The 222,271-nt window shown below is 53.7% G+C and overlaps 4 protein-coding genes across 6 annotated transcripts; 2 read left to right on the top strand and 2 right to left on the bottom strand.

Annotated features, from left to right (window-relative positions):
• The first annotated feature begins 16,468 nt into the window (after nucleotides 1–16,468).
• MYH10 (myosin heavy chain 10) lies at nucleotides 16,469–103,011 on the top strand. Its single transcript, XM_084218643.1, has 41 exons — nucleotides 16,469–16,540; nucleotides 18,941–19,317; nucleotides 30,099–30,255; nucleotides 46,389–46,416; nucleotides 56,059–56,161; nucleotides 64,310–64,402; nucleotides 66,642–66,705; nucleotides 68,542–68,640; nucleotides 69,458–69,601; nucleotides 69,905–70,000; nucleotides 74,068–74,186; nucleotides 75,290–75,442; nucleotides 75,818–75,991; nucleotides 77,183–77,356; nucleotides 78,104–78,218; nucleotides 81,578–81,771; nucleotides 81,972–82,093; nucleotides 82,430–82,499; nucleotides 82,596–82,756; nucleotides 83,341–83,449; nucleotides 83,535–83,666; nucleotides 84,399–84,605; nucleotides 85,697–85,834; nucleotides 86,325–86,448; nucleotides 89,106–89,277; nucleotides 89,990–90,202; nucleotides 90,304–90,448; nucleotides 91,467–91,673; nucleotides 92,596–92,700; nucleotides 93,669–93,821; nucleotides 94,086–94,334; nucleotides 94,824–95,036; nucleotides 95,737–95,949; nucleotides 97,205–97,366; nucleotides 97,975–98,103; nucleotides 98,771–98,859; nucleotides 99,144–99,267; nucleotides 99,351–99,559; nucleotides 100,359–100,467; nucleotides 100,721–100,893; nucleotides 101,343–103,011. Exons 2-41 carry the CDS (start codon nucleotides 18,973–18,975, stop codon nucleotides 101,485–101,487), a joined length of 5,931 nt encoding a protein of 1,976 aa, XP_084074769.1. The 5' UTR covers nucleotides 16,469–16,540; nucleotides 18,941–18,972; the 3' UTR covers nucleotides 101,488–103,011.
• Nucleotides 103,012–105,173: 2,162 nt separating this feature from the next.
• NDEL1 (nudE neurodevelopment protein 1 like 1) lies at nucleotides 105,174–129,535 on the bottom strand. Of its 3 annotated transcripts, XM_084218600.1 has the most exons (10): nucleotides 129,410–129,535; nucleotides 120,761–120,858; nucleotides 119,254–119,407; nucleotides 117,983–118,131; nucleotides 116,879–117,015; nucleotides 114,070–114,243; nucleotides 113,316–113,407; nucleotides 111,132–111,283; nucleotides 106,783–106,817; nucleotides 105,174–105,418 (listed from the first exon to the last, which is right to left on the bottom strand). In XM_084218600.1, the coding sequence occupies exons 2-10, from the start codon at nucleotides 120,844–120,846 to the stop codon at nucleotides 105,411–105,413; spliced, it is 987 nt and encodes a 328-aa protein (XP_084074726.1). In that variant the 5' UTR covers nucleotides 120,847–120,858; nucleotides 129,410–129,535; the 3' UTR covers nucleotides 105,174–105,410. The 3 variants fall into 3 exon arrangements, with proteins under 3 accessions (XP_084074726.1, XP_084074724.1, XP_084074725.1); XM_084218598.1 differs by lacking the exon at nucleotides 106,783–106,817; XM_084218599.1 differs by lacking the exons at nucleotides 106,783–106,817; nucleotides 129,410–129,535 and adding an exon at nucleotides 124,834–125,446.
• A 7,028-nt stretch (nucleotides 129,536–136,563) lies between these two features.
• Nucleotides 136,564–137,211, top strand: RNF222 (ring finger protein 222; the record flags this gene model as incomplete). The annotated part of the gene is made up of 1 exon (XM_084218459.1): nucleotides 136,564–137,211. One exon carries the CDS (start codon nucleotides 136,564–136,566, stop codon nucleotides 137,209–137,211), a length of 648 nt encoding a protein of 215 aa, XP_084074585.1.
• A 15,401-nt stretch (nucleotides 137,212–152,612) lies between these two features.
• Nucleotides 152,613–153,014, bottom strand: PIRT (phosphoinositide interacting regulator of transient receptor potential channels; the record flags this gene model as incomplete). The annotated part of the gene is made up of 1 exon (XM_084218269.1): nucleotides 152,613–153,014. The coding sequence occupies one exon, from the start codon at nucleotides 153,012–153,014 to the stop codon at nucleotides 152,613–152,615; it is 402 nt and encodes a 133-aa protein (XP_084074395.1).
• Between the last annotated feature and the right edge of the window lie 69,257 nt (nucleotides 153,015–222,271).

The following is a 222,271-nucleotide window of genomic DNA, read 5'->3' as shown; positions in this document are numbered from 1 at the left end:
AACCTCAACAAGCTTGGACAAAGCAGCAGGGTTTGCCCGTGGGGGCACTCAGCAGGATCTGGGATTTATCCTGTTCCTCCTGTCCCGTGCTAGGTGCTGGTCCCCAGCAGTGCTCCGAGAGCTCCGTGGTGGCTGCCCCGAGGCAGGGGCAGAAGCAGAGCCCTGCAGAGGGATTTTATCCCTTCCCCCTTCCCCCAGCTCTGTGCAGACACCCATCACCCCCCAATGCACAGGAATTCCTCTGCTGCTGCAGAGAAGGAGAACATGAGCCCCAGGAGGCTGAAGTGACCTGTCCATGCTCACACTGGAATGGGTCCAGCTGCACCTGCAATATGGGAATTATGGGGTGCCCTCACTCTGTAGGTTGGAGATGAAATGTCAGGGTTTTGCCCCAGTGCCCGAAGGCTTTCAGTAACGGAGCAGCCCTGATGAGACAGGCAGCAGCAATCCAGTTGGTGTTCAAGCCAGAGAGATCTCTGAAATCACTGCCATTGCTTCCAGATATTTTTCTTGCTGATCCTGTACTTGTTTCGGAGCTCCCAGGGTGCACCTGCAACGAGTGAAGTGCACTAATTACTGACCTGAAACTGGTTGTGTTTAGGATCCCGAATTCATGCTGCAGGGCCCTTTCAAGTTAACTGTAACAGCCTCAATTAATCCTTTATTTGTGGAGAGTCAGCCTGGTGGAAACAAACAGAGGGGAGGAGAAGCTGGGACACTTGGGTTTGGTTCTTTGCTCTCACCTCTGTCACTGACCCTTGACATGACTTGGCAGAGGAAGCCAGGCCTGGCAGAGGAGATTCCAAGGAGATTTAGGAGATCTGCATCCAGCTCCTGGCTTTGTTGCACATGCCCTGGGTCAAGTAAGGAGCCTCCTTAAACCCAAAGCCTCCAGCAGCTTTTCCATGTTTGGGTTGATCAGAGAATCACATCATCATTAGGATGGAAGAGACCTCTGAGATCACCACGTCCAGCCTGTGACCCATCCCCACCTCACACCCAGAGCAGGCACTGGGTGCTCATCCTGTCACTCCTGAGCACCCCGAGGGCTCACAGATCTCTCTTCTCAGGGATGAGGCCAATTTCTGCCTTCCTGGCATCAGGACAGAGGTGGTTTGGCCGTCCAGCACAGAGCCTGAGGAGCTCTGCTGCCCTTGGGGTGAGCATCCCACGTGAGCCCCGGGCAGCAGAGCAGAGCTGGGCACCGAGGCCATGCAGGGGACAACGTGGGCTGGGACATCCCAGTGCATGTCCCTGGTGAGGAGGTCCTGGCCCTGCCCAGTGGCACCAGCACAGAGCTGTGAGTGCACAGGAGCTGCCCCAGTCCCAGGCTGCAGCTCAGGGGAGCAGAGCAGCTCATCCCACATGAAAGCTGCTGCCAGCAGAACCAGAAAATACAGTTATCTCGCCAGCAAGCAGCGAGGCAACACCAAACCAGCCGAGCTGGATAGAAACCAGTCAGGCAGCCCTGCTCAGCCCAGTTAGGCTGGGCTGGGAGCGAGGCAAGGGGCAGGTTTAGGAAACACTCACAGGCTCCTTCTCCCGGCCACGGGGACGGTGTGTGACCCTGCTGCTGCAGACAGAGTGTCCTGTGCCCCGGGGCACTGCAGGGGCTCAGGGTGAGGGCACAGCCAGGGTGGGACAGCAGGAACCCCCTGTGGTGGCACAGGACTGAGGGACACCTGCACACCCTGCCGGGGTGGAGATGGGTGAGCAGAGCCCAGCGCTCGCTGGCTCTGCTCAAGCTGCACTGGGCTGGAGACTCTTTCCATTTTGTTCCCCATCCAGTGGCACCCAGGAATGGACAGGACCCATTTGGGATGGTGACTTGTCTCTGGTTGTTGCTCCCTCTGCTCCCCAGAGCTGAATTCTGCAATAGCAGCGATGGCCCCGGAGCTGCTCAGGATGGAGATGGCCCAGGGCTTTGAGAATGGAGGTACCCTAAAAATGGGGATGAGCCTCCTCATCTCCCCTCCGCTGCACAGCTGAGGGGAAAGGAGCCAAAGGCAGCCCAAAGGAAGGTGTGCTCATCCTGGGAAGGGGGTGGGTCGGGGAACTCCCTGCCGAGGTTGTGTCTGCAGGAGGTTCAGGATTCCAGGAGACACCGAAAAAGTGCTTGAAAAGGAGATCTGTGGAGATTCGCTAAACCAACAAACCACACCAGGCTCGGGAAATCTTGCACAACAAAAGAAGTTGGAGGGTGGGGAAGTATCTGGGGGACAACTTCTACCTGGTGATACCAATCTGACTCTTCCCTGGTCACTTCTGCCCACTGTTCCCATTGGATTTCTCCTTTCTCCCTCTATCAGCCATTAAATCTTTCTCTCCCCACCAAAGGTGGCTTCCGGGAAGAGAAAATGATGTGATTATGGGGCGGTGGCAAAGGAAGGGAGAAGTCAAAAGATCAAACCACTTCAACTGGGTGACATGAGCCGGGAGCCAGGTGGCTCAGCAGGGGCTCTGCTTCAGCTCCAGGGGTTACTTCACTTCTTGGTGAGGTTTTACAAAAATCTGAAACCCAGAACATTTTCTGTAAAAAAAGTAAAAAAGGAAAAAACATTTGGGGACAAAATTATAATGGCAAAGCTTCTGCTCTGCTCTGGAAACTGGAGATATGGCACAACTGGAGAGGGGCGTGACAGGGCAAAGGGGGAAGGTGAAAATACCCAAATCCAGGTGAAAATATCCCCCCCCAGTGATCTCCACCTCTGTGGCCATGGCCGTGTCCCCCAGGTCAGTAATCGTGGGCAGCTCCAAAGCTGGGCTGGGGGTGCTGGAGGGAAGCAGGCTGCTCTGCATCCCCTCCCTGCACAGGCTGCTCTGCATCCCCTCCCTGCACAGGCTGCTCTGCATCCCCTCCCTGCACAGCCCCACGGCTGCCAGGGCTGGGAGCTGGCTCAGACAAACCGGCCCTGAGCGCTCAGCCGTGGCTCTCCTGAGAGTGATCCACATCCCATCCTGGGCTCTCCTGAGAGTGATCCACATCCCATCCTGGGCTCTCCTGAGAGTGATCCACATCCCAGCTCCTGAGAGTGATCCACATCCCATCCCGGGCTCTCCTGAGAGTGATCCCCATCCCATCCTGGGCTCTCCTGAGAGTGATCCACATCCCATCCTGGGCTGGGAGCTGGATGGAGAGGAGACCTGGGGGCTGCAAACCAGGGCAGGAGGGGCAGGGCCGCGGGGTGGAGCAGGGAGGGTGGCACCAGAGGGACAGAGAGTCACTGACAGCACTGGGGGACTGCCAGGCTGCTGGGCACAGGGGACCTGGGCTGGGCACAGGGGATCTGGGTTGGGTTCACAGGGACCTGGGCTGGGCACAGAGGGACCTGGGCTGGGCTCAGGGGTCCCTGGTCTGAGCTGTCTGCCAGGGTCTCTCCGAAGGGCACCGCAGGGCCCCTGGCAGGGCTGCCCACAGGTGACAGTAGCAATGGTGAGGTGTGGGGCAGCAGCTCCCGGGATGGGTCCTGGATCAACATCACCATCACCATCACCACCTCCTCCTCCTCTTCGTCCTCTGCAGCCCATCCCCGGCTGAGCAGGTCAGGGGAGGCTGAGCGGCACCAGGGCGTGGGGGCTGCTCAGACTTGCTGAGTGCCATTCCCCGGCAGCAGCTCCTCCGAGGAAGCGATTCTGGGTGATGAGGAGCGATTCCAGGCGATGGGAAGCGATTCCGGGCGATAGGAAGGCGCTGAGCCGGCGGGGCCGGGCCGGGCCGGGCGGGCTGTGCCGCTGTGACTCAGCCCTGGCCCCGATCCTGCTGATTTTCCACCCAGGCAGCCCGGAGGGGCAATTCCTGCTGCCGTGGAGGAAGGGCAGGACCACGGCACGGATGAAATCCGGTTTTGTGCAGCCTTTCCACCACGGCCCACAGCCCTCAGCATCCTCCATCCCCAGGATACCAGGCTTTGTCCTGCCCGGAGCGGGGTGGGAGCTGATCCCCGGTGTAAAACACGGTGTAAAACACGGTGTAAACATGGTGTAAAACACGGTGTAAAACACACAGGAGCACAGAACCATCAGGCTGGAAAAGTCTGCCAACAGCACTGAGTCCAGCCTGAGCCCGACCCCACCTTGCCACCTCAGGTGTTTCTTGGACACCTCCAGGGTCCCCAGCGTGTCCCTGAGGAGCCCTTGCCATGCTTGCCACCCTTTCTGTGAAGAGATTCTCCCCGAGAAGAATTGCACACATTTCCACTGGGGATATTTGCCTTCAAGGACGTTCAGGTTTCCACCCTCCACCCCCTGCCCTGCAGTTGTTCCCAGCAAACAAACACAATTTCTGCAAGCAGCAGAGGCCAGATAAAGCCAGGCACAAAGCAGCCAGGCCCTGAGCTCTGGAGCTGCCTCCCTCCCGCTCCCCCTGCGGCTCCTGGGGAGCAGGGGAGCTCTGCACCACAGCTTGGAAATACTGAAGGCACCTCTTCAGGGCTGAGACAGACAAAGCTGATGGCTGGAGTGAGCCAGGGCTCCCTGCAGGTGTCGGCTGTCCCCGTGGGACCGCTCTGGCTGTGGGATGGGAGGCTGGAGCGCTCTGGGTCTGCATCCCACCAAGCTGCACAACACCTGCCTGTGAGACAGGGAGAGATTTCTGGCTGGAGCCGCTCCTTTCAGCACCACATCTGGGATATCTGATGGGTTTGAACAGAAGGACAGAGCCAAGGCTCTGCAGGCTGATTTGGCATCAAACAAGCTCAGAAGTTATGTTCAAAAATGGTATCGAGCCGGGGTTCTGGAGGGGCTGAAACAGCAGAAGTTGGGAAATTGTACAAGGTCGTTGCTACTTGATTAAACCCAAATGTTACAAATCCAGGAAATTCGGATCTGAGGTTAAGCATCAGGGAATTCCAGGCATGCCAGGAATGCAGAGATCAGGCACAAAACACCTGTAGTAGAACCTGGGAGGGGAGAAATGAGGCAGCCCTGTAAAAGTGGGTTCCACCTAATCCAGCCGCATCATTCCCCTGTCCCTGTGGAGCAGGGACAGCACCTCCAGCAAAGCCCAGGAAAAGGGGGGATGGAATTTGGAATGATCAGATCCATTTTCTCCCGGCTCCTGGGCTGGGCTGTGTGTGGTCCAGCCTGCCTGCACACATTCCTCCCCCTGCACATCCAGATTTTGGTTACTCCTGAGCAGCAGCGAGGATGTTTCAGAGAACCAGAGACTGAAAAAGAGAAAAAAAAGCTAATTTTTGTGCCTATGAAGGGAAGGCTGAAAATGTGAATAGCCAGTGTGAGTTGGCAGAGCCGGCGATGGGTGCTCTGAGCTCTGGGGCGCTGCAGTGTCAGAGGGAGAGCCCTGCTGGGACCAGCCCCGGCTCCATCCATGCCCTTTCCCATGGAATTTCCAGCCAGGGATGTGCCCGTTGGGGGACAAATGTCCCCGCTGCAGGGACACAGCAGCAGAGTGGGGACCGGCCCAGGAGAAGCCAGCGGGGACAGGGGACAGCAGCCCGTGCTGGGGACACAGCTGGGCTGGCTGGGAGCAGGAGCTGGCAGGCACAGCCCCGGCACTGAGGGGCACGGGGGGGCTGCAGGCAGGCTCCTCCAGCTCCAGGGACACGGGACAAGCCCCCGAGGGGGTGAGGGCATGGAAAGGGAGGGTCTGCGATGGACTCGAGATAAGGACCGGGACAGATCCCTCAGCAAACACCAGCGCGGGCACAGCAGGCTCAGAGCGGAGCCGTTAACCGAATTTATTGCTGGCAAAATCACGGCAGGATAACGAGAACTAGGAGAAAACTTCCGACAGACTTCCCTGGAGCCCACCCTTCCGGGCCGGCACATCTGTCCCGTGGGCCAGCAGCTGCCAAGAGCCCGGGACGTGCCGGGAGGGGCTGGGGACAGCCGCGTCCCCACCTCCGGTGTCACCCCTGTCTGCAGGCAGCCCTGCCGGCGGCGGAGCGCCGCAAACGGCCCCGGGGATCGGTGAGCCCCGGTGAGAGCTCCCTGGCTGGGGAGGGGACCGCGGGGATCCCCCGTCATCCCCGGTGGTCCCCGGTGGTGCCCGGCTATCCCCGGTGATCCCGGTGACAGCCCCCTCGCAGCGTTAACCCCTCCACAGCCGCGGCTATCCCCGGTGATCCCCGGTGATCCCGGTGACAGCCCCCTCGCAGCGTTAACCCCTCCGCAGCCGCGGCTCCGCGGGTGGCTGAGCTCGGCAGAGCCGGCGTTAATCACATCGGAATCCGGTTTAATTGCGGCCTGCCTGGGATCCAGGGTGCCTCTTCCAGACTGGTGGAATATGACAAATATTTATCCCCTCTCCGGCAGCGGCCCTTTATCTTCCCACATTGTCCCCAGGCTCTCCCAGCCCCGCTCCCAGGAGGGAAGGAGGAGGGTGAGCAGGCACTACAGCAGGGTAAAACTGCCTGGGGCAGCTGTCAGCCGCTGCGTTCCTGCCAGGACAGGCTGCGGGAGGAGCAGGAGCGCACCAGGTGGCTCCGGGACAGCCAGGTGCTGCCGCGGCACCTCCTGCTGTCCCCAGCGCCCGGGAGGAGCAGGTCCGGAGGGGACACCTGGGATGGGCACGGGAAAAGCCGCAGGGACGGGGCTGGAGCAGCCGCAGGGCGCGCTGTGCCCGCGGGGCCGGGCAGCAGATGCCGGGAACGGGGCTGCGGAGGGCTGCGATCCTGCCGGACCGGGATTGTCTCCCAGACATCCTGCGATATCTTCGCTCCTGTCAAGCTCTGCCTTCCTCTCCTCCAGCGCTGGGTCTGGCCAGCAGCCAGGGCCTCTCTAAACGTTACCAGAAGGGTTGGCAGGAATTCAGCCCTAACTCATTACAGGTCCTGCAGACGTTCAGCTGGGGGTGAAGACTGGCCTCTTTTGGGACCCTGACAGGGAATTTAAATTGAAACGGGAGGATGGAGGGGAAAGAGCCCTATGGAAAAATGAAATTCCTGACAAGGATGTGTATATGAAACCCCCTGGCTGCGTGTCCTGCTGTGAGTCACGAGCATGGGCTGCCCTCCTCTAAAATGCTCAGCAATTGCCTGGATGTGGCACAGTTACCCCTTTCCACACCCCAAACCAGTGGCTTTTCTCCCCCCGGGTATTTCCATGCTCCCAGAGCTGAGAGTGGCCCCTGGGTGCAGGGGCCCAGTGTTTTTTGTCAGTGGTTCCTCCTTGCTTTGCTGCAGGGCTGGAATTAGGGATTCCTTCACCTCAAAGCTCTGCTGGTTCCTCCTGTGCTGTTTCATCTCCTTTGGTGTTCTTTGCACCAAGCAAACCCATCATTGCTCAGCACTGCTCAAGCACAGCCGCTGGATGAACGCTCCCCCTCTCTGCTGATTTCCACATGATTTAACACTGAAAAATCCCTTGACTCTCTGCCCTTCAGGCACAGCAGCACCTGCAGAGGCTGTTCCAGTAGAAAACAACACAGAAAAAGGGCATTTTATTCTCTCTGGAACCAGGTTTAGCTTCCACCCTGCTGGTGATTGAGTAACAGCACACATATAAAATGACAGCTAAGAAATAATTAATAAATAAACCATGACAAAGAGCTGAGCTACCAAAGAGACATTCATTTCAGCCTCTTCAATCCCCAGGGTGTAAATGCACGCACAGGAAGGGAGTCTGTTAAAAATGCAGCCCCAGGATCCTTCAGCAGAGGTGGGGGAAGTCACATGGCTCCATCTGCAGATGCCCTTCAATTCCTGTGCCAGACAGGCTCATCAGACTGGTGCCACTGGGCTCTGGAGGGGTTGCACAGAGCTGGTCGCAGCCTCTGCTGTGCTGATACACAAATCCCTGCGCCAGGAGCAGCATCTGAACCCACCAGGGCTCATCCCTGAGGAGCAGCAGACCTTCCTGCAGTGCCCTCCAGCCAAGGCCAACATCCAGGATAATTAATAGCCTGTTTGTTTGTTTTACAAACAGCCCTTCCAGAGGCTCAGACCGAGCTCATCCATCTTAAACAGGTGAGGAAAGGCACGACTCCAATTAAAAACTCAATCACTGAATCATTTGCAAATCACCTTTTGTCTTCTTCATCCTAAAGCTCTGCTGAGCACGGCCTCTGTGTGCTCTGCCCTCCTCTGTCTGGGAGCAGCTACTGAGCAGCATGTGAGCTTCTCCATGCCACTGGCACAGGCTGTGCCCCTGCCAGGGTGGCATTTGGAATGCTGCCTGCGTGGGAGCAGGGCAGTGCTCATGGGAATGGGGAGATGCTCACAGGGACAGGGACATGAGAACGTTCCCAGAGGAGCTGGGGAAGGACCACGGGGATCAGGTTCTGCTGGTGAGAGGGTGGGATGCCCATGCTGGCAGCACCCTGGTTCCTGTGCTCTGCCCCTTCAGCCCCGATGCCATGCTGCAGGAGCTGCACTCTGCATTTCTGCACCCACTTCTGTGCTACCTGAGAGCTCCAGGCTCTGGGCTGTGGTGTCCTGCCATTCCTCCCATGGCAGCATCTGCATTTCCCACCGACAGAGCTCAATCCATTTGCAGGGTGGGAGGAAGCACTGAAGATATTTCAGAACCATCCTGTGGCTGAGCTGTCCCTGCTGGGGTTGGTGAGGGGGGCTCTGCTCCAGCCCTCTGCCAGTGCTGGACTGCTCCCTGTGTGCAGGGGAGGCTGAGGCTTTGGCCAGACAGCCCAGGCAGCTGCTGCAGGTGCCCTGGTGCCAGCTGGGCACAGCTCACTGCATCAGCAAAGGCCCGGGAGCCTCACCTGGGTGAGTTCCGTGTCACCTGCCCGGGGTGACCCTGCCTTGCAGGGGGCTGGGCTGGATGCTCTCCAGAGGTCCCTCCCAGCCCTGATGATGCTGTGATCCTTTGAGGGCCGTGCTTGGGGACGAGGTGAAGCTGCAGAGCACATTCATGGGGTCTGGAGAGGACAGACACTGCCAGCAGGGCCCCGTGCTCAGGGCACAAAGGGGACACAGCCCGACCCCCACAGGGATGTGCCAGCTCCTTTTCCCCTCGGCACAGGGCTGGGCTCTGCCGTGCCATGAGCCGTGGGGGCTGTGCTGGGGTTAACTGCTCCTCACCCTGCTCATCCTCACTGCCCCAGGGCATCTATCTGCCGGGATAAACTGGGATCTGCTGGGATCGATCCCCCAGCCCGGCCAGGGCTCGGAGTGTGAGTTACAAACTCAGCGAGCCTGATAGCGGAGTATTGGCTGGGTAATTAACCAGCAGGGCTCAGTCAATCATTAAATCCCATTGAGCGAGACTGAATGAGACGGTGCCTGCAGGCTGCCAAGGGAACTCCCTGCTCCGCGCAGAGCCCAGCACTGCCACAGGGTGGGAGCAGGAGCGGGACTGCGGGGACATTCCCCTGCAGGGACATTCCGAGGGAACTCCCTGTGCCACGCAGAGCCCAGCACTGCCACAGGGTGGGAGCAGGAACAGGACTGCGGGGACATTCCCCTGCAGGGACATTCCCCTGCAGGGACATTCCCCTGCCAGAACTGATCTCCAGCTCGCAGGCACTGCCCTCAGCTGCTGGCTTCTGGGGGAGAGGCTTTCTCCCGCTGGCATTAACCGGTGTGTGGAGCTCGGACACTCCTGCTGTCAAGCCAAAGATGAATAACCAGGGGGGAGAGTTCTGCAGGTGAATGGGCTCCTCCTGAACACGCTAAAATAAGCTGTGTGTAGATTGATAACAGAGACCACCCTGCTCCCCCTCAGGCACTCTGTATCACGCCCCTCACAGAGGGAGCTGGACCAGCACAGAGATCCTGCAGAGATCCTGTGAGACCGAAAGGCAGTGATAGCCTGGATATGAGTGTGAGCTGCAGCAAAAGGAACCTCCCAGAGCCTCTGTGCCTGCCACAGTCTCTGCTGGACACAGGAGGGTGGCAGCAGCTGGCACATGCTGCTCTGCCTGCTGTGACCTGTCCTGAGCTCCACGTGCAGCCTGGGCCGTATCCCCAGCTCCACAGCACAGGCTGTGTTTTGCACGCTGGCAGGGTGCAAATCTGCAGGTGAGAAGCTCAGGGCCAGCCCTGCAGGCCAGTAAAGCACGATGAGCCCCAGGGAGGGGCTGAGCAGTGCCGTGGAGCAGGAGCTGGAGCAGGGCTGTCTCCCCGAGCTGCTCACACACACCGTGCCCGGGTGTGCTGTGGTCAGCTGGCCGTGCTCCTGCCGGCCCCCGGGGCACCCTGAGCTCTCCAGAGCCCAGGGAGGAGCTGTGCTGCCAGGCTGCAGCTTTTTATAGCCCACTATTGCCTTCCAAGCTGGTGATTCAATAACAAAATGCAAAAGTAATATTAAAGCTGCCTGCTGTGCCAACTGCTGGCTGTCTGCAGCAATAAAAATGCCGTAAATCAGCTCCAATTAAAGACTGCAGAGCCTAACAGGAGGCTCCAAGTGGAGCTGGGAAAACCCCCAGCACGCTGGAATTGTCTGGGTGAACTCTGCATGCCACCACTTGCCAGCAGGGCACTGGAGCTGGCCAGAGGTGCAGGGCTGGAGCCTGGCTGGGCAAACACCCACTTTGAAGTGTGAGAGGGTTGTACGGGGTCAGGGGAGCTGGCAGCACCTGTGCCCCTGCCCAAACACAAGGCAGGGCTTGGGAATGCTCCTCTGGGGTTTTTTAGGCAGACACAAGCTCTTGTGGTCAGGTCTCCAGGAGCTGAGGTTGCTGCTGGCCCCGGACACTGCCGGTGGTGTGGGAGCTGCAGGTGCTCTGGGCAATGTCCGTGCCTTCTCGGGGGGCTGAGGAGCTCCCACCTCCTCACAGGGCAGGGAGACATCCCAAATGCATTATTTGTCTTTACAAAGGGGGCCCAGGCTCCCAAGGCACTCCAGCAGCCATCAGATCTCCTCTGGGGTTTGTTGGATGCTGTCCTCATCAGTTCTTGGCTGTTTGCTCCTCAGAGGGGGCTCTGAAGGGTTTTCCTCCTTTTTGGCACATGTGGGCACTGGAAGAGCAGCTGGGAGGTGGAGCTGGGATGTGCAGGAGAGGCTTGGTTGCCAGTGAGGTCCCATCCTGTTCCACCAGTGCAGCCCAAGGGCCATGCAGGGGGCTGTGTGCCTTGGCACCACTTTGGTGTTTTTATGTGACAAATGTCAGATAAGCCTGCTGGGATTGCCTGGCTACAGAGGGGGCATTATTTCCCCATTTGATGGGGCATTTTCCCCATTTGATGGGGCATTATTTCTCCATTTGATGGGGCATTATTTCTCCATTTGATGGGGCATTATTTCTCCATTTGATGGGGCATTATTTCTCCATTTGATGGGGCATTATTTCCCCATGAGATGGGGCATTTTCCCCATCTGATGGGGCATTTTCCCCATTTGATGGGGCACTATTTCCCCATTTGATGGGGGATTATTTCTCCATTTGATGGGGCATTTTCCCCATTTTGATGGGGCATTTAGTTCCCCCAGCAGTGTGGGCAGAGGGACAGGGGATAGATGGGGTTCCCAGCCAGGGTGGGGGGTGCTGGACCAGGACCAGGTCTGTGGGAAATGAAGGTACAAACAGACCCCACAGCCAAAATGTGAGGAGGGGAATCTTTCCTGCTGGGAGGGCTCTGCATGACAGGCTCATGCTGCTGGCATCCACACACCTAATCCTGCAGTTGTGCTGAGCAAAGGCCAGTTCTGGGCAAGGCTGGGAGCCCGGGGAAATGTGCCCTTTGCAAGTGGATCCATGGGAGACTTCCATCATTTTCCTAGCTGGGTTGAACTAGATGATCTTATGATGCTCATTCCAGCTCGATTTGCCCTCTGATTCTAAGATGCCCAACGAAACTTCCTTCTGGCCTTTCCACTGTGTAATAAGTAAATAATTTCCCTTAAAAACAATATTGCAAGGGATGAGCGCTTCAGGAGTGCAGGCTGGTGTACTTGGGGTGAGGATTGAAAGCCCTCAGTCAGACACAAGTCCCAGGGCAGCCTCCCAAACCTGCCCACGTGGTTTTCCCGGGACATTTCCGATCCCAGGGCGTGGTGAGCAGGGCAGGGAGGGCAGATCTGGCGGACAAATTCCTGCTCCGAGGGGAGCAGGGAGGTTCAGATTTCTGGATGGGTTTAAGCCGAGATTTGAGAATGATCCCTCCTTTTCCTTGAGGGAAGAGCCCTGCACGCCAAACCCTGGTGCTGAGAGCGGAAGGCACGGCTGAGAAAATCCTGCTTGCACTCCTTCCCAGCGATGGGGGCAGAGAAAGAAGGCAGGAGCAGCTGAGCACAGGTGCCCCTGCACAGCCAGGTGTTGATCCAGCATGGTCTGGGATCCTGGTGCTGCTGGCCTGGGTCAGGACTGGTGTGGCCAGCAGGAGCAGGGCAGTGATTCCTCCCCTGTACTCAGTGCTGGTGAGGGCACACCCCGAGTGCTGCGCCCAGTCCTCGGTTTGGGAAGGACCTGGAGGGGCTGGAGTGTGGCCAGAGGAGGGGAACAAAGCTGGAGAGGGGCTGGGGACACAAACCCTGTGAGGGACACTGAGGAGCTGGGGGAGCTCAGCCTGCAGAAAAGGAGGCTCAGGGCTGCCCTCATCCCTCTCACAGCTCCTGAAAGGTGCCTGTGCTCAGCTGGGCTGGGCTCTGTCTGCAGGGACTGACAGAACCAGAGCACACAGCCTGAGCTGTGCCAGGGGAAATATGGGTTGGATATCAGGAAAAAGTGTTTTACAGAAAGGTGATAGCTGCCTGGGGAGGTGGTGGAGTCCCCATCCCTGGGTGTGTTTAACCAAGCCTGGATGTGGCACTGGGGGCCAGGGTTGAGCTGAGGGGTTGGGGCTGGGTTGGACTGGATGGTCCTGAAGGTCTCTCCCAAGCCAGTGATTCTGTGAATTCTGTGATTCCGTGACTGTGTGTGGGATGGATCTCAGCCTGTCCTCAGCTCCAGGGTGCTCCATGGAATGCCTTGGCCGCCAGGTGTGCTGGGAGCAATGCAAAGCCAAACCCAGCCCTGTCAGGCTGGCAGGGTGCTCCCTCCTGCAGAGGGGCTATTTCTGCTGCTGTGACATCAGGGGCACTGCAGCCTGGCCAGCCAGCCCTTGTGCAATCCCCTTTGGACAGGAAGGAGCAAAATTTCCATTCCTGATTTAGAGAACTTTTAAAACTCTCCAGGACTGAAATATATGCTGGGTGAGACAATGGAGCTGGTGTTTGGTGCTGATCCCTCCTGTTTGGGAACGTTTCCTATTGACACACGAGGTGAAATAAGTGATGTGGCCCTGGAGGACAGTCTGCTGCAAGAAATAAATGCTAACCTCATCTGACTGCCATTTAGTACAGCTCAGAAAGCTTTGAAACTCAAGCATCAAGCATGAGGCTTGAATTTCCCATTCCTTTCATGCCTCTCACATCGAAATGTTTATTATAAAGCAATTTTCTCATGGAATAATTTATCTTTTATCCCTACACCTCTCTGTTTTGATCCCACACAACAAAGCAGGCAGTTTGTACAGGAGCAGTTCTGCCTTTTCCTCCACCTTCCTTCGAAGGAGTCACAGCCCCTTGTGCCTCAGGTGTGACCTCACCTCTGCCATGGGCACAGACATCTCATCCCTGTGGCCACCCAAAGTCACAGCAGGTCAGGACCTGAACTGGGAAATGAATTCAAATGGTTTCATTTAGGTGTCCCCTTGTCACCACTGGGCTCAAACCTCCTTCTGTGCACGTGAGATTTAAATATTGGCTCTAAACCCTGGCTCAGAATTGCTCAGGGCTTGGAGTTATGGGGGACAGATCTGACCCAGAAATCCTGAGGAGTTCTGCTCTGCAGGGGCTGCTGGGGGGGCAGACCTAGGTCTGTAACTCTTGGAAATGCACCCAAAATCTCCCTCAGACAGAAAGGGAGGCGCCAAAAGTGACAAATAGCCAAGGAACGAGGGGGTTTTGGCTTATTTGTGGGTGCTGCAGGGACATGGGACAGCACAAGCAGCCTTGGGGTGCCAGGGGTGTCTGCCCCTTGCAGAAGTTTGTCCTGCCTGGTGCTGTCCCTGGGGAGGGAGGGGAGCATCCCCCAGTGTGAAAAGAGCTGCACAGGACATGCCACCAGCAGCAAGACCTCTAAATTGGGAACAAAGGGAGCATTTTTTGCCTAAATTCTCGGTGTTGTTTCAAACATATGAAGTGCTGCTTCAGGCTCACGTGGTTCTTATTGGCCTGCCTGGTCCCAGCTCTGGAACCCCCCGGGACAGGCTTGGCCTCAAGCTTGCCCTGGTAGCCACAGCATCAAGAGACTTGGGTGTAAAGGTACAGGGGTAATTTTAGGATTAATAACCAGCTGAGTTTCTATTTCAATAAAAATCCTATGTGGAAGATGTTTCTCTCTGCTTTCTCCAGCCTCTGCTCTTTCCAGTCTCCTGGGTTGGACAGAAATATTATCTTTCCCTCCATGGGTTAAAGGCATTGAGTGGATTTGGAGAATTCCTTCCTAACAGGAGCTTGGATAAAAATAATTGTGTGATAAAAATAATAACCCTGTCATGCTCCACATGGCATCTACAGGATCCTCAAAGATTTTTCCGTGGAAAAAATTTCCTAGGAGAAACTGAACTCCTCAAACAGCTTGTGCCTAGATTAATGTTTTCTGGGTGGTGTTTCTATTTCTCTTTTAAATGATGCTGAATGTGTAAAAATGGAAGTTTCCTGGAAGTAGGGAGATGTGGACATGCTGCCCTGGGCTATGAGAGTGTCGAGGTTTGGATGCTGCTCCATCCCCAGGCCTTGGCTGCCTTGTGGGGGTGACCACAGGTGATGGTGCATCTCCTGGTGCTGCTCCTGGTACCTGTGATCTTTCCAAAAGGAGCAGAGAACCCATCAGGCTTCTCTATTGGAAAGTTCTGGCACTGCCAGGGCGCCGGTGTTGCTCTGTGAGCGCTGGCTGAGCACCTCATCTGCCTGAGACCTGATGGCTGAGCAAGGGAAACGCGGAGATCTCGGGACCTGCCCGGATTTAGGCAAGCCAACATCCACGTGGGGTTGCCTCACTCGGTGCCTGGGGCTGCTCGGGGCAGTGGCCACCGAGCTGGGCTGCCCGGGAGTGGCACAGCCCTTGCACAGCCAAACGCAGGGGAGGAACCAGTCGAGCCTTTGGGCTTTCATCTGCCTGCGAGTCAACACCCTGAATTTTCGGAGAAACAGGATGTGCAAGACCTCCCACTGCAATGGTAATTACCAGGGAGACTTTCAGAGAAACCTGGGCGCCAGGAGCTGTGCAGGGCTGATCTGTGTGCAGTGACAGGCTGGGGTGAGCCAGTGATCCCCTCCCTGCTCTGTGCCAGGAGCCTGGCACCCCACGTTTGTCTGATTGCCTCATTTTGCACCCTGCAACCCATCCAAAATTCTAAGTTGGATTGTAAAGGCAGGTGCGATTTGAAACACTTCTGTTCCCGGTGACAGACAGTCCTGCTTCCCAAGCACGGGGACAAGGGGACACGTCCCTGCTCCTGTCCCCAGCCTGCCCAGGATCCCCCAGATTCCAGCTGTGCCCCGGCGGGCTCTGATGCTCCCTCCTGGCGCATCTCGCCGCTCCTCGCCCCGCTCGCAGCCAGGAGGATCCGACACAAATTCCTTCCAGCCAGAAGGCTTCAGCGCCGAGCCCCTCGCGCGGGGCGGGCGGGAGCCGCGGCACCCCGGGGCTGGCACAGCCGCGCTCCGGGCAGAGCTGCGCCCCCCGCGCCGGGCTGCGGCACCGGGCGGGCCCCGGGAGCCTCGGCCACGGAGGGCACCGGGAAGGGCGGGGGAAGCTGTCCGTGATGGTCCCCCGAGGGGTCCATCCCCAACCCCCCGGGGCGCTCGGAGGCTCCGCTCGGAGGCTCCGCTCCCGCCGCCTCTGCCCCGCCGCCGCTCCCGCGTCCCGCCCGAGCCGCGATCGGCGCTGCCGGCGGGCGAGGGCTCCGGAACGCCGGGGACACGGCTCAGGGGCAGAACACGGGAGCTGGGCCGAGCGCGGGGCCCGAGCGGCTGCAGAGGCGGCCCGGGGACACTCGGCCGGGACACCGCGTGTCTGCGACCGTCTGAGGAGTGACCCGGGGGCGGTCACCGAGGGCTGCGGCCGGCTCCGCGGGACGGGCCGCGCGGGGAGCGGGCCCGGGCTCTGCGCAGCCCGGCTCCGGTCGCGGCCGCATTGGCGGTGCCGGGGACAGGGACGGGGACGGCCGCGGGGACGGGCCGCGGGGGCGCGCGGGCGGGTGCGGGGGAGGCGCGCGCCCGCCGCTCGCTGCAGCACCGGGGACGCGCCCCCGCCGGCCGTGCTGCAGCGCGGGGCGGGGCCCGCCGTGACGGGCGGGGCAACAGCCCAATCAAAGCGGCGCTGCGGGGTGACGAGAGCCAATGGGCGTCGAGAGGGCGGGGCGAGGCGCGGGGGCGGGCCGGCCCACGGCGTGCGGAGGTTGCTATGGCTGTGGCCGGAGAGCGGCCGCGGCGCGGGCCAATGGGAGCGTGCGGAGCCGCCGACGGACGCGGCTGCGGACCAATGGGCGCGCGGCGCGCGGCGGCGGGGGCGGGCGGTGCGGCGGGGGGCGGCGGGGCCGGCGCGGCGCTAAAGGAGCGCGGCGGGCGCGGGGCGGAGCGGGCGCGGCGGAGCCGGCGGGCGGCGGGCGGCGGGCGGGCGGCGGCCGGCGCTGCACAGGTGAGCCGGCGGGGCCGGCGGCGGGCCCGGGGCACCGGGAGGGGGGCGGCTCGGCGGGGCCCGCCCGCGGCGGGGGTGTGGCGGGGGCGGCGGGCCCGGCACACAAAGACCCCCTTGTTGGGCCGCCCGCCCGCGCCGCCCTCCCCCCCGCTGCCGGTGCCGGCCCCGGCCGCGAGAGGAGGGGGCCGTTCCCGGCCGTTTTCGGCCATTTTCTGCCTTCCCCGCGGGCCCCGGGCGGGGGGCGCGGAGCCGCGGCCGCTGCGGGCGCCGCCGGGCCGAGCCGCGGCCGCCTCTTTGTCCTTCGGGCCCGGCCGGGGGCAGCGCGGCGGCGGCCCCGGGGCGCCGCTCGGGCCCGGGGCTGCCCCGCCGGCCGCGCCCCCCGCCCCCCTTTTGTTCACAACGGGCATGAGTTTTTTTTGGATTTTTTTTTTTTTGGCTTTATTCGCACGTCGTCTGTTGGGAGTGCTGGATTCCTGCATGATAAATGTGCTCATTTGTGTGTTTCATTTGAATGCCATTGTTAGCGGAGCAGCCCTGGGTAGGGTGAGCTGCGGCTCGCCGTGCTTCTGCAGAGGGTCTTTTGTGCTGGGCTTTGTGGGGCTGCGAGCCCGGCTGCGGGGATGGCCCCGGAGGTGCCGGCGCTCCCCCGAGGTTCGGCTTTGGCTCCGGAGCCGCTCTCCCGTCGGTCTCACCGCTGGTGTGTGACCGCGGCGTGCACTCGTGTATGAATGCATTCATCTCGCTCTTCACCCTTTCATTCCGCTGGGCGCAATGATGGTTAATTTCGTTCGTTGTATGAGCTTTATTTGACCTTCAGGTTGCAGTGCCCCTCGGTGTGTAAAAGCGGAGCGCTGGCTGCCTCGGGCTGTCTCACCTGCCCGGCAGCGCTCAGGACCTGACACCGAGGGCCATTGGCACGCCAGGGTGGCACTGGCGTTCCAGGGCTTTGTTGGAGCTCGGGCTGGAGCCTGGCACGGTGGGCACAGTCACCTTTCTCACGTGGGTTTCAAAGCTCGTTTATTTCATCTCTGGGCTTCTCCAGCCAAATGTGGCATTCATTGACTAAACCTTCAATTTCCTGGCGGAGGAGTCCGGCTATCACTTAGAGGTGTGCCCTCGACGATTCCATCTTTGTTCATGGAAATTTTCTCTGAGAGGCTCTTCTAAAATACTTTAAATGTTGAGTCATCATCTCTTGATTTGAATTAAGCCATCTGTGCTAAGGGATCTGCTCCTCACACCTCTGAAGGGTTCAGTGACTTCAGGCTTGCTTTAGCACTAAAGTTGGACAATGTAACAAACCTCTCTGCCTTAGCTGGAGACACAATTATCCTGTTTAATTACACGTTCTTCTCGGGAGGGTTGGGTTGCAGGGCTTCCATCAGGGCGCGTGCCATAGTAGGAAAGGTGACAAATGCAGTTTGGGAGCCTCCCTGGCTTTGTTCCCAAGCTGGCCTTTGGGTTACCTGCTGGGAAAGGATTCCGTAGCCAATGTGAGCTTCTTCAGCAGGGAAGGTGGTGTGTGTTACAAACCAAGATGTTTGAAGTCCTGAGGACCAGGGTCAGGCTTTACCTTGGCGCCCTGTGGGCAGTTGCAGATGGATCAGCCAGCTCCAGGAGTCTGGCTCTCATGGCAGTGCCTATGGAAAGGGCTGGGGCCTCTCTTGGGTAGAGGCAGCCAGGTAAAATGAGTGTGCAGGGGCTCTTGTCAGTCAGTGGTTTTTCTCTCTGCTTCAAATTACCCGTGGAGCTGTTGGAAAATCCAGCATCATTCCTTGCAGTGTTTTGAGCCCGGAGGTAAACTTGAGATCTGGAGACATTTTTTGGAATATGGTGATGTCAGCACTCAGGACTGAGCAGGCTGTAGAAATTGAAAGCTTTTCAGGGAGAATATGAGCAAGGTTTAGCTGCCTGCATGGCTTGCAGAAACCCCAAGTGTCCCAAGTTCGTGTCTGCAGTTGCGAATCCACACTTTTAAAACTCGTCCTTGCCGCCTTCTGGTTTTTGCAGCAGGATGCGCTGAGCAGATTTATGGGTTTGTATCTATCGCTGTATTTTTGTTTTTCACTCTTCCATCACAGCTGAGTTTACTGCCAAGCTCTTGCTTTGTTTGCTCTCCTTCCTTATCTCAGCCCAGCACACAGGTGCGTGTTTTTCCTGCCCGCAGCTCTTGCTGTGATGTCTCTCCCTTGCTGCTGCCCAGCTGGAGCCCTGCTGGCTGTTGGGTGACACTTGACAGGTAACTGAGCTTTTGAGTGGCACAGGTGTGCGAGCAGGGCCTGGCTTGTGCAGCAGCTTCTCCCAGGGAAGGAACTGGTGCAGAGGAGGACCTGGTGCTGGATCCCTGGGCTGTGAGGCTGGTGTGTAACGTGCTCTTTGCTTTTCCCCCTCTGCTGGCAGGGTGACTGGGAGCAGACCCTTCTCTTGCCGGGATGGCGCAGAGGTCGGGCCAGGAGGATCCGGAGCGCTACCTCTTCGTGGACAGGGCTGTCATCTACAACCCTGCCACCCAGGCCGACTGGACTGCCAAGAAGCTGGTGTGGATCCCCTCGGAGCGCCATGGCTTCGAGGCAGCCAGCATCAAGGAGGAGAAAGGGGACGAGGTGTTGGTTGAACTGGCGGAGAACGGGAAGAAGGCGCTCGTCAATAAAGATGATGTTCAGAAGATGAATCCTCCCAAGTTCTCCAAAGTGGAAGACATGGCAGAATTAACCTGTTTAAATGAAGCCTCTGTATTGCATAATTTAAAGGATCGCTATTACTCTGGGCTCATCTATGTAAGTAGTAATTATGGGATGCATTCTGGGTGCTAATTCAGCTGACCTTACCTGATTGCCCTCCCTACTGTCACAGTAGGTTTTGGCTTTGATTTTGGCAGCCTAAATACTTTGTATCCCCAGCATTTGCGTGAGTCCAAAGTCTTTTTCCGTGCTGTGTACAGGTCAAGAGCTCTGTCATAAAACAAATAATACGCTTCTGTGAGCATCTTTTGGCCACAGAATGGGACATGGCAGCCTGGGGGGCTCTGCTGTGCTGCTCCTTGGAGCACTTGCCTCCTCCTGAACTGATCCACTGAGCAGTGGCAAGTGGCTTCCTTGAGCTGAGGGAGGTACAAGGCCTCACTTTGCTGGATTGGTGGGTTGAACTGCTCATGTGAATGAGCACATCTCTTGTTTTAACTTGCTGCGTGTTAAAAATGGCAATAAGAGGCTCTGCTGGTATTTAAAATATGAAGTTTGGGAGTACTGGGAGTGCAAAATGTCTTTTTGGAACTGAATATCAGCCTAGTGGCCAGGAAGGGATGTGTTCAAGTGCTTAAAATAAACCAATAAGATAAAGCTTGTTTTTTTCCAGTGGTTTTGAAGCACTGATTGAACATCTGGCTTATCAGCATCTTGCTCTGGAGCTGGGAATCACAGCGCCCTTGGTGCTGTGTCTGACCCTGCTCCTCCCTTGGGCTCTGTCCCAGGTCTGTGCCTGCAGTCAGGAGCAGCTCCTGCTCTCTTGGCAGACTGGTTGCACAGTGACTTGTTGGGTCAGGGAGTCAGGAACAGCTACAAGGAGACTTTCTGTCTCAAAAGACACTGGAACATCTGCTTAAATGCTTGCTTCACTTTTTATAAACACTTAAAGCTTAAATCCACTTTATTTAGTCCTGATAGCTGGCTCATTTTCCCCTCTATCTGGGGATTAGGGGGTACATTTTTAGCTTGACCCTTGATAGTATTTGGACTTATTAAAAATTATGTACAACTGCAAAGTGGTTTTTTGTATTTGTGTGTCTTTGTCAGCTTCCTCCTCCAAGGCCTTACACCAAGGTGCTCATAGCAGAGCTGGGTGAAAAATACTTCTGGAATGACTCCTGCATAAGGAAACTAATTGCATAATTAATGGATTGAAAGCAAAAAGTAAACAGGTTGATAGGTCAAAAGTTTCCAGTGTGTGTATCAATCCTAATTATGGCTGTTAGGAAATTCATTACAATTATTATAGCCCTATTTCACGATGCAGGTTAAAAGCCTGCAGGCCTTGAGTGTGACAGCAAGCTCTAGTGCAGGGCCTGCAGGCACAGGCCCAGGGGTTTGTGGGGTGCTGTCAGGACCTGGCACACAGGACTGTCACTCTGGGTCTGACAGTCCCCCTCTGGAGCCTGGCTGCTCGTGCCTGTGGAGTTGCTGAGGTGCTGCAGGTGCCTGACCTCGTTCCCTTGCCAAAGGGCTCGTTCTGCTCTGCTGGGGCAGACTGCAGCTTTGTTCCTTGTGCTTGCTGCTGCCAGGCAGGGGCTCAGTGCCTGTGTGACAGACCTCCCTGTCCCCAGCTGGGAGAGCTTGGTTGGGCTGAGAAACTCCAGCGTTTGCTGGGCTTTGCCGAGTTACAGGGACCTTGCTGGAGGATGCTGCTCTTCCCAAGAGCCCTGGTCAGTGCAGCTGGCAGGATTGGCTCCTGGGCTGAAGGGAAACCTGGCTGGCGTGGGGAAGGTGTGCAGTAGGATGTGTGGAGGGCTGGATGCTGCAGAGATTCACGGGCCAGAGGGACACTGCAGGAGCTCGAGCTGTTGGGGGCTCTGTGGGGCATGCCTGAGCTTCATGAGTGTGGCACAGCCACAGTTCTGTTTGCCTGCTGTAAGGACAAGAGCACAGTGAGCTGAGCTGAAGTGACTTCTGGTGGTTTGGCCATGCTGACAGGAGCTGTTAAAGCTCTGGTTGGATTTCCAGATCGTACTCCCATAATAACCAGATGAAAATTGTGTGTTTTGGTGTTGGTCTCAAGCAGTTGAGGTGCAGGTGGTGACTCTGATCAGGCGTCCTGGAATTTCCCAACAGGCTAGTGGAGTGTTGCGTTTCTAGGAAGTGAAACATGCAAGAATGTGGAGTGAAGTAGCCACGCGTTTCCTTTCAATCCCTAGAAAGGAAAGGAGCGAGCAGAGGGCTTTGGGTGGCTGCAGTCATCTGGCTGTGATCTGTGTCCAGGAACAGGAGGCTGACTAAGGCCCACAGTGACCTGGGCACTGATGCTCACTCACTCCAAGAGTTTCATGTAACATCCAAGTAGGGGTGGCCAGCAGTTTCTGGAACTTGCAGCATCTCTGCTGCCTGCCAAGTGTGGTGATCTCAGGCTCTGAGCACCACTGCTGAGCCGGGGGAGGTGAGCAAAGTGCAGAACATGGAAGGTCAGGGCTTGTAAAGGCATGGTGGCACTGCTTGGTCCTGTCCCTCTGGGGTGTGCTCGTGGCAGCACAGAGCATGAAAAGGAGCAGGATTTGTACAAGCATCCTTGGAGTGTCACTTATGGTGATCCCAGTTTTGCTTTGGAGATGCAATGACTTTCATTTCTTGCTCCACTTTTACCATCATCTGTTGCATTGGTTGCCACAAGGCTCATTTGGAGTGTTAGTGCTGGTTCTGTGAAGGTGCAGACACCTGCAGCAGGTAGTTTAGTTGTTTTTTCGTTGTTTCTGCCTTTGCTTGGAGTTTCACTCTGTGTTTCATGGCTGAACTCCCCCAAGTCCTGTGCTTTTCTAGGGATATCAGTGTTTCTTAACTATCATTTGAGTCACTAATGCTCTAAATTGATCTGCATATCCTACTGGAGTGGGCTTTGCTTCCTGTGAATGTGATTCTCCAGCTCAGAACTGAACTGCTGGGGCTGCCCTGCTTTGGAGTGGCCAGCTTTAATCCTGGCTTCAGGCTGCATTAGTGCTATCCTTCAGCTGCAGGTCAGGAGCTGGAGGTGGTTCACTGGGAGGGCACCCAGGAGGAATACCCACAGGCTTGGGAGGTCCTTTGAAGGTCTGGAACAAACATGGTTTTGCTCAGACTGGTTTTGTGCTGCTTCCTGAATATCCTTATCCCTTGAACTGAGTTCCAGGTGACTTTCTGGGGGTGTTGCTTTAAGAAAGGAGTAGCTCTGCTCAGAGGTTTCGGCTCACTGAGGTCTGTACCCTGGCTGAGGAAACATCTTTAGAAGACCTGCATGTAAAATGCCACTGTGGAGGCTTCTAGATATCAGCTCCAGACTTGCTTTGTGCTCGAGTTGTGTCTGCAGAATATGATTTCATGGGGGGAGAAGCCTTTGAGTCAGAGAATGAGATGGAGAAATGAAATCCTCTGGGAAGGGTGGATGGTGAGGGTCCCTCAACCCTGCTCTTTCAAGATCACACTTAACTCTTTGTCACAAGCTGTGACAGACATTAGGTGACACTTTACCCAGCAATTTAAAGCTCTTTTGATGGCAAGAAAGACTCTTCAATCCCACTTTGAAAAATGTATTTTAAGTTTAGAAGCATCACCTTGTGTGCCTCCTGTGGACAGAAATGTGCTGTCAGAGCCGGTGTGTGTCTCATGGCTGTGCAGGTTTGCCACAAGGGTCTGATTTTGCAGGGACTCCACCCCCTGAGCTGCCCTGGCTGGGGTTTAATGGCCTGCCTGGCGAGTGTGGGTGAACACGGAGCAGTTCTGGGGTAAATGGCACATTTCCCACTCAGTGGGTCTGTAAACTTTGGAGCCTGAGTGCCTTTCTGATGCTCTGGCAGAGCCACAAGTCTGGCTTGTGCAGTCAGAGTTGCCACTGCATAGGGGGGATGAAGGAATTGCTCACTCAAACACAGGCTGTGATTAACTGCAGGAAAACCCAAGGTATCCCAAACTCAATGTGCTTTATAGTGATTTATTTTAAAGCCATTGCTGTTGCCACATCTGGGGTAGGCCCAGCTTTCCTGGATAAGCCTTGCCCACAGGTGGTTGTGTGGCTTTGTGATACCCCCAGAAATCATGGCAGCTTCTCCTTAACTGCTTCCTGCCCCCCTTCAGCCAGAAGATTGAAATGAACAGAGCTGCTCACACAGAATCTCTCTGTGCCAGTGTCCAGATGGTCCCTTGAGACTGGTGGGGGATGTGGGGGCTCAGGTGGGGACAGGTGCCCACGGTGTGTGTGCTGTGGGGCGAGTCAGGTTGGAGTGAGGAGTTTTGCTGTTCTTGAGGAAGGACAACAAAGCCTGAGGAAAGGTTTAGATTCAGCTTCAGAGTCCCCCAAACTCCAGTGAACTGTGCATTATCTTCCCTGCTCACTCCCCCATAGTTTTTTTTTTATGCCAAGACTTTTGAAAAAGCGTTGGAAGCTGTTTATGTGAGGCTTTGAGTTCCTGGAAGCCTCCTGCTGGTTCTGCTCTCCTGGCACAGGGCTGCTGGGCTTTCTTTGCACCAGTGAAGTAGAAAACGTGCTCAGTGTTGTGCAAGTAAAACACTGCAGCAGGTATTTGTTGATAATTGCAACTGTTACCTCTGTAATGGCTCTGCAGCCCTGTTATTTCACTTCTGAATGTACTTTCCGTTTTATTGGAGTAGGAGAGGGAAAGAATGGGAGCTGTGGCACAGTCCCCAGTTCCAGAGCCTGCTGTGGGTGGCAGCTCTTACAGCCCTGCACTGGAGGAGCTGACTTTAAGCTGTTCCTTCTGTTAAGCTGCTGCCTCCTGTGAGGCCTGAGTGTAACCTAGAACAATCTGTGGGATTATATAAGCATCTGTGTTCTAATTGCTTTCATTTTCCTGCTGGTCCAGTTGGGAATGTTTCACGTTACTGAGTGTCAAAGATTGGTATTAAAAGAAACCTGCAAGAAATGGAGTTTGTTATTTAATTCTTTTTCCTACCACAAGTCAGTCACTGGATCTAATACCCAGCATGTGGCAGAAGAAATGCTGGGGGTCACTGGTGGAGCTGCTTTGACACAAGAACTATTTTTATGTTGACTCTGATTTTTGGAAGACTCATAAATGTGATCAAGTTGAGGGAGCTCTGTGTGCAGGGTTAGACATGTCTGAGGGACTGCAAGAAGTGAATCAGGTAAGCAGAGGTATGAAAAGGGCTTGTTCTGGTCAAAGTGTGTTTCTGTAAAAAGGGTGGGTTAGGAGTGTGAAAAGCAGCTGCAGTTTGCTCTGTTCTCTCCTGTGCCCGTGCTCAGGGGGTGCATTGTGCTGAGGACACCCCCAGCCCTGTGCCTGGGTCAGAGCTGCTGCAGGGCTGGCTGTGGAGCAGTCAGGCTCTGACATGCAGCTCTCCAGCAGCCTGCTGGAAGGATTTTAACCCTCTCAGCTCATGTTCTAGCCCTGAGCAGTTGCTGAGGCAGTTTGAGACAGGCTGTGTCCCTGATGTGTCTGTGTGAGAGGAGGAGCTGGCAGGGCAGGGCATGGCACTGCTGGGCTGGGGTTCTCTCTGAGCACACAGGGCTGGGAGTGTGGAAACTCAGCCCTGCTGAGCCTCTGCTCAGCCCCAGCTGTGCAGAGCATCCACAGACAAATCATCCATGGTGTGGCTGAGCTTTTCCTGTCCTGCTGGGGGGGGCTCCTTCCCTTCCTCATCCTCCTGCTGGGCTGCCCTGAGTTATCTGGGATCCCCAGGCTCTCTGACCCGAACTCCCCAGGCTGTTCCTTGCCCTTGTTGAGCACCCTTTGATTCCAGTGTGGTGCCCACCCCAGGGCACAGCCTCACCTTCATGCCCTCTGGGGCTGAGGAGTCCCTGTCCCTCTTTAAGGCTTGGCTTGGATAATTTCAGGGAGAAAAGGTGCTCTGTGAGAAAAGCATGGTTAGCTCAGGGAACTCAGCTTGGAGTGTGAAAGGTGAGTCTGTGACCTCAGGAAGTGAAAGCCAGGCAAGGGAAATGCTCTGTTGAGGCAATTTATCGACTGGAGAGTGTGCTCCACTCCCTTGGTTATGGGATAGTGCTCAAAGCAGGCTGGGCTGGGCTGGGAATGGCTGGGTTCTGTTTCAGCTAATAATGAGAGCTGTCTAAATGCTTACTCCAGCTTAATTATTGATGTAATTATAGAGTGGACCTGTCAGTTTTTGTATTTGAAGCATTGCAGCCTGTGTTTGGGGGATTGTTAGGTCACCAGGCTGGTTGATCCCAGTGCCCAGCTGTGCCTGCATGGTGCTGGTGTCACTCAGGTGCTGCTTGGAGGAGGCCTCTGCATGCCATGGCAGAGGAGAGCAGCCAGAGCAGTGTTCCTGCAAGGGACAGCAGCAGCCTTTGTGCACCTGAGCTCCTCCTGTGCATGCACAGGGCAGGCTGCTGTGGCTGTGAGGGAGGACAGGCCATGAGGCCACACTCAGGTGGAGCCTGGGCTCCCAGGTGGTTTCACCTCTGTTTGCCAGTTGTTCCCTCCCAGCCGCCTCCCTGCCAGGCTGCAGGGATGGACAGGGGTTTGAAACAGGCCAGTGCCAGGATCCTGAGCTCTGCAGGCTGGGACAGCTTACCAGAACCCAAATTACTGCCTGATAAACTACTGGATACAGGCTGGAAGCATCTGGAAATCTTCAAATGCACATTTAGTGTCCTGGAGGGGAGCTTGTATAACCCAGCTCTCAGTCAGAGCTCTCCTTTACTCTTGGTGTCTGGAGCCCTGCCTGCAGAGTGCATTCCAGGGTGTCCTGTCCTGCTGCTGTCTGCTCCTGGGGAAGCAGGGATGTGCTCCAACAGCTGATCCATCAGCTCAAGGTGAATCAGCATCTCTGCTTGCCTTTCAATTCTTAATGTGCTCATCCACCTCTGTCAGCTGAAAAATGAATGAAGGCTAGTTCTCCATCCAGCCTGGGCTGTTGCTGGAGCTCACCCAGCTGATCCCAGCTCTCATTCCCACCTGGCAATTCCATCAGAGTCCACAGGACAGAGTTCATTCAATGGGTGTCCATTTGTTCAGCAGATGTGTGTGTATTCCTGATAATTCCTCCTGGGGCTGCTCACCAAGAAGCTTTTTTGAGGGGTTTTAAACAGTCTCTACTGTTCATGTGTTTGGTTTCCATGCACAAAGCCATCTCCTGCTTTTTTAGGCATGGTGATTCACTGTGAGACTTGCAGTTAGAAAACAGCTGTGAAGGATTTTGGTACCATTTGCTCCCTCCCAATTAAATTTGGCTCATTAAAAGCATCCTTTCTGCATTTCTGTGCCTGCCAAGCCATGAAGCCAGCCCACCAATATGTTCATATATTGCTTGCTGCAATAGATGGCAGTCAGGAAATGGGGAAAATTCAGTTCCATCTTCCTGGGAATAGATGGAGGCTGTGCAGGGTGGTGCTGGTTTGGGGAAGGTCTCATTTTGAGGTTCTGCAGGGAAACAGCAGGAGAGGGAACTGGTAACACATTCAGCAGATCAGGGTGTTGGCGTTCAGGGTGCTGCATGCAAAGAGCTGCCGTGGCACAGAGGGAATGGTCTGGGATAAAAGCCTCTCCTTTAGATTAAGTTTCAAATAAATGAATCCCAGCACTGGCAAAATGTGGAATTTTGTGCTTCATAACTTCCAATTCAGCCCTGTTCAATATAGAGCTTCTTCAATTAACCCTTCTCAGTTGCCCAGGATATTTGTTGGCCTTCTCTGCTTTGGTTATGTTGGGCTTTGCTTACTCCATCCCTTCCAGGTCCACAGGTCCATCAGCTGCTGCTTCAGGAGATGGCTGGGAAGGCTTCCAGGTTAGGTGTTATCAATAGAGGTTTGTTAAGTTTGTTTTTCTAGGTTATTAATTCTTTATGTAGCTAAAATAGTAACATTTACTCCAAAGCAACTGGAGGGAGGAGAGAAGGATAATCTTCAAAGAGCTGTTTTATCCCAGCACTTAAGATTTTTTTTTTGTTAATTATTTACCAGATCAACTTATTTATATCTGGGCAGGGGCAGTGATTCTGGGGAAAAAACAACAGCTTTTCTTTGGGAACATAAAATGCCAAAACAAAGTTCTGGATGAACCCGCAGAGCAGCTGAGATGTTGTGTTGGGAGGGGGTCACCAATGCAGGGGGGTTTGCAGGAATTCCCTTGGAGCCTGGCCAGCCCCTGCTTTGGGAGCTCTGGCCTTGCTCAGGTGAGGAGCAGCCCCCCAGCAGGGACATGGTTCAGCTCTGAGGATCAGTGGGTAAGGAGCAGCCCAGGAGGGACGTGGCCCAGCTCTGAGGTTCAGCAGCCCAGCAGGGACATGGCCAAGCTCTGAGGCTCAGTGGATGAGGAGCAGCAGCCCAGGAGGGACATGGCCAAGCTCTGAGGATCAGTGGGTGAGAGGCAGAGCATCCAGAGCTCTCCTGAGCTGGGATTCTGTGCTGGGCTTGGCAAACATCTTCCTTCTTCTGGTTACCCTCACTGGAAGGCTGGGCTGGAACCAGGCTTGTGGCAGTTCTCAGAGCCTCTGTGTCACTGCTGGTGGTGGCAGAGGGATGTGGGTGACCTCAGCTGGGCACAGGGAGGGTGCTGGGAAGGAGTGCCCTCTGTTCAGCAGTTAGTAGGCTGCTTGCAGGGTTGCAGCAAGCTGTTCAAATAACTGCCCTGCCTTCCCTCCCTTCAGCAGGGAGCAGGAGTGGGTCTGGGCAGGGAAGTGCTGCTGTTTGCAGCCAGCTCTGTGTGACATTTGTCTGCAGCACTGTCCAGGTGAGTCAGGAAGGGCAGGAGCACTGATGCTGGCAGGAGGGACAGTGGTAGGAAAGGAGCTGGGGAGGGGCTGCCCACTTGCCAAGAGCCCCACGTTTTTTGAGTTAATGACTGATAAGTTGTTCTTTATGCTTGGCTCGCTTGCCCTGATAAGATGTGTTTCCTTTCTCTTGAGAAAGAAATACCTTGTTGAGGTGGTAAGGCCCTGCAGTTATCACCCAGCAGATCTCACCAAAGCAGAGGGAGTATTTTCCTGCAAGGACATAAGATGTGCCTGTGTCAGGACATCTGGCTGAAAACCAAGTTCTTTCTCTTTGCTGATGGTGCTCCTGGACTCAGTTCAGAGAACACCTTCTGCCTGTCTTTCCAGAAGCTGGTGGAGGTGTAGAAAGGACAGGGGGGCACCTTTTCCTCCAGATAAAATCTCTTATTCTTCTCTTACAAAAGAAAAAAGAGGCAGATTGGGACTGTCAGCTACTGTGTTCATACCAATGCAGCAGAAATACTTTTAAAAATGGACAGATGTTATATCCTGAGTGACCTGCTCAGTACTCTGGGCTCTCAACAGCTGTTCAAGCTTTCTGTTTGTTCTCCCCATCCCTTTTCTCCTCCCAACCTGCAGAGGTAAGGAACGTGGTTTTCCTGACATTCAGAGAGATGCTTCCTATTTCTGCCAAACCTGGTTTCTCTTGCTCCCTTCTTGAGCTGGTAAAGATGAGAATTTCAGTAGTGACCAAAGGAACAGCTGTCTGAGGAGAAGCAGTGAGTGGAGAGATTGGATATTCTGCTTTCTTGAGAGCAGTCAGGGAGTGGAGAGATTGGGTATTCTGCTTTCTTCAGAGCAGTCAGGGAGTGGAGAGATTGGGTATTCTGCTTTCTTCAGAGCAGTCAGGGAGTGGAGAGATTGGGTATTCTGCTTTCTTCAGAGCAGTCAGGGAATGGAGAGATTGGATATTCTGCTTTCTTGAGAGCAGTCAGGGAATGGAGAGATTGGATATTCTGCTTTCTTGAGAGCAGTCAGGGAATGGAGAGATTGGGTGTTCTGCTTTCTTCAGAGCAGTCAGGGAGTGGAGAGATTGGATATTCTGCTTTCTTGAGAGCAGTCAGGGAGTGGAGAGATTGGGTATTCTGCTTTGAGAGCAGTCAGTGAGTGGAGAGATTGGGTATTCTGCTTTCTTCAGAGCAGTCAGGTGTGGTTGCTGCTGGAGGGGCTGGGGCCAGGCAGGTCCTTGGACAGGGAGCAGCCAGGAGCACACACACTGTGCTGTGTGCAGGGAGCAGTGCCTGTCAGAGCCCCTGCTCCTGGGCCAGGCTCCTCTGGCCTCCCTCCCAAGCCCGTGTCCGTGGCTCCAGGGCTGTTCTGCCAGGGCTGCTCAGGACCAGCTGCAGGGAGCAGGGATGGATGGATGGATCTCACTGCAGGACACTGCCTGGTCACAGGGAAGTGCAGCCCCATGCATTGCTGCAGTGTGGGCTCAGTCCTGTGCCACTTGGGGCATTCTGGCTGAACAGAAAGGGCTCAGTGAAGTCAGCAGTGTCAACTTTGTGCTGGTTCCTTGACACTCTGCTTGTCCCCTTCTGTGCAGTGCCAGCTGTGCAGGGAGGGTGTGAAACATCTGCAGGGCTGGGAAGGGAGGGAGCGACCCCTCTGTGGGATGGCAAGGGCTGGTGGGCAGGAAGGATGGACAGTTATGAGGCTGTGACAGGATAGCAGAAATGATGGTGCTTTGACTTAGGCTCTTCCCTCATCTAGATTATTTACCAGAGCAATGGATATCATCAGTTCCTTCAAAATGAAATTAACTTGGAATGCGCATTTTGCTGAAGGAGTTGAACATCAAAAGGTGTCCACAGAGCTGGAACTTGGCAAACGGAAGAGAGATTTAAATGTCTGTGGGAAAGAGATCAGATACTCCTCTTCAAATTTACCTAGCCTTATTATCTTTAAATTACTTTTTATGCAGGTAATTAAAGAGCCTTTTAAGAGAACTAGAAACCAATAATTTGAATATAGCGTGTACTTTGAGCTGCTCTACAGAAAGCACCTCAATTTTGTTTTAAGGTAAATATTCTAGAGCCTGTGAAAAGGCTTTCTGTTCTTTATTTCAATACTGTTTACTAACAGAAATGTTTGTTATTTTTTTCTTTTCCCAGACCTATTCAGGGCTGTTCTGTGTAGTCATAAACCCTTACAAGAACCTCCCAATTTATTCAGAGAACATAATTGAGATGTACAGAGGGAAGAAGCGCCACGAGATGCCACCGCACATTTACGCCATCTCCGAGTCTGCCTACAGGTGCATGCTGCAAGGTAAGGACAGCCCGGGCTCTGGCACTGCCTGCCCACTGCTCAGTGTCCCTGCAGCTGGCCTTCCCTGCCCAGACACTGCAGTCAGGCTGTTAAAGAGGGGGAGAGGGCAGGTTTGTAACTCCTGTCCCTGCAGCTGGGCTTTTAAAGAGGGGGAGAGGGCAGGTTTGTAACTCCTGTCCCTGCAGTCAGGCTTTTATAGAGGGGGAGAGGGCAGGTTTGTAACTCCTGTCCCTGCAGCTGGGCTTTTAAAGAGGGGGAGAGAGCAGGTTTGTAACTCCTGTCCCTGCAGTCAGGCTGTTAAAGAGGGGGAGAGGGCAGGTTTGTAACTCCTGTCCCTGCAGTCAGGCTGTTAAAGGAGGGGGAGAGAGCAGGTTTGTAACTCCTGTCCCTGCAGTCAGGCTGTTAAAGAGGGGGAGAGAGCAGGTTTGTAACTCCTGTCCCTGCAGTCAGGCTGTTAAAGAGGGGGAGAGAGCAGGTTTGTAACTCCTGTCCCTGCAGTCAGGCTGTTAAAGAGGGGGAGAGAGCAGGTTTGTAACTCCTGTCCCTGCAGTCAGGTTTTTAAAGAGGGGGAGAGAGCAGGTTTGTAACTCCTGTCCCTGCAGCTGGGCTTTTAAAGAGGGGGAGAGAGCAGGTTTGTAACTCCTGTCCCTGCAGTCAGGATGTTAAAGAGGGGGAGAGGGCAGGTTTGTAACTCCTGTCCCTGCAGTCAGGCTGTTAAAGAGGGGGAGAGGGCAGGTTTGTAACTCCTGTCCCTGCAGCTGGGCTTTTAAAGAGGGGGAGAGGGCAGGTTTGTCACTCGCTAAGGTGACCCCAGCACAGCTGGGCTGGGCCATGGCTGCTCTGGGAGTTGTGTCAGAAATGCTTTGTTCCCCAAAAAAAGAGCTAAGTTGCATGCCCAGAGGTGTTGTGCACTGGCTCTGGAGGAAGGAAGAGTGAAAGAGGGGGACTGAAAAGGCAGTGCTATAAAAGTGTTGGTGTTTGGCAGCTGGCAAATAATCCGAGGTGACAATGGAACAATGGTGGGTCTGATTCAAAAAGAGGTCAGGGAAATACTTAACCTGGAGGGATTCCTTTCTTTTTCTCCTAACTGATGTGTGTCTGTAGCAGAATGGAGCGAGTTCGTGGAGGGCTCATGGTTTGAATTTTGGCTTTAAGGCTGTGCTGGACAAACATGAAAACTGAATCTGCTGTGACAGAAACGAGCACGTGCTGTTGAACTCACACAGCTGCATTTCTGGCACAGCATTTTGGAAGCACAGCCTATTCCAACACTGATTCACATTTTGGGGGCTGTTGAAGGTGTGGGGACAGCAGCATGTTGTCTGCAGCCTGGTGTGTGACCAGGAGCCAGCCCTGCACACCTTGCTGTGTGCTGTGCTCTAGCTGAGTTTGGGCTGGAAGGAGGGGAAGAGCTGAGGGAAAGCTGTTTCTGCTGCCAGGTTAAACCATTTAAATGTTAACTTCTGGTTTTTAGACACTTCATCTTTAAATGCATCACACAAGTCTTTGTTCCTTGAATTGTGACTTTGTCTCTGGGGCTGCTTAATAATCAACTGCAGGTTGCTGAGCGTCCTTTCACCCCAGGAGAGCTGTGCCAGCAGAGCGGGGTGATGCAGGGACAGGCAGGGGAGAGCAGCAAACTGGGGCCACCAAGAGTTGTTCTGCTTCCCAGTGGGTACCTGGGGCTCTGTTTTCTTGTGTTTTTGTGAAAGAAACTGACTTCTTGACCAGAACCACAGCCTCTAGCAGCTCAGATTGGAGCACCCCTAAAAAGTGCATGTGGAATAATAGCAGAGCAAACCTTAAGATTTATTTTAAGGAGTTTACCCTAGCAGTCACAAGTGGATTGTGATTAAGTGCTTCCCAGTGTGAAAGCACCTCTTGAAATGGTCTCAAGAGTGCACTGAAATGTCCTTGAGCCAAATGTCCTCTAATAAAGTAAGTCAATGTCAGAGTCACCACACTCCGGGTGCTCCATATATTTGCTCACATTCCCTGCTGGAACTCATTTGGATCTCTGGAGATCCTGCCACATGGACAAATGTTACTATTTTTGGAAGGTGGAATTAAAAAAAATGCAGATGGTGGTGTATGTTTGGTTACAGTCCTCTTTTCTTGCCTTCTGATGCACGGAGGTTTATATTTTGTATCAAATCTTCCTGTGCTTGCTTGCTTTTTGGTTTTGATAGCCTCAGTTCTCATCTGAGCTAATAAGAGTAGATGAAACCCATGCAGTGGGATCCATTAATTAGGGGATAACTTGTTTAAGGTAGCTAAATCTGTGTTTCAGTGCTCCTCACCTGTATGGAGCCACTCCCTGTTCGTTTTAGGCAGCATTTGCAGGAGTCAGTGAATTTCCCAGTGATGATTTGTGTGCACAGCTGATTGCAGGGATAAATAAAAGCTCCAGCACAGGCATGAGTGCTGCTGAGGGGCAGCAGTGAGGGTTTGTGCCAGGTGGAGTGGGGGGCTCTGGCACTGACCTTGCTGCTTCTGTGCTTCCAGGGCCCCTGGTGCAGAGAGACACTTCAGGGAACTTTGTCTCCGTGTAAATAAAACTTGCAGTTACAACAAGCAAGGTTTTGTAGTCACTAGAGCACCAAATAATATTTGTCTTAACAGTAGCAGATGATTACATTATTCTGTTTGTTTCTGGTTATCAGTGGCAACACAAGGTCAGCTACTGAGTGTGCCCAGGGCTTGGTGAGGATGGGTTTTCCCTATCAAGTATTTAACACAATGTGCAAAATGTCTCTCATTTCTTCTAACTCTGCCTTGTGTTTCAGTCAGCACTCCGTCTTCAGTGGAACAGAAAATGTGTGTCAGGGAGTTTTGCCTGGTAGAAGTGTGTCTGTAACCATTAGCTGGGTTAATCAAAACGCTGCAGATTAATCATCAGAGGTGTTTGTGTGCGCAGAATCCTCGGCCAGGATGCTGTTGCTGATAATCACTGACACATGCTGTCAGTGTTGCTGTGCAGCTCCTGTCTGTGTCTGTGCACGTAGCTGGGGTGGCACACAGGGCTGGGGAGAGGAGTTCTTCCAGCACTATTGAAGTGCTGCTTCTGCTGCTGCAGCATATCCACAGTGCCTCCTGATAGGACTGGCTGCTGTGTTCCCAGTGTTTGACGTCTGGAGTTTAATTATTAGGATTCAAAGCTGAAATTGAAACCATAGGAATGCAATTCCTTTGGAGAATATGACCTGCCCCTAATAGAAATATCCTGGCCACTAATCTAGATTAATGAAAGTGGTTGGCTGGATTTTCCTGGCCTGTTCAGTGGTATTTTGTGCAGTATAATCATGTTTATTTTCCTTGCAGCTAATCACAAACTACTCATTTCCAGGTGTTTGTGAGCTGTTTACTGTGATTAACAGGATACCTGGACCCGAGCTGTGACTCTGAGCAAGCTGATTTCTGCAACCACAATTTTACTGTGCTGAGAATTGGGCCCAGTGAGTAAAGTGTTACTCAGGTCCTCAGTGCTTTCATGCCTCTAATTCAGAGCATGGAGAGTCACAGCTCAGCTTCCAGTCTCTGCTTTGCTGAGGTTTTGTGTGTTTAATACTTGTGCTTAAATAAGAAAATGGAGATTTTTATTTAGATTATGAAAGCAAAGGGTTTTCTGGTCAGCAGAACTGGTGTATGTGCATCTCCATAGTTATTCCTTGTGTTAAACATTGCTGGATTTTCCTAAACTGGGGATACAAAGGAATCCCTGCAGTTCTCCCTGCAGCAGAATGGTGTATGTGCATCTCCACAGTTATTCCTTGTGTTAAACATTGCTGGGTTTTCTCAAACTGGGAATACAAAGGAATCCCTGCAGTTCTCTGGGAGTGCTGTGCTGGGAAGAGTCTGTGTGGAAGCATTGCTGCCTGCCAGCCATCAAACCCTGCTCTGTTTGTGGCCCCCTGGAGAATTCCCTGTTTGGGGGGACCTCCTGCCCCCCATCAGCCCTGCCTGTGCCCTCTGGGGAGGGAGGATGGGGCTGGGAATGTGGGTCAGGGCTTGCCAAAGACAGAGGGAGAGGCTGGGGCAGAGTCTGACACCCAGCCTGGTCTGATCCCCCAGTCTGGAGGGGATGGATGGATGGATGGATTCCCCAGGCTGTCAGAAGGAGCTCTGGAGGTGCAGGATCACTCTCTGTGGCTCAGTGTCACCGATGGATGGGACAGCTGTGAGGGGACAGGGATCTGGGGCAGGTTCTGCAGGGAAGAGCCAGCTCAGGCAGGGCTGGGTGTGCTGCAGCAGGGGCATTAAGGACTGAGTGAGGTGCTCTTGTTGGAGACAGGCAGGACCTGGGCTGCATTCTAGTTGTGCCAGTCAGGGTTTCTCTTCAGGAAAAGCCTCATTACCCAGTGCCTGACCGCAGAAGATAATAACCTGCAATTCAGCTTTCCAGACTGGATTTCCCCTCTCTTTCCCCCAGTAATTATTTTTCAAAGTGCTGTGGTAGTAGGGTGTTACTTGACAGGTGGTTTAGTGGATTTCTCCTGCACTTTCCCTTGGTTTCCCTGAGGAGGAGGTGAAGCAGGGAGTACCCATGGCCAGGGGTGATGGGCTGGAGCAGAGCCCAGCAGTGGGGCAGGGCTGGGCTGGCCCCACACAGCATTGCTGACATGATCATAAGGAATTGCTCTCCTAATCCCTGGGACAATGTTGACCTTAATTCTGCTTGGTTATACAATTTGCAAGCCTTGCTAGTGTTCTTCAGCCCTGCTCAAAGTTATGGGCCATACAAATTTGCCACAGAGCAGCATTTTCTTTGAGAAATGAATTTTCTGGGGCTGCTAGGGCTGTGACAATACTTTACCAGCAAGGGAGATTGGATTGTGCAAAAGCAGCGCTCATACATTTTTCTGTAGTGGTTTTTCCACAGCTGACTTTCTCTTTTCCCTCTTCCCTTCCAGTTTTCCCATTGGATTTCTGGAGGAAGTGTGGCTTTGTTTTATTGTGCCTCTTCATTCAGTGACATGCAAGCGCTTCCGAGGAAATATTAAGGAAAACTTGTTGACTTTGTGTTGCTAAAGCCCAGCTTGCCTGTTAATATTACTCCTGTGTAATTATGCTTAGTCTCTCCTTTTTATCCTGTTTCCCTGAGGACATCTTGATGAGCACCAAATTAGCACTGATATTTTAGGCCTGCCTTTAATCCTGTTGCAGAGAAGGTTTATCGGAAACAGCCTAAGAGGGGAAGGGAACACTTGGTGTTGGAGAGGCCAGAACTGTCTACAGGTGCAGTGCTTCTCTCTTCAAAACATCTTCTTGAGCTATATTTGTACTTAAGCTTGATTTAAGTCCTCTCCTGGGGGCATATCCACCCCCAGATACAGAAGAAATAAAATAAGACAATTTTTTTCTTTTAAGGGTCTAGTAAATCTTCAAATGGAAGAGGGAAAAATTGCTCTGAGACTGGAAAAGTTGGGAGTGATGGTTGGTGTTCTCTATTGTGAGGAGCAGATGGAACCTGATAAATGTGCCATTAATGTTCTTGGTATTTTCACTACATCTTGACTTCCCCAAGGGTCCCCAAGGCCTTTTAACGAGTTACAGAGTGCAGGCTGATGATCCCAGCAGAACTGGCTGCTTGGTAAATGTCATCTGAAGGATTTATGGGTCCCTTTATGGTTACATGGAGAATTGTGGGCTTTCACTTGGTGCACTCAGGCAGGTGTGGAGTATAAATACTCAGGTGAGAGCACCACTGACGTCCAGATTGCTTGTACACCTCAGGAGTGTCACATGCAGTGTCTGCGTGGCTGAGTGCAGGGAGATTCCTGAAGCAAGAAACAAAGCAGAAAAAACTGAAACCCATCATGCTGAAAGTCTCCTGCCTCATTATTTTTGAATTTGGAGTAAAATGATAAATACTTCTGTCAGCTGAGCTTGTTCTGCAGCATTTCATCTCCTTCCCCTCACTTTTGGGGGCTGTCTCTTGGTGTTGAACCTGTGGGATTCAGGGCTGGGAGTTGTCGTGGTTGAAATCCCTGCACCTTGCTTGGCCAGCTGTGAATGGCAGGTACCTACCAGCTTACACAATCCAGTTCTAGAAACTGCTTTTTAAACTTTTATTGTTCTTGTTGGAAAGGTTCAGCGCTTCACTGACCCTTGTCCTTCTCTGTGTCCCAATGTCACTGACCCTTGTCCTTCTGTGTGTCCCAATGTGACTGGGTCCCCGTTCACTGTTCAGCTCAAGGCTGGGCCCTTCATTAGGAATGATGATCCTTGCAGTGCACAGCTCTCTGGGAAGGCTCTGCTGCTTGCAAGGTGGCATCTTCTCTTTTTGCATCATTTCAGTAACTTTGTTGTATTTACAAATGTCACAAGGGTGACAATTGTTACATAAGGAATTTTTAGTTTCCTCGGCGCCTTGGTTTTCTTCCCCCTCTGAAGCACAGTGCTGCAATAGATGAGCCACGTCCATGGGCTTTTTTGGTTGATATTCTGAGCAAGCAGAGATGACTTTAATTTTAAAACTTGCTATGCAAGCTGGCCTTATAATTGAATTGTGACTGTGCCTACAGACAGGAATTCAAGGCTAAGTGCACCCAACTTGGGAAATCATTCATGAGATGAATCATTTCGTGTGATCACTCAGTCAGCACCTGCTGCTGCACCGAAGCTTTCCTTTAAATTAAACTGCTTTTATTTCTGGCTAGTTGTGAAATGGATAATTTGCTCCTGCTTGGCCCGAGCCTGGGATGACAGGCACGAGCAGCAATGCCTTGATGTAACAAAACCTCCAATGTGTTCTAATCTCGGGAGCGGCGTGAGAGCCGTGCTGGGCACAGAGCTGGGGCTCGGCAGCCCTGCCTGCATTCCTGGGCTGCTGAGCTGAGAGTGCAGCTCTGCCACCGCTGCCAGCACTTGCTGCAGCTCCTTTTTCCTCCCCCTTCCTCTTAAATTTGTTGTTCTTTGGCAAGGGAGCAGCAGAGCAGGGTTTATCCCTTGGCCAGTGGGGAGAGGTGAGGGCTGTCCTTCTCTCCTTGTCTGGGACCCCAGAGGTGAGGTGAGGGCTGTCCTGCTGTCCTTCTGTCCTGCTCCTTGTCTGGGACCCCAGAGGTGAGGTGAGGGCTATCCTGCTGTCCTTCTGTCCTGCTCCTTGTCTGGCACCCCAGGCTCACAGCAGCAGCACAATGACCAATTTCTGGCTTGGTGCACGTCCAGCCTCCTCTCACTTGTCCAGGCTTGATGCTCTCAGGTATTCCTGGCAGGCTTTGGAGCCTTCCTCGAGGACTCAGGGTTTAAAGGGTTGTGCATCTGTTTCAGAGAGCAAGGTGAATAAAAGCTCGTGGCTTTCTGATCACCCTGGGCCATTCAAATTCATCCTGTTCTTGGGCTTTTTCAAAGTGGTGGGAAAGGCATCAGATGGTGTGGAGAAGGAAAATGCAGAAGAAAAAGCAGGGAAAAATAGGTGTCTGCCTTTTTGTGTGTATCTGCTGTGAAGTTGCTCAGGGAATTTCTTGTGGAAAATTTGAGGAAAAGAGCAGGAAATCATTCTCTGAAGGGTTAGTAAGTAGAAAATGCTGAAAATAAAATCTGCAAGAACCAATTCCTTAATCTCAGAGATGGAATAGCTGATGGACTGTGGTGCACAAAAGGATTTGGCAGCAGAGCAGCCAGATGGGAGGTGCTGGTGCCATCTCTGAGGGTCCTGCTCAGAATCTGGAGAGCACTGTGCTCATGAGCAGCTTTCCAAGAGGAGTTTGGTAACAATCCTGACCAAGGGCGGTGGTAGCAGTGGGAGGAAAGGCTTTCATATGGGCAGAGAGCTGGTTAAAGATTGGTCAATCTTGCCCATTGTTTTGTGCTTTTTATGGTTTGGGAGTTGCTGCTGCAAACCCTGGAACCTGCATTGCTCTGTTTGTGCTTTTTGTGCAGAAGCATCCTGGGAAAGGTGAATTCCCTTGGCAGTGCTGGAGCTGCTGCTGCTTCAGCAGGAGCTGAAGGGGTGAAGGGTCTGGGACATCTAAAAGCAGCAGTGGTTGTAAATCAGGTAGAGAATGTGAGGAGTGAGTGGAAAAGGGATCAATCTAAGAAACATTTTTGCCATAGACTCCACACATTTTCTTTCCATTTTCATAGTGTATACAATCAATCAATAATAATCTAATAGTTTTAGAATACATAGACTGAGAATACCAAGCACAAACACAGGTGAGAGCCCACCTGCAGAGCTGCCTCCAGCTCAGGAAGGACCTGGAGCTGCTGGAGCCAGGCCACAGGAGGCTCCAGGATGATGCTCTGAGGACTGGAGTTATTCATCCTGGAGAAGAAAAAGCTCTGGGGCGACCTCAGAGCCCCTTCCAGTGCTTTAAGGGGCTCCAAGAGAGCTGGAGAGGGACAAAGGATGGAGTGACAGAACATGGGGGAAGGGATTTAAACGCACAAAGCAGAAGTTTAAATTAGAGATTAGGAAGGAATTGTTCCCTGGGAGGGTGGGCAGGCCCTGGCACAGGGTGCCCAGAGCAGCTGGGGCTGGCAGTGCCCAAGGCCAGGCTGGACACGGGCTGGGAGCAGCCTGGGACAGGGGAAGGTGTCCCTGCCATGGCAGGGGTGGAGCTGGATGATCTCTAAAGTTCCTTCCAACCCAAAGCATTCTGTGATTTAATCTGCACTTTGTACAGCCCTGGGCTGCCCTGCTTTGGGCAGAGAGGAAATGGAACAGGAGACAATGAAAGAGCAACCAGAATGAGCAAAACTTCAGTGAGGAAATGACAATTCAGGTCAGATGTGACAGAAGTCTGAATCTGAAGTGGCACAGGCAGAGGGAAGAGGGAGCCTCCTCCACCCATCTCTTCCTATGCAGGAACTTGAATCAATCATTACTTGAAATTTGTAGATAACACGTCCAAAACAGCAAAAAGAAGCACATTTTTAACAGCAGAGCTGAACCCTGATAGCCTGTGCCTCAGGATATGGTGGGGGCTTAGAGCCTGGGTGAGGAACACCTGAACAGGAATACATGGATGAGGGAACTGGAGGAACATGGGAGCAGGAACAGATGGATGAGGAAACTGGAGGAACATGGGAGCAGGAATACATGGATCAGGAAACTGGAGGAACATGTGAGCAGGAGTACATGGATGAGGAAACTGGAGGAACGTGTGAGCAGGAATACATGGATCAGGAGTCTGGAGGAATAGATGAATAGGAGTACAGGGATCAGGAGACTGGAGGAACACCTGAAAGGAATACATGGATCAGGGGACTGCAGGAGAATTTGGTGGCTGCCATGAGTGTCTGGGTGAGGAACACCTGAACAGGAGCACATGGATCAGGGGACTGCAGGAGGATTTGGTGGCTGCCACGGGTGTCCGTGCCTGGCCCTGCTTTGGGGGCTGATCTGTGCCCTGTGTGTGGCTGAGCACAGCGCCAGGGCATGGCCCTGCTGTGGCCCTGCTGTCACACTCGCTGTCTCAGACTCTGCAGTTCAGGCAGGATCAAGCAGCTTGGGAAGGAGCTCACTGCAGTGAGAGCTGCCAGCCCCTTCTGTTAAGTGGTTGGTGCTTGGTTGGTTGTTTGGAAAGGAGAAGAGCAAAAGTTAAATGAGTGAGCTTACATGGCAGATCTTAAAACTAAAGGTCTGCCTTGAGTCTTTGTCTCAGTGGACAGTGTAATCTTTGTCTAAACAAAATTGTTCTACGTGGGAAGTAGAACAACTTCAGCAGGGCTGATGGAGAGTGGAAACCACTGCTGTGCTGAGGCTCTGCAGTCCAAATAAACCTTCTCCAGCCTGTGGCTTGCCAGCTCCTGCTAATCTTAGGTTACTGCTAAGCAGCATGCAAGTGAGGACTGAAATGTAAGGGTAGGGATGGCCTGTGTGTGTTTTCTTTTCTCCTGGGAGAGCCCCTTGGCTGAATGCAGGGCTGGACAGAGACAGGGATCTGCTCCCTGTGTGTTGGTGGCTCTGTGGGTGTCCTGGCAGCTCTGGCCAGGGCAGTTTTTCCCTGTGGATTGTCACTGCCCTTCAGCTGAGCTGCTGAAAGCTCCTGTGAGCCCCAGCCTTGGCCTGGGCACTGAGCTGTGGGCATCAGGAGCACTCCCCAGCCCAGGGAGCTTCCCCTGGTTTCCTCCAGACTGGAGCTGCCTTGTGTGCTCTGCTCATCTCCTGAATTGCAGCAGATCAGTCTCCCCAGACCTGCAGGAATTTGTTGGGTGAGCAGCACGTTGTTACCCATGAACTGCTGTTCACAAACACAGCAGCTCTGCTGGAATTTCTGAATTCGTTCTACTAAAGCTTCTCTTAATGATTATTAATAAATGGAGTGAATGACTGACAGTGAAAACTAAACCATATTTGAGGTTCTTCCAATAATTAGGGCTAAAAAGTCAAACCAAGTGCCAGCTGTGGCTGCTGTGGTGGGGAAGCTGCTGCAGTGGGCAGGACAGAGTCCTGTTTGTTTTGTCCTCTGCTGCTGACTCAGCCCTGGCTGCCGGGCTGAGCACGTCACACTTTTCTCCTCAGGAATTTGGGGAATTTCGAGCTAATGTTGCAAATGCCTCACTCGTGATTTCTAAACCAGTCTCAGTTCCTAGCTGGGATTTCTAAACCAGTCTCAGTTCCCAGCTGGGCCGGGCTGGGGCTGTGCTGGGTGAGGGAATAACGAGCGTGGCCGCCTCGTGTGCTGGGACATGCAAGCAATCCCTGTCTGAGAGCTGTGGGTCACTGGAACAGTGCAGGGTAAGCCAGGCTGGGCTCTGGGTGACCTCTGCCATGTATCACCGCTAATTATTAACCTCCTGTGCCCAGCCAGCAGCAAACCTGGAGCGTGGCTCTGGGATTTCTCCCAAACCTCGCGCAGGAAGGGACAGAACCACACACCAGCCAGCAGGGCAGCGTGCAGAGGAGAATGCTTCTGATTTGCAGGTGGTTATTGGTCCTCCCTCAAACCCAAGCACAACATTTGTGTGGATCATTCACTCTTCACAGCCCTTCCTTTTCCCTCTCCAGAGCAGTGACCCAACGCCAGCCCCATTTCTGGAGCTGCCATAAAGAAAACTCCTGCTTCTTTGGGAGCTGGAGGAGGCAAGTTCTTGGGTACTTCTCAAAGAGGAGAAATCAAACCCATTGGCTTTTTAGAAAGAGCCCAGTGCAGGGAGCAGAGGGCTCCTGTTTATTTGTAGGTGGTGTTTCACCCTCAGGTGCCACGCAGCCCATCCCAGGAAAAGCCTTTTTTTCCCCTTTTTCATACAAGCTGTTGTTATTTTAACTTCCCAAACAGCAGGGACACCTGGAGCGTTTCCATCAGCGCTGTGCCCCAGTGAGGAGTGTTGGATTGACCCTTCCCTGCAGCCCTGGGACACCCTGCAGTGGGGGCAGGAGTGAAATGCTGGCTGTTCAGGGTTTGTGGGGCTGGGCTGGCAGCTCCCAGGCAGCAGAGGAAGCGCAGGAGACGCTGGCTGTGTCTGTGCTGTGTCAGGGGAGCCAGGTGAGCACCAGGGCTGGCAGCTGCTGAGTGATGGAGAGCAGCCCTGTCAGAGTGGCCTTTGTCAGCAGGGCCAGGGCTGATGCAATTCCCCTGGAGGATGGCTGAGCAGTTTCAGTGCTCTCAGAGAAAGGTGTCTGAGCACTGATGGAGCACAGCTGATAACTGTTATTACTCTAGGACTTGCAACCACTGGATACCCACGAGGAGTAGGCTGCATCTGAATCCTCTGGTATGAGTTAATGTTACACCTTCCAGGAGAGAGAATGAGAATTTCTGTGAGTTCATTGTTTGACAGTTTCAAAGGAATAAGGGCTGGATGGAAAAGCCCACCAATCTATGAATGAGCTGGTGATGACAAGGCAAGAAGAAAAAAAAACTGCAGCCTGAAGGTGCACCAAGAGAGATGGCTTCTCCTGGAGTGTCCTTGAGAATTTCTCCTTTCAGCTGCTGGAAGGACAGTGCAATGATCCTGCTCACCTTTCCTGGAGGTACCTGTGGTGTTTCCATCCTTCAGTCACCTGAGCCCTCCCGAGGAGGGTGACAGTGACACTGCCCAGCTCCCAGAGCACTGCTGGCTGTGTCACATCAGGTGCCTTGGCCATGTGCAGCTTCTGCTTCTTTAAAGCTTTAAACACTTTTAACTTGGTGAAATTTAGGTGTTAAAACTCGAAATATCAACTCTGTGTTGTTAGCAAGCGTCCTGCTGCCTGCAGAGCTCCCTGGAGTGTTGGATGGGTCACTGGGGGCACAGTGCTGATTGATTCCTGCAGGCTGGCTTGATTTATTCCTGCTGATTTATTCCTGCCCTGGCTTTGGGAACTGCAGAGCTGCACTGAGGAGGGAGTGAGCTGCTGTGGAGGTGAAATGTGGGATGAGCAGAGCTCTTGTGGTGCCCAGGCGTGTGTCAGGGCACATTTGACCTGGTGGGTGCCCAGCAAACCAGCTTGTGCCTGTCACTCTTGCTGCTGGCTCTGGGCAGAGGTGTTTGTTGGGAGTCACTGTCACAGTGCTAAGTGTTTGATGATAGTTTAGGGAGTAACCAGGCAACATTCTAAAGGCAAACACAAATTAAAAAGGCATGCTTCATCCCTGTAACCAGATCTCTTCCCATGTTTATCAGCCCAGCAGGAAAATAGGAAAAAGAAAACAATTGGGAGCTTGGACTCGAGGAGGGGCAGGTTGGGGCCACACCTGTGCGCTCCCCTTGTCATGTGGCATTCATGGAGCAGGCCTGGGAGAGCTCTGGCAGCAGCAAATCTGTGCTGCTGGGAAGGTCCCTCTCCCCCAGGCACTGCCCTGTTTTCACAGAACTTGTCAGGAATGCAATTTTTAAATGACCTTGGGTAGATTGATATCTGAGCCTGTTCACCTAGAGCACAGGGCACACACAGAGCAGCTCCTTGGAGCTGCATCCACAACAAACAGGCAGCCAGGGAGCTTTTCCTGGGATGGGCTGCGTGGCACCTGAGGGTGAAACACCACCTACAAATAAACAGGAGCCCTCTGCTCCCTGCACTGGGCTCCTTCTAAAAAGCCAATGGGTTTGATTTCTCCTCTTAGAGAAGTACCCAAGAACTTGCCTCCTCCAGCTCCCAAAGAAGCAGGAGTTTTCTTTATGTCAGCTCCAGAAATGGGGCTGGCATTTGGTCACTGCTCTGGAGAGGGAAAAGGAAGGGCTGTGAAGAGTGAATGATCCACACAAATGTTGTGCTTGGGTTTGAGGGAGGACCAATAACCACCTGCAAATCAGAACCATTCTCCTCTGCACGCTGCCCTGCTGGCTGGTGTGTGGTAGCCCATTGCTTTCCCTCCAGCCCGAGCTGGGGAAGCAGATTTAACTTTTTTCCCCCTGGCACACTTGTTTCATTACAGAAGAGGATTGAGAGACAGTCAGTGTCTGTATGAAAGTCACTGGTAAGAACTGCAGTCAGAGAGAGGTTAAAGCCCAGAGCAGGTAAGGCACCTGTGGAGCTGTTTTCCTAGGTCTGTGAATGAGTGCTAATTCCAAAATGCCTTTCTGGCTGGGCACTTGGCTCAGGGAAGCTCCAGTGCATCCTCCCATTCATTCCCAGTCGGATGGTGAGGGGGATCTGGGCATCTGCAATCCTGAGACCATCAGGGCAGTGAGGGGTGGCTGGAGCACAGCCAGCTGCAGGGGCTGGGGGTCTGTGTGCCTGGAACCTGCTCTGGGAGAGCTCCTGTGCTGTCCCTGCAGATGGGCTGGGCAGAGGCAGCTGCAGCCCTGGGCAGGGGGAGCCTGCTCTGAAATCAGGGCTGCAGGAGCACGGTGTGATCTGTGTTATCTGGGGGAGAGGGAGCTGCAGGAGCCATCAGTGACCCTTCCATGTTATTCACTTGTCAGAGTGGCTCTGGGCACATCAGCTCCTTCCTGGGCCAGAGGGTGCCTGGCACTGCCTGGGCACCACCCTAGGCTCCCTGGGCTGGGGGTCAGGCCAGGGCTGGGGCTGGAATGGCCAGCAGCACAGGGGAGGGAGAACAGGGCTGGAATGGCCAGCAGCACAGGGGAGGGAGAACAGGGCTGGAATGGCCAGCAGCACAGGGGAGGCAGCACGAGGCAGAACCTGGAGTTTGCTGTTGTCTTCCTTCCACTCTCCTGCCCTGTGAGGTTCAGAGTCCAGATGGACACAGAGATGGGTTTGGAGGGACATACTTGAGCGCAGATAATTGACTTTGTAAGGGCTGTGTCAGTTCGGGCTGCTGGACAGAGGAAGTTAAAAAGCCTGGCTGCACTTGCTGGAGCTTCTGGCAGTGGCAAATAAATACAACTTTCTGGACTTGTAGATTTTCTTCAAATGTAATTGTGTAAGAAAATTCATTTATGGTGTGTATTATGGCACAGTGGCATTGCGTGGTGAATGCACAGGTAACAAATGTCAGCATACAAAGCATTGAGAAACTCACACTGAAGTCCAAGTAAGTTAAACTTCCAGGCAAATTTGGCTGTGTTAACTCTTTTGAAGTGCTAAGCTGAAGAGGTCTAGTTTAGAGGAGGCTGTGCTTTTTGAGGTGATGGCCCAGCTACACTGCCAAAATTAGGGTGAAGTTATTTCTGGGATGTAAGAAAGGGGGAAATCAACTTGTCACTTTAAAGAAAGGCCCCAGTAAATACTAAAGCTAAGAGGCACTATCTTTCAGCTCCACTCACAGTACCAGCCTGGCTTTCATTCAGCTGCTTCTTCTGCAGGGACAAATGGTCTGTGCTGTCCTGTGTCAGGCCTTGAGCTCTTCTGGCCAGAGCTGCTGCAGTGCAGGAGCCACTGCTGCCTGCCCTGGGAGCAGCCCAGGCTCAGAGCTGCACTCCGGGCTCTGCCAGACCCCCAGCTGCAACTGAGCCCTGCCCTGGCCCTGCTCCTGCCACCAGAAACTTCTTTTGGACGGGTCTTGCAGGACCTGCTGCCTGATATAGACCCAGAAGAACATAAATAAGTGTTTTCTTCGTGTTTCTCTTGTCATACTCCCACTGCTTTTGCCCCCTCTCATCGTGCGTTTTTTGCTTCCCATTCCTTTTCTTGGTCTGCAGCTGTAGGGAGTGATCCAGGAGCATCCCTGCAGCCCTGTCAGGTCTCCAACACTTGGGATTCTTCTCTCCCACTTTTAATAGTCTGAACTAATCTTCTCCAGCTGTCCTGCACCCATTCTGCTGGGTGTTCCCCTTGGAGGGATGTTTGGGGCTCTCAGCTGCCCTCAGGACACAGCCACAGCTGCAGGCTTCACCAGGTGAGGCACAGCCCGTGCAGCTCTGTGCACAGAGCCAGGCCAGCACTCCTGCTCCGTGGTGGCTGTGAACAGCAGGCTCCAGGTACAGCTGACTGCATGTGTTTAGCGTTTCTCAGTCAGAAAGCAGCTCCATTTCTTGTCATCCTTGGTGCTAATGCAGTCTGGAACTTGCCAGGGGTGGCATCTGTGGCTCAGCCTGTGCTGGCAGCGTGCAGCAGCACCTGCCTGCTCTGAAAGGCTTTACTGAAATCTTCTCTTGCTGCAGGTATGTTCCCGTGTTTTGATGGTAGAATTTTTAATGTGGTGCTGAAATACGCTCCGTGAGGCTCTTGGCATGATGAAATAGCCCTTGCAGGCTGCACCTGACCTTCAGGAGTTCCTCCCAAAGGTCGTGAGTGCAGCACAAAGTGCTGAGCAAGTGCTGCAGCATTTTGCTTTCCCTGGGTGTCCTTTAGACAAGGCTTTCATGAATAAGCTGAATTGTGGGAGCTCTTCAGGCCTGCGTGTTCGTTTGAAAAAGAGAACAAAATGCTGGGGAGGAAAGCACATGTTTGCTGGAGGTGGCAGGGCTCCTTCCAAGTGTGTGGTTGTCAGTGTTGTGTGCTTGAAACTGCTTTTCTCCTCATGTGAGGTTTTGTATTCTTTATGTGTTCAGAATAAGAAGTGTTAGGGCCACTTGATCTGAAAATATAGTTAAACGCCTTGCTGTGGATGATTATTAAATTTAACCAGAATTTTGAGTTCATTATCTGAAATGTCAGGACTTTGAGGAACTTCCAGGCTTGTTGTTTGAGGGGTGTGTGCATGTGAAATGGGGACATTATTAACATTACTTCAGAGCGTCCTTCAAATCGTTCAGCTGCAAAGATGAACATTAGAAATGCTCGATTAAAATGAACTCTTTTGCAGATTACAGAGCAGTGTAAGCAAAGCCCTATAACCGTGTTTGTTCTTGTTTTGCAGACCGTGAGGACCAATCAATTCTCTGCACGTGAGTGATCATTTCTCTTTTGGCACTTTGGGGGATCTGTATTGTGAGAGGGGCTTTGATACAGCTGTGGGAGGCAAAGCTTGGTCTTCTGCTTGACAGGCAGTGGGAAAAGATGTAGCATGAAGTGCTATTTAACGTGGGGATATAGTCTTTTAATGCTGTAATTCACATTCTTGAGTTTCCTAGGCATGTTCTGCTTAAGAAATGTGATTTAAAACATCAGTGAGGAGCTCTGCATCCAAGCCAGAAGCTTTAAGAAGTTCATCTCTGCACTGCTGTGCTCTGGCTGCTCAGGGGGAAAGGCCTGGGGAAGACAAGATCCAGAAGTGGGCTGGAGACCCTGAGCAGCAGCTCGGCTCTGGCTCTGCCTCCAAGGGGTCTCTGAGGAGGGGTCACCAGGGTTCCCTCTGCACCTGGGCAGACCTGTGGCCGTGGCTGAGGTTCCCTGGGCTCTGCTTGCCAAGGCAGAGCACGAGTGGGCTTGAGGCTGTCTGTGCTCGGGGTGCAGCCGGCAGGGCTGAGCCAGCTTCCTGCCCTCTCCCCCGTGCACTGTGTGTTCCTGCAGCTTCCTGTGCTGCTCAGGGAGTGTCAGCAGGGAGATAAGGATTCCCTGGGCTCGGGGAGCCGGGCTGGCCCAGCCCCAGCTGCACTGAGCTCTGGGCCAGCGCTCCCCGTGCCAGCCTGGGGGGCAGGGGGGACGCTGTCCCTGCTGGGAGCAGCCTGGGGCTCAGGATGGCTCATCTGGGCTGGAGAGCTCGCCGTGCCTCTGTCTGCAGGGTGGGACACAGCCAGTGAGGGGCTGAGGCACAGGGGCAGCTCCAGTGCTTGGTGCCCCAGCCCTGCAGCCCCTGGTGTTGGGGATGTGCTTTGGGGGCGCCCTGCTGCCTGCAGCAGTGCAGGGGGAGACTGGCTGCTGCAGCAGGCCTGGGTTCAGTTCCCTTCCTGACATAAGGGATTCAGATCTCCATCCTGTGCTCCCACAGAGGGGCCTTGACTCCCAGAGTCTGTACAAGACTGGGGCTGCATCCTTTCAAGCCTTGCCTCTTCCAGCCACACATACCATAAAAAATGCAGGGTTCCCAGCACCTAAGGACACAGAAGCAGAAAGAGTGCTGTGCTTCAGATAAAAGTTGATCTGGTTAACTCAGGCTTGTCTGGGTCTGTGGTTCCTGCTCCTAGCAGGACTTGTGTTTTGTGTGCTGACTATTCCATGTGCCCTGCACAAAGCAGCCCTCAAAGCAGGGATGGGATCCCAGGGTGAGAAGAAAGGCTTTTGTTGTGTTTGTGGATGCCTTGGCAGCTGTGCTTGCCCCAGGTGAATGTTTTGAAGTAGCTTCATGTTCTGTGTCTGCCCATGAACTTTCCTCTCCTTTGCACGGTCAGCCAAGCCCACAAGGCTGGAATGGCAGTGCTGCAGGATTTGGTGAATGTCCAATCTGATCATTTACAAATTGCAAAGCCTCTAAGCTCTCCTGCCTTCAACTTTGTCATTCCCTCCCCTCTAAGGCTCCTGTGAGCTTTTGACCCACCTGCACTGGGTGGACAACTGATCCCTGTTTGTGTCTGGTTCGGAGCATGGAGTTTGTGCTCCTTGTGCTGGGTTCCCCTTGGCTGGGCTTGGCTCTGCCTTGCAGAGTTGGTTCCATCTTTGCTGGGCTTGGCTCTGCCTTGCAGAGCAGCTGGAGCTCAGGTGGTGAGGGTGAGGATGGACACACATCCTCACAGCCAGGCCTTGGGAGAATGCCACCATCCTTCTTGGGAGAGCCTCATTCTTTTATAGGTCTGCATTATAAACTGGGGTTCTGGGGGTTAAATCCTCCTTGGGAGTGGGACAGAGCCACGGGGAGCTCCCCTGGGTGGGAGGAGATCCCATGGTTTGGTCAGGAGGGGGAAAGGATCCAGGACTCCCCTTGCATTGCTGCTCCTGGTGATAAGGGGAATTTAAATTGTGAGTTCCCCTTCATGGCACTGGTTTTGCAGGTCCTGGACTAAGGCAGGAGTAAATAAAGTGCAAGCAGAGTGCTAACAACACCGGAGGTGGTTTCAGAAACTCCTGTGGCGCTTCAGAGGACTCATCTTCTCATCCCAAACTTGCTGTCTCAGGACCTGGATCACCTCATTGACCCTGCTGTTTACTAAGGCCGGGAGCCCTCAGAAGAATTTCTCATTTCTCCAGTAGGAGTGGTTCAGGCTAGCTAATGGGGAAAAACCACCTCGTGAGCGGTGCCCTGAGCTGAGTGGACAGTTGTGGTGTGCCTGGCATTTCCCTGTCTCCAGCTGCCTGGGCAGCAATTGTCTGGGACAGAGCTGTGCCCCTGCTTGTGGAGGGTCTGCCTGCTGTGCACCTCCACCTCCCTCCCTGCCTCTGCTGGGGAAGTTTCCTGGATCTTTACCTTCACCTCCCTCCCTGCCTCTGCTGCTGAAGTGTCCTGGATCTTTAGCTTCCCTGGCCTTTAGAGGAGGGGCAGTCTCTTCTCCAGCAATGCCATTTGAAGGACGCTTTATCAGGTCTCTGGATCCAGCCCCTTTTCTTCTTGACAGCCAGGAGTGCTGCTGCTGGGGGAATTCCTGGGTTTGTGACAAGCCCTTGGGTTCTTGCTCTTCCCAGATTGTCTCTGCAGTTTTGCAGATGCCTTCCTTGGGGTCTGGCCTAGTGAGTGTCTGATCCCTTTGTGCTTGCCTTGGGAACCTTTGAACACTCTGCTCCTCAGTTCTGTCACCTCACCTGCAAGGTGCCCATGAGCCTTTGATCTTCTGAGCCCCACTGACAGCTGAGTGCTGGTTTGAATGTGGCACCCGTGGCATTTTTATCCTTGGCGTGAGCGTGTGCCATTAATCTGGGGCAGAGGCAGTTTCCTTGTGCTCCCTGTGCAGATCTTTAGGAAACACCAGTCTGTTTCCCCAGGAGGGCCTGCACTCCTGCACTCTCTGTTCTGGTCAATACCCAGCTCTGGGAAGAAGCTGAGTGCAGGTGGATCTTCTTGAGGAACTCACTTTACTGAAAGTTTTCTAATTTTTTGTTGGTTTTTTTTTTTTTTGAGAGCTGTGCTGAAGAAAAGCTTTTTCATTGCACTGAGCTGCTGCAGGAGCAGGGATTTCTCTCAGTGCATGCCTGCAGTGGGGCAGATCCCTGGGTGCTTCTCCAAGCATGTCTCCCCTGCCATCTCATTGTTTTGAAGGCAGTGGGGTCACCTGGGGGTTTCCCTCTCAGCTTCACCACCTGCTGCTGCTCCATCAGCAGTGCTGCACAAACTGCTGTCTTTGAAGGCAGTAGTGTTTTCCCAAAGGAGGTAAAACAAACTCCAGCAGGCTGTGCTGCTGCAGTGTCTGTGTGCAGAGCACCCTGGAGGCTGGCTCCAGCAGGGATTGCTGGCCCTGGCAGCTGCTGTGTCCTTCTCCAAGCCACCCTGGGTACCAGATGCACCAGGAGCTGTTCCTGCTGGAACTGGAGGTGTCTCTGAGCAGGAGCTGCTGGGCTGTCTTGCTCTCTCTGCTCCCTTCTTTGCTCTTCCCTCTCCACTCCCCAAATCAGACAGTGTTGTTGTTGCAGGGTCTGTCTGCTGGGCCTGACTGGGAATTACTGGTATGGAGCATGCCCTGAGTGCCCTGCTCCTGCTTTGTGTGCTGGTCCATGGTGGTACCTCCCCTTCCCCATCTGCCTCTGTCAGCTGGGGACTGCTGAGGAAGGAACTCCTTGATGAAATTGCTTATTATGGATGGGCTTTTCTCACAGTGAACCAAAAGTCCTTTTCCCATGGCCAGCAGCCTCTGCTGCTCCGTGGCATCCCCTGGTTTCCTCAGGAGCAGGGATGGGATTTCTTCTGTGCCCTTTGGCCTTTCACCAACTGAAAAACCCAAATATGGCTTTTTAGAGACAGGAACAGCTGCAGCCCCCAGATCCATTGGACAGTCCATGTGTGAAAGCCAGATTATTGCCTGGCTGGAGAGGAGATGGGAGGAGCTGAACAAACAGTAATGGTGAGAATTTCTTTTAGGCTTTGAAGTTGGATGGTTTAATCTTGGGCTGCTAACCACTAACAGATGGTGAGCGAGGCTGCTGGAGCTCTCTGCTCTGGAGTTTAGTTCATCCAGCTTTGCAATGGAAAGCAAAGGAGCAGCCCTCACAAGCAGCACTTTTCTGGACTCAACCAACTTCCATCTCATCATTCCCCCTTGATGGGACTGCAAATGAGGGTTTATTTTGGACCTTCTCTCTGCAAATTCTTAGTTTGCTGAAAAGAAAGGAAAATATGTGTAGCTCTAGAAACTTCATGTTCCTTCTAGCTTATATGTAATATATATATATAAGTGATATATTTGTGTCTAGAAGCAGTGGCTTTCAGCCTGTGTTGGCTCAGCATCCATCAGTGGTTTGTACAGAGCTGTGATGCCAACACTGCAGCATTCCCAGACCTTCCTGCACATTTTCCTCTTTCTGTGGGATGTGAAGTTGGGCTAAAGAGCTTCTCAGGGTGTTGGGTTTTTTAATATTTTCCCTTGGAGAAGCTGCAGCTGCTATTTTGTGAAGTTCTGGTGTTTCTCTGCTCATGAGCATGGCAGGCTGATGACCAGGATGAAGAAATTTGTGTAGTGGTAATTGGGGATTTGGGAGACACTGAAGAAAGTCAGCTCTGGAAGTGTGCTGCACTGCACTTTGCAAGGCAGAGCGTTCTGGAGACTCTTAGCACAGAGCTCTGGCATTCCCAGAGCCGGGCCTGGCCTGATAAAGAGGTGTTCAGCAGATGCTTGCAGCCCTACAAGGATATCTAATCTGAGCTGCCTTCCGTGGGAGTGATGGGCTGTGCAGGGAATAGAGGCTGCTTATTAAAGGCCAACAGCAGCAAATACCAAACATTTCTGTGTACAACCCCTGGCTGGGCTCCAGCTGGTCCCATTCCCATGGCAAGTGCTGTGGAGATGATGGGGAGCATCAGGAGGGAAGGGAAGCAGCTCCGGAGCAGCCACCTCAGTAGCAAAGCCAATTCACGACTCTTCCCCAAACTATCAGTGGTTCCTCTTGCAGAAAACAAGGCAGGTGATTAAGGCACCCTTTAATTACAGGTCTTGTCTGTAAATATCTGTTAATTTGTAACTGGCAGATGATCTGCTCGGTTGTGCCTGAGAATAAGTGTCTCCTCTGTTCTTTGCAACTGCTGTTGTGGCGAGGACAAAAGGCCATTGTTGGGGCTCTTACATAGGCAGTTACTTTCTCCTCCAAACAATTTAAGTGCATATTTCCATATTTCCATGGTTTGGGGCCTTCTGTGAGTGGCTGCTTCCATGGGAGGAGGTGGTGCTGGCAGCTGTGAGCAGCAGGGTGGGTTCTGTGTGCTGGGACCTCGCCCAGGTGTCACTGTCACAGGAGGAGCCAGTGCTGCCACATCAACTTCTCATCCCAGGGCTTTTCCTGACTGAGATTCTTGGGGCAGAGGAAGGGTGTGAGTGACCCAGCCATCCAAAACAGAAAATCCTGACTTTGTTTGGGTTAGTTTTTCAGGAATTTAAATCCCAGAGATGATCTCCAGCTGCATCTGGCCATGCTAACATACTCCACATCTCCAGGAGTGTTGTTGGTCTGCAGGCTGTGCCCGGGCAGGAGGATAAAGCCCAGCCTGCCTTGGAACTGCAGGCTTTGGGTGTGTGGGTCCGTGTCCTGTGTGCTGTGCTGCTCCTGGCACCTGGTGGGATGGAGTTCCTGGCTCTGGGGAAGGCAGCTGGAGAGGGGCCAGTGGCCTTCAGCAAGCAGCTCTAAGCTGCTCTGATTTCCCTGCAGCCCACAAGGCATTTCCCAGGTCAGGCAGGGGTGGTGGCCCTGCCATGCAGGCTGCTGTCACTGTCACCAGGTGTGTGAATGCCTCAGAGCTGCCTGGCAGTAGGGAAAGCAGCTGTTCCACTGCTCTTTGTTCAGAAATGGTGTTTCCTCCTGGAACAGACCCCTGCAAGGGGCACCAAGCCCATTCTGGGATAATACCTGCCACTGGGAGCTGTTCCCTGGGAAGAGCAGCTCCATCCCTGCTCTCTGCTGTGAGTCCTCTCCTCTCTGACCTGACCTTCTCCAGTGAGAACCCGTCCAGTGGTGGGAGTGCTTCCTGTGCCAGGTTTGGGCTCAGGCTGCTCAGGGAGAGCTGCAGCTGGTTGAGTCAGTGCCTGCATTTTCCTAAGCAAATTGGAGCTGGGATGAATTTGCCTGGAGAGTTCTGGGCTTTGCTGAAAATGACACTCCAGCTTTACATGCAATGAATTCAAAACCGTGTTCAACTTTCAAGTGCTCATGCTGGCTAAACTTTTCCTCTTTTAAATGTGCATGAAGCTGCTTCAAAGCAGGAGTTCTGCTGCTCCAGGGAAGAGCACTTGGACATGGGATCCTGCATGAGGTCACCAGCCACTGGCAGACTGTTTGGCCTGTCCCTGAAGGTGGCTTCCAAGGGAGAGATCCCCCAGTTAGTGGATGGAATGACCTTGTGCTGCCAGCTGGAGCCCGGGAGGGTTTGCTCCCTGGGAGCACAGTTTGGCATAGCCCATGGCTGGAGCTGAGTTTGTGATTCTGCCAGCCTGGAGTGAAGGAGGTGAAATCATTTAGCAGAGCTGCCACTGACTGAGGTGAGGCTGCTTCTCAGCTTTAGTTGGTTAATTTATGGCAACAGTTTGAGTTGTATTAAAACAAGGTTTAGGAAAAGTTAAGCTTTAGCTTTGTGATTCCATCCCCATTCCATAAAGACTGTACGTGGTGTTACTCAGAGTTTACCTTTTTTGGGCAGGTTGATAGAGGTAGAAGATTTTAATTTATTTTTGTAATCCATGTGTTTGCACTCCTGGGAAAGAACCAAAGTATGCAGATGTCATTATTCCTGTAAATGCAAAGGACTTTATCCTAAATCTTCTAATTCTTTCATAGTATGTGGCAGCAGAGCTATTTGCCACGATGCTGCAGGAAATATTTGGCATTCCTGTAAGCTCCAGGGAGAGCAGGACTGGGATGATAACATCCTCTGGTGCTGCTTTTCAATGAGGTCTTGCACAAAGACTCTCTCTAAAGTACCCCTCTGATTGATTTAGAGGGTTTCTAACACAAGGAATGTGTTTCAAGCTGCTGCCTTTCCTGTGCTTGTGCTGACTCCTCCAGCCCTGTGCTGCCCTTTTCCAGAGCTGACATCTGAGCTGTATTTATTGCAGCAGCTTCTCTGCACTGCATGTGTTACAGGAGATTTTCCTCCTCTAAAATGTCATAAACTTTCTTCTTGTGATTTGACAGAAAAGATTATTTCTCTAGCTTTACAGGCAAGCTAATAGTGCATTCCCAAGCTCTGCTGACAATGAGAACAAATTGTATTGTTTTAAAATGTAAATGTATATTTTGCTGTGCTTCTTACTTCTCTTACCTGCTGGAATAGTTTTAGCATTAGCATTTTTGAATACACATCCAGAAACAGGCAAAGCTGCTTTCATTATTGCTCATGGTCATGAATTATGTTAATGTAAACACTGCAGTGAAAGGGAAATGAGAAATAAAGACCTGAGAAGCAAGAATTGGCACCTGATGGTTTGGGGCTTTTTTTTCTGCTTATCAGCATTCACATTTGCCTTGTTTGTGGGGACTCTGGGCTGGGTGGAAATGGGATTTTTCATTAAGTCAGAGGGTGTTGTTCCACTTGTCCACTTGTCCCAAAGTGCCCCCGCTTTCTGGGTTTCACAGTGATGGTATCTTGGCAAAAAGAAAAGCCAGTTATCCATTAGCCAGCTCTCAGAGTAGTCTCCTTTGCAACCAGCTTTTCAGGTAGCACCTTCCAGGTTTTTCCAGGCACCGAGCAGAGCCAGCCCAGCCAAGGAGTCTGCAGGGAACTCCCTGTCTCCCTGGCAGCTTTGGGGAATGGAGGGCACTGCTTCCCTGCCTCCACATTCCGTGCTGTTTTCCAGGGATGGTGAGGCAGGAGGGAGCCCAGGGGGTTTTAGGCAGGCTGGTGGAGCTGTTTGAAGGAGCAGATGCCATCAGGGACCCTTGGGTGGCCCAGCTGGGACACTGGGGCTCTGCACCACCCCACAGCTCCTCTGCAGGCGTTTTCCAGCCCAACCTGGGACTGCTGCTGTTCTGCCAGGTCAAACAGAAGCTGTTTCACCTGGAACTCCTGCGGGGAGTCCCACGAGCTGCAGTGAATGCAGGCTCCTGCTCCTGGCTGCAGAAATGCCCATCCTGCCATCCTTCAGCAGAGCCTCCCCTCTCTTAGGGCCATTCCCCGTGGGGTTTCTGGGATTTGACAGTGCTGGGAGGTGAGGAGCAACAAGAGTGTTTGAGTCTTGCAAATCTGGGCCAGTGTCAGTATCCTTCCTGTACCTGCAGAATTCAAATTCCAGGGGCTCTCTGGGCTCCCCTCTGCAGCTCTGAGTGCAGTGTGAGGACAGGGATGCTCCTCAGCTCTTATCTGATCAGCAAGTGCAGCTCTGGAGGTGCTGAATCCCTAAGCAAATGCAGATTAGCTGCAGAACTGGGGTGTATGATGAAAAAGGCTGCACAAGAATGTGCTTCAATTCCCCTGCTAAATGAACATTTCCATTATAAGAAGCTTAGAGGGGAAATAAGCGGGCAGGAAAAATGTGTGCTTGTCATTCTCACAAAGGAGCTGGCTTCCAAACTGTTAATTTTTGAACAACTGTTGAATGGCAGGAGTGCTTCCACTCTTTCCATGCAAATCCCCACCATAAAACCCTTTTTAGCTTCCCACACTTCAGAGCTGCTCACGGCAGTCTCTGTCTCCCTGGAAATCTTCCTTCAGTGCCTTGCCCTGCTTGAGCCCTGCCTAAGGCACCCCTGGATCCCTCTGGGGCTGGATTTGTCTGAAGATCAGACCTAGGTTAGGGAAAAAACTCCAAACTGTCATTTTTAGAGCTGTAGTAACCTCATTTGTGATTGCAGGGACATGAACCTGGTCACATTTCCTGCTTTGAATATCTCCTGTAAACCTCTCCATAAATTCTGTCTAAACATGCTCTGCTTTAAATCCACCTCTGGCTTAAAAATGAAATGTGCATTTGCTAGCTTTATTGATCTGTGAACTCTGCACTGATAAATTCATTTCTTCATGGTTTCATGTAGCCCTGTGGCCTTAAATATATTTTAACCTAGCAGAGACTCCGAGGTGAGCAGTGGAAAGAGAATTCTCTCTTGTTTGAGGTGTGTTTTACTGCACTCTGTTCTGGCTCCTAAAGGTACTGAGTGTTTCCCTTAACTTGGCAATTCCCATAAGCAAACCCTGGAGTGCTGAAATGGTGCTAAGTGTAAAAATGTGTGTGTATATCTGATGATTTAAAAATAAAAATGTTTCTGCACCCTGAAAACTTCTGTCTGCAGCCATCCAGGCAGGGCACAAGTGCTTCATGTCACCCTGGCTAGCAAAGGGCTCCAGGCCCAGAGCCAAAAGCTCTTAATCAAACTGATGTCACGCCTTGTCTGGACATCTGAAAGCTCAGGAGATCTTTGGGATGAAGGAGGGATTTTAAACCAACACCTTGTGCTTCCTGCAGCATCCCTGCTTTTGGCTTTCGGTCTGTGCACAGCCAGAGCCATCAGGGGGGTGGGTGAGGGGCTGTCTCACAGGGTTCCTGTTGTTGAAGGGGAGTTTTGAAGGAAATGTCTGCCCTGTTTTGCAGAGGTGAATCTGGTGCTGGGAAGACTGAGAACACCAAGAAGGTTATTCAGTACCTTGCTCATGTTGCTTCCTCCCATAAAGGAAGAAAGGACCATAATATTCCTGTAAGTTGGGGTATTTTCTCATTTCTTCATTGCTCTTTTTGCAAATTACCGTCTTTGCATTTGACAAAATGACTTTTTTTTATTGAACTGTAATATAATCTGTGCAATTTTGTCTCAACCATTATTTTCTCTTTAGCAGTGGCTGAAACTATCAGTTATATCAAAAGTTCTAGTCCATGTCAGCTGCCTCATTTCTGTTGTGAAATTAAAGGCTTTATACAAATAAAAGCAAAGCTTTCTTATGCAATAAACCCCATTTTCCAAAAAGATTCAATAAACCCAGGCAGTTCTAACTGAATTTAGTTCCCACTGGATGCACTTTTCAGTACTATATTTGTGAACAAGCTTTCTGTGCTTTCAAAAATTAACTTGTAGATGGGAAAAATCATCCAGCTTAAAAACTGCTGTAGAGCTGCTATATCTAGAAGCCAGCATCTAATGAAAAGCTCAGATTTTATTACACTATAAACAAGTGAGTGTATACTTTTATATCAGAGAATATTGGTTTTTTTGGTAGCTTGAAACCAACTCTGATTTATATAGAACCTTATTCAGATTTCCTGCCAGGCTTCAACATTTGCACTGAATTTTGAGCGATCCTTTGCTTTTAGAAACCAGGAATGGGTTTGAATATTCACTGATAGGAACACTTGGATATGTTTGCAGTGAAGTTTTAATTGAGCTTTGCTCCAAACAGTGTCTTGCTGTAATCACAAATGGTTTTTCAGTAGTAATCCTGGCGTCAGGGCACCTCTCACTGAGACATCCCTGCCTGTGCCAGGGCTCAGAGCCTGCAGGGACACCAGGGGGCTTTGGACCAGGCTGGGAGGGAAAGAGAAGTGAGGATTGAAGTGGGAGAGAAGGAAAGGCTGCAGGCAGGTTTGGAGAAACCTCCTGAAGTGTCTGGGGAAACTTGGCTCTGTGCTTTGGTCAGCAGGAAATGATGTGAGCCTGTGCATTGGGACTGGCCCAGACTGTGCTGGTTTTTCACACAGAAAAGATGAAAATCGGTTTTTGTAAGAGTTTACTGAGCAGGCTGAGAGTGCTGCTCAGGAGGAGGATCTGCCCACTGGAGTGTCAGCGTGTCAGGGCTGTGTTCATGGCTCTGCCACATGTTGGGACTCTGGTGACACTGTCTGGGACATCGTCCAGCACGAGGGATTTTCTGGGAGGTTTGCAGTTATGCGTGTTCTTGGCTTTCCCACTGTGCAGCCTTGGACAAACCCAGTGGGTTTTCAATTTCTACAGAGGCAACGTTGCCAACAGGCTTTTGGAGAGAAGGGAACTGTGCAGGGTTTGCACCAAGTATTTCTAATACTCTGTTGACAACTTGGAATACCTCAGACACTTCTGGAAGCCTCTTGTCCAGACACCTTTCAAAATGTGCCTCCCTTCAAAGTGAAATTGCATTGCCCAATCCCCACAAAAGCTGAGGTTTCAAAATCCTGAGGCGTGGAGATGATGCAACTTCTCAGGGAGCCTGAGAAGGCACAGGAAAGAAAGGGGAAAGCTGGGATGTGAACAAAAAGAACAGGGAGTGTCCTGAATAAAAGTCTTGGGTCGTGCCCTCTATTCAGTGCAGTTCCACAGTGGGCACTGGGTTTGCCATGCATCCATGAAAAATGCAGAGTGTTTGTCACCAAACTCCTTCTGAAAGTACAAATGAGTCTCCCTTGTTGTGCAACAAATGGTTTGTGTTTCTATATTGGGAACAAAGAATGTCTGACCCTCACAGGTGCCACTGGAAAGGTGGGAAGGGTCAGAACGGGGGTTACAGAAGCAGCCCTAATTAATTTACCCTCTTTGCATATTCATTAGAAAGCTGTGGAGGGCTGATGCAGAGTCTGTGCAACCTGTGCATCACCCTGTGCACAGGAAGATGCTAAACAGGCTTGTTAAATCAATCCATGGCGTGCAGGCTGCCTGTACCCATCCCTTACAGATGGTTATCAGTGACAGGTGCATTCCTGAGCCTCATTGATTACTGTTTTAAACAAAGCAGTTTGTGTGCTGAGCCCAGGGTTAGCTGTGATTTGCCTGACCTGGTGCTGTATAAACAGGACAAAGCAGAGGAGCCCCAGAGTGGCACCTCAGAGCAGCACAGGTGTCCCAGGGGCTCACCAGGTGCCTCCTCCAGCTGGGCTGGAGGGGAAATGTTCAGCCTCTGAGAGAGCTCTGCCCATCCCTGCACAGCCTGGCATGGCTGGCATCCAGCTGCTTGTCCAGGAGGCTTTTCTGTCCCCAAATCCCTCTGTCCTTAGAGCTGACAGAGCCCTGCCCAGCCCTGAGCACGAGGGCCTTGGGAATGGAGCCAGTGACACAGGGCTGCAGTTTCAGCCTGAATTCCAGGGGGATCCCTGGGCTCTGAGTGTGGGAATCTCCTTTCCTGGGGGATCCCAAGGTGCTGTCCTGGGCGCTGCACTCAGAGTGTGGGAGGAGGAGAGGTGGCAGAGGAACCTCAGTGGGGCTTGGCAGAGCCAGCTGGGGCTGCAGCAGCCCTAAAAGTGAGGATAGGGGCTGGGGAGGGAGAGCTGCTGGGCAGGGCTGGAACAGGAGCTGGAAGCAAGGCAGGGTGTCCAGTCTCCATCAGGGAAACCTGTACATCAAGTGCAGATCACAGAATCCCAGAATGGGTTGGAGAGGATGCTAAAGATTATCCAGTGCCAGCCCTGCCATGGCAGGGACACCTCCCACTGTCCCAGGGACACCTCCACTGTCCCAGGGACCCCTTCCCCTGCCCCAGGTGCTCCCAGCCCTGTCCAGCCTGGCCTTGGGCACTGCCAGGGATCCAGGGGCAGCCCCAGCTCTGCCAGGGCTGCCCACCCTGCCAGGGAACAGTTCCTAATTCCCAATATCCCATCCAGCCCTGCCCTTTTTCAGCTTCAGGCCATTCCCTGGTCCTGTCCCTCCCTGCCTTGTCCCTCTCCAGCTCTCCTGGAGCCCCTTTAGGCCCTGGAAGGGGCTTTAAGCTTTCCCTGAAGTGTTCTCACCCCAAACTGCCTCTATTTTCACTAAACCCAGCTCTCATGTGGGTGCTGTTTTAGACTTCAGAGCTCATTCCTGGTGCTTTCAGATTAATGATTGCTTTCAGTGGCTGCCTTGGTAGCTGAAACACTAAGGTGCTTAATTAGTTTTATTAATTTCTAAGGACAGAATTAGTTTTTGAAGGACAGGATCTCGGGCAGGCTCGCTCAGGCTAAAGCTCCCCTGGGTTTCCCATGTGGGCTTTAACTGCCCCCATTTAAACACAGAGGAGTTCAGTCTGTGCCTGGTGCTGCTCAGTTCTGTCTCTGGCAGGGCAAGAATGGACACCCAAGAGTGGAATCCACCTATTGTAAACATGAACAAATGGAGCTCCTCTGAATCCTGAGGAGTTCTGTCCTGCCCCATCATTCCAGGAGGGCTGGTTCTTTCCTTGGCAATTTGAAATTCGCTTTACTCACCTGAGCAAGGCAGACCTCTGTCCAAACCTGCCATCCTGCACTAGCAAAAGAGTCACAGAAAGAGGGAGCACGTTTGGCTGCTGTAGAAATCTCTTGTTGTGTGTGTTTCTCCACAATACTTTGCCTCAGGCTCTCAGATATGAAGCTTAAGATTATTAAACTCACAGACTGAGCCAAGGAAGAGAGAATGGAATTGAAAATTTCTGCTGAAGCTGTGCAGATTTGAATTTTGAAGGGGTTTTATTTCACTTTATTAGCTTCATGTTGCCTTTATCCTTCTTGCTGGCAAAGTGTCCAGTGCAAGGTTGTGCTGCTGCTTGAGAGAAGGAAGCAAAGGTCTTGTCTCGAGTGTGGGTTTGCATTTTGAAATATTGGTAGTAGGGTGCAAATCCAGCCCCCTGACTGCTGTGTGTGCTCCCCTCGAGCTGTTCCACCCCTCTGGGAGTGCTCAGGGACAGGGATCGTGGCGTTGGGAGGTCCCCAGGCCAAGGTGAGAGATGAGAATCTGACTCCATGTTCTCAGAAGGCTGATTTATTATTTTATGGTACGATATTAAAAGAAATGATATACTAGCACTATACTAAACTATAGAGAAAGGATACATCAGAAAGTTTAACAAGAATGAGAATGAGAGCTCCTGACTGACTGCTCAGAGTCTGACACAGCTGGTGGGGATTGGTCATTAATTAAAAACAATTCACATGGAGCCAATCAAACGTGCACGTGTTGGTAAATGGTCTCCACATTCCCAAGCAATCAGATAATTATTGTTTTGTTCTTTCCTGAGGCCTCTCAGCTTCCCAAGAGAAAATCCTGGGCACAGAGGATTTTTCAGAAAACACCGTGGTGACAAGTGACCCCCTGTGAGCCCAGCCACCCCACAGTGCCCAGGGCTGGGCTCAGAGGGGCTCTGGGCTGGGATCATTCTGGAAGCAGTGCCCAAAGAATGCAGCTCCTGCCTCTCCCTGCCTCCCCAGGGCCGTGTGCCTTGCACAGACACGGGGTTGCTGTGTGGCACGTGCCAGTAACTGTTCTGAAAGCTGGGCAGGCTCTGTGGAGCTCTCTGAAGCGAGTGTGGTTGAAGGTGCTGGCAGGGCTGATGTGGGATGTGACGTGCAGCTGGAATGCCTGCTTGCTAACTTATCATTTGTTTGTTTGCAATGAACAGCCCGAATCTCCCAAACCCGTCAAACACCAGGCAAGTGGCTTTTTTTAATGCTTTTCAAGTCGTGTAGGAGAACTGATGTATATTCTTCTCTTTGTGCTGATAATGTGGGAAACCTTGAAGGAACACACAGCTAACAGAGAATTTTGGAAATATTTAAGTGGCTTTGAGAGAGGGAAGAGTGAGCAGCTGGCGAGTTCCTCAGCATTGCAAAGGATTTTAACACTTTTGAGCCCTGAAATGAAGGGTTTGCCCTCTCTCCAAATTACTTTGTGTATATTGGGTAATGTGCTGCTGAGAGAGTGCAGAACACCTTTTAAATATTAAACAAAGCACTAAATAAAAGATTTGATTAATGGAGGCTACAAAATTCTTTTGATTAAGTGCTTTGTCTGAATATTTTTATAGCTTTGCAAATCACCAGTGAAGACTTTGATCTCGAGTGTGGAAGGCCTGGCATAACCAAGAGCCTTGAGAAAGGAGGAATTTCCCCAGACTTTCTAGGAGGAGTGGTGTGAGCAGAGTGGGATCTGCTGCCTGATGAGTGTTTGCTCCTTTGAGCTCCAGCTCTGTCAGTGCCCCCCAGGCTGGCAGAGCTCTGGGCACATCCCCTGCCCACGCCACGTCCTGAGCCACTGGCCCTGCTCTCCCTGATCCCAGTTTCTGGGGGAGAGAAGGAATTGCAGGGCTCCAGGTGGAGCTCACCTGGAGGAGGCTTAGGTGGGAGTTGAGGGCAGGACTGTGGGGAGGGATAAACAATTGCTGCCACAGGAGAAATGCCCCAGTCCCACCCGAGCTGGTAAGTGATGCCTTGGAGCTTTTAAACAAAGCAAAGCTTTGCCCCAGCTCCCCAGGGTGTGACCAGCCACGGAAACTGAAGGGTTAATCCAGCTGGGTGAATCCCCCCTTGCATTTCTCTGGAGCTGATGAGTGCAGTGTAACTCTAGTGCCAAGGGAAATGGCAAAGGGACCTTCAGGTGTGTTCTCTCGGGAGCAAAAGCAGTCCCTGGGCAGCCGCGGTGCCTCTGGGGTGTGCGGTACCCCAGCCGTGTGCCTGTGCTCTCCTTCAGGAGCTGCAGACACTCCTCCCTCCTTGCACACATCAGTCACTTCCTAGGGCTTCTACTCCAATATTTGTCAAGTCCAAAAACAGACAGAGTGGAGTCTGGTTGGACCCTCCTCTTGCTTGGAGCTGGGTGCCAGGGTTGCCATGAGCATTTGTTGGTGAACATTTTAACCGTGGCCATGGGCAATGCTAATCCTGAGCTGCACAAGGCATGGAGTCATTAACATCTGTGTTTGAATGTCATGTGGAGTGCAGAGTGGATCCCTGCTGGATGTGAGCAGCATGGAGCTGCCCTGCCTGCCCCAGGCCTCCCCAGAGCCAGGCACTGCTGTTCCTGGGGCTGGGACAGTCCCCTGGCATTGTGTCACTGCTGCTGTTCCTGGGGCTGGGACAGTCCCTGGCCTTGTGTCACTGCTGCTGCTGTTCCTGGGGCTGGGACAGTCCCCTGGCCTTTGTTGGTGCTGCTGCATGAGCTGTTGCATGCCCTCACTGCTCCCAGTTCCCTTTCTGCTTTTTCCAAGGAGTTCTGGGGAGATGCTGGGCAGGAGCTGTGCCCAGGGGCCAAGCGGACACTCTGGAGTTCAGTGTCTGTAAAACCCCAAGCCCTTCCCAAAGAGGGTTGGTTTTGCCTGAAAGCAGTCCCTGGAGAGGAAACCCCCCAGCTCAGGAGCCTTTTTGCACAGTGAGGGCTGTGCTTTCCTTGGGGACAGCTGTGACAGCTCTGTGCTGGCTCCCATGGTGTCACCCCCAGCGCAGCATCCCCTGCTCCTCAGGGCTGCTGAGCCCTTGCTCCAGCCAGAGCCTTTCATGGGGAAATGTGTTTGTCCACATCCTCTGCTGCTTCATTGCAGGTTTGTCCCAGCCCAGCAGTGCTGGTGGCACTCAGCCATGCCGTGCAGCCCTCCCTGGGCACTCAGGGCATTTCTTCTCCAAAGCCTCGCAGAGCTGGACGTGCCAGCTGTGCCAGCTGTGCCAGCTGTGCCACACTGCCTGCCCTGGCTGGGCACTCTGGGGTTTATCCAGGAGCAGTGCTGAGGGAATGCTCCCCTGGCCCTTGCTGTGCCCCCAGGAGCTGGGAGAGGGGAGGGGGGTGGGAGCCTTCCAGGCTCTGAGGCTTTACTGGGGCAATGTGGAGCAGATCAACAGCACAGAGTGCCTGTGAGGGGCACCCAGTTTCTCTCCAGTTGCAGTTTCTCGTCAGTTTAAAAGTGCTTTTAGGCTGTGACTGTGCAGCCCTGCCGTGGCACTGCTGGCTCTGCTCTGGCCAGGACTCACATTTATTGCTCTGCCTTTATTCCTTCCCTCCCCATCCCAGCATTTAGGGAATGTGTAGCCCCAGAGGGAGCACGTTTGGAAGTAAGCAACTTCTGAGCAGATAACTTTAGGTCACATGAAAGAGGGAGCAGCCATTTATTTCCAGGAGAGCTTGAAATATATTTCAATACACAAATAAAACTCTTTTAGGTGTTAAGTAGTGAATTTTAAAAATTCCTGTCTGAGAATTGACCTCGTGTGGAAGCCTTAAGAGACTTAATGCTTCCTGTTCTTTGATGCTTGGTCTGGGCCTTTATTCACCAGGACTATAAATAATTGGAAAAAGCAGGTTCATGAACACAGATGTCAGATTGGAGACTACATTCCAGACAGCTTCACTGATTTTTTTCCCCAAACCATCCTTCAGAGCAAGAAGACAATATATTTTCCTGTGTACATTTGTGCCTCCTGGGCTCTTGGAAGCAGCACAGACTTTTTTTGTTAGCAGACCTCCTCATGGACAGAACTTGTGAAAGCTGTTGTGCAATTTCCTTGAGATAAGTACTTCAAATTCTAAACTCATTGGCCAGAGCTGACAGAAGCATGTAACAAATGCATTAAGCACCCTGAGCAATGCTGGCTGGATTGAGCAATGTGGAGCAGTGTTTGGAGTTGGTGTTGCTCCGTTCTGCTGTGCTGCTGTGGCCAGGTCAGAGGTGATGCAATGAGATGAGTTTCAGTCTGGCTGACTGCAGGGGAGTTTCACTCACCTGAAAGTACCTTTGAAAACAGGTATTTCTGAGGGTGGAAATAGGTGTTCTGAGATAGCTCTACTGCCAGCACAAAGTTTCACCTAAAACCATAAATCAGTTAAATTGCTTTCTTCCCTTAAGCACGCAAAGGTCTGTGCCTGATTTCATGAGCCCTAAATGTGACTTTTCTTTCCCATATTCAGTGATTTTCAACATCCATCAAGTCCTGTCTGGTCCCTGCTCTGTGTGTGTGTCTCTGTGTGTTTTGATAAACAAACCCCACCCAAAATCCGGCCACGTTCACCCCTGGATGGAGGCAGCTGCAGGTTTGGGGGTGAGGGGAAGATGAGAATCCCCCTGTGGAGGTGGTGGCACTGCCAGAGCCAGGGGAGGTGACAGGAGAGGCAGAGCCCCTGGGTGCTGTGCTCTGGATAAATCTGCTGTGTTTGTGTCTCTGTGGTTTGCAGGGGGAGCTGGAGAGGCAGCTGCTGCAGGCCAACCCCATCCTGGAGTCCTTTGGCAACGCCAAGACGGTGAAGAACGACAACTCCTCCCGCTTTGTGAGTGCCTCTGATCCCTGCAGGGCCTGGGCACCCCATGCCAGAGCCTGGGCACCCCATGCCAGAGCCTGGGCACCCCATGCCAGAGCCTGGGCACCCCATGCCAGAGCCTGGGCACCCCATCCCAGAGCCTGGGCACCCCATGCCAGAGCCTGGGCACCCATCCCAGAGCTTGGGCACCTGATACCAGAGCCTGGGCACCCCATCCCAGAGCCTGTGCCCTGATCCCTGCAGAGCCTGATCCCTGCAGAGCCTGTGCCCTGCAGAGCCCCTGCCCCTGGTGCTGCTGCTGCAGAAATCCCCTGTGCCAGGTGTTCTCTACTTGTACCAGGAGATTTCTTTCTCCTCTCCCTCCATGAATCCAGGTTTCCCTACAATGCCTTCTGCCTTTTGGGCTCACTGGAGGCCCCTCCCCAGTGGCTCTTGGCAAAGGGATTTCATTCTGCCTCCAGCCACCCCTGAGCTGACAGCAGCTCGCAATGTGACAAACTGGCTGTGCTGGGAGCTGGGTGGGTTTGTGTGCACAAATGCTGCTGCCTTGCTGTCAGGTGCCAAGGACTGGGGCACCCATGGCACTGGCACAGCCTGCAGCCTTGCTGTGCAGAGCTGGGACTTTATCCAGTGGTTGGGCTGGAGAGAACATCCTGAAATTCTGCACAATCACACCTAAAACCCCATCTGAATGTACTGACTGACTGCAGGAAAGTCAAAAGGCCACGGTGTGACCTAGCCCAGGTGTCAGGCACTGCTGTAGCTGCTCCATGTTTTTGTTGGGTCCCTGCCTGCTGTTCACAGTGTTTTGGTGGCTGATAACCACTTCTGATGGGTTCCATTGTTTTAAAAATTGTGGTGGAACTCAGGATGAATAAATAGCTTTTTACCACTTCTTAGAACTTCCTTTCCTTCAAAAGAAAAATAAAAAAAAGAGCCATCTCTTATTTCAGGGGGAAGATGTTTTTAGTACAACTTCAAAAGTGTTCAGGAGGTATTAAATCTTTTTGCTTGTGAGAACAGCACTAAAATTTACAGAACAAATGAAAGATTTCTTGTCTGCCTTTGACATTTCAACAGTTGCTTGGATTTATAATGCATGAAGTCAACTCCATGATAAGAACTCTGGAAAACTGTATGACTAAATCCATCAGCCCCTTCAGCTGAGAAGGGAGAGCACAGTTTTGTGGAATTTCAGCTTTTTTAATTTTACAGCCCTGTTATTTATAATGTTTCCTGATGCTTATAGAAGCTGGGTACAGGATTTGTAACTTCAACAGGTTTCACTGCACAGTGATTGCACTTTGTTACCTGTCCTGGATCCATCAGAGGCTGTACTCATTTAGTGAGAATACTTCTTTCCCTAAAAGATGTTAGCATCTGGTTTGTGTTATTTTGAGCTCCGTGTTTCCATCATGAACATAATCACTCTGATGGCTCCAGCTCTGTTTTCATAAAGGAACAAGTATAATTCATTCCAGATGGTCTCATCTCATGCAGAAAAAAATCATCTTTCACAGCCATTTTCAAACCTGACTTAAAACTCTCTGTCCTCCCACGAGGTGAGAGGTGGCTCAGCCTGCAGCTCTGACAGCCCTGCCCTGCTCCTGCTGACCCAGGCAGGGCTCAGAGGAGCCCAGTGGCCAATGGATTGCATTTCCCCCTTTATTCTTCTAGTTCTCTCGTGTTCCAGGGGATCAGTCTCTGGTTTGTACTGGCCAGGAGAGTGGCCTTGCTGAGAGTGGCCTGGCAGCACTGAGTGCTTCCCTCTGATATGGCTTTTCCAAAGCCCTGGGCTCAGTGCTGTGGTGGTGTCAGCAGAACCCAGCCCTGAGATGAGCTGAAGAGGGGCTGTGGAAGCCTTTTGGAAAAGGAGGGAGAAATCTTTTGGGCCAGGCAGCGCCTGAGATTGAGGAGCTGAGGCCCCTTCAGGCAGCAGAAAATGCCCCAGATGTGCACACCTGGAATATCAGCACTGCTCCCCACCTCAGAGGGGTTGCTCAGGGAAAATGGAGCCTCACCTGCAGAGCAGCTTGGATCCCAAATCAATCTGCCCTGAGTTCCCCAGTCCTGAGGGTGTTTGTGTGCTCCCTTGGAGTGATGGCTGAGCCCGTGCAAGGGGAAAGGTTCCCTCTGAACCTGGGAGATCCGTGAGCCATGAGTGCTTTTGGGTTATCTTTGGGATGGACAGCATTGTTTTAATTTTAAAAAAAAAAGTAACTGTGAAAAAATCTTCTTTCCTTTGCAGGGCAAGTTCATCAGGATTAACTTCGATGTCACTGGTTACATTGTTGGGGCCAACATTGAGACCTGTATCCTTTTTCCTGCCACATCCTTGCAGAATGCAGCTGCCCTGCTTTGTTGTGCTTTTAACCCTGGGATTCACTGGAATGCAGTGAAAGGTTGCCACACTTGGACATTCCTTTGACAGCATCCATCTCTCCCTTTGTTTCAAAATAACTGCTCAAATATCACAGATTCAGCAGCTTCTGTGTGCTCAGAAATCCTAAACTCCCAAATTCCACCCCCTGGAACCTGCAGGGTTTTCAGGCTGGCCTTAAACCCGGGCTGTGTTCGAAAGGGAAACCGTGTGAAATGTGAAATGTGCTTGTTCTGGGAACATTTCTGCAAACCCCCAACACCTTCCTGAGCAGGAGCTGAGCCTCTCTGTGGGGCCAGGAGCAGCCCCTGCCTGGAGAGGAGCTCCTGAGCCAGGACAGAGCCCAGCTCTTCTGGGTACCATGCACGTTCAGTAACACCAGGCCTTCTGTTATGCCTCATTAATTGTAATTAATGCCAAAGCCAATTCAGTTTTAGCTCTAAGACTTGTTCTTGTTTATGAGTGTAAAACCAAGGAAAAATACTGGCACTGAAAGCCCTTCCCTGAAGTTGTTTTCTCTGTGCTAAAAATGTATTGTGTAATTTTGAGTTTTCTGGGAGAGCAGCAGTGGAGTGCTCATAAAAGGGATGGAGTTGGGAGTCTTGCTAAACAACATTAAGTGAATATTGATCATAAACAATGCTGTAGTTAAGTTTCCATTTGGTTCCTGTGTTTTGAAACTGCTTGATCTGAACATTAAATGTTTGGAATTGTCAGGAAATGTGATTTCCCAATAAGGCTGGGAAAGATCTATAGTTATTCAAAATATGCTGCAATGATAAGTGGTTTTTTGTCATTCACCATAGCACAGGAATGAAGGCAGCTTTTAGGAAAGTCCAGATGAATTGTTTGCCCAGAGCTTTGTGAGAGCAGGAGGATTTAACTCTTGGGGAATTTCTTCTTCATCACAGGAGCCCATCCTGGGCACTGTCATTTCAAATCCCTGTCCTGCACTTCCTTTACAACACGGGATATCATGAAATGAAAAAATGAAATAAAATTACAGCTCATGGCAGCTAATCAGGCACTGCCTGCTGCAGACACTGAATCTGGGAGCTGTTGGAAGGCAGTGTGGAGTGTAATGGAGAGATGCAATGCTTGGAAGGAATGGCAAATGCACTTTGGATGATAAAGGACTTCTGAGTTCAGCAGCTGCTGCTTCTTTGGGATGAGGAGTTCAGCTAGGACCTCAGTAGAAGGGATGATGGAGAAGGATGGCAGCTCCCCCTCACCAAAAGTGCAGCTGGTCCGTGGCAAACAGTGGGGGATGCAGGGGGATGCAGGGATGGGAGTGTGGAAGTGTTAGGAGCTGGCTGAGATGAACACTGGGTTTCTACCAGCTGGAAATCTCTTATTTAGTCACTAAAGTCCATGTTGGACCTGGTCCAGACACAGAATCCCAGCCTGGTTTGGGGTGGAAGGGACCTCAGTGCCCATCCTGCCATGGCAGGGACATCTCCCACTGCCCCAGGGACACCTCCCCCGTCCCAGGGACACTTCCACTGCCCCAGGGACACCTCCCCCTGTCCCAGGGACACCTCCACTGCCCCAGGGGCACCTCCTCTGTCCCAGGTGCTCCAGCCCCAGTGTCCAGCCTGGCCCTGGGCACTGCCAGGGATGCAGGGGCAGCCCCAGCTGCCCTGGGCACTACTCCTACAATTCTCTTTGGTCTCAGGCTGGTTCCACGGCCTGCTCTGGAGCTCTCTGTAGGATCTGAAGCAGGGTGAAGCAGGGATTGCAGGTGGCCCTTGACTCCAGGTGACCCCAGACCTGCTGGAGAAGTCTCGAGCCGTGCGCCAGGCCAAGGACGAGCGCACGTTCCACATCTTCTACCAGCTGCTGGCTGGAGCAGGGGAGCACCTCAAGTGTAAGCTGGGAACGTCCCTGTGACACCCCCTGGCTGCTGCTTTGGCTGTTTCAGGGGTGCAGGGCGGGTTTGGGTGATTCTGTGGTGCTGAGGGGTGAGCTCCAAAAGGAGAGGCTGGCTGGCTTTGCCCTGAAGTCACTGCTGGGTTTTGTCAGATGTGCTGGGGAGCCCATCTCCATTCCAAGCCCATTTCTCCTCCCTGCCAGAGCCCAGTTTGGGAATCCCTGGACTGGAAACAAGCAGCCCCATCTCCTCCAGCCTACAGAGAAATTGAACCCAGACCTTATGAAATCCTTCAAGCCATGGCAGTGCTGGGGTGGTTATCTCAACTCTGTTTGGGTTTTTCCCCTCCTTGGGGATTCCTGGTGGGTTGTGATAAGGGAAGCTCATAAAGATACAGACTTCAGAGAGTTGGTCCACTCCTCCTGTAGGAGATAAGCTGGTGCTCACATCCTTGATGGGATCATCAATCCCCAGCTCCATTTCTGCCTGGGTCTGTTACCTTTCAGTAACAGAGATTTCCTTTTAGGACATTCCAGATGAGGGTTTGAGATGGATCTGGGTAATGTTCTGGGGCTGGTTTAATGCATTAAGGAGCTGGTGGAGGTTGCTGCAGGGAGAGTCTGAGTCTGGCCTCAGCCTGGGAGGTGCACTTGTATTTTTAGGGTTTCAGAAGCTGCTCTCCTGGCTTGTAGCCATTTCTGAGGGACTGGCTTCCCAAAGCAGAGCTGGGGAATTGAGTGAGAACAGAGCACGGGTGGGTGTGAACAGCACTGCTGAGCTTATTTTTCTGTCTCTTCCCCTTCCCCCAACACAGCTGACCTGCTGCTCGAGGGATTTAACAATTACAGATTTTTATCTAATGGCTACATCCCCATCCCTGGGCAACAGGACAAGGACAACTTCCAGGAGACAATGGAAGCCATGCATATCATGGGCTTTTCACACGATGAGATCTTGTGTAAGTTACGGAGCCTCTGGAATTTCCAGGGTCCTTTTCCCTCTCTCTCCCACACACACACTCTGCTAATTTAGTGTCACCAAATTTAATGTTGCTTCAGTGTCTCTGACAGCCTGAAGAAAATGTTTGCTTGACTCCAACTGGAGTTGAATTCAAGCCATTTGCCCAAAAAGCACAGTACAAACTGTATTTCATCCCTGAACTTCTCCTTGCAATCTGGAAGGAGAGTGACACAAGAAACAGGAGACAAATGTGTTCAGCTGAGCCCTCTGGAGCTGATGCACATGTCTCTTGTTATCACAGCCATGCTGAAGGTGGTGTCCTCAGTGCTGCAGTTTGGAAACATTTCCTTCAAGAAGGAGAGGAACACAGACCAGGCCTCCATGCCAGAGAACACTGGTGAGTTCCCATGTCTGGGGGGTGTCCTTGGGCTCGTGCTGAGCTCTGCCTGCCCTGCCCAGGGCGATCTTGCCAGGCACAGAGCAGTGCTGAGCATCCTTGGGAGGGCTCTGGGCCAAAAGGAGGCCAGGCCTGGGCTGGTGGCACCAACAAACAGTTCCCAAACCTCTCCCTTCCATCTCCTGCTGCAGACAAATGCGAGTGTCCATCAGGGCAAGTGATGCTGTTTGCATTGCTGCTAAGCTTGGAACAAGTATTTCGGTTGTAATCTTGTTTATTGCTCTCTCCAAAGATTTAAGCCCTAGGAAGAAGTTCATGCTTAAATCAGTTTGTTTGCTTTGGTGGCTCAGAGCAGTTTTGTTGCCAATGATAAGAGCCCTGGAGCCAAGCACAACTTCCCTGGTGCAGTGGCTGAAGACAGGAATGCTGCATTTAGAGCTGGCTCATTTCTGGAGTGTCCTGGCAGTGTGGCTGACACTGAATTTATCAGTGCCTGCAATGCAATCAGCATTTGGAAGGATAGAGTTCTTCCCCCACCCAAAAAAAAAAAAAAAAGAAAAGAAAAGCTGCTGAGAGGCACAGTTGAGGTTTTTATGGAAAGCTGCAGTGGCAGCCTTTGGAACGTTCTCATGAGAGGCAGTTTGGAGAGCTGGCATCAGTGGAGGGGCAGGGGAGCCCCCTCCCATTCCCAGGAGCTGCTGCACATGCACAGCTCAGCTTCTTGTCTGGTCTCATTCTGTAGCTGGCCCAGGTTCCTGAGCACTGGCTCGCTTGCAGAGCCCAAATTGTCCTTTCTGAGGGCAGTGTGCTGCCCAGGTTAAAGGTCAGTGGTTACTGACCTGGCTGGTGGCACTTTCTGTGTTGCAATGGGGAGAAGAGATGGGTGAGGGGTTAATTTTTGGGCTTTTCCTGCTGGTTTAGGTCATGGCCCATGTGGAAGGTGTGATGTGAAAGACTGAGATGCTTCTTGGCTGTCTTGGCTTTAGTTGCATTACCATTGGTTTTTAGACATCAGTTCTGAATTACAACACTGGCCATAAATATATTGATACTCTTGGATATATATATAGTACTGGATACAAAATTCTGACTTCTAAAGCCAAAAGGATGAAAAGCTCAGATCACAATTAAAGCATATTTTTGTCCTCCTGTATTTAAGAATTCGGTATATGGTCTAAGTTATTGAATCTTTGTGAAGAAATCGAGGGTAACTGATCTCTCTTTTCTTGTCACATCCCCTTGTGAGGGTTTCCCTGCATCCTCTGCAGAAATCAGGGTGTCCCTGCAGGGCCTCCCCCTGCTCAGGGCCTGGGTGTGACACAGTCAGGCACTGTCCCTGTGGGTGGGAGGAGTTCCTGTGGGCACTGAGATGGGAACCCATTCCAAGGACCTGGGAAGCAAATTCTCCCCTGGAGATGGGAAATGGAGATAAACAAATGCTGGGCTCAAGTACAGCTGTCAGAGCAGCCACAGAGCCTTTGTGGCTCGGGAGGATGGAGAAGCTGGGCTTGGAGAGTCATTTCATGCTCAGCAGCTTGGGAAGGGACCTTGCAGCTGAGAGGGCAGAAGTTCAAAGCAACCTCATCAAGTTCATGTTCACCTCTGATAGGAGCTCCTCAGTATCTTGGCTTTGTAATTAATTCAGACTTTCTCTCCAAACCCCAGCAGTGATAAAACATGGGTCAGGACCTCGGGGTTTCTCCAGTCCCACCTTTTCAATTGTCCTTTCTCATTACAAACAAACAAGAGGTGCCCTGCCTGTGGCAGGGGGTGACCTGGCTGATGTTTGAGGTTCCTTCCACCACAAACCATCCTGTGATCCTCGGATGGGTGCTGCTCATTTTACAGGGCAGGATGGATCCAGCTGAGGCAGCAGGAGCCACTCCTGCCCTTAGATGTGACACTTTGCCCTTGGAGGTGGGAGCAGCCTCCTCAGAGGCGGCTCAGAAGTGCTGGCTGCAGCCTCGTGCCCTGGCTCAGCAGCTGGGATGGCTGGGATCCCTCCTGCCGTGGGTTATTGGGATCTCACGTGCTGTGGGTTATTGGGATGACTGGCTGGATCCCTCCTGCCATGGGTTATTGGGATCACTGGCTGGGATCCCTCCTGCCGTGGGTTATTGGGATCTCTCCTGCTGTGGGTTATTGGGATCACTGGCTGGATCTCACCTGCCGTGGGTTATTGGGATCACTGGCTGGATCCCTCCTGCCATGGGTTATTGGGATCCCTCCTGCTGTGGGTTATTGGGATCACTGGCCGGGATCTCTGGCTGGGATCCCTCCTGCCGTGGGTTATTGGGATCACTGGCCGGGATCATTGGCTGGATCCCTCCTGCTGTGGGTTATTGGGATCTCACCTGCTGTGGGTTATTGGGATCACTGGCTGGATCCCTCCTGCCGTGGGTTATTGGGATCCCTCCTGCCGTGGGTTATTGGGATCACTGGCTGGATCTCACCTGCCGTGGGTTATTGGGATCACTAGCTGGATCTCACCTGCTGTGGGTTATTGGGATGACTGGCTGGGATCCCTCCTGCCGTGGGTTATTGGGATCACTGGCTGGGATCTCTCCTGCCGTGGGTTATTGGGATCACTAGCTGGATCTCACCTGCTGTGGGTTATTGGGATGACTGGCTGGGATCCCTCCTGCTGTGGGTTATTGGGATCACTGGCTGGGATCTCACCTACTCTGGTTTATTGGGATTATTCTCACCTGAAGTCAGTTTATGACTGACTGGAAACAATCAGGGACAATAAACTCCACGTCCCTGGGTCGTGCAAGGAGCTGAGTGTGGTATTTGGGGTGCTCTGGGACCCTCCTTCCTTGCACTGCAATATCCTTTACAGTATCCCCTGGATACTTAATATTTTCAAGTTCTTGTTTTATTTGTTTGTTTTAAAGATCCTGAGAGCACTTCCTGCTTGGCCCCTGAGGTTGTGAGTTTTATCTGATGTGCTGGTGCATATTTGTTTGCTCAGAGCCCAGAAATGCTCCTGTTTGTGGCTCAAGTGAAGAGTGCTGTTTGTGACACTCCCCTGATTTCACTGGTTGTGTGTCAGGTCATGAACCCTTCTAGTGAACATATGGCCAGACAGAGAATCTCAACATTAAAGAGCAAAAATAGTTTTCTTAATACTAAAGAAAAAAATAATGCAGCAGAAACTCTCCCATATTAGTATGAACATCTGTTTTCCAATGCTGATTTGAAAAAAGAGCTTTTTGTTTTCATTTTGACAGTAAAAGAAGCTATCAGATGATAAAGATAAGGGGCCAAGTTCTTACTGGGTGGTGTGGAGAGCTTCCTGCTAAAGGGCAACACTTCCCTGGACCTAAAAATACCTTCAGTGTCACTGTCATTTTTAGAAGTGTGGAATCACAGCCACCCAAGCTCCTGGGCCTCGTGTTCAGGGGAGGGGCTGGTGCAGCAGGAGTCTGTAGGGCTGGTGTGGGTAATGCACATTTAAATACTGAAATGGCACCAGGAGGCTCCTGCTGCTGAAGGGCACTGCTGCCTGTGCTGTTGTTCTGGGGGAAATATTGGAATGCCAGGCTGCTTTGGGTTGAAGGTTATCCCATTCCAGCCCCCTCCCACTGTGCCAGGCTGCTCCCAGCCCTGCCCAGCCTGGACTGGGGAGTGCTCAGCTCCCTGCACAAGCTGGCACAGCCCTGCTTTGGGCTGGCACAGCTGCCTGCCCTGAGCCAGCTTTTAAGGCACCTTTAGGATGGTGGATTTGATGTGTGATGTCCCCATGCTGTCATTTCTCCTGGGATCAGAAAAGGGATGTGTTCCCTCTCAAAGCAGCTAAATGAGCCCTTGTACCTGAGCTGTTAATGAGCTGGCACCTGGTGAATCCCAGCCTGTCCCTGCTCCCCAGGGACATCCAGCTGTGTCCCTCTGGAGAGCTCTGCCAGCCTTGGGCACACGGCCCCCGAGGCTGGGCACTGACCTGGGCACTGACCTGGGCACCTGTGCCGGCTCCTGAGCTGCCAGCTCCCGGGGAGGAGCTGCTCCAGGTGCCAGGGCAGGGTCTCAGTGCTCCCTCTGTCCCTCTGTCCCTCTGTCCCTCGCAGTCGCACAGAAGCTCTGCCACCTGCTGGGGATGAACGTCATGGAGTTCACCCGTGCCATCCTCACCCCCCGCATCAAGGTGGGCCGGGACTACGTGCAGAAAGCCCAGACCAAAGAACAGGTGAGCTCTGAAAGGCCATGGAGCCCAGACCAAAGAACAGGTGAGCTCTGAAAGGGCTGGAAAGCCCAGACCAAAGAACAGGTGAGCTCTGAAAGGGCCAGAGAGCCCAGACCAAAGAACAGGTGAGCTCTGAAAGGGAGGGAGAGCCCAGACCAAAGAACAGGTGAGCTCTGAAAGGGCTGGAAAGCCCAGACCAAAGAACAGGTGAGCTCTGAAAGGGCCAGAGAGCCCAGACCAAAGAACAGGTGAGCTCTGAAAGGGCCATGGAGCCCAGACCAAAGAACAGGTGAGCTCTGAAAGGGCCAGGGAGCCCAGACCAAAGAACAGGTGAGCTCTGAAAGGGCCAGAGAGCCCAGACCAAAGAACAGGTGAGCTCTGAAAGGGCTGGAAAGCCCAGACCAAAGAACAGGTGAGCTCTGAAAGGGCCAGAGAGCCCAGACCAAAGAACAGGTGAGCTCTGAAAGGGCCAGAGAGCCCAGACCAAAGAACAGGTGAGCTCTGAAAGGGCCAGAGAGCCCAGACCAAAGAACAGGTGAGCTCTGAAAGGGCCAGAGAGCCCAGACCAAAGAACAGGTGAGCTCTGAAAGGGCCAGAGAACCCAGACCAAAGAACAGGTGAGCTCTGAAAGGGCTGGAAAGCCCAGACCAAAGAACAGGTGAGCTCTGAAAGGTACTTTAAAGACCTTTAAAGGCCGAGGGAAGCTGCCTCGGCCTCATTAGCTCCTAACAAAGACAATTGGCTTTGAGTGTTTGCTGCTCTGTTAAAGCTTTACTGTCTTTGTGAAATGTTCTTATATGGTAAAAATCATTTGTAGAATAGAATAAACCTTTCCTTTTCCTTGATTTCTCCTGGTTTCATCCTTTCATGTTGTGACATTATCAAATACTTGGAGACCTTTTGTTTTCATGGAACAGTTTAGAAAGAAAGAAATTTTTCTTAACATTGATCAAACTCCAAACTGCTCCCACTGCTTGTTTTCATTCCTCACTGGTATTAACTCCATCCAACTTCTTCCTTTAGCGAGTTATTTGTGATAACATCCGTGTCCGTGTCCTTTTGATGGCTTTTCCAGGCTAAACAAATGTTCCTGTTTGGGTTTGCAGGCGGACTTTGCAGTGGAAGCCTTGGCAAAGGCCACCTACGAGCGCCTGTTCCGCTGGCTGGTGCACCGCATCAACAAAGCCCTGGACAGGACCAAGCGCCAGGGAGCCTCCTTCATTGGCATCCTGGACATTGCTGGCTTCGAGATCTTCGAGGTACAGGGAGCTCTCCCTGCTCAGCCTTTCCTGTTCTCTGCCTCTGGGGTCAGGGCAGCTGCAGAGGCACCGAAGGCAGCGTGGCCCGAGGTTACACGAGGGGCTGGTTTGGGGTGCAAAGGCTTTGACAGCCCAGAATTGTGTCAGAACAGTGCCAGAAAATAACAATTTAATCTTGAATCCTTCTTTATGTGTGATAGTTGTTCCTACTGTAATATGTCATGGAGATTGGTAGAATTGCTTTCCAGTTTTCTTTATGTTCCATTCAAACTTTGCGAAGTTGTGCAGAATTTCCTTATAAAGTCAGATTTTCGCCTCCCAGATCCGTGGTGTCTTGTCACTGACTCATTCTTGGGCACTGATGTTATTTTGTAGCTGAACTCCTTCGAGCAGCTCTGCATTAACTACACCAACGAGAAGCTGCAGCAGCTATTCAACCACACCATGTTTATCCTGGAGCAAGAGGAATATCAGCGAGAGGGCATCGAGTGGAACTTCATCGATTTTGGCCTGGATCTGCAGCCTTGCATTGACTTAATTGAAAGACCTGTGAGTTTCACATGAATAATGCTCTGAGGAGGAGAGCTTGGAGTGCTGACTGTGTCTTTTGCTGCCTGCAAATGAGACATCTCTTTATGGAGCTGTCATTAAAAGGGAATTAACTGGAATGCTGAAGTTCAAATCTAGAATACCGTGTATTGTTAATAAAAGGATTTATCCAGAGGGGATTTTGCCCTTATGTCAGTGTAAAACATTGAGCTCAAGATATTTTTATACCTTTTTCCGTGGTACTAATGAAGTCATTGATCCTGTCAGTGTCATTAAACTCTGTCATTGTGCTGTAGGAGCTTTGGGAATCAGGTACAAAGTTTTTCCAAGATTTGTGGTAGACTTCCTTCATTGGAAATCAATAGCAAAATTCCTGAAACTTTGTGTAGAGTAGAGTTTCCCCTCAGAAAATTGCCTTGCAAATGGGAAAACAGGATCTTAAAAGTGGTTTTAGTCACTGTGGTTTTTAGCATCCTCCTCTGGCTGCTGAGTCCATGGAAGCTGAGGAGCAGGAGGAGCAGATGGGGAGAACAGAGACTCCTGAAAGTTTGTTCTTTCCATCTCAGAACCTTTTAAATGGAACCTGGCCCAGTGCAGGTGCTCCTCCCTAGCTGTCTGTGTGTATCCTGGGGTGCAGGTGAGCTCCCAGTGCTCCTGTGCATCCTGGCCAGCAGAAAAGCTGCATTCCTGTTTCCTTGTGGGAAAAGGCAAACCTCCTTTCAGTTATCAAAGGTCTGCACTTTGTGTGTGGAACTGAGAAAGTTCTGCCTCCCTGGAAGGTAAAATCTCCTCCAAAAAGCCTCAGGGGACCAGTGTGGCTGCCCTCAGTTGCTCTGTTAGTGTGATGCCAGGAACACTGAACCATCTCTCACCAAATGGGTGAACTCTGCATTCCCTCAGAACCTTTTAAGTATAAACCCTTGCAAAGCAAGGCTCTGCTCAGCACTGCACCAGCTCAGTGGTGTCCCCATGGATATTGGAATGAGTTTGTTTGAATCAGCCATAATATCTTTCTTGACCTGGACTCCCCCACACGTTGTTTTAACTGAAATTAGGCTTGGAGCATTTTGGACTACCCTTATTGTGATGTTCAGTGGTGAACTGGAAATATCAAACTTGGAAAAAAAATTAAAAAATTATATATATATATACATATATAAAACGTGAACACATTCTCAAACTGCTTTTCAGGCAAATCCTCCTGGTGTGTTGGCGTTGCTGGATGAAGAATGCTGGTTCCCTAAAGCTACTGACAAGACATTTGTGGAGAAATTGGTGCAAGAGCAAGGAACTCATTCCAAGTTCCAAAAGCCAAGACAACTAAAGGACAAAGCAGACTTCTGCATTATTCACTATGCAGGGAAGGTAAGGGCTCAGCATGAAATTCTAGTTTGGAAAGGTTGGTCTGGGGAAAGTTCTCTGCTTTCCTTCCAAAGCCTGGATGCAAAAATAGACAATTTTTGCCTTGGTTGAGGCAGAACCGTGCTGGTCTACAGATTTTAGAGAATCTCTGTAGGGAACTAGGGAATTTTAGGGCTCCCCTGGGTTGGGATGAAACCCAGGTTGGTATCAGTGATTTTTTAGCTGCTGAGCTGGGGTTTATTTGGAAACCACAGGTTTGGCCCTTTAAAGATAAGAACTTTGTTTTCTGTATGGAATCAAGCGTTTAAATGTAACTACCATAGAGAAATTGTAAAAAATCATGCTGCAGCACATCCTTAATTTACTCCCCAGTAATTTAGATAAAGTAATTGGTGTCTGTCCTAGAGCTGGTTTTATATCTTCACAAGGAAACTTATTCTGGCAATAAACTGGGCAGCAAACAAACACCCAGCTGTCAGTAAGAAAGCAGTCAGATTGCTGAATTTTAAAGGAAACCCCCAGTGACTCTTTCAAAAGCATCACAAGCTGGTGGTGCTTTGGGCTGTCCTGAGGAGGCTCAGCCAGCAGATGTGAGCACCAGGCAGGGCTGGATCTGAGCCTGGAGCTCTTTGCCAGCCGTGGTGATCCTGAGCTGGGCAGTGAGAAGAAACCCCCTGTGATGTTTGATGCTGAGAAATGGGAACCTGGAGCTGGGTTTGCTCTGAGGCTGAGCCCTTGGCTGCCCTGCAGGTGGACTACAAGGCAGATGAGTGGCTGATGAAGAACATGGATCCCCTGAACGACAACGTGGCCACACTCCTGCACCAGTCCTCTGACAAATTCGTGGCTGAGCTCTGGAAGGATGGTAAGAGAGCTCTGAGCACAGATTGCTGGTGATTTCACCTTGCTGGATGAGTTGTTGGGGTTTTGTTTTTATGCCTGTTCCTTCCTCACCCTCCACTTCTCCATTGTAAATCCCTACAGCGTTTTCTCTCTCACTCAGTGCCCTAAGTCCACCAAGGAAGCTGAGTTGCACCTCTGGTCCCTTGCACATGTACCATTTCTGAGTAGCTGCTTCTCATGTCCATTACTGGAACTGACACTCACTTATTACTTGTTTCTCTGTGTCCAATTCCATGTGGAATCTCGTCCAAAACTCTTGGTTGGGACTTGCTGCAGTGGAGTCCTGAGTGTGAGCAGCTGGGGTGGTTCTGCTGTTGGTAAAGCACTGTAAACATTGTCTCTGTGAGCACCAGCACAGTTATTTCCTGTGCAGTGGTGGGTGGTACTCTGGAAATCCACCTCTCCTAGAATTCATTGAGATTAAAATCAGATCCTGTTCTAACTGCACCCTGCTGCTCAGCCAGGTTACCTGCCCCTCACCTGGAAGTGTTTATCAGTACCTGCACCAAATGACTCCAAAAAGCAGAAATAGCCACAGAAATACTTAGCAGGGACTTTTCTATTCTGCTTTTTAGCATCACAGTCCACTGATTAGAGTATATTTACACAGGATATAAACGCTGCAGTTTGGTACTTGAGGAGGAAATGAAGCTTGTGATTGAGGTGCTGCTGGAGGTTAATGCTGAGTTTCCCTCCTTGGGCAGCCACAGATAGCAGCTTTAATGAACCCATAAAGAACTTTTTGCTTGGGGATCTGCCCCTTTCCCTTGGAGGACACACACAGAGAGCAATCCTGCTTTGGTCCAAATCCTCACTCCCAGTTCCCACAGACCATTGAAACGTGCATGGGATATGTTGTGGCACAGTGAAGTGTGTTTGCAATTGATGAACCTGTTGTTTTTACTAACTCAAGTGTCTTGTGTATCTGCTCTTCTGTCTTTGTGTTTCTGCTGTTTCTCTGCCTTAGAGATTCAGAATATTCAGAGAGCCTGTTTCTATGACAATATTTCTGGTCTTCATGAGCCACCAGGTGAATGGATATAAAACACTAGGCCTACTGAAGGCAGGGCTGTTGTACCTCCAGGAGAACCATTCTTGCTCGTAGGCTTGCATGAACTTCTCATTTCATGCTGAATTTAGGTAAAACCCCCCCAGCCCCCCCGGGGCCCCCAGTGCATTCCTGTCCAGCTGCTGCTGCACACACACAAAGCATCTCCAGTTTTGCATTGCAGATGAAAAGGTTTGTTGCTTCCTGGTTCCATGAGGAGATGTAGAATTGCCTCTAAAAGTGACAATTCTGGTAGCTGCAAGCATTTGAGAGAATGCAAGAGCTTTGGAACACTATCGAGCTTCTTTCTGCAGTCCAACATTGACAAAACTCTGGGTGTTTTAGGACGTGGCTGTGTCCTTTTGGGAGGAGAGCTCAAGAATGTTTGGAAGTATCAGGATGAGTGCTGCAGTTTTAGTGGGGGTAGAAAGTGAAATAAACTTCTTCCAGCCTTGTTGGAATTGTTCTTTGTTTAAAAAAGTCTATTAATATTTGTATAAGCTGCAGATGTTTTTTAGGGTATTGAGAAATCAAGAAGTGCACTTGGAATGTCTCTGAAGACACTTTAGATATTTAATTAAGCGTCCTCATCCTTCTTGGGTTCCTCTCCCCAAGTTTAGAAACACATGGATGTGAGGGTTGTGCCTTCAGGTTTTGGGTTTGTCTCTCAGCACTCCTGATAGATCCCATCCCTGAGGAAGCAGGGCTGTTCCCAAAGGAATTCCTGCACAGCTTTGCTCCAGGGGCTCCAGCCAGGGGGGATGGCCCACTCATGCAGTTCATGCTTTAAACCTTTAGGCAGGGCTTACACTGAACTCCAGTCATCCTGTTTGAAAGATAAATCAGCCTCCTGGAGCTGGAGCACAGAGGGAGCAGCACAAAACCGGGTGGGATCAGATCTGTTTGCCCAGTTGTAGGAAGTACGAGGTGGAAAAAAGCTGAGAGGTTGCAGTCCTTGGTGGGGCCTGGTGGGTTTCTAATACTGACAGTCATTGAATTCTCTAGAAAACTGGGTCCTGTAGTCTCCATCCCATGTCTGATTTGGGACTGAATTCTGAATATTTGGGCTGTGACCTTAGAAACACCTCACCACCTACTTAATTCTCCAACTTTAATTTCATCCTTGTGTTCAAGACCCTGAGGAGGATCCAGGCTCTGCTCTACACACGAGACTTACAGCTGATTATTCAAATTTGCTGCCCTGGTTTTTTTTCTGCTTTTAATTTTCCTTTTTTTATTTTAATAGACCTTTGACCAGTTGAATATGAGGAAGAAGTTAAACAGTGTCCCTTATTTGTCAGATAATTCTGGTAGCAAAGCATAGTTCCCTCTGCTTTGGTTTAAATTAATTTGAAGATAACGTGACAAAATTGAAGCTGTAGCCTACAAGTAGTTTCTTGTTTCTGGCTGCCCAGCTTGGATTTCATGGAGAGCCCACAAATGTTGGGATTTGCTCAGTGCTGAGAACCTGTAATTACTGAGGTGTTAAACCACCTGTGTATCTTTAGTGAGCTATTCAACAATCCTTGACATGCACATGCAATCACCTCCGAGGTTTTAATAATGGCACTCACATTTCTAACTGTGCTTCTGAAAAACAAACCCTTGAGATCCTTACCCCAAATGTTCCAAAAAGTCAAAGACAAATCTCTCTTGTGGTGCTTTATGGCAGCTTGGAAGTGCTTTGGTGTGGAGTTTTCCTGGTCTTTTGGGCAGGGAGATCTTCGCAGGTGTATTTAAAAAATGGGAAGAACTCTCCCAAATAGCAGCTGAGCACAAGTCTGGCAGATACTCGTTCCCCTCTTGTCACTGAAATAACACTATTTCCAACTCTTCTGTAAATTCCTATTGAAAGATGAACTAGGTGAATGAATAGGTTTAACCTATTCTGTTGTCATAAGTGACTTTTGATGCACAGATGTGTAATTCCAAATGAACACTGTGCCCTGTAAGAACTCAGAGAGCTGCCTGCAGGCATTGCCCTGTCTGCAGAGCGATGTAAACACAGAAAGAGCTTTGCTGGTCATGTGGAACTGCAGGTAAAGAGCTGGATGTTCAGCCTGCACCTCCTGAAGCTGCACTCCGTGCTGGATCAGTCTGTGGCTGTTGGTCCCCGAGCTTGTGCCCGGTGTCGCGGTCCCGCTGCGCCGCCTCCCCGCCAGCGCTGTCCCCAGCTTCTGCTGCTGCTCCCGCGCCACCGGGGCCACCGGGGCCACCAGGGCCACCCTGGCAGCCCCTCGGGGCCGCTCAGCCCTCGCCTCTTGTCCCCGCAGTGGATCGCATCGTGGGGCTGGACCAGGTGACGGGCATCACGGAGACGGCCTTCGGCTCGGCCTACAAGACCAAGAAGGGCATGTTCCGCACCGTGGGCCAGCTCTACAAGGAGTCCCTGACCAAGCTGATGGCCACGCTGCGCAACACCAACCCCAACTTCGTGCGCTGCATCATCCCCAACCACGAGAAGAGGGTAGGGGCTCCTGCTGCTCGCTTCTCCTCGGTCCCACCCGCACCCAGCCCCGCTCCGCTGCCTCCTGCCCCGCTCTGCTCAGGGCTGTCACCTGGGCAGGGTCTGCTCAGGGCTCCCCACTCACCCAGCCAGCCACCCCAACCAAAAGTACCCTTTGCCACTAGTGCCGGTGAAAGTAATCCCTGCTCTGTTTTGTCCAGGCTGGGAAACTGGACCCACACCTGGTTCTAGATCAGCTCCGGTGCAACGGCGTTCTGGAAGGAATAAGGATTTGTCGGCAGGGATTCCCGAACAGGATCGTGTTCCAGGAATTCAGGCAGAGGTAACAGCAACAGCCTTCTGAGTTCTTAGGAACCTTTGGAGTTCCTTATTAAATAACTGAAGACCCCACATTCCCCCCTTCTCCCCCAGCCCGGCCCAAAGAAAATCAAAACCTGATTTTCAGGCCTTGAACTTCACGTGTTTAACTGCTGCAATGTATTCTGAAGGCAGTAGGCAAGGGGAAACAATCCAAAACTGGCTGCTGGGAAAGCTTCCTGCAGGAATTCCCTCACTGTGCACTTGGACACTGTAGTTTATGCTATAAATCAATAAGTTTGTACTATAAATCACCTTGCTTATTGCTGTGTGTAAAGGTGTTTTTTCATTTGCCTTCCAGGTATGAGATCCTCACTCCCAATGCAATTCCCAAAGGTTTCATGGATGGTAAGCAAGCCTGTGAGCGTATGGTAAGTGTTCATAGCTAAATATTGTCAAAACACTGAAAAATTCCCTGAATTGCCCTTTTCTTGGTGTAACAACAGCACCCTTGCCTGTCTGTTCAGATCAGGGCCTTGGAACTGGACCCCAACTTGTACAGAATTGGGCAGAGCAAGATCTTCTTCCGAGCTGGAGTCCTGGCACACCTGGAGGAAGAGAGGGACCTGAAGATCACAGACATCATCATCTTCTTCCAGGCAGTGTGCAGGGGCTACCTGGCCAGGAAGTGAGTGTGCTTTGGGACTGGATCTTCCCTTGGCTCTCTCAAGCCCCTCTGCCAGGGAACTGTGCTTTCAAACTTGAATTTCAGGAGAGATTTTCTGAGTGTGTTGCCTGAGGAACTGTAATTGTATCCTGGGTATTAAGAGGATTTTTGCCTGGGGAGAATTTGCACCTTCATTCCTTAAGAATATCTGCTTTTCCTGCTCTTGCCTTTGTGGCACACACAGCCCTTTACAGGGGCTGCAAATTCCTTTGTCTCTCCTCCTGTCTCACTGGAGGTTCCTGGAAGTACTTTGGAAAGCTGCTTTTTAAAAATTAAAGTAGCTAATCCATCTTGATTTTGTCTTTTTAAGAAAAAAACCTGCTGAGAGTAAGAGCAAACAGCATTTTAAATTATTGGAAATGGTGAATGCAGCTCTTGCTCTGACTCTGTAGGAACAAGAACTCATAAATTCAGTTTAGTTACTGAAATTTATTTATAAGCCTATTTATGGTCTGTAATTGTTGTGGGGTTGGGTAACCTAAAAATTAAATGATGGTCAGCTGTATTTAACACATTTATTTATTTAACTTCTTGCTGTCTTTCAGGGCCTTTGCAAAGAAGCAGCAGCAGCTGAGTGCACTGAAAATCCTGCAGAGGAATTGTGCTGCATATTTGAAGCTGAGGCACTGGCAGTGGTGGAGAGTCTTCACCAAGGTTCCTTCTGTTCTGTTCTTTTCTGTTTCATTCACCTCTAACTAGCTGAGGCAGGCTCTCACATCTTCATTTCCCACCTGTGCAGGTGAAGCCTCTTCTGCAGGTCACTCGGCAGGAAGAAGAGCTTCAAGCCAAGGATGAGGAGCTGATGAAGGTGAAAGAAAAACAGACAAAAGTGGAGGCAGAGCTTGAGGAAATGGAAAGGAAACATCAACAGGTTTGTGTCCAAGATCAGCTTTTGATATGCAGGACTGGTATTGTGCTCTGTCCCGTGGGAGGGAGCCAGAGAGGGTCAGTGAGCTGATTCCCACTCTGCTGGAGTGTGGAGTGGGAAGATCCAGCCCTGGAGCGTGGAATGGGGAGGCAGGAACATGTTACCAAAACAGAACCTGATTTTGTGGCCTTGCCTGGTTTGCAGGGGAAGCTCAGGGGCAGTGTCATGCTGGGCTGGGCTGGGCAGGCTGTGGGCAGACCCTGGCACAGCCCTGCAGACCTGGTGGCTCTCAGTGCTGGCAGAAGGGTGGTGGATGAAGGAAGAGCAGTTCAGAGTCACCCAGGTGCGCTGTGGCAGTGTCCCCTGAGGCACCCTGCTCTCTGAGCTGCAGACACAGGGAGCCCTTGGGTGCACCTCAGTGGCTGGGGGCACTCAGGGCTGGCAGGCAGTGCCTCCATGGCAGGGACAGCTGGCATCCTCAGGGATGGGCACTGGGACTGGCCAGGAGCGCCAGGCTCAGCCCAGTGCAGGAAATGCTGCAGGAGCCAGAGCTGGTTCCTCTGGGCTGCTGCTAAAGGCTCCTCTGGAAGCCCTGGGTTTGGGGTGGGGACATGGGAGGCAGGAGCTGGAGCACAGGGTGGCCTTGCAGTACCTCTGTGGCTGTCACAGGTGAAATCTCTCACCTGAGTCTCTGAAGGGTCATTTTTAAAGCTTCCCTGCCTTTTGTATTTGCAGGTGCTGGAGGAGAAGAACATCCTTGCAGAGCAGCTCCAGGCTGAGACGGAGCTCTTTGCAGAGGCTGAGGAGATGAGGGCTCGCTTGGCAGCCAAAAAGCAAGAGTTGGAAGAAATTCTCCATGATTTGGAGTCCAGGGTTGAAGAGGAGGAGGAAAGAAACCAAATATTGCAGAATGAGAAGAAGAAGATGCAGGGCCATATCCAGGTATGGTTCTCAGGGACTGGAGGGGGGGAGCAGGATGGGGAAGCTCCCTCAGCTTCTCTAGAGGACAGAGGAATTTGGCTCCTGAGTGAAAAAACAGTATTTCTCTTCTCTTCTCTTCTCTTCTCTTCTCTTCTCTTCTCTTCTCTTCTCTTCTCTTCTCTTCTCTTCTCTTCTCTTCTCTTCTCTTCTCTTCTCTTCTCTTCTCTTCTCTTCTCTTCTCTTCTCTTCACTTCACTTCACTTCACTTCACTTCACTTCACTTCACTTCACTTCACTTCACTTCACTTCACTTCTGAGAGAAATGTTCCTTTTGGACTGAAATCCAGGGAATATCATGAAGGAAATGATCCATTTGACTTCACTAAGAAAATGTAATTTCCTCCAAGTTACTTGATTGAGGTGTTTTTGAAAATCACATTATTTAGATGCTTCCTTTTAAATAATGATGGCCCTGAAAAAGGGAGGAGCTGAGAACTTACCTGTCTTTAAAAATATTAAAAGTAGTTGAAGAGGAAATAAACTCCACTTCTCACAGCTTTTGATGCAATTTAGAAATGTCTGTTAATGACATTTAAATGAATCATGTTTGAACCTCAGAAGCACAGGGCATTGTTGCTCTTTGTGTCAATAACTGGAGTGGCTCAGCTGTGGTACTGACACAAGGAGAATCTCTGTTTCCTGTGGAATCTCTTCCCAGATCCTGCTGTTTTCCCCCAGGTGCCCCTTTCAGGTGCAGTGTGCTGGGGAGCCTCTGACATAAAGCCTGATCTACTTGGCTGTCGTTCAGGACAGATTTTTTATTTTGCAGTTGGAATTAGGAAGGGGAAAACTGTGGCAGTGGGTTTGTGTTTCCTTGAGAGCACATTTCACCCAAAGCTGGAATCCAGAGCATCAAAAATTCCATGTGCATCCCATGGCCCTGCATTCCTCACCAGATCATTGATCCTGTAAATGAATCTAACAGAGCAAATGTGTGTGTTAGGGCAAGAGGCTTTTCAGAGTAACACATCCTTGTCACTCAGTTAAAAAAGCCTAAATGTTACCACCTGGATACCTGGAAGGTGCTCAGATGCAGTTGTCTCTGCTCCCAGGACCTGGAGGAACAGCTTGATGAGGAAGAGGGAGCTCGGCAGAAGCTGCAGCTTGAAAAAGTGACGGCTGAAGCAAAGATCAAGAAGATGGAGGAGGAGATCCTGCTGCTGGAGGACCAAAATTCCAAATTCCTGAAGGTGGGAGCAGTGTGCAGGGGGGAGGTGCCGAGGGACAGCTCCCAGAGCTGCTGTCACAGGCTCTGGGACACTTTGGGGTGTGAGCAGGGCAGAGGGAGACACTGGAGATGAGTTTGGGCTGCCATTCCAGAGGGAGTTTGTCATGCACTCTTCCCAGTTCCATGACTCTCCCAAATCTTAGAGCTGAAAGAATGGTTTACAGCTGCCATTGTTCTCTGCAAACAGATTTCCAGTGCTGTCCTAAAGCCAGGCCTGCTGTGTGCTGAGTTCCAGGTCTCTCTTGGAAAATGTGCTCATGGCTCCAAACAATTCCAATTGATCCTTGATCTTGACAATCACTTGAAATGAAATCTGTGTTAGAAACAAAATGTGTGCTAGAACCTTGTGCTGTCTGACAGCCTCTGTGGGGTCTGTGCATCCCTTTATTTGCACTGCTCAGGGGCTCTGGAGGCTGTGCTGAAGTTATTTTGAAGTTTTTTCTCCTCCCCAGGAAAAGAAGCTGATGGAAGATAGGATTGCTGAGTGCTCTTCGCAGCTGGCTGAAGAGGAAGAGAAAGCCAAAAACTTGGCCAAGCTGAAGAACAAGCAGGAAATGATGATCAGTGATTTGGAAGGTTGGTAGTGCCTGGAATGGGCTGGGGCAGCCCAGGAGGGGATGGATCCCCTGGGCAGGGTCTGCTCACCTGAGCTGGGCAGAGCCAGAGCTGCAGCTCCAGGCAGCTCCTGCAGGAAATCTGTGTCCCCTGCAAGGCTTGCTGCATCTGCCTGCCCAGTCTCTCTCCTGTTGAACTTGTCAGGCTTTCATTTCTGAGGATCCACGTCCTTTGCAGACACACTCAGAATTCCTGCTCCTGCCTGTGTCCATTAGCACCAGGGAAAACATCCTGGCTCCTGGAAGCTTCTTGCACTTTCCTCTGACACCAGAGCAGTGTGTTCCTGCAGGAATGGCAGCAGGCACTCTTTGGGCTCCCAGGATTGTGTTTCAATAAGCAAATCTCGTTTGTTTTGCTTTTCTTAGTATTTATCTTCATTGTATTTATAGATATATTTTATTTTCTGATGCTTTATTCGAACTGAGCAGCCTGCCCTGGTGGAAGGTGTCCTGCCCAAGGCAAGGGTTGGGATGAGCTGAGCTTTGAGGTCTCTTCCAACCCAAACCATTCCATGATTCCATCCAAAATGGTTCCATTCCTTTAGCCATTTATTTCTGCTTGTTTTGCTGGTGTTGCCACAAGTTAAACCTGCCCCATGTGCAACCCTCCTTGATTTTGTGTTGTTTCATTTTAATTACTATAGATACTGCACAACATTAATGAGCTGCCAAATCAAAGTTGCAAAATAACAGAGAAGGTTGTTCTCTGAGGCCTAATTTGGGAATGGTTCTTGCACTTGGTGTGTTGGGGCCTGTCTTGGTGCATATTTTGAGGCTGATGTGCTTCTGGAAGGATATCAGGGTTTTGCCTTATCTGTGAGGCAGGTGCTGAGCTAACAGGGTAGCAGTGATTGATGAGCCTTGTCTTTAACTGGTGCATTCAGAGACTTTAAGGTGGGTCTAAGTAAGCTTTACTCACTGGAAAATAATGCAGGTGTAGCTCTGTGCTTAAATCAGGACTAGGAACTTGACAGATGTGTTTGGTTACAGAGCCAGTCCGAGACTGATGCCCTTAGAAGTGGAAATTAAAGCTTATATTTAAGGCATGCCATTTCTTGGCTAGGAAAGCAGAGTAAAATGATATTTACTCTTGGAGATGACTCAAGAAGCCATTAAGGTCTCTCTGCTGGAGTCTTGGCACTGCTAGGCACTGATATTTGGGGAAAACAATTAATTCAGTTTGCTGTGATCTCTCTCAGTGACAGTATTGGGTCTGGTGGCACTGCTGTAAGTGTCACCCACCAGGAGCCTCACGTAAAAACAGAGGGGAAAGTACAAATCTCTGGGAATGTGAAACTGCTTGGAGAAAAGCAGAGTTACCTTAGGTTGTCTGGAAAACCCCAAATAGCCCAGGGGGGCCCTGAGGTGGATCCTGACCAGGGCTCCCTTTCCATCCTGTCCAGGAGGAGCTTTGGGAAGGGTGTGAGGGAAATCTGCCACAAAGGATTGAACAAGGGCAGGACTCCTGCTGTCACTGAGAATTGTGCACTGGTGCCATTCATGCTCTGAGAGCTGGGCTGAGGCTGTGCTCAGCTGGGGCAGCACTGCCAGACCTGCCCAGGCAGGGCACAGCAGGGCTGAGTGTGGTGGCTGTGAGGGGCCCAGGAGCAGGGGAGAGATGAGAATCTGGCTCCATGCTCTCAGAAGGCTGATATTCTATTCTATTCTATTCTATTCTATTCTATTCTATTCTATTCTATTCTATTCTATTCTATTCTATTCTATTCTATTCTATTCATAAAAGAATGCTATACTAAAACTGTACTAAAGAAAGAGAAAGGATACATCAGAAGGCTTACCAAGAATGAATAATAAAAACTCCTGACTGACTCCTCAGAGTCTGACACAGCTGATGGTGATTAGTCATTAATTAAAAACAATTCACAGGAAACCAATCAAACATGCACCTGTTGGTAAACAATCTCCAGCCACATTCCAAAGCAGCAAACACAGGAGAAGCAATCAGATAATTATTGTTTTCATTTCTCTCTGAGGCTTCTCAGCTTCCCAGGAGAAGAAATCCTGGGGAAGGGATTTTTCAGGAAATATCCCAGTGGCAGCTGAGGTTGCTGTGGCCCTGCTGGGGGTGCCTGTCCCAGAGAGCTCCTCAGGGCTGGATACCCCAGCTGCACCATAAATCCCTGGCAGGGAGCTCTCAGGGCTGCAGAGTTTTGCTAAATCCTGATGGGGTGTGATTAAACAGCACAGACTGTGTAAAAGGGTTTATTCAGGTTCACTTTAAGCTATGCCATTTCTGGAGTCTGGCCTAGCCCTTCCAAAGCCATGCAGTTGTTCCAGCCCACAGTTTATCTTCTTTTTTGGGTGTTGATGTCTGTGATTATCTGGCCCAACAGCTCAAGCTGCTCTGTCAGATCCCACTCCTTATTTTCTACCAAGACGTTTCTGTGGTCTCATCTCAAACTGTTCCCAGTTGTCAGAGACTTTCCCCTGACTTGGTGGCTAAGTCATGCAGTTCTCCTTTGCTATTTCATTTTTCTGCAGGCTGGAGAAAGAATTGAGGCAGCATAAATTAAACTTCCCACCCTTCCTGCCTCCCCAGAGTCCCTGAGGGTGACAAGGGGGACAATTCACAGGAATTTAACTCTGTGCTTCCTTTAGAACGCCTGAAAAAGGAGGAGAAGACCCGCCAAGAGTTAGAAAAGGCTAAAAGAAAACTGGATGGGGAAACCACAGACCTGCAGGACCAAATAGCTGAGCTGCAAGCCCAGATTGAGGAGCTGAAGATCCAGCTGGCCAAGAAGGAGGAGGAGCTGCAGGCTGCTGTGGCCAGGTCAGAGGGGGACAGAGGGAATTTCCCCTGGCTGCAGTCAGGGCTGGGTGCTGCAGCAGCAGCCAGCTCTGTGCTGGGCACAGAAATGGCAAATTTACAGCAAGTCAGGCATCCCTCAGCAGCCTGGCTCTGCTAACCTGCACCAAGAAGAAGTTTCACCTGGTGTAGCAGTGTTTGGGCTCTGGAAGCTTTTTTAATCTCCCAGGATTCGGCCTCAGGAGGGAAAAATGTGTTTTTCTCAGTGGGTCTAAACCAAGTGCTGGGCAGGACAGACTTTATCTGGGTCTGTGTGATACTCCTGCAGTGTCATGCTGAGCACCACCTGAATGTTTCAAGTAGAATTATGCAGGAAGAGAAAACTCTACAGGTGGAACATTTCTGGGGCAGTGTTGAGATCTACAAAACTGGAATACCTGGCTGTAAAGTAAAGCTTGATAATTCTGATAGTGCACCTTGGTTTTATCTGTGGTGCCTTTCATCCATCCCTGAGGTGTCTGAGCTGCACAGGGCTTGGAGCAACCTGGGATAGGGGAAGGTGTCCCAGCCCATAAAGGGGAGGAATTTGAGATGTTTAAGGTTCCAGCCCACCCATTCTATGAGTGTTGATACTTATTTTATTGCAGTGGAAGGGTTCAGCTGTGTTTGCAGGTGATTTGGGCAGGAGGCTCTGAGGGGAGGTGCAGTCCCAGTAACTGTGGTGCCTGTTTGGCAGGGGGGATGAGGAAGCAGTGCAGAAGAACAATGCCCTGAAGGTGATCAGGGAGCTGCAGGCTCAGATTGCAGAGCTCCAGGAGGATCTGGAGTCTGAGAAGGCATCGAGGAACAAGGCAGAAAAGCAGAAAAGGGATCTGAGTGAAGAGCTGGAGGCTTTGAAAACTGAACTGGAAGATACTTTGGACACCACTGCAGCACAGCAAGAGCTGAGGTAGGGTCGTGGTCTGTGTAAGAAAGCACCACTGAAATTCATCTGTGATCTATAAGAAACTGAAATGTTGATTTTTGGGTGACCCTCTGTGCTGCCTCCAGGACAAAGCGGGAGCAGGAGGTGGCTGAACTGAAGAAAGCAATTGAGGAGGAAACCAAAAACCATGAAGCCCAGATCCAGGAGATCAGGCAGAGGCATGCTACTGCCCTGGAGGAGCTCTCTGAGCAGCTTGAGCAGGCCAAAAGGGTGAGAGGAAATGAACTTTGTGCCTCAGGGGTTATTATCAGTACCACAGGCAGCAGGGTTCCTTCCTGAGACCTGAGCTGAGGCTGTCCATGACCACAGAGCTGAGCTGGCCTCTAAAAATCCATCCCAGCTGTTGAGATTCCTCCTGCTGGTTTGGCAGTGCTGCAGCCATCCAGCAGCACATCTGTGCTGTGTCCTCTGGGGACCAGCAGCAGCAGGTGCATCCCATGGCTCCTGCCCTTGTCCAGAAGGAGAATTATTCCAAAAAAAGAAGGGTCTGGTTTTTGAAATTACACCTGGGGTCGTCCACCAGTGTGTGTGGACAGTTCTGTCCTGTGGTGATGTTTTCATGTATTGTGAGTACTGCACAAGCTTCCTTAGTATTCTAAATTAAATGAGAAATGTAGTAGTTCAAGTAGGATTTTCACCACCTTTATTCACCTGAAAATCTTCTGCATGTCTTCTGCTCCTTATTCAGTCAATATTCTCAATAAGAGCATGAAAAGATGGAAGAATACCCTGCAAAAAAAATCTGAAACAAAGCTCCTGTGACAGGACAGTGCCAGCTCTGGTGCTGTGGCAAAAATGACATTTAAGCACCCCTGGTGGCAGTGATTGCTCTGTGAAAGGCTTCTGCCAGATGTCAGTGCAGGGCTGAGGGTTGCTTTGTCCTGCCCTTGCAGGCTGCTCTGCCTGCTCCAGTCAGGGCAGCCTTGGCTCCCATCTTCCCTTTATTCCTGTGAGATGAGCCATGCTGAGCTGGTAATGGGCACATTCCTTCCTCCTTGCAGTGCTACCCAAACTATTCCCAGGGCTGCCACCCAGATCCTGCCCTGCTGCTCACCCTCACCTGGGGGAGAGCAGCCTGTTCCTCAGCCTTGCCTGAGACCAGAATGTTCCACAGCAGCATTTCACCTGGCTTCTCTCTGAGCATGGAAACTGATCTGCACAATCATCTGTAGCAGAAAACACTCACCTGCAGCACAGAGCTGAGCTTCTTCCCTTGTGTCTTCCCTAGTTCAAAGCAAACCTTGAGAAGAACAAGCAAGGCTTGGAGTCTGACAACAAGGAGCTGGCCTGTGAGGTGAAGGTGCTGCAGCAGGTCAAGGCAGAGTCTGAGCACAAGAGGAAGAAACTCGATGCTCAGGTGCAGGAGCTGACTGCAAAGGTGTCAGAAGGGGAGAGACTGAGGGTGGAGCTGGCTGAGAAGGCAAACAAGCTGCAGGTAAGGCTCTGGAAATCCTCAAATCCCGGAAAACCGTGTGCAGAAATGGCCTGATGTGGGAGGTGACCTCAGCAAGGGCTCTCATGGACCTGGGAGCCTCAAAGTGGTGCTGTGCCATCAGTCCTGCACTGTGTGACATCAGTCCTGGGCTGGGTGAGGGTTCCAGTGGCTCTGGAGGATCCATCCTGGAGAGCAGATCCTGCAGGGAGCTCTGCCCAGGCCAGCTGACACAGGGTTTGCCTTTGCCTTGGCTGGGAGCTGAGCAGGTTGGGCTGAGCTTTTCCATAGGGATGAGCCAAAAACTGGTGGTGGCCACAGCTTGGTTTGGTGCTCCAGGCTGGGAGCCTGGCAGGGAGGGGGTGCAAGCACTGCCCCATTTTTCTGGGAGATGGAGCAAAGAGGCAAAGTGCAGCCATGGCTGAGCTCTGAACCCCAGCAGTGAGGGCTTCAGGTAAATCCAGGTGAAGCACTTCCAGCAGGGAATGGCAGCTCCCTGGGGCCAGCCTTTTGGGCTGTCTCTCAGGGTTTATAAAAGCAGTGCAGCCCAAAAGAATGAAATGGCACCTGCAGTAACCTCTCCTCCTGCAGGGATGCTTCAGACCCAGCTGCCACCCTGAAGATCCCTGAATTAATGCTTGCATGGAATAGATGGTCCTGGGATTAAAAACAGCCCTAAAGGGTGAATGCAGGGAGCAGAGCACAGTGCTCAATATCAGAGCTCAATAGGCCAGCTCTGGTTGTGTCACTGCACTTCAGGACTGACTGATTCCATTTCCTTTTTTGAGGCCAAACCTCAGTGGTTTTAGCTTGCTGTCTCCCTCTGTTGGGCTCTGCACCTGGGGTGTGCTGAGGTTCTGTGCTGTGCAGTTCCAGCCCCAGGGGTCTGGGCTGTGCTCTCACCTTTGGGCTGCTTGCCTTGCAGAATGAGCTGGACAATGTCTCCAGTCTGCTGGAGGAGGCAGAGAAGAAAGGCATCAAGTTTGCCAAGGATGCAGCCAGCCTGGAGTCCCAGCTTCAGGATACACAGGTGTGTGTGCAGCAGAGCTGGGCTGGGCAGGGAGCTCTGCTCCCCAGGCAGCTGCTGGCTGCTAACAGAAAGCACATTTCCATGCTTTGGAAAGTCCCCTGGCAGCAGCTGAATTTCCTGTCCAACCCAGTGAGGTGGGATGGACTGGGACGTGGGGAACCAAGTTTTCATTATCTGAGCTTCACTTCCTGAGAGCTGGGAGTTCTGGTTTATGTCTTTGTCTCTGAGGGAGATAAGAATCAAATTTAAAAAAACCCTTTCCAGGCAGAATTTAATGTCAATATCATTGGGATATATGAGGAACAATGCCCTGTCTTCTGACAGCTTCAAATTCTTACACTTGCAGTTCAGACTGCCAGATTTTCTTCTTAATTAAGAGAATGCAGCTTTCTGCAGATATTCATCACTTCAATATATTTTATCTTGCCTGTATTAAAGTCCTAATGGTGGCCACTTAACTCTGGATAATGTTAATGACAACTGGAGGGGTTTGTGGGGAGCAGGATGGGGGTTACACCTTGCATTACTTTGTTATGACAGAAGTTTCCACCTTTAAAGTGACCTTTATATTGAAGCAATGCAGAAAACCTGGAGGCATGCTGCCATTGCAGGATTTGCTGCTCCATGTTCTTCCCAGGTGGTTTTTAATAGGTGCTCTGTGCTTATCTGAAAAAAGAAAAAATATATTCTGAAGGTGACTTCTGGGCTAGTCCTGTGAAAGATGGGAAAGTATCATCCCTAAATCTCTAGAACAGACTCTGGCATGGGTTCCCTGAGCAGAAATCTGCTTTATGAAGGTTTAAGTGTGCCCAAAATGAATGGTCAGTGGCTTTGTGAGAACCCAAATAACAGATGTCTTCATAAAGCATGTCCTTGTCCCCAAATCTGAGGGAAAGTAAACCTGGGAGTCCCCATGTGGAGCTGGGGGGCTTTGGGAGCACACTCAGCCCTGCCCGTGCTGTGTCCAGGAGCTGCTCCAGGAGGAGACCCGCCAGAAGCTCAACCTCAGCAGCAGGATAAGGCAGCTGGAGGAGGAGAAGAACAACCTGCAGGAGCAGCAGGAGGAGGAGGAGGAGGCCAGGAAGAACCTGGAGAAGCAGATGCTGGCCCTGCAGGCCCAGGTAGGCTGCGGGGAGTGGCGGCATTGTGTGAGGAGCTGTCCCAAAGGGGGGTCCCAGAGCCCTGGGGACACACCATGCAGAGTTTGGGGTCAGGTTCCCACTGCAGTAATGATTCTGTGTTGTGGGGCCTCTGAGAGCCTGAGAGGTGCCAGGTTTTGTGTTCCCTCAGCTTGCAGGAGCTGCTCCTGCTGCTGCACCCTGCCCCTGTGCCTTTCCCCTCTCGGGAGGCTCTAAGGGACCCCGCTGGCTCTTGTTGAATTTCAGTTGGCCGAGGCCAAGAAGAAGGTGGATGATGACTTGGGAACCATTGAGGGGCTGGAGGAGACCAAGAAGAAGCTGCTGAAGGACATGGAGTCCCTCAGCCAGCGCCTGGAGGAGAAGGCTCTGGCTTATGACAAGCTGGAGAAGACCAAGAACCGCCTGCAGCAGGAGCTGGATGACCTGATGGTGGACCTGGACCACCAGCGCCAGATCGTCTCCAACCTGGAGAAAAAGCAGAAGAAGTTTGATCAGGTACTGCAGCCTCCTGCCACCTCCCTGGCTTTTTGGGGTTTTAAATGCACCTCGTGATTGCTGCAGAGCCTTGGGGGAGGGAGGGTCTGGCTGGTGTGCTGGGGGTGTTGGTGAATCTGTGAGCAGCTCACTCCCTGTTCTGTGAGCCAAATGCCAGTGATCAGCTCTTCATGCAGGAAAGGAGAATTACACTGGAACAAAACCTTGAGAGTTTTGTTATAATCCCTCAAGGTAGACTAAAAAGGGACCTGAAAAGTGAAAGATGGGAATCATCCGAAACTGGAGTCTTGATGAGTGGCTTGCTTTCCTCCTCTCATCCCAGAGGAGCTGGAGCTGTTCCCTTACTGGCACTTTGATCACTTTGGGACCAGACAGCTCCTGAAGGCCAGATAAGCTTAGAGCATGAGCCACTTCCTGAGTAAAACACCTGGGGCAGGAAGGACCTGATGGTGGAGCTTGGGAGATGGATTCCTTGTTTCTCATGTCCAGATGCTGGCAGAAGAAAAGAACATTTCTGCCAGGTATGCGGAGGAGCGAGACCGAGCTGAGGCAGAGGCCAGGGAGAAGGAAACCAAAGCCCTGTCCCTGGCCCGGGCCCTGGAGGAGGCCCTGGAAGCCAAGGAGGAATTCGAGAGGCAGAACAAGCAGCTGCGTGCAGACATGGAAGACTTGATGAGCTCCAAAGATGATGTGGGCAAAAATGTGAGTTTGGTTCCAGGGGCTGCTTGTTAGAGCCTGGGAATGGCAGGGACGTCTCCCTGCCTGGAGAAGGGCCCTGCAGCAGAGCAGGACTTCCTGAAGCTCCCCCAGAATGCTGGAGGAATTGATGCCCAGCATAATTAACATCTCCAAGAGCTGTATTGTCACCCTCATGCAGATCCCAGATCCCAGTTCTGTACTTTGGGTCGGTGCAGGTGGGACTGCAGTCACACAGAGCTGGGTCTGTGTTGCAGCTGTGACAGATCAGGGGAGCCACTCCCCATTTTGGTGTTGCTGGGTGTATTTATTGTGTGTGAATGAGGCATAAGGAGGGTTTCTGTCACCTCTGGCCAAGCTGAGGTGCAGGACATGGCTGGACCACAGGCAGAGCCGAGCTGTGACCCTGCAGTTCCTCCCTCCTGCACCCAGCTGGGGCAGCAGCAGAGCCCCCTGCCCTTCCTGCTGCTCCTGGCTGTGTCCCTGTGCCCCAGCCCCACACCTTTCCCCAAAACCAATTTCCCCTTCTGGCAGGGCAGGGGGGTGGGTGTGCCCTGCCACGTGTGGCCTCTGCTTCAGCCCCAGCCCTGCTGTGCCTGCTGTGCCCCAGTGCCAGCTCAGAGGGACCAGGGGCAGCCACTGCCCTCCCTGCTCTCTCAGCTGCTGCTGGGGCAGCCCTCAGCACTGAGCAGAGTTTGTGCTCCAGGTGCACGAGCTGGAGAAGTCCAAGAGAACCCTGGAGCAGCAGGTGGAGGAGATGAGGACTCAGCTGGAGGAGCTGGAGGATGAGCTGCAGGCCACAGAAGATGCCAAGCTCCGTCTGGAGGTGAACATGCAGGCCATGAAGGCCCAGTTTGACAGAGATCTGCAAGCCAGAGATGAGCAGAACGAGGAGAAGAAGAGGATGCTGGTGAAACAAGTACGTGTGTGTTACTTGTGCTGTGGGCAGGAGGGGAGGAAGGGCTGGATGCAGGATTCTGGGCCCCTGTGCTTCCAGAAAAACAAACCCCTTTGTTTAAGATTCCATCCAGTGGAAACCCCAAACCATAGCATCTTTACAAACCATAAATAGTTCTGGCTGAGGGGTGGCCACTGGCCCCAGGCAGGGTCAGGGGGTGCTGGTGGCCCCCAAAGCCACTCCCTGAGTTTGGCTGTTGCAGCCTGGGGGTGTTCCCAGGACAGGCATACCTCAGCTGCATTTTCAAGCCCATCCTATTTGATGTCCAGGAACAAATCCATGGATGCTGAGATAGAGTTTTAAATTAAGGGAGCAGTTTCTTAAATGCAAATCATGGCAGAGCTTCCAGGTTTGCCAGACCTGAGAATTCTGGGAACACAGAGATCAGAAGAGCCTCAAGAAATGCCTTTAGAGGACCATGCTTGGTTCTAAATTGTGTTCAGGACTAAACCAGCCAATATTTCAATATTTATCCCAAGAAAACAAAAGCTGAGAATCACCAGTGTAGAGATATCCTAGGAATAAACCTGGCCTGCAGGGTTTGGAAGGTCACTGCAGGACAAAGTTGCTGCTATCTGAACTGGACAAGAGCTCCTGACCTTGCACTGGGAGGGAGATTTGCTTCAAAACAAAATATTCTTTCATGTTGGTAACCTGCTCAGTTTGTTTTTGCATAGGTTTGGCTCAGTCCATGTTGCCTGGCTGTTCACACACTCTTGTTTTGTTTTATTTTGGGAAAAGAAGTTGTTGGTGTATAAGTGCCAGTAACAGGCTGTTCAAAGGGAATGGTTTCATTGTTTTCTTGAGACAATGAGGGGATTCTACTTCTCATTTCCCATCAGAGTTAGCTGCCTCTGCCCTGGAGCCATCCCCTGGGGTGGGTGGCAGTGCTGGGCAGGAGGCTGACATGGAAATGCTCCAGAAGCTGAGTCCTTTCCTGGGGCTTCCCTTGAGCTCAGTGCAGAGATCTCTGATCCATTTGGGACCTGGCCTTGCCCTGTGCCTTCCCCTGGGCTGCCACTGCACAGCCTGTGCCATGGGGAGGGGTCCCTGGGTGCCAGCCTGGCAGGGGCTGATGCTGCCCCATGCCCTGGGTGCCCTGTCCTGCCCAGCCTGGCCCTGCCCAGCCTGTGCTGATGCTGCCCCATGCCCTGGGTGCCCTGTCCTGCCCAGCCTGGCCCTGCCCAGCCTGTGCTGATGCTGCCCCTGTGCCCAGGTGCGGGAGCTGGAGGCCGAGCTGGAGGACGAGCGCAAGCAGCGCGCTCTGGCCGTGGCAGCCAAGAAGAAGCTGGAGATGGACCTGAAGGACCTGGAGGGGCAGATTGAGGCTGCAAACAAGGCTCGGGATGAAGCCATCAAACAGCTCAGGAAGCTCCAGGTAGGCACAGCTGGTCAGGGGCCTGGGTTCTGTCCTGGGGGCTGCCCACGGGCTGCTTCCATTCAGGGCAGGAGGAGAGTCAGACTGCACTGATGGGTCTGACAGTGTCCAGCCCGGATTTATCCTCGAGGCAAAACTCATCCCTTTAGAGAATCACAGGATGGTTTGGCTTGGAAAGGACCCTGAAGTTAATCTTGTTCCAAACTCCCCTGCCACAAAACCACCTTCCACATCGCTGGCAGTGTCCAAGGCCAGGTTGGACAGGACTTGGAGCAGCCTGAGACAGTGGAAGGTGTCCCTGCCATGGCAGGGGTGGCACTGGATGATAATTAAGGACCATTCCAGCTCAGGTCATTCTAAGATTCCACTCTATAATTCTGTGGAATGCTTGAAGTCTTGGAGGGGGATATTTCTGACCAGGCATTGAGGGGTGGAAAGATGAGAAAATGAAATTTTAGAATACAGAAGAACTGGAAATGCCTTTAAGTGGAATGAAGCCACTTTGGGAGAACAGCCTTATCTCTTAGGGGCTGAGATGGTTCAGAGCTGGAATGGGTTGGTTGTCCTGATGCAGCCTGGCTGTGCCTCACCCTGCTCTCCACCTGCAGGCTCAGATGAAGGACTACCAGCGGGAGCTGGAAGAGGCCCGAGCATCCAGGGATGAGATCTTTGCCCAGTCCAAAGAGAGTGAGAAGAAACTCAAAAGTCTCGAAGCAGAAATACTCCAGCTCCAAGAGGTGAGATGGAAATCCAAGAGATTGGTTTTTCTTGTCCCTGTGCCTCTCCTGTCTGCTTCAGCTGCAGGGCAAGGCATACAGCAGTAGTCCAGACTCACCACACTTCCCTTGGAGCCTTCACAGATAACCTGGCACTGCCTGGAGCTTCTCCAGGTGGACTTGGGTGGCCTTCAGACCTCAGTGTGGCACTTGTAGAGCATTTCATTGTCCTTGGGAAATGCTTGAGTGTTTCTGCCACTTAATGCAGATGTACAATCTGAGGTTCAGTGCTGTGTGTGCTGTTGTGCTGAAGCTTTTTAATTTTTATTCTCTTCTTGTCTTCACGCTGAGAACTCTGTGAGAACCTAAAGCATTTGCTTAATTTAGCACCTCCTTTACACTGTGTCTGTCAGAGCATGGGGTACAGTGGTTTCTGCTGCTGCTGAGGGCTTGGGAGTTACTGATCTCCACAGATTCTTCCCTCTTGCCTCGTCTGGGAACACTTCAGGGACAGGGAGAAGTGACTGCACCGCAGTCCCAGGGCAGTGAGGGAGCATCCAGCTGAGCGTCCTGCTGCCTCATCCATAAAACCCCGGGGATATCCCAGTTCACAGCAGCTCCCAGGGGCTGTTGGAGGCTGTTTCTGCAGAGGGCTCCCGGGGCTGCCCTGACTCTCTCCCCCCTGCAGGAGTTTGCGGCGTCGGAGCGCGCGCGGCGGCACGCGGAGCAGGAGCGCGACGAGCTGGCAGACGAGATCGCCAACAGCGCCTCTGGGAAGTGAGTCAGGCTGGGCTGGGCCAGGGAGGGCAGGATGGAGCTCAGGGAAAGGTCCTTCCCCCAGAGGGTGCTGGGCACTGCCCAGGCTCCCCAGGGAACGGCCCCGAGGCTGCCAGAGCTCCAGGAGCGTTTGTGCTGCCAGGGTGGGAGTGTTGGGGTGTCTGTGCGGGGACAGGAGCTGGCTCCTTGCGGGTCCCTGCCAGCTCAGGGGACGCCCTGCTGCTAAGTGACCTCCCCAGGAGCTCTGTTGGCTCTGGACACCCCTGACCCCTTCCCCTGTGCAGGTCAGCGCTGCTGGACGAGAAGCGCCGGCTGGAGGCTCGGATTGCCCAGCTGGAGGAGGAGCTGGAGGAGGAGCAGAGCAACATGGAGCTGCTCAACGAGCGCTTCCGAAAGACCACGCTGCAGGTGAGCCCTGGGCAGCTGCTGCTGCTGGCTGGGACGTGCACAGAGGCTCTGGGGGCTCCCAGTGACCCCGTCTCTCCCCGCAGGTGGACACGCTCAACGCGGAGCTGGCCGGCGAGCGCAGCGCGGCCCAGAAGAGCGAGAACGCGCGGCAGCAGCTGGAGAGGCAGAACAAGGAGCTCAAGGCCAAGCTGCAGGAGCTGGAGGGCTCTGTCAAGTCCAAATTCAAGGCAACGATTTCTACTCTAGAAGCCAAGATTGCACAGCTTGAAGAACAGCTTGAGCAGGAAGCCAAGTAAGGGGGAAGGACCTGTTTGCCTCTGGGGGTTGAATGGCTGGAAGTTCCATGCTGGACGTTCCTTGGGTGTGTTGTCTGGAGACTCCTGTTCAGGGGCAAACTTCACAAGGCAACTCCAGCTGGGGTTGGGAGTTCCAGAATGGGTTTGCTTCCTACCAGCTGCGTGAATTCTGCAAGGTGTTGATGTCCCAGAGTCACAAGGTGCTGCAGGAGTTTCCTGGGACAAAGTGAAATGTCCTGTGGTTGCTTGGTTAGAGGCACAGCTTATGTGGGACAGCTTGATATGAATCCTGTGCTCTCCAGAAGTCTTTCTCCAGTGAATTATCCACCTGTCCTTGTAATCCTATTCTTAAAATTCACTTTTTTAGCTGGTTCCTCCCCCCATTTGCAGGTGGGGTTTGTTCTTCCGCCACCTCTGTCCTTTCTGTGCTCTGGGCTCTGCAGCAGGATTGTGTTACTGGTTAAGCAGCAGCTTTAAAGCTGCTCTGTCCAATCTCCTTCTGAAGGCACCCTCTGAGTCCTCTTTGTGCCATGCTCACATTGCCCCAGGGCGAAGGCTTTCTGTTCTGAGAGCTGCATCTCTTCATCCCTGCATCCCTTCATCCCTGCATCCCTTCATCCCTTCATCCCTTCATCCCTGCATCCCTTCATCCCTGCATCCCAGCCAGCCTGTGGCACGTGCATCAGTTGCACTGCTGTGTCTGGCACGTTCCGAGAGCTGTACCAGATCTGGGGGCAGATCTGGTGCTCCCAGCCCTCGGGCAGCGGCACCAACGCTGGCTTTGGGCTGTTGCAGGGAAAGAGCAGCTGCCAACAAGCTGGTGAGGCGCACGGAGAAGAAGCTGAAGGAGGTGTTCATGCAGGTGGAGGACGAGCGGCGCCACGCGGACCAGTACAAGGAGCAGGTGGGTGGGGGCTCAGTGAAACCTGCTTGGGGTGTGGAGGGCTGGTGAAGAGGAACTGTAATGGAAAGGGAATTAGAGGGGTGATTAAACCAGCAGGGAAAGCCCAGCAGGGATTCTGTGTGTGTGTGTGAGCTCTGCTGGGACGGGCTGTTCCCACCCTGCTCTCCCAGGCTCCACGGTGTTCCGGGGCCCAGGCTGGAGCCCGGTCGGGGCTGTAGTTCTGGGGTGACCCCGAGTGCTGGTTTGGTTGCAGATGGAGAAGGCCAACGCCAGGATGAAGCAGCTGAAGCGGCAGCTGGAGGAGGCGGAGGAGGAGGCCACGCGCGCCAACGCCTCGCGGCGCAAGCTGCAGCGCGAGCTGGACGACGCCACGGAGGCCAACGAGGGGCTGAGCAGGGAGGTCAGCACCCTCAAAAACAGGCTAAGGTCAGTGCCCCTGGAACACCGGGACTGGGATTGACCTGAGCTCTTCCGAGCCCACAGAGCCCCTGGGGCACATCCAGCTGGGGAGCTGCTGGGGTTAGGGGATGGCTCCAACAGGAGCCTGGGGATGAGAACAGGGAAGCTGCAGATATTCCACAGGGATATTCCTGACAGCTGCAGGGAGGGATGGGATATTGGGAAGGAATCCTTCCCTGGGAGGGTGGGCAGGCCCTGGCACAGGGTGCCCAGAGCAGCTGGGGCTGCCCCTGGATCCCTGGCAGTGCCCAAAACCAGGCTGGACACCGGGGCTGGACCACCTGGGACAGGGGAAGGTGTCCCTGCCGTGGCAGGGGTGGGATGGGCTGAGCTTTAAGATCCCCCAGCCCCTGCCGTGCTCCTGGGCGGGCGCGGGCGGTGCAGGAGCCTCTCCCAGCGCTGCTCTCGGTTCGCAGGAGGGGGGGACCCATCACCTTCTCCTCGAGCCGCTCGGGCCGGCGGCAGCTGCACATCGAGGGCGCCTCGCTGGAGCTGTCGGACGACGACGCCGAGAGCAAAGGCAGCGACGTGAACGAGGCTCCGCCCGCCCCCGCCGAGTAGCGCCCGGCCCCGCCTGCATGCAGAGACCTTTCCAGCCCCGCAGGAGCGCCCCAGCGCCCTGCCCTGCCCTCGGAACTGCCTTGTGGCCCGAAAGCTGCCTTACGACCCTCGGCATGTGCTACAAGGTTCCTTATCATAGGTCAACCATGTCTTAAGGCTCTCCAGCCTCACCACACTGTACCCTGCTTCAGATATAGGTACAACTGCTTTTTTATATATAGTAAACAACCGGGATCGTCTCTGTTCAGTGCATCTCTTTTCCAGATACTCATTGTAAAGCCATTTTATAAAGCATCATGTGAAGGATGAAACTTTTTTTTATCAATCCAGAAGCGTCATTCCCAGCGGGTGGGGGGCCAGGACAGACCCCTTGCCGTGGCTGTGCATGCCTTGTGTCCAGCAGCATCCTTCAGGCTCCGGGCTGGCCGCAGCCTCTCGGATCAGTGAAGACCAAACCGCTCCCGTTTCTTTCTTTTCTCCCAATTGTTGTGATCCGCACACGACCCCTGAGTGAACTGTGAAAAACGGCCTTGGGAAGTGTTAGAGGGAAGTGTAGGGATGAGTGAGTAGTGTCCGTTTTTATCCTGCAATCCCATTTGAAGTGTTCTCAGCTCCATCCGTTCGTGTCCATGCAGTCCAGGCACACCGAGGTGGGTCCGTCCCCGCACAGCCCGCGCTGCTCAGCGCCCCCGGGGCTGCAGCCACCCGGGCTGGGCTGATGTGAACACCAGTGGGAATAAACACACAGCACAGGCAAAACTAATTTATTAATGTGAGGCCGAGCCAGGCTGTGGGAGGCCCCGGGACCCCCCGGTCCTGTGGGGCCGGGGCTCCCGCCCTGGATGGATGGATGTTGCCTGCCTACAGTTAACATGCCAGTGGATGTGAATCCTTTTTTTTTTTTGTTGTTGTTGTTTTGTTGTTGTTTTTTTATTTTGAGCAGTATTACAGTGAGTAGTTAGCGTTCTTTTTGTTTAAATAGCTGAAAACTGACATTACAGAAAGTGCCTTAGACACTACAGTACTAAGACAACGTTACATATATAATTTGCCTATATAACAATGATTTAATGTATTAATTTTGACTGTGCTTCATATCATGTACCTCTCTAGTCCAAGTGGTATTATTGATATTAGTGACAATGAATCAGTGTTAACTAGGAAACTTCCTCTGCCACATGCTCAAAACCCATGGATTTCCCTTTTTGGTTAAAAGCTTTAACATCTGTCGCAAAGGTTTTGTTGTGTGTGTTTGGATATTTTTAATCAAACTGGCTGTTGACCACCAGGCGTCTGACTGCAAATATCTTGTTTTCTTGTATACCCATATTTCTAGACAATGATTTTTGTAAGACAATAAATTTATTCATTATAGATGCGGCCGCCTGCTCTGTTTACTTACTGGAAGAGCTCTCCCGAGGCTGGCATAGACCTTAATAAACGAGATATGACTGGAAGCTGCCTTTTCCCTTCTTCCTCTTTTGTTTGCTTGCTTTTTTTTTTTTTTGTTAGTTTGTTTCCCTTTATTTTGACCTAAATACAGCATCAATGGCTTGGTCCGAGCTGAGCCTTTGCCTTTGAATGCCACTGGCAGGGCCCAGCTGGAGCACAAAGAAACTCTGAGCTCTGCTGCTGCCACTCAGTGCTGTGGCACAGGGTCTGGCCTCCTGCCTGCTCCTGAGCAGTTACATCCCATATTTTGGGGTCTGGGGCTGGGCAGGGAAGGCCTGGGAGCCGCAGGAGCTGGAGTCCAGGGTGGGACAGATGGGAGAGGGCAGTACCAGGGAGAGGGGGTGGCCATGGGGAGGGTGACCCCACTGGGCTGGGGCTGTGAGGCTCTGGCAGGAGCCCCAGAGGAATGGGATGGGCTGCCCGGGGTGTCTGTGCGAGGCCAGGGCCCCCAGGACAGGGGCAGGACACGGGCACAGCCCCAGGGATGGACACGGGCACGGCCCCAGGGCCCCCAGGACAGGGGCAGGACACGGGCACAGCCCCAGGGATGGACAGCAGGACCTGGGACAGAGCCGAGCTCGGCCGGAGAGCGGCAGCAGCGGCACAGGCACAGCCCGGAGGGGATGGAGCAGCCCGGGAAGGGATGGAGCAGCCTGGGAAGGGATGAAGCAGCCCGGGAAGGGCCCCAGCCTAGCTCCTGTGCACAGGAAACTCCTTCCAGCTGCTTCAAGGAAGCAAAAATCCCCACAAGGCTCAGCTGGAGGCTCCCAACACGGCCCCAGATGAAATATCATGTCCCCCCCTCAGTGCCAGCAGCAGAGGCTGGGATGGCCCCCAGTGCCCATTCCCCAGTGCCCAAACCGAGCGGCATTCCCAAGGGAAGGGGTGTGGGATAATGTGGCACTGCCTGAACGCTGCCCCCCACCCCGGGGCTTGGCAGAAAACCCTGCTGAACAAAGTAAGAGCCACGGCCACTGGTTCTGCAAAATCCACGGATTCCACATTAAAAGAACTTTATTTTCGGAAGATTACTCTCATTTGTTTTCATTCTTTTGAAACCACATCATGTCAGTGGCACCAGGGTGGAACGGTACATCCTATGGAAACATGCCAGAGAGAGGCTGAATAAATAAAGCTACAAAGCCCAAGTTATGTACAAAGACCTCAGGCAAAGGTATTATGTTTACAAATCTATGTACAATAAAACAAATGTAAACAGTCAAATGCAGCAGAGGATGCACAGGAAGGAAGGACCATACAAACCCTAATGGCAAAGGGACAATCCCACCTCCACTGCTGGGCCAGTGGGGCTTTTTTCTCAGCATTTGTAACTCAACCACCTGGGAGCTGCAGAGCCCCTGACTGACGACTGCTGAACCCTCAGCTCCAACCCTGGCTCCATTTGCTGGTTCAGAATAAAAATCCACTGACTCTGAGGCACATGGACAGAGAAACCACACCAATGTGTTGCTTGAAAGACCCACAAGGTTCAGTCGCCCCAAAGCGTCAGAGCAGCCCCAGGTGAGGCTGCACAGTCCAGTCCTACAGCACGGGGGGTGATGGGCAGGGGGCTCCTGGGCAGGGGGAGCAGCAGCTTCCTAAAGCTCCCAGGGGGTCGCTGTGAGTGGGGGGAGGGACAGAGGCCGAGTCCAGCAGGGCCAGGGAGCTGTGGGGCAGCCCTGGGGACACCTGAGGGCACAGCCCTGCCCTGGGGACACCTGAGGGCACGGCCCCTGGCCGCAGCACTGCCCACCCTGCTGCAGGGTGCCCCAGGGAGAACAGCTCAGCCATGCCAGGCCCAGCTGGGGGCTGGGATGGTCACAAACCTGGCTCTGTGTGTGTGTCCAGCTGTCCAGTGGGGATGGACCCGGCCTGGCCAGGCTGGAGCTGCTCACCCAGCCCTGCTCTGACTGCCCCGGGTGCAGCTGCCCCTGAGACAGGACCTGGGGCTGGCTGCCAAGTGCCAATGGCCCCAGGGCCACCACTGGCCACCCCAGGGCACTTCCACGAGGTCTGAGAGCAGCAGCTGCAGGGTCTGGCAGGGGAGCCTGGCAGAGGAGGGGAGAAGGCTCTGTCAGACCTAAGTGAGAGGAGAGGGAAAGCCCAGGGGACAGGCTGGGCTGTCCCACGGGCAGAGCAGGACTCGGTGTCCCCACCACAGCAGGACACGGTGTCCCCAAGCACAGCAGAGGGCAGCAGCTCGTGGGGCCAGGGCAGAGAACGTCCACTACAGCAACAGCAGAAAACAAACTGTATTGACAGGACATGGGGGCCGTGGGCTCGGGGGCTCCTCTCAGGGCCATGTTCCAGCGGGGTGGGAATGGGGAGGAATCAGGAGCAGTTCTTCTCGAGGTGGGCTGAGAAAAGCATCCAAGTCCAAGCCCCGGGGGCTCATACGTTCAGGGGGAGCATTCCCGGCGCCGAGGACGGGCGGGAGCCCCCCAGGCCGGGGGGCCCTTGGTCAAAGCCGTTCACCGCCCTGGGGACAAGAGACAGCCCGTTAGGGGAGCAGCAGCCAGCACGGGCACTGCAGCCCCGACCCTGCTCCCCTCCCTCCTCCAGCCGGAGGATGTGCTCAGTGCCCTCGCCAGGGCTGGAGCTGGCACGGCCTGCCTGGCCCAGGGGGACGAGTGGCCACAGAGCCTGAGCCTGCTGGGGCTCACCAGGGGCTGTGCAGGGTCAGGGCAGCCCTGGGGACATCCCCACCTGGCACACAGTGCCCTGTGCCAAAGCCAAGGCACAGCCCCGGGTCCCGTGCCCAGGAGGGGACACACAGACAGACACACACACACAGACAGACACACGGACACTCTCAGCAGTGTCCCAGCCCAGCAGAGCTGGCTCTGTGCCCCCCAGTCCCCACCAGGCTGCAGGGGAGGCTCCTGGTGCTGAAGCCCAGCATGCAGAGGCTCCCCTTCCCCAGCATCCCCGTGCAGCTCCTGCCTTCCCTTCCCTTCCCTTCCCAGGGCTGGCACCGGAGCCTGTGGGTCCAGCAGCTTTTCCACAGCTCCCGAGAGCTCCTGCCAGCCAGGAGCAGCATTCCCTGCTGGAAACGTCCCTGCACTGCCTCCTCAAGGCTGTTTCTGGCTGCCTGTCCCTGCAGTGCCATGGCCAACCAACCACTCTCTGCCCTGATTACTAATTTGGACTCATTAATCTGCATTTCAAGCTGTATTTTGTACTTAGCACCTCATGCCCAAGACTCCCTCAGCTCTAAGTATCCAACAAATCCTGGATGGAAGATTTTCCTGGACTGACCAGCCTGGCCTGAAGGGGAAATGGAGCTGCTAAAGCACACCTGGAGCTCTGCAACTGCCCCAGGGGCTTCCAGCTGCCCCAGCTGTGCTGGGCAGGGACAGTGACACAGAGCAGGGACACTGCTGTCCCAACTCACACTGTCCCCTCCCCGCTCCAGCCCTGGCCATCTCCCTGTGCCCTTGTTGGCTTTCCTGTCAGCCACAACCACGCCACTGCACGTCAGAGGTCAAGAACCACCAAATGCTGCAGGAAAACCCCAAGCAGAGGGCAAACCTTCCACATGAACTCCAGCCATGAAGCCACACTTCCCCTGCACCCCTGCTGTGACCAGTTCCATCAGAAACATGCACTCACAGAGGTATTAAACAGAATATTACACAGAATTAAACAAAGCAAGCAGCACTCAGGCTTATGTTTGCAACAGGTCACAGCAGCAGAGAGGTTTATTTCAAGTCAGGAGAAAGAGCAATGGCACTCAGGCTTTGATCAGGGCCCATTAGTGTGGCACTACCAACTACCTCGTGCAGTTAGCAGAGCCCCAGGTTACACCACATGCAGCCAACCAGTGCAAATGAATTCATTTACCCATGACCAAGGTGGGGAATATGACCTTCTCACGCCTAGTGGAGAGAAAGGGACAGTTTATGCACACAAAAATGACATTCCTGGGCACACAGCAGCTGGGGCCAAGCAAAGGTGTCCGACCAAGGCTCAGCAAAGCTCTGCAGAGTGAGGCTGCTCTGCGTGGGCAGCACAGCACAGACACTGCACCTACAGACACTGCACCTACAGACACTGCAGCTGAGGCACACACAGAACACAGACACTGCACCTGAGGCACACACACACAGCACAGACACTGCACCTGAGACACTGAACCTACAGACACTGCACCTGAGGCACACAGAGCACAGACACTGCACCTGAGGCACACAGAGCACAGACACTGCACCTGAGGCACACAGAGCACAGACACTGCACCTGAGACACACACAGCACAGACACTGCACCTGAGGCACACACAGAGCACAGACACTGCACCTACAGACACTGCACCTACAGACACTGCACCTGAGCCACACACAGCACAGACACTGCACCTGAGACACACACACAGCACAGACACTGCACCTGAGGCACACACACAGCACAGACACTGCACCTGAGGCACACACACAGCACAGACACTGCACCTGAGGCACACAGAGCACAGCACAGACACTGCACCTGAGGCACACACACAGCACAGACACTGCACCTGAGGCACACAGAGCACAGCACAGACACTGCACCTGAGGCACACACACAGCACAGACACTGCACCTGAGGCACACACACAGCACAGACACTGCACCTGAGGCACACACACAGCACAGACACTGCACCTGAGCCACACACACAGCACAGACACTGCACCTGAGGCACACACAGAGCACAGACACTGCACCTGAGGCACACACACAGCACAGACACTGCACCTACAGACACTGCACCTGAGGCACACACACAGCACACACACTGCACCTGAGGCACACACACAGCACAGCACAGACACTGCACCTACAGACACTGCACCTGAGCCACACACACAGCACAGACACTGCACCTGAGGCACACACAGAGCACACACACTGCACCTACAGACACTGCACCTGAGGCACACAGAGCTCCCCTCTCCCAGGAAAGCCTCCCAGTGGGTCAGGACTGGAAAATCCCCAGCTTTCCCAGCCTGGTGTTCTGGTCAGGGCTGGGGTCCCAGTGCAGACACCTCTGGCTGCTGGGTGTGAGCACAGGCACTTCTCACGTTAAACTTCAGCTCCTTCATAAAAACAGAGCCCAAGGGGGTCCCAAGAACAGCCAGGAACAAACACCAGCTGTGAGGACACGGGCGGCCAGGGCTGCAGGGAGGGGAACAGGCACCCCAGGCTGGCTGCCAGGGCCAGGGCCCTGCAGAGCCCAGAGCAGTTCTGCTTCCTGGACAAAACTGGACTGACACTAACGACCAATTAACAATAATTACAACAGCAAGATACAAGTATCCATCCTGAGGACCATCCTCAGAGGCTGTTCTGCCATTGCCTGGCACCTGGACAGAACCTGCATGTTCCTGAAGGGACAAGTCTGCAGGAAACTGATCTTACAGCTGCCACTGCTGAGATTTTAACCAGCAGGTAACCCTGACTCCCCCAGCCAAGCTTTGGTGCAAGCCCTGCTGCGCTCCAGGCCTCTCCTAAAGCAGGGGCTTGACAAGAGCTGGAGACACCTCAAATATTTCAGAGAAATGGCAGCAGGAGGAAAGCAAACAGAGCTGTAATGGCGTGGCTGAGTTCTCTCTGCCCAACCCAGCACTCAGCCACCAGCTGCTCCTGGGGCAGTGACTGCAGTCTGGGCTGCAGGGCTGCACTCACAGCTGGAGCAGGGTCACACCTGGAGCAGGGCTGCACTCACAGCTGGAGCAGGGTCACACCTGGAGCAGGGCTACACTCACAGCTGGAGCAGGGTCACACCTGGAGCAGGGTTACACTCACAGCTGGAGCAGGGTCACACCTGGAGCAGGGTTACACACACCTGGCTCAGGGTCACACCTGGAGCAGGGTTACACTCACACCTGGCTCAGGGTCAAACCTGGATTGGGGCTGCACTCACAGCTGGAGCAGGGTCACACCTGGAGCAGGGTTACACACACCTGGCTCAGGGTCACACCTGGAGCAGGGTTACACACACCTGGCTCAGGGTCACACCTGGAGCAGGGTTACACTCACACCTGGGTCAGGGCTACTCTCACACCTGGCTCAGAGCTACTCTCACATTTGGAACAGGACTGCACTCACACCTGGCTCGGGGTCACACCTGGAGCAGGGTTACACTCACAGCTGGAGCAGAGTTACACTCACAGCTGGAGCAGGGTCACACCTGGAGCAGGGTTACACTCACACCTGGCTCAGGGTCACACCTGGAGCAGGGTTACACTCACACCTGGCTCAGAGCTAGTCTCACATTTGGAACAGGACTGCACTCACACCTGAATCAGGGTTACACTCACATTTGGAACAGGACTGCACTCACACCTGGCTCAGAGTTACTCCCCCAGTCCAGCTGCCAGGGCCAAGCCAGGCTTTCCTCAGCAGCCCAGGAGCACATCATGGGCACTGCCAGCCCCTGCTGGGCACAGAGTGCCTCAAGGGACAGCCTGGGAGCAGCCCAGGGGCTGAGGGGACGAGGACAGGACAGTGGCACCGTGCAGCATCTCTAGCCCCTTGCAGATAAGCACACGAACCCCTCCCAGCCCTGCTCCTGTCCACTCCCACCCCCAGCTCTGCTGCAGCATTTCCTTCCAGGCTCTCCCAGCCTTCCCCTCCCTCCAGGCAGCCAGCCCTGCCAAGGACGTGATGACAATCTGCATAATTAACCGTGACCCCCAGCGCAGAGAGCAATCAGCTTATTGTCCCAGCACACCTCGATATAGCCGTGCTGCCTGCCCAGAGCTGCCCTAATCCCTCCCAGCACCTCCCTGCTCCCTGCAGAGCGCTGCTGGGGAGGCACAGCCCAGCCCTGCCCCTCACACAGCCCAAAAGGCTCAGCTGTGCATGATTTCAGGGCTCTGAATCCTTCCCTTCCAAAAGCTGCAGTCACCAGTGGCTCCAGGAGCTCCCAGAGCCAGTCTGGAAGGTGCAGCTTGCCCTGCTCCCCACACAGCCCCACCGAGGATGGATGTGGGGAGCTCAGCTGGCTGCTCTCAGGATGGAACCAGCTGGTTTCATTCTCTGAAATAAATGTAGCACTGAGGAAGTGCTGAGTATCAGCACTGAACTGCACTGAGGTGTAACACGCAGGGAGCAGGGAGGCTGTTTGCCCTCAGCACCCCTGGAGAGCTCTGTGCTTTCCATCTCCCTACACCCCAGAGCCCTGAGCAGCGGGAGCTGGGGAATCCCTCCTGCAGAAGCACTGCCAGCATCCCAGAGGGAGCTCTGAGCACGGCACACACCGGGACAGCAATCCCTGCTCCCAGGCTGGCTGACAGCAGGGAGGAGCCACAATCCACCCGCAGCAGTTCATCCCTGTTCATCCCTTCCCTCCCAGAGCGGGTGTGAGCACCAGCACTCCCTCCCTCCCTCCCTCCTTCCAGGGAACACCCCTGCCTGCCCTTGCCCTTCCAGGGAATCTCCAGCTGTGGTTCTGCACTTCCCCAGAGCACAGCAGCAGCCTGGGCACCCCCTCCTCTGCCCCTGAGATGCCCATTGCTCACAGCCTGGGGTTGTACAGCCACCAGAGATGAGGCAGATGCCCTCAGAGGGGCCATTCCTCACTGCCTGGGGTCGGTACAGCCACCAGAGATGGGGCAGATGCTCTCAGAGTGCCCATTCCTCACTGCCTGGGGTTGTACAGCCACCAGAGATGGGGCAGATGCTCTCAGAGTGCCCATTCCTCACTGCCTGGGGTTGTACAGCCACCAGAGATGAGGCAGATGCCCTCAGAGCGCCCATTCCTCACTGCCTGGGGTTGTACAGCCACCAGAGATGGGGCAGATCCTCTCAGAGGGCCCATTCCTCACTGCCTGAGGTCAGTACAGTGACCAGGAGATGGGGCAGATGCTCTCAGAGCACCCATTGCTCACTGCCTGGGGTCGGTACAGCCACCAGAGATGGGGCAGGCCTGGCACTGCCAGCCCCACAGCTGCTTTTCCCTCTGCTGCACAGAACCCCTGCAGCCCTTGCTCCACGAGCTGTTCCTCGTACAGGAGAGCTGTGGGGGCTAAGGAGGGGCCAGGAGCAGTGCCCCAAAGGCCCCCGAGGGCACACAGTGCCTGACTCACCCCTTGTCAAAGAAGGACAGGGCACACAGTGCCTGACTCCCCCCTGCCAAAGAGGGACAGGGCACACAGTGCCTGACTCCCCCCTGCCAAAGAGGGACAGGGCACACAGTGCCTGACTCACCCCTTGTCAAAGAAGGACGTGTGCCCTGGGTGTGGGTACTTGGTGCCGTTGCTGCCCAGCACGGCGCTGCTGACGTTCCCTGAAATGTAGGATTTCCGTGATGCCTGGTCCTTTGCAAAATTCCTGCAAGCAGCTAATTTGGATTCTAAGGCCTGTGAAAAGGGAGGGAAGAATAGTGTTAAAGAAGTGATAGCACGGAGAGGAGGTGTTTTGCTGCTGGTGAGCCCCAGGTTGCCCCATCAGGACTGCAGTGTGATCACCCTTGGCAAAAAACGGGAACAAAGCCGTCATTTCCTGTCAGCCCAGCACAAAGGAAACACACAGATGCTGATGCAGACTGCCAGACATTACTCAGCTCCACGAGGGCTCAGATTCGAGAACAGATGAACTCTGCAATAATTACCCAAGACAAGGAAGCCAAATCCTAGCAGAGGTTACCCAAACTTCTTGCTCCAGCAGCTGCCTTGAGCTGATCAGAACACTGAGAGCCTAAAGCAGAATCCTCAAGCTTTGAGAGGGACTGAGCACGTGGAAAGTCATTTTTTTCACCAGGACAATGCCTCCTGGAATGTCTCTCTAAATCTTGGCTGGCAAAATAAAGTCTATTTCTAAAGCTTCACTGCCACCCTTCCAAGCAGGCCTGGTGAGGTTCTTTTTCCCCCCATGTAAAGTGCCAGTGACTCCTGGAAGGAGGAGCAACATCCTGATTCTCTCCTTTAGTGCAGAGCATCACCTGCCCTTTCTGCCCCCACCAGAGGCTGAACATCCACCTTATCAGATCCCCGTGGTGCAGCAGGAAGTGCTCACTCATTACAGCCCTCAGAACACTGCAAATGCCTGCACTGGGGACTGAAATTCACCTCCTGCACTGGGGACTGAAATTCACCTCCCCCAATGTGGGCTTTGGTCCTGCTCTGCACAGAATATCCCACTGAGAGGGCACTGACACGCTGCCACGGGTGAGTGAGCCCTGTGCATGCTCCCAGGAACCCCTGGAGGTTCAGTGAGGGGTGATGGACCATGCAGGCAGCTCTGGGTGTCACAGACTGTCCCCTGGCCACAGGCAGTGCCACCTGAGCCCTGTCTCAGCTGCAGGCAGGAAGGCAGAGGGGAAACCCGCTGCAGAGACAGGGAGAGCAAGGCTTGGGATGGGCACAGCCAAGCCCCAAAGAGCTGAGCAGCCTCTAAGTGCTGCAGAGCAGTGCCTGAGGCAGAGCCCTGTCCAGGGCCAGCGTGGCTCAGGGCAGGCTGGGAGAGCAGCCTGCTTATTTGGCATTTCCTGTCCTGGCAGAGTAATCACAGGGATTGGCACTAAGCTCCCCAAATCCCCTGCAGACTCTTGCTCACAATGATCCCCTGTGAAACGTGTCACTGCTAACCCCCAGCTGTCCTGCTGCCCTTTCAAAGCAGCCCTGGGCTCCAAGGGGAGCAGCCAGGGCATTTCTCACATCCAGCCCTGCTCAAACAATGTCTGCAGGGCAGCCCCTGGCAGGCTCAGCACAGGGCAGAGCCAGGGCAGAGCCAGCACAGCTGCCCTGAGCTCCACTCACACCCCAACCTCCACGGCTCAGAGAAGCTCCTGGCAGCTCAGGAGTCCTTTCTTCTTCCAGGGGGAGAGCCTGGGTCCTGAGCAGCCCTGCACAGATGTTTAGAGCAGTTCTCTGCTGACAGGGTAATCCCTTTAAAGGCTCATGCATTTCACTTCCCCAGCAGCCACAGATGGGAGCAGTTGGCTTTCTCCTCATTTATTTTCTCGCTTTCTTACCAAAGGTTTCCAGGCTGGTTTTTCTTTCAGTATCTGTGGCAGATCTCTGTGGGAGAGGAGCTGTCCCACCCTGGCAGGGAGATCCCAGCTCCTGCTCACCCAGGGCCTGCGCTCCAGCCCTGCAGCCCAGGCAGAGGAAGCTGCAGGCCCAGTTAAGGTAAGAACAAGCTGGCAGTGTCTAACCCAGCACCTGAAAAATTTCTATTGCAAATATGAAATTTGTCATCCCAAACTGGATTCAGAACCATAGGATCAGGCTTTAAAAATCAAAATAAATTTAAAAAATAAAGCATTACCAACTCCTAAGCAGTGAAGGTGGATGATTTGGCAGCTCCAGAATGCAGCCAGCAGGGGCCCAGGCTGTGCTGGGAGGGAGCACAGGGACAGGAGCCCCAGGGAGAGGCAGAGGGAGCACTCACCCCCACTTTGCGTAGCAGATCTCCCACGATGTTGAGCGCAGATATTCGAGCTGAAGGAGTGAGTGGGCTGGTTCCAAACCCATTTGGTATAGCTGCAAACACAGACACCTCTCATTACTTCACTCCTCCACAGCTCAGGTTTTTCAAAAATTTAAATAAATCATCTTCTACATTAAAAACAAACCCCAAACATATCTACAGCCTTGCTGCAGACATTTCATACAATCACCCACAGTAACTGCAGGATCACTGGCAGGGAGAATGATAAAGCTTCATTCCTGCCCTGGCTGCCATCAGCCCCCCCAGCAGAGTTCATGCCCTCTCCATCTGCAAGGCTACTGACTGCAATCCATCTCAGCAGCCAGAGCTGCCTCTGCAGCCCCCCTCCTCCTCTGCAACAGCCTCTGTTAATCCCTGTGACTGCCCAGAGCCTGGGCAAAGGGGCTGCACTGAGATCCCACTGCCCCACACAGCAAACTGGCAAGTCACTGTGCTGACAGAGACTCCAAATTCCTGCCCAGGCCCACCCACCACTGCTGCTGCACATGGGAGCAGAATCATCAGTCCCTGCATTCCCGAGTATCTTCAGGGCCCCAGTGCAGAGTGCAAACCCCTGCCTGCCCCAAAGGCACTGCTAATTACTGCTGAAATGCACTGCAGCTGCCCTGGGATCAACACACACCTGGAAGTGTGTGAGATCCACGCCCCACCCACCTTAACGAGCACAACCAGACCCCATTCCCATGGATGGTACCTTTTGGGGAAGGAAAACTATTTTCTGATCCTTTTCCAACGGGTGTAGCTGGCAAGGAGAGGGAGGCCTGGACAGCTGAATCCATCTTCTCACAGTCCAGAGTGGGGGAGCTGGGTGCTGATTTCCGGGTCACCTCCTGCTGCCTTTCCCTCACAGCCAGCTCCTGCCGCAGGTCTGAGGGGTGAGGGAAGGAAAAAACCCCACAAAATCCCACCTTAGTGACTGATTCTCTCACAAACGCTCCCTCTGTTCATTTGGGAGGGGTGCAGCACACACTTCCCACCAATCCTGGGTTAGTGCCTGCTGCTGCTTCCTGCAGGAGTGGGGACACCCCTCAGAGCAGCCCCACTGTCCCATTGTCCCACCCCATTGTCCCATTATCCCATCCCATTATTCCATTGTCCCACCCCATTGTCCCATTCCACTGTTCCATTACCCCACCCCACTGTCCCACCCCACTGTCCCATAGTCCCACCCCATTATTCCATTGTCCCACCCCACTGTCCCATTGTCCCACCCCATTATTCCATTATCCCACCCCATTATTCCATTGTCCCACCCCACTGTCCCATTGCTCCACCCCACTGTCCCATTGTCCCACCCCATTATTTCATTGTCCCACCCCACTGTCCCATTGTCCCACCCCATTATCCCATTGCTCCACCCCACTGTCCCATTGTCCCACCCCATTATTCCATTGTCCCACGCCATTATTCCATTGTCCCACCCCACTGTCCCATTGTCCCACCCCATTATCCCATTGCTCCACCCCACTGTCCCATTGTCCCACTCCATTGTCCCATCCCATTATTTCATTGTCCCACCCCACTGTCCCATTGTCCCACTCCATTGTCCCACCCCACTGTCCCATTGTCCCACCCCACTGTCCCATAGTCCCACCCCATTATTCCATTGTCCCACCCCATTATTCCATTGTCCCACCCCACTGTCCCATTGTCCCACCCCATTATTCCATTATCCCACCCCATTATTCCATTGTCCAACCCCATTATCCCATTGCTCCACCCCACTGTCCCATTGTCCCACTCCATTGTCCCACCCCACTGTCCCATTGTCCCACCCCACTGTCCCAGAGCACACAGCCCTGCCTGCCCCACACAGCTCCTGTCCCTGGCAGCTGATTTGCCTCAGGATTTCTCCCCCTTTGCAGTGTGAGCTCCAGAATTGCACTGGACACAAAGAGGAGCTGCTGCTGCTGCAGCTGAGCCCAGCTCCTGCTCAAAGCCAGCTTGGGAGAGCAGAGCAGTGACCTGTTCCCGTGCTTCCCATTCCCTGCATTCTCCTCCCAGTTCATGATCCACTCAAGCCAAAGGTTGCACCCAGCTCCTTGATGCCCTGACAGGTAACAGGGCAGACTGGAGGGCAGTCCAAAGGACTGGGCCTTAGAAAAGCCTGGCTTTATGCTCACCTCCTCCCCAGAGTGCAGCTTATCCCCTCCTTTCCACAGCTCTTTGCTACAAGGAACACCCAGCACAGCCCAGCAATGGATCTCTCAACTCCTCAGAAAGATGCAAGCAAACATTCCAAGGGAGTTGTTCCTTTTTGGGCAGAGCAGCTTCATTTTCACAGACCTCTTACTCCTTATTCCTCAGTCTGGTACAAAAGCAAACTACCTGCACATCACAGCTTTTAAGCTGGAACAAATATTTAGAGCTGATTTTAGGTAAAACAGCAGAGCTGAAGTGGGAATCTGTCTGGGCCCCCAGAAGAGGATCTGAGGCTGTTCCATCAGAAATGTCAGACTGGAGTTGGACAGTACCAGTTCTTTTAGAGGCTACTGCTCCTGCTTGCTGCCAGGGGGAATAACTCACAAATGCTAAAAATGTCCAAGTGACTCATCTAAGAAACAAGACGTCTGTTTTGCTGATTGTTCCAGTGTTCTAGAAAACTGTCCCCTGTGTTTTGCTGGTTTTTCCAGTTTTATGGAATGTATTTTTACAATACATTCACTCTCTCAGAAAATTCCTTTCTTCATGTTTATTTCACAATCCCAATTTCCAATACAGCTCTCGATTTCTGGGGCACAAACTTGCTTCAAAAAGGTTCATAAAGGAGCACAACAACAAAAAATGCCAGCCTGCTGTCAGGTGTGCTCTTACACTGAACCCCAGGCCTTAAATGAGGAAATACTTTAGAAAGCTTCATTTAGGGAACAAAGTTGCAAACCACCAACCTCTAAGGCCATTATTGGCTGGCACAGTGATCACCTCCACGGTCTGAGAAATCAGTTTATAGCACCAGTAAAAATGCTTCCTTCCCCAGCATCCTCAATGTGAAACCCACTGGGGAATCCCCCCCTCCTGCTCTCATCCCAGACACCATCCAAACATCTCCCACAGGTCTGAACACAGCCTGTACCAGAACATCTTAAATCATACATTTAAGGCAATTCTCAAGGGGCTTAGAAGGAACACAGGAGAGAGATTTTCTAAGAGTTACTTGATCATTTATCCTGTATTTCCCTGTCATTTCCTGTGCTTTCCCTTCCTGTAAACCCACAGCAAGAGGAACTTCTGAAGCAACTTCCCCAATTCTCTTACATCTGTGGAACAGAGTATTTTGTGTTAAAAATCCTGAATTCATCTATTATGAATTCTGCCCTAAACGAGGCCATTTTTCTTTTTGCCTACACTGGACATACAAAGAACACCCTGTTAGTAAAACCTAAAGCATGCAGTTCAAGTCCCATCATGTGAGGCTTTCTAGAAACATGAGCTTTGCTTGCTGCACATCTCTTTTAGCAACCCAACCCTGCACCAGGAGCCAGAACCAACCAGACCAGCCATACCTCTTGCCTCATCCTTTAATCTCTGTACAGAGACCAGCAATGACTCCTTGTCATCCAGTTCACTTTCTAAAAATGCATTTCTCTCAATAGCTTGGTTCAGCCTTTGTTCAAAGTCTTCCAATGAAACTATTGTTGCCCTAGAAACAAAATCCAGAATATTATGTTCTTCAGCCCAGCCAGCATAAAAGCTTATTCAGGAGCATAACAGAAGGAAAATGTTAGCAGGGCTGTGCTCAAGGTAAGCATCTGAAAGCCAAGGAAATGCTTCTTAGACAGGAGCAATCAAAGAAACAGGAGAAAAGGATGAGGAGAACACGACAGCATCTGGCTCTCAGAGAGGTACCAAGGATGTGGGGAAGGCCAGCCCAGAGCTCCTTCTCCCCAGCCACGCTCCCAAGCTGAGCATTGATCAGTGCCCAGCCCAGGTGGGGCCTGGCTCTCAGCTCTGCAAGGCACACCCAGCCAGGTGGGCATTGCCTCAGACCCAATTCCTCCCAAAACCAGCGCTAAAAGTTAGTCAGGAGCTTAAAGAGCCTCGTGCAAACAGGGCTCAGCTCTCAGACCTTTTCTCCAGATGGCCAGAGGCTCATTCCTGCTCTCCCTGAATCAGTGGCAGGATTCCCACTCAGCACAAGGGAAGCATGACCTCCTCCCAAACTGGCTGTTGCCAGCAGCAGCCTGCTCACTGCAGCACTGGGAAAGGGCAGGACCGCTCCCTGCAGCTGCTCTGCGAGGCACCAGGACACTCCTCTGGCCTGGCTGATTTACCAGGACTATGGAAAGCAGGAGACTCTGCCTTCAAAGGGGCTCTGAGGCAGCAGCACCACAAATGTCATCAGCTGGCACCAGGGCAGGGGCCAGGCTGGCTCTGGGCTTGCTCCTCACAGGAGCACGAACCCCACTGCCCCTCCTGCTGCAGCAGCAACCAGCTGATGGCAAGGGAGGGGCAGCTGCACTGCTCAAAGAACCCAAAGTACTGGGGTGTTTGGGGTTTTTCTGATTATTGCTTTTGCTTTAAGGGACAATGCAATGCTCGAGCTGAGTAGCAAAGAGGAGATCTTTGTGGTGCAAACTTGAAGGGAAGAGGGGGTTTGCAGCCTTCACCTCTTGGCACGTTCCAGGTCGTCGTTGGCCTGCTCCAGCTCCCTCACGTATTTGTGCAGCTGGTCTTTGATGGCCCTTGTCTGGCTCAGGTCATCCTCCAACAACGACACCTGCTTGTAACTCTGGGCATACTGGTGCTCCAGTTTCTCCTGAAACAAAGGACAGGGAGATAAACATCAGCTGCTGGCACTGGCCAAGCCATCAGCACGAAAAGGGGACAAAAAGTGTCACTCTGTGTGCAGAATGCTGGTTTGGGAGCGCTGGTAATTCAGAGCAGAAACTGGAGAGGGAGAAGGAGCAGGCTGTGAGCCTCAGAGCTGGCCACAGAGCAGAATGGCACAGCTGCCTCTCAGGGATGCAGCCCTGCATCTGCTCCCCTCAGCTGCACTGCCAGCTGCTCCAGGAGGGCAGGGAGAGATCCAAGGGCACAGCCTCCCCTCCGTGCCTCTGCCCTGACAGCGCCCACCCCGCCTGCAGAAATTCTGATGTGGCAGTGGCAGAAATGGCCACTGAAATCTGTCACAAAAGCTGCAGGCCCACAGAAGAACTCACTGCCCCAAACCCTCTGAGGGCCTATGGAGAAACTCCTGAGCTGATAAAACACACCCTGACCCTGCAAGTACAGCTGGGACTGGAGACACGAAGCCATCCCACCAACCGTCCTTCCACCGAGAGAATCTCCAACCTCTGCCTTCACTGAACCAGCCAAGACTGCCCCAAATGAGGCTTTTCCAAGAGCACAAGAGCACACTTGTTAGCACAGAGGCATCAGCTGAGAGCCCCTGTGCACATGCAGCCCCTTCAGCAATCCCTGGCTCCACAGACACAGCTGTGAGTCCACGTGGGGGCTCCCTGGGAGATGTGCACAAATCACCCAAGTTCTGCTTTCCTGGGGGTCTCATGAAGCCAAGGGGCCCTGAGGGCACCGAGGCTGGTTTGCAAAGACAGGTGACAAGGCAGTGGCCTGCCAACCCCCTGTGCTGTGCCTGTTGCTGAGCTGCTGCTCCTGTGGAGCAAATAAAGCTGTCCCTGGCACAGCCAGGGAATGCAGAGCAGCACAGGCTCCAGGACTGAGTTTCATGACGTGAACAAGAGAAATTCTGCCAGAAGCGTCCCTGGCCTTATTTGGGGTACATGCCATGCTTCAGTGTGGATCTTAACCAGACAACTCCTTTTTCATCTGGATATTCAGTGCCCAAGAGCGTCCCAGACGATTCACAATCCAAGATGCAGCTGAAAGGAAAAGCAGCACTGGCACACAGAAAACCTACCTTTAATGTCTCCACTTCATATTTCAGTCTTTGGTTATCTGCTTGCAAATCTCTGTTCCTCTGCTCAGCTTGCACTAGCTGTGCCTCCAACTCAGCTTCTAATTCCCTGCTTCCCTCCTGGAACTCAGCCAGCTCTTCACGAGCCTCCTGGAAGCTGCAAGGAGAGGATTGCATCAGTGGGAAAGCCAGCAGCTCCCGAGTTACAACAAAACCTGCAGCTCCTCTCAAAGAAAAAGCTGAAAAACACGAGTTTTAAAGCACTTAAGTGTCATCCATAGGCCTCTAAGGGGAAAAAGAAAAATGGGAAAATAGAGAAATTGCATTAGGCTAAGCTATTGAGGGAAATGAATTCTCTTACATCAAACCCAGCAGCCACCTTGAATGCCTGTGTGGAATCAAAGCCATTTCCAGGATTCAAGGGAGCCTGAGAAGCACTTTGTGCTCCATTAGCTTCCACTGCTGGCAGACTTTATGGAACAGACAATGAATTAAGCAAACATTTAACCAGATTTTGGTCAGCAGCTGAAGAGAGAGCAACAGTTTCTGCACCTCTGCCCTAGCTGGAAAATTAAAGTTTGTAAAAATCGTGCAGAGTCAGGAGGGCAGGACATGCCTTCCTCATTTAATAAATACCAGAAGTAGCCACTCCACATACTTTGCTTATTAAATTTGCATCTTTACCACACGTAATAGCTGAGCCCTGAGCGAGCAGCAGAGCAAACCACTGAGGCTGTGGCCAACAACACTTCCAGTGGTGCCTCAGATGGAATTTCTGACCCACAAGAACAGCTCGGGGTTCTCCACACAGACAGGCCCCTCCACATTCCCAACACCTCCCTCCCAAAAATCCCCAGACCAAACAAAAAAAGCCACCTAGACCTTGGGCTCTTTGGGCTTGAGAGGGATTTAACCCAAATAAACCTCAGCCCACCCCAATCCCCCCAGATGCACAGCACTGCTGCAGAGAGCAGCTGCAGCTTCTCCTGGCACTTTTGGTGCCACAGCCCTGTGTCCCCTGAGAGATGCAAACCACGGGCACAGCAGGAGCAGGAGCCATGGAACACTGGAATGAAGCGCAGCAGACACCAAAGCAGGCACTTTTCATACCAGTAACTCCACTGCAAGAAGCTTGAGGGAACTGGAACGATACAAGGCGAGCCCAAAGGCGCCTTCTTATGATAAAACATCAAGATACCACTCAAGGCAGCACTTTAATTACACAAAGGTGCACATGATCACAGAAAGGCTCTGCTCTTGCTCAAACATGCTCAAAACATAGCCTGCAGTTCTTGGCATGGTGACACTGGGCAGGAAACACTCAGCTCCCACAGAGATGGAAATTTTAACGCTGGAAATCCTTTCCAGAGAATTCTCTTCTCACAGGTTTTCTCTGAAGTATCTAATAACCATCCTGGTGTGGCCTTGCAGAGGAACAGATTAAACAGCCATCATTAAGATCCAAATCCTGGTCATTAAGAACCAAATTCAGCTTGCAAATCCACAATACCTTTGCTTGTACTTCAAGGAAAGCTCCTTCCAATAGGCAGTTTCCTCCTTTGGACTCGAAAAAGTAGGGATTTCTTCACTGTCCATGATCAACACGACCTGCAGGACACAAGCACAGGGATACACTCAGGACAAACCTGGGCAGACCATCCCAAAACCTCTGCTCAGCCCTGGGCTTTCCAGGCACCAGGACTGGCACCACAGCCAGGATGCCAGGAGTCCCTGCCAGGGCTCATCCAGCACTCAGACCTGCCCCAGGACTCTACCCAGCCTCTGCAAGGGCTTGTGCAGCAGCCTGGAATGAGAGCAGAACTTCTGGTTGTATTTTGCAGCTGCCACCAAAACTCCAGAGGTGCCACAAGCCCTCTCAGGCCCACAGCTGGTGACACACTCCAATTTACAGCTATCAGTTTCCACCTCATTCAATGCTCTGAAGAGATTTTGCCTCCTGCCACCACACAGGGACTGCACTGAGGCTGCTTTTGGAGCAGAGGAGGAGGATGAGCACTCCAGGTGAGGTGAGCACAAACAGCTCTGTGTGCTCATCAAAACTCAACTTTGGCTAATTCCTGCTTGTGCCACATGCAGGTACCAGGAATCACCCACGTAGTCCTGCTGCCTCGGCCAGCCACAGGAAGATCAGCCTGTCCCAGAAATGACATGGTCACCTCACAGAGCAGTGTGCAGAGAAGCTTCCACACCAAGGCACTGAGATCCCCTCTCCACGAGGATCCTGCACTCCTGGACCTGCCCAAGCTATCAGCCAGCACAAGAAACAAACCCAGCATACCCTTGGTGTGGTTTTATGGCTTCATGTGATCTAGGGGATGCATCAGAGGCCTCAGCACAGGCCAGGTCTCAGAGGTGATGAAGGAGATAAAACGCAGAGCAGGAGCAGGAGAATGCCCAGCCAGGGGATGCACCATTGCTGAGCCTCCCCAGGCAATCCCACAGCTCTTTGGGGCATTTTTTTTTTCTCCTCACAAAGCCATGCCTCAAATTCTGTCCTCACCACCCCTAAAGAGAATGGGGTGAACCCAAGCTCCAAGCAGAGGCTGTGAGCAACGCCTGCACCAAGCCCATTGATCAGGAGAGCTGACCTAAAAGTCCTGACTGTAACAGCCATCCCTTCCCAGCCAGCCCCGTCCCCTCAGGCTAAAATTGTCACACTGATGTGTTCTGTATCTCAGTGACCCACATTTGTGACACCTCAAAGTGGGCCAGAACAATCCCCTGCTTTCATCAGAGGGCAGCCAGGCCAAGCACAGCAGGCAGAAGTGGCACACTGGCTCTCCAGCTGAGCCTGCAGCTGCCACAAGCCACGAGCAAACTGATCCACAGAGTGCCAAGCACCTCAAAACCACCTCCAATCTCACACTGGCTTTATTTCACTGCACAAGCAAATATGTCTTGGCTCAGGAGAAGGGATGGGGCTTCCTCTCCTGCGCTGAGAAAACGAGAAGTGCCTGTGGAGCCGTTCCCAGCACCAATTTCAGACGGGGTTTTCTTTGGGAGCACTTGCATCAGCCGTTACCAAGGCAGCTCAGTCACCCCACAGGGACAGATCCCAAGCCCTCTGCAGAAGCTGTGGATGTGGAGCTCAGTATTTCTGCCCCAGCTGCTGCAGTTCCATGCTGGGAGCATGGAGCACACGCCTGGCACAGCTCAGGTGTGCCCAGCAGCTCCTGGGCACTTGGAGCAGACACCTGGCACAGCTCAGGTGTGCCCAGCAGCTCCTGGGCAGTGATTCCCACTGCCAGGACAGGGCACTGCTGTGATCCAAGCCTGATCCAAGCCTATGACCCAAGCACTGATCCAAGCCTTCCACAAATCCCTCCAACCTTTCCCTGAGCGGCAAGCAGAGAGGCTCAGCAGAGAGCACATTCACCCCAGAATAAAGCAGATAAAGCACAACACAGGCTCAGCTCCCACAGCTCAGGAGGAGCTGGGCTCAAAAGGTGAGCAGCCAAGCTGGCTGTCAGTAAAATTCAGGATGTGGCTAGAAAAAAGCTCGCACAAGCAAGTGTCTTACATCATTTCCTAGAAGTAGCTGAGATAAGGCACAAGACTCCTTCCTGTCTGCTCACACGGGGCACACCCTTGGAAATCAACATCTGAGGGATCCCTGCAAGCACAGCAGCCTGTGCAAGACCAGGAGGGGCTCCTGGGGCTCCCAAGCACAGGAGGTGTGTTCGCCCCCCACTCCGTGTCCAGCACCTTCTCCTTCCACACGCTGGAGGGAGGAGATTCAGCCCAGCCAGGGATTCTGGGCAGGAATTCTTCCTTCCCAACCCAGCCAGACCTTCCCCAACTCTCTCATCCTGCTTGGTGAAGGCAGTGGTGGGTCATGACTGCCCCTGCTCCGTGTGTCCCACCATCCCTAATGCCACCAGCAGGGATTTGGGATCTGCTGACTGCTCTGCATGAATCCCTGCTGCAGATGCCAACACCAGCACCCACATCCTGCTTTTTGTATTCTTTATTATTTTATTTCTATTTTATCCTGCTTTTTGTATTCCCACGAGGGGCAGGACAAAGGGATTAGAGCACACAGCCACCCTGCAAACACGGTGCAAAATATCAACCTGGGAGCTGGGGGATGCTGACACTTCCAGACCTGCTCCCAGCACACACGTGGCCATGGGAAAATCCTTCACTCTGCCAACCTCTGCACATCCCCTCGGGATGATCCACAGAAACACGGATTGTGCAAGCTGAGAGCAAATCCCAGGAGTTACCAGAACGCAGCCAGACAACTCCACACATCCCATGTGTGGGAGAGCAGATGCCCACGGAATACCAAGAGTTTAACAAAAAGTGCTTTGCCTCAGCCTGCTGCCTGTTGTCCTGGCCCTGGGAATTCTGTCAGGAGCTGAGAACCAGCACGGCCAGTCCTTCCTATTCAGGGCTTCTTTGCATACGTGGCACTCGCAGAATCCAGCCTTTGACAAACAACACTGAGGCTTTCAGGGAGCAGACAAGACAATGCAGCGGCGTCTTCCAGGGAAAATGAGAGCAGGCTTATGCTGCTGCCCCCTCAAATTCATTCCAACACAGCTTAGCATTCACACGGTGCCCTGGGAAAACACAGCTCCGTGGGCACAGCTCCAGCTCCAAAGCTGCTCCCAGACAAGAACTACCTTCAAAACACCGGGGCTCCTTTCAAGCCCCCCCGACAAAGTCAGCAGGACCCAGCAAGTCTGCACTGTGAAAAGGAAAGAACTTCTCCACGCTGCAATGACTCTAAAAAAACACAGTGTGGAGGTCAAGAACTTGTCTAAATCCAGAGGGGTTTGTACAGGACAAATCTGTTTTCCCACCTCGAAAGCATCCTTAAAACTAGAGGAGCAGTATCCTGTGGGTATCACGAGAGCCAGAGGCTCAAGAATGCACCAGAAATAACCAAACTAACACGCAGACAGGATTTTCCAAATAATTTAAGCAATCTTGCATTCAAGGCCAAGCCCAAACCTCTCTGGAGCCACCTTCCAGCTAAGCCATGAAAGCACAAACACAGCTTGAAGTGTAACACAGTAACTTAAACAAGCTTCCCAGGCTCTCCATGTGACTGCAGCGAAGCTTGGGATGAAATCTAAGACCAAAACACTCATCCTGAAACCCAACACGACTCTCAGCTGGGACCCACCCCTTCCCGCAGAGGGGAATCCACTCCTCCCTGCTCTCAAAGTCACTCAGTCCCTCACACGTCACGGCAGGGATGACTTTGAGCACTGCAATTCACCCCAGATGTACCTGCAGCATCTCAAGTGGCTGCAGAAAGAATTCCTCCTGACTCTAATTGCCTCACACTCTCCCATTTAAAACCAGCTCATAAATACTGCCATAGAAAGAGAAAGAATATTATTTGATCTTCATGAACAGGTCGTTTTTCTGCACATTTTTCTGCTTTCTTCCTCACAACCCCATTTGCCCAAGATTTTCAGACACCAAACATGAAAATTTAAGCAGAAGCCAAGCAAGGCCACTCAAACAGGACCAACCACAGGGCTGAACTCCCCCAGCCACGCTTGGCTGATCCCCCCTCCCTTCAAGGCACCACAAATGTCCACTGACCTTTGGAATTAAACAGCCCAAATAGGACTTGATCTAGAAGTTCTGCCAAGCTCACATGTGGCCTTCAGCTCTGGAGATAACAACCCACTCTGGCTATCACAAAGTGTCCAAGTGCCTGCTGGCTGCCAGTCCCCCCCTCTTGGAGGCAATGACGCCGTCACCGAGCGCTGGCACCATCCAGAGCTGCCACGCACAGCAGGAAGGACTGTCCACAGCCAGCTCCTCTTCCTCTTCCCCCTTTTTGCTGATTCATGGGCAGAAAAGCAGAAGAAATCTTGTTTCCATCATTCTTCACCTTCTCAGACCACGAGGGCCAACAGGTAACCTCCAGCTCCCGAAGCTCTTGATTTTCTCCCCGCAAACCCAACCAGGACTCACAGCAAGGTAACCCGAGCCCTTCAGCCAAAACTCAGAGCAAACCTGCAAGGTCTTATTCGAAGATGGAAAACAAACAAGCAGAAGGCACAGGTCAGATTTCACCAATCAATTTGGGCTTGTTCTGCCCGTGCTGGAACGGGAGCCGGCGGATTTCCATCGGCGCTTGGATGTGTGCCTGCATCCACGGCTGGGATGAAACTGAACCTCTGGGAAGTGAACCTTCCCCTGCAGTTCTATTTCTGAACTGAATGTTCTCGAGTGAACCACAACAAATGCCTCCTTCTCTCTTACAACAGCGGCACGGGATCTCTCAGGAAGAGAAGAAAGTCGGCGAGCACAGCGTCAGCACAACGCTCCTCGCTCTGCTGCAACAATAAATCCTGCATTTCCAATTTGGGCAGCACAGGAGGCAGGAGATAACCAATCCTACCTGCAGAACTTGGTGCCAAATTCAGAAGAGCCTTTAAGATAAACCAAGCGCCACACAGCAAAGCCTTGTTATCTCAACAGCCTCATTAATCAAATATAACATGTCTGCTCTGCACCACATGGCCAGGACTCATCTGTCTGGTGAATATTTGATATCCAGTCACAGGAAAACCCTTGAAGAGTGAGCCAGCACTGGGTTAGAAGCCTTGAAACCAGAAGAAAGGCACTGATGCAAAAAGCCTCTTCTCAGAAATCAACCTACGACTACCAAAAGTATCAGAATTTTCTATTACAAACATTTATTGCTTTCATAAACACGGCAAGTTTCAGACATTTGACCTCTGCTCCTTCCCAAGTAACCCCAGTGAAGTGACTAAAAAAGGAGAGCTTGGGGCTCCTGCTGCAGGTTCAGCACCTGCAGAGGGGCAGGAAAGGCTCCTGGAGATGTGCACATCCCACAACACCCCGGCCTGAGCGCGGCGAGGACAATTTGCTCCCAGCTCTGTACCCAGGGACTCCAGAGGGATGAATCCACACAGACAGGAGCAAACAGCAAACTGAGGAGGAGATGCAGCCTGTGGAAAGGATTTGCTCGTCCCTGCCTGGGTCTGTGCTCCCTCCTGGGCAGGCTGGTGAGGCGAGGTGGGCACAGGAGCTCTCACCCACAGCAGGCTGGCAGCTGGCACGGGCTGCCAGGACCCGAACCCCTCTGCAGACCATCCAGCCACCTCCACCTCCACAGCTCTGCTGCTTCCAGAGCAAGCCTTGAGGAGTGCCAGGGCACCCCTGGCAGCAGCACTGGCTTACCTGGGAGGCTGTGGCACACACAGCCTGCACCAGGGACAGCTCCAGGGCCCCTGGGCCTGCCTGTCACCCCAGAACCCAAACCAGGATGACAACACCTCCTGGGAGGGTGGTGGCCAGAGGGTGACGTGCTTCTGGACACCACACAGTGCCCAAGGAATTCCAAGGGCAAAGCACTCAGCAGCATTTCTGCCAAAAGGACTGAATTCTGTTGCTTTCACAGCTCTGAAGTTCTACCAGTGCTGGGGGATGGGGTAAAATGAATTTGAAAAATACCCACCAAAATGGATCCCAGGCCAGCTCCCAGCAGAGAGGGACTCTGAACAGAATATTAAACAGAAAAGTAAACAGAATATTGACAGAATATTAAAAGTAACCCCCCCCCCCAAACTCTATGTTGATCAGGAGAAGGAACCACCACAACCTTCCACTGAGCTGTGAGGACAGAAGAGCCCTGGAGGGACACAAGCACATCATGAAAAATCTGCTCTGATGGGCCTGGCTTTGCCTGGGGTCAGGGCAGCCCAGCAGTGCAGGCAGCTTGTGAGCTCACTCCCCAATTTATCTTGATAGTGTTTGCGGTGTCACAGACATCAAGGGCTGCAAAAACACCACTTCCTTTCTGCAGTCTGACTTTCCTGGCACCTCAAAAAACCAATGTAATGGACTGAGGGCATAAACTGTGCTTTGTTGCTGTACTTCTTGGCAGCCTGCTGCCAGCAGCATCTCCAGAGACAGGATTCCTTGTGACACCAAGGTCACAGACATCATCAGTCTCGTGCTTTCTCTCCACTTTCTTATTTTCCTTTCTCCTCTCTGTCCTTCTCCACCAAATGAGGAATTACCTTACGTACCTGCAAACTCCAAAGAGTCAAGGGGAAAAAAAGGAGGGTTTCCCCCTGAAGAGGAAGACAAACAGTGCCTCTGAACTCCTCCTTCACTTCTGGGACTCCCAGTGACGAGTTTAATTAAATTATTAAACCTTCTCACCAGGGCTCTGCCTTCACATATAAAACAATACAGAAATGCACAGCCCAGCCAGGAAACGGGACAGGGGATCTCCTCCAGAGCAGACCTAACACCATCTATCCCAGATCCACACACCATCTATCCCAGATCCACAAACCATCTATCCCAGATCCACACACCATCTACCCCAGATCCACCTCTGCCACATCCTGTGCAGACACAGCTAACCATCAACCAGCCTGTCTGTGCAGTCACACTGCACACACATCAAACTGACATTTAAATAAATAAATATAGAAGCACAGAATCATTGAGGTTGGAAAAGACCTCTGAGATCATCAAGTCAACCTCTGACTAATCACCACCTTGTCCACCAGAGCAGAACACCGAGTGCCACATCCAGGAGCTCCATGAACACCTCCAGGGATGGATGGGGACTCGACCACCTCCCTGGGCAGCCCCTTCCAAAATATCTAAAAGCTTCCCAGACTCTTTTCTGCCTTGGGACAGCTTCTTCCTCTTACAGTTACTGATACCTCTAACAAAACACTGACCTTGGAAAGGCCACCAGCTCTCAGCAGGAACAATTCATTCCTCAACAAGGAATTGTTTCTTGGGGGGGGGTTAGAAAAAAATGTAAAGGAAGAAAAAAAATTATCTGAAGTATCCAGGGAACTCTTCTACAGCAGTTTCTTGCATTTAACCACCTCTCAGGCAACAAATGCCACAGGCATTCAAAGCCCTGCACTTGTGAGCAAGTCAAGGCAGGGGGAAGAGAGAAGCCCTGAGTCACTCCCAGCACAGAGCAGGCTGTGGGTGGGAGAGCAGAGCTGTGCTCCTCCGGGAAGGACAGGGATGTGCCCGTGGGAGCTCAGCTCTGCTCCCCGGGAAGGACAGGGATGTGCCAGGGGGAGAACAGGGCTCTGCTCCCCGGGATGGACAGGGATGTGCCAGGGGGAGAACAGGGCTCTGCTCCTGGAAAGGACAGGGATGTGCCGGGGGGAGAACAGGGCTCTGCTCCCCGGGATGGACAGGGATGTGCCGGTGGGAGAACAGGGCTCTGCTCCCGGGATGGACAGGGATATGGGTGGGAGCGCGGGGCCCCGTGCCGGTGGGAGAGCGGGGCCCCGTGCCGGTGGGAGAGCGGGGCTGGCTCGGGGATGTCGCTGCTCTCCTCCCAGCGCATCCTTCCAGCACGTCTGCTGCAATTCGGGTCACGCTCATCACCCGGGAGGGCACGTTCAGACACAGCACACGGGGCTCTCGGGGTGGATAACAACCCCGGAGAGAAACCCTCGCGGAATTCCTGACGGAATGACGGACAAACACCCAGCGGGGACCGCGGAATGACAGGAAGGGACCTGTGCGTCGTGCCTGGGAGCAGACAGCCGTGTCACCCAGCCGGCACCGAGCGCCACCGGCCTGTCCCTGAGCACCCCGGGGGGGATGACTCCACCGCCACCTCCCTGCCCCCTCCAGCATCCAAGCACCAATTCCGGCAGGAAATTCTTCCTAAAAAAGACGCTGCGCCCTGCGCATGTGATCGATCGGGGATTTTGCGAGAACAGAGGCAAACCACGAGTCCAGCCCGCTGCCAGTGACGGGAAAACGCCCACGCGGGGGAACGCAGCCGGCCGAGCGGCGGGCGGGGCCCGGGGCAGCTCCGAGCTCCGGGTCCCGGCGCGGCCGGGCCGGCCCCGCTCCCGGCGCGCTCCCGGCGGGGGGACCGGCCAGGGCGGCGGCCGAGCGGGGCCGCGCCGCGACTGACACCGCCCGCGGCCAATGGGAGGCGGCGGCGCCGCGCCCGCAGCCAATGGCGCGGCTCGGGGGCGGGCCCTGCCCCGTTGTCAATTTCCAGCCAATCGCGGCGCGGAGCGGGGCCCGCAGCACCCCCGGCCCTTTCCCCGCCCGCCCCGCGCCCCCCGCCCGCCGCGCCGGGCCCGGCTCGCTGGAGCCACCGGGAGAGCCCCGCGCCGGCCCCGGCCCCGCCGCTCACCGGAGCGCATCCCCTGTCACAGCCGCCGCCGCGCGCGCCCGCCGGGGCCGCCTCATCCGGGGACTGGGGGGCGAGGCCGGCGCGTGATGCAAGAGCCGGCGGGGGCGGGGCGCTGTCGTCACACGAGGGGCGGGGCCGCGTCTCGGGGGCGGCACCTGGGCGGTGCCGCTCCCGGTGCCACTCCCTGGTGCCAGGCCCCGGTACCGCTCCCCGGTAACGCTCCCCGGTGCCAGGACCCGGTGCCAGGACCCGGTGTCGCTCTCCGGTGCCAGGACCCAGTGCTGCTCTCCGGTGCCGCTCTCCGGTGCCGCTCCCTGGTGCCAGGCCCCGGTGCCAGGACCCGGTGTCGCTCTCCGGTGCCAGGACCCAGTGCTGCTCTCCGGTGCCGCTCTCCGGTGCCGCTCCCCGGTGCCAGGACCCGGTGCTGCTCTCCGGTGCCGCTCCCCGGTGCCAGGACCCAGTGCCGCTCCTCGGTGCCGGTCCTCGGTGCCAGGACCCGGTGTCGCTCTCCGGTGCCGCTCTCCGGTGCCAGTCCTCGGTGCCAGGACCCGGTGCTGCTCTCCGGTGCCGCTCCCCGGTGACAGGCCCCGGTGCCGCTCCCCCGTGCCGCTCCTCGGTGCCAGGCCCCGGTGCCGCTCCTCGGTGCCAGTCCCCGGTGCCAGTCCCCGGTGCCGCCGCTGGTTCGCGTCCTGTTCGTTCCCGGTCCCGTCCCGCACGGCGAGGGGATCCCCCCCGCTGTCCCTAGTCCCACCGGCAGTCCCTGGGGTGAGGTGGTCCTTTGCAGCCTTCGGGAACTGCCCCCTGCCCGTCCTCCGCCGCTCTGTCCCGTTCACCCCAGCAGAGGCTCAGACAGGCACGGGCATGGACACCGTCCCTGCCTCGGGGCTCAGGACATCCATCCCTCGGGGCTCAGGACATCCCTCCCTCGGGGCACAGGACATCCATCCCTCGGGGCTCAGGACATCCATCCCTCGGGGCTCAGGACAGCCATCCCTCGGGGCTCAGGACATCCATCCCTCGGGGCTCAGGACATCCATTTTTCGGGGCTCAGGACATCCATCCCTCGGGGCTCAGGACATCCATCCCTCGGGGCTCAGGACATCCATCCCTCGGGGCCCAGGACAGCCATCCCTCGGGGCCCAGGACAGCCATCCCTCGGGGCCCAGGACATCCATCCCTCGGGGCTCAGGACATCCATCCCTCGGGGCTCAGGACATCCATCCCTCGGGGCCCAGGACAGCCATCCCTCGGGGCCCAGGACAGCCATCCCTCGGGGCTCAGGACATCCATCCCTCGGGGCCCAGGACAGCCATCCCTCGGGGCTCAGGACATCCATCCCTCGGGGCTCAGGACATCCATCCCTCGGGGCCCAGGACAGCCATCCCTCGGGGCTCAGGACATCCCTCCCTCGGGGCTCAGGACATCCATCCCTCGGGGCCCAGGACATCCATTTTTCGGGGTTCAGGACATCCATCCCTCGGGGCCCAGGACATCCATCCCTCGGGGCCCAGGACATCCCTCCCTCGGGGCTCAGGACATCCATCCCTCGGGGCTCAGGACATCCCTCCCTCGGATCCAGGACATCCCTCCCTCCGGGCGAGCTCTGGAGCGGGCAGGGGCAGCTCCTCCTCCTTCCTCCGCATCCCGCGCCCGCTGCCTCGCCCCCCGCACAGCGTGTCTGTCCCCGGAGCAGGGAACTCTGTGAACAAAGGTTTTTGGAGCTTCCCCAAGGACCCCCGCTGGCCCCGAGCTGAGCTTCGGAGAGCTGACAGCCTCCGCGGCCGTCGCTGTCCATCGTGCCTTTCTCATTCCCGTTCTCTGGGCACAGCGTGCCCCTCCGGGGGCTGCCCCACCGCCGTCCCGGTGCCCGGCGCGTCCCCGCCGTCCGCGGGCTGCTCGGGCTCCTCCGCAGGGCTCCCCGGGCGGGCCGTGCCCCGCAGCTCCCCGGCACTGCCCCGATACTCCAGCTGGCTCTGTGTTAATTCCCTGCCCTGTAATTAGCGTCCGGGCTGTCATTAGCGGCGGGCGGGGCAGCCGGGATGCCCCCGTGCTTCCCTGGCCGCGGGCCGGTGCTGCCGGCAGGGGCCGTGTCCCAAAGCGCATCTGGGACAGCCGGTGGGCACCTGCCACCACGGCCACCTCTGTCCCCACGGCCACGCCCGTCCATCCGTACACGGGGCTATCCACGCTGCATTTCCCATGCATTGCTGCGGGCAGCCCGAGGATGAAGGGCATGCACCCCTCCCCTGCCGGGTGTCCAGCCAGCCTGGCTGTCCCCTGACCCCTGCACGGGCCTTTCTGGGTCACCCCGTGTCATCTGGCTCTTGCACAAGGCCACAAAGGCCGCTGAGCCGCGTCAGAGCAGCGGGCAGGACGTGCAGCCCAGCACGGCCCCGAGACACCTGAATCAGAGGCTGTGCCGGCAGGGAAGCCACAGCGTCCTGGGAGCAGTCATCCCTTGGTGACAAACCGCCCCTGGAGCCGCCTCATCCCTCCTGGGAGCACAGCCTTGTTCCCAGGGCACCCTCCCTGCGCTCCCTGCTCCCAGAGGCTGATGCTGGTGCTGCCACCCTGCACCAATCCACCCAGCTGCCGCCTTCTCCCTCCCTCTGACCGTGCCTCGGCTCGCTGGCACCGTCTCTGGAGGGCAGGGAGGGACATCGAGGTGGCCGGGCAGGATCTGGAGGCCCATCTGGGAGAATATGTCCTTTCCCAGGATCCTGAGCTGCTCCGAGGTGGGAGCACCATGCCCTGAGCTGGTGGCCCTGCAGCCTGGAGCAGGTGGGGTGCCCACTTTTCCATGAGGAAATGTCACACACTGTTTGCATGGAGTGTCCCACATGGTCTTGGTGCAGCTTTCCTCACTCTTCAGTGGCAGAGCAGCCCCTCCGAGGGGACAGAAGTGTCCCTGTGGGGGAATGAGCCCAGCTGAGGTGGCACTGGGGAGCTGAGGGGGTCAGAGGGCTCTGTCTGCACATCTGTCTGCACCCCTGGCTGTTTGTCCGTGGGAACAAGGGGTCAGTGCTGCTCCACACCAGAAGGTTCGGGGCGTCTCGCTCTGCTGGGTAATGCCCCGTGCTGGATCTGCAATCAGAGCTGAGATCCTGGCTTGGGAGGCAGCTGGAAATGAGCGCTGTGAACGAGGGGCTCTCCTTTACAGAAAAGCCAAGGCTGGGTCCATTCAACCCTAAATTAATTCCCCAAGGAATTAACCTGCCACCGGCCCACGGAGCAGTGCACCCCTGGTTTCTCTCTTCTCTCTTCCTCTTCCTCTTCCTCTTCCTCTTCCTCTTCCTCTTCCTCTTCCTCTTCCTCTTCCTCTTCTCCTCTCTCCAGCGGGATCCTTTCACCCCACCCTGGTGCCTCCTTTCCCAGCAGCCGGCAGGGACGCCCGCAGTGCCACCAAGGCCACCTTTCTCAGCGGCTGGTGACAAAGGCTGGGCGCTGGGGGCTGTGTTTCCCAGGGGCGCGGGGTGCCCGCCTGGTTAAGCTCGGCTTTAGGGGGGTTGGCCCCGCTGTCCCGCATTGTGTGCGGGGTTGTTCCCACGCGGCCGCCGCGGGCCGGGCGCTGCGGGCGCACAAAGGAGCAGTCACTCAGCATTAGCGGCCGCACAATGCGGCTCCTGCCGCCCCCGAACCCTCCCGGAGCGGCCGGGCAGACACACGGACTGCAGCAAAAGGGGTGGGGGATGAGCGGGGGTGTCCCGCAGCCCCTGTGAGCCAGGAGGGTTTGCGGGCAGGGGGCTTTGTCCCGGTGCGGGGAGACCCAAGGGGAGGCAGGGGGGGTGTGGGGCCCTGGGGGATCGGTTATGGGCTGGGAATTGTGGATCCAGAGCTGGGGCCCTTCCAGGTGCAGGCACACCTGGGAATTACCTTGGGGAGGCAGCGGGGAGGGTTCAGCAGGGAGAAATGACCCCCGGGGCTGGTGGCTGGAGAGGAGCAGGGATTTCCTGGCTAATCCCTGTCTTGGAGGGTTGTCCAAGGCCATGGAATCCAAGCTGTGCCCAAGCCCCACCTTGTCACCTGCCCTGAGCACCGAGTGCCACCTCCAGGTGCTCCTTGCACACCTGCAGGGGTGGTGATCCCACCGCTCCCCTGAGCATTCTGTTCTCACCCCTGCCCACCCTTTCAGTGCAGAAATCCTTCCTGATGTCCAGCGGGTTGGCCTTCCCCTTGGCAGCCCGGGGGCAGGGGAGGGGACATGGGCCACATGGTGCCACTGCGACATCCAGGGGACCCCTGGAGCCCCCCAGGCTTTCAAGGGGCTGCGCTTGGGCTGCCCCCAGACTCACTCTGGCAACTCCAGGGTGACTTTGGGAACACACCTTTGGAGAGGGAACACACCTTGGGGGAGGGAAAACAACACCTTTGGTGAGGAGTAGCTGGTGAAGGAGCCCCTGGAGCTGGCGCTGCCCTCCCAGGCATGAGAGAGGGGCTGAGTGGTTCTGCACGGGCAGGAGGGGACAAATCCCCCCCATTTGGTGTCAGAATAAGGCTCGGGGTCATGCCCGAGGGATTTGGTGGCAGCAGCAGCAGGGTGGCAGGGCCAGGGCCGGGCTGTGCCACCACCCAGGTCCCTCTGCAGCCTCTGGCAGGGGAGCAGAGACCAGAGCAGGGTTTGGGGTCACAGGTTTGGGGTCACAGGTTTGGGGTCACAGGTTTGGGATCGCATCCAGCCTGTTCCTTGTGTGGACAAGCATCCACCCCATGGAATGGCAGGGGGAAGAGCAGATCCCCTGGATCCCGGGGGGAAGGGGCAGCTCCCCAGCTGGCAGGGACCGTCCCCCCCTCACCCTGGCACCCCGGCCTGCCTGCAGTGCTGCCGGCAGTGCTCTCCTGGTGCCAAAGCACATCCGAGAGCTCCATCTCCCGGGCACCGCGGAGAGCATCGAGGAGGAGCCGAACGAGGAGCCTTCATTAGGCATTTCGGGCTGCCCTGGCTAAAGCGGTGTCCTCCTGCTGGGGTCCGTCCTGCCGGCTGCCTCAGGAGCAGAATGGACACCCCAGAAGGAACAAAACGCTGATTTCCCCACTCTAATTCAAAGCAAGCGTGGGGGAAGATGGATAAGCTTGTGGGGGATGAGGGCAGGGTGAGGGATGGGCAGAGGGGTGAGGAGAGGAGGGGGATGAGGGCAGGATGAGGGATGGGCAGAGGGGTGAGGAGAGGAGGGGGATGAGGGCAGGGTGAGGGATGGGCAGAGGGGTGAGGAGGGGAGGGGGATGGGGGCAGGATGAGGGATGGGCAGAGCGGGTGAGGAGGGGAGGGGGATGAGGGCAGGATGAGGGATGGGCAGAGCGGGCGAGAGCCCAGCCCCGGTGCAGGAGCCGCTGCAGGATGTGCAGCTCACCCCCGCTGCAGCCCCAGAGGCTCCCGGCACCCCTTCAGTGCCGGATTCCTTGGGCTGACCCCGCAGCATCACACGGGGGTGGCAGGACCGTGCCTCCCTTGCTGTCCCCGTCCCTGTCCCGGTCCCTGTCCCTGCCCCCGCGCCTGACGCCAGCTCCTCGCCCACTCCCGGGCCAAGCGGGCCGAGATGAGCCTTTTAAAGGCGAACGGGTTCCTCCGCATTCACTCCGCGGGAGCTGTCCCTGCCTGTCCCTGCCCTGTCCCTGCCTGTCCCTCCCTGTCCCTGCCCGTCCCTGCCCCGTCCCCGCTCCAGCCTTTGCGCAACGCGCCCTCCTCAGACGCAGCCGGCCCCCGCTGTCCCAAGGGTGTCGCGGTGTCCCCGAGGTGTCCCGGAGCTGTCCTGGGACAGTCCCGTGCCTGGGGACAGCCGTGCATGGAGGGGCCGCTGCCCTGCGGCCCTACAGCAGGTAAGGGGACTTTGGGGTGAGGGAGGGGAGCGGCCGTCCCCGATCCCTCCTGAACTGGGGCAGGAGCCGGGATGGGCTCCGTGCCGGGGAGGGGGGTCCTGCTGTCCGGGGCAGGGTGACAGCCCTGCAGGAGGAGGGCAGCCCGGCCGGGGGTGGCAGACCCCAGATCGGCTGGGAGGGCGGCCATGGCACAGCCAGGTGTGAGAAAAGGGGAGCAGGCTGGGCAGGGGCTGGAAATGCCACCAGGTCTGGGAAAACCTGCAGCTGCAGGAAGGTCAGGCTCCTGAGCTGGTCTGAGGGCTGAGCTGAACATGTCCCTTCTCCTCTCTGCCCTCTCCCTTTGTGCCTGTGGAGATGCAGGGCAGAGCTTCAGCCCCACTGGGGCTTGGAACACCCCACACTGCTCTGGGGCTGGGCTGGGCTGGGCTGGCTCTGCCTTCCCTCCTCTCTGACTAACCCTGGCACCGGCTTGCTGCACCCAGCTCCAGCCTGAGCGTGCCCACAGCCTGGAGATGCCATGGCCTGGCCACCAGCACAGCCTGGAGATGCCATGGCCTGGCCACCACCATGCCCTGGCCACCAGCACAGCTTGGCCACCAGCCCAGGCCATCCCCCAGCAGCCAGGAAGGAGCCAGGTGTGGGTGTCTGCTGCCTGCCCTGGCTGTGTCACCTCCCTGGCCGTGTCACCTCCCTGCTCCACCAGCCTGGCTGCTCCAGGTTCCCCCAGGCCCCTCGCAGATCTCTGGGATGGGAGCAGCTCCCTGTCCCTGGCAGGTTCCATCCTGGGATGGGAATGCACAGCAGCTGAGCACAGAGGCACTGGTGACACAGTGTGAGGCTGGGATGGCACGAGGTGAGACTGGGATGGCACAGTTTGTGCCTGTTTTGGCACAGTGTGTGCCTGGAATGGCACAGTGTGAGCCTGGAATTTCAGCCCCAGGAGTTGAGCAGGCAGGGCTCCGTGCAGGGGCTCAGCCCCCTCCCCTGGGCCTTGGCACCCAGGGACTTTTGCCCCGCAGGGCTCTGGGGCTGAGGCCCTCCCTCCATCCCTGCCCAGGGGCCACCCGGGGAGGCTGAGCCGTGCTGAGGGTGACCAGGCCATGGAGGGCACCCACCCCACCCGTGAGGAGCTGACAGGGCATGGGGGGCAGGACACGGAGTGGCTTCAGCCTGACACAGGGCAGGGCTGGATGGGATACTGGGAATTGGAATTGTTCCCTGGGAGGGTGGGCAGTGCCGAGAGGGCGGGGAGGAGGAGGGCTGAAGAGATGGACAGTGCTGCTCGCTGCCACCAGAGCCCGATTAACCCCTCGTGCCCCTCCTCGGCCAGCACAGCAGGGATGTCCGAGACCCCCCCCGGCAAGGAGGCTGCCCCGGCCGAGTGCCCCGTGTGCTACGAGAGGTTCCAGCCCCTGGAGGCCACGCACCGCCGGCTCAGCTGCGGCCACACCTTCTGCCACGACTGCCTGGTGAAGTGCCTGCTGTCGGCCAAGCTGGACGGGCACGTCCAGAGCAGCATCGTGTGCCCCGTCTGCCGCTTCGTCACCTTCCTCAGCAGGAAGAAAGCTCTGTGGCTGCCCAGGGCCACCGACCCCCGTGCAACGGAGGCTCCCCTGTCGCAGCTGGCCAAGAGCGGGGCCACCAACACGCTGGTGGTGCCCAGCCACTTCGTGCTGCCGGTGCAGAGCCCGGAGCGGGCGGCGGCGGGCGCGGGGCTGGCACGGGAGGCGCACATCTTTGTCATTAGCGAGCACGGCATGCCGCTGCTGGCCGCCCAGCGCTGCGGCTCGCTGCCCGGCGGGAGCGGCGGCGACGCGGCCAGCTCGGGCTCGCTGGCGGGCTCGGTGGCGGGCTCGGCGTCGTCCAGCCCGGCGCTGGGGCTGCAGTGCTGCCAGTCGCCCATGGCCCTGGCCGTGATGCTCGTGCTGACCGTGGCCATGCTGGCCGCCGTGCTGCCGTGGCTGCTGCTGGTCAGGCGGGACTCGTAGCGCGGCCGGGACACCGCGGTGGTGTCGCTGGAGCGGGGACACAGCCGGGCTGGAGCCCGCTCTGAAAGCTCCTGGAGAAAGCCCGGGAGCAGCTCCAGGTGAAGCTCTCCCGCCTGGCCGGGGGCTGAACGGACTCTCAGACCTTCCTGCGGATCTCCAGCCGCTCGCAGTGGCGCTGCTGGCATTTTCTGTCCCTTCTGGGTAAGGTATGGCAGGCCAAAGCCGGCTGCGGCTCCTGCAGGGCGCCTGTGGAGAGGAGCCTCCTGCAGCCCCTGGCAGCACCTGCGGGGCCGGGGCGGCCGCGCTGCTCCTGCCCAGCTCAGGACCCTGGCACCGGGCGCAGCCAAGGGCTCTGGGGCTCAGGGCTGCCAGGCTGCGGGGCTCTGGGGGTCCCCAGGCTCCCAGGACATCGGGGACATCGGGATGCAGCCGGCCCGGAGCAGAAACTCACAGCTTCCAGCCCGGGATGGAGAAACCAGAGCCTGCAGCTGCTGGGCACGAGGGCAGGGATGGCAGAGGATGGAGAGAGCAGAGCTGCCCCTGCTGAGCTCACCTTCCCCTCTGCCAGCCTCGCTGCAGGGCCATGGGGTGGGAGGGGAGCCCAGCTCACCCCACAGGCAGTCCCAGCCGTGCCCTCTCTCTCTGAGCTCCCCAGGGTGGTGCCCATCCTCCTGTTGGCACAGCTTCCCTCCTGCCAGGGCACCCAGGGACAGGGGCTGGGGGCAAACCCGGGCTCTGGCCATCATAGGGGGCAGATTTGGGATCCCACCCTGTGCTAGGGCCTCGTGGCAGAGTGACATTTCCTTGTCCCTGTACCCCACTGCCGAGGTCTCACAGCCAGGGGCTCACAGACCATTTTCACCTGTGCCAGACAGGCTGGGCGCTGCTCAGCCCCCCAAACCTCCTGGCTTTGCCCTCTCTGGGACTGCTGCCACTTGAGGGGACCCAGTGCCAGCCCCCAGCCCAGGGAGGGCAGTGGGCAGCAGGGGGGCACAGCTGGGGCTTGGGAAGCTCTGAGCCTGCTCTCAGGGCAGGGGGAAGGGCATTGCTGGACACCCTGCTGGTGCTGGGGCCACTCATGGCACTTGTCCCCAGCCCAGTCTGCACCTTCGTCACCTTTGTCCTCCTGACCCAGTCCCTGGCCCTGAAGGTGCTGCTCTCACTCTGTCACCTGGGAACGTGTCACTTCATGGGCACCCCAGGGTGAGCAGAATGTCCCTCTCTGTTACCCCAACATGAGCAGGATGTCCCTCACTTTCCCCCCAATGTGAGCAGGACGTCCCTCACTGTCACCCCAGTGTGAGCAGGACATCCCTCACTGTCCCTCCAGGGTGAGCAGGACATCTCCACTGTCCCCCCAATGTGAGCAGGATGTCCCTCACTGTCCCCCCAGTGTGAGCAGGACATCCCTCACTATCACCCCAGGGTGAGCAGGACATCCCTGCCTGTCCCCCACGGGAGGTGGCAGTGGGGCACAGGGCTGGCCCAGGGTTCCCACGCTCCTGAGGGAGGGGCAAGCACAGCCAGCAGTGCCAGCAGTGCCACCAGGGTGGCTTTGGAACCAGAAAGGACTTTTTGGGGCAACAAATCAGGACACTGTAGGGCAGGGAGCTGATGGTGTCCCCTGCCACCCCTGGGGTGACAGCTGGGGACACTGCCCCGCTGGCCTGCTGCTCCCTGTGAGGTTCCTGCACTCCCCAGCCCTGTCCCAGTGTCCCCACCCCAAGCTGGGGTGCCACGACCCCGACCCGCTGTGAGGAGTGCCCGAGACACCGCCCTGGAATGGAAACCCCGTTTCATAAGAAATGGTGAGCTGGCCATGACGTGTCCTGCCTCGTTATTGAACACAAACCTGTTATTAATTGTCTGGCAAGCAGGGCAGGTGCCAGGGCAGGGCGTGGGAGGTGGCACGGGGCAGCTGCAGCCCCGGAGAGGTTTGGGAGGGCAGTGGGGGCTGGGGAGAGCTGCAGTGGAGCACCGGGAGGGGCTGGGGGTGTCTGCTGCTGTGCAGGCACAGGCACAGGCACAGGCACAGGCACAGGCACAGGGGACATCCAGGGAGGACAGCAGGGCGCTTTCCACAGGGTGGCACTGCTTGGCCAGGGATGGCGGGCAGGGACAGCCCCAGAGCCCCCGGCCCCTGCCCTGGGTGGGAGGGGGAACGGGAGCTGGGGACATCCCGGGGACTGCAGTGCCAGGCATGCAGGGATGGCACCTCCTGTGCCCCTGGCAGCTCCTGTGCTGCACAGTGCTGCCTGCTGCCCAGGGCCACTGTCCCCGTGTCCTCACTGTCTCCATGTCCTCACTGTCCCCATGTCCTTGCTGTCCCCATATCCTCACTGTACCCATGTCCTTGCTCTCCCCATATCCTCGCTGTCCCCATGTCCTCACTCTCCCCATGTCCTCACTGTCCCCATGTCCTTGCTGTCCCTGTGTCCTCGCTGTCCCCATGTCCTCGCTGTCCCCATGTCCTCGCTCTCCCCATGTCCTTGCTGTCCCCATGTCCTCGCTCTCCCCCTGTCCTCGCTGTCCCCAGCCCAGGCCTTGTGTCCCCGTGCTCCCAGGGTTGTGCCAGCTGTTTGAGGCCAGGGTTCCCCTGGGTGTGGGAAGCTGTTTGCAGACCCCTCCTGTGCAGCTGGAGCAGCTGCCCTGCCCTGCTGCAGCGCTGCTGGAGCAGAGCCAGGCCCTGCTGAGCCCTTTGGTGCTGATGGCCCCGAGGAGATGTTTGGGTGTCCAGCAAGGCACGGCCCCAGTGCTGCCCAGCCCCTCCTCTGTGTCCCCCAGAGGGTTCTGGGGCCATTTCCAGCTCAGCCCTGAGGGTCTCAGTGCCTGCTGTGCCATGGGGACCCGGTACCCCAAGGTATCCCAAGGACAGCTCAGGCCCGCAGGGACAGGGATGCCATGGAATAATCCCAGAATGGTTGGGCTGGAAGGGACCCTGAACCCCATCCAGTGCCACCCCTGGGACACCTCCCACTGCCCCAGGCTGCTCCTGGGACACTGCCAGGGATCCAGGGGCGGCCCCAGCTGCTCTGGGCACCCTGTGCCAGGGAAGGGTTTCACCCTCACATCTGCCTGATCCCTGCTCCTGTGCAGCCCTGGCCAGGCTCCCCACTCACAGCTCTGCTGGCATTTCACCTGGAGTGGCTGGAGGCTCCTGGCCACACCCTGGCTGCCCTGGCCCCCCCTCTGTGCCACTGCTGCTGCACCCCAATTGTCCCCTTGGCTCCCAGCCCTCCCTGGGGCTCCCAGCAGAGTCCCCTCGGTGCTGAGCTGGCCCAGCCCTGCTCCCTGGATGTGCCACCCCTGTCTCACAGGTGGCACTGGGGCCCTGCCCGGTGTCCAGCCTGGTCAGCAGCAGCCAGGGGTCACCCCAGGCCATGGCCAGGTGACCCCAGAGGCCATTAGGGCAATTATTGCCTGTCAATTCTCGTCGATTATTGCCTAATGCAGTGTGGGGAGGGAGCCAGGGCTCTCCTGCAGCCGGGGCAGGCCAGGGCTGTGCACACAGATCCCAGCTAATGGCACTGGCAGGGCCAGGGACACTCCCTGCAGGCAGAGAGCACAGCCTGCTCCCTGGGCTGCGGCTGCAGCTGGGGCTGGGACATCCCCAGGTGTCCCCTGCCACCCCCTGCCCCTCCTCTGCCTAGAGCTGTGCCCCAGCTGTTCCCCAGCTGTGCCCTGCTCCTCCCGGGCTGCTCTCAGCTGGGCTGTGGCTGCTCCATCACCCTCCTGGCAGGTGCCCCAGCTGTGCCACCTCCCTGCCCTGCCCTCCCCCAGGCCAGCTCTGCTCTCTGCGGGATGGCAGCAGGCTCCCAGCCCCAGCAAAGGCTGTGTCATGCATCATTAGCGGCAGGAGGTGGCACTTTGATGGCCCAGGATGGCAGGAGTGGGAATTGTGCAGCCCAGGAGTGCTGGCTGGGCAGGCAGGGCTGCAGGCTCCATTAGGGAGCGGCCCCAGAGAGCCCCAGCTCCATCAGCCAGGCCTGGCCATCAATTATTGAGCAGCAGGCTCCTCCGAGCTCCCTGCTCTGCCCTGAGAGCCACGGCAGGGCTGGGCTGGGGATGGGCTGGGGATGGGCTGGGACTGAGCTGGGGATGGGGCTGGGCAGGGCTGAGCATCCCAAAATGAGGGATCACGGGGACAGGGGTGGGGCTGAAGCTGTCCTCTGGAGAGGGGTTGATTTCTGTCCCTGTGGCTGTTGGCAGGGGACAAAGCTGAGGTGCAGAGGAGGATGGGGCCAGCCCTGGGTCATTCCAGCACTCTGGGGTCACTCCCAGTCCCCGGGTCACTCCAGCATCTTGGACCACTCCAGGTCCCTGGGTCATTCCAGCATCCTGGGTCACTCCTGGTCCCTTGGTCACTCCAGGTCCCTGGGACTCATCCCACCCAGCTGCCTGGGCAGGCTTTACATCTCCCTGTGTCATCCTTACAGATCCTTTTGTCAGAAATTTGGTGATTTACCACAAAACCCCCTCTGGAATGTCACCAGAAGTGTCTGCACCCTTCTTCCAGTAAGGGCTGGCAGTGCCCAGCCAGTGCCTTTTCTGGGAAGAGCTTCTTTTGAGCAGTTTTGCCGTGGCTGATGCCCCACTTTGCAGCAGGAAATGGAGCTGGCAGAGCCATTTCCGTGTCTCCAGAGTGATTTATCTGCTGGCTGCTGGCACATCTCCCCTGGGCAGAGCTGTGCTGACAGGAGCACTGCAGGGCACCCTGTGCATGCCCAGCTGCTGGCACAGAGCCCTGGCCAGCCCGTCCTGCCAGGCTGCAGCCAAGCAGGGGCTGGGATCCCCCCGGGGTGCCTGAGGGAGGGACTGTGGGGTTCAGAGAGGCTGAGAAATAATCCTGGGGGACAGGAGAGCCTGGGGTCACTTTACTCTGAGGTGTGGAGGCTCCTAGGAAACCCTCCTTGGATGCCCCAAGGGCTGGAGCTGGCAGCCCCTGGCACAACCCAGGTGGCTGCTGTGGCATCTGAGACCCCCCTGGGGACAGCTGGTGACAGTGGCTGCTGGGGTGAGCTGTCACCTCCAGCCACACCTGGGCCCTGCCTGGTGCAAGGTTTGGCCCCGAGGTTTCCCTTCCCCGTGGACAGCCCAGCCTCCCCTGTGGTGGCCCCGAGTGACAGCGGCTGAGCCCTGTGGGGACAGGACACGCAGCTGGCCCGGGGCTGCCCCGGTGACTCCCACCCCAAAGCACCCCCGGCCAGGGCTGGAAGGGTTAAATCCCGGCTCGGAGCCCATCCCCGCGGCTGGGATGGGCTGGAACCAGCCGGGGCTGGGACCGGGCACCCCCTGCTCGGGGTGGGGAGCTGTGCGGGGACACAGGAGGGGCTGGGAGAACCTGTTCCTCCAGGATGTGGGATCCTGCTCGTCCCCCAGCCCAGCAGCCTCCCGAGGGGCAGCAGGAGGAGTCTGGGGTCCCCTGCCCGTCCCCCAGCCCAGTGGGGGCACTGAGTGCAGCTGGGAGCCCTGCTGGACCATCCCAGCCCTCCAGGAAGGGTGGCAGAGCTGTCAGCCCGTCCCTGTGGCTCTGTGGCCCTGCTCAGGACAGGGGGAAGAGGCTCTGCTGCCACCAGGCTGCTCCTGCAGGGCCCTCTGAGCCGGCAGCGGGCAGGGGGTGAGTGCAGACTGATTGGAGAGGGGGCAAAAGGGCTGTCTGTATTCCAGGGTCTGTCCAAATGTCCATCCCTCAGGGCTGTCCATTCCTCAGGGCTGTCCATCCTCCAGGGGCTGTCCAAATGTCCATCCTCCAGGGGTTGTACATCCCTCAGGGCTGTCCATCCTCCAGGGACTGTCCAAATGTCCATCCTCCAGGGGTTGTACATCCCTCAGGGCTGTCCATCCTCCAGGAGCTGTCCATCCTCCAGGGTCTGTCCATCCTCCAGGAGCTGTCCATCCTTTAGGGGCTGTCCATCCCTCAGGACCATCCATCCCTCAGGGCTGTCCATCCTCCAGGGTCTGTCCATCCTCCAGGGACTGTCCATCCCTCAGGGGCTGTCCTGAGTGGCTGTGCCAGTGTCCCCAGCCCAGCAGAGTGACACAGCTCCTTCTGTGCTGGCTGTGCCAGAGCAGCACAGCAGAGTCCTTGTGTGGAGCTTCTCCTCTTCCTCTGCTCCCTCCTGGCATCCTCTCCTGTCCTTTCCTCTCTCCCTATAAAGAGAGTGAAAGGAGATGGGAATGCTTTAAAAAACCCTGACAATAGCTAAGAAATGGAAGTTTTCTTCAATAAAAAGGTGTGGAATCAACCCTCTGGGACTCAGGGCTCCATGTCCCAGCAGACAGAGCCCAGACAGAGACCCCAGCAAACTCCAGGGTGCCAAAGGGGTGCCCAGGATGCCCAGAGACACTCAGGGTCAGCCCAGCTCCAGCCTCGAGTGAGGCTGGCAGCATTTGGGCCAGCAGGAGGATTCTCCCTCCCTGGAAGTTCCAGGCTCCTGAGCAAACCCTGGCACTGCTGCTGCTGCCCCTGGTCCCTGTCCTGGTGCCCAGTGAGGGATCCAGGGCAGGGCAGAGTGGGAAGGAGCCCAGAATGCTGAGGGCAGGTCCAGGGCACGGGAGGGGACTCCTGGAGCCACCCCACAGGATTTGGGGGCTGAGGGCAGGTCCAGGGCACAGGAGGGGACTCCTGGAGCCACCCCACAGGATTTGGGGGCTGAGGGCAGGTCCAGGGCACAGGAGGGGACTCCTGGAGCCACCCCACAGGATTTGGGGGCTGAGGGCAGGTCCAGGGCACAGGAGGGGACTCCTGGAGCCACCCCACAGGATTTGGGGGCTGAGGGCAGGTCCAGGGCACAGGAGGGGACTCCTGGAGCCACCCCACAGCATTTTGGGGCTGCAGCATCAGCACAGGAAGAGCTGCTGGGCTTGGGCTCCCTGGGGCGCCTGGGGGCACAGGGAGCAGAGGGAGCTGCTGGCTCCCAGTGCCCACCTGGGCTCTGTGCCATGGCCCCGGGGCTGTGCCAAGCCCAAGGACCTGGAACAACCCCCGGGCTGGAGCAAGCAGCCCGAGCACGAAACCACAAAAACCCAGAGGGAAAGATAAGATAAGCCCTTGAGTCAATATCTCCCTGGGGCTGGGCCAGCGCTCCCAGAGCTGCACAGCACAGGGGGACAGGGACCTGGCTGGCAGGAGGGGGCTCTGCCCCCGCCTCAGGGGTCTGGGGCAGCAGCAGAGGGAAGGGGCTGTGTCTCTGCCGTGGGAAGGACCCTGGGGACCATCAGAGCTGCTGCCCTGGGGGTGCTGGGTGGGAATCTCAGGGTCCCTGCCACGGGCACACCCAGCTGGGAGGGTTTCCCTCTCCTTCTGGGCCAGGCTGGTCGCTCCTGCCTGTGCGTGAGGGACAGGGAAGGCACCGGGTGCTGCCTGTCCCTTTGTCACCCGAGGCAGCCTGCAGGAGGTGGAGGGCGCTGGATGCTCCTTGCACACTGATTTCACTGATTGATTTCACTGATCTCACCGATTCCAGTGATTGATTTAACTGATTTCCCTTTGTTCGCTGATCTCACTGTTTTCACTGATGCCACTGATCTCACTGATTTCACTGACTGATTTCACTGATTGATTTCACTGATTTCACTGATTGATTTCACTGATCTCACCGATTCCAGTGATTGATTTCACTGATTTCCCTTCGTTCACAGATTTCACTGATCTCACTGTTTTCACTGGTGTCACTGATCTCACTGATTTCACTGTCTGATTTCACTGACTGATTTCACTGACTGATTTCACTGATTTCACTGATCTTACAGGAGAACATCCCCGGGGTGCTGGCAGGAGGGAGGCCACCATCCCTGCAGTGCTCTCCAGCACTCAGACATCTCCAGCTCCCCCAGGCTTTGGTGCTGCTGGTCCCAGCTCAGCCCAAACGGGGCCCTCTGCGGTTCCCGGGCTGTGCTGATGCTCTGTGCTCCCCAGGCTGCAGAGACCAGGCAGGACCTGACCTTTCTGCCCCTTGGGTGGCTGCCAAACCAGCCAGGCACGCTCCAGCAAGCCTGAGACTAACAAAGCCTCATCTCAGAGCCAGCGTTCAGGCCTGGTACTTTGTACCCATTTCTGTGTGCTCAGCATTTGTCACCAGGCTCCTGCAGCGCATCAGAGCTGGGCCTTGCTGGCACAGCCTCCACTTGGATTTTCACTGGGAAAACATTTCCTGGTGGGAAAACCCTCCTGGCAGGGCACAGGGCGTGATGGGGGCACGCAGGAGCAGCTGGGTGTGCTCCCTCACACCTCACACCTCACACCGAGCCTCTACTGCTGAGGCACAGCCTGCATTTTCCTTTTGGCTCTCCCTGTTTGCCCAGGGTGTGAGCCAGGGGTGGCTCCTGCTCCTTGTCCCCCGGGATGTATGGCCAGGGGTGGCTCCTGCTCCTTGTCCCCCGGGATGTATGGCCAGGGGTGGCTCCTGCTCCTTGTCCCCCAGGGTATGGCCAGGGGTGGCTCCTGCTCCTTGTCCCCCATGGTGTGAGCCAGGGGTGGCTCCTGCTCCTTGTCCCCCAGGATGTACGGCCAGGGGTGGCTCCTGCTCCTTGTCCCCCGGGATGTATGGCCAGGGGTGGCTCCTGCTCCTTGTCCCCCAGGGTATGGCCAGGGGTGGCTCCTGCTCCTTGTCCCCCACGGTGTGAGCCAGGGCTGGCTCCTGCTCCTTGTCCCCCGGGATGTATGGCCAGGGGTGGCTCCTGCTCCTTGTCCCCCACGGTGTGAGGCCAGGGGTGGCTCCTGCTCCTTGTCCCCCACAGTGAATGGCCAGGGATGTCTCCTGCTCCTTGTCCCTCGGGATGTATGGCCAGGGGTGTCTCCTGCTCCTTGTCCCCCAGGGTATGGCCAGGGGTGGCTCCTGCTCCTTGTCCCCCTGAAGCACAAAGCTGTCACAAGAGCAGCAGCTCTGCAGGACCCTCCTCTCCCAGCAGCATCTGACGGGAAGCACTGAGGAATTGCACCCCAGAAAGCCTCCAAAGCGCACAAACCCCCTCCCAGAATGAACTCATCTCCCCAAACCGGCTTCCTGCCTGCTGTTAATCCACCCCAGAGCGCTCCAAAATCTCCCCCTGCTCCTGAGAGCTGCTGTCAGCAGCAGGGAGCTGTGCCAGGAGCTCTGCATTCCCCACCAGCCAAGCACCCCTGAGCTCTGGGTACCTTTCCCCCGAGGCTCCATCGGGTGCCTGGTGCTGTGAGGACCAGCAGGTCCCTCCTTGGCTGTTTTCTGGGGGCTCTCCACGTTCTGAGCGATGCTTTGGGTCCTTCCAGGTGCACAGGACCAAGCTCCCACCGTGGCTCTGGGTGCTCTTCACCTGCTCAGTGATGCTTTGGGTCCTTCCAGGACCAAGCTCCCACCGTGGCTGGGGGTGCTCTCCACCCTCTGAGCGATGCTTTGGGTCCTGGCAGGTGCACAGGACCAAGCTCCCACCGTGGCTGGGGGTGCTCTCCACCCTCTGAGCGATGCTTTGGGTCCTGGCAGGACCAAGCTCCCGCCGTGGCTCAGGGTCAGCCGCCCTGCAGCTCTCCGAGGGGCACCTCGATGTTGAAGGTGTACCAGAAGACCCAGAAGACGAGGCTGAAGGCCAGCAGCAGGGCCCCCCCGTAAACGAAGAAGTCCCAGGAGCTGAGGGGGGCCAAGATGCCCAGGAGGAGGAAGAGGAGCCCCAGGGCGTCGCAGAGCAGCCCCAGCAGGGCGATGGCAGCGCAGCGGCCCCGCAGCCCCGCCGTGCCCCGCCGGGTGCCCATGGTGCCCCTCAGGGCGGCGGGGCGAGCAGCATCCCTGCCCTGCCCGGCTCCCGGGACTGCGCTCCCGCTGCCAAGAGGAAGTACAAATGTCACAACACACCTTGCAGAACAATCGGGAGCCAGCGCACGATACGGCTTTAACCCTTGCGTGGCCCTGCCCCTGCCCGGCCCCTGGGCAGCACAGCCCGGGAGGGTCCGGGAGCAACCCCGGCGCTCTGTGATCACCCAGGTGTAGCTGCTTCACCTCCAAGTCTGTCCCAAAGGTGCAAATCTGCCCTGCCCCAGCTCAGGACGCTCCATGAGAGCCCATCCCGGTGCTCTGTGCTCACCCAGGTGTAGCTGCTTCACCTCCAGGTCTGTCCCAAAAGTGCAAATCTGCCCTGCCCCAGCTCAGGACACTCCATGAGAGCCCACCCCGGTGCTCTGTGCTCACCCAGGTGCAGCTGCTTCACCTCCAGGTCTGTCCCAAAGGTGCAAATCTGCCCTGCCCCAGCCCACCGCCCAGGGATTTTAGACCCAGATTTATCCCCTTGGCTCTGACATCCCAGAAACAACCTGGAAACACCTCACCACTGCCCCTCTTGATGGGCAAACTGAGGCACGGGAATTTCTCCAGAATGCCAAACAGACATCACCCTTGCAGCCCCTCCAAAGAGCAGCTCTTGCTGGAGAGCCGCCCTCAGGTCCCCTGTGCCACTGCCCATCCCAAAATGGGACACCAGGAAGCCCCTGAGGAGTCCCCACAGCAGCCAAAACCCCTGGCCGGTCTCGGAGCAGCCAGGGTGAATTTTTGGGTGCAGGTGTGAGCTGCTTTCTGCTGCCAGGCTGTGCTGGGACACTGCAGCACCTCTGCTGTCCTTCCTCCTGCTCTGGGCATCCCTGGCAAACTGGGGGAGGTTGGGAGGGGAAGGATCCAGGGAGCCCTGGGCTCTGGGAGAGCCATCCCAAAGCTGTGGGGTGGCAGCTGCCCAGCCTTCCCCTCCTGCCTCCCAACCGTATCACAACTTTATTCAACTTTATCCCAACTTTATCCCAGCCTTATCCCAGCCTTCCCCTCCTGCCTCCCAACCTTATCCCAACTTTATTCAACTTTATCCCAACTTTATCCCAGTCTTCTCCCTCCTGCCTCCCAACCTTACCCCAGCCTTATCCCAAACTTATCCCAACTTTATACCAGCCTCATCCCAACCTTCTCCCTCCTGCCTCCCAACCTTATCCCAGCCTCATCCCAACTTTATCCCAACTTTATCCCAACCGTATCCCAGCCTTATCCCAGCCTCATCCCAACTTTATCCCAACTTTAACCCAACTTTATCCCAGCCTTCTCCCTCTTGTCTCCCAGCCTTATCCCAGCCTTCTCCCTCTGCCACTCCCAAACACACACACAGAGCCCTGAGCAAACCCTCTGCTCCCTGAGCAGCTCCTTCCCCTGGGCACCAGGAAAAAACCGTTCCTTCCCCACTTTCCATGTGCCCAACATCCAGGGTGGAAATGGGGAGGAGTTTTAGGGTTCCAAACTCCCTGAGAGCCCCCTGAAGTGTTTACTGCTGCTGAGGACAGGGAAAGCTGCTGGGTTCTGGGAGTGATGGGCAAGTGCAGCTCGTCCTGCTGGGATCTCACCTGCTGCCCCGGTGGGAGGAGCAGCAGCAGCGCTTTGGGGTGCTCTGGCAGCCTGCCTGTGATCCAGGCTCAGGCCAGGGCAATCTGGGCCACCAGCCCTCAGCAGCCTGAGGCTGCTTCCAGGAAAGGTCTGGAAGGTCTCAGGGATGTCAGGAAGGAGCTCTGGAAGGCCTCAGGGATGTGATCACAGTCACCAGTGGTCACCTGCTCCCTTCCACACCTCAATGATTTATCCCAGCAGCTGCACAGACCTGACTGCCCCAAGGGTGAGTGTGCCCGAGATCCTGGGATGGTTTGGGTTGGAAGGGACTCTAGAGATCATCAATTCCACCCTCTGCTACGTCAGGGACAGCTCCCACTGCCCCAGGGACACCTCCCACTGCCCCAGGGACACCTCCCCCTGTCCCAGGTGCTCCAGCCCCAGTGTCCAGCCTGGCCTTGGGCACTGCCAGGGATCCAGGGGCAGCCCCAGCTGCTCTGGGCACCCTGTGCCAGGGAGCAATTCCCAATTCCCAATCTCCCATCCATCCCTGTCCCCTGGCAGTGGAAGCCATTCCCTGGGTCCTGTCCCTCCATCCCAAAGTCCCCCTCCAGCCCTCTTTGAACCACTTTAGGTGCTGGAGCTCAGGCAGGATGTGAGATGCTCGGAGAGGGGTCTGGCCCAGGGCTGTGCCCACCTTTGGGCAGGTTTGGTGCTGTGGAAGCCCAGGAATGAGGCAGCTCAGACAGCTGGAGCAGGGCGTGCTCCAGCCGAGCCTGCCGGGCGGGTTTGCTGCCTGACCTTTGAGGTGCAGGGCAATATTTCCTCTTCGAGCTGCTCTGCAGAGATAATGACTTTTGTAATGGATTTCCTGTTCTTTTTATAGCACGGGGGAAGCTGGCAGGCCACATCTGAGCTTGCTTCAGTGAGACATAATTACGTTTGCTGGAAAACCTGATCTTTTCTCTAGACGTGTTTTTCTTTGGTCTGATCCAAAGCATCACAGCAAAGAGGCTTCGGTGGGAGTGAAGAGGAACAGCAGGAGCAGCCCAGCAGGGCTCTGGAGGGGCAGGGGAGCAGCCCAAGGGTGGGAACTTCCCCAGGGGCTGGTCCAAGGTCTGTCCAGCCCAGCCCTGCCCAGCCATGGCAGCAGGGCACAGCAGGTGAGCTCTGCAGCCCTCCTGGCACCGGCTCCTCACGGACTCCTCCAGCCCCCAGCACTGCTGGGTTACAGAGGTTAAATGGCACATTCTTCTCTCTTGCTGCTGCTGTGCCTTTTTTTAATCTGTTGTCCGTAAAACCATTGAAATCCTCGGGTGCTCCCTGTCTCTGCAGCCTCCCACCTCCCAAGGAGGTGAAGGTTCGCTGGTGCCACAGCACAGAGGCAGAAATTCATCTCCCAGCACCCTGTGGGCTTTGCTGGGCCACGGCAGGGCGTGAATCTTATGCAGCTCCTTAAGAAACCCTTGTGAGGAGCCCTCAGGCTCCAGCTCACTTCAAGAAAAGGATGCAAATTCCCACTGTTGGGAGCTCCAGTGCAAAATTCCCTCCCTGCCTGGCAGTGATCAGGCAGTTATACCCCGTGCTACTGAGGGGGAGTTCCCACCTTGCTTCTGCACTTCCACCTGCACTTATTCCCCTGCTGTTAATCTGACTTTCCCTCACTTATCTCCCTGCTGTTAATCTGACTTTCCCTCACTTATCTCCCTGCTGTTAATCTGAGTTTCCCCTCAGATATCCCCCTGCTGTTAATCTGACTTTCCCTCAGTTATCTCCCCCTGTTAATCTGAATTTCCCTTAACTTTCTGGCCCTTTGCCTCCCTGGCCCACCACAGATCTGGGCAGCAAGTACTGAGCTGCATCTGAAGAATCCTCACCAGGCTCTGCTGGTCCTTGGCTGTTTCCTTTTCCCTGGCAGGCTCCATCCTCTTGCCAGGACAGAGGGGCTCCCCCAGCCCCCAAAGCAGCCCCAGCCCCATTCCCTGTCCTGGCCAGCCCCCCCTGCCCAGCAGGTGCCCCACCACCCCAGACCCTGTCACCACACCCTCTCCACCCAGCAGAGATGTGACACCAGAGCAGCCACGTGCAGGTCCCTTGGGAAGGTTTTCCTTTAATGAAACCTCACATTCTTGTAATAAACAAAGTCTGGAATCCAATTCAGCTCTTGCCCTCGGCGACTTTTTATCCCACTGACATTTCACCGAGTGCCTGCTCCCTGGGCAGGGGCAGCAGGAGCTCCCTCTGTCCGTCTGGCAGTCCTGGAGCAGCCCTGTGGCCAGGCAGCCCTGGGCAGCAGGACCCATCTCCAGGTGCCTCCACCCACTGCCCATCCCAAAATGGGACACCAGGAAGCCCCTGAGGAGTCCCCACAGCAGCCAAAACCCCTGGCCGGTCTCGGAGCAGCCAGGGTGAATTTTTGAGTGCAGGTGTGAGCTGCTTTCTGCTGCCAGGCTGTGCTGGGACACTGCAGCACCTCTGCTGTCCTTCCTCCTGCTCTGGGCACCCCTGGCAAACTGGGGGAGGTTGGGAGGGGAAGGATCCAGGGAGCCCTGGGCTCTGGGAGAAGTTGTGGCGTGGCAGCAGCCCAACATTCTCTCTCCTGCGTCCCAACCTTATCCCAACCTTATCCCTCCAGGGCTCGCCCCGTGCCCACACCTGCAGCCAGGTGCGCTGCTGCTGGCACCTGGGGCTGCTCTCCACCTTCCCCCTGCTCTCCCACTGGATCCTGGTGCCCACCTGGCTGCAGCTGCCCCAGCAGGAGCTTTGGGGAGCATCCCCTGCCCGTGGCAGCAGCGGGAGCCGGGGCTGGGTGCCGTGCCAGGGCAGCATTGCAAACAGCAGCCGAGCGTGGCACGGCACGAGGGATGGCCGAGGAACAAAGGGCTCTGCTGGGTCCTGTGCCAGGCCTGGCACGGCCAAGCTGGCACTGCCTGCCCAGGGGTGCCTGCTCAGTCAGGAAACAAAGTTCAGGGCCAGGCTGAGCCCGGGGCAAAGGCACTCGTGTGCTCAAGCACTCCTAAACCAGCTGTGCCAGCTGCCAGGATGGGATGTGCCAGCTCCAGCTCTGCCCACACGGGTCATGGAGGGCATGGAGGGGATCTCCAGGCACACAGCCCTGGTCCCAGACTGGCAGCGGTGCCAGGGTGAGCCCGAGCTCCCTGCCAGCCAGGCTGGGACACACCAAGGCTCAGCCCTAGTTGGGGCACAGCTTCAGGCAGAGGTGTGGTGTGGCACCCGTGCCAGAAATGGGGGGGCTCCAGCAGGGACGGCCAGGGGGAGGCTGAGTGTCCTGGGAGGGAGCCAGCCCTGAGTTCCCACAGCTCAGACCATTCCCAGACACATCTGCCTGGTCCCTGCCCTGCCAGCTGCCTGGAGCAGTGGGGTCTGGGACCCTCTGCAGGGTCTGGGACTGTCTGTAGGGTCTGGAACCCTCTGCAGGGTCTGTGTCCCCCTGGAGGATCTGTGTCCCTCTGGAGGTTCTGTGTCCCCCTGTAGGATCTGGGACCCCCTGTAGGATCTGGGACCCTCTGCAGGGTCTGTGTCCCTCTGCAGGGTCTGTGTCCCTCTGCAGGGTCTGGGACCCCCTGTAGGATCTGGGACCCTCTGCAGGGTCTGTGTCCCTCTGCAGGGTCTGTGTCCCCCTGCTTCTGCTGTGTCTCCTGAGGCTGTGCAGACCCTGCAGCCTCTCTGGCAATTCAGGCAGCTGGAAGGGATTGTGGCTCCTCTCTGCTGGTGGATCCTGCAGAATCTCCTGGGGGATCTGGCTTTCTTTGGGGTTTTGTTTCAGCCCAGGCTCCTCTGGGGCTGTGCTTTACCCACTTTGTGCTCTTGGGTCACTCTTTGGACAGGGGGGCGATGCAGAGACCTTGGACCTGCCTTGCTGGGCTCAGCTGGAAATTCCTGCTCCTTTTTCCCTGGGATGACTTGGATGAAGTCCAAAGTTCATTTTTACACTGGAGAGAAGAGACAGAGTGGGGTGAAATCCTCTAGGGGGTACAAGAAAGTGTTTGTTCTCAAGGCTGATCAACACGGGCTGCAGGAGGGCAGGGAACCTTCTGGAGGGGCTCCTGGCTGCCCTCAGCGGTTGAAGAAGAAGGACTTGAGGCTCTGCAGGAACTGGGACTTCTGCCTCTGCTTCTGCTTCTTGCGGATGATGGGGATCCAGACCAGGCCACACACCAGCAGCATCAGTCCCAGGGACAGGAACGCCGGGCCAGACATCTTGTAAACCTTCTTGTGCTTGCTGAGGAAGCAGGCCAGGCTGGTGATGACCACCCCGAAGAGGAAGACGGCAACTCCCACAGCCACCACGATCAGGGGTTTGTGGTAAATGTCCCACCTGCTGCGGGGAGCGCTGGTCCACACGGACTCGCTGCGGGAGGAGCTCATGCACAGCGTGCTGCCCGTGCTGCTGGCCACCAGCTCCCGGCCCTGGGGGCTCTTCTCGCTGCCATCGGGGCTCTTGGGGGGCGCTGCCATGGTGCTGGGCGGGAGCAGGACACCTGGGAGGGACAAAAGAGAAAGAGCAGGGCAGGGAGGATGGAGGGAGGGAGGAGCAGTTTGGGGGTCCCCGGGTGTTGTAAATCAAAGGCGACTCCGAGGAAGGCGAGAGAGAATGGTGCACCTGACTCCATCATCAGAAGGCTAATGAATTACTGATTAATTACTTCATTATATGGAACTGTGTACATTTCATCTGAACTGAATCTGCCCTGCACTCACTCTTGCTCACACTGCACAGCACTGCACCCATCCCTGATTCTCTCTGCACCCATCCCTGATTCTCCCTGCACCCATCTCTGATTCTCTCTGCACCCATCCCTGATTCTCTCTGCACCCATCCCTGATTCTCCCTGCACCCATCTCTGATTCTCTCTGCACCCATCTCTGATTCTCTCTGCACCCATCCCTGATTCTCCCCGCACTCCTCTCTGATTCTCCCTGCACCCATCCCTGATTCTCTCTGCACCCATCCCTGATTCTCTCTGCACCCATCCCTGATTCTCTCTGCACCCATCCCTGATTCTCTCTGCCTGTCCCGTGACAGTCCCACACACACCTGTCCCTGAAGGCCAAGGGAACAAAACACCCTCACTGTGGGTGAGCAATCTCCAAATTGCATTCTGCTTCAGCACAGCACAGGCACAGCCAGCGGGATAAGAATTGTGTTTTCCTTCTTCCCTGCTTGTCTCACAGCTCCTCTCTGCTCAGAGGGTGTGTGAGTACCACACCAGGGCAGTCCCTGAGCTGTGTGTTCACCAGTAAAAGCAGGCGGGCAAGGAGACTCCACACGGCTTCTGAGGGTGCTAATTAGATGAGGGTGCTAATTATTGGGGGTCCCACCCCCGGGAGCAGCGTGGTTCCTGAGGGAGAAGGGGGAAAGGGGAGAGAGGGAGAGCCTAAGGAGGAAAAGGACCAAGAGGGAGCCTGGTGTCCGTGGCACAGCTTAACAGGGAGATTCAAAGTGGGAGCAGAGTAAGACTTGGGCCAGTGGGATTACAGACCCAGGATGCTGCAGGGGAGGATCACAGGCTAGGAATACACCCTACATTTTACAGGGGTGAGAGAGAGCAAACCATTTAACTAAAATGGAACTCCACAGGAGGGTGCTGGCCTTGGGGCATCGGTGAGCACAGCCCAGATGGAGGAGCAGGCGGCTTTGGGGTCACTGCAGGGAAAGGGGAGCAGCACAGCCATGAAAGGGTGGAACAGGCCATGGGATCAGCCAGAAGGATGGGCAGAAGGATGGGCAGAAGGATGGGCAGAAGGATGGGCAGTGTCACCCCTGCAGTGCCACCCCTGCAGTGCCACCCCTGCAGTGCCACCCCTGCAGTGCCCAGCGCTGCTCTCCCCAAGCACCACACAAGCCTTTTGCCCCTTTCGTGGGCTCTGCTCCAGAGCAGGTGACCCAAGCCCCCTGCAGCCCCCCAGGGCTGTTTGCTGTGCTCAGCAGGGCTGGCTCTCCAGGAGCTGCCACCTCACAGGAGGTGCCAGGCTGGCTGTGCTTGTCCTGAGGCTGCTGATCCACGTGGGAGCAAGTTCCACCTCAGGGCAGCCAGGCTGAGGCTGCAAGGCTGGCAGAGCTCCAGGGGCTGGAGGAAACCTGCCCAGAGCTGGCCCATGCTGGGCTCAGTGCCCACCCAGGGATGCTGATGGAGGGGTGCCAGCCAGCACCTCCCTCCCTCCCTCACCTGTGTCCCTGCCAGCTCCGTGGTTACTCTGAGCAGAGACAGATGTAATTTCACAATTTGGTGCCCCCAGCACAGCCACTGCTGCAGAGCTGCTGGTATTGACATCTTTTGGGGTGTTTCAGGATGTTTCTGCCAGGCTTGGACAAACAAGCACAAAACAAAAGCCAGCAGCAGTGGACAGGATTTGCAACTCTCCTGTCTGGAGCTCTCACTGCTCTCTGTAGAAACAGGAAAACAGGGGCAGGGCAAGGGACACATTTCTGATGGAGAACCCCAGAACCCTTGAGGCTGGAAAAGCTCTCCCAGCCCGGGGAGTGCCAGCTGTGCCTGATCCCCACCCTGTCCCCGGCCCAGAGCTCTCAGTGCCACCCCCAGGGATGGGCACTCCAACCCTCCCTGGGCAGTTCCAGTGCCTGAGCTCCCTTTCCATGGGGAAATTCCTGCTGTGCCCACCCTGAGCCCCCCAGCTGCAGCTCTGCAGGAGGTGCCCAAATCCTGAGTAATTCCAGGTGCCACCACCTGCCTCACTCACAGCACTGCTGCCTTCTGCTCCCCCTCTTCCCGAGCACCCCAGACCTTCCCCGAGATCTCATCCTGGCATTTCTTGTCTTTGTCCTCCTAACTGTGCCTCACAGAGAGGTTTCATGACCAAGCCACCATCTGATTTTAATTTGGTTTTGTGCTAGGCAGTTTGCTTTGTTCTCTGGATTAATCCCACACCTCAGCAGCCTGAAACTCCACGTGCTGTTCCATCTTTCAGGCATCCCATTCCCTGTGTGCTGCCACCCCGATTCTGCATCCAGGGCAGCAGCTCTGCCCCTCTGTGTGCACAGCATCCGTGTCAGGCTGTGCAGGAACCGGCAGCTGCCTCTCAGCGCTGCCTTTCCACCAGAGAGGATTTATTCCCCCTTTTGTTTCCTGGCAGAACCACCCCTCTCACCGCAGTTCCCAGACCCTGCTCATTTTCCCAGCACTTCCTGGCAGAGCCTGGTTTGCAGTCACCTTTTGCCCACTGCTGGCTGATGAAGGATTTCACTCCCAGCCTGGAGCTGGTCTGGGAGCGCTGGGAGGATCTGCAGCTCGTGGGAGAGCTAATGCAATTCCAGCTGCTGCTCTGCCCCTGCTCCATCCCCAGCCCATCACAGATGTGCTCTGCGTGCACGGAGCAGCCTGGCAGGAGAGTGCTATCGGATTTCTCCCGGATTTTTAGCCATTGTTGGAAGCAGACAATCAGCAGATGAGTCTTTGCCGTCTTGAAAACGCCTCCAGAGCCCGTCTCAGATTTCACATCTGGTGGTTCTGAAACCCTGGGCCGCTCTCGCTGCTGGGGTCTCTCCTTCCCCCCTCCCTCAGGGAGACCCTCCTGGGGCTCTCCTCCCTTGGCTCTCCCAGTGCTTTGTGTGGTGAGGTTTGGGTTCTGAACTGGGAAATCTTGGGGGGCTCCTGGCTGGGGAAGGAGTTTTGAAGCTTGTAATGGATTTTCATTCTCAGAAGGCGTCCAGGCTCTCTGCTCCTGAGTGGATGCAGATTGTTATGGGGATTAAAGTGACGAGGAAGGAGGTTTTGGCTGTCTGTGATGGTCTTGGGGGTGTGCTTGAGGTTCTCAGACAGAAGCACAGCCCAGCTTTGGGGATCCTGGGCTGCAGCCCCCCATCCCTCTGGGAGCCAGTCTGGGGTCATGGAGGAGAAAACCCTGAGGCCAGCCCCAGTGAGCTCTGCCCTCCAGGGATGGGGCTCGCCCTGATCCCTGCTGGGGAGGAGCAGAGCCCAGCCCAGGCCTGGCCTGAGGGCACAAGGTGAGCCCTGCTCTGCCTGGCACCAGTGCCCCAGACTGGTGGTACTGGGAGTGGGGCCGCTCCATCACCTGCACACAGGTGTGCCCAGCTGGCTGTGTGCCATCGAGACCCTGCCCCACACACAGGGACCCCAGGCCCTTCCCACGGCCCCAGGGCTCTCTGGGTGGCTCCTGGGGGTCTCTGCATGGCTCCTGAGGGTCTCTGGGTGGCTCCTGGGGGTCTCTGGGTGGCTCCTGGGGGGTCTCTGGGTGGCTCCTGGGGGGTCTCTGGGTGGCTCCTGGGGGTCTCTGGATGGCTCCTGGGGGTCTCTGGGTGGCTCCTGGGGCTCTCTGGATGGCTCCTGGGGGTCTCTGGGTGGCTCCTGGGGCTCTCTGGAGGGCTCCTGAGGGTCTCTGGATGGCTCCTGAGGGTCTCCTGCAAGGAGCAGCTCCATGCCCTGCCGAGCCTTGGGTGGGACCCAGAGGGGTTTGTCCTTCAGCAGGAGATGTGCCCAGCCTGTCATGGGCACCAGATCCTCTCTGGGTCCCAGCTGGGACTGAAACAAAACCCTGGGGAATGGAGGAAGAGATTTCCCTGCTGCTCTGGAGGGTCTCAGTTGGACTCTTGCTCTGGGGTTCAGTGTCAGTGCAGGACCCCCCAGAGGTGTGCCAGCAGAGGGGTTTGCTGCTCTGGGGGATCCCTGTGCCCCCAGGACGGGAGGGGAGGAGGCTGCTGCACTCACAGACCGGCACAAACGCAGCAGGAACTTCTTCTGGGATGTTCGTGCTGGCCAAATGTCATCAAGAGTGGCTCTCGGTCAGTTCCCAGGGAGAGAGGGGAACGTTCAGGGAGCCAGCCCACCAGGGTGCCCAGGAAACCCAGGAGGATTGAAAATGATGAAGATGAAGATGAAGATGAAGATGAAGATGAAGATGAAGATGATGATGAAGATGAAGCCCCCATGCAGAGCAGCCCCACAGCCCCCTCTGCCCGTGGGGGCACAGCACCCAAACCCCCGAGGGAAACAGCACCAAAGCCCCAGGGAGGGGGTGCTGAGCCACGGCCCACGCTGTGCCTGCTGCCCCTGCTGTCCCCGGGGGTGGTGGCTGCAGGTGGCTGGTGGCACTGGCAGTCCCTGAGCACGCACTGAGTGACCCCAGCAGCAGCAGCAGCAGCTCGGAGCAGCCCCAGCCTGGTGGTGCTGTGGGCTGGGCTCTGCTGGGCTCAGCCTAGGAGGGACAGGCGGGCTGTGGGTGCAGGGGTGGGTGCTGGGGCCCCATCCCTGTCCCCGTGCCCCTGCTCACCTCGGAGCCAGGGACAGCAGGCAGCTGTCCCTGCAGAGTGGCTGGCACTGCCCCGAGACCCTGCGGGGTGTCAGAGGATCTCACCTCCCCCACAGACCCCACAGACCCCACAGACCCCACAGACCCCACAGACCCTCTGGGAGGGAGCCAGAGGCAGAGTCCCCTTGCTGGTGGAGTGGAGCAGGGCTGGGCTGGTGCCTGCATCCCTCGGGAGCAGCTCCCCAGCGCTGCCAGGGGCTGTTCCAGAGCACCTCAGGGACCAAGGAGCACCTGCAGGGAGCACCTGTGGGGCTGGGGCAGGGGATGACCCCGGCTCACCCTGCTGGACCCCATCCCTCTCCACCCCCTGGTACTTACGTGGTGAGCAGGGAGGGAGGGATGGCTGCAGCAGGAGGCCCCTTGTCCACGGCCGGGCTCAGCCCAAGCCCCACATCCCTCTGGGTGGTGTCTGCTGGGCTCTGCGAGTCTAATAAACAATGGAGCATCCCAGCTCCGATGATCTCACCAGCCCATCAGGACGGGCTTTAACTCCTTGTGGCCCTGCCCTGGCCCTGGGCTGGGAGGGCTGCGGGGGGAGGCAGGGCAGGGCTGGAGCTGGAGCCCAGGGCTGGGGGTTGGTGCCGATCCAGCCTTGGAGCATCAGCAAGTTCCTGAAACATCTCTGAAGTGCAATTTCTGCCCTCTCAGAGCATGGAATCGTAGCCAGAGACTGCAAAGTGCTTTGAAGCTCATCAGCGAGGCATTAGAGGGATGCAAGGTATTAGCAATTATCTATTAATTAACATCCTGAGTCCATTACAGCGAGGAGGATGGGAACAGAGAGGTGGTTCTGGAAACACTGCTTCCTTCCAGGAGCCCCCAGCCAAACTCCAATCCCCTCTCAGAGCAGTGAGGATCTGCCTGGTGCAGGGAAGGACCCAGCAGTGCCATTGCTGCTGCCCGGGGCCGGAACCTCCATCCCTGAGGGACCTCGCTGGGCTGGTGCGGTGACAAACGAAATCCAAGCTGCACCACAGAGCTGGCTGGAGAGGGACAGAGGCTGTGGAGCTCCCCTGGCCGTGTGCACGACCCACAGGGCAGCACAAGGGGCTGGAAGGGCAAGGGGAGGGTCCGGAGGGGCAGCAGGAGGGGACAGCACCTCATGCACCTGAGGGCAGCTCACAGGGGGACAAGAACCTGGCTGAGGTCCCTCAGCTCACAGGGGGACAAGAACCTGGCTGAGGTCCCTCAGCTCACAGGGGGACAAGAACCTGGCTGAGGTCCCTCAGCTCACAGGGGGACAAGAACCTGCCTGAGGTCCCTCAGCCCAGCAGGGGTGGCCCTGGGACAGGCTGTGGAGCTCCTGGGAAGGGGCAGGAGGGTCCCAGCTGGGTCAGGCTCCCCTCCTTGCTCTGCCCTCACCTGGGGATGGGTTACCTGGAACAGCCAGGTGGGCACTGCCCATCCATCTGGGAGCAGCAGCCAAAGGAACCTGTGTCCCTGCTCTATCCCCACTCTGTCCCTGCTCTGTCCCTGCTCTGTCCCCTCTCTATCCCCGCTCTGTCCCCTCTCTATCCCCGCTCTCTCCCCGCTCTGTCCCGCTCTGTCCCCCCTCTCTCCCCGCTCTGTCCCCGCTCTGTCCCCGCTCTGTCCCCGCTCTGTCCCGCTCTGTCCCGCTCTGTCCCGCTCTGTCCCCGCTCTGTCCCGCTCTGTCCCCGCTCTGTCCCCGCTCTGTCCCGCTCTGTCCCCGCTCTGTCCCCGCTCTGTCCCGCTCTGTCCCGCTCTGTCCCCGCTCTGTCCCCGCTCTGTCCCCGCTCTGTCCCGCTCTGTCCCGCTCTGTCCCCCCTCTCTCCCCGCTCTGTCCCCGCTCTGTCCCCGCTCTGTCCCCGCTCTGTCCCCGCTCTCTCCCGCTCTCTCCCCGCTCTGTCCCCGCTCTGTCCCGCCCTGTCCCGCTCTCTCCCGCTCTGTCCCGCTCTGTCCCCGCTCTGTCCCGCTCTGTCCCGCTCTATCCCCGCTCTATCCCCGCTCTCTCCCGCTCTGTCCCGCCCTCTCCCCGCGCTGTCCCGCGCTGTCCCGGTGCCACCCCGCGGGCACACGGCGCGGTCGGTGCTGCCGGTGCCCGGCGGGCAGAGCCTGCGGGTTGGCAGAGGGAGCGGAGCTCGGCGCGGCCCCGGCAGCAGCAGATGGTGCTGTTGCCCTGCAGGATGATGCTGGCAGGGGCAGCGGAATCCCGGATCCCGAATCGGGAGGGCTGCACCCATCTCAGGCCGCCGGCAGGGGAACCTGAATCCCAAAAATCCTTCTCCAGACCCTCTGTCCCTCTCCCCAGCACTGGCACTGGAAACTTGCAGGGCAGTTGGCTTTGCTGGAGCAGCAACCTCAGTCCAAGGTTTCCCAGGACCTGCATCCCTCCCCCAGCTGTCCCATGGTAAAGGGAATTTATTCCCTTTAATCGTGGTTTTTTATTGCTTTTTAATTTTTTTTCCCCATGGCTGTGGAGACAGTAATGAAGAAATCCTGGAATAAAGGGGCTGGTAGTAAAAACTTGGATGAGTTTCTGTGTCCTCCTCAGTACAACAAAGACAAAGAGCTACTGGAGAGGGACCAGAAGGATGATTTGGGGTCTGGAGGTTCTCTCTGATGAGGAGAGGCTGTGGGAGCTGGGCCTGGCCAGTCTGGAGAAGGGAAGGCTGAGAAGGGACCCATCATCCCACACAAACATCTCCAGGGGTGTCAGAGCATGGGGCCAGGCTGCTCAGTGCTGCCAGTGACACAGAGCAACGGCCACGAACCAAAACACAAGAATTTCCACCTCACATGAGGAAGAATTTCTTTCCATGGAGGGTGGCAGAGCCCTGGCACAGCTGCCCAGGGAGGGAGTGGAGTGTCCCTCTCTGGAGACATTGCAGTCCCAGCTGGAGGTGTTCCTGTGTCACCTGCTCTGGGTGGCTTTCTTCTTCTCCTCTACCTCCATCCTCAGTGGTGATGGTGGCACCTTTAGATTGGTTTAGAGTAGAAGCTCAGTGTCTAACACAGGTGATAGGTATTGGAAAATAATTGCAAACATGTTATATGTAGCTTTTAGTATATAAAGATAACACCACCCCGGGGGCAGGCAGAGTGCCTGGGACTGTCCTGCTGAGCAGACCTCGGCTGGGCAGGAGGAAAATTTTTATAGATAAGATTTAATAAACAACTCCAAGACTGAAAACTGAAGAGCTTGGACTCATCCTTTGAACTTTTAGCACATCTCGGGGTCACAAAGCTTGTGACATCCGAGAGGTGCAGGAGATTGGGGACACCCTGTGCCTGTCCCTCCTGGGCTGAGCAGCACCTGCAGGGCAGGTGGCAGGGGACAAGTGTGATGGCAATGTCCCAGAGCAGCTGCAGAGCCAGCCCCAAGTGGGACCCTCACTCAGGGTGAGTGTGTCCCCGGTGTCACACTGTCCCTCGTGGCACCAGCTGCAGCAGGAGGCTTCGAGCAGAGCAGGGCAGAGGTGCCACTGCCCTGCCAGCCCCAGGGCTCTGCCCAGGGGACCTTGGGGACAGCTCCAGGCTGTGCCCTCAGCTGGGCTGAGCTGGGCCAGGTGCTGCATCCCCCAGGTTCAGCACTTCAGCCCTGCCACGTGGTGCCAGCAGCCCGCAGGGAGCTGTTCTTTGTGTTTGAATTACTACAGGGGGAGAGATAACAACTCCATAATTAGGTTTGCACCTTTGAAATCTTATATTTCTTTTGCAGCTTGAATATTTATGCAATCACAGAGCTTCGCATGTCCCAGTTCTCCACATTATTTATTTATGTCCAACAACGGCTGTACTTGTTAAATCACATTGTTTTCAATAAAAAATGTGAAAAAGGAAGAATAAAACACTCACCTCAAGCCCAGAAATGCTTTTTCCTCCTCTCCCCCAAGCCTCAAGCCTTACCTTGGATCCTTTCTGTGGGAAGCCCTGGGGACCTCTTAGCTCCAAACTCATGATGAGTTGTACAAACACAAATCATTTGTTTCTCTAAAGGAGAAGAAGGCTGGGCCAAAGTGGGGACTGGGGATTTCTTGCTGAAGAAACCAAGGCTAAAATCAGCCTTGAACTTGGAGTCCAATTCTCCTCTCTCACCTCATCCTGGGGACCCTGGAACCCCACCACACCCAGCCTCACCCGACATGGACACAGATTTGCCATGGCTTGCTCTGGGTAAGTGGCTGCCTTCAAGTGTCTCCTGTATTTATCTCTTCAATCCCTTCTTTAAGCATACATGGTTTATTGTTTTATTGATTGGGCAGAGCTTTGAATAATCAATATGGCCTTAAGAATTCACTGGGAATGACAGAATGGCAATTAAGTGGAGTATGTGGAGAGAGCCTTAACCCATCTCATTAATTAATGAGGTCACTTCTTTCAAGTGTTTCATGGGAGCCCTTGGGAGAAGGAGACGGCAATTTATTGTAATCCCTGCAGAGGTTTCTTCCCCCTTCCTCTGCAAAGTTAGCTCAGACTCCCTGCCCTGTGCCAGGGACCTCCGTGTGTCCTGCAGCTTCCTTGGGCTTGGCACACCTCCGTGGGACCTCAAAAAGGCTCAGGTATTCTGGGCTCTGCAGCTGCAGTCACACTTCTGGAAGGAGCGGCTGCCTGGCTCCCACAGGGCAAGGCAGGGGGCAAAATCTGCCCTGGGAAATGAAAGAATGTGCTGGAGTTTGAGGGTCCCCAGGACGAGGTGAGAGATGAGAATCTTGATTCCATGTTTCAGAAAGATTATATTATATTATATTATATTATATTATATTATATTATATTATATTATATTATATTATATTATATTATATTATATTATATTATATTATATTATATTATATTATATTATATTATATTATATTATATTATATTATATTATATTATATTATATTATATTATATTATATTATATTATATTATATTATATTATATCATCATCATATCACATTATATCATATCATATCAATCATATCATATCATATCATATCATATCATCATCATATCACATTATATTATATCATATCACATCACATTATATTATATCATATCACATTATATTATATTATCATCATATCACATTATATTATGTCATATCGATATATTAAAACTACACTAAAGAAAGAGAAAGGAGACATCAGAAGGTCAGAAAAGAATGAATAATACAATCTCATTACAGACTCAGAGAGTCCAACACAGCTGGCTGTGATTGGCCATCAATTACAAACAATTCTCATGTTTGGATAAACCATCTCCAGAGCACATCCCACAGCCATAGATAATTATTGTTTGCATCTCTTTTCTGAGGCTCCTCGGGAGAACCATCCCAGCGCCAGGGTTTGTGTGAAATCTGAAGGATTCTGCCAGGCTGGGCAGGCAGGGCTGGGCTGGGGGCCAGGGCAGGGCTGGTCCTGGTGCCCAGCCCGCCTGGCCCAGCCCAGCAGCAGCTCTGCTCCCTCTGCAGATGGAAGGCAGCGCCTGGAGGGCTCCTGCAGCCAGGGCAGCGTTTGGGGAGAAGTGATTCATGCTTCTATTTGCGATAAATAAACTCCTGCTCTCCCTTTGCTTGCACTTTGCCATCTGCGCCTGGCTCAGGTGGGAAGAAAACTGCTGAGAGTTCCCAGGAAGGTTTCCAGAGCAGGAGATCTCACAGCAGCTCTGTGCTGCTGGTCCACACAGCCCAGCCCAGCCTCATCACTCATCCTCCACGAGCTCAGTGCCCTCCTTCTAACGAGGAGCACAAAAAGCACTGGTTTAGGCTTTTCAGTAAATTGCTCGTGATTAAAGAGATAGCTGGGAATAGCCTGTGATGTTGAGAAGGCTCTGTATGAAATATTGAGCAGTGCTTAGGAAAGCCAGCTGTGTTTGTGGGGCAGGAATGGGGCTGGCCCAGGAGGGGCAATGAGGAGGAGACAGAAAGCAGCACAGGCTGGTGGCTCAGGAGGAGGAAATGGGCTCAGCTGGGCCAGGCTGGGATGGAAAAGGTGTCTGGGTCAGGCTGGGCCTTGTCTGCTTCGTGAGGGGACAGTGTGGTCACACCTCACTCTAAAAAGAGAGTTATAAAATTGTTTGATTATTAATTAATTATAAAAAGATTAATATTATCGATAAATAAATATTAATTTGGGGAGAATTACAATTCTCCTCCAGTCACTCCCAAGCCCCTGAGGTTTATGGATGGCCATCAGAGGATTAACCAAATGCAAGGGGGATTTTTGCATGTTTATTGTGCAGGCACATGCTGCTCTCCCCGGGGTGACAGGGTGGGTGATAAATAGCAGATATTAAACACACAGTGCTGCTGGAGGAGCCATCCATCTCCTCTGGGAAATTGGCTGTGTCAGGGAGGGAAGGCAGGCAGGGCTGGGGAGGGCCAAGGTCTCCAACCCTGCAGATCCAGGGGAATGCTTTCTGGGGCAGCCTGGCCCAAAGGAGTGGGGATCCATAAAATCAGAGGGTTTGGGAAAGCTGCAAAAGGCCTCAGAGGCAGCAGAACTGTGGTTAGAGCTCAGCAGCAGCCATGAGATTGGTCAGCAGAAAAATTGTGTAAGAAGTAGGAAAGTAAGGACAACTGGAACAATGGTCTGTGCATTAATGCTTGTCTGGAATAACTCCCTGAGCTGCAGGAAAGTTTATCTAGGGAGATATTGGGGAGTTCTGCCCTTAATAATGGAGCTGTGTGCATTGTGTTTGAAGGCTCACAGGCAGGGATTGTGTTTGAAATGAGCAGGCATTGTTTAACCAAAGGTACCTGTGCTCACAGTGCTTGGGTGGAACTGCTGTCAATATAGAATATATACTGTACTGACATAAATACTGTCAATATAGAATATATACTGTACTGATAGAAATACTGTCAATATAGAATATATACTGTACTGATAGAAATACTGTCAATATAGAATATATACTGTACTGATAGAAATACTGTCAGTATAGAATATATACTGTACTGATAGAAATACTGTCAATATAGAATATATACTGTACTGATAGAAATACTGTCAATATAGAATATATACTGTACTGATAGAAATACTGTCAGTACAGAATATATACTGTACTGATAGAAATACTTCAATGTGCTTCTGCTTGGTGTGATTGGGCAAAAAGCTTTTAAAGTGAGCTGTAACACTGAGTTCTGTGTCTGCTGCCTGGGATGTGAGCTGCTGGCACCTTCCCATTGCCATGCCCATGGAATGAGGCTGGTGCTGGAGAATGAACCAGCTCCAGGCACGCTCCCAGCAGCCCTGTCCTGTTGGTGATTTGCACACAGCCCCAGCTGGTGATAAGAGGGACTCGGGGCTGCTGGAGAGCCCTGCCTGGGACGTGGTTCCCAAAGGGGAGAGCCGTGGACAGCCTCAGTCATGGATAATTCAGGTTTGGAGAGAGCTGGTTGGCAAAGCTCTGCCTCCCTCTCTCCAGCCTTCCCTGCTTTCCTAGAACATGCCTTCCAAGTCTCACAGGTATTTCCCAGGTGTTTCAGCTGGTTTATCACCTTGGGCCGCCTTTTCTCCCTGTTCATTTCCTGCATTTCCAGCACGCATCCATCAGAAGCCTGTGGAAACCAAAAGCAGGTCAGTGGGACAAATGAATTCTCTCTGTCCCCTGTGCTAGGACTCTATGACAAGTGGCTAATCGTCTTTGATTCCTCTGCTGCTGCTGCTAATGACATTAGCCACGATCGACTCATTTAGCTCATCTGTGCGTTTAACATCCAGCTCACCAGCGCTGGTCACAGCGCGGTTTAAAGGCGCTTTAAGCCGGGGCGCAGAGCGGGGTTTAAGCGCGGTTCGAGCCGGGTCGCAGAGCGGGGTTTAAGCGCGGTTTGAGCCGGGTCACAGAGCGGGGTTTAAGCGCGGTTTGAGCCGGGTCGCAGAGCGGGGTTTAAGCGCGGTTCGAGCCGGGTCACAGAGCGGGGTTTAAGCGCGGTTTGAGCCGGGTCGCAGCGGGGTTTAAACGCGCTTTAAGCCGGGTCGCAGAGCGGGGTTTAAGCGCGGTTCGAGCCGGGTCGCAGAGCGGGGTTTAAGCGCGGTTTGAGCCGGGTCGCAGCGGGGTTTAAGCGCGGTTTGAGCCGGGTCGCAGCGGGGTTTAAGCGCGGTTCGAGCCGGGTCGCAGCGGGGTTTAAGCGCGGTTTAAGCCGGGTCGCAGCGGGGTTTAAGCCGGGTCGCAGCGGGGTTTAAGCGCGGTTTAGGCCGGGTCGCAGCGGGTTAAGCCGAGCCCGGGCGCGGTGCCTCGGTGCCCCGCGGAGCATCCCGCGTGTCCCGCACGGGGATGGGGTCCGGGCACGCATCCCCGGGATTTCCCCTCCCTTTCCCGTTTCCCGGCCGCTGCCCTGTCCCTGCCGCTCTCTAGGTGGGGATCTTTGCTCGTCCAACGGCGCCGGGCGCTGGATTTTCATTCCGAGCCAGCAGAAACACGGCTGCTGAATTTTCAGCTGCTCTGTCAGATCTGTAGCTCTCCTCTGGGACACGAGGACTGCCTTCTGGTTTTCTGCTTTCCTAACTTTCTGTTAGGAAAATCAATCCACAAACACCAGAGGTTTATGTGCAAAAAGGAGACAGAGGAGTCCTTTGGCTTTATTCCAACAAAGGGAGAGGCCATGGGGCATCCCCTGGGGTCTCTCTGGGTTTTGGAGGATGCAGCCTCCTTTTTATCCCAATTTCCAGCCACATTTCCCTTCTCTCTTTCCCCATTTCTGAGGTACTTGAGAGGTTCAGACTTCTCCCTGCTGTCCTTCTGTCAGCAGCACTGACAGACACCTGCAAGCAGGGCAGGGCTGACCTTGACCTTGGCTCTGTGGCCCAGATTTCTCAGGAGCTGAGCTGCCAAGTGGCCTCTGGAAGTGCAGGGCAGACCACGATGGGAGAGGAAGGGGCTGGGATGTCTCGTTCGAGGCAGAGGAAGAGGAGGAGAGGGAAATGCAGCCCCTCAATCCAAGGACTCTTCATTTCCTTCACGTTTAGCTCCATCTCCATGCAGGGATGAGATCGGAATCCCCAGAAATTGCCCTGGAAATTCCACTTCCATCCTCCCGGAGGGCCTGGGCTGCCCTGGGGAGAGCCTCAGCTCCTTCCCAGGGGTCATTCCTTCCTCCCGGCAATATTTGCACGGCCGGACCCGCTCCCTGCGCTTCTGCAGCGACTGCAGGGGGAGCCTCGGCACCAGGGTTGGGCTGGGCAGCGCCGAGGCAGGGTTAGAAAATGCCCATTCCGGTGGAAATGCGGGAATCCAGCCCCAAACGGGGGGTTGGAAACCCGAGGGTCCGGCCACCGTCTGTTCCGGGGCTGCTCCCGGCACAAAGCTGGGCGCGTTTTCCAGTTTATTCAGAAATTCAGAACGCCTTCAGTTAAGCCCAGCCTAAGTTCTCAAGCCCTGGGGAGGGGGTGTGGAAGGGCGGGGGGAGCAGCAGGCTGTTTGCTATTCAGGGTCTGAGACCCCCCAACCTGAGGGGCGGTTCAGGAGGGAATTCTGGTGGGAGCAGCCCCTTTCCAGGATTTCTGATTCCCAAGGAATAGCTGTCAGTTTGGAGCCAGTCCCTCGTGCTATCCCAACGGGGGAGAGCCTGGACTAAAGCTCCCGGGAGCAGCAAGCCCAGCTTGTGTTTGAGATCCCAGCTGGTTTCCATCAGCAGAGTTTATTCATTTTGGGCTCAGCAGAGAGATGCAGAACAAGCAAGCGGAGCTGCAGAAATCAGTTTGGTTTCTGAATAAAGCTGTATTTTAATGAAGAAACAAATTCAACGCTGCAGAACACCAAGTGAGAAGAGTTTCTGCTGCAAACTTTCACGCTGAGCAGCTTCTGTTTTCTTCGGCCACTTCTTCCTTGGGAAGAACAAGACTTCTGGAAACCAGGCTCCAGCTTTGGAAGGCTTTTCCAGGCTGGCTCAGCTCCCCTCTCCTCAAACCCTTCCTGAGCCCTCCTTTGGCAAGGACAAGGTGAAGGTGCTGAACCCAGCCCTGAAAGGTTTTCTGCTGGCTTTAAAGCCCTGCTTGGCTTCTGCAGCCCTCAGGACACAAACCCTTCCCTGGAGAAAGGCATCTCACCTCATCCTGGGCTCAAAGCAGCTCCAGAGCCAGGAGGCAGCTGAGAGGGGACTCTGGCTCCATCCAGAATGGAGCTGCCTGGACCAAACCCCCACAGCAGAAACCTCAGCCTTTGAGGGCACAGCTCGGAGATTTTCCTCCCTTTCCTGGAGCAGCAAATCTCCAAGGTCACCTTGCAGCAGAGTGGTGCCACACAGACCGGGGGAAGGTGATTATTTGGGTGTAGAATTGGTTGGAAGACTGAATGGAAAGGATTGCAACCCCTCCTGCACAGCCCAGCTCGTGGCTGCCTCCCTGCAGCGTCCCCTGGGCTGGTCCTGGTGCCAGAGCTGCTCCAAACCTGCAGGGACAGCCGGGAGCAGGGTGGGGAGGAGAGGAGGGAGAGCAGGGAATGGGGAGGAGAGGAGGGAGAGCAGGGGATGGGGAGGAGAGGATGGGGAGGAGAGGAGGGAGAGCAGGGGATGGGGAGGAGAGGATGGGGAGGAGAGGATGGGGAGGAGAGGAGGGAGAGCAGGGGATGGGGAGGAGAGGATGGGGAGAAGAGGAGGGAGAGCAGGGAATGGGGAGGAGAGGAGGGAGAGCAGGGGATGGGGAGGAGAGGAGAGGATGGGGAGAAGAGGAGGGAGAGCAGGGGATGGGGAGGAGAGGATGGGGAGGAGAGGAGAGGATGGGGAGAAGAACAAGGGATGGGGAGCAAAGCAGGGGTTGGAGAGCACAGGGAGGGGAGAAGGGGATGAGGAGCAGAGGATAAGGAGCAGAGGATGGAGAGCAGAGCAGAGAGGATGAGGAGCAGAGCAGGGGATGGGGAGAACAGGATGGGGAGGAGAGGATGGGGAGAAGAACAAGGGATGGGGAGCAAAGCAGGAGATGGAGAGCACAGGGTGGGGAGAAGGGGATGAAGAGCAGAGGATGAGGAGCAGAGGATGGAGAGCAGAGCAGAGAGGATGAGGAGCAGAGCAGGGGATGGGGAGAACAGAATGGGGAGGAGAGGATGGGGGGAGCAGGGGATGGGGAGGAGAAGATGCAGAGAAGAGGATGGGGAACAGAGGATGGGGAGAAGGGAATGCAGAGAAGAGGATGAGGATGGGGCCTGGCAGAGGCAAAGCAGCTGCTTCAAGGCGATGTATTTGAACTGAGAATGTGTTTGGATGAGGAAGAGATGTCATTCCTGTGGAGGAGTTGGACTGAATTTAACAAAAAGTACTTTTCTGGGAAGAAAACTCCTTCAGTGCTCTGATTCTCACCTCCTGGAGATGAAATAAAGCCCAGGGTCCTACCACTGGCACTTCCCCCTTGTCCTCAGCCGGGCTGCAGGGAGCTGGGCAGGTTTCTGAGCTGCTGGAAGGATGCACAGCCCACTCCTGCTGCCCAGGGCTGCTAAAGGAGTGAACTCAATGTTAATCTGTGTCCCTCTTTCATCCTCAGCCCAGCAGCCGTGTCCCTGCAGAGGGCCAGGCCCCGCTGTCCTACTTGAGCAGCTCTGCAAAAGCTCCTCAGGAGCTCCTGGAGCTCTGTCCTCCACCCCTGAGCCCCTGGATCTCAAAGGCAGGACACACCCAGATCCCTCCATCTTGCCCCCTGAACCCCCATCCTAAAAACCCCAAAAATCTATTTTTTCACCCCATGACAAACTAACTATCATTCTACTTAAACTTTCATGGCTTACAGATCCTCATATAATGTTGGTAATTTTTTCCATGGGTCAAAATCAAAGCCACAGGTGTCCTGGGCTCTGTGCCAGGGTCTCTGAGCCCCCTGGCAGGGGTTTGAGCCATCCAGGACAGCCAGAGGGACCTCCTGAATTCTACACCCCAGAGGATCCCCCTGGGTGACAGTGCTGGCTTCCCCAGGGCGTGGGGCAGTGTCACTGTCACCCCAGGGTGTCAGTTCAGCCCTGGGCTGGCCAGAAGGTGACACAGGTGACACAGGAGCTGCCTTGGCTGGGGTGTGCTCCCGGGTCAGAGAGGGCAGAGCTGGGACAGGGAGCACAGGCAAGGAGGGGCCAGAGCTGCGTCCCCTGCCCTGGTTTGTCCCTGCCTGCTGAAATCCCTGCCACTGAGGCAGAGCCCGATGCCTTCAGACACTGCCAGCCCTGCCAGCATTAATTTTCCAGCTGGCAGAGAAGGCCAATGACAGAAGCTCGTGCCAGGAGCGGCGGAGAACAATTTCTGGGGTGGTTGATCTCCTGTTCCAGGCAGCACCATGAGCACAGGTGGTGGGAAAAGCAATTACACTGCAAACAGCAGAGCTGGGCTGGCCCTGAGCCCCTGGCACTGAGCAGGCAGGGACAGAGCTGCTGGGCATGGCCGTGGGGACAGCATCCTGCCCTCGGGATGGGCACATGAACCCTGCCTGGGCAGGACTGAGGGGGGCAGCTGCTCTGAAATTCTGCACAGGAAGGCTTTTCCCCAGGCACAGCCCCTCTCTCTGCTTGCTGTGCTCTCACTGAGAGGTGAGAATTTGACTCCATGTTCTCAGAGGGCTGATATATTATATTATATTATATTATATTATATTATATTATATTATATTATATTATATTATATTATATTATATTATATTATATTATATTATATTATATTATATTATATTATATTATATTATATTATATCATGTTATATCATGTTATATCATGTTATATCATGTTATATCATGTTATATCATGTTATATCATGTTATATCATGTTATATCATGTTATATCATGTTATATCATGTTATATCATGTTATATCATGTTATATCATGTTATATCATGTTATATCATGTTATATCATGTTATATCATGTTATATCATGTTATATCATGTTATATCATGTTATATCATGTTATATCATGTTATATCATGTTATATCATGTTATATCATGTTATATCATGTTATATCATATATCATATCATCATACTATACTATACTTTACTATACTATATTACATTACATTACATTACATTACATTACATTACATTACATTACATTACATTATATTACATTACATTAGTCTGGCAGCTCTGGAGGAGCCACTCCAGGTGAGCAGGGTGGCACAGAGGGAGGGGCTGGTTCCCAACAGGTAAATCCCACAGCAGTCACTCCAGGTGAGCAGGGATGGCACAGAGGGAGGGGCTGGCTCCCAACAGGTAAATCCCACAGCAGGCACTCCAGGTGAGCAGGGAGGGCACAGAGGGAGGGGCTGGTTCCCATGGGATCAATCCCACAGCAGCCCCTCCAGGTGAGCAGGGCTGGCACACAGGGAGAGGCTGGCTCCACTCTGAGCACAGATGAAGGTTTGGAGCTGGCACACAGCACACAATCCCGGCTGCAGACTGGGAAGGGAAGGCTCTGCCCAGGTGCAGCCAAGGGGAGCAGGAGGGTTGGGGCCCCTGGTGGGGACAGGAATGCTTGTTTGGTCCTGGGAGCAGAAGGCTCAGCCTTGCAGAGGAGTGTTCTTGCTGTCTCCAGCTCTGGGGGTGGCTGTCAGCACCCCTGGGTGCCTGGAGCTGGCCTGGGTCAAGGTGGCACCTCCAAAGGGCAGCCTGGGGTCCCTGAGAGGGGCAGGGGGAAGAAGGAGCAGCTGTGGGGTCCTTGGGGTGCTGACAGCTCCTGCTTAATCCCTCTCACTGTCTTTCCTTCCCCTCTCCTTTCTCTCCCTATTTCTTTCTGTGCTTTGTCTCCCATTCACTCTCCAATAAAATCCCTTCTGTTGACTTTGAGGCACCTCAGAATAAAACCCTGCCTTTGCTCCTTCATCTCTTCCTGTCCCTCTGCTGCCTGCTCAGGCTCCCCGTGGTCCTGTGACCCAAAAGCTCAGGGCACTGCCCTCCTTTCCTCCTCTCCTGCTGCCCTGGGGGATATCAGCTCCTGGCCAAGGAGAAAACGGGGCAGCTGCCTTGGCTGCCCTCAGAGCTCAGACATCTGTGCAGGAGAACTCCTCTGCAGTGCCCAGGGGAGGCTGAGACAGCTCTGGAGTTCATCCTGCTCTCCTGGCTGCCCCCAGTGCACCCCTGAGATTGCTGTGCTCAGGAGGAAAGCAGGGCTGAGATAATTCTGGAAATGGGAAAGGAAATGGGGTGTGAGCAGCAGGGGAGGCTGAGACAGCTCTGGAGTTCATCCTGCTCTGCTCCCAGTGCTCCTCAGCCCATTGCTGTGCTCAGGAGGAAAGCAGGGCTCAGATAATTCTGCATTTGGGGCAGCAGCCAGTTACAGGAATGTGCTTTTTGTTGACAGAGTGGCAAAACTATTTTTTTGGTTGTTTTTTTTTTTTTTTTAAGGAAATAAGCTTGGAAGATTTTACCTTCAATTAGGTGAAAAGACATTTTATAGGACCTAGGGGGCTTTATCTCAGATTTAGGGATAGCTAATTGGACAGAAGCTAAAAAGTCCTGCTTGGGAAATTTACCAGAAAAAGGAGAGAGCAAAGGAACCAATGGCTTTTGGGAGGTGTTTTACCAGGGCAGGGGGGCTTCTGGCACTTGGCTCCGTTTCATTTTGTAAAGAGTTTTGTTATTTTGCTTTTTATTAAAACCTTTTTGTTTCCAGCACTGCCACAGAAGCCATCCTGCTGATTTTATCCTTTCTAAGGTGGCTGAGCTATCTTGGGTGTGAAATAGATCCCCAAGAGCTGATGAGAGCTGGCTGGAGGAGACCCCTGTCTCAACCAGGGTCACTCCTGGTGGCATCTCAGGTGTCCCCGAAGGGCAGAAGGAGCAGAGTCAGGGCGGGGATGTGTCCCCTCTGCTGAGCACCCTGAGGTCACACCTGAGCTGCTGGGTCTGCTCTGGGGGTGGGAGCACGAAGGGGCTGTGCTGGGGTGGGCTGGTGGTACTGGGAGAGGCTCAGGGTGGGCTGGTGGTACTGGGGGAGGCTCCTGCTGCTGCTCCTGAGGGAGCTGTGCGATGAGCTGCCTCCTTTGGAGGTGTTTGCAAAGCAGGGATCTCACTAAATGCGTGAGAAAATGAGAATTTCACCACGAGGGCCAGCCAGCCTTGAAGGAAAGGTGGGATCTCCATCCTCGGCTGCTTGAAACTCCAGACCCTGAGCAACCTCCTCTGTCCTCGCTGGCATCCCCTCCTGAGCAGGGCTTGGACTGGAGACCCCTGGCAGCCCATCCTGGCGTGAATTGCTCCATGAATCTGTGATTTTCAGGGAGAGGAATGATGCTGGAGATGTGATCCCAGCAGGGGTGAGGCCACTGCCCAAAGAGGAATTGCTTCCTTGGTCTCCCGGCCCAGCTTTGTACCTAATTTGCACCTTGGCTGCAGGAGATGAAAAAGAACTGATTCATCCTTAGGGGAAATTCAATTAAGCAGCAGCCCCAGGCTCGTGAATATTTAAAGGGCTGGAGATGTGCTGTGAAGGGCATTGGTGGGGCAGCTGTGCAGAAAATCCCTTGTAAGTCTTTAATAAAACTTCATGAGGAAAGAGTAACAGAGCAGCAAGGAGGGAGAGCTGCTCTGCTGCAGGAGGGGAGCAGAGCTGGGACACCCCTGGATGGGACACTGGGACACTGTGCCACACCTGGGCACTGTGACACTGTGACACACTGGGATGAGACACTGGGACACCCCTGGATGGGACACTGGGACACTGTGCCACACCTGGGGCTCCTGGGCACTGTGACACACTGGGATGGGACACTGGGACACCCCTGGATGGGACACTGGGACACACCTGCGTTGGGACACTGGGACACACCTGGATGGGGCACTGTGACACACCTGGGCTGGGACACTGGGACAGCCTGGGCACTGTGACACACCTGGGCTGGGGCACTATGACACACCTGGGCTGGGACACTGGGACACTGTGACACCCTGGGCACTGTGACACACCTGGGATGGGACACTGGGACACTGTGACACCCCTGGATGGGACACTGGGACACCCCTGGGCACTGGGACACAGCTGAGCTGTGACACTGTGACACACCTGGGCTGGGACACTGTGACCTCCCTGGGGCCCCTGGGCTGTGACACTGTGACACTGTGACCCCCCTGGGGCTGTGACACTGTGACACTGTGACACTGTGACCCCCTTGGGGCTGTGACACTGTGACACTGTGACCCCCCTGGGGCTGGGACACTGTGACCCCCCTGGGGCCCCTGGGCTGGGACACTGTGACCCCCCTGGGGCTGGGACACTGTGACCCCCCTGGGGCTGGGACACTGTGACACCCCTGGGGCTGGGACACTGTGACACTGTGACCCCCCTGGGGCCCCTGGGCTGTGACGCTGTGACACTGTGACCCCCCTGGGCTGTGGCACTGTGACCCCCCTGGGGCTGTGACACTGTGACGCTGTGACACTGTGACACTGTGACCCCCCTGGGTTTGTGACCCTGTGACCCCCCTGGGGCCCCTGGGCACCCCGGGTGCTGCCCCCAGCAGGGACCCAGCACGGACCCAGGCTCAGGAGTTCTCCCCCTTTGCCGAGCTCTGCTCCGGTTCCATCCTGGGGCTGTCCTGCCTCCCTCCCCAGGCACAGCTCTGTCCCAGCCTGGGCTCCAGGACAGCTGCATTTGGTGCCCAAATGAGCTCTGCTGTCAGTGAGCAAGATTCCATCACGCTCCAGGAGCAGAGCTGTCTGCTGGGATGCTCATCCCAGCCATCCCAGGCTGGGAATTCGATGTGACAAAGTTCAAATTGGCTGTCTTGTTCCTTCCCAGAGATGCCACGGAGCGTGAAGCTGTGCCTGTGCTCATCCAGACCCGCTGGTGGATCTCCCTGTCAAAGCCCAACTTTGGAGAAGGATCCTCTGGGATGAAAGGCACTCAATAATATCATTACTGAGTATCTGCTCCTGAAATGAAAATCAGGTGCTCCAGCACTTTGGGGAATTTTCTGTATTGGCCTTTGAAGAATCATCTCCAGGGCAAACCCTCCTCCAGCTGAAATCCAGGATTTCACAGGCCAGCCCTTTCACAGCTGCCCTTTGCTGGAGGAAGGGATGTCCAGGAAATGGACCTTGAAGCAATAAGTAAATGCAGCAGTTTCTCCTGGTGTGCAGCTGCTGGAGCAGGGAAAGACAGAGAAATATGAAGGACAGGCTGCTGTAACATATGAGCTCTGTCAACAAAAGAAATGTCATGTCAGCCTTGGATGAACAGCCTCAAATCAACAGCGGACACTGGATTGACTCAGCTGCTGTCAGGGTGTCCTGTTAGGAGATGGATGACTTCAGAGGGAGAATTTCTCAATCCATTTATATGAAGAATTCGCCTCTAAATTCAAAAGGAGGTTCTCAGCAGAATTGCTTTAGAATTTATGACCCAGCATCTGTATCCCTTTTGTTTCCCCAGCGAGGAGGAGGCAGGAAGGTGAAACATTCCCAGAGTGGGTCTGGCCCTCCTCATGCCCTGCTGGGGGACCCATCACTCCTCCCTGCCCCTGTCCCTGTCCCTGGTGCAGCCAGCCCAGCCCAGGGCTGACCATAATTCCCTTTATGGCTCTGGGCTCCACGCTGCCCTGCCCAGAGGCTTTGGGAGATGCCAATCTTTTGTCCAGGATGGTTTTTCTGCCCTGAAAGCTGCAGCCAGGAGAAAATGATTTGCACTGGCAGACTGGGAAGGAGGATGGGGAAGTGCCACCTCTCTCTGACCCCTTGGAATTTCACATTTTTTTGTTTTTTCCCAGACCCCAGGCCACCAGATTGGTTTTCCACTCTTCCACTGGTGAAATTCAGCAGCAACTGAAGGAAACGGGGTGAGATCATCTGAAATCTGAGTTCATGCCTAAACCTAGGCACTAGTGGCATTCCTCCACTCTTGTTTAAATCCCTTGAGAGCTGGGCTTGGGGCAGTCCTGGAGAACAGGGGAGCAGTGTGAGGGAATCCCCCCGAGCTGTGTGCAGGCTCATTCCTGCCTGGTGCTGCCAGCAGCTCCCACCCGGACAGGAGAGCCCCAGGGAGACCTTGGTGGTGCCCTTGGGATGGCCTGGGGTGGCTGCATCCCCGGATTATTCCTCTCCATGGGATAATTGGTATTCCCTGGGCTCAGGAAGGTCCTTCAGCAGCTGAGTGCAGCTCAGAGGGGTGGGAGGAGGGCCCTGGAGAGGCACACCTGGGCTTTTGACCTTCCCAGGGGATATTGTGAGTGCTGGTGAGTGGAAGCACTCCAAAGGGCAGCTCTTGTCCCTCCTTTCCCAGCAGGCAATCCCAGCCCATTCACTGCCATTCCCTTTTTGCAGCTGCAGCCTCAGCACAGCCTGCTCCCTGGTCACATCTCACACTCCATCCCCCTGACCTCCCTCGTTCTTGGGAAAGCACACGGTCAGGGCTGAGCTGGACCGCCCCAGCCTGGGGAACTTGCGGTGGGGGTGAATTTCCAGCAGGTTTCCAGCTGGGCACTGCCCTTCCTGAGGGATTTGTTCTGTGTGTTTGCACAAAGCCTGGTGTCTCTGAGCTGTGAGGTCTCTCTTCACCCAGGGAGGGCTTTAAAAGAGCTGCCCCAAACCCCCTCAGCATCAGCAACGCCTCGTGAGCTTGTCAGATGTTCCATCTCCCAAAGGCTGCTCCAGATTTCAGTTTAACTGGTTTTAAGTCACATTTAGGAGTCATGAACACAGCTCACCCATCTGCATAATCTCTGATCGTTATTCCTGTGTTGAAACATGAAAACTTCTGCTGTCACTGCTGTCAGGGCTGGTGCTTCTCCCTTGAGTGAAGAGAGTTGTGAAGAATTCATGGCCCGCTGCCCCTGTCATCAGTGGGCTCCCAAGGAAGCGGGGATCCAGGGCAGCTGTGGCAGGGAGGGGGTCCTGGCTGTGTCACTGCCCTGTCCCAGCACAGTGCCTGGGTATGGGGATTCCCCTCCTGCACCAGAGGTGTTACTGGGCTCTGTTCCCAGGAAAAGGAGAGACTGGAGCTGCTGCAGGTCAGGGATGGCGTTTGGCTGCTGCTCCTTGTGCTGCTGGAGACGCACTGAGGGAGTGCCAGGACGGCCCTGGGCAGGGTGTGGGGTGGGCACTCTGTCCCTCCCCTCTGTCCCTCCCCTCTGTCCCTCCCCTCTGTCCCTCCCCTCTGTCCCTCCCCTCTGTCCCTCCCCTCTGTCCCTCCCCTCTTGTCCATCCCCTCTTGTCCATCCCCTCTTGTCCATCCCCTCCGTCCATCCCCTCCGTCCATCCCCTCCGTCCATCCCCTCCGTCCATCCCCTCCGTCCATCCCCTCCGTCCCTCCCCTCTGTCCCTCCCCTCTGTCCCTCCCCTCCGTCCATCCCTCCGTCCATCCCTCTGCCCCTCCCCTCTGTCCATCCCCTCTGTCCATCCCCTCTGTCCATCCCCTCTGTCCATCCCCTCTGTCCATCCCCTCTGTCCATCCCCTCTGTCCATCCCCTCTGTCCATCCCTCTGTCCATCCCCTCTGCCCAGTCCCTCTGTCCATCCCTCTGTCCATCCCTCTGCCCAGTCCCTCTGTCCATCCCTCTGTCCATCCCTCTGTCCATCCCCTCTGCCCAGTCCCTCTGTCCATCCCTCTGTCCATCCCTCTGTCCATCCTCTCCCATTTTCCCCTCCCTCCCCCGAGGCCCTGCCTGTGCAGTGCAGGAAGGAAGCACAGAGTGAAGTAAAGCAGAAAAGAAAGCCCCAGAAACACTGGTGGCAATTAATGCATGTTGGAAGTGATGAACTGGAGATCACTGCCACGCTGGAGCACCTGGGAAAAGCTGTGCCTGCCACAACAAAGGCAGAAAAAAGGCATAAATCTTGATGAGCATAAAGAAATCAATCTGTGCTGAATTTGGGAAGAAGCGGGGTGAATAGTACATGAGGAGGATGAATTGTTTTCCAGTCCTTTGACAGGGAAGGATGATGTTAAACAACGTTTGTCAGCGGGGAAAATATTTACATTACAAGCATAAAAAGGGCTGTGCCGAGGAGCCGAGGCAGGGCTGGTTCCCCTGGGGACATCCCGAGGGTCAGAGGGGGTAAAAACCCTGCCAAATTCCAGAGGGGCTGGGGGCTTGACCCCAGGCATGGGGACACTGGAGGAGCTGAGATGGGACTGTCAAAATGGGACTAAAATAACACCAGTCAACAACCCCGGGGAAAGTAGGGCTCATCTGACTAACCTGAGCTCTTCTATTTTTAATGATATGCAAAATAGCTTGGTAATGATATCTACAGAGGGGTGGTACAGTATTTCATAGTGCTGGGCTGGCAGAACAGCTCACTGCAGGATGAAAGAGCCCAGCTGAGGGACAGAGGGGTCAGCACCTTCTGGAACAGCAAAAACATCGATTTTCCCTCATAGCACCAACCAGCCAGACTGAACACAGAGCTGCTCCTTCAGAGTCAATTTCCCCACATCATTTCAGCTGGGAGTTAGTTGTACCTTTCTTTAATTCCTGGTTGTAACACTACCAAAGATTATTCTGCATTTCCTCTGTAGAATTTGTCTCTTTCCCTGGAACTCAATTCTCCTTTTTCAGGGCATTCTTCCCCTCAGTTCTGCCTTCTCCTCACCTCCCAGTTTCCTTGCTTTGGGAGGTTATGTCCTTAGCAGTGGAATTTCTGTCTGAGAGGCCCAGGGCAGGACTCCTGGGAGAGATTTCCATGTCCTCAGTGCAAATATTTACCTTTCAGCTGGGCCAGAAGCAGCTGCAGGTGTCTCCTGCACATCCTCCCACCCTGGGCTGGGGGTCTGTGCTGGGGCAGCTCCTCGAGGCTCTGCTCCCTCCTGCTGCCCGAGGAATAACCAGGATAACCAGCTCAGAGGGTGCTTCCTGCAACAAACCCTCCTCTCTGGAAGGAGACAGCCCTGAAATGAGGGTTTGCATCCAGAAAATTCAAAATTATCCACGCAAGGCTTTGCTTTGCTCCCCGGTGTCCTGCAGGAGGAACGATTTTCTGGCTGTCTGATCTGGATTTTGGCTCTCTCCAGTCTGGCTGGGATTTCTGATCCGTGGTTCTGGCACTTGGAGGGGCAGTGGGATCCCAGTCCCACTCAGGGCTGGAATGGGAAAAGGACTGAACAGCCCTTGTATCCCTCTCGGAGCCTGCAAGGTGCCTGAGCAGAATTTTGGTCCTTCCTTCCTCCTTCGTGTTCTTTCCTTCCTTCTTTCTGTTTTGGGGTTTCCATTCCTTCAGGACCTGTGAAATGTTTGTGGCTTTGGGTTTTTTGCAGGTGTTGTGCCTCTGTCCAAAGGCTGACTCTGTCCATGTTGTTCTTTGCAAAATAAAAATAAAAATTAAAAAAAAAAAATCCTTTCTTTAGCTTCTCACAGGCTTCTCAGATTGGTTGTTCTTGTCTGTCCTTGGAATATCCTCTCTCCTGTTCCTCTCCTTGCATTCTGCCAGCTCAGTCACCCACAGCTTCCTTCCCTCCACGTCCATCCAACAATCTCACCCTGCCTGGCCACCAGGAAACTGCTGGGGTTTGGGAAATTTAACTGGAATTAACACATTTCCAGGGCTGGATCCCTGTTTTGATCCCTTTTAATTGGAATTAACATTTTTCCAGGGCTGGATCCCTGTTTTGATCCCTTTTAATTGGAATTAACATTTTTCCAGGATTGGATCCCTGTTTTGATCCCTTTAACTGGAATTAACATTTTTCCAGGATTGGATCCCTGTTTTGATCCCTTTCAAGTGGAATTAACACTTTCCCAGAGCTGGATCCCTGCTGTGATCCCTTTTAACTGGAATTAACACGTTTCCAGGATTGGATCCCTCTAACTGGAATTAACACTTTCCCAGGGCTGGATCCCTGCTGTGATTCCCTCAAACCCAGAACCCCACAGACCTGAGCCTCCCTCTGGATCCTGTCCCTCCCAACTTCCCAGTTCCCCACTGATATTTTTATTTTCCATTCTGCTCTCCTCCATTTGTTTGTTCATTTTCCAGGTATCTGCACTGACCTTCAGCAAAGACAAACTTTCCCTGAATTTCTCCCAATTCTTTGCCACCTTCCTGGAAAGCCTCAGCTGTGCTGGCACCCTGAGCTCTGCCTGGGCTCTGCTCTCACCATCCCTTCCCCTACCTAGTTTATTTTGTGGCATTTCCCCCTTTTCTACTTGGATTTTTGCCCTTTTCTACTTTGATTTTTTTCCCTTTTCTACTTTGTTCTTTTTTTTCCTTTTTTACTTTATTTTTTCCCTTTTCTACTTTGATTTTCCCCTTTTCTACTTTGGTTTTTTTTTCCCATTTCTTCTTTGATTTTTCCCTTTTCTACTTCACTTTTCTACTTTAATTTTTCCCTTTTCTCCTTGGATTTTCCCCTTTTCTTCTTTGATTTTTCCCCTTTTCCACTTTGATTTTTCTCCTTTTCTACTTTGACTTTTCCCTTTTCTACTTCACTTTTCTACTTTGATTTTTCCCCTTTTTCACTTTGATTTTTCCCCTTTTCTACTGTGTTTTTTTTTTCCCATTTCTACTTTGATTTTTCCCTTTTCTACTTCACTTTTCTCCTTGGATTTTTCCCTTTTCTTCTTTGATTTTTCCCCTTTTCCACTTTGACTTTTCCCCTTTTCTACTTTGATTTTTCCCCCCATTTCTTCTTTGACTTTTCCCTTTTCTACTTTAATTTTCCCCTTTTCTATTTTCCTTTTCTACTTTAATTTTCTCCTTTTCCACTTGGATTTTTCTCCTTTTCCACTTGGATTTTTCTCCTTTTCCACTTGGATTTTTCCCCTTTTCCACTTGGATTTTCCCCTTTTATTTTTTCCTTCCCGTGTCATGGATGGATGACAGTTAAAACCTTGGCTTGAATGGGAGAAGGGGAAATTTGTGGGGATGAGAAATTCCTGCTGGGCTGCAGATGCTCTGATGGAACAGCAGCTCTGAGCACCCCAGATTTCTCCCTGCAGCAGGGAAAAATCAGATCCTTTGCAGTGAGAAGCTCTGGAGGTCCTTGAGTCAAGGATAATCATCATTTCCCTCCTCAATTCTGTAATTTCAGGGGCTGTGAGTAAAAACCATCAGGAAATCTTCCACTCCATAGCCCTGCCACGATACAAACATTTTATGAGTGTATATTTAAGCAGTTATAGAGCTTAACACGAATTTATTGGGATTTTTTTACTCTGGAAATTTGCTTCACATCCAGTTATGCATTTTTAATTGACAATTACTCTCAAGCTCGCTTGAACACCAATTAAAATTCAATCAAAATACACCAAACTAGCATTGTTAAATGGACTTTAAATCAAGTGTATGCATGAAAAATTTGCCCAAAACCGGCTGGTTTGGGGCAGAACTGCCTGCCCTGGGGTGGGGCTGGAGGCTAATATAATATTTATATATTATTATATAAATATATTTTATGTATTTATATTTATTTATCCATATAATATTTTATATATTATTTCTATTTATTTTATTATCATTTATCCCTTGGGACATTTCACCCTCCATTTTTCATGTTGTTTGGGAGTTGAAGAGGAAGAAAATTTTTTGGAGGAGATACCAAGGAATCCTATTGGACAATTCTGGTCCTTAATGAGATGTTAATGGCTTTTCCTCAGCGCAGCAACCTGTGCTCTTTATCAAACGAGGAGCCTCTTGCAAGAGGTTAATTTGGGAATATCTTGTAATAAAGAGGAATATTTGTGTAATAAAGTCGGTGTGTCGGTGTCCTGTGAGAGAAACACTCAGTGTGGGAGTTTAGCAAGGTCACTGATGCTGCAAGTGCTGCTAAAATAGGAATTCATCCCTGGGTAAACATTAGTTATATTAATTGGGGAATTAGTTATCTGCCAGTGCTTAAGCAAGGCTCTTACCCAACTCGGGGAGAGCAGAGACACCTCTGAAAAGGTAATTGAGATGAGACAATGCCTTCTTTAAAGATCACTCACCATTCAAACTTCTTTCAATAATTAATTAGGCTGGGAAAGATCATTCTGAGAGCTGGTGAGCTCTGCCTGCAACACGAGGAGCCACTTCAAGGCAGAGCATCAAAGATCTCACAGAAGTGAAGGTGGAGCTCAGAAAGAAGCACAAACGTGGGGAAAAAAGCCCTTTTTAATGAAACTCCAAGAATTTCTTGCAGGAACGTGCCCAGAGGCGATGGGAACAGTGACAGGAGGAGTTTCCAGCACCTGCCTCAGAGCTGTGCCCCAGGAACACGAGGGGAAGGAGCAAATTTGGGCTGAAGGTGGCAAACTCCAGAGCATCCCTGAGCCCCTGGAAGGGGCAGCAGGTCCTGCCCAGCCCTGGGAGGTGTGGGGGTCCCAGCTGTGGGTTTCTCTGGGTCTGGGCTGGAGGCACTGGGGACAGCAGTTCATGTTGGGACTCAGGTGTTTATTGTTTATCAGTGAAACAGCCTCACCACCCTGAGTTCTGCAGCTTTTCATGAGAAGGCACAAAATGGCCAACACTCTCGTGGTACAAGGGCTTTTAGGAATAAACTATCCAATTAAGAGCTGACACCTGGATTATTTTCCCTTTTAACCCAATAACTGATCCCACAGAGCTGCAATGGGGACTTTTCTGCCCAGTTACAAAATGCCACCCAAACCCACGGAGAAGGAGGAAGGAGCAGCATGAAGAAGCAGCCCAGGGTGACACCCTGTGCCCTCCATCCTGCTGCCACCCACAGCACACTAAAAACCCCAAACCCTCAATTTCTCACCCAGTGACACACCCACACTGCTCTCTATAATCTATTGCACACTTTTGTGGATTCCAGTTTGTCTGGAAGTTTAGGAAGATTTCTCCATGAATGAGGGTCACAGTCAGTGCTGCCCTGGGGCTCAGGGCACCCCAGAGCAGACACAGAAATATTCCCTGTGGTGCCCTGGGTTTGCACAGGGAGGGCACAGCACAGGGCTAACTTCACCTCCTGAGCCTCCCAGCTGCCAGGGGATTTGTGCTGCTGGCTGCTGGAATAAATATTAGTCACTATTTGCAATATTGCAGTCATATTTGTCAATATTTGTCAATATTGCAGCTCGCTCATGGCCTTGCAGGGTGGAGCTCTGAAGGTCTTGGAGCCCCTTCCAGAACCTCAGGGGGTTTGCAGAGAGCTGCAGAGGGAACTGGGACAGGGGCCTGCAGTGCTAGGAGAAGGGGAATGGCTTTAAACTGACAGGGAACAGATTGAAATGCAATATTAGGAGGGAATTGCAATATTGAAATGCAGTATTAGGAGGGAATTGCCCCCTGAGAGGGTGGAGAGGCCGCCCAGGGGATGCTGGCGAGGGGTGGGCTGGTGGAGGGCTGTCCCCTGATGAGGAGCAGTTCGTGGGGGCTGATAAGAACTGCTTTACAGCAGGACATAATCTACTGTGGCACTTTATTATGCCTAATGCAAGGGGAGAGTAAACAGGGCTGCCGAGAATTAAAATCAATGGCATTCTCCTCTCCACAGCCATATCAGCTCGTCAGTAATTACTTGTTTGTTGTCTTCATTGTGAATCCCAACAATTCCAAGGTTGTTAATGCTCCGAGAGAGAAAATGAAATTACATATTCAATTTATTCTGCACGGAAACAAATTAGCAGGAAGAAAAGGGGATTTATTTGCATTCCTGCGGCGGAGTCGCTGCCGTCCTGCGGGACGGAGCTGCCTCCTTCCAGCTCCCTGGGGACTGGGAATCACCTGCCAGCCCCAGCAGGGAGGGCTCACTGGGGCACAGCCCACCTGGCAGCCCCATCCTGCCCCAGCTGTCCCTTTTGTGGGGGCAGGAGTGCTGGGGCTCCCTGCAAGGACGGAGCAGTGACCCTGGGGATGCTGGGGTGGGGACACTGACCCCCCTTGTGGGGCCCAGGGCAGCCCCAAGCTCTGGCCCTGGCACTGCCAGCCTGTGGGGGTGTCTGAGGGTCCCCAGGACCAGGGAGAGATGAGAATCTTGACTCCATGTTTCAGAAGGCTGATTAATTGATATGATATGATGATATATGATATGATATGATATGATATGATATGATATGATATGATATGATATGATATGATATGATATGATATGATACGATATGATTGATATGATATTAGGGATGGGATCCATGGGGTGGGATGGGATCCATGGGATGGGCAGGGATCCATGGGATGGGATCCATGGGGTGGGATGTGTTGGGATCCATGGGATGGGGTCCGTGGGATGGGATCCGTGGGGTGGAATGGAATCCATGGGGTGGGATGGGATCCATGGGGTGGGATGGGATCTGTGGGATGGGATCCATGGGTGGGCTGGGATCCATGGGGTGGGATGGGATCCATGGGATGAGATGGGATCTATGGGATGGGATCCATGGGATGGAATCCATGGGATGGGATCCATGGGGTGGGAATCCATGGGGTGGGCTGGGATCCATGGGGTGGGCTGGGATCCATGGGATGGGCAGGGATCCATTGGATGGGATCCATGGGCTGGGATCCATGGGATGAGATGGGATCCATGGGCTGGACTGGGATCCATGGGCTGGGATCCATGGGATGGGGTGGGCTGGGATCCATGGGGTGAGATGGGATCCATGGGATGGGATCCATGGGGTGGGCTGGGATCCATGGGCTGGGATCCATGGGGTGAGATGGGATCCATGGGCTGGGATCCATGGGATGGGGTGAGATGGGATCCGTGGGCTGGGATCCAGGGTTCAGTATCACACAGGTGTCCCTCCCACGCTGCACAAAGGCTGCTCTTCTGGCCAGCCCATCCGGGTGGGCTGGTTGTGTGTCTGTGCAGGGAATGCTGAGTGGGCAGTGGGACCTGCAGACTCTGCCTGGCCCCAGATCCTGCAGGGCCTTGGCTGCAGTGCCACGGTGCTGGAGGCCAGCTGTGCCAGCCAAGCTGCTTCCAGAGGGGAGGAAAGCTGGCACCGAAGGCACTGATGTGCCCAAACCCAGCTAAATGCCACCCCCAGCCCCTCTGGCAGGGCTGCAGACCCAGGACCTGCCCACATCCTTCAGATTTCTGCACCCACGTGCTGCTCTTTGTGCCCCTCGGGCTGTGGGGACCGTGACCTGGTGATCCCTGGACTCCAGAGCCTCCTGAGCTGCCCACGGGGCTCCAGGACCAGGAGCCAGCCTGGGCTTCCAGGGGCTGCTCAAGCAAAGCAGCTGCACCACGCTGAGTCTGGCCCCGGGAAAATGACAAAAAGGCAACATTTGCCAGGAAAGAATGCAGAACTAAGTGGGGAAAATACATTTTAATGAAATGCAAATATGTTTCCCGGCATCTAGGAGAGAATTAAAAGCATAAATAAATAAATGAAAGCCAGGAGTGAGCGTTCAGCACCAGATTTGAAGTTTTGCTTAAAGGAGAAGGCCCAGCTGATGAGGGCCTGAGTTTCTGCACATTCCTGAGCGTTCTCTCTATCGTGGTTGAGTTTAGATGGCTCCAAAGTTTGACTTTAAAGCTTGATTCAATTTTTGGGGGATCAAGCAGAGGCAGTGCCAGTGGCCTCAGAGCTGCTGGTGCTTCCCCAGCGCTGCCAGAAGAGCCTGGCAGGACCAGGGATGGATCCATTTGTCCCATTCTCTCTTTTAGGCCTGTTTAACCTCCCTGACAGCTCTGGCTCACACCCTGCCCATGGCCCGGGGCTAAGGCACAGCTCAGCCCCATGGAAGGGGCAGCAGGATGCTCCTGGCCCCATGGACTGTCCCTGTCCCCAAGGATTGCTCCCTGCTCCCAGACAAACCCAGGATGCAGCAGGGATGCAGGAAGGATGCAGGAAGGATGCAGGAAGGATGCAGGAAGGATGCAGGAGGGATGCAGGAGGGATGCAGGAGGGATGCAGGAGGGATGCAGGAGGGATGCAGGAGGAATGTAGGAGGGATGCAGGGGGGATGCAGGGGGATGCAGGAGTGATGCAGGAGGGATGCAGGAGGAATGCAGGAATGATGCAGGAGGGATGCAGGAGGGATGCAGGAGGAATGCAGGAGGGATGCAGGAGGGATGCAGGAAGGATGCAGAGGGGATGCAGGAAGGATGCAGGAAGGATGCAGGAAGGATGCAGAGGGGATGCAGAGGGGATGCAGGGGGGATGCAGGAAGGATGCAGGAGGGATGCAGGGGGATACAGGAAGGATGCAGGAAGGATGCAGGAAGGGTGCAGGAGGGATGCAGGAGGGATGCAGGGGGATACAGGAAGGATGCAGGAGGGATGCAGGGGGGATGCAGGAAGGATGCAGGAGGGATGCAGGAGGGATGCAGGGGGGATGCAGGAAGGATGCAGGGGGGATGCAGGGGGATGCAGGGGGATGCAGGAGGGACGCAGGAGGGATGCAGGAAGGATGCAGGAGGGATGCAGGAGGGATACAGGAAGGATGCAGGAGGGATGCAGGAGGGATGCAGGAAGGATGCAGGAGGGATGCAGGAGGGATGCAGGAGGGATACAGGAAGGATGCAGGAGGGATGCAGGAGGGATGCAGGAAGGATGCAGGGGGGATGCAGGGGGGACGCAGGGGGATGCAGGAGGGATGCAGGATCCTCTCCTGCAGCCTTCAGGCCATGCTGGGAGCCAGAAGTGCTGATTTCCCTGCGTGGCTCCTGTGCAAATGTTTTGCCTCCTCTGCCCTGATTCAGCACTTCTGCAAAGCCCCCCAGGAGCCCGTGGGGAACTTCAGGCCCAAATAACTTTGCAAGTGTTATTATCCAGAGCGACATTATTCTCGTTTAGGACTGCCCTGTGAGCATAGAAATCTCTCATAATGATTTCCCTGTCAGCTGCTTCTTTTCAAGACCTTTTTCTCCTTCCTAGAAATGCATGACACGCTATGGAAATTATGCAAAGCTCCTGCTCTCCGTGGCTATGAATAGTGTTTTTTGCTCTGTATTGGTTTATATTTGGGTTCCATAATCACACTCATATTTTAAGTTTAACCAAGGCACAATTTCTCTAACAAGGGCAGCAAACAAAGCAAGGTGTTTAAGCTGAGCAAGCGAGGGCAGAAGTGGATCCTTCACGTTCTTAATGCTCCCCTGCTTCCAACGATTCCCTGCGCGTTCCATTGAGACAGCGGCCGCAAATGATTTGTAGGAGTCTTCCACCCCCAAAACCCAATAACACAGCGGGGCTGTGCTGCTCCCAGCTCTGCTCCTGCCCCTTTCGGAGCAGCTCCACGCTTCTGTGTGGCAGCCCAGCCCATTTGTTCTTTATGAAAATGAAAATTAGCCTGAGAGCCAAGCTCTCACTTAATGGGCTCCAGTGCTGCCTCGCCAACACTTCTGTTAAAGTGTTCCCTGTAATTCTGCCTTCCCAAGTGGGAGAGGAAATGGAAATGCTGGCTGGGAGCAGGGAGGAAAGCAGGGAAGTGTGCTTGGAGTGTGTGCTGGGAGCTCGTGGGACAGGGAGGGAGTGAAGGATGGGGCTGCAGAGCGGGCTCTTCCAGGCTCTGCCCTTCCTGTGCAGGGCCTGAGCAAGGGGATGGGGAGAGCAGTGTGAGCAGTGTGAGCTGTGTGAGGTGTGAGTGGTGAGCTCTGTGAGCAGTGTATGGTGTGTGAGGTGAGCAGTGTGAGCTGTGTATGTTGAGGCAGCCTCCAGTGTTGGGAAGGATGAGAGTTTGACAGGAAAGTCTCACAGCTATGAATGCTTAGCAGAAAGATTTCTGAATGTGGAGTCTGATGAAGGAATAGAGATGGGAGCAAGTTTTGATACAGAAGAAAAGAATTGCTGAGCCAGTCTCACTGGGTGACCAAGGAGGCAAAGGGTGTGTGAGTTAGGAGGGGTTTTATGGCTCAGAGCAAAGGATAAACCCACCCCAAACAAGAAGATGTTTTTACCAAGCAGGAAGAGAGCACAGGCAAACAAGGCAGCAAATGTGGCAAGGAGAAAAAAGGTCTCAGAATTTTCCCCTGCAAGAAAACTGAAAAACAACTTCTGGCTGAAACTGTGATGTACTGACTGTGAGTGACTGGAGAGCAGCACCATGAATATGGCAATGACAGCAGTTATGGTGGGCTATAGGTAAAAGTTAAGGCATAGATTGGTTCTGCTGTATGAAGATGCTCAGCAAAGAAAAGTATAAAATGCATTGTAACCAAACCAAAGGGTGTCCAGGCCTGCCTGCAGCTGGAGCTGACAGCTCTGGGCACAGCTCTGTCACCCACCCCCCTGGGCTGCTGTGACACCTTGGGTACAATAAACTGCATTTTGGAGAGCCCCTGGAGTCCCGCATCCCTCATTTCAGCTCTTACAGCCCAGGAACTCCAGGGCCATGGAAGTTCAGTGCTGCCTTTACTCTGCACGCTCCCATCACTGATCCCTCAGCAGGAGAAGGGATCTGCTGGGTTTCAGCTCTGTCCCACTTGGCCAGAACATCTCACAAAGCCTTTGGAGCGTGGCCCAGCCAACACCAGAGAGCTGCTGACGTTTCTGATGCGCACAAAGGTGCCCCCTGCCCTGGCAGTTCTGCAGGGCTCAGGTCTGACCTGTGATTCTGCCTCAGCCCTGGCTGTGAGCAGCAGCTCAGGCTGGGCAAACCTTCAGCAGCTGCCTGCTTCTCATTATTTACTGACTGCGAGCCAAAGGGCACAAAATGTTCCTCTACTCCTTCACAACAGGCAGGGGAGCTCCTGGCTGCTCTCAGAGTGAGGGATGTGCTCACCAAACCTATTTCCCCTCATTATTTCCCCGAGTTTTGTGCCGTAGCAGATGGATCTTCATTAGGCTGAATGAAACTTTCAGGGCAAAGCTGCTTTCATTGTTAAAACAGCTCCTGCAGTAACCCCGGCTGTTTTATTGAGATTTACAGGAAATCGGCTGAGAAGTACAATGGCAAAATAAAGACGCCTTTAAGCAGATAATGGGAAAGCATTTCCCTCTCCTGAAAGGTCGTGCACGGCAAGTGGGAAATGGAGCTCGAGTGGCTCTGGGTTGGGTTGAGTGCCTGGGCAGGCACAGGGAGATAAATCACAGGCAGGCACCTCTGGAATGAGCCCAAAGCCTCCCCAGCAAATCACATTTACCGGGTTCGTGCCGAGGACAGGACCCCCAGGATTCCAGGCTGCTTGCCGAGGGGCAGGTGGCCAGCAGGGACAGGAGACTCAAACAGGACCTGGGAATGTCTGGGGGAGGCTGCAGGCAAGCCTGGCAGAGCAGGAGGAGGGAGAGCTGCTCCCCACCCCACCCAGGGGTCCCCAAGTCACCTGGGCTGTTCCTCCCAGGGCTTCGATGTCTCCCAAAGGAAGGCGCAGCAGGTGAGGAGGAGGAGAGGCAGGTGCTGAAGGCTCCAGAGCAGCCCAGCCAGGTGTGGGTGGAGCAGGGTGTGCCAGGGACTGCCCTGCCCTGAGGCTGGGACTCCTTTCTCCTGGATTATCCATCTTTTAAAATCCATTTTTCACCCTGATCCTCTGCAGGAGCCCAGGCTGGGCTGCTCAGAGCACACAGAGCCACAGCCCAGGAGCCAAATCCTGCTTCCCTGGCAGCGGAGGGCAGTCAGAGCTACAGGAGCAGAGGGACCTCAAACCTCCTCATGGTTACCCCTAAACATGATCCCTGTCCTCAGAGCCACGTGTGCCTTGCAAATCCCCCTCCTTCCCCCTGGTTTTTCCCCCAGCAGATGCACCTAGAGAATGAGGCTCTAGAAGGGAAAGCTAACACAGTACAAGATGTGACACTAAAAGGAGGAACGAAAGTGGTTTCAAATCTCTTTGCTCAGACAGCCCCATGTGATTAGAGCATTTATCAGCGTCCATCTCAACACGGAGCAGCTCCAGCTTACAGAGAGTGACACATGCAGAGCACAAAATAACAGGGCTGCCACAGGCTCCTGAGGAGAACCAGCCCCAGGGCAGCTCAGGAGGGATTGGGGAGAACAGCAGGAGCCCCACGGCCGGGCTGCTCAGCAATTCCTGCTCCAGGGAATCACAGCTCCTTCCTGCAGCAATCACTGCTCCAGGGAATCACAGCTCCTTCCTGCAGGGAATCACTGCTCCAGAGGCTGCACAGCTCCTTCCTGCAGGGAATCACTGCTGCAGGGGCTGCACAGCTCCTTCCTGCAGCAATCACTGCTCCAGGAAATCACAGCTCCTTCCTGCAGGGAATCACAGCTCCTTCCTGCAGGGAATCACTGCTCCAGGGGCTGCACAGCTCCTTCCTGCAGCAATCACTGCTCCAGGGCTGCACAGCTCCTTCCTGCAGGGAATCACTGCTGCAGGGAATCACAGCCCCTTCCTGCAGGGAATCACTGCTCCAGGGAATCACAGCTCCTTCCTGCAGGGAATCACTGCTCCTTCCTGCAGGGAATCACTGCTGCAGGGAATCACAGCTCCTTCCTCCAGGGAATCACTGCTCCAGGGAATCACAGCCCCTTCCTGCAGGGAATCACTGCTGCAGGGGCTGCACAGCTCCTTCCTGCAGGGAATCACTGCTCCAGAGCTGCACAGCCCCTTCCTGCAGGGAATCACTGCTCCAGGGAATCACTGCTCCTTCCTGCAGGGAATCACTGCTCCAGAGCTGCACAGCTCCTTCCTGCAGGGAATCACTGCTCCAGGGAATCACTGCTCCTTCCTGCAGGGAATCACTGCTCCAGGGAATCACTGCTCCTTCCTGCAGGGAATCACTGCTGCAGGGGCTGCACAGCTCCTTCCTGCAGGGAATCACTGCTGCAGGGGCTGCACAGCTCCTTCCTGCAGCAATCACTGCTCCAGGGAATCACAGCTCCTTCCTGCAGGGAATCGCTGCTCCAGGGCTGCACAGCTCCTTCCTGCAGGGAATCACTGCTGCAGGGAATCACAGCTCCTTCCTGCAGGGAATCACTGCTCCAGGGGCTGCACAGCTCCTTCCTGCAGGGAATCACTGCTGCAGGGAATCACAGCCCCTTCCTGCAGGGAATCACTGCTCCAGGGGCTGCACAGCTCCTTCCTGCAGGGAATCACTGCTCCAGGGGCTGCACAGCTCCTTCCTGCAGGGAATCACTGCTCCAGGGAATCACAGCTCCTTCCTGCAGGGAATCACTGCTCCAGAGCTGCACAGCTCCTTCCTGCAGGGAATCACTGCTCCAGGGGCTGCACAGACCCTTCCTGCAAGGAATCACTGCTCCAGGGAATCGCTGCTCCAGAGCTGCACAGCTCCTTCCTGCAGGGAATCACTGCTCCAGGGAATCACAGCTCCTTCCTGCAGGGAATCACTGCTCCAGGGAATCACAGCTCCTTCCTGCAGGGAATCACTGCTGCAGGGGCAGCCAGTGGTGATGGTGTTTTAATTAAAGGACCAGTCAATTCCACCTGCACCATAACTGTCCATAAAATCAATGTGTTTCTTAATAAAAATTATGGCTCAGCCTTCTGTGGACCATGGAGTTCACGCCAATTACTGCCAGCTTGGGGCTGTGTTAGAACAGCAGTTCTCTTTGTTGTTCATTGTCTGCACATTCTCTTTGCTCCTTTCCCCCCTCAGGAAGGAAAAGCTTTGAACAGGGTGCTGACTAAAACCTTCTGCCTCTTGTGCCCGCTCTGTTGGGATGCTGTTGCAGCAGAGGATCAAAGGGGAACACGTTTTCTCTGGGAGATGACAGCAGCGAGCTGGGGGAGCGGGGATGCTGCCTCAGAGGCACAGCTGTAAACACCCTGTCAGCTCCCAGAGGAACAAAGGGCTGCCAGCCCCTGTGCAGCAGGGATGGGGCTCTCAGCAAGCAGGGGAAGAGCCCAGGAACATCCCCAGGGCAGGACCCTCCTGGTGGGCAAACCTCAGAGGGGTCCAGGCTCACCACAGAATCATCTGGAAACGCCCAGGCATAAAAAAACCCCATCAATTCCTGACCCACCGGTGCTGCTGGATGCCTCAGAGATTGGGAAAACTGGTCAAAAATTAATATTTGCTCAGTAAATTAAAAAAATTCCAAATAAGATTAAATTTAAAATTAAAAACTTGCTCAGGTCATTTTTCTTTCGCAGTGCTCAGCGCCTTCAAATCACCTGTTGGAGGGTTTTTTCTTAGAGAAGTTTTTTACATTTTTAAGCAGCACAAAAATGCTTATTTTTTTCCACCCACCTCTTTGCAAATTTTTATTTCCACTGCTCTATTTTCCTGCAAAATTTTGCCAGCGCTGGCAGACTGGCAGAGCTGTGCAGTTTCAAAGCTCTCTTGTCACTCTGCCACCACAAAACAGCCGGGATTTGGAAAAGGCAAAAGGGGGGAAAATATGGAAATGCTCCCTGCTAGCAGAGAAAATGGGGGATGAAAAGATTTAAAAAAAAATAAAATGCGGCTTCAAAGAAATGTAGAATTAAAAATAAATCTACCAATCCTGCTCATTTTGGGCAAGTTTTGCCCTGCAAAATCTGGTTTGCAGCCTCAGGAATGTTCTGCAGCAGATCAGAGCCCCGTGCAGCTCCCTGCAGGCCCTTTGGCTGGGTTCTCTGCAGGTTTGGGAAAAGGAAAAGGATGGGGTTGCCTCACTCAGGTGCACTGACACCATCCCCCTGTAAAAGAATAATAAAGCACTTGTATTGTTTGTACATTATTATTAGATAAGTTCTTGTCTAAATATAATTATATAATTATTAAAAAACCCATAATTACAAATATAATTATAAAATAACTATAAAATAGAATTATAAAATAATATAATTATAAAATAATGACAAAGAGCCCTTTTGGGTGTAGAATCCTCCTGTAAAGTCCTCCCACCCCTGGGAACAGGGGAGAATTGTGGTGAGAGCAGCAGGTCGTGCTCCTTCTGCGAGGGGCTCCCTCCTGGTTTGTTTGAAATTAAAACAACGCTTAACCTGGCTAATTTGTCACTTGGCCTGCTGAGAAAAGAGGCTGGGGAGTAGCTGGGCTTGCTCCAGTGGGAAATGGAATAAATCTGAGCTGAATCGAGGAGTGTTACTTACAGGAGAGCAGGAAATGGAGCGTGTGGGTTATTGGGAAACAGGAGCAGAGCTCCTGAGAGGAGGGGGAGAGGAATTCTGGCAAGGGAGAAAACTGCCCCAGAGGGATGAGAGGGGAGCATTTCCCAGGAAAACTGCTCCAGAGGGATGAGAGGGGAGCATTTCCCAGGAAAACTGCTGCAGAGGGATGAGAGGGGGGCATTTCCCAGGAAAACTGCTGCAGAGGGATGAGAGGGGGGCATTTCCCAGGAAAACTGCTCCAGAGGGATGAGAGGGGGGCATTTCCCAGGAAAACTGCTCCAGAGGGATGGATGGGGAGCATTTCCCAGGAAAACTGCTCCAGAGGGATGGATGGGGAGCATTTCCTAGGAAAACTGCTCCAGAGGGATGGATGGGGAGCATTTCCCAGGAAAACTGCTGCAGAGGGATGGATGGGGAGCATTTCCCAGGAAAACTGCTCCAGAGGAAGGAATGGGGAGCATTTCCCAGGAAAACTGCTCCAGAGGAAGGAATGGGGAGCATTTCCCAGGAAAACTGCTCCAGAGGAAGGAAAGGGGAGCATTTCCCAGGAAAACTGCTCCAGAGGGATGAGAGGGGAGCATTTCCTAGGAAAACTGCCCCAGAGGGATGGATGGGGAGCATTTCCCAGGAAAACTGCTCCAGAGGAATGGATAGGGAGCATCCATCCCTCTGGAGTCCCAGTCCCACCCCAGGCAAGCAGATGTTTGTTTCTGAAGAGCCTCCTGGTCACAAATGTTTCTCCTGTCTCACGCCTGGCCTTTCACAGCTCGGTTTTGCCAGCACAGCTCCTCAGGGTGCTCACGACTCCTTTTTTTCCTTGAACATGCTGTGAGCAGCCTGAAGGCAGCTGAGTGCTGGGCAGGGGGAGCTGAGATCAGCACCTTTCCTCTCCTGTGACCTTGGAGGTCTCCCTGCACCTCCCTCTCTGTGCCCAGGTCCTGGCAGGGAGCAGGGAGGGGCAGAAATGCAGGACTGGCCCATCCAGGTGCTTGGAGCGCGGCAGGGACAGGGAGGGAGGGCTGAGCTGGGGGACAGCCCAGGTGGCAAACGCAGGGCTCACCTTTCCTGGGCTGCTCCAGGCAGGGACTCTGCTCCTGAGCTGCTCAGATCAGCGGGAATGGCTGGGAAAGCCCGGCTGCAGCTGAGCAAACACCGATCCCCTGAGCCCTGCCCCAGCCCCAGGCACTGGCAGCAGCCTCGCCTCCCTCCAAGGAAAAAGGCAGGGGGTGAAATGCAGAGCTGTGTTTGGTGTCAGGCACAGACAGGCAATGTGTGTGCTTGTGATTGTGATATGTGTGCACACCCACCGTGGGACAGGAAAGCAAAGCATGCAAGAAGGCCTCTGAACCTGTCCTGTGTTTGCAATTAACCTGCATTGATTTAGGAGCATCTGAATTACAGCATTCGGGATGTTGCTCTTTGCTTGTAGGCAGGCCTTAAAGAGTGCTGCAATAAAAACCTTTTGAAGTGTAATTTTAGAATATTGCTTGTATCCTTGAAATTATAGCTTTGGAATATATAGAAAGGAAATGTGCTTATCTCACTCCTTAACAAAACAGAGAAAAACAGCTTGAGAAAGGGAGATGGACATCATCTCAAGGATTTATTATTTCGACCAAGGGGAGCTGGACATCGCTGTTATGAGATTTATAGTCATTGTAATTTAAAAAGTGGACCCACACCTGGGGAGCTGGATTCACCAGATGGGATTCATCTTTATCCTTGCAGAAACTGGACCATCATCTCGGAAACTACCACCACCATCTGGGGATCCTCCTCTTTGGGATGCATCCTGAGAAAAACTAAATCCCAATAGTGTACAGAATTGTGATGTAAAAATTGGGACTAGAAACTGCTGATGAGTAAAGAAATCGCAATAGAAACTGCTGAGAAAGCTTCTGAGTGCCCCTATAAACACCTGTAAGCCCAAATATCGGCGTGCAGTTGGAGGGAAAACTTCCCCCACTGTACCCAGCGCTGTTCTGCTCACACTTTACCACATTAATTAATAAATTGATTGCTGCTTGAATACTGGCCCAGCCAAGCTTCTCATTTATACCACGAGCAGAGTCCAGAGCTGCCTGGGAATGACAGCCAGAACCCTCTGAACCCTCATCTGGGAGCTCATTGACTTTCTGCTGATGCTGCAGCAGAACCCCCCTCCCACAGTCCTGTCAGGCTGAGTGACCTCTCCCGTCTCAGAGAAACATAAATATTGTATAAAACACTGCTCAGGGCCGGGGGGGAGGCACACAGCAGCCTGGAATGGAGCACAGTGTGTGTCTGTGATCCTCAAGGCCCCTCAAGGGCAGGGGCTGAGGCCAGGTCTTGGTGGGGCACAGAAAGTGGGAAAATCGAAGCGCAGGAGGAGAGAACAGAATGTTTGTGCAGCAGTAGCAGGTGTGAATAAACATCTCCACGTGGCTCTGCAGTGCACAGAGAGCAGCTGGACTGCCTGCACCGTGTGCAGGGCCAAGATTATTTGCATTTCTCTGTCTTCTAGGAAATGCTGCGTTTTGCTGGTTATCTCTTCCTAGAAGAACACCTCATTTACTGTCTGAAGAGCTCTGAAATTAATCTGCTCCCCAAAGAACGAGCTCTTGCTGCCACATCCACCTCAGCTGCCACTCTTGGGGCTGGAAGATTTCGTTTTGTGCCTCAGCTTCAGTGGGGGAGCCAAGCCCAAAGCTGGAGCACTCCTGGAACTGATCTGCACAGTACCTGAGATGTGAGTGTCCTGGAACTGTGGGATCAGGGAATGGTTGGGTGGGAAGGGACCTGAAAGCTCCAATCCAGCTGCAACCCCCCCACCACGGGCAAGAAGTTCCACTGAAACACCCAGAAAAATGATGGGATTTTCTGCAGTGAATCCCTGGCAGCTCTCAGCCAGCCCACCCCAGCCTGGCACTGCAGCACAGAGGCTCAGGTGTGCCCAGCCTGGCTCTGGGCTCAGGTGTGCCCTCTGGACTCCAGATGTGCCCTCTGGGCTCCAGGTGTGCCCAGCTTGGCTCTGAGGTCCAGGTGTGTCCTCTGAGCTCCAGGTGTGCCCAGCCTGGCTCTGGGCTCCAGGTGTGCCCTCTGGGCTCCAGGTGTGTCCTCTGAGCTCCAGGTGTGCCCAGTCTGGCTCTGTCAATGAGCCAGAAAATTGTCAAGAAGAGGCCTGAAAAAATGTCCCTCTCTAAAAAGGAAGGGGGTAAAATGAAGCAGCAGGAGAAGGTTTGTGTCCCAGCTGTGGAATTTCACTGCTCTCGGCTGTCACATGCCTGCTTAGGGAGTCATTAATCCCATTAAACACCGAATAAAGACAGGATCTGCCCAAGGATACGAGCTGCTAATAAACTGTAATAACTAATTACATTTATTTCCACTTCATTTTTAAATTGGCTGGACACTTAATGGTGTCAGCAGCTCTGTGCCCACAGGGTGCCAGGCAGAGCCCAGGTGGCCCCAGAGCTGGGGGTGCCCCCAGGGACAAGGACCTGGAGAAGCTTTGTCAAATTCACTGTGAAGAGCTGAGAAAGCCCTTCCAATTCCCTCTGCCTGGAAAAGGAGCTGAGGGAGGCTGGGGCAGCTCTGGGATGCTGGGGGAATCACTGGGTTAGAGGGAGCCCCTCCTGGCAGCAGCAGAGGGATGGTGGCAGCTGAATGGGGAATAATTAGCATTGACTCCATGATTGCAGAGGCTGATTAATCTCTTTATTCTATCATCTCAGTATCTTTATTCTATCATCTCAATCTCTTTATTCTACCATCTCAATCTCTTTATTCCATCATCTCAATCTCTTTATTCTACCATCTCAATCTCTTTATTCTATCATCTCAATCTCTTTATTCTATCATCTCAATCTCTTTATTCTATCATCTCAATCTCTTTATTCTGCCATCTCAATCTCTTATTCTATCGTCTCAATCTCTTTATTCTATCATCTCAGTCTCTTTATTCTATCATCTCAGTATCTTTATTCTATCATCTCAGTCTCTTTATTCTATCATCTCAGTATCTTTATTCTATCATCTCAATCTCTTTATTCCATCATCTCAATCTCTTTATTCCATCATCTCAATCTCTTTATTCTGCTGTCTCAGTCTCTTTATTTTATCATCTCAGTCTCTTTATTCTATCATCCCAATCCCTTTATTCTATCATCTCAATCTTGTGATTCTATCATCTCACTCTCTTTATTCTATCATCTCACTCTCTTTATTCTATCATCTCACTCTCTTTATTCTATCATCTCAATCTCTTTATTCTATCATCTCAGTATCTTTATTCTATCATCTCAGTCTCTTTATTCTATTATCCCAATCCCTTTATTCTATCATCCCAATCTCTTTATTCTATCATCTCACTCTCTTTATTCTATCATCTCAATCTCTTTATTCTACCATCTCAATCTCCTTATTCCATCATCTCAATCTCTTTATTCCATCATCTCAATCTCTTTATCATCTCAATCTCGTTATTCTACCATCTCATACTGTACTGCACTTATTGAGAAGCTCATCCCCTTCCAGCTGTTGGATACAGCTCTGAGCTAACTGGTCAATCCACCCAAACACCACCCAGTGTTTGCCAGTTAAGAAATCCCCCTTTGGCAAACAAACCTCCACAACACATTCCACGTGTGCACAGCAATGGGGGCAGCAGGTGGAGACAAGAATTGCTTCTCATCCTCTTCTCTGAGCTTCTCACAGCTTCCCAGGGAAATCCTGGGAGAGAGCTGAGAGGATTTCCCTCTCTGCTCAGAGGATGTGTGATTGCCCCAGCAGATGGACTGGAGGATTCAAGCCCAGCCAGAGCCCTTGGGAGCCTTTCCCTCCTCGGGGTGGAGAAGCCTTGGGCAGCAGCATTGCCAGGGTGTGGCTGATGGTCTGTAAAGGAACAAACCAGCCCGTGGCTCTTGGCTGGCGTCCCAGGGACTCCCAGGCTGGATTCTCTGCTCACCCACCTCCCCACAGTGAGGGCTGTGGCAGCTCCCACCTCCAGGGCAGGTTCTGAGGGATGCTGTGACACATTTCTGCCCCTGCTGTGGCTCCTGTCACGCAGCATTAACTCCCTGCAAGCCCTCAGCTGTGTCTGAGAGGCGAGCGAGGGAGGAACACCGGCTCTGGCAAGATCCTTGGGAAATCATCACGAGTGTTTCGAGGAACAACTTGCTAACTGAACAAGAAATACCAACAAATCCTCCTGAAGCACAGCAGCAGCAGCAGGAACGCTGCCAGGGAGGCTCCAAGGCCGCTGAGTGAGTCAGGCATGGAAGGAAAAGCTCAAGGAAGATAAGGCTGGAGCAGAAAATCCAGATGAATTCTTCCCATTGATGTTTGCTGGGGAGGAACTGAGGAAAATTCTGCCAGTGGGGCTTTTCTTTATGGGTTAAGAATTGGGGGAACTGTCTCAAATTAATGGAATGAGTGCTTTGAAATCCTCGCTGGGGTTTGGAAGTGGCAGGCTCAGGGATAAATATGATAAAAGTAAAGGATTGGGCATGGCATTTATCAGGGCAAGGGCTGCCTTGCACACCCATTAGTGCCCTTTAAAGGAGGAGCTGAGCTTTTGCAGGAGGGTGATTTGATTGAAGCAATGGATTATCCAAAAACCTGCAGCAGAATCGGGGGCAGAGCTGGAAAACCAGAGGGAGCAGCGAGAAGGACGTTCCAAAGGGCACTGTGATCTCCACGGGGGGAAGTGGAACTGGAGGGAACTGCTCCATCAGGATAAAACACCCTGGGAGATGCAGTACCAGTCCTGAAGGCTGTAAGTGGCACCAAACAGATGAAAAAAGGACATGAATAGCTGGGTTTTTATAACCCCAAACCCAGAAGGAATAATCTGTAACACAGTGAGTCAGGGGGAAAAGGAAAAAGTGCATTTCCCATTCAGCTCCTAATGAATGAAAGTGGAGAACTGTTTGCTGCAAAACGTTTTGAGTTCTGAAAGGATGCATGGATTCCTGGAACAATCAAAAACTTGTCAGAGTAATTTCTAACCTCTTGCTCCAAACCTGCCTGAATTACAGACTGACAGCAGAGGGGGACACAGGGAAGGACTTGGCTCAGGAGCTCTGGGGTTCCCTCCTCCCTCCCTCCCTATTATTTACCCAGGATTACCATTCACCCTGATCAAATCCATCTGCAATTCTCCATTTTCAGCCCCAGCATTTCCTAAAATCCCCACTGTCAGCAGCGAATTTCCCAGCAGGGTCCAGCTCTTCTTCCAGGCTGTGTAAAACCAGCTTTGTGGAATCAGGCATGGATGAGGGACCAGCCTCAGATTCCACTGAGCTGGGCTGGAAATGAGGATTTGGCACCTCAGAGAGGATCCCTGGGGAAAGGGGAATCATTTCTCACCCACCTCGTCACCAGGAAATCCCTGCAAAGCCAGAAAAAGAGGCAGAATTCAGAGCTGGGATAAAAATGTGCAGATTTGGGGATGTCAGGGGGAAAACAAAGGGGGTCCTTGCCCTTTGCCCCCCCAGGCTCCATCAGCACTGCTCTGCCAGCCCAGCTTTGGCAGGCTTTGGGAACTGTTATTTCACATCCAAAAACTTAATTTGCTGCATTTTGTGCGTGCGAGGGCGGAAGGTTTCATTAAAAGCAATCTCTGCTCCAAAGGGTTTGAAACAAGCCGTGGGTGGGCTGTGCCAGGAGTCCCTCCCTGCCCTTTGTTGGTGGCTCTGGTGTGTGACAGGGACAATTCACCAGCAGGATTATGAAAACCCCTCCAGGAACAGCTCGTCAGGGGAGGTTTTAGAGATCTGGAAAGCTCAAAAAGCAGAGCAGAGCGAGAACTGGGAGTTTTTCCCCAGGGAAATTTCTAAGTGAGACAAAATTGTCATTTGCTCTGCATTTAAGTTTCCAGGCAGCAGCTTGAAACCAACCCAGGGTTTTCCCTTTTTTTTTTTTTTTTGCCAGCTCTGTTTTCAAACAGAAAAGTTCCATTTCTGCGTTGCCTCCTCTGTGCTTCCCTCTGTGAGAAAGCCACAGAGGCAACAGAAAAACAGGGAGAGCAGCTGAAGAAATAACACAACAACGTTTTCCCTCATGAAAAGGAAACTTCCCAATAAATCCCTTCTGCACCGTGGAGAGCCTGTTGCTCTCTCCCTGCAATAAATATTTCTTCACATTGTCATGGGCACAGGAGTCGAGGCAAACACTCTCATTTTCCAGTTGAAAACAAATGGATTTCTCCAGTTTAGGGTTTGGAAGAAAGGAGAAAACCCAAGAACTATTTTGCTTGGCTTCATCCCACCGGCGCTCTCACATTGAAATACACAGGATGGAGATTTTCATTCGTCACAGTTTCTGGAGAAATTATTTTATAATAAATCTCCCAGTCCTGAGCAATGACAACAAACCCCCAGGAGTCATTTCACACAAGTGGAATCTCATCTGTGCGAGGAGCTGGGGAGGCAGCACCAGAGGATGCCTTGAAAACAAAACCAAACCCAACAAAGCAGAGCAAAGCAAAGCAAAGCAAAGCAGAGCAAAGCAAAGCAAAGCAAAGCAAAGCAGAGCAGAGCAGAGCAAAGCAGCTCTTGCTGCTGCTGCTGCTGGAGCCCAGGAGGGCAGTGTGCCATGGCCAGCCCTGGTCACAGCCACTGCCCGAGGTGCCCAGCCTGAATTTCAGCTGGCACACAGGGAGCTGCTGAGGGCTGGGAAAAGTTTCTTGGCCACCCTGGTCTTTGGGGAGAGGTTGGATCCAGGGGAGCTTGAGGATGTCCCAGAGATGAGGACTCAGCACATGGCAGGAGGGAGAGCTGAGTGCTAAAAGCAGCAGGAATGATGCAAATTCTCGTGCTGCAAGGTCTGGCTGCCTCCCATCTGGCTGAACACTTCAGAGGATCCTGCCCTCCCCAGCGTGGGGTGGGTGCACCCTTGGGCCCTGAGGGATGCTTACAGCCACTGTGGTTCCAGAGTGGTGCTTGGGGACAGGAAACCCGTGCCCAGAATCAAAACTGCAGTCCTTAAACCTGTGCAGCTGGGACAGGCCCTGAGAATGTGCCTCCCTCCCCTCCCTGGGTCTCTCTTGCCAGGTCCCAGGGCTTTGGGGCACTCTGCTCTGGTGTCACAGCACAGTGACAGCAGTGTGTCCTGTCCTGCTCAGGACATGACTGTGGGAAGAGAGGATTTGAACTCCAGGAGCACAGGAGAACAGCAGCACCTGGAAAAAGAGCTGTCAGTGGGAGGTGGAAGGGCAGAGTCAGGGCATCCTCCCCTGTCGGAACTCAGGACATCCCTCTGGGTGTCTGGAGGTGCCAGGACCCTGCCAGGGGGCTCAGAGACCCTGGCACACAGCCCAGAGCACCTCTGGGTTCGATTATGGACCGTGGAGCAAATTACCAGCCTTGTGTGAAGACCTGCAAGCCACAGCAGTTTAATTAGTGTAATAATAATGTTAGCGCTGGGTGAGAAAGTAGATTTTGGGATTTTTAGTATGGGGTCTTGGGGCCAAGATGGCAGGATGTGGATGTTCAGGGACATCACCCCATAACCAATATGATCCAGTGAAGCCCAATTTATTATCCCTGAAAAGACTGTATTTATAATAATTCTCTACTGTTCACACATCTCTAGCTAATACAGGATTGGTTATCCTAGCTGTTCACGCATCTAAAATAGGATGCTGACCGATCATCTAATTTTTCATGCATCTGGCTGTGGTTTTCTGTCCCACCCATGAACTGTCTTCTTTCTTACTTTCCCAATCCCACTGACAAACTTGCTGAGTCCTGATGACTCTTCTTGTATCTTTTCAAGGATATCCCGCCCCCATTTTCTGAATATGTCCATTATTGTTTGTGAACGTGTGCATTGTCCATTATCCCAAGCAGGCTGCATTGTGCATCGGCTGGATTGTCCTGCACAAACTCCTCAATCTGCAAAAAATCCTCGACAACATTTTTTACTGGCTCCTCTCAGCTCCTGACTCCGCGAGCGATCCGGGCGTGCTTGGAGGTGAGGAGGGCTGGGAACTGCCCCGGCTGGAATCTCCCTGCCAGCTCTGTGGAAAGCCCACCCTGGCCGTGCCCCAGCTGTCCCCGAACGAGGATGATGAGGACAATCAAAGGCGTGGCTGGGTTATCCCGCAGAGGAGCCGCGGTAATTGCAGCCCCCGGTCCCGCGGGTTGGCACGGTGGGCATTGCGCTCGCCGGGAGGAGGATTAGGGAAGCGCAGGAGGCGGAGGGGCCGCTTTTATTTCATCTAATGGTTGTTCTACCCGATTTCCCGCAGGCTCTTTTGATTTGCAGGGAGCGGGCGAGGGAGATCAGCCGGGTTTTTAAAGCCTTGCTGACACAACTGCTGATAAATAAAGATGAGCTTCTACCAGCCAGTATTCTCTGGGAAACAAAAGATTTGCACCTTGGGATCTTCTGGCCAGGGGCGCAGGAGCGGGGAGAGTGTGGCAGGGAGGAATTAACATGCAGAGCCTGGGACTGAATATTTCCAGCCGTAATAAGCAACAGGGAAAATGTGGAGAGCAGCAGAAAATCGGTTTAAAGTGCAGACCCAGAAAGGATGGGAGCCCCGACTCCAGGGTTGATGTCCTTTGGGGACACAGGGCTGTTCGGTGGCTTGTCCTGTGTCCCCAGGGGAGCCCCGGGGAGGGTCCTGCTGCACAGGGACACGAGTTCAGCTTGCCAGCGCCACTGGCTCCCTTGGGATGTTCCCAGCAGCACAAGGAGCGGCTGGCAGGAGCTCCTGGAGGAGGTGACCATGCCCAGTGCAGCACCAGGGCCCTGGCACGGCAGGACAGCAGTGAGTGGAGCCAGGGATTCCCATCCAGGAGCCTCAGGCACAGCTGAGCTGGGAGCCCAGAGCCCCGGGGCAGCCATGGGCTCGCTGCTGTGGCACCCCAGGATGAGCTTTGTAATTACAACTCTGCCTTGAAGTGTCCTTCAAGGGCCAAGGGAACAATTTCTGATTTATGAAATAATATCTTTGCCTTTTCTAAAGTAAATATTTGGTGTCTGCTAAGGTTAACTCTGATTCATATCCTGCTGCAGGGTGAGTTCTGCAATAATGTCCCTGTGTTTGTGATAACAGACACCAGCTTTGCTGTAAACGATGGCATTCAAGCACCAACCTGTGTGGCAGTGGAGGATCCCAGAGGAGGGGAGCCAGGGAAGTGGCTCCTGTTTATTACTGCTGGAACATTAGCAGCAGCTGGGTTAGGTCACCTCAAGACTTCCGTGCTGGATGGTTTCTGTCTGGCCATAACTTTCCAAAGCTCTGCAATTTTCTGCTTGTCATCACTGTTTCTTTATGTGTGATCCTGCCTGATTCATTTCGCTTTTCTCAGAGAGAATATCTGAGGAGAAAACTCCTGCATCCCCTTGGATAAACCAGGTGGGATTGACCTTCCCTGGTCAGCAGAATGAATGCTGCTGTCCCACCCGGAGTCGTTTGCCTGCTCCCAGGAATTCCAGGATCATTCCAGGATGTCCCACCCTGTCCCCAGCCTGGAGCACTCAGTGCCACCTCCAGGAATACCCTGGGCACCCCCAGGGATGGGCACTCCAACCCTCCCTGGGCAGTTCCAGCCCCTGAGCTCCCTTTCCATTGGGAAATTCCTGCTGTGCCCACCCTGAGCCCAAAGTGCTCCACAGCCACTGTCAGGGGTAGAAGAACCCTCTGTAAGTTAATTTTAAATGCATCATTCCTCTAAATTTCCAATGGCAGCTCCAACCTGCTTCTCATTTTTCATGTCTGGGCTCAGCCCAGAGCAGAGTGCTTTGTCTCCATGAGGGAGTGTGGAATTGGACAGGGGATTTTTGAATTATGGGGATCTGGGAAAACGTTCTGCATTTCACTTCCTTGGAAGCCTGCAGTGAAGCTTTGGTGCTGTTGTTGCTTATTTATCAGGAGGATGCCTTGGAGCAGAGAGCCCAACTTGCAGTCACTTATCTTCAGGAGTAACTCACACCCAGGGTGGCTTTTCAGTGGTGCTGAGATTGATGGACTTGGTGCTGGCTGAGGGGATCCAGGCAGAGAGCTGGGAATGCAAACAGACACAGGCTGGATGCACATCTGGCTGGGCTGCTCCCTGGGACTGAGATCATCCACAGCCTGCCCTCTCTCCTGTTGGCATCCCAGGGAAGTCAGGCCCTGCTTCCATGTGCCTGGGACAGGGGACTGAGGTTGCCCCAGAGCTGGGGAATGGAGAAGCCTGGTTGGTGGGAAGGATGAAAGTTTGACAGGAAAGTCTCACAGATGTGTGTGCTTGGCAGGAGGATTTTTGGATGTGGAGTCTGATGTAGGAATAGAGATGGGAGCAGAGATGATGGAGCAGCAGGATCATCCCCAAACCCCCAGGGCTGCTGGAGACAGCTCTGCTCAGGATCATCCCAAACCCCAGGGCTGCTGGGGACAGCTCTGCTCCAGCAGGGATGATGGAGCAGCAGGATCATCCCAAACCCCAGGGATGATGGGGACAGCTCTGCTCAGGATCATCCCAAACCCCAGGGCTGCTGGGGACAGCTCTGCTCAGGATCATCCCAAACCCCAGGGCTGCTGGGGACAGATCTGCTCAGGATCATCCCCAAACCCTCAGGGCTGCTGGGGACAGCTCTGCCCCAGCAGGGATGATGGAGCAGCAGGAGCTGTGCTCCTGGGCACTCTCATGAGGACAGCCAGCAGGGGCTGGGTGCCAGTGTCCCCTTCCTTGGAGAGGGGCATTCTAGGGATGACAAAGCCCAGATCTTGCTGGGAATGTCCCAACAAAGGCAGGACTGGTGGATCTGACTCCATGTTCTCAGCAGGCTGATTTATTACTTGATGATACTATACTATATTAAAGATAGCAAATATTGTGATACCATATTATATTAAATGATATGTTATTATACTGTACTAAAGAATCCAGAAAGGATACAGACAGAAGGCTAGTTTATGACTTTTTGATACTGTATTATATTTAAGATGCCATATATTATGATTCCATATTATATTAAATTATATGTTATCATACTATACTAAAGGATACAGACAGAAGGCTAGTTTATTACTTTATGATACTGTATTATATTTAAGATGCCATATATTATGATACCATATTATATTAAATTGTATATTATTATACTATACTAAAGAATACAGAAAGGATACTTACAGAAGGCTAAAAAGATAATAATGAAAACTGGTGACTCTCTCCAGAGCCCTGACACAGCTTGGCCCTGAGTGGCCAAAGAGTGAAAACAACTCCCAGCAGAATGCAATGGAACAATCACCTGTGGGTGAACAATCTCCAAACACATTCCACAGGAGCACAACACAGGAGAAGCAGATGAGATAAGGATTGTTTCCCTTTTCTCTGAGGCCTCAAATGAGATAAGGATTATTTTCCTTTTCTCTGAGGCCTCAAATGAGATCAGGATTATTTTCCTTTTCTCTGAGGCCTCTCAGCCTCCCAGCAGAGCAATCCTGGCTGAAGGGTTTTTTTTCAGAGCCTGTGTGTGCCCCAGGAGTGCAGCAGCCCCAGCTGGTGCCCCCTCGCTGCAGAGAAGGATGCTCCAATACCAGCCCTGGAATGGGACTCTCCGGGGCACTTTTCGTCTTTTTATCTTTTTCCAAGGAGAAAAAAAAGCCAAGCAGAAATTCAGCTTTGTGCTCTGTCACGAGGAGAGGGATGGGATGAAAGGTAATTGGATCCTGTTGCTTCCTAAACAGCTAAATATTTACATATAGGCTGGGCCATTAATCAGGGCCCATATGGCAGCGGAGCTGTGCGAGCACTCCGGGGAGAGCTGCTGGAGCAGCGTGTTTGTCTCCCAAATGCCTCCCTGACAGCTCCCCTTCCATCACAATCAGCTGTGACACCATAATTACAGATTTGGGGAGCTTTGCAGCCTGCCCCTGATGGATTGTTTGATACACACAATTTCCAAGATAGATGTTCTTATTTAAATCAGCTCCTTCGCCAGGGAGCGAACGGGAGCTTCTGTGCCAGGGGCCAGGGCTGCCTTGGGGTGGCACCTGGAACAGGGGTTAGGCAAGGGTAGGAGGATAAAAACAGGTATTTATGGAATGCCTTGCTGCTGACACCAGCACTGATTCCTTCAGCTCTTCCCAGGGCTTCCCTGGAAAGCTTCATGGGAAGAGGAGAAGGGAAAATGTCCTTATATTTATTTTATTTTCATTTATTTTTATTTTATTTCATTTTAATATATTTTATATTTTATATTTTATATTTTATATTTTATATTTTATATTTTGTATTTTATATTTTATATTTTATATATTTATTTTTATTTATTTATATTTTATCTTTATTTTTTCTTTTCTTTCCACTTATTTTCATTTATTTTAATTTTCAATTATTTTTATTTATTTTATTCCATTTTATTAATTTATTTTATTTTCATTTCCTTTGCATTTATACTAGCAATTATTCTTCTATTTAGTATATTAGTGTTTTATGAATATAAATTATATTTTCTATAAATTTAATTATATATAAATTAAAATATAAATTAGTATTTTATGAATATAAATTATATTAGTTTTTATAAATTATAAATTATTACCTAGGATATTAGTATATCAGTGTATTATTAGTATCTGCAGTATTATTATGTTGTAATATTTATAATGTTTATAATATTATTACTGTATTCATATATTTGTTATTATATTCGTATGTTTAGTATTACATTCATCTATGTAGCATTATTTTAATGTATTTCTAATATTTAGTATTGTATTCGTTGTTTTATCTGGGAAAGCTGAGCTTTCTCCTCCCAAACTTTTCTGCTTTTGCTGAGGTTCCCTCCCCGCTCAGGCTGCTCCTGCCAGGCAGGAGATTTCTGTGTCCTTTGGATGTTTTTGGCCACGTTTGGAAGAATGTCCCAATTCTCCCATTGCTCCAGCCCCTCACTCCACTCCCACCTCCCCAATTCCAGTGGCTCCTTTGGATGTCACCATCTCAGAGGAGAGGAAAGGATGGAAATTAAGCCCAAATCAAGTGCTGGTTCCTCCAGAGCTCTGTCAGAGCTGTTTGGGGTCTGTCAGTCTGTAACTGGGCACTCAGGGAGCCCCTGGACGTGCCCAGATGTGGCAGTGGGGTTTCTAAACTCTCTGCAGGGCTCCAGATGTGGATCAGGAGGAGTTCCAGGGAGTTTCACCCTCTGTGAATGCCAGAGATGCTCAGCAATGGCCCCTCAGTGCTGGTTTGCAATTGTGGGGGGCAATCTGAAAACCTGAATTCATGTTATCTGTAAGAAAATGATGTGCATGTGTGTGCTAAAGAGGATTTTTACCTTGATGCATTAATCTGAGGGAAGAAGAAATATTCAGCAGCTCCACTAAGGAAGAGAATTTTATGGCAAATAGACCTTCCCAGGCTGAACTTTGCAATAGGCTTTGGGCTCAATTTATCTTCTGGATGACAAAATTGAGCTTGTTTTGCTGTAAAAAGTCCAGGTGAGACAACAACAAAAATAGGGTTGCTTTTTTTCTTTTCTTTTTTTTTTCTTTTTTTCTTCTTTAGGAACCTCAAGACAAATATGATTTAGTGGTGGTGATATTTGCTCTTGACAGAGCTAATGCTTTGGTAGCCTTTCCCTTGACCCCTGTAGATGGCATAGCCAGGAATATTTAAAATGTGATTTATGATGTGCTCCGTGCCACTTTCCCAGACTGAGCTCAGAGATGGATTTGGGGAGAAAAATACCTCACAAAAAAAGGAAAAACCTCACCAAAAAATCCCTCACTGGAGCCCCTCAGCTGCCTGTGCCCCGTCCTGAGCAGGGGAGGGATTTGTTCTTTGCTGTGAAGGAGCAGGACAGAGCATTTCCCAGGTGGGATGGGAAAATAGGAACCCATTTCCAGCATCAAAGAAGGGCCAAGTTTAGTGACTCATAAACCCATGGGATTGTTTGGGTTGGGAGGGACCTGGGAGATTGTCCAGTCCCACCCCACCCCTCCACCTGAGCCCTGGAGAGGTGTGATGAGTGGGGCACGGAATCCCAGAGGGGTTTGGGTTTGTATTTGTATTTGTATTTGTATTTGTATTTGTATTTGTATTTGTATTTGTATTTGTATTTGTATTTGTATTTGGATTTGGATTTGGATTTGGATTTGGGTTTGGGTTTGGGTTGGGAGAGACCTTGGAGATTCTCCAGTCCCATCCTCTGCCATGGATCCGAGCCCTGGAGAGGTGTGATGAGTGGGGCACGGAATCCCAGAGGGGTTTGGATTTGGATTTGGGATTGGATTTGGGTTGGGAGAGACCTTGGAGATTGTCCAGTCCCACCCCACCCCTCCACCTGAGCCCTGGGGAGGTGTGATGAGTGGGGATTGTTCAATTTGTGCAGAATCCCAGAGGGATTTGGGTTTGGATTTGGATTTAGGTTTGGCTTTGGGCTGGGAGAGACCTTGGAGATTGTCCAGTCCCAGCCCTCCACCTGAGCCCTGGGGAGGTGTGATGAGTGGGGATTGTTCAATTTGTGCAGAATCCCAGAGGGGCTGGCCATTGGGCTTGGCTTTGGGTTGGAAGGGACCTCAAAGCCCATCCCAGCCACCCCTGCCCTGGGCAGGGCCACCTCCTGGTGTCCCACAGCCCTGTCCAGCACTGCCAGGGCTGGGGAGGCACTGGGAGCAGGAAAAGCCGTGGGTGAGGGGGCACCAGGGCAGAGCAGGAGCTCGGGGCTGTGCTCAGGGTCCAGCGAAGAGCTGCAGCTGCATTTCAGCTCCTGCCTTTGCCTCCTGGCCCCTGAGTGTCCTTGGGCTCCCTGCCTGAGGCTCCTGCCCACAGAACAGGGGTGCCATCAGTCCCTGACCGTGCTGCCGTGTCAGGAGGACAAAGCCACTGATGATCAGAAAGAGTTCAGGTAACTATGGCAACAGAAATTCTGCTTTTTGCATCTCGCCAGAGGAGACGCACACGGAGCCCTGACACCTCCCCACGGCCCTGAGCTGACTCATCACTTCCCAGCCCCTTTCCCCAGAATTATTCCAGGAAAGGTTGCTTCTCTGGGCTTGGAAGCGATGGAGTAAATTTTTTAAAAGCACCTTGCTTTATTGCTTGCTGGACAGATTATTCCCAACACCCCAGCTTGGGCTTGGAAAGAGTCCATAATGTTTGATGGCAATAAAGCAGAGAGCTGAGGCACAGGATTTATGGCCATGAGCTAATGAAGTGCAGGGCTGGATGTACCGTGCTGCCCTGCTCCCTGCACCCCTCAGCAGCTCTCAGTGTCCTCCCCAGCTCCTTGCAGGGGCTTTGGATGATCCTGAGCCTCCCTGGCAGCATCCAGCGTTTTCATTTCATCAGAGCAACTCCAGCCTCTGCAGAAAGGAGCCAAGACGGGGCAGAAATTGCTCCGTGAGAAAACAGAAATGCCACGAGGAGGGAAAGCTTACCCAGCCTCTGGGGACATGGGGGTGGCTGTTATTTGTCACCCTGGTGGGGATGAGAGCACTGCAGATTTATTATTTTATGATGCTATATTATAACAAAAGAAATTATATACTAAAGAAAGAGGAAGGATACATCAGAAGGCTGAACAAGAATGGTCATGAAAGCTCATGACTGACTCCTGAGTCTGACACAGCTGGCTGTGACTGGCCATGGATTAAAAACAATTCACATGTTTGGATAAACAACCTCCAGGCCACATTCCAGAGGAGCACAGCATGGAGGAGCTGAGGCTTCTCATCCTGCCAGGAGAAGAAATCCTGGTGAAGGGATTTTTTTAGAAAACATCACGGTGACATTGGTGGAGGTGTCTGTGCCTGCCAGGAACCCCAACACCCTCAGCAGGTGGAGATGGAAATCCCAGCTGGATCTTTTCCCCAGGAGGCCTCATTGTGTCCCAGCTTTTGTGTTTGAATGGAAAGCCTGGTGAGGTCTGAGCTGCTCCTGGGTGGGAGAGAGATCCCACCGTGGCCAGCAGCACCTTCCCCAGCCCTCCCAAAGCAGGAGGGAGCAGGAGACGCCCTGACCCTGCCCTGTGCTCTGGAGGTGGCACCAGGGGGGCCCTGCTGTGCTCCCTTCCAGCCTGAGCCACCCTGGGCTGTCCCCCTCATCCCTGGGCAGAGCTGTGCTGGATTGTGTTGTGCTTTGCTCCACTGCACAGAAACCCAAGGAGCTGCAACCAGAGCAGCTAAACCTCCCTGTGCTGCTGGTCCTTCCCCTGCTCCCCGAGCTCCTGGGGAGCTCCCATTCCCACTGGGCTCCCTCTGGCAGGACCAAGGTGCTGGAAGCCAAGTGTGCTTCCCCCCTGGCCAAGGACACTTGTCCAGCAGCACCACTCGGGGACACTGGGGTGGCACCTGGCCAGGGATGCAGCAAAGCTGAGGAAGGATGACCTTGGCTGCAGGTTTGCCTCTCCGTGGAGGGCAGGGCTGGCTCTGGAGCATCTCCTCCCTCACTGGGGCTGGAGGGAGCTGAGCTGAGCCTCCCCAAAGTGCTTGGATTGCACCTTCCTCAGGTATTCCTTCAGATTCCGGAGGGGTTTTACAGCCAGCGTGCCCTGAGCGCCTCTCCCTGTGCAAACACGTCCTAAACAGCTGAAAAGTGCTCCAGAAACGGGGTTCAGCTCACTGCTGGCTGACAGGAACGCTTGCATCAACACACAGGCACATTCTTGGTGCTGTTTGTGCTGAAACTCCCCTCAAGCCACGACCCTCCCAAAAGCAGAGGCCAGACAAAATCAAGGCAACAAAGAGCAGTTGTATTTATTGAAGGGTCTCCAGGTAGATTTCAGGTGGATGAAGCCCCCCAGGGGCTGCACCCAAAATGGCTCAGGGATTTTCACATTTTCATCAGTTTGGTCCATTTCCATATTGGGGGTGAATATTCCAATTACAGCTCCAGCTAATGAAGTCCTTGACCCCAGGTTTGCTCCCCCAACCCCCTTTTGTTTCCATCTCTAGGCCCTGAGGCAGTGAGGTGTCCTTGATTGCCAGCCTGGAGAGGAATTGCTGTGTCTGCCCCAAGTGGGGAAGCAGCAGCTCCCACTGTGTGTGGAGTTTGGAGTTCTAAAGAACTGCAGGGTTACAAATAGATGGAAAATAGAAAAGTCATCCTAAGGCATTCCTAAGGCATCTCCCCAGGCTTCTCTGGGGCACCCCCGGGCTCCCCCTGAGCTGCTCTCCCTGCTGCAGCCCCAGCCCTCTTGATTTGATTTATTCCAGGTTTGGCACAACCCTGGTGACAGCAGCTCCGGAGGAGGCACACCCTGATGCCTTTGCAAGGGTTTTTCTTGGTTTTTTCCTTTAGAAACCTCAAGACAAATACGATTTAGCGGTGGTTTAGCTCTGGGTTTGCTCTTTGATCTGTCGGCTCCAGGGGAGGGGAGGGACCCTCACTTTGCTTCAGTGCCTCATTCCCACACGTGTAATTAAGATCTCCTGCATGTACACCTCTAAAGGCTGCCTTTAATTAGAGCCCTCTCAGCACCACGAGATAACGGAGCTGCTCTGCCAGGAGACAGAACCCACCCTGGGAAGAGGCATTTCCCTAGAATGAGCTGAGCACTCCGCCCTGGAATTCACTGCTCTGTGCCCCATCACCGGGATGATGGGGAGGAGGGAAAGTCCTAAATCCTCTTTCTCCTCCCATAGGAGAAGTCCTAAATCCTCCTTCTCCTCCCATCCCGTGTCACTGTCACATTTTCTGAACAATCCCTTCGCCAGGATTTTTCTCCTGGGAAGCTGAGCAGCCTCAGAGAAAAATGAACACAATAATTATCTGATTTGCTTCTCCTGTGTTTTGCTGCTTTGGAACGTGGTTTGGAGATTGTTTATCCAATGTGTGACTTGTTTTTACTCAATGGCCAATCATGGTCAGGCTGTGTCGGGACTCTGGAAGAGGTGCTGAGTTTTTAATTAGTATCTGGTTAAGCCCTCTGTAAGATCCTTTCTCTATTCTTTAGTATAGTTTATAGTATAGCATAATGTAATATGTAATGTAATGTAAATATAATATAATATAATATAATATAATATAATATAATATAATATAATATAATATAATATAATATAATATAATATAATATAATATAATAGCCTTCTAAGAAGATGGAGTCAGATTCATGGCTCCTTGGTTCTGGGGACCCAGCAAGTGCCACAATCCTGTGCTTGTTCATCTCCTCTCAGCTTCAGAGCCCCTCTGAGCCTGGCTCTGGAACATGGGAGGAGGAGATTGATGATGATGATGATGATGATGATGATGATGATGATGATGATGATGATGATGATGATGCTCCTGGACTGGGATGGGCACTGATGTTGTCTGTGGGCCCCACACTCTCTGATTGAAATCCAGCTCTGTGAGCTTCTCACTCTCTCAGATTTGGGGGAAGACAATAAACCAGGCAATAAAGGAAGCTGCCACCTGGGAACTCTCCTCTTTTTGTTATTTTTCCATTATCTCGTCCGTGAGGGAGAATTGTTGTGTGCCAGAAGAGCTGATCTCCTGGCTGGGGAGGTGGTGGAGCTCTGAGGAGCTCTCACCTGCTGCTGAGGGCAAGGAGAAGATTGTTTTTGAAGAGCTGCTCATTTCCCCACTTTTGTGTGTGTGTGCAGAGCAGCTTGGCTGCTCTGTGCTGCATCCAGATGTGGCAGTGGGGTTTCTAAACTCTCTGCAGGTCTCCAGGTGTGGATCAGGAGGAGTTCCAGGGAGTTTCACCCTCTGTGAATGCCAGAGATGCTCAGCAATGGCCCCTCAGTGCTGGTTTGCAATTGTGGGGGGCAATTTGAAAACCTGAATTCATGTTATCTGTAAGAAAATGATGTGCATGTGTGTGCTAAAGAGGATTTTTACCTTGATGCATTAATCTGAGGGAAGAAGAAATATTCAGCAGCTCCAGTAAGGAAGAGAATTTTATGGCAAATAGACCTTCCCAGGCTGAACTTTGCAATAGGCTTTGGGCTCAATTTATCTTCTGGATGACAAAATTCTGCTTGTTTTGCTGTAAAAAGTCCAGGTGAGACAACAACAAAAATAGGGTTGGTTTGTTTTTTTTTGTTTTTTTTTCTTTTTTTCCAGCCTGGAGCTGGGGTAGGACAGGCAGGAGGAGAGGGAATGGGGCAGCACCAGGAGCTGGGGGGAGAGGGGAGCAGCTCCCAGGAACAGAACCACAGGGCTCTGGAGGCTGGAAAAGGCTGTCAGGACCATCAAGGGCAGCCCCAGCCAGCCCCACCGTGCTCTAAAGCCTCTCTCAAGAGCCACATCCCATCTTTGAACCCTTGCAGGGAGGGTGACCCAGCCTGGGGGGAAAAGGCTGCCCTGGGCTGTGCAGGGCTCTGAGCTGAGCCCAGGGCTGGGATGGATCCCTCTCCACCCTCCCAGAGCCCAGGGAGCTGCTCCTTCCCACGGAGCAGAACTTCTGGGACTCGAGTTCATTCTGCTCTTTGTTTTCTAGTTTATATTCAGATGAGACAGAGTTCAGAGCTCAAGGAGTCTTTTGTTTTGTTTGTGAGTTGTTATGAAACGTGTGGACAGATCCCTCCCTGGAAAGGAGATAGCATCAAATGAAATGCAATTGAAAAAAAAAAAACAACAAAAAATCAGAAAATTGGGAGATTCAGTGGCTGGGAGGAAATGAGGCGCAGTGCAAAGGATCAAAACACGCCAAAACCAACCCTAGAGATGTTGCAAAAGCAGGGGGAAAAGCAAAGAGGAAGACCCAGCTTTGGGGGGAAGATTTTCCTGCTGCATTGCCTCAGGAACGGGCGCTCCTCCATCAGCTCTGCTGACATTCCACCCCGCTGGCCCTGAATCTCCTTTTCCATCAGCAGGGAAAACTCATCTCAGCTTTACCTCTACAGCTTCCCTCAGCAACCTGCCCCAGGAGGGGATGAAGGGCACCCCTCATTCCCAAGGGAACGCTGGAGGGGCTCCAGGACATGGATTGAGGTGGAAACCCTCGGCTCCAACTCCACCCAGACAAAGAATAGGTGACAGGTGCAGCAGGACAAAGAATTCCTCACCAATAACTCAAATATATCCTGGTGGCAAAGGCACCAAACAGCTGCAGCCAATTATTGGGGGGGAAGGGGGAAAGTAAATCTCTGGCTAAATGAAAAATAAAGAAATTAATACAATTTAATGAGTTTGAACTCCACAGAAAGCTGAAGAATGATGGGATATTTTGATTTTGGACTCATTACAAACAACAAAGTGGTTTGACAGGAGATGCTAAATTTCCCAGAAGACCACTCTTTAATTAATTTAAAATCATAAACCAATTAACATATTTAATACTAAACGCTCATACAATTAATTTGGCACTCGGAGAGCATGTGTGGTATTTAGGGAAAGGAAAAGAAAAGCCAGATTTCTCAGAGAGGAGTAAGAAATTGATTTATTTCAGCACGAAATTCACAAGGAACAGGATGAACACCCCTTCAGGTGGAAACTTTAGCTCTTCTTCCGCCCATCTGACCTAAATTTCCCTTTTTCAGTGTGAACCCTTTCTCTTTTGTCCTGTCCCAGCTCCTGAGGAGTTCCTGCAGCCCCTGGCAGGGGCTCTGAGCTCTCCACAAAACCTTCTCCCCTCCAGGCTGGACAACCCCAGCTCTCCCAGCCTGGCTCCATGGAGGAGGTGCTGTCACTGTGAGATTTTCTGAAAAATCCCTCTGCCAGGATTTCCTCTCCTGGGAAGCTGGGAAGCCTCAGCTTCTCCCTGGTTTGCTGCTTTGCAATGTGATTTGGAGAATCGTTTACCCAGCGTGTAAATTGTTTTAACTTGAGGACCAATCCCAGTCCAGCTGTGTCAGGACTCTGGTCAGTCACAGGTTTTTATTATTCATTCCTTTCCAGCTTTCTGGTGTCTCCTTTCTCTTTCTTTAGTATAGTTTTATAATAAATATAATGTGATATAAGGCGATATAATATGATACAATACGATACAATGTAATATAATGTGATACAATGTAATATAATATGATACAATGTAATTGTAATATAATATAATATAATACAATGTAATTATAATATAATATAATATAATATAATATAATATAATATAATATAATATAATATAATATAATATAATATAATATAATATAATATAATATAATATAATATAATATAACATAACATAACATAACATAACATAACATAACATAACATAATATAATATAGCAGCCTTCTGAGAACTTGGAGTCAATTCTCATCTCTCACCTCCTCCTGGGGACCCTCACAACACCACAGCAAGGTGCTCCAGTCCCTTTGCCAACTTCCAGGTCTCCTCTGGAGCTGCTCCCACAGCTCCTTGTCCTCCTGATGTTGGGGACACCGGAGCTGGGCACTGTTCCAGGTGGGGTCTCCCAGAGGCAGAATCCCCTCCTGGCCCTGCTGCCCACACCCCTTGGGGTAGAACCCAGAATTTATTATTGGATTTCTGGGCTGTGCCATTTCCCCCAGGATTTGTGCCCAAAGAGCTCAGTCCTTTTCTATTCTTAGCCAGCCTTCTGATGAAATCCTTTCTTCTATTCTTTTAGTGTAGTTTTAATATAATATATATCCTAAAATAATAAACCAAGCCTTCTGAACATGGAGCCAACTTTCTCATCTCCCCCCTCACCCCGGGACCCCCGTGACACCCCCACAGTGGGGCTGAGGGGACAGCCAGGGAAGGGAGCTCTGGTGTCAGGGTCTCACCTCCTGTCTGGCGGAGCTGGCTCTCCAGGAGCCCCTGGGGATAATTTGTGCTCCTCTTCCCCTCTCTTCCTTTGATGGACAGGGTTTGTTTTCTTGTTTTCCAGCCCGAGTGGGGAGGGCTGGCAGTTTGGAGCAGCAGTTTCCCAGGTCATTAGGAAGGGGCAGAGTCTTGGGGTGATGTTTTTCCCTGGCATCAGAGGAGGGGGGCACGGCCTGGCCTATTCAAGCAGTTCAAAGAATTCCTCGCACGCAGGAAGGAGCGCCGAGTTTAAGGATGGGGAGGAAAAATAAGGGGAAGATCAAATAAACTTTCAAACCTGGCTGTGTGTGATCTCAGAAGCCTTCTGACAATAACATGTTGTTCCTCATCGTTGCTGAAAGGCAGAATTAAAACTGCTCTAGTGTTTTAAAGCGCTTTTCTGGAATGGAGCACGGTGGTGTTCCTGCAGTGGGGAGTGGGAAACTGGGAATTGCTGGGTTTGGAATGGTTGGGAAGGCAAGGAAAAGCCCCCCAGGGGCAGTTTCCTGCTGGGAGCAATGCCCAGCCCTGGTTCTGAACGTCTGTGTGTGCTGAACGTGAAATTCCTGTAAGCTGAGCCTTAATCTCAGCTTTTTGTGAGGTTTTAGAATCCCTCAGGTTTCAGCAGCGAGCCCAAAAGAGTTTGTAAGGAAAATAAAGGGAACTTGCTACTAGTCCTGGTACCAGAGGCCATGTGCTGGCTGTCTGGGGTACAGGAGAGCCTTGGCTCAGAGAATGCTGGAATTCTGGAATATCCTGAGTGGGAGAGGCCCCAGAGGGATGGGATGCACAGCAGACACCCCTCACAGCGCCTGGCTCAGCCTGTCCAGGAGCCAGGGCACTGCAGGAGACAGCAGGGACAAAGCCTGGCTGCTGCTCCTCACTCCCACTTCTCCCTTGCTGCTGTTTGTTTCTTTGGGAATTGCCTCGCTTACTCGAAATAATTTAAAATTTCGTACACAAAAACTAATCAAGAACCCAAATTATCTCCTTTTTAAGCACGGGGAGAAATGCAGAATCAGCCTGAAATCATTTCGAAAATAATAAAGGCAGATTCAGAGGTAGACTGAAAAGCAGAGCAAGTACAGCTGCGAGCTGGTCTAGGTTTATCTCAGCTACTGAAAAGCAGACAAAAGGTACTGGTCTGGCTCAGATTTAACTTTTAAACTAACGCTTGGTCGCGTGGAGATCGGGGAAATAATGAACATTCTGCTTCAGCTGCTGCACCAAAAAATTCAGAGGCAAAATGGCACATGTCACATTGAAACAAGATTGGTGCTGCTTCCTTGCAAGTGGGATGAAGACTCCCTTTAAAACACTATTTTTAGTCAACTAGAGTTTGCCATTGACACGAAGTGAAGTGTTGTCTCCTTTTCAGAACCTGGGCCTCCTGCTCGGTGTTTTTCCTTCAGTGGGAGGGGGGGGAAGATTTGGGATCATTTCTTGCCACTTTCAGAAGGATTTTGCTGCTGGGAATTTCGGTTTTTTGTACTTTCCCTTCTGTAAAAGCAGGAGCAATGGAGCCTGGCGGGTTTGAGGATGGCTGGGTCAGGGTGCCCTGGGTGCTGACCCCATCTCTGTGCCCAGGAGAGCAGCAGAGAGTCCAGCAGAGCTCCAGGCAGCTCAGCTCCCTTCCCCAAGGCCCATCCTGACCCTCTGGGCTGGGCTGTCCTGCCAGGACCCCCCTGTGTCCAGCCAGAGTTCTGAGATGTGCCAATTGTCAGAGCGATGTGTCCTACCCCGGCATGCAGCCCGAGCTCACAGCAATTACACATGGCAATCATTAATAATTGCATTTCCCTTCCATCAATTTTTACTAAAATACAGCTTTTGTGCCAGATTCCAGTTCATTTTTCCCGTGGATGTGTCTCAGGCCTTGGCAATATTCCCGTGGGAAGATCAATCAGAACCCAGGACAGGATGACACGCTACATTTCTGGGGGGATCCAAGTTTTAATTAATTGTTATTCATAAACTAATTATTGGATTTACAAATGAGTTCTTGGGAAATTCATTAGCCCTTGGAAGCTGCGTGTCAGCCATTTGCAGCAGGATGTGAGTCTGCTTTTCTTCAGGAGATGGAAAATCCGTGCCTTGAAATGCAAAAAGGTTGGTTTTTTTTTTTTTTTTAATTTCCCCTGGAGCTCTGTGCCCGTGGCCAAGGTCATCCCCCACCTCCCCCTGTCCCAGGTGCTCCAGCCCCAGTGTCCAGCCTGGCCCTGGGCACTGCCAGGGATCCAGGGGCAGCCCCAGCTGCTCTGGGCACCTGTGCCAGGGCTGCCCACCCTGCCAGCAGGTGCTGAACAGGAATCCATGGAACTGTGAGGGGCAGCTCTGATCTCTCCTCTCTGGGACAAGGACAGCACCCAGAGAACAGCTGGAGCTGTGCCAGGAGAGGTTTATGTTGGATTTAGGGAGAGGTTCTTCCCCAGAGGTGCTGGCACTGCCCAGGCTCCCCAGGGATGGGCAAAGAGGCTGCCAGAGCTCCAGGAGCCTTTGGAAATCCAGGGGTGCCCAGGGTGGGATTGTTGGGGGTCTGGGCAGGGCCAGGGGCTGGACTCACAACCCCTGTGGTCCTTTCCATCAGGAGATCCCATCACTCTGGGAACAGAGGCACAGCCCACTCCTCCCCCTAAAGACAACTCTCAATTCTGTTTTTTGGGGCGCCTCCATCATTTTTTCCTTTTCCCCGCCTCTTTCCGCCTTCCAAGATTTTGCCTCGCTGCTAGGAGCTGCCAGCCATGCCGGCCAGATGAACCTGTGTCGTTTTCATCAGGGAGAAGAGAGCAGAAATGTGGATTGCAGGTCGATTTGGGAGCCTTGTGCCAGTGCCTCTGGAGTGGGGGAGGCTGCTCCTGGCAGTGAAACATCTCAGCCCTGCTGCGAGCTGCTCTTTTCAGCAGCCTGTCCTCAGTCAGGGGTATTAATTGTTTTCAAATATCTGAGATGTCTGAGTTGTTCTTGCCCGAGGTGATAGGAAATTCCATTAAATCCTGTCAATTCTATTAAACCCTGCCAGTTCCAATCCGGCCACTAGGGCAGAGATGCCTCTGACTCGTGGTTTGTAACTGAGGGGGTTTGAAGGTGCAGGTGCCTGAAACCCTGAAAATGGGGAGTGTTTGAAGCACATTTATCTCCTGACCACATCTCCCTTCCACCTGGGAATTCAAATTATGCTGGGATGAATGTTCTGAATGGAGCTTCCCAGAGCCCTCCAGGCAGAACCAGGAGTCAAAGGTTGTGTCACAGGGAAAGTCCCAGCTCAAATTAAAATCAAAAGTTGCTTTCAATGCTCCTGAAGTGGATGAAAAATGTCCTTGTTTATCCTCCTGGAGTCTGCAGAAGCAGCAGAAATCCGTGTGCGCTGCAGACCTCTGCGATTTGTCAGCTCTCCCAGAGCCCGGCGCTCAGTGGATGGGAAAGCAGGGCTGGCATTTCTGCTCAGGGCAGGGAAATGTTGGTGAGGAGCACCTGGGGATGAGCTGGGGCTCAGGGAGCCCCTGCTCCGTGTGTGCCCACCTGGCAGCTCCCACATTTCCCTGCCAGGTGCTGGGTGCCAGGAGGAGACGGGGATGGGCACGGCCCCGAGGCTGCCAGAGCTCCAGGAGCTCCCAGGGCTGCCAGGGTGGGATTGTTGGGGGGTCTGTGCGGGGATGGGGACCCTGTGGTCCCTCCTAGCTCGGGAAATTCCATGAAAACAGCTTTTAAAGCAGGCAGGGACCCTGCCCTGTGCAGCTCCTGCAGCCACAGTTTGGGAAGGTTCTTTGGGAAGGTTCTTTGGGAAGGTTCTTTGGCCGCAGTTGATTCCCACCCGTCCCTCACACACCTGGGACTAAACCCACCTGCAAAAACTGGTTCCTGTCCCAGGGCAGGTGTGGAGGAGCCTTGTGCTGGGTGTTTAACCCCTGCAGCCCACCCTCAGCGAGGAATAACTGATAAGCAGAGAGAAACCAGCAGGGAACCGTCCTGCCCCCTCTGCTGCTCCTTGAACTCCTCCAGAAGCACGGTGAGACTGCCCCAGCCCTCCCTGCCCCACGAATCCCCCTGCAGGGAGGAAGGACAGCAGCTGAAATGGGCTTTTTTCCCCATAGCTGAGCTCAGAGGAGCAGCAGCCAGTGAACAACCCCTGCTCTGCTCCAAAACCAAGCGAAGCCTGCTCTGGTGGAGCCCCTGGGAAGGGGCAGCTGTGGTGGGAAGAAGCCTCTTGCTGCTTGAATGAGAACAATTCTCTGAAAGCTGCAGCTCTGCTCTGAAAGTCAGGCAGGACACACCAACCTGGGATCCTGCTTTTTTTATTTTCTATCAACACCTGCCCCAGCATCAGCAGCGTTTTGGGAGAGACCTCCAGGAAGAGAAAGAGTCAGGACACATTGCAGATGAAGGGGAGCAGAATTAGAGGAGATGGATGAAAATACTTATGCAAATGAAGCTTTCAAGCCCGTCAAGAAACTCACCACGACACTCATTTATTACTTTATTAAGACAGCAGATGGCAAACTGCTAATGAATGTGGAAGCCACGGAGAATTTTTATAAACAAAGTGGAGGAGGAGGCTGGGAGGGAAGAACAGCTGGGCTTGGCTCCAGAGCCAGGCCCAGGTAAAGCCCCAGGGACTGGGAAGGGCAGGACAGGAGGGGCTGGAGGGGCTCAGTGGTGGTGCCTGAGGAGGTTTGGTGGTGGCACTTCCCAGAAAAGGCTGCTGGGATGGTGTGATCCTGGCAGAACACACCCTTCCCCTGGGACGGGGCATCTTCAGTCCCCCTGTGACAGCTCCAGTGCTCAGGAACACCGAGGGAGGCTTTATCTGATCTTTCTCTGCCTCCTCTTTGTCACCAGGCAGCTGAAGACAAAGCACTTCTTGTGGCAGCACATGAGATGCAAATAAAAGGAAGATCAGCCCTGGCAAGACAAACAGCTGAAAGGCACAACTGGAGGAGCCACAGGAGGACCTGGAGATGGAGAATAATCCTTAGCTCGAGGGAAAAACCGCTGCAGAGCGTTGGTAGCTATAAATCACCCTCAGAGCTCCTTAGCAGCATTCCAGACAGGAGAACAGAGACCTGTAGCACACCAGCAGCCCCTTGGGAATGCCAAAAAATGCAGATTTCCTGCAGAAATGTGAGTCACGTTGGTGAGAAACCTCCAAAGGGCGAGGAGGGAACCACCTCTACAGGGTATCAGTGAATCCAGCCTGTAAAGGGCACAGAATAAACAGGAATAAACAAAGGGATTGAAATGAATCTTTCCTTCTAAGCTGAGGGCTTGGAGAGAGAGCATAGAGGCAGCAGCTCCTCAGGAATAAATGTGACTCATTTCTATAAAACAAATGTACTCATTTCTATAAAACAAATGTACTCATTTCTATATAATAAATATACTCATTTCTATATAATAAATATACTCATTTCTATGTAATAAATGTACTTGTTTCTGTGTAATAAATGTACTTGTTTCTGTATAATAAATGTGTGTGACAGGTGGCAGGGATGGAGGGGGTGGCCAAGGTTTGGCCCCAGTGCCTGGAGACCTCAGGGCACGAAAAGGAGCTGGAAAAGGGCCTGGAGCAGCTGGAGCAGAGGATGCTGCTGCTCCTGGAGGAGCCTGAGCCAGGATGGGATCCGTGCTGAGGATCCTGCACGTGCTCCAGTGCCCTCTGCAAATCAGGAATCAGCAGCAATTCCATCCCCAGCCCTTGAGTGAGTGGGGATGCAGCCAGGCTGGGAGGGAAGGAGGCTTTTCATGCACTCTAATGAGCTGATCTGACATCTCCTTGCTCCAGCTGACACTTATTGCTGGAAATCTCAGCTTGTTCCCTTGCCATCAGCCAGGCCTCCCTCTTAATTTCCTCAGATTCCTCCCTGTCAGGTCACTTTAGAATTTCTTTGAAACAAAGACAGTCTTGTAAATAAATGGAGGCCAAGATGCTTCCCAGGGAGATGAGACAAGGCCTGTCAGGAGAAGAAATGAGGATTTGGAGCAGAGTCAACAAGAAGCACGTCTTTTGTTGCAATTGCTAACTAAGTGTAATTAACTTCCTGATGAGGTGCAGGATCTTAAGGACTGATTGGAGTTACAGACTAATCATTATTCATGAGAAATTAACAGACACCACTTGCAGGGAGCTGAATGCTTTAAAAAAAGCCCCGTAAACTCGCTGGGGCAAACATATCCACGATGCAAGGCTGTGGCTGAGCTGTTGGATGGATTCCTCCAGGCCTGGGTGCTGTGGGGAGAGGAGAGCAGCCAGATCCCCTAAATTTGAATCCCTGAGTGAGGCTCCAGACAGAGAGGGCTTCAGCTCATCGCATTTTAGCCCCTCCAGGGGTTCAGCCCATCTCATTTCAGCTCATCCAGGGGTTCAGCCCATCCTATTTCAGCTCATCCAGGGGTTCAGCCCATCTCATTTCAGCTCATCCTATTTCAGCCCCTCCAGGGGTTCAGCCCATCCAGGGGTTCAGCCCATCCCATTTCAGCTCATCCAGGGGTTCAGCCCATCCCATTTCAGCCCCTCCAGGGGTTCAGCCCATCCCATTTCAGCCCATCCAGGGGTTCAGCCCCTCCAGGGGTTCAGCCCACCCCATTTCAGAGCTGTGCCCCACCAGTGACCCCCTTTCCCAGGATAACACCAAGCCTGTGCTGTACCCCAGGGTTCTGTGGTTTCACCCCAGGCAGGAGGGAGGTCCTGGCTCAGGACCCACAGCCAGAGCATGGCAGCAGTGCAGGAGCACTCCCAAAGCCTCATTCATCCTTTCTGCCCAGAGGGAGCCAGCCTGGACTGTCCCTTCACTGGGTACACCTCCCCTGGCCCTGGCAGAGGAGCTTTTGCCTCCCATGCTATCCAGACTCTCACATCTCTGGGTCTCATCGTGAGGAATTCCCCACATTTCTCCTGAATTACAGCACCACAAATGAAAGGCTGAGCAGCAGCAGCAGCACCCAGAGTGCCCAGGGCTCGACAGAGCGGCTGTGCTCGCTCCTTATCCCTGAGCTGCTCCTTTTGGGCAGGCTCTGAGCAGCACTGGGCAGTGCCTGAGCTCCCTGGCAGCCCCCTGGCAGCTCCAGGTGCTCACAGCAAACTGGAAAAAGGAATGGT

The sequence above is a fragment of the Fringilla coelebs genome, assembly GCF_963513975.1.
Source record: "Fringilla coelebs genome assembly, chromosome: 19".
NCBI classification, from domain to species: domain Eukaryota; kingdom Metazoa; phylum Chordata; class Aves; order Passeriformes; family Fringillidae; genus Fringilla; species Fringilla coelebs.
Note: the sequence above shows the minus strand (reverse complement) of the source record. Positions and strands in the feature narration are given on the sequence as shown.

What these genes read in the sequence shown, in the direction of transcription:
- MYH10 (XM_084218643.1), top strand. Translation starts at nt 18,973, where the DNA reads ATGGCGCAGAGGTCGGGCCAGGAGGATCCGGAGCGCTACCTCTTCGTG. An exon ending in TGGGGCCAACATTGAGACCT is followed by an intron (nt 66,706 to 68,541) that starts GTATCCTTTTTC and finishes AGGTGACCCCAG; the next exon opens with ACCTGCTGGAGAAGTCTCGA. An exon ending in GGCTGAGCTCTGGAAGGATG is followed by an intron (nt 78,219 to 81,577) that starts GTAAGAGAGCTC and finishes TTGTCCCCGCAG; the next exon opens with TGGATCGCATCGTGGGGCTG.
- NDEL1 (XM_084218598.1), bottom strand. Translation starts at nt 120,846, where the DNA reads ATGGACAGTGAAGAAATCCCTACTTTTTCGAGTCCAAAGGAGGAAACT. An exon ending in GACCTGGAACGTGCCAAGAG is followed by an intron (nt 117,016 to 117,982) that starts GTGAAGGCTGCA and finishes TTTTGTTTCTAG; the next exon opens with GGCAACAATAGTTTCATTGG. An exon ending in ATCTGCTACGCAAAGTGGGG is followed by an intron (nt 111,284 to 113,315) that starts GTGAGTGCTCCC and finishes CCCTTTTCACAG; the next exon opens with GCCTTAGAATCCAAATTAGC.